Source organism: Corvus moneduloides, chromosome 1 (genome assembly GCF_009650955.1).
Source record: "Corvus moneduloides isolate bCorMon1 chromosome 1, bCorMon1.pri, whole genome shotgun sequence".
Classification (NCBI taxonomy): Eukaryota; Metazoa; Chordata; class Aves; order Passeriformes; family Corvidae; genus Corvus; species Corvus moneduloides.
Window position 1 is genome coordinate 141,477,600 of NC_045476.1, and position 288,358 is coordinate 141,765,957.

General features: G+C 41.5%; 8 protein-coding genes and 1 long non-coding RNA gene across 16 annotated transcripts; 2 read left to right on the plus strand and 7 right to left on the minus strand.

Moving 5' to 3' along the window:
• Positions 1-15,323: 15,323 nt before the first annotated feature.
• CDH17 (cadherin 17) lies at positions 15,324-39,571 on the minus strand. The gene is made up of 17 exons (XM_032129383.1): positions 39,213-39,571; positions 36,440-36,538; positions 35,644-35,781; positions 33,869-34,007; positions 32,514-32,672; positions 31,649-31,848; positions 29,161-29,292; positions 28,157-28,307; positions 27,240-27,455; positions 25,875-25,951; positions 24,415-24,606; positions 22,957-23,201; positions 21,099-21,229; positions 19,945-20,181; positions 17,996-18,112; positions 17,773-17,889; positions 15,324-16,892 (listed from the first exon to the last, which is right to left on the minus strand). Exons 1-17 carry the CDS (start codon positions 39,255-39,257, stop codon positions 16,786-16,788), a joined length of 2,502 nt encoding a protein of 833 aa, XP_031985274.1. The 5' UTR covers positions 39,258-39,571; the 3' UTR covers positions 15,324-16,785.
• A 21,714-nt stretch (positions 39,572-61,285) lies between these two features.
• Positions 61,286-70,169, minus strand: GEM (GTP binding protein overexpressed in skeletal muscle). The gene is made up of 5 exons (XM_032129394.1): positions 70,036-70,169; positions 67,969-68,311; positions 64,847-64,923; positions 64,163-64,367; positions 61,286-62,523 (listed from the first exon to the last, which is right to left on the minus strand). Exons 2-5 carry the CDS (start codon positions 68,300-68,302, stop codon positions 62,246-62,248), a joined length of 894 nt encoding a protein of 297 aa, XP_031985285.1. The 5' UTR covers positions 68,303-68,311; positions 70,036-70,169; the 3' UTR covers positions 61,286-62,245.
• A 32,156-nt stretch (positions 70,170-102,325) lies between these two features.
• Positions 102,326-170,220, minus strand: RAD54B (RAD54 homolog B). 3 transcript variants are annotated; one of them, XM_032129425.1, is made up of 15 exons: positions 170,114-170,220; positions 167,019-167,172; positions 166,194-166,365; positions 127,200-127,400; positions 123,872-124,159; positions 121,298-121,460; positions 120,368-120,593; positions 113,630-113,837; positions 112,972-113,111; positions 112,093-112,383; positions 110,415-110,590; positions 108,057-108,318; positions 106,682-106,748; positions 106,158-106,358; positions 102,326-103,199 (listed from the first exon to the last, which is right to left on the minus strand). In XM_032129425.1, exons 2-15 carry the CDS (start codon positions 167,154-167,156, stop codon positions 102,973-102,975), a joined length of 2,760 nt encoding a protein of 919 aa, XP_031985316.1. In that variant the 5' UTR covers positions 167,157-167,172; positions 170,114-170,220; the 3' UTR covers positions 102,326-102,972. The 3 variants fall into 3 exon arrangements, with proteins under 3 accessions (XP_031985316.1, XP_031985307.1, XP_031985326.1); XM_032129416.1 differs by lacking the exon at positions 170,114-170,220 and adding an exon at positions 168,004-168,074; XM_032129435.1 differs by lacking the exons at positions 166,194-166,365; positions 167,019-167,172; positions 170,114-170,220 and adding an exon at positions 137,239-137,343.
• On the minus strand, positions 142,486-149,248 carry FSBP (fibrinogen silencer binding protein). The gene is made up of 2 exons (XM_032129445.1): positions 148,202-149,248; positions 142,486-143,964 (listed from the first exon to the last, which is right to left on the minus strand). The coding sequence occupies exons 1-2, from the start codon at positions 148,570-148,572 to the stop codon at positions 143,439-143,441; spliced, it is 897 nt and encodes a 298-aa protein (XP_031985336.1). The 5' UTR covers positions 148,573-149,248; the 3' UTR covers positions 142,486-143,438.
• Positions 170,221-170,334: 114 nt separating the features above from the next.
• LOC116453729 (RING finger protein 151-like) lies at positions 170,335-190,231 on the plus strand. Its single transcript, XM_032129458.1, has 7 exons — positions 170,335-170,452; positions 176,109-176,222; positions 177,134-177,357; positions 178,595-178,734; positions 180,505-180,667; positions 182,041-182,161; positions 183,081-190,231. Exons 3-7 carry the CDS (start codon positions 177,152-177,154, stop codon positions 183,312-183,314), a joined length of 864 nt encoding a protein of 287 aa, XP_031985349.1. The 5' UTR covers positions 170,335-170,452; positions 176,109-176,222; positions 177,134-177,151; the 3' UTR covers positions 183,315-190,231.
• A 1,142-nt stretch (positions 190,232-191,373) lies between these two features.
• Positions 191,374-218,370, minus strand: VIRMA (vir like m6A methyltransferase associated). Its single transcript, XM_032129404.1, has 24 exons — positions 218,265-218,370; positions 215,532-215,647; positions 215,197-215,283; positions 214,741-214,789; positions 214,120-214,288; positions 213,088-213,210; positions 211,965-212,261; positions 210,108-211,260; positions 208,578-209,069; positions 207,673-207,827; positions 205,618-205,700; positions 205,066-205,159; positions 204,386-204,930; positions 203,594-203,829; positions 202,603-202,855; positions 200,840-201,057; positions 199,527-199,659; positions 198,766-198,918; positions 196,978-197,138; positions 196,621-196,717; positions 195,510-195,676; positions 195,024-195,355; positions 194,063-194,206; positions 191,374-193,607 (listed from the first exon to the last, which is right to left on the minus strand). Exons 1-24 carry the CDS (start codon positions 218,325-218,327, stop codon positions 193,450-193,452), a joined length of 5,478 nt encoding a protein of 1,825 aa, XP_031985295.1. The 5' UTR covers positions 218,328-218,370; the 3' UTR covers positions 191,374-193,449.
• Positions 218,371-225,146: 6,776 nt separating this feature from the next.
• On the plus strand, positions 225,147-262,450 carry ESRP1 (epithelial splicing regulatory protein 1). 6 transcript variants are annotated; one of them, XM_032129499.1, is made up of 15 exons: positions 225,267-225,575; positions 225,782-225,910; positions 226,761-226,874; positions 229,289-229,403; positions 236,729-236,827; positions 236,927-236,981; positions 238,843-238,953; positions 239,040-239,172; positions 239,258-239,300; positions 240,592-240,893; positions 242,430-242,648; positions 244,603-244,801; positions 246,642-246,810; positions 260,879-260,968; positions 261,588-262,450. In XM_032129499.1, the coding sequence occupies exons 1-14, from the start codon at positions 225,444-225,446 to the stop codon at positions 260,961-260,963; spliced, it is 1,905 nt and encodes a 634-aa protein (XP_031985390.1). In that variant the 5' UTR covers positions 225,267-225,443; the 3' UTR covers positions 260,964-260,968; positions 261,588-262,450. The 6 variants fall into 6 exon arrangements, with proteins under 6 accessions (XP_031985398.1, XP_031985390.1, XP_031985385.1 ...); XM_032129494.1 differs by lacking the exon at positions 261,588-262,450 and adding an exon at positions 255,768-255,873 and having other exon boundaries at positions 260,879-260,965; XM_032129472.1 differs by lacking the exons at positions 260,879-260,968; positions 261,588-262,450 and adding exons at positions 255,768-255,873; positions 257,034-260,413.
• Positions 262,451-276,244: 13,794 nt separating this feature from the next.
• LOC116453761 (GSK-3-binding protein-like) lies at positions 276,245-277,789 on the minus strand. Its single transcript, XM_032129521.1, is given in 2 exon segments — positions 276,245-277,194; positions 277,196-277,789. Coding segments are annotated over 2 exon segments (612 nt in total). The 5' UTR covers positions 277,708-277,789; the 3' UTR covers positions 276,245-277,094.
• A 3,384-nt stretch (positions 277,790-281,173) lies between these two features.
• LOC116453766 lies at positions 281,174-282,574 on the minus strand. The gene is made up of 3 exons (XR_004243924.1): positions 282,427-282,574; positions 282,031-282,101; positions 281,174-281,281 (listed from the first exon to the last, which is right to left on the minus strand). It is a non-coding gene; the product is annotated as an uncharacterized LOC116453766 (long non-coding RNA).
• Between the last annotated feature and the right edge of the window lie 5,784 nt (positions 282,575-288,358).

The following is a 288,358-nucleotide window of genomic DNA, read 5'->3' on the forward strand; positions in this document are numbered from 1 at the left end:
TTGGCTGTTCCTCCTCAGAAATCCTCCTCAGCACAGAAGCAATTTAAAAAATTGCTCAACCCACCTCAGGCCTGAGTTGCCAGTGTTGTTTGCACACAGAATTCCTTTGTCAGTTATCAGCACTTACTCAGTATTACTCAACTCTGAGGCAGCTAAGGGAGGGAACAGGACAGTCAACATGAAGCACAACGAAACATATGTGTTTATTGAGGACCAGAGCCTGCCTGCTCCCACTGGGCTACTCCCACTGCCCACAGCAAGGGTGTGAGGATGGGGTCTCTGGTTTGATCCTGCCCCATCATACTAGTCCTGCAGAGAGGGAGGTGGCAGATGCCCTGAAAACCTGCTTTCTTTGGGGTCTTGGTGGAGAAAGAGTTAATGTGAAAAAGCAGAGAGTATGCACAGCAATGTGCAGAGCAGCAGAAGACGTTTTGTCTGCTCCTTTTTCTAGTGGACAGAGCTTTTTTGGCAGGGGGTTAACCGATCAAGACTGGAAAAAGATATTGGGAATAAAGAAAGGGGTGTGAATGGCCACACAAGAACTAGTCAATTTTTTTCCAGTGGAAGACTGTTTTTTCAGTTAAACAATGCCATTCATGTTAACATAGAAAGTTTCCATGGAAACATGAGTATGGCAGAAGCATTTTATTTTAGAAAAGGAAAACCTCCAGAAGCTTCTAAGGAAGATGAAATATTTCAATCTGGTTTATTACTTCTCTTTTTTTAAAAATTTCCACTGTCAGTTTTAAAAATGTGGTGTTTTTCTTTTACATCGGGATAATCTTTTTCAAAATATTTGAGCTTTTCTCTTAGTGGAAATGCAAAAGTCAATGTGAAATATCCTTATGGAGAAAAATGGTGGGTTTTCAGCATTTTCATTTACTTTGTGAAAATTTCATGGTGCTCTTTTTCAATTAGATAAAGAAATTGCCCAAAACAGATATTCTGAATCTGTTCTTAATCTAAGTCCTGCTTCAGAATGGGATCAAAAAAGAAATTAGATTTGTGTTTAATTTTAACCTGTTATCCAGCACTGTGTCCAGGTGGCCAAGAAGGACAATGGCATCCTGGCCAGTGGCATCCTGTCAATAGTGTGACCAGCAGGACCGGGGCAGTGATTGTCCCCCCTGTACTGGGCACTGGTGAGGCCACACCTCAAGTGCTGTGTCCGGTTCTGGGCCCCTCAGTTCAGGAAGGACATTGGGATGCTGGAGCGTGTCCAGAGGAGGGCAGTGGAGCTGGTAAAGGGTCTGGAGCACAAGTCCTGTGAGGAGCGGCTGAGGGAGCTGGGGGTGTTTAGCCTGGAGAAAAGGAGGCTCAGGGGGGACCTTATTGCTCTGTACAGCTACCTGAGAGGAGGCCGTAGCCAGGTGGGGTTGGGGTCTTCTCCCAGATAACAAGTGACAGAACAAGAAGAAATGGCCTCAAGATGTGTCAGGGGAGGTTTAGATTGGATATAATGAAACATTTTTCCCAGAAAGGGTTATCAAGCACCAGAACAGGCTACCCAGGGAAGTGGTGGAGTCACCATCCTTGGAGATATTTGAAAGACATGTGGATGTGGCATTTAGGAACATGGTTTAGTGGTGGACTTGGCAGTGCCAGGTTAATGGTTGGACTCGGTGATCTTAAGGGTATTTTCCAACCTATATTATGCCATTATTCTATGATTCCATGTTCCTGAATGCACCTAGGTGTGCTTTAAGTTTAGCACCTGCTTTGCATGGTCAGCAAACTGCTTCTGAAATCGGTAATTTTGTGCTTTCTGTTTCTCCTCTCATCCAGCTCCTGGATGAGTGCTGGCTGGGTGAGTACTTCACGTCTTTCTCACTCAGCTGTCTCATTTCTTTTCTGTTCTTTTCTTTTTCTCTACTTCTCCTTTAGTTGCTATCCAAGATTTCTAGTTGTGATTCCCCTGCTTCCTCTCCTGTCTTATATTCTCTGCCACAAGTATTGGTTTTCTCTTCCTGTTTTCCTAAATCCTAGGTCCAGTGAGTCTCAAGTTATTCACACACTTGAAGTTAATGTGAAACATGAATATCTGACTCTCAAGGTCCTGTGCTCTGGAGTGGGCACTCAAGCAAACCCAAGGCTTTTGGACACATCCATCACTGTGCAAGATGAGGAACACACAGCTGCCCAGTTCCCATCAGCCCTGAAGTGTATTTATTTGCTTTAAAAGGCACAAAATCTTAGGGAGCTGAAATGGAAGAACAGCAGTGACATATAAAGAAAGAAAAATATTTGCTTCCTGTGCAGATTAGCTTCATCCAAGCTTAGACTTCAAAAAGATTTTGTAACTTTTAAACAAAGCAGTTCTCCTAATCACATGTCTCTGACAAAATGATGGCACCTAATCCACTGTAGAAACCAACTTTAGACTGGTTTTGGTATAATTCACTCACTGTTCTGCTGAAGACATCTACTGTTGCAAGGAAAATACATTGTAAAATTATGCACAGCTTATAGCTTTATTATGTAATGCATGGCCTGGGGAACTATGATTTTTCTGTAAGTTACAAATAACCTTCCAGTGTGAGAAGGTTGTACCGTGTCGTCTATAAGGGAATACACATTCCTGGCAGTCAAGAGACCTGGCAGTCCCAAAAAAGGGAACAGAGTATGTGTTCCTCCACTGTGGAATGGTGCCAATGGTTCATGTCCAGCAGTGATATGGTATAATCACACAAAACATATAATAACAATGCATAAAGCGCAACAGCCAGATTGACATGGAGAGCTTCTCAGTCAAATGGGAGGAATGAATTGTACTGCTAAAGCAGAACAGGAGTGAGAGGCACTGCTGGCTGCAGAAGGTGAGCACTTAGGGATTTTCACATATAGAGCATTTAATTCAAGGTCTAAAGAGAGCTGCAGAGCTCTAGTTAAACCAGCTGACTCCTCAGAGGTAGGAACACTTGTGGTGTTCATGCCACCAGCAGCAGGGGCCTGCCTCCTCCTCCAGGAGCACACAGGACCACAAAGCACAGTGTCCTGCTTCTCAGGCAATCCTGTTGGGTGCAGTCCTTCTTTGCAGGGATCCTGCTCCATGTATACCAGGCATATTTCTTGTTCCAGTGCTGCTGCTGCGATGACGTGCCAGTCTTGATCTTCTGAGTCATAAAAGCCAAATTCTATCATCTACATTAATGTTGTTTGTAACTAGTTTAAGTTTCCATCTTATGCCACTTTCCCTTATATAGATATTTTTCTTCCCGTGGTGTTTACTCTTTCTTGATGTATTTTTAGAAACCTTTTGTATTCTTTTTCTCTTCCCTGCTAAGCAGGCGCCGGTCCCTCCTGTAGGATAGTCTCCATTAGTCTGATCATTGTCTCATTTGCTCCTGTTTCAATTAATCCTTCTTGACAGGGGATGTCCAGGAATGTACACAGTGTTTCAGATGGGATCTCACAGTGTGAGACACCAATATTCAGAATTTGCTGGCTTCACATATTTGTTTTTCTCAGGATTGTGTCACAGCAGTTGTTCACACTCATCTAACTCATACCACTGTAGTAGGCGTCCCCCCAAGCCATTCTCATCTGTTGTTTCAGAATCAACAAAAAAAATTTTTGATCCCCAAGTGATAGTGCCCTTCACAGTATTAATGTTCAACACATTCCTACTACCTATTTCTCAAGGTCACCTTTTATTCCTTTGTGATACTCTAGTTTTGCATTGTGCTGACAATTACAGTCTACTTATGTCTCTAGAAAAGGCCACAGGAAAAGATGCAGTATTTGCTGAAGTCTCAGAGGAAAATATTTAATTAGATGAAACCCAGTCTGATCTTTGATAGGCTCTAACAATGTACTTCAGCCCAGTAGTTTCCTTTTCAATATGATCTGCTTTACCTTCTCAATGTGAAAGCCTGGTGTAATTTTTGATCCCATTTCTATCGTCTACCTTCCTGAGTTATATTAAGCATTTTCCATTTGACAGGGTATCAAAATACCAGCTGACACTCAGTAGAATTAGATCAGTTGGGTTCTGGTTTTTTGATTGGTTTTGGTTGTTGTTGGTTTTTTTCCCCAGGGGAAATTCATTCTTCTATCAGCCTGAGATAATTAAACTTTGTAAACCCATGTGTCTTTCTTCCTGTTCAGCAATTATTTTTATATCTTCAATTATTCTTTCCTTTCAGTTACGCCTGTTCTTTAAACCCATGCCTACTCTTGAAGTCAGGAGTACTGGTCCTGCCCCAGTACACTATTTTTTCCTTCCTGAAACATCATATTTGCTCTTCTCTACTCATAATTGCAACATTTTTAACTTGATACCAAAACTGTGGCTACCAAAACCGTGGTTCGCTTTAACTAATTCTTCTAGAATTTAGGAGACAGAAGCCCATTATTAGAGTACCTGAAGTTTTGTTTTCACCTCAAATGATATAATTTCCTTTAATTGCCTTGCTTGTTTCCATACTTTATTTCGTTTTTCTTATTGCAAACTAAGTCAGTGTATGAATTGAATTTTAAAGCTATTTAGTCCCTGCTCCATTGTGGCTCCACTTCATCTTTCTGTGTTATTCTTCCTTATTATACTACTGAAAAAATGCTTTATTTTTAATTTTCATTGCAACATCTAAAATTATTATAGTTTTTGGCTTATTCTTATTTTACATCTCCACATCCTGATGTACAAAATATGATTTTATTTGCTCATAAGAATTTGTTTGTATTCTGTAAGGACAATGCCTAATGTCTTCTTTGAGAGGATACTCAGCCAATTAAGTCTGGAGTGCTTCTCTATCTCTGTAAGTTTGTGTCTCGCTACAAGTAGTTTTTGTATTTTTGACTTAAAGAAGTACCAACATTAGTCCTTTTTCAGTTCTCTGAGTTTTTCAGTTCAGTCAACTTCATCATTTTTTCTTTTTCTTAACCAAAGCACATGATTTAGGACTTGCAATTTTTGTTTATTGACCTATATTTGGCAGTCTTTCCAGAAAATATGAATGTTTAATATTATATCTGAAGTTATATTTTATAATCAGGCCTTTTATAATTTCCTCCTACTTACTGAAGTCAAGACTAAAATAGTATTGCTTTTGTTGGTTCATCAGCTTTTTGAAAGTATCTCCTGGCTAGTATATCTAGGAGCAGCTAACATCCAGTTCTTCAAGCTGAACTTGGGAACTTCATGATTGCATCAGTTTGAGTCACTACATCCTAAATACTGATTCAGTTTGATGATTAAGACATACACTGATGGTCTGCTCCCTGTTCTCAGCTCAGTTTCTGGAGATTGTATCTTTTCTGTCTTACTCTATTTTTGGTTGATGTAATTGCTCTTCTGTTTTTCAGTGCAGCCGTATCCTCTTCATTGCTTCATTTCTGCTTTGTACTCCTGTATAAACTTTTTCTTTTACTCTTCCTTCCTCACTGTTTTCTTCTCTTGATACCACACTTCTCCTGCTCCCTTTCACAGACCACCATGCATGTTCTGTCCATATTCAGTGTTGCTGCTTGCCTATGGGTGCTCTGTTCCATCAGCCACATCAGGTGGGGCTTCATGCATAGATAGTTGCTGTGAGGTAACTCCTCTTGCAACTTATGCCATCTTTGTCATCACATCCATTCCTGGAGACATCTCTACATCTGCCTTAAAAAGTTAATTAAAATTGTGATCATTGAATTTGTTGATCCGTTACATTTTTTTCACAGTCATTGCAGGGAATTCTAAATACCCATTTTATAACCTTTATTCATTGTTTTCCTCTTGTTTGGCCCAGTCTAGTCAGCCAAAGAAAATCCTTTCCACTCCCTGTGTACTGCAGTTAAGTGGCATAATCCTAGAGCTGCCCTCAGTGTCCTCACATGTCCTGCAGGCAGCGACAGATCCTGAAATGGGAGGAGTTTCCTCCTTGCAACCTGTCCTTGTTCCAATGCAGCTGTTGTTTAATGCCATACCATTACCACAGCCAAGACACTTGACACCATGCCCAGGCTAGAATGCTCCTGGCCCTGTGTTTAGAAAGCTAGAAACACTAAACAAAACGTTATTTGGGTGGGATGGGGAGTCATTACAGTTATTCTGCCCAATCTTGGGGTAGCTGATGCTTTGCCATACATAACATCATATGGTTCTATTGAGTTAACAACATTAAAGGCATACTTTTCCCACTTACTCTATGAACAAGAAAATACCATTCCTTGCTGGTGCACCCAGAGATGTTTTGGAGCTTGCTAGTGAAAGGTGAAGTTCCTACTAAGGTCAAGTCCAGGCTTTTGTCATTGACGTAGACAATGGGATTCTGCACTCTTAAGAAATTAGGTATTTCAAAGATGGCAGGAAGTACTATAATTTAAGTCATCTTTCAGGGAACACACCTGCATTTATCAGACCAATGAATGGAAGAGCATATTCTACATCTCATACACATGCTTTGGTATCTTTAAATACCCAAATGTCTTGAAATGCTTCAGTAATGCTTAAAAATTTTTCCATAGCGTTTTAGCATTAGATTGCTCTATAGTGACATAATACAATAATCACTTATTTTTCTTGAAAAACTAGAGTAATCTTTGTATTCCCTTTGCCCTGGGACATCTTTGTCAATCTGCCTATCTAATCCGAAATAAGTGACAGTATGGTGGTATAAGTGGTATGAGTGGTACTTCTGCATAGTGCCTTCCAAGACACCGTCGACATTCTTCTTCTGGATCATTGTTTTGATACTGGGAGCTTGGATGCTGCTCCAATCAATTAAAAATACAGTCTGCCTTCTTGATGTGTGTTACCAGTTCATCAAACACTTTTGTGAGTAGCCCCTCTAGCTGTAGTCTCCAGAATGGAGATTAAATGTTTTGGGGAAGTCCATTTTGCCATGGAGCAGCCAAAGCAGATATCACCTCACACCTACATGTTACACATTGAAACCCATCAGAACTCTTTCTGTAGGAATAGATTCCTCTAACTGCAGTTAAATATGGGCTATCAAAGCAGCAGGCAGGATGGTCATTGTTCTCCTCAGTGTTTAAATTTCTTTAATTTATCAGGGAAGTACATCAAAAAACATCAAAGCAGATGCTGAGTAAAGGGAAAATGCCAGTTCCAACGGTGAAAAAATGTGCAATTTACAGAGGTCATTCTGCTGGAATTATCCTAGCAAGAGAGTTCCAGTAAAACTCCTAGTACAGATCTGTCCTATCTTGGCAGACTAAAACAGCTACCTGGGATTTAAATTAAGACTTGAAGCCTGCTCTGTTATAATAAGGTGAGCTTTAATCCTGGAGGTGCAAATTGCATTAGAAATCCTGGAACATGGACAATTTCTGGTGGCCAGACATATGAACCAGAGGTCTGAATATCTATTGACTCATGTAATACCTGAGATCAGACCAATCCACAAAGGCCTGCAGCACCCTGTTCCCTTCCAGACATCAGTGGCCCTGTATTCAGAAATTGTCTTTGAGCTGCCTTCCTCACAAGACTTTTACCTGATGACCACCATCCTTGGAAATGGATGGCTGCATGCAAGGGTTCCCCACTCCCCCTTAGAGCATCTGGTTCCATGCAGTGTTGGTCAGAATAATTTCAGGCTGATTTCTTCTACCTGGTGGTAAATCCTTAGTCTTCTAAATGTGGTTTTCAAATCTCTCTACATTGCTCTGTCAGCTAGTCCCGTGTGTTGGAAATCAGTGTTAGGTGACACCACTGTCTTCTGAAACGTCATCAGTGTGATATGCTGTACATCCTAACCCTTGGCCAGGCTTGCTCAGGACAATGCCTCCGTGTCTTCATTTTCCGGGGTGCTTCTTCATCAGCTTGGGATTTTCCCTTCTTCCACTCTGAACTTACTGGATCCCCCTGAATCCCCAACAAAGCACTATTGATCAGCCACCATGCCAAGGAAATTCGTCAAGAACATTTGCGTTGTTTCTCTTCTAAAGCCCTTAATTTTTCAGCTGACATCTGAGTGTTGGAAGTCCTCAAAACACAGAACTACTTGTCACTGTAACCTGAACCTGTTTTCAGCTGAGGCGCTGAGGCATGCTGTGTTTTCTTGCCTAGCACTACAAGGCTCCAGGAAAGACTGTCCCGTTACACTGCTGACCCCTTTTCTGTTTGCTCACGTCTCCTCGTTTTCCTCTCCCATTAGTCATCGTCATGTCTCTCTTTATATGACATCTCCCGTGGTCATGATGGCTTTATAGTTACACACTCCTTGAAGCCCAGAGGCTAGTGCCACAAGCTCCCACATTCACAAGCTAGGAAGGGTCTGCCCAGGCTTTGCAGCATGACCCAGGGTCTGTTGGAGACCTGCACTGGCCTGGCCCAGCACCCGAGTGCTCCTCAGAGCAGGCTCACACTAGGCTTAGGTCTTATAGGCATCTGACCAGCCTGTTTACCCTGCTCCAAATGCTCTCTTCCCTACCCTCCTGCTTTTAAGGATTCATGACATTTTTGTCACTCCAGACTGCTCTCCTGCTTTCCCATTGGATGCACCGTGCTCAAGGCTCATTAAAGTTTTGAATCATGACCTGACCCTCAAATGTGGACCTGCCTTGTCCACAATTCCACCTTGGCTTTGGTCCCAGCTTGTTCTGTTGCAGGCTCTGTCTACTTCCATTACTTCTGCTTTCCTCCAATTTCAGCTGGTCCACTGTACAGCCTTGGTAGCAGATATAAGTTGCAACACGTTTGCCTGTCTTTTCAGGTCACCAGCCTCTGAAGGCATAGCCCTGGGAAACAGTAATGCAGTTATAGGCAGGCTGGTTATAGTCATCCTGCTGACAAAAAATGGCACAAGTGGCATAAGAAACAGCATGATGATAGAGAACTGCTTTGTCTCCCGTACATGTTAGTTTTTACTGGGATGTTTCTTGTGCAAGTGTTTTATGGAAACACTTCTTTGTTAAGACTACTTCCAACTAATATTTCCACATGCAAATCTGCACACTTTACAAGCCCCTTCAGACTGTATTTGAGTTGTACCTTTTTCTATTCCTCCTGCCGTGTGCAAAGGGTGGCACCCTTTGATACCTCTGAGGGAGAGGGAAGCCCTGTTTTATACTGCAGTGTTAGAAAATGGGGCTTCACAGTGGGTGTTGGCAAAAATTCAATTTTCAGATGAATATTTTGTGTAGTTGCAGTGACGATAGTGGGTAATTTCTGAAGAGAAAGGTCTTATTGTGGGAATTTTTAACTCTCTGCACCATGGTAAAACACTGGTATGCAGTGCAGCAGAAAGCTAGCAGAGTTTGTTTAAGGGTCTCAGTAATATGAAAACTACTGACACTGGTTTAATAGCCACAGGCCTGTCTGAGGGGCTGAGAGATTTCTTAGCAGCAAATGAAACACTGCAAAAGGAAATGAATGTGCTTTGTGCGTATCCAGGAATGCACATCAAAGGCAGACCAAGGCTGGGTGATAGGCCCTTGCAAATCAAACAGACTCTGGAGATTGCTAGTATCAATAACATTTAATATGCAAGGTATCTTTCACTCCCAGTATTCTGGGAAAGTGGCTATTATCACAGCTCTGCTGTGATAACGCCTCCCTGAGCTTCTGGGAAAACAGCTCTTTCCTCTTCCCTGGAATCTGACCATCCTTTACATGGCACCCACTGAGTCACTTGGCATCTCAGTGTCTCTGGCCAAGCTCAGTGTCTCCCTCCCTCACTCCCCAGCACTAATGTTTTCCCGGGCAGGGCTCTTGTCTCTCCGAGGTGCTCTGCTGGGGCACCTTGGGCCACCACTGCACTGCCACCATTGCTCGTTGCTGCTTATGCCAGGCATTTGTTTAGTCTGTACCTCTGGCATTTGTTTAGCTGTCTTTGTCATCAGAGCTGGGGACATCATTCACACAAACAGCGTGGAAGGAGCTGGGTGGTGGCTGCAGCCTTGTGGGCGAGCTGCTGGCAGGTTCTGCCCAGTGAGGGCTCTCTGGGGGATGGCCGCAGCCCCGTGCAGGTGATGGAATTCCATGAGCTGACTTGAAAGGCACTTCTTATCGGGTCTGGCTTTTGCCAGGCATGCATCTGGCAGAGAAGGCACCTGCTTACAGCTTTCAGGAGCTAGGGCTTAAAAAATGACACTCACACATGTGCTGATGACTGCAAAGAAAAGAAATGATCAATACAAGGAGGGGACATAGTAACATGCCCTAGCTTGGGAATTCAGAGTCCTGTTGGCCCCAGGGCCATCTTCTCCTGCACCATCACAGAGCTCTGGAAAGGCAAGAGACGTTAGCAAGTGACAAACCTACAAGCCCAGCATCCAGGTTGTTCCTAAAATACAAGGTATTTGTGACTAAATGACTTGTTAGTACAAAATGGTTTACTGATGCTCAAACCCACACAGCAGAATGAGCAGAAATAGTCACTGCGTAGAGCTTCACATGTGTCCAATTCTTTTCCTTCTTATTTTAACTAATTAGTTAAAATAATTCATTTAGCTTTCTTTTGGCCTCAGATCCCCTGATGTAAGCACATAGGAATATGCCCTGCTTCTCATACATTCCCCCAGTCCGCTAGCCCACAATGACAGCTTGACTTACACGGAAATAATAAACCCCTCTTAGCTATGCCTCAGTTAAAAGAAGTGCGCTGTGCATCATGGAAAAAAAAAAAGGAGCCCAGCAAAACACTTAACAACTGGGACCTAAGACAATAAACGTAAGGCTCTAAAAATTAGACTTGGCAAAAGTCTAATGCAGATAAAATCAATAAGGAAAGGATAAGAATATATTAACACAAAATATTTCCTGGGGAAATGGAAAAAGTTTCATAAGAGTAGATCGCAACGTCAACAGAGTTATCCAAAGGGCAAGAAAAAAATCTGTAGTCTTTCAGATGTTGGCCAAAAATGAAAGAAAAACAGGCGCCTTCTGAGTCAGGTCTGGCAGCAGCAGCCACCAGCAAAAGGAGCTCAAGAGGGGTGGCAGCTGGAAATCACTCGGCTTCTGAAGCCCCTGTCACTTTGCTGTCTCTAATCCTTCTGTGGCCACCAGATCCAGAAGGATGTAGTTGCAACCTGAAGTTCACTGACATCCTTCCAGGCAGGAGAGACAGTGATGGTTCCGAGGAGCTGCACAGCCTTCAGGCCTGCCCACTCATTCAGGTCTTCAACTGGGGCTCAGAGTATGCTTCTGCTCTCAGTTTTTAGTAGGTCTTGCTTGGTGCTGCCTTCCTGTTCCTTCTACCTGCTGATGCTCTCCCACCATTACCTCTGCTGGTAGCCCTTCGCTGTCACACTGAATGTGTGAAAGCAGCACAGCACCAGCTATGCCAGTCCCCACCTCTTGTTAGTCTGCTCAGCTGGATGGGACAAGTTATTTCAGAAGTTTTCTTGAGTTATAACTAAGGTAAATCCAGTCAGTAAATCTTTACTGGCATCACCCTGGTACTACTAGTCCTCCTCTGCCTTTCCACAATGGCTTTTCTGTACTGAGTGAGCATAGACATGTCACTTTGCCGGGAAGGGACAAGCAGCACAGGTGAGCTGAACTGCACTGCACAGAGGGATGGGATAAACTCTCTGTGAACCTCATGTGAGGAAATGTCTTGTGGATTCAGCTGTTGCATCACTTCTGCTTTGCCAAACAAAAGAAATAATTCAAAAGTAGGCAAGCAGTTCTGCAATGAAGGCCTCAGGGTGTGAAATCTTCAAAGAAGCTGTTTCTGGCAGGTGGAGAAACAACAGGAGGTGCGTGCCTATGCTGACTGCCAGCAGCTGGACCGCAGCTCTTTTCACTTGGTGATGGGATTAATGCACCAGAGGGATCTGCCCTGGTCTCCATCTTCCCCAGCTTCTGTTCTTTCTGCTCACTTCTGAGAGCTAGGAATCATGTGATAGATCTACACCTCCCTAGAGGATTTTCATGTTAATGTTAGTCCTGAGGAATAGCGAACTGGAAAAGCAGGTTGTGCAAACACATTTCTTGACCATATTCAGCATTATGGAATGGTTCAGGAATGGTGAGATGGTGCTTGCTTAACCCCCACTTTTGATACTGATGTCATAACCAGATGTAAGTGGGCAATAAAAGTTGTCATCTTTTTAGCTGCAAACACATGGCACTTCTTCCCCTTGAGCTCATCTATGGCAGAATATCTTTTTACAGCTGTACCCATCACCCATCTCTGGCCCCCAAGCTGTAAACAGAACAGGCTCAAGCAGTTTGTCTCCCTGTGCTGTACAGCCTTTCACTATCAGTGGAGGAACATGCTGTCCAGCAACGAGTTCAAAGAGCTGCTCCTGGTTTGCCTCTAATCTTCTGTTTTTCTTTTGGAATATGCAATCAAAACTTGAAGCATTTTTCCTGGCTTATGGTCATTAACATGTTCATGCTGTCCATCTTGCTGAATGTTTCCATGGTATTTTACTGAACTAATGGATGCTCACGTACATCTTCGTAAGCCTTTGGTCACAGGCTGTGGTGCTTCCTTTTTCTGAGCTCTGTCCATAGAGGATCGCACAATCACAGAACAATCTGAGCTGAAAGGATGGTCCCTTGCTGTGGCACAGACTTGTAGCTCTGGGACTTTGTCTGGAAATTCAAGCTGCAAATTTCTGAGTCCTCTGTTCAAGACCTAAAGAGGGAAGGAGAGCTTCTCTGAGTGGATTAATGGCACTGGAATCATATTTAGAGACTGAGCACAAGATCTCTGGTGTCTAGAAGCAGTGGATTACATCTGTGGATTACATCTGTTCCTTGCTCTAGTTGGTATAAGCAATTAGCTAATTTCAGCTCCCAGTTTTGGCAAATCTGTGGGAAATAACACTAGGAATAAATGTGTTTATATATTTTAAAGTAAAGTCTTTTCAAACTTCTAGAGACGTGCATTTAGGATTAGCTGCTACACAGAGGGATTGCGAGAGCACCCATCTGCTTTCAGCCAAAACCAGTCGTTCTTTATCAGCCAGCTTCCTAATCCCATCTAAATTCCCTCTCTGTTCCACATGGTGCTTGCCTACCCCAACAGAGCCATTTTTTGGGTGAAAACACATTTCCCTCTGCACTTCCCAGATCTGGGGGGAGTCTGTCCCCCCACACATGCTGGTGGCTCCAGCCAGCCACATGGCACAGCCATCCCAGCCATGCTGCTGGCACACAGCCCTGCCCACCCATCCCCATCCCACCAGTGGCTGCCTTACCTTTATCCCCATTAACAGGCACAGCAGTAGCTACGTGTGGTAGATACAGCCTTGTATGTTTGATCGTGTGAGCAGGGCTGATGAATTCTCCTTCAAAACGTGGATTAAGGACACATTTTCCCCCCCAAAAGCTGCTGTTCTGCGGCATTTGTTCTATAAACCCAGATAAAAATCTTGCTCTTACTTTTCAAGTTTATATTTACAAAAGGGTGGAAAAAGAGGCATAATGACAGTTTAATTAATGTATGCCATTAATCCTGGAGATAATCAAAAGCCTGATAAATCTCTAATCTTGTAAAAAAGAATTAGAAATCACTGAAACATCTTTTGCTCACTGTAAACCTTGTAATGAGATGCTGGATGCTTGGAGGAGGAGCCATGGAAAGGAGTAGTGCCAGAGGACATATTCACAGCAGATTTCATCACTGAATTTCTTGTGTGATATTGTCCTTGGCAAAAACTGGAGTCCAAAACCATCAATGTTGTTTTCAAAATTTGTCCTTCTCCTATCAATGTATAAAGTTATTCTAAGAATTTGTGGGTATAAAGCTTTTGCTTCTCTACCATTTTCTTGTAAGTATCAAGTATTTAAAGCACTACTTCAGTTTCAATGCTTGCAGATTTTATTAATTTCTTCCTAGTTAATCCTGCAGGTGTGAAAATCATGCCAATATACAATATCTGTTATTCAAGCATTAAAAAAAAATGAATACAAGGCAATATTTCCAAGGTGTTTAAAAAAGTAATTATGTGGCCAACTTCAGAGAACTATTTTTTTGGAAGTCTGTACAAAATTCTTGTTCCAATTCTGTCTATAGCTTTGCACTTTTATGTGTAAAGTGCAGTTTATGTGTTGTCAGTTATTACCAATAAGTGTCAATGAAACAACTTTGGAGGATGCAGTGACTTACAGACATTGTCCAGATTTTGAGGAGCTCAAAAAGAAGTGCTCATTCTTGAACTCAGAGCAAACGTGTAACATACAAGGGCAAAATGTCCTAATGTCTGCACTTCTGCAGGGACCTGGGAACTAGCTGGAGCTTGTGGGAAGCATGGTGGGAAGGAATAATAATAAGTATTGCTTCTCTTCCTCTCCAGAGACCCAAAGAAAACTGAATTTGTCCTCTGGAAAGGAGGCCAGAGGCAGCAGTCTGCTGCAAGAGGGGGGGTGGGGGGGGGGGGGGGGGGGGGTTAAGGCTGGGTGAGAACTTTTGTCTGGCTCCCAAAAAAGACAGAACCAATGAAGGAGCCAAAGCAAGACTGGGTTAAATAAACCCTGGAGGGCTGGGGGAGAAGTCCTGGCAGGCAGGCAGGAGAAGGGTGAAGAAAATGAGAATATTTGTGTCAGGGTTGGAAATTGAGGTTTCTTTCTTTTTTCTTTCTTTTTTTCTTTTTTCTTTCGTCTTTTCTTTTTTCTTTTTTTTTTTTTTTAATTTTGTTTAAGGTTGAACTGTACAAGTAGCACTAAGAAGCAGTGGTTGACCAGGCACAGGTTAGCCAGCAGCTGCATTGCTTGGGTATGCCCTTGCAAGTATGACCAGCCCAAGCCCCTTGTGCACAGGGGACTTTTGGCAAGTGGGCTGGGGAAGGGGGCAGAGGTGGGGTGAGGCAGTCGGGGTGCTGCAGGCCCTGGCTGTGCTCTGATGCAGGCAGAGGCATGGGCTGCCAAGGGGCCATCGCAGCTGCAAGGGTGAATGTGCTCAGCCCCTGGGGATGTCACCCCAGGGCAGATGCCAGAGAAAGAGCACCCCAAGGTGTTTTCCTTCAGACTCTCCAACCCCACGTGAACAACATTTAGTAATTACCTGCAGGAGGGCTGACTTCCAATGCACTGAGACTGAAAGGCTTCAAGACTGAAAGAGTGTTTAAGACCCTGAGGATGGGGAACTTTTTTGCTTGTCTGAGGAGCTCTGCTTTCCACCAGTCTATGAGCAGCTGGGAGAGGGCAATGTTAGTCTGGGGACAGGGACAAAGTCCTGCTGTCAAACCAGCCCTGAATGTAGGTAACTGAGGAAAGAAATTTTTTGACTCTTCTCCTGAAAAGAAATTGTTCAAAATAGGAGATGCACTTGAGTAAACTTAGCAAACAGAAAGATAGGTCAGGGAGACAGAGCAAAGTGGAACTTCTGCACATTTTCCCTGTCTTCAGATAAATCTGTGTTGGTATACACAAGTACAATGACTCCTGAACTTTGGCTCCTTTGTTTATAAAACAATATACTAATCTTAATCCCTGGACACACTGACGTAACTGAATGTCATACTTTCCAAATATAATGGATTGCATTCCCATCATAAAATAAATACATTCCAGCAGTGAGTCCCCCAGCAAATAACAGAGCTCCAACAGCTGGGGAAGCTGGGGCAAGAGGTACAACAATTGGGTTGTGTTGCTGAAGCCCAAAAGCCAAGTTTTTGCTGGCAGCATTCTAGGAAAACCTATTATAAATGAAATGCTACCAAAAAAGTGCTCTTTTCTTTCTAGTTCTGTGCTGCATGCAAAAACCATTAAAAAAATCCTGGGTAAACAAATATATTCTTTTCCATATGACCTTTTCTTGAATGTTTTCAAAAGTATATTGTCTTTTTGGTTTAACACAATATTTGTCAGCTTTTATTTATAGCTTAAAAGAAAAGCCTTCCTCAAGCTGTCACCAAAAAATGCCCTTCTATAGGCATGCTGTCAAGAGAAAGGCTTTCTTTCTCTGAGTGTCACCCTGGGTTCAAATACATTTTACTGTAACTAGGATAGAAGTGGCTCCAGCAATCATTGCATCTTGTATCAGCTGGACACGTATCTCTCTGGCCTAAGAGCCATTTTTAATCTGTATTATGTGAAAGTAAGGGTTAAATACAGTAGATAACCAAGCAGCAATGGTTTGCTCTCATGCACTCTCTCCTTTTTTATTTATTTTATAAAATAAGCAGGCACTAAAACCTTTAAAGAACATTTTTATTCTTATCTAATGTGTAGGGGGCAAGAGCAATATTTGCAGCAGTATGATAAAACAGAATATTACCCAACTCCATATGACTCGGCATGGGGTTTTTAACTTGGAAATTGTAATGAAAGGCCATGGTGCTTCACAAACTGGTTCTACTCTGTGGATATCAAAAACAAAAAAATTGGAAAGTCACACTGCTAGTAGAAATTCAGCATAATGAAAGCAGGCATGACCCAGGGCAGATTACAAATTGCAGTAAGTTTGGGACCTCCTTTGCTGAGAGTCAGAGATTCCTACAATTTAATGGGATATCTTCAAATGTAGCACAGGACTTTATTCCCCAATCTGATATTCAGTGACTTACTGAGTTGGAAAGATACAAATACGTGCAGGTTGACAAAATGTAGTCCTCTGTAAAGTCCATATTTACTTCAGCTGTCAAATGAAGAAGACTGGTCCCATGTATAGATCCCTGAAAGAGCTCAGCATTTGGTGTTGTCATGAGTTAACACTTCGGTCAAAGCTGACACGCTTATTAATGGCTGCTGCTGAAGGTTACATATGTTTCATGCTTTGTGACTAAACAGTATTAGGTACAAAAGTGAGGTCAAACCCCTGGGAGTCAACTTTTGCATGTCTTTATCCTCAGTTTGTGATAGTATACGTTTGGGCTTCGGAAGCTTCGAAGTTCACTCATTCACAACCCAATCGGCAGTTTTGTCTCTTGATGAAACAGTCATTAAGCCAGTCTGTCAAGTTCAGCTTTATCTTTCGCATCTTTGTGATCACCCTTTTCATTTTTCTCTTTGTATTTCATGTGGCAAAAGACAGCCCCTAAAATGACACCTGAAAAACAGAGAGTGTTTGTCTGTAAAGAGAAGAGAAAACTTTCTGAAAAGATGTACCAGCAAGGGCCGTGACACTGCGCTGTAATATCCACAGTGCTTTACCTCTTGAACAGAAGCAAACAGCTTTGAGGAAGAACCATGCAGCCTCGGACCAAGAGCATGGATCCGAAGTGCTGCAGGGCAGGATCAGATGCCTTGGGGCTCAGTGGCCTTCCCCCAAGAAGAACTTTTCCTCTAGGATCTGACCAGATGGCAAAGTGTCTATTTTAGCCCCCCTCCCTTTAAGCAGTGATTTGTCATGTTTGTCTTGAGATGTAGTCCCCCTTTTATATATATATATACATATATATATATACACATACATATATATAATGTATAGCTTGATCTTTTAAAATCATAATGAGCTCGTTACACTGAACATAAATTTATTTCCTCTTTATCAGTGTTAGAATGAATATGAACCATGTAAACCTACAAAGCTGAAATAGGTGAATAAAATGATAACTATAAGCTACAGGTACAGATATTTTAAGTAGGAAGCTCCACTATTTTCACTATAATCTGGATGCCCACTATAATCAGCTCAAATCCCCTGACTGGCAGAGGGCAGTAAGTATCAATGAAGTGACAATATGCTACAAGTACAGCAGTTTCTTCTGTCCTAACTGGTTGTTGTGCCATTGGATGTTTTTCTTATGGCCAAAAACTTAGAAGTTTGCAACCACCATGATACACAATCATGGGATCTTCCCTCTTTCACTCATTCTGCAACACGCATGACAAATCTTCACCCAACAAGTGAACTAGTGTCAGAAATGCAGCAGCACCATCATATCTCAGCAATCTGGCTTCAAATCAACCAAGAAGTAGTGACTTACCAATGATGAGCAGGACCCCAACTAGAATCCCAATTGCCTGCCCAGGGGTTGGCCAGGAGTGCTCACGGTCTACTTCGATAAAACATGAATTTTCACTGGAACACTTGCAGATGCTTACTGCAAAAGGAAATGCCATGAGGTTAGTGAGAAATTTAGTAGTCACATTTGGTTATTTATAAATGTAACTGCTGTCTTGAAATTAATAGTTCTGTGCATAGAATACCTTTAAGATTCACTTTGTTTTCCAAAGGAGGTTTTCCATTGTCGTTAAGTATTATTGGAACATTATACTCCTTCTCTTCAAAGTTAGCATGTTTTGGGGACAGGTAAGCGTGAGTAGCTGTAAGTAGGAAATGGGACATTCATGTCAGCACAAGAAAGAAATTGAGTTCAACATTCAGACCAGCTGCAAATATTCTTTTTTTAAAGGCTGCTTTGCACATGATAGTAATTCATGTTTTCCTCTATGTCTTCCAAGATCTCATTGGTTTGCAGATATTAAGTAAAAAGGGAACATCTAGAAGCCTAGTCTGGCTTTCAGCATAATATGACTATAGAACTTCCTTCCTAATTTCTAGACCAGGCCAAATCTGATCTTGGAAATGTAGTAGGACACACCATCCTTCTAGTGACCTTACACTGTCACATCTGAGACTCTTTAAAAACTGGAAAAGGTAATAATAGCCCTTGGAACCAGATCAAAGGTCTGTTGATGTAAGTATCTTGTCTCCAGAATAAATGGAGATTACGATGAAAAAGCAAGCATGTATTTTATTTTCTCCTAATGCACTCTCACCCTTCAAACATTTTCAGCTCAGGGACTTCTTGAGTAAGATGTAATTTCTTTCTTTGCACTTGTAGAAAATTTCTGCATAGACAACACCCTATTACAGCAAGTTCCCAAGTCAAATATCTCCTCATCCTATCTGCACTGGAAATAACTCCACAAAATTCACTTGAGGGTCCCAGGTTTGTTTATTGGAAGAGAGAGCAAAGGATGAACCTTTGGCCACCCTGACCATAGCATTCATAATTTTATATCTTTCTATTGTATTTTTTCCCTATTGTCTTCCAAGATAAAAGGTAGTAACTTACTTTGCTGCTACATTTTCTTACATCAAGCCACTCTATGACTCTGATTATCCTTGTCACGCTATATAAACTTGTTTCCTGTTATACTGAATTTTTATGGAGATAGAGAGACTGGAGTTCAAAATGTGAACAACTTATGGATTTATACAGGAGCAAAATGATGTCCTCAGATTTCTTCTCTGGTTGTTTCCTGGTAATTATCAATATTTGATCTGCTTTTCTGAACAGTGCTGATAAATTGATCTCACATTTCCCTGGAGCTGCTTACAGGTCTCCTTCATGACTCATAATGGCCAGCTCAGCACCCATGATTTCAAAAGTGAATTTCGGAGTCCAGGATTCACTAGCACCTGCCAATTTTATTGTTCAACCAACTCAGTCTTGGAAGAATGTTCTGAAATTCTTCACACTTGGTTCCTACTCAAATAACTTTGTATAATGAGTAAACTGTGTCTCCTCATTGCGTAGACATCTGTCTTGAGTTATGCAGATCCCAGCAAAAATCTTTTGAAAAAACACAGGTGAACTCCCTTCACTGCAAGAGCTGACCATTTACTCCAAGTCCTGACTTTTAAATTACTATTTATTCTTTCATAACTTTAAATTTGTGGTAGCCCAGCTTTCTCTAGTGGCACAGTTCATCGAACATATTTTATTAATTCAGACAGGCTCTACCAGCCAAGCACATATTCATGTGCTTACTGTCCCCTTCAAAGAGCTCCATTCAGTTTGTGAGGCAGGACTTCCTTTTGCACATGAAATGTCAGAAATGTACATTTTGCAAACTGCTCTATTTCTTTTTCAGCAGTGATTCGTGTTCATTAAGCACACATACATTTCATTCTTGCATGTTGCTTCTCTCAAAAATACTCATGAAATTATAGCCTGCAACATACTATGTTTTATCTCTTGCAAAAAATAATTAATTACTTTGGTGTTCTCAACAACCTATTTTTTTTCTACATGGAACACTGGATTTGCAATAGTAAGAGTGAAAAGTTCTGAATTCTGTAGTTCTTCTTATTTACCAGAGTAGCAAGTGAGTCCCATATCATTGTAAGAATGGCTGTATTAGCTTACCATTAAACGTTGAGATTTCCCAATTATTTCTTGTATTCATCTCATTCGCAAGGGAGAAAGTAAATTTTGAATAAAATAAGTGTTCATCAGCATCAGTAGCTTGAATAAGAGTTCTCTCTCCTCCACTGACCGGGTAGCAGAAGAAAGCAGGATAATCCATAGCTAATTGTGGACGGTTGTCATTCACATCACGTAAGTGTAGAATCAAGAACACTTTGGATTTCTGAGCTACATTATCTGTCAAGTTTAAGAGAATGCAAAGTTACATGCACATCTTGGATTTACGCTCTGGGCTCTTTCATTTGCAGGTGTCATAGAGGTACACCATCAGGTAGGCAGTGAGAGGTGGTGTTCTGTCTCAGGATGTCCTGAGGGATTTGTGGTAGCTGCCACTACTTTTTAACAAGCATGGCTTATTTATCACCAGTTCTTGCTAACTACAGAACACTAGCAAGGGAAAGGAGGCAGGTTGTATGTAGTAATCTGTCACATCCATCATGTCTGGCAACCAGTCACATCCAGTGACCAGCGCTCTTTGGAGCACTCTTAAGCATGAAATGCTTTGAGTTTTCCACCCCTCTTCTACATACAAGAAATGCAGGTCAAAATTGAAAGATCCTAATGGCTGGAACTAGAAGTCCTAATATATTTCAGACTTAATAAAGTATTAGTTTTAATTATAATAAAATGAAATTCTGTAGAAGGTATACAGGAATACAGTATCATACAGTCACCCCAGGACAGAAAGTTACAAACTACTCTCCAGGTATGTTTTCAGGAAGCCTAACCATGCCTAGGAGAAAGACTAAACTCTTCATAGCTGTAGAGAAAAAAGTGGCAGAAAATATTAATACTGAAAACAGTGAAGAAATTCTAATCTTCTCTTTCTGTCATGTGGCTCAAGAAAATATAAGACCACAGCCGACTTCATGAAAGCTATTTTAATCCTTGTTATCTACAGCATCAAGATTTCTTCAAGAAATTTAAAATCTTAAGAAATATATACTTCTAAGGATACATCACAGGATGTATATCCAAGATTACATGTTCCAGTACTTTTAATGAGTTTAGTCATGGTAGGTATAATAATTCCTCATAAAAGAGTAAGGACAGGGGATTCCTCTGTGTGTATATTTAGTTGTTTCATCACTTACTTTGCTCTGATGCAACAACCTCTATTGAGTACACTTCTTCTTGTTCTCGATCCAAAAGGGAAGCAGTGTATACCTGCCCAGTGGCTGAATCAATTCTCAGCCATTTTCTCTTGTCACCTTCCAAGGAGTATCTTTGGAAAGATATAGGGGAAAAAAATCACATATACTATTCCAAATCAGGAAAAGATTCTGACAAAGCAAATACTTCTTTGTTGATTTTATGCAAGCAGCTTGATTACAGTTGTACTCCAAGAGAGGGTTCTTGAAAGACTCGCAGTACTACAGTTCTAGAGACAACCAGAAGAGATTGACAGAGGAAGAGAGGCCAAAATCATCCAGAATAAGCGTGAGAGCAGAACTATGGAAATGCCACCACTACTCCAGCCTGTGTACTTGCAACTCCACTTTCCTTTTAAGTGGGGAACCTGGGATGGCACTGAGCTTTTAGTCTAGAACTGTGATTTGTCCAAACCCCATGTCCATCTCACCCCATCACATTTCCCACATCTTGGTTTTGATTGGGGAACAAGCCAAGGGCTGGGGGACAGAGGGACCAGCCAGGCACCCTATTGTGGATCAAGAAGGCGCCAGGACCCCAAGGTGAGCTATGGTGATTATCTTCTGCCAGTGTGGAGCAGCCTGTAACTACCACTGGGGCAGCCTCGGAACAGAGAGTGCTTTAAGCATCACCACATAACTGCATTTATATCATTGTTTAAAAAAATCACCAAGGTCTCTGGGTATTTACTTATACAAATTTAACCATGAACATATGACCCAGTTAAAGCACAGGCACTTGCTTGAGTAGAAGTGACCCGACCTTCTCATTCAATGTTTTTGTTCTTTCAGTACCCTTTACAGTAGAAAAAGCATGCTTGTACATCTTCTATTTTTTACACTTTTTACTTTATGCCCTTTAACCTATTTTTAGCAGAAATGTGGTTTATGTATATCTGAATTCCTGACATCTGTCTCTGTCATCATCCCCCAGAGCTTCTGGACTATGTGGCTGACTTTCAAACTGGTTTGACAGAAGGCCAAACATGATAAGTTCCCAAAAGTTAGGGACAAGTAGAAAGCCAGATGAGAAATCTCTGGGAATAAGAATCCACAGGAGGCCTAAGAGTCATATTGTGCAATTCCATTAACCACTTCATGTTTTGCTGAATTTTAGTTAAATTTCAAAAACTGTTTGTTTTGAGTTGGTCTGTTCAGCATTCTAGCTGGGAATTGTACAGCAAAAGTCACAAATAGTTCTTCTATCTGACTCTGCTGTGTAAGGTACATTTACACCATGCAACACAGCACAGAGCTTTGCATCCACAATAGAAAGAGGTGTGTCATTTCTGACAGCTAGGAAAGAAAATGAATTAATTTTCAATTGTAGACTTGAGGTTGTGTATTTTGGTGGAGAAAAAGTTGAGGTTGTGTATTTTGGTGGTTTCCTGCATGACATGAAAAGCAGCAACTCTCCTGCTGGTTCAGGGGTACCCAGTATATGCTTCATTTTATTGTTAAAGGCGTTATTGATAGGGAAACCTTGTTATTCTCAGACCAGCTCTACCTTTTTCCTTGTGATATAAATTAGCCTGCTTCCCTTGTGGTTTTCTGTTTCAAGGCTGATGTTTATCACAGCACAGAGAGAAGTCTGGTCAGAAAAGCACTGCCCAGAAGTCTGCTGCAGGTGGGTTGCTGGCCACCACCCCACCACACATCCACCTTCTACTAGGAGATAAGACTTCTGTAGAAAAAGTATTTTCCCACGTGCCAAGTATTGGGCATATTTTCCTTGCACCTCCTTTAGAACAATTTTTGAAACCTTAAATTCAATTAGTTAATGACAGTCACTTTTTTTTACCGTACAGAATCCCCTTCAGGATCATAGGCCTCCACCATCATGACCAGGGTATTGACAGGAATGTCTTCAGACACTTCTGTTCTGTAAATTGGCTTCCGGAAAACAGGTGGCTCATCCACATTTGTTACAAAAACTTTAAATGTGGTAAGAGAGCTTGAGTTGTACTCCACACTTGGCACCAGCGGTTCAGGGTTTGTGGCGTTGATCACCAGGTTGTACACAGGCATTGTTTCAAAATCAAGAGCCTGGATGAATTAGAAAAAAAAGGGGTCTTGAAGCAATGGCCCTGCTGCTGTGGGGAGCTCCAATGAGAAATTAGAAAGTCCCCCTCTTCTCAAGGAGGAGATTGCACCCCAGATACAGGCAAAATAAGTGGGAGTTGTCAGGAGAAAATGACACTCGGAATGGTAAATTTAAGTGAAACCATATGCCTGTTTAGAGGTCTCCTCACTGAATTTTCTAATAATGTTGCCACCTGCCCAACTAAGTTTAATAACAATATCCTGTTTACAGAAATAGTATTTATAGCTCTGTATGAGAAGGCCTCAAATGACCTCCGGGTGCCAAAAGTCATGCAAGGGTTGTTACACCACAGAGTTTCTCACAATTGCCTCCTTGGGAAAAAATGAGGCTGAGGCTGATCCTGAAGATGGTCGACCACACACTGCCTCTGCCTGTGCTTGAGCACACGAGCTGGATGCACATTATATGGCACCCCTTGAAAATGAGTGATGGGTTTTCTGGACCCATAGTCCAAGCATCTTCGAGAAGGCTAATTTCAAAGGGAGAGCAATATTGCTATTGAAATTCATGGATGCAGCAGAAAGTGTTCCTTATATGCCTGTCTCCAGCATTCAGCATATGGGCTGTACCACCTGCTGCAGCACACGCTGTCCTTGGCTTTGTCACAGTAATGTTTCCCTCAGCAGGAACAAACTGCATCTCCATGCTGACATTGAGTCATGCCGGCTGCACTTGTACTTCATTTTGCACAGGCCACTAATGGCCAGAGCGACTGCAGGGAGGAGAATCTGCCCTGTCACAGCCCACCACTACCACCACAGCCCCTGGAAGCGTTAGCTGGCTTTCTCTTGTCCAGAAATGGTGCTGCAAAAGCACTCAGTATCATTCTTTTTGTCTCTATGGTGCATAAAGACCTACTTCATTGGCCAGAACCTGCTCTGCTGGAGAAGCAGCCAGCAGCAGAGCCAGTGGAGGGAGCTGGTGGTGGTGGCGGATGGTGAAGGCACAGCAAAGGCAGGAGGATTGGTGTGTGTGAGCACTGCACAGGCACAGAGCCTGAGTCCAGCAGTGGAGCCTCCTGCAGTCTGCACCATGCTTAGGGTGTTCCCACCCCACCACCAGCCAATATTCCTCCCCACAAATCATTACCAGGGCAGATACTGTGTATGACAAATAAGTGACACTAAAGGAGAAGAATATAATCCATCTATTCACCTTGTTAATCTTGACGAAGCCTCGGTTTGTTTCAGAATCTGTCTCTATGATGAACGTGTTGTTTGGATCTCCTTCCTTCACTTGGTAAATGATGAGGGAGCTCCCTGTGGCAGGCTCATCTCCATCAGTAGCTTGAATTTCTAATATCACAGTTCCTATTGGGATATTTTCTGCCACAGTCACATTGTTATACTGAAGAGAGAGAGAGGTCATTGAAACATGACATACCCAGCACCATTTGTGGATAAAAACTTCAGCACAACCACAAGCTTGCGACCCACATACATGGATATATTTTAATCCCCAGCAGCTACATGAGGGAGGGAAGCTTTTTAGCCACACATTTATCATAGGTGATGGGATCAGTGCCACTAGTACAGCACCAGTCCCAAATCTTTACATCCTCTGTCAAAACCAGCCCATGATCATGCAGCAGGGATAGCACAGCTCCTCTGCACCCCATGAGCACCCTGGCCACTCACTGTTAAATATTTGATTACTTCATGCACCACGGGCTGTTGCCACATTGGCATCCCAGCTCTGCTAACTCTTTGATGTGTGCCCTCGCCCAGAAGCGTCACCTTGAGACCAAGTCCTGGACCAAGACCTTGAGGTGAGATGGTGCAAAACCTGCTATGCAGGCACCTTGTCTGCATGTGACTGTGCTGCCATTGCCACCAACAGAGAGCTGGGCAATGCAGTCTGCAAAGCCCAAAAACCAGCACAGCTTCCCCAAAAGGACACCTATTCCTGGTGGGCCAGGCAGTTCTCCTGAGCCCACCACCTACACGGCCTGCAGGAATGGTGGGAGCTGGGAGACTTCTGTGTAGGTACTTCAGCCACTCCAGTGTCTGTCAGGAGGCTTGGGCCATCTGGCAGAAGTCACGAAATGTCTGCAAGTCTCTGCCAGATGCCAGCACCTCCATCAGAGGAAAAGGCAAGTGCCTGACACCAATTCTGAAACCAGGTATGTTTTTGGGCATGGATCACAGGGCCACTGTTTCTGGTCAAACCATGTAGGGATTTTGATTCCCATTCACCTTCTGGCTGTTTTGGATACACTAGTGCTGTGTTTGTAAAGGTGCTCGGGAGATGCCAGCTTTTTTCCATTTAGCTGTTTGATTAATTTTAAAGCCTTTTCTTCCCCCTTTCCCTTTAGAACTTGCATTTCTGGAATAAACTGCTTTAATAGAATAAGTTCTTTCTGTACACATAGTTTTCCATTGAGAAAATTACCTTAGATTTCATAATTAGTCTTAGTCTGTCTCCTTGCTCACTGCCTAGATAGAGCTTATATGCAGACTTGCAGCAATATTCTGCCTTTATTTTCACTGGTAGTTACTCTGTTATATGTTCTGTAAACAACTAGTTTCCCATTGACATTCTATAGACATTGAAGGCATGCTCAAACACTTGTCAAAAGTTATTGGAACACCCAAAACGGTGTCAAAAATACTCACATCTGAGTTTTCAAAGATGGGAATTTGATCATTGATGTCGATGACATGTACTTCCACGTCACAGATTGTTTGGAATCCTGCATGGAAAGAGACAAACAATGTCACACCAGCCATTCTACTGAAAATAACTTTCCTCCAGATGGGTTCACTGTGAGCAAAAAGCAGCACTGCCAGATTGTCCAATCTAAGAACTGAGAGAAGAACTTACCTCAGATATCTCTTAGTCAGTGACAACCTCACTCTCTATCTCACCATCGATCTTCCCAATTTCTTCAGCACTGCCCCATCCTGTTTCATTTCCCTCACTTTTTAAAACCATATCCATTTACCAGGATGATGATATCTGGGAATTGTGTTAGCCATCTCAGTATCACTTTTCCATGTCAAAAAGTAAGCCCTGGGTTGTGATGCTACCTTGTCTTCTTGGCAGGTCATCAAGCAGCACCATCAGTTTTGCTAAAGGCAGACTTAAACTTCAGATCCATGTAAATCTAATCACTACCTGAGCAGGGGCACCCTTAGCAATGGCAGGTTGTGATTTTAAAAGCATAATATATATAATATATCTGGTCATGTGCAATCCATATATAGATGGGTTTTAGTGCTTTATGAACATACTTCATGAGCTGAAATTTATGGAAAATTCTAAACAACATTGTTTGGGTGGAATTCAAATAAGCATCCAAAACAAACCACCAGCTTCTCCTTCTGCAAGGTTTTCCATCATCTGCCTAAATGATGCCATTTCTTTTACAGACATGTCACACTACTTTTTTACATGCCTGTTCCTTCATGCACAAGTTTTGCCTGACTCTTGGGTCTCCAGCACAAAGCTTTGAGCTTTGGTATGGAGTTCGATTTCCTTTCCATTCAGTGAATCACAAAGAACTCCTGGGAATTTACATAAGGGACAAGATTATTTTTGAAGTTTAATTTCAGCCTAATTTTCTCTTAATGTTTTAAAATATTATCTGGACTGTCTGAGCAGCTGTGTTTAATTTCTTGATTTTTGTTTTTTTTCAGTGAAGTCCCTTTGAAAGACCTGGGGGAAAACCACAGTCATGATCTCTTCATTTTTTCCTCCCTGTGGAAGGAAATCTCTTACTGAAGTACTTGTTAACAAGCTTCCCAGTCTAGCCACACTCTGTCCTAGAGCTGGTTGTCTTCCATGCTTGCATTATGAATCATGATTAATCTCCCTGTATCTCAAGAGCAGGGCAAGTACCATGCCAGAGCAAGACAGCTCTCAGTGCTACTGTCTGTTCAGCAAATCCTCCTTGTCTCCCCACATCCCTTGGACACTGAACACAAGTGATGCCAGTGTGAACAGAGTTATTCCAATGTATAACAGCAGGCTTTACATACCTGGATCTGACACCAGGACCTTCAAGGAATACTTGGCTGAATCACGCTTGCTTAAGGAACGGCCAGTTAAGTGCAAATTCCCAGTGTCTTGCTGAATATAGAAGAGATTCTTTTCAGGAAATTCAGGTTCCTGACTTTGGATTTTGAACTGCAGACGAGAGTTAAGGGTGTCCTCCTCATCCATGTCCGTAGCAAACACGGTGCCAATATGACTTCCTGTAGCAGAGTAGAGATCAGAGTCAGAGAGAATGCAGTGGTCCTGTTTCTCCACAGAAGTACACAGTGACAACTGTGACACCAGTGCAAAGAGTAGAGCATCAATAAAAATGAAGCTGCATGGAAAACACTGAAAAGGACACAATCATTTCACTTCTGGGAGTTTTTCCTTTAGCATCCCAACGTGCTGGTTTTGGGATCAGGGCAGTTCAAAAGACTGTAACAGCAAACTCGTCAGTCCTGAAACCAAATGACTGATGTCAAGGCTTAGGACAGATTGTGGTAATGGTCCATTGAAATCAAAGGCATTATGCTGGAGGAGCAGCTGGCTGAGGAAAAATGGACTCATACCACTTTAAGAACAGTATTTTTTTTCTATTAGTAATAAAAGGGATGTTTTTCTTTACACAGTCTAAGCAGTTATCCAAAACTGTGGTTGTGGGAAAATGCAGTTTTATGTTTTAAATGAAACAGCATTTTTAAAGTAGGTGTTTAGAGTCTGTCCTTCTCAGGTTATTGAAATCCTTTCCACATGAATTACTGAAGGAAAAACAGGGGGGTTATTTGCACAGAAGAACATTTCTCTAGGGCAGCCACATTTTACTCTTTGGGATCAGAATGTCTAGCTTTATTCACACACAGCTGGAAACAACAACAGGACTGTAATGAGGTGTTTAAATTAACAGAAGCTCTTTTCTTACCTCCAATTTCATTTTCTTGAACTTCAATTACGGTGAGGGCCTGCTGGCACACAGGGGGATTGTCATTGATGTCTTCCACAATAACTTGAATTTGCAAAGGCTTATCCACCAGTTCTCCCTTGCTATCTTTTGAGACCACGAAGAACGTATACTGCAACAAGAATATAACTATTAGATGGTTTGAACGTCCACTGTGACAGTATTTTGCATTTAAGTATGTAACTATGGGAATATGAAATATCCTCTCATGAGTTTGTTCAGTATTTTCACTCTGTTTAAATCAGAACTCTTCCATCACCCCTTACTTTCTGAGGCCTGAATTCTCAAAAGATTTTAAAATTCCTTAATACTTCACTCCACGGTGTCCTTACTCTTGCAAAAATTTAGGACAACCAGGAATATCTCATATTTGCAATTTTGCAAATTCATCTGTCACATACGGAGAGAGAATTTATCCAGCATATCTGGTCTCTGACCTATGCTCTGCTCAAATTTCCTCCAAAAACAGAAGGGAACAGAAGATTTTCTGTCTAAAAGACTCCTAGATGGGTAACTTCAAGGTGACTTTACAGCTGCAAATCCAAGTTAAATTCTGCTTCTGGTGTGTAAAGATACCTGAGGTCCCCGAGGTCTGAAGTAAATCTGAAACATCCAGATCTCCTGCACTCCACAAATCCCACCACCTACCTCTTACTCGTGCACCTACAACCCTGCCATAGCTGGTCCATGTTGTACACTGTACGTATGCTGTGGGCAGTGTTTGCTACTGCCAGACCCACTGTAGGGTCAGAACCTGAAGGCAGTTTACAGTGTAGTAGTTGGATGAACTTTCACATCTATCACATCATTTCCAACCAAAAGTGACAAGAAACAAAGCTTTTATGTATTCTCCCCTTCCCCATCCCCCTTCTTTTCTATTGAGCTTTCTCATATTTACTCCCACACCAATAATTAGCTTTCTGCTACGATGTCTGCCAACAGTGAAGTTTTATGTGTTTACTTACAGTATCCTTTTCTTCCCTGTCCAGTGGTTCAGTCACATAAATATCCCCATTCTTACTGATGGAAAATGGGAGCCTCGGCAGCTTTTCTTTTTCAAAAATGCCATAGATTACGTCTGGTTCATTTGACTGCACCTAAAAAAAACCCAAAAAATCAGTCAGCAAAGGAAGTCAGAAGTGTAGACTGAGATTTAACAGGGATCATTTCTGGACCACAAACAGAAACAATCGCATTCCTGTTAGCTTCATAAACCAGAAAATTAACAGTTTGGCAGGCTCTTGGGATGAACTGCAGAAAATCAGACTGATAATCTGCCCCTGCTCTCTGAATTGTGTGGTGAAGCCACTTTACCACAGTTTCTCCATCTGTCCAGATGGGCTACAACACATATCTTTTTATAAAAGGGTTTTGGGATACGGAGATAAATAGTGATTATAGGAAAAAAAGCATTATTTGCATTTGAATATCTTGATACTAATTATTTCCATCTCCTTACACTGTCTGTTCCTGCCTCTTGTTTTGTTTTATGTAATTCAGAGAAGTGGAAAACCAAAACAACACTAAATTGGGAGGAGCTGTCAACTCCCTCCAGGACAGAGAGGCCCTGCAGAAAGACCTTGATAAACTATAGAGATGGGCAATCACCAGCTGTATGAAGTTTAACAAAGGCAGGTGCCGGATTCTGCACCTGGGATGGGGCAACCCTGGATGTACAGACAGACTGGGGAACAAGAGGCTGGAGAGCAGTGCCACAGAAAGGGACCTTGGGGTCCTGGTTGGTGGCAAGTTGAATGTGAGTCAGGAGTGCCCTGGCAGCCAGGAGGCTGTCAGACCTGTCCTGGGGTGCATCAGGCACAGCATCGCCAGCTGGGCAAGGGAGGGGATTGTCCCGCTCTGCTCTGCACTGGGGCGGCCTCACCTTGAGTCTCGTGTGAAGTTTTGGGCACAACAATATAAAAAAGACATTAAGGTATTAGAGAGTGTCCAAAGGAGGGCCACAAGGATGGTGAAGGGTTTGGAGAGGAAGCCTTAGCAAGGAGCAGCTGAGGAACTTGATTTGTTCAGCCTGGAGGAGACTGAGGGGAGACCTCAACATCCTCACCAGGGGAGGCAGAGGGGAGGGCACTGATCTCTCCACTTTAATGACCAGTGACAGGGCTTGAGGAAGCTCAGTTGGGGGAGGTCTATGTTAGATACCAAGAAAAGGTTTTTCACCCAGAGGGTCACTGGGCACTGGAACAGACTCCCCAGGGAAGTGGTCACAGTACCAAGCCTTCACAAGTTCGAGAAGCATTTGGACAATGCTCTCAGGCACATGGTGTGACTCTTGGGGTGTCCTGGACAGGGCCAGGAGTTGGATTCAGTGATCCTGATGGGTCCCTTCCAATACAGCATATTCTATGGTTCTGTGATTCTGTGAAAACAAATACCTGCCACCTATCTGTACATAGGTATATGCACACTCTTTACATTCACCAAAGCTTGTGATGCAGGATCTCTTCTGGGGTGCTGCACATTTAAAATGAAATGAAGTACACAGACTGTCAGATTAATGAAGGAGTCAGTATTAATGTTTATATTCTATATAGCAGCAACTGCATTTCATTTTCCCCTAGGCAGAATCAACATGCCATTGACTACCACACTAAATTTATATACAAGTCACTCCAAAATGGGTGCACCCTTCCACATTAGTCTTCCTTCCACCTGTTTTTGCTCTGGACTTCCTTGGGCTGTCACTGAGGCCAGTGGGAATAGCACCAAGCCAGTTACTCTTGTGAACAGGATCCATGGAATCCTGCCATGTTCAAGGGTGACAGCATTGGGGGTGCCATTGCCAAGGCGTTTTTCAAAGCCAAGTATTTCTGAAAGGCTGTTGGACTGTTAGTTAATATGTACTCATGTATTGACTGCTATTGGTCTACAGTTATCAGCAAAATATTTTGTGCTTGAACTGTAAAAAGAGGAATACTGTGGGAATGCAGGATGTGAAGGAGGGTGTTTCAGTCTTTTCTAGGTACTTTTGATGTAGAAATTGTGCTGCATGATACAAAACTGGTCACAGCAGGTGTCCCTGAGTGTGGGGGACTGCCTACAGCAGGGCTGTTGTGGAGCTGGTCCCCTGCCCCACTCTTCTGCAGGTGGAAGAAGTAACCTCAAAATAAGTTCCAACAAACTCGTGGTTTGCTCAAAGCCTGGAGGACCTGGGACTGGATTATGCTCCCAAACAAGATCAGTCACTCTAGTGTTCATATTGACTGTATCTCAGTCACCTTCAAACTATTAACTTTCATACTAACAAAAAGTCAACGAGACCTCCACTAACAATCATTTCCACAGGATGCCATGTTAAAAAAAATAACTGTGAGGTGTCAAAGTCCTTCTGAAGAACCTGGTGTTGAATGCAGTGAGGACACCTTCACAGTTAGTGGGGAGGAAACAATTGTGTGTCACAAGAAGTTGTTCAGGGAGTGTGGTCAAGGAACCTACCTTGCTGATGTTGACAGGGTGGGCCTGGGTTGAGTTTTCTTTGATGTGGATGGTGGGGGGAGCTTTCCACAGGCTCTCCCTCACAGTGATGATCACATCAACACTGCTGGTGAAAGCATTTGTTGTCGTCCCTGCCATGTCCTTCACAGAGACAACAAGCGTGAAGGTGTCCTGCTTTTGAGGATCCAAGTAATAAGAGCCTAGAGACAGAGCAAAGAGTCAAGAGAAATGACACAGAGGCTGTGGGGGTTGTTCATCTGCCCGTTGCCTCCAACATGCACTGTGGTTCTTTAACTGCTTCAGACTGACTCCTTAGATGGTCCTTTGTAACAAATCTCAGCAAACCACTTCCTCTGGCTCCTCTGAACAATGCTGCATAGCATCATGTGGATGTAATCATATGGGGCCTCTGTGCTGTGGTCTCATTTTGTGCAGACGCATCACTGAACAGCCCTCACCCCACTTAGGCACTTGTTCAGCCCAACAGAGTAGATGGGTGTTTCTAAATCACTGCAATTTAGTTGGGATCACATGGCCAGCTGAGTTTTCTCTGCATTTTTCATGTTACTGCTTTTGGGTTTCTAGATTTCAAGGCAGAGAATTAATTCCAAGATATCTCACAGTGAAGGCCAGAGGATCTGTCTCTCTTCTCAGTGTACTTTTAAATCTCAATCTCCATTTCTGCTAGCTTCCCTTGAGTTTCGTGAGACAAAAAACAAGTTCGCCAAAACCAGGGCTTTAGTGGAGAGTGTCCCACTGACCACATTTATTCAGAATGTAGCATCAGACCTGTGTTGTTTTTTTGTTGCTATGCACACCCCAGAACTCATGCTTGCTCTTTGCAAGCAAGAATCTTTTTACATACCTGTCCTGCTTGGTGAGATTGCTCCAGTTACATTATCAATCTGGAATAGCATTTCTTCATAAGGGTTGGGAAAATGATGGAGAATGCTGTATGACAGATGTGCATGGGGAGTTGTAGGATCATCGCGGTCAGTGGCATGGACATACATGAAGGGCTTGCCTGTTTGGGTTGGAGAAGTAACAGTGGTAAAAGAGGAGACTGAACCCCAACAGATAATCCATTCAAGCAGACCTCTCAAGCCAGGAAGGCAACTTACGGGGAGCTACCATTGTTCCGTAATGCATCTCTCACGGGAAGCCATATGTAGAGGTTACACTGCTGTATGCCATCCCACAATCAACCCTCCACCAGCTCTGATTAGTAGGATCACAATAGGTGTGAAGACCAGTTGATGAAGAAGGTGACAGAGTTAAATCAGCATAGAGCTATCTATCACACAAGAGTGCCTGAACCCAGAATTAAGATCACTGGTGTCTCTCTTTAAGGCCACTTTGTAGTTCTTACACAAATCACTTTAATCCAAAGCACCTTGATAAAAGTGGCATACAGCCTGAAACACAGATACAATTAAAGAACAATCATACAGTGAAAAAAAAAGTGGAAATACGCAGTAATGTAACTCAACTTTTACCTTTTGAGCACCAGTGCAACATTCAAAATCTTTTTGACTTGGATGCAGTTAAGAATACAGTAAGGTGTTTCAGAATGATTTTCTGACCCCATGGAGGTTTATGTGCACATTCTTTAGCAAAAGTTTCTTCTTGAGTCCATAGTTACAGCGATAACAGCTGTATGAGTCCTTAGTTTAATTTCCAAGACATCTCAAACTGCTCTTTGATACTTGCATAATTCCTGGACTGGATCACTGCAATCCATAATCTAAGACTTCTAACTGCTAAGGTTCAGCTCATGTTCTAAGAAGCATCAGTCATGGTGAGCACATACCCCATATCTACCCTGGCACTTTATTTCACAGATATGTAAAGATTCACATAGTCTTAGCATTCCCTTTCTGTATAGTGTTTGGTAGCCTTTAAATTTTAAACCCCTTCTAGCATAAGGGAGTTGTTTTCAGTGCAATGGAGAGAGCAGCAATATTTACCTGTTAAGTGATACTTGCAAAAAGTACTAAAATATATTTCTGATTGCACTCATCCATTTACACCACATAGTGGTCACCTCTTTGCCCTTTCATTATATTATAGAGGCTTTCATCCTGATTTTGTACAGTCCTATGGGAAGGAAAATGGATCATTTTCCATCTTATATAGCACCCACTTTACCTTCCTGCTTAATTTACCTACCTTCCTATTACCTATAATATTATTTTAATATTTATTTATGCTGATAATTACCTGGACGGGAGTTCTGCCTCACTACTCCAAAGTACTTTGTCTGGTTAAATTCTGGTGGGTTGTCATTGATATCGTCCACATATATCGTAACAGCATTTGGACCTTTAACTACGGTTCCACTTTCATCCAGACTTTCCACCTGATTTGAAAAAAAAGGAACAGCAAAGAAATATTTTCATGCAGATAAGTTAAAAGGCATAAATTAATATCAGGATGTCAAATGCCAGGTCATTCTCACTGTGATTGAAATCTGGTGAGAGCCATCACTGGGTAGTTCCACATACAAGGACAAATTTGCCACTGTAGCTCCCTGACAAAATTTTGCCACAGTATATAATGCCAACAAAAAAAAAAAAAATAACCCACTCCTGCTTCTGATGACCCCTTTCAGAGGACAATTTCCCACTTCCAGTTTCAGCAGACTACTTGTATTTTTGCACAGCTTAGAATTCATGTTTTTCTTTAAACAGAAATATATACTTTCTAACAAACAAGGAGAAAACCCAACATGATATAGCATTTATAACTAATTGCTATTATATATCAGGTAAATAGCTTGCTATAAGGGTTAGTAAAGAAAAATCAATTCTTATTTCTAATTACTTTTTTCCAAACAATTCAACTCATTTTGCAGCCTTCTTTAAAGCACCATCTGTCACACTTCATTTTGTTTGCACATAATAGATAAAATAATGATTATTTATGCATAACCAAGTATAATTTTTTTGTTTTGTCATCACTTCTTGTTTATAAATGATCCACATGCTTAGAGTTATTAACTTCTGGGTCTAGAAAATTGTCCTCTCTAATTCCAATCCAAGGGTGCTTTAGAGCTGAGACCATGAAACCATGAAACCTGACGTGTTAGACTTTTAGAAAGACAGCTAAGTCTAGCTACAAGAATCATCATGTACTTTGTCTGTTCAGATATTGATCCTCTCATGATCATCTACTTCTCAGCTGCTAGTGCCTCAGAAAAAGACAATATCATTTTGGACATAGTTTAAGAGCACAAGGCTATACTGAGACCCAAAGACTGTCTATCCACTGCCCCATTCTCAGTAGTGTTTACACCAGTGAGATCCTCATGAAAAGGGTGTAATAGCGCACAAAGTTCTTTTGTCCCTTAGAGTCTAACATCTGCCAAACATCTTTCTGCTGTTATCTGACAGAGGTTAGATCTGTGCCTCTCTGCCTAAATGTCTTTTACTCACACTGTTTCACAGAGTTACAGAATATTCTGAGTTGGAAGTGACCCACAAGGATCATCAAGTCCAACCCTGAAATGAATGGCCCATACAGGGATCAAACCATTATTAGCACAATGCTCTAACCAACTGAACTAATCTCAGTTTGTCACCAGATATATTACAAGCTTTCTATATGATTACATCAGTTTATTTTTCCACTCCAGACATGGAATTCACCTTATCAGTCTTCAGGAATAACAAGAGAAACTCATTCATAAGGCTAGATTTTACTTCAGTCAAGTATTTCCATCATATTAGGAGAGGTAAAGGGTTGGTGCAGGCATCACATTTTTTGTTTTCTCAACATCGCCTTCCTCTGCAAAGGAGCGTTTTCCTGTTCAGTCTTTCAGAACTACAAAACCGTGTGTCTTCCAGCAAATCTTGATATTAAAAATGAAAAAGCTGCCTGTAAACTTAGGCAAAACAAAGAATTCGGAATTTCAACAGGTTTCTATTAATATCAGGTTTACCAAAAGAGTGTGAATGTGAATACTTCTCCCTTCCTATTTTTCATTGAGTTTTTACCTGCAGCTTGTGCACTTGTTTGGTCTCCCAGTCCAGAGACCCATTGATATACAGGATGCCTGACTTCGGCTCGATGTCAATAATTCCAGCTTTTTCACCAGATATTCTGAAACTCACAGCAGGTGGCTCAAGTGTGAACTACAATGGCAAAAAAAACCAGAGGGAAAAATCATCTCTTTTTTTCTGCATTTTCACCATAATAAAAATAATTTCATGCCTTTGTGACTTTTAAAATCTATTGCAAACAGTGTGTTTGGCTGGGAGAATGATATTCCAGAGTCTGCTCAAACAAATCTGCTCTTGTCTGATCCTCAACAGAGGAGTTTTCACATTATTTCCTGAATGCTGCAAGAAATCCCAACTGCAGCTTGTTTCCAAAGAAAACGTCTGCTTAGGACAGGGCTTTGTCTGAGCACAGGAATGGAAAAAAATGACACACATCCTCCATTTGCCTGGGAGCTGGATCTGTCCTTCTGTGGTTATGGCTTTGGGAGGAAAACCTCAGAGTCAAAGGAAAATGATGACACAAGTTACATGGAAAGAAATTCTCTAGGAATGCCGATTTTATTAATCCCTGTCTTAGAATATTCTCTTAAAAATGTGTTTGGGGGGGGTTGTCTCCTGCTCTTTGCATGTAGACTCTTGAATTCCCAGAGAGAGGAATTAAAAGTTAATTTCAGATCCTCTCAGGGGACTGTTCTTCCCACCAGCACAGAGGACTACGCTCTGTATGTGGTCTCTGTGTGCAGGCTATGGGGTTTTTGACCGGGGTGGATAACACGAGACACTTGATCACCTGGTGAAGGATGCGTGGACCCCCTCCTTCTTGAACAGAGAAGTCCGTGTCCTTCAGAGGCCCACTTACAAGCAGGCCCTCCAGATTAAGCCACATAGCCTGTGTGAGAGAGAGAGAGGGATGAAGGAAAGCAGATGAGGGATGTCTGCTATCACCACACACAAACAGCAGCTCTCCATCACTGAGCCTCCTGCAAGTTATTTTGCTATAGAAGAATGGTAGAGACTCCTACAGGTTTGCACTGAACATCTCCAGCTTCTTTAGTGTACGTAATTTTTAAAAGAAGTTTGATTTATTAATTAATTTGAGAACAAAGACTTGTGCCCTGACCTTTTCTGACCACTATATAATTAAATGAGATTGGATCTGCCTTCAAGAGCAAACAGAAGAATAAAATATATGAATGTAGACTAAGAGCAAAAAGGGAATTTATAAAATTATTGCTGGATCACCTCTGTGTCCCCAGCAGGACCATCCACATCCCATCCAGAAGCCACAAAGTCCTGTGACAACAAGTGTATCTGGAAACCGAACATCACATCTGGGGATGGGGAGGAGCTGTGGCTCACCTTTTGTAATTTCCCCAGTAAATTCAAATCTTTTTTTTGTATGGGAATGAGGTGGCCCTCCCTGGTTCCCCTATGCCACCCCCCTATGCCACAGCCATCTGGGCAAGCCACTTGAGCCCTGTGCCTTCACATCAATTGCAAGTGAATGCAAACCACAAAGAGAACAAACATGTCCTTCTGATCTTTGGCTTTTACCTGATGGCAAAAATGTCATACAAATCTGTCTCAGCCTCTGTTCTCTTCCTAATGGCTAGCACTGTCTTAACATAATGGTTTTTTCTGCCAAATTTTTATGAGTTTTATTATCACACACTCCCCAATGCCCATAGACCTCCACACTCCTGCCCTAATATTTCAGGGCTGTTCTTGCTTCCAAACAAAAAAGCAAAGCAAAAATCAGCCTCTCAGGGGAGCATTTGCACACAAGAAAATTCACACTGTGGTTCAGATAATTGACCTGTTTCTTCAAAGGCCAGACCAAGCTCCCCCAAATTCCCTCTCTCAACCTCCTATCTTGACAACACTGAGGAGCTGCCTGTCAGAACTAGGGCTCCATTATTTGTCTGCACAGGTAAAATTTCTTTTCTCCCACAGTAAAAATTAATTTATTTTGCTTTACAAATTTAGAGTATCATTGCCACCCTGTCCATCACCCCACAGAGTTGAGTGTGTGCTCTCTGCTGCGTGACTTTTCCTCTGGATCTGATCCTGTTGCTGCTGGGACAGCCATTCAATCTCTCGCAGAAAAGCACAGTCTGCATATTACCAAGGGAAAGCTTAATTCTGGCTATGACAAAAACACAGCTAAGTTCAGCACAATTTACCCTAAAGCACTGCTCTGTGTGTGTGTGTCACAAGTGGTGTTTCAATAATTCCATATTCCTCCTAATAATAGCCAGAGATACTGCCTCCCTCGCCTACAAGGCTTTGTGACTCCTTTTGAAAATGGGAAAAGCAGAGAGCTGGGGAAGGAGAGGGAGGGGTGCTAGTGAACACTAGTGTCAGCAGAAGAATATCAAGAAATGCCATCTGATAGTTATGCATCCAGGAAAATTCACTTTGCAGCTACCTTTTAATATTTTGCCAAATGCTGACTGCTGGCCTCTGCCAGGACCCTGAATCTGACCTGCTATGGCTGTTCCCATGTCACACAGGTTGGCACAGCCTGGCTCCTGGAGGCTTCTCCCAGGGCCATTTTGTGGACAGATTTTTCTTTATCATGTTCCCTGCCATGGAGGAGCAAAGGCTGATGCTATAAAACCCAGCAAGTTCAAAGTACAGCCTATGAAACAAGTCAACGATATCACTTCTGTTGATTAAAATTACTTTATGTGGACCATAATTATCTCCAAATATATTTCTACAGCATGAATCACTACTCAGGAATTGAAGGGGGAAGAGGTTCTACCTCTTGGCCCATATCCATTGGCATCCCTTCTGAAGACGGCTATAATTCTTGCAGAGTGGCTTCATGGGGGGCCAGCACTGCCACAAGCAGCCGCTTGTGATATGGGAAGTGAAAAGGAGGTGCTCACTCACCCCTCAAGGTCTCCATATTCTGAGACATTTTTTACTGAACTTGAATTTGACTCATTTTTTCAATCTTTTCTGTTAATTTCAATTGTGAAGTAGAAGTCACCACTGCTATAGCCTTTACAAACATCAGTAAATCTATTGAATTTAATACATATGGTCCATAAAGAGTATAATTAATATATTTCAGTTCCAGAAAATCCTTTGAAAAGGGATTCACATAGACCAAATAATGAGGATACATATTTAACGGGAAGTTTATAAACTATGAGCTGTTACGTGTCTTAGAATACATTTAATATGTCAGCACATGTATGGATTATAATGCAGAACACATGATACTCATGTCTTCACAATTTGGTGATTTGTGGCAGTATTTTTAAATCTTTAATATTGGAAACAGGGATATCTAAAGAGGAAGCAGAAGCAGACACAATAAGGAAAATGGTGACTTCTAAGACTTTTGAAGTTTTTTTCCCTAATGACTGAGATGTCTTCTTAGCTTCCTGTGGGTCACACACATGTTGCAGGGACACACTCCCACACTCAGAGTTACAGCTGCTCTGCTGGCACCACTGCCAGCCTGACCTGCAGGCTGGCACACCCCACAGAGCTCAGAGGCTCGCAGGCAACCTTTGCCGTTTGCTCACAGATAAACAAAGGAAACTCACCGAGTGAATGAGAAGCAGAAATTGAAGTCCACACAGCTTAAGCATACTGGAATATGCTTTGCTTCAGCTCCTGCAAAGAGATGACAGTCACTTTAACCCCATAGAGTTGGCCCAGTCGATTTGCAAACTAAGGCAACAGCTGAGTTTTCCTGAAGCTGCAGGGAGAGAGCTGAGGAGTGAGCCCCGAAGGAGCAGGTGCAGCTCTGCCCGTCAGAGGCGAGACCACTGGTGCCCCTGGAAGGCTGTGACCATCAGGTCTGCGCCTAACAGTGCAAGAGATGCAACATGAGAGCCCCAAAGAGTTGTCAAAGATTGAACAAAAACTCAAGCCGTGCAACCACACTGTTACAATGATTCTGTCACGCAAACGCATTTTCATTTCTGCTGTACTGAAAGCAATGAGGCGTTCACAGGAAATGCTATAACCACTGGACAAAAGTCTTGCAGAGACTATCCTGAGGTCTCTGTCTTCTGGTTCCAAAAATCTGTTTCCTGCAGATTGCAGAGGCAAAGGAAGTCTAAGGTGTCTGCACCCCCTAAAACAACATGGCTACTGGAAACAAAATTTCCAAGTCCAAGGAGCACTCTCTCCCTCAAATTTCAAAGAAATGTTGAGCACACACTTCTGCAATTTGTGTTAACATCCTCCTGAAAACTAGATGGCTTTCTCAAAATTAAATCCTATTTCCTCACTGCTTCTAGATTTTAACAAAGAGCATGAGGCCAGTTCTGGAAAGAGGTGAAGCTGGCGTATTGTGCTACTATCTTCAGTGGTGCTTCATGTTATATGGCTCAAACCTACAGGTATCCTTCCACAGCTCTGTCCCATGGAGGCCCCCAAGGGGAAGAACACAGTGTGGAGGCACAGCTCTCTCTAGATGCCTTCCTGCTTGTGCTTCCCATCACACCATTTTCCACCCTCCTTTTCTTTCCTCGATAGCTAAACGAAAAGGGAACCTGTAAATACAGAAATTGCTACCCACACTGCTGTTCTCTCCAGCACACATTCATTCTAGGACATGCCACAGGACTTTATCATCCAAATCCCGTTCTGAGCTGGGTCATATTGTGTGTGCAATTACACCCTTTGAAAGTACTGGGCTCTTTCCTTGGGCTGGAGCTGTCTGTGTGAGTACTGGAAGAAAATAATACGATACACTTTTGAAACCAGAAGTGATCAGGAAAATCATTAAATTTTTCAGGGGCCAAAGGCTGAAATTGAGCGCCCTGTAGCTGCTTGGCTGTGATGCCTCCTTAACAGGTCCTTCATAGCCTCCCTGAAGCCAGAGGAAGTGGCACAGGCAGGGCAGAGAGAAGGAGAAGACACTTTGAACTCTTGCTGATATTCTGGCAACACAGTCAATGAAAATTCTTTTAGTTCGTCTACCTATACAACAGCCTCTCCCCTCCCCTCCTGCTGCACTCTTCTGAGTATATTGGCCAGTTTCAGCTGCACTTAATAGCCAGGTGGGAAGTTCAAAAAACTCATTCCTTATTAATTTGGGGTGGCAGGTGGGACAGAGTACCCAAGGTGTGCCCTCTCCATCCTGTAAGGCTGCAGTCTGTGCCCAGGGCCTCCCTGCAGGGTTTTTTCTGCCCCTCTGGAGGAGGTACAGCTGGAGGTGCCCCTTTGCCAGCCAGTGGTGCAGGAACACCAGGAAGCTGAAAATACTGGGGGAGGCCATCAAAAGGGAGGAAAAATCGTACGGGGTGGTCTGGGGTACCAAACCCTACATTCAGGGAAAAGAGAAGGAGCAAGATCTACTATGGAGAGGAGGAAGTTTCAGGAAGGGACACATCCAGCCCTACTTTAGGGGACAGAAAATGCTGGAAAATTAATTCCTAAATGTGGCTTTTTCATGGCCAGGTTATCCTGTCCAGATCTGACTACCAAATGCAGCAGTGGAAATGTAACCATTTCACAATTTGCATGACAAGTGCCTTTGATGTTCCCTTCTCTTTAAACATAAGCATAATTTCCTTATGTCATGCCATTTGCGGTGCCTGTTGCAAGTCTTGATCAGTCCTTGAACATTAATTTTTGGCTGGAAACTCTTACGAAGTCTCATGAAACATCTCACTGCCAAGGACCAAAGCCCCAAAATCCGTACTCCTCTGTCACTCAGAATAGAGTTCCAATATACATAGATTCATACAAAAGTTTTCAGCAATAAGCAGTTTCAGGATTAAAATAGCATCAGCTTAACTAAAAGCAGCTTGAGATCTGGCTGAGGACTGGAGCCATATTTTCTCCTTCATTTCTTAGTTTCATCTCAGTGCTATATCCCTAATAATCCCTCACAGTTCCCATGACTGAAGAGAAATCTCTAGGATAACCATCATACAAATATTCCAGCGACTTTCAATAATAAACATTCAGAGAACAAAGAATATTCCCGGAGGTTAAAGATCAGTAACAATCATGAGTATTTGGTTCCATGGAAAAAAATATTATTTTCTTTAGTTGATTGATTTCAGATGTTCAAATTCAGCAAAGAGAAAACAGAGGAAATTGATCCAAATCAAATATAAACCAGATTAAGCCTTAGCACAGCAGTCATCCATTTTACAGGGACAGCTGACACTGCCTGAAAATCCTTTAGCAAAACCCTTGCTTTTAAAATCTTTCTGTGAAATGTCTGTTAGATCATCCCTTACCTGTAACATGAAAAGCTTATTTTGCTCTAAAAATGCTTCTTTCTTTCAGCTGTGGGAATCACCTTTGCACAGGTTGGTGATGTCTGTCTGTGCTTATCCAGTTTACAGTCCCTCAGATTTGCCCTCAGAGTTTCAGCAGCTCAAAGATTAACTGCATGGACAATTATTGATTCTAATGACTAGGTGTGGTACGAAATGGCAGCCCTGTAAGGAAGCAACGTAGCTCCAAGGTAATTTACAGTCTTCAATATTTTTATGTCCTTTGTGATTTTCTTTCTGATTTAATTTTTTTCAGTCGGGCTGTGAGAAGAGAACAAGCAGGGCACAGGTTGGAGCCACAGGTGAAATACAGTCTTTCTGTAGGAGAGCAGGTGGAGAGGAGAGGGCATGGGCCTTGGGTGGAGAGCATGTTTGCTACTTGCTTAGTTGCAGGAATAATTCAAATTCAGAAAACAAGAATCTGGACATAAAGGTGGCTGGTTTTCACAGCAGATCCTTTCATGGGAAGGACCCAGCCTAGTTATGACAATACGTCTTCAGTCCTCAACTTGGAAAGTTCAAATTCTCTCTGAGCTCTGCTAAAAATTTACTTTGGGTAACTTTGGGCAAATCACTCTGTCGGCTCTTTTCCAAGTACTTATAAGGGATGCAATCATTCCTTTCCCTTGTGTGACATCTTTCATGTCAGCTTATGTTTGCAGCCTTTCAAGGGAACTAGTCCCCACTAGTCTCTGCATTATGACACCTGCAGTAAAGGGAACTGAAATCAATTGGGCTGTAAAGGATGATGGTAAAACAAATAATAAATAAAATATATTTGGAAAAAAGATAAGTTTTTTAAAAAATTACAGTCTTTTAAATGCTATGCTTTCTGTATCTCACTTTTAAATAAAATCATGCTTATTTCAGAAGTTTTGAACAGGTTTATTTTATTGTCTTGAGAAATGTTAGCTTTCATCCAGGTTCTAATTCCTGTTTTCAGTTTCCTCAGTCTGTCAGATTGCTCTTGAACACTGTTGAATTATTTGTGCAGCACACTATTTTCTGAATTATGCATCTAAAGAAAGAAGTGTTTAGAATTGATCGCAGGTTGAAGGTGTACAGTTCTGGGAAAAGTTAGACCTTCTGTTTGTGTTTCAGATCACACTTCTCCCTCAAAATCAGTGTTTGTTTCTCCAGGAAAAAACCTCTAGGCTATGCTTTCAGCATGCTTTAAAACACAAGTGTTCTCCGTTCAGTCATGCACTCAGAATGATTTAGATTTTCTCAAAGCTGTCTGCTAGCAGTGAGCTATCTTTACAGCACAGCTCAAAACCAGTTTTGAATAAAGCACTAAAACTCCTTGTTCATGATTTCAGAATAAATATAATAAGGAGAGGGAAATTGACTTTCTTGGAAATATGTTGATTTTAAGTGACCTACATGCAGTTTAACTGTGTGCTAGTTGGATATGAATGAGCAGTACTTTCAACATGAAGTGGTAATTTTAAAACAGCAAGACTTCATGTGGCAGAACCGAATTCACATACACAAAATCCTAATGACATTTTTAGCCCTCCTTCACATGACAAGTGCAGAGTAACCAAGTCATGATGTCAGAAGTTCAATCCATATAAACAAGTCAAGCATTTGTCTTTCAAGTGCTAGTGTCTCTGCTCGTAAGTTCAATTACTGGGAAGTGCAGTGTATTACTTGAAGTACAAATACACAAATGTGCTAACTAATATGCTTAATTGAATGTCCCTATTATTTAAAGTCAGAGGTGAGTGTGTCATACCCAGTAAATTTCTCTGGCTGAAAGAGTTTCCCAGGAGCAGAGCAACTGCTTACATGTTGTACCCACACAGGAGAAAAAAAAATCTCCCATTTCAAATGCATTACAAAGTCCAGAAGCACTTAAGGCTTTACAACAGTCATAACATTGTGCCACAGATAAAATCACAAAAAGAAACTCAGCAGTGAAACTGGGTCCTTCAGCCAGCTGTTTCTCTGAGTAAATCCGATGAAAAAAAGCCAAATGTCCAGGTGTTTATTGTGTGAATCATTGTTCAATGAGTCAGTTTTTCCAGAAAAAACTCTGCTCATATCATTAGTCACATCCTTTTCGCCCTTCCCATTTATCAGCTTTGTCATTTCTGCCTCGCTCCTTTTTAATTTTTTCTTTTTGTCTATTTACTTTTACTCCTGGTTTCAACTCAGCTGATATCTCTCCATATACCCCTTTCACGTCCCAAACTAGCTGGAGCTGCTTGATGTCAGTTTCTTTCCCTTTCTTTTTGTTTAGAAAATATTTCTTTTATGGAACTACTAGGGTATGATAATTTCACAACATAATTAATGTGCATCAAAATGAGCTAGTACCACTGGAGGCAAAAGAAGCGTAGAAAAGTAACGTTTAAAAGAAACTCAAGTTTCTATTGACCTAACTCCTTTACTTCTCGTGAGGCAGAGCCACCTATACCTGCAACCTCCCTGATGGTAAAAAATGCAAATAATAACCAGTCTTAGTTTCCATAGCTAATCCACTGTGGTACTTTCAGCAGCTGCTCATTCACATGGATGCCCTCTGTACACTGCTCAGCCACTCTACCTTTGCTCATGACCTGTGCTCCCATATTCTCCCAGGTGAGACTTTACAACACCGCTGAGGAAAGGTTCCTACGAAAAGTATCTCCTGAACAATGTACCTCTTACCAATGCACTTATAATGTATTTTCATGTTATCTTCATTGCACTGATAGTTGCACTGACATAATTATGATTTTGTCTGTATATGCCTACTCTATATAGTCAGTTTAGTGGTGTAACCTACTTATGATTGTCTGAGCTTCTTCATGAGACTGAGAACACTGAGCTCTGATTTAGCAAAGATTAGCTCTGATTTAGTTTATTCTTACTAACCTTCCTAACACCATTTTTGCATTGGGATGTTTGTCATTCAGTCCATTTATAGAGAGCTGGTCATTCCTGTTAATGCTTTTCTTTGGTTTGTTTCTTATGAAATTCTTCCTATCAATAATCTTATTTTATGGAAGTCTGCTTTTTCCAAGTCCACTATAATTTTTTTTACTTTTTCCTCTTTTCCTTTGTGAGGACTGTGGATTCTCATCATGGTATAACGACCAGATATTTAGATCATTGCTATCTCTTGTACCCAGCACTTTAAAATATGTACATGCATGCCCATCAACATTTCACTTTTTTTCCTGACAGTTCTATTTTCCTGACAATTCTTTCTGAAACACTTTACCCTTCTATACAAACAATTCAGTCTCAAATTATTAAGTCAAATCTCTGTAGTTCTCATAGCCTTGAGAACATATTAAGTGTTAAAGGACCCCATATTCCTTCCATTTAAGGTGTTCTTCAAACCTTCCTTTGACATCTCTTCCTCTCTTTTGGTAACTTTGCCCTTTCTACTCTTGATACCCCAGTTCACACTGAGATAATTCGTCTTTATACAATGGTGTGAGAATTGTGCTGGGGAGAGGGTACCTAGACAAAGAAGCACAAACCAAGAAAAGCAGATGAGCACATTTTTGTGAGCCAAAACAAAACATTTTTGTCTCCAAAACAAGAGACGTCATGGTAGAGGGCATAAGGGGGAGAGGTAAACCATGTAGGTATCTGTTGGGATAGGACTAAAGCATGGCACTGATTGTTTAGCTAGCTCCAAATAAAAAAGGGAAGGCAGAGGTATCCAGTAGTTCACAGTACTAATGCTTGATGGCCAGAGTGGGAGAATCTACATCATTTGTGCGGCCCTGTTCTCCTGTCCAGGAGATACAGCTTTCTAACTGGCCTGTGTGTGCTGCGCCTGGGATGATGAAACCTTACCTGAATCATCCCTGTTCCCAGAACATGCTCTTTGGTTTTGACCTGCTTATCTTAATTCTCAGTTGGATCAGTTCTCCTGTCTGAAGTAGCAGAAAACAAATGACCAGAAGCTCAGGAGAGGTACCTAAAAAGGTTCCCCCACAATGTCTTAGAGGCAGAAACACTTCCTGCTTGCTTCCTTCCTTGGAGCAGTCGTTATGAATTGCCCATCTGCTGGAAGATATGGACGACATGGACTCTGTTCTTTCTTCGGGAAGTTCACAAACCATTTTCACCCCACTGAGGGGCACGGTCCTTCCCTGTTGGTGCTCTCCTATATCTCCAGCTTCTGTGTTTGACTATCCTCAGAGTACTCCATTGATGTAATTCTCCTAGCCAGTGTTGTGTCTCAGCCTAGCCACCACCTCCAGCAGCCCTTTACCCACGTGGTACCTCATTCTTGGCTTGTAGTGACAGTGATGCCGCCTTGCAGCTCACCAGAGCTTGGACAGATGTCTCCTAAACTGGTTTCATTTGTTGCTGGGTGTGGCAACCCTCAAAGCAGGAGGAAGCTGAATCAGCAGCACATCTGACTAATGAACAGCATGTGCCCACCTCCATTCCTGTAGGATCTCCTCGAAGGTCTTGGTCAGCCCCATCCCTGCAGAAGTTGCCTCGCACATGCGGCACTCTCAGCCTCTGTCCCCAGGCGTGGCAGGGTGACCTCTCCCACTGCACACAGGCAGACCACACTGGCTTGCCTTCTGCACCACTGACAGAAGAGGCCTGCTGAGAAGTTCCACGATTTGCTGCTGCCGGGTCCTGGCCCCTGTTAGGTGCTGAGCTAACACTGTTGAACTCTACAGCTACTAAACTTGCACAGGTCAAGATGATAGATTTTAGTTTTCCTTTTTCTTCTTGCAAGCAATGACATAATGGAACCAAGTGGCTCTTCTGGAATAAACAATGCATATTCTAGAGATTACTTGTGTTTACTCTACATGCAAGACCTCCAAAGAAGATTAAAACTTGAGCTCCATACTGTAGCATGGAGATATTCCCTTCCTTTCAGGATGATGGTGTCCTGTAACTAATTCTCGTTACGTCTGAGGGTGGCATATGCATTAAAAGTTATAAACTGCATATTTCAAAATTACATCTTTTTCCTCTTAAATGCAGAAGAAACAATTTTTTACCTCTTGCATTCATAACTCAATACCTATATAGACATGACCAAAATTGCACAGCTCAAAATATATAACACTGTGTAAAATCTAAAATTGAAATGCAAGTCTTCTCTCATCTATAGTCTTTTTACAAAGCATGATAGTATTATGACATGAAATAACCATCAAGCTGGCAGACTGATGCTTCTTTTTTTTTATTCAGACATGTATGTAAATGCAGATGGTCTTAGAGGAGTCTATCATCTGGATGTATGTGCCCACCTGTAGGAAACTGAAATTGGCACCAACTAGTCTCTAGGGTCTTGTTTATCACTGTGATCACAGATTCTGCTGCCTGAACTATTACATATAGCAGTCACTGCATGAAAATCAGAAATAAGCTCAGGAGCAGAGCCCAGATGCCAAGATTCCTCCTTCAAACTGAAGCAGGACTTAGGTGCTCTTCATTCTCTTTCTCTTATCAGAAATCACAGTCAGGAAATCCCCTCACATCTTGGGCAGGATCCATGGCTCTGGCTCCCAGGTGTACGGACAAACACTTTCCTGCAGACATCCAAGCCCCAGAGCTGGGGCAGGTGCTCAAAGTCAGCCCTGTGCCTAGCCTTCTCTTGAAGGGAAGTCCCTAGTACTGCAGCTCTCTGCTTCACCTCCTCACCTTCTGGATTTGCCCTTCTGAGTGTTTTTGCTGGTCCTGATAGCTGGGTCAGGAATAAAGGCTTAGAGCTTTGGGAATGAATTTTGCTCTGTGCTTGAGAAAAAAAGCCCAGCACTGTTTCAACTTTTTGTTATATCTTGTTCTCAATTTCTTAATTAAAAACTAGTATCATAATACACATTTTGTGAATATGATCTATGAAATATTTTAATGGTGCCTAACTTACAAAGTAAAGGCAAACTGAAATTCAGTGGACCATATAGACAAATCTCAAGTGCCTGGGAAGTCCCATGTCCCTCAGCTCGGAACCTGAAAAACTGTCCTTTGAATGAAAACAATTTTCAAAAACCAGCACAGATGACTGGAAACTGATGCTCTTTGTGTCCCTCCCAACCTCCCAGCTGTAACTACAGAATGATTTTCTGCTGCTATCTGATTCTCCCTTTGCCATGGCTGTGTAAAACCAGCAACATGATGGAATATCAGTGCAACACCCTCATCTCAAGTCTGATGACTCCTCTAAAGGGCAGTATTTATTGTTGCCATGCTGGTACAAACCTCAGCAATGCCGAGCTTGACCAGTGAAGACAAAACTAGTCAAGGTTTATAGTTTATAACCAACCAGCTTGTTGTCCTGGGATAGGTTAAAAAAAGATGTTCTTTCCCTGAGCATGGATAAGTCAATTGTGGCTCATTTTCCCCTTGGTTTTAGCTCTTCTCTTCCCCATGCAGACAGTATTCATACTGACACTGCTTTACATCACAGGGTGGAACTTTCAGAGCCTGATAAGATACCAAGTGTTCCCTTGAGCACAGCACTTCTCGTAAATATTTGTAACAGCAAATGTAATAGCAAGAGGAGCAGCGAACATCAGCTCATCAGGAATTTTTACTGATAGCTGAGTTCCCAGAGTACATTTCCCTAAATGATGTCTGCATTTGCAACATTTAATTAGCTTCCTTGAAGCCTTTGACAAGGGTAGGAATAGATAGCAAGGGACTGTATATTTGCATTGATTTTAACATGCAATGAAGGTACTTTATGTCTAAATATCAAACTTGGGGTTCATTTTAGCACACATTCTTTTCAGAGGAGCTTCCAGGTGGCCCTAAGTGTGATCCCTGCCGGAAAAATTGCCACAAATCAGTTGTGTTACCTCTCATCTCAGCAGGACCATGAGGTCTGGTTGCAGCTGTGCCTTCCACTGAAAGTATTACAAACTTCCAAAGAAGTGACGAAATTGGAGTTGAACTTTCTAGGGTTCTGGCAATTTCACTTCAGAGTCAAATTTCACTTCAAATTACATGGCTCACCTGATAAAACTGAATTGATGTTGAGACTGACCTTTAGCTATTGGAAGGAATTCTAAATGCATTAGAAGCCAAGCCAAGCATAAAGAATCTCACTTATTTCAGTTACCTACTTTGGTAATCAAGACCTGGTCACATGGACGAGCCATTAGAGGATGAGGCCTATGGTCTGCAAGAGAGGAGGGTGCACATTTTATGTTGCAACCATCTACAGTGAACACTATTTAAAGTACTAATTCCTGTGCTTAGAATAGAAAATGTCAAAAATACCACATAATTTTAACTTCTGCCAGCGATGGATGATCAGCTTTTGTTGGCACGCCATACACAAGCTAGGACCTCAAGGGACTATTCCTGTGACTAAATAACTGTGGTATTGGGCTATCAGTGTATGTACTTTGTGTTCACTTCTGTACTTCCAAAGATTGCAGTGCAACCATTTTAGTTCTTTCTCTGTCTCCCTTGTGACTTATATGGAAATTCCTCCCTGAACATACACCTCTGCTTGACATTTATGGAAACTCCATGACTTAATGCCCTCTCTCATATCCTACCTTAAAGCCTCAAGTGTGCATCTGTCTCATTACCTTTCAAGTTATAAGGACAGTCATCAGGGTAAATTCATCAGTTCAGAGATATCTCTGCCTTTTTGCATCTCAAGGTCAGTGCAGCCAGAGAATGAGCCAGTGCCTTTAACAGTGCCCTTGAGAGGAGGTGCTGTAGTGCTGGCCTTGGCTGCTGGTACCAATATCCATCCTAGACCCCAAAGATCCAAGCCCAGCTAAGCTGAAACTAAATGCTGTGCATTCAAGGGTTAGTCTAATGCTCAAAGACAACAGGACAGACTTCCTCTCGAGGAGCCCAACCACGAGCTCAAAGGTTTCACTCAGAGAGAGAGGCACAAAGTCACGTCCTTTTACCATCGACTCCAGCAAGGTCTTGTGTTTGGCTGGGCTCGGGTGAGAGCAGCGCCTCGTGTCTGCTCTCAGGTTTGCATTTCCTTCCTGTAGGTACTGCCCAGACCATATCACCAGCACAAGTACAGCAGGGCAGGGCTGAGCAAACAAGAGTCCCAGCGCCCAGCAACCTCAGTGCTGCGGGTCGGATTCTCCTCCCAGTCCAAAGGGAGACCAGCACACTTTGCAGCACATCTATAAAATAAAAACCAGCCTGATGAAGAACACTTTGTCTGAGCTTCTTGGTCTTAATGTGTCTTCTCTAAGTGCTGAATGGACACAGCAGTTCGCAGGATATTGAATAAGTTGCATCAATTACTGGTTAGTAATACATTTACATTTAGATACTGCATTATAGGAGTTCCAAGTGTATTGTAGTCTTGGATTAATCCATTTCTGCAAGATCTCTAAGAAAAACCATCTCCTTTCCATAAACGTGTTGCTGCCATCAATTCCAGGAATTCAAAAATAATAATTCAGGCCCCAAAATACCATGGTGGTCTTAAAAATGTCTCAATAACAACAACAATGTGAATGAATGAATGAATTAATTAATTAATGTCTTTTTATTCACCTTTGGCTGTGTGACTCATAATGTTTCACTATAATTATGGAGATTAGAGGGAGTTTTTGAACAGAAACCTTCTCACATAGTCATAAATTTGTAGAAGCTATCAAACAAAAATAAGATTGTTTCAACACAGTGTGCTTAGAAAATAAAAATATAACTTTGTCTGAACTTCCTATGTACTTTTCAAATTAATTACTGAGCTATTTGGAACTACAGAGATATTTATCTCCGATCCTTAACTAATCTAAAGCATAAAGAGCTTATTATCAGTCTCAGGACTTTGAGTTATGTTCATGAAACAGTAGTTCTGGTAGTAAGTTTTTGTGAATGACTTGCTGGAGAGTTAAATAGGACAATGAACAGCTAATGCAGAAAGAGAAGCAATACATTTCAATATCTTTGATGTTCATGCAACCTACTGTGACTAGGTCACAGAGGGGAGAGATGGGATGAGTACAGGATTTTGCTCTTTGTGGTACCTGTCTACATTCTTTTTAGAAAACCGGAGAGGTTTTTGTTCTTTGTTGCCCAAAATGTGTTTAGCTACATTCCTATTTATTTTTAAAAGATTTTACTTTTAGTTCAGTCCTTATATTTCTGTGTTTTATAGTTCTTTGTTGATTTTCTCTTAGAATCACAGAATCACAGAATTGGTAAGGCTGGAAGGGACCAGACCTCAGTGGGTTATCTGGTCCAACCTCCCTGCTCACCTACAGTGAGGGAGACTCCACAAGGTCTCTGGGCAATCTGTTCCACTGCATGGTCGCTCACACAGCGAAGAAGTTCTTCCTCATGTTCAGATGGAGCTTCCTGTGCACCAGTTTCTGCCCATTGCCTCTTGTCCTATTGTTGGCACCACTGAGAAGAGCCTCCTCCATCCTCTTGACACCCTCCCTTCAAATGCTGATAGACATTGATGAGGTCCCCTCTCAGTTGTCTCTTCTTGGGGCTGAAAAGGCCCAAACCTCTCTGTCAAGAGTTTTAAGAAAGATGTTCCAGTCTCTTAACCATCTTTGCAGCCGTTGGCTGGACCTGGAGTCTTGATCTATTTGCATCTTTTGATTACGGTGCTTCACTACTTATAACAAAGTGTCTAATATTTTTAAAATGATATCCTGTATTTAAGAGGTGTGTCCATCTCTTTTGCCCTTGTGGTGGTGGTGTAGGGGGGCAGGAATTCCCCAGTCTCATTCACTGCTCAGGCACTCCCAGGTGGATGCTGGTGTGCACCTTGCTCACCCCAGCTAGCTTTGCTGGAGGGAGGGTGTTCCCATTAAGACTCAGCTGCAATGGAATCAACTGCAAGATCACCTTGGCCAGACATTGATTCTTTTGTTCACTCTCTCTTTAACTGTAGTTCTGTTTTTAAAGTATCTTTTTATTAAGAATTGAATTTTCTTTCCATAAAAAAATGCAAATTGTTTTAGCTCAGAAAGAAAGAGAGAAGTACAAGTCTAATAATGCATTTGGTATTCTGGTTATTTTTAAAAGCCACCTTGAGAGAAGTAGCAGGTTTTGACAACAATGTAACATTTCAGGTAAAAATAAATGCTGAACTTGTGTGTGTGTAGCTCTACTACTAAAAATGGGATTTTAAGAGTTAATTCCTACAAAGTACCAATTACTCTTAGAATTGGTAACTTCATGTCTCTGCAAGCTTTTACTGAATTCAGCTTGGCGAGAATGACAGAAACAAATTTATTTTCTTCATTTTGCTTTTGTTATTTATTTTTGGCTGTTTATGGAGTCCTGTTTTAAATATGCCACATTTGCAGACTTCTTGCTACTCTTTAAGAGCGAATGTCAGTTGTAATGGGCTTAGGTTTGTTTTCCTTTGCTTTTTGCTACTGTGGAAGATATGTGTCCATATTTTCATGTAGATATGTTCTAGGTTGTCTACAGAAAGAAAGTCAATTTGTTGAGTAAGCACAAGTATTTGACATAGTAGAAATGCTGCAAAGGACACATGTAAGGGAATGTTGTATAAATGTTAAATAAATCCTGTTTAAATAGCATATCTTTATTGTCTATTATAAATAATAAAGATTTTATTCATATAATATATATATTCATACGTTCTTAATTTATTTTTACGTTTGCTCTTTATCTCATATGTGTAATACAAACACTTCATATCTTTAGCACAATTCCATGTGCCTGTAGCACTGTTCTAAGTTTTTCTTACTAATTTTTACCCAGTCTGAAAGAAAATTGAACATTTTATCAGAGGTCTTCCAGAAACACATTTTTGTGCCATTGGGGATCTCTGTAGGTGACTTTTGCTTGAGGGGTAGCTTCCAGCTGAGTCTGTTGTGGAACACATTCAATGCAGGCAGTTAGGGCAGGGGACCTGTGGTCAGCCGGGTGACCAGACACTCAGAGAGACTCAGAGACAGTAGGAGTCAAGGGGTCAGCAAGGAAGAACCCAGAGTAGCACCCACATAGACTGACAAGGTATAAAAGCCCAGAGTTTTCTTTGTTCAGGGTCCCTCTGACCCTGAACAGCTCTGTTACTCTGTTGTACCACTATTAAATTACTGAAAAAAATCAGAGCTCTGAGACGCTGCTATGGGAGATCCGGAATCAAGCTGCTAAGGAAATCTGGTCTGACTGCATGAGAGTGGGATGTGCAGGGAGTCAGAGGTGTACCCTTTGGGTCACTGGAGCCACCTGCTGCGAAGGGGCTTCGGTCCCAGCACTGAAAATCTCTGGTGGTGGGTGTGCAACTGCCAGAGTGGCATCTCAGTGGTCTGGCAGGAAAGTTTCCTTAACAAGCTCCTGGAGCCAGGGGGCTGTTATCAGACCAGCTGATGGCAGCTGGGCAGCTGGGCAGCACCACTGACTTCATGGGTTTGCTGATAACTTTTGATACAAAGGCCTGTTGCAAAATAACAAAGATGGCAATGGAGAGAGCAGCATTAGAGCTACTGACACAGCCTGGGAGGGCAGGACCTCGGCAGGCAGAGCAGGGGCACAGTGCTGCATGGTCTTCCAGGGGATGTTCAGAGGTGCTGTGCTGGGGGGCTTCTGCTATGCCAAAATCCATGCACGTCTGGGGATCTACACAGTAGAAACACTGCAGTATTTTCTTATTTAAAAATATAATTTTTAAATTTAAAAAGTTTAATTTTCTTTAGCTAGACTGTTATTTACCATAGATTTTAGCATGCGTGTAAACATTTGACTATGGTATTTTATTTCTGTAAATGTGGTTAATATTTCTGAAACTGCTTTAAATACATATTGCATATGGTGTTTCATTTCTGTAAATGTGGTTAATATTTCTGAAACTGCTTCAAATACATATTGCATGCAGACAACAATGTGACTTTTGAAGACAAGTGCAATTTTTAATCTCATGTTTCAAGGTCAAAATCTCAACACTATATAACTCTATGTCTTATGTGCATTCACTTGCCATCATGCTAAATTGGTTTTTTAATTAGAGAGGGAAGAGTTTTTTGATTTACTTGTATTGCAGTAAACACTGGCAAAGACTTTGCCAAGGATAGACAGAATCACTGCAGTAATTGCACAGTGGCAGAGCCTGCACATTGTCTGAGACTACAGTTCTGCAGAAGGGTTTCCTTCCTCTACCATGTAGCATACATCACTCTAAAGTCTTGTAGCCAAGATCTGACTCCCACAGGTGGACTGGGAACAAGGATTTTCCCTCTGGAAACTGGAATTGTCACTAATAGCTTGTACTTCAGAAGCATTGCAGCAGGTGCCATCCGCCAGGGACACAGATGTTCTGCACAGAACCTGTGGCACTCAGAGAAAATCCTGCTTTCCAGGGCATAGTATTTAAATCTTTATGTGGATCTGAAGCACTCTGGTCATTTGTCTCTCCTGTTTAAATAGAAATTCTCAATCACTACACTGGTGAAATACTGCAGGTAGAAACTGTAAAAGTAGTGGCCTTCAGATGTGGAGCTGAACCATAAATAAGGTTTGTCTGGACCTCTGCCAGCAGCAGGTCTGTAAGTCTTCAGCCAGAGCCCATGTTTCTTACCATCCTCATGTCCCTGCAGAGCAAATGCACTGTGCTCCACATGTGGCTGGCAGGGCTGGAGGTCACCTACTTCTTCCTGAGGAACATGCTTCCCAAAACACAGCAGGCAGTGTTGAGTCCTTCACTGGCATTCAAAATGACATCTTTCCACCACATATGGTAGGAAGGCAGTACTGCTCTCAGCATGAAGAGAGCATGAAGAGATGCATGGTTGTTAAGCAGACTGTCTGTAATTGGATCTGAAGTTAAGGAAGGGACTACAACTAAAATTAAGACATCATCCCTAACACTGAAGTTGCCGTAAGCTCAGAGGGATCTCTTTCCAACCAAATTCTATTCATGAAATTACTTTTTCAGAGAAAATGTGAGTCAGCTAGTGGATCTACATGCTATTATATGGTTTGTAGCTCTTTTTAATTGCTTTCGGTAATCTGGACCACAAATTATTGAAGAAGTTGCCTTCACAAACTAAATGGAAAATTACAGTTGCACAGAAAGTTTATTTTTCTTCATCCAACATACCTCCACTTCTGAGCAGTTTAGAGAAAAGTCTATGCTTATTCTCAATAAGATATCTTGTTTCTATGTGTGCCAAAGTGCAGAGCATTTCCAGGCCCTCACCCATGGGAGATAAGAGCACACCTTAAAGGAAGTGGCAGATGGACCAAGTGAAACCATGATGTATTTCCTTCTCATGGGGGAGAATGACATAACTTCTTACTCACAAGCAAAACAACAAATCCTTTTTTGGCACCCAGTGCTTTCTTGATTCAATAAAAAGGATGCTGTCTGGTCCTCAGAACACCATTAGTGTGAGTAACATCAGCCAGACTACTTGCTTGAGCGAAAATCTGCAAGTATATTTGCTGCAGGCATCTGTCTTCCTCCTCTTTGTATGATGCAACCCCAAACACTGGCAGGGGTAACAGAGCTGCCCTTTCCCAACTTGTCACCTCTTTTCAGGTTTCCATATAAGATACTTATCTACAAGAAGGTCTTGATCTGATAATACTTATGAAGAAAAGTCTTGCTGCACTCAGCATATAGAAGCTGTATCCTGTAACCAAACATATGTATTTAAATCCCTACTTAGGACAAAAGCTGTGCATTATAAATTGGTAATTTTCAAAATATTGCATGAAAGAGATGCTCAATTCATTTAAATGGAGTGTAGTTAACATAAAAACTATTTATGATGATGAAGGATCTCATAAAACCGAGTGAGTAGAAAGATGGCAGGTGAGGAGTCACAGCTCACTGTGGTCTGAATATGGTGTGTAATGGCAGCCAAGCATGTCAACAAACATGGGACTTAGTCTAAAAGTGGACTGAAAGCAGGAAAGAAAATTATGTTTTTTCACTTTCTAACAGAGGAAAAAGAATTATGTTTTATCACTCTCTAAAACTTAGCATCTAGAGCAAAATGAACTGCAGCCTCTCTCTCTCTTGCAGAGCATTAAAGAAGGAACACTGAAAGGAAACAAACACAGTTAACTGGTTGGAGCAGCTGCCTTAAGGGAAATACTAACAGGTCTTGGACTTTTCAGTGTGAAGAGGAGAAGGCTGAGGAGGAAATGGCAGATAATTTCAGTTTCACAAAGCTAGTGGGGAAAGTGAGTGAAAAAACTGCTGCTCACAAGGTCCCGTAGGTGATACTCTAAACAGCATCTCCTGTTGCTGCTTTGCCCTCTTTTCTCAGAGACAGCACAGAGCTGGAAGAACCACAAGCCCAAAGCAGCAGGGCATTTCTTCTCTCTGGGTCTGTAGACTGTTTTTTGATAATTATCCACAGGCAGTCTGAAGTCCATAAACCAAAGAATATCAATTTGCTTTGCCAAGCTGCACTGGCAACCTCTGTTCCCAGGGCTTCATCAGCTGGGCACACCATCCGAGCCACAGCAGAGATGCCAGTGGAGATGCTTCTGTCAAAGTCTATATGCCACACATCCTGGTGGGGCTGGGCAACTTCCAAGTACTACTGCTGGCAAAAATCCTACCATGGGTGCAAAGGGAGCATCCCAGCTCCAGTGGCTTACTTCTGAATGGAGCAAGGCAAGGAGGAGCAAATGCAGCCATTTGTGACACAAGATTACATCAAGAGTAGGAGGAAAACCTTAAAGCACAGAAGTTTGAAAATAAAGTTAAAAAGCAAATAAACTGGCATTGTGGCAGCAAAGCTTGGGGGCATCCCACTGGGCACCACTCAGGGATTCAAGCTGTGTAGAGGGGAATACATCCTGAGCAATGTGAGAGCAAAGCTGTGAATTGTAGAAGTACACACGTTACTGAAAGCCACAGATGGACACACAAATAGTAGCTTGGCCATGCCAAAGTTATTGCAGTCCATTCTGAGCTCAGTGGAAGTTAGGCCACTAAGCAATTCAGTGAAACACACACAGCATCAGAGCGCGGGTGCAAAGCTCAGCGGAACTGGAGGTCCTTCCTCCAGAGGAGCAGCCACCAAGCTCCCCCTCACCCCTGCATGGGAGGGCTGCCTGTCCAGTGCCTTCCCATTGCTCCCCCTGCTCTCCCACTCTCACCACGCCTCAGGTGGGCAGTGCCAAGTCTGGTTCAGGACATGGCAAGCCTGGGACACCACACTAAGTGCAGAGGGGGAAGGAAGGCTAGTCCCTGCATGCAGTGACTGCAGATGCAGGAGATGAAGTCAGGCATCCTTCAGTGTAGCCATGTGACAGTCTGCATTTTCTCACTAAAAATTCCCACCTGCCATTCTCCTGTTGGCCCAAAGAGCAGTCAAAGCTCTGCTCTGGGCAATCTGTGTCTAACAGGAGGCTTTTGAGTGCATACATGCAGAGTATCAGAAACAACTCCTATTTAGAAAGTAATTGCATTTTAAAATGAATCATGCATAAATTTCAATACTTGGAGGAAGTGTGTTACACTAATCATTTTGTTAGCAAATTATTAACCATGTTGCAGGTGGCACTGTAAAACAAGCCACACAGAACCTGTGTGCTCTCTTGTGGGTGTGTTGTCCCCACTGTCTGACAGCAGGGAACCTGTTGCAGCAAAATTGCTAAAATCACAAGTAATTTGCACACTGAATTTCAGTGGCTCTAGGCAAAAAACCCCGTGACCTTGATGATCTCACATTTATGATTACGGAGGACAAATGCGGAAGTATTTGCAAACCCCTGTGTGACGTGATCACTGAGGGAGGAGTGGGGCTTGCTGCAACATCTATGGGAGACTTCTGGAGTGACAATACCAGGAGGGGTGGGTGGGGAGGTTGTCAGGTTGCACACTAGCAGCATGGGTTCTCTGGTTGTGACATATGGTGGGATTCACCCTTTTTCCTGCAGCCATCCCTACCCTGCATTGCATCCCTATATCTGGCCCGTGGTCCCTCCTGGAAGCGATGTCAGAAACAAGGCTTCTTCACACCTCTCTGGAGCATAATGAAGAGAATAACACAGTGTTCCCTTTTTTTTAACTGCAGGGGGTTACATTTAGAGACTTAGAAGTTACTCTATAAACTTCCCACAGAGCCTGCCACCTTTAAAAGTGCTGGTGGTGTATGACCAACAATGTGACATTTTAGCAAGATTTTAACACAAGATGCCATGTGTGTCTTGGGTACTACTGCAAACCTACTGTTGCATGGGTCCTACAAGTGAAAAAACACAAAAGAGTGTTTTGTCCAGCCCTCTCTGTCCTGTGCTACCACACTGAACCAGAACTGGTGGGGACTGCAGGCAAGACAGACAGGTCTCATTAAATATTATTTAACACACCTGGAAGACGTACCTGATAAAAGCTACACCTCAGCCCACAGCATTTGCCCTCCTAACTGAGCAATGAGATAGTCCAGGAAAGAGAGCCAGAGGAGGACCAGCCCCACATCTCGCACCAGCATTTATCTCCTGTGCTTGTGAGGCAGACACAGGAATGATTTACATGTTGCATTCAGCTCTACAGTCTTCAGAGGTGTTGCAAGAAATGAATTGAAGGGTTCACTTTTTGAGATTCAACAGTTTATTAGTCCAGGGATTTCATCAGTACATAGTCTCTTCTCTGGGTGCCACAGTTTCTCTAAAAAGCCTTACCAGGGAGAAAGAAGAGCTGTAGCAGATTGTAGACACAGAGCTCACCTGCTTCCTTCCTCTGCAGCAGCCTTCTGTAGATCCCGTTATCATCACCAGCACTGCTGCTGTCAGGAGCCCTTTCTCCCATTTGTATCTGAACCCCAAACAGCCCAAGACAGAGAACTCAGGTCTTTAAAGCTTTCCAAGGGGTTGATATTGAAAGGCTTGAAAGGATGTGAGGGTCAAATCCACAGTACATCCATTGATTTTATTGAAAATATCTTTGTTTTACTTGACTAAATTTTATCAATAATTCTCCCAAATCCAAAATCCTGTAGCACCATGCAAATCCACATAGTGCCATAATAACCAATGAGTGTGTTTTCTTCCAAAGCATAAGCAAACTTTTCTTCATGCAGTTCATCTGTCACTGTTAAAGATTACAGAGCTGGACATGCTCTGCAATTCCTCTTACAAATCTGATCTATCGTCTTGAAGAGAGCTTTTTATAACAGCTATTACACTATAACTGGCATTTTGTGTGTTCTTAGACTTCTTTTTTCTGTATTTATTTTATTTTATTTGGACACTGTGAGTTTTGCTCTTTTGGCCTTGGTGCACTCAGTGCTGTGACTCACGTATTCCACAGCCACTGCCAGATCTCCGGGTCCAGCATTATAATTATCACATTAGGATCTGTCATTGTAGCCCTGACTTAATAAATTGCAGAGCAGTGATTAGAATCGCTGATTGATCCATTCCACAGTTTTGGACACTCACATCTGAGATGAACAGAGGGAGTGTTAAAGATATTAAAGACTTGAAATGTCAGTATTCCAGATTAAATTAGTATTAATCAGTCATTCCAGGTACAGTAGCTTCTATATATAGTAAGAATTGCTGTATTTGGTAATCTGGTGATGATCAACTAAAACCATGACTCAAATTAATCTCATGTGCTGCAAGGGAAAGCCCCAGCCTTTCCTCCATGCCCAGCTTGCTGGAGCCATTAAAATCAGAGCAGATTATTTGGGTTCCTTCAGGTGAAATTCACAGTGCTGTTCAGGAGAGCATGTCAGGCACTGCAGTCCCAGGTGAACATTCAATCCACAGGACCAGACTAGACCAAGTTCAACACAAGAAAAGCCCTGAAACGTGCAAAGTATAAATGCTCAGCACCAGCTCTCTCACTCCACATCCACAGGTCAGAAGTAACACACCCTGATGGTGTCTGAGCTACAGCTCCATGGAGGGGATGCTGCTGTTTGTGGATTTTCACCCTTCAGCTTCCCCATGCTCTGCCTGAAAACTTAGGGCAAGCATGGAGCCTGCAGGTGAACCAAAAGGGCCAGTGAGAGATTGACTGGGACTGTAAGGTGGAGGCATATATTTAAATTGGTTTTGTCCAAAGGCAGTACTATGCTGTTCAGAGACCAGCAGCAGCCCCAGAAGATAGAATTGCAGTGATGTCTGCTTGCTGTGAACAGGAAAAGTCAAGTGGCACGCCATGCCCACTGCACAGCTCCTTGTGGCAGCTTGTGACATCTCGGGGGAATGGGCCCACCTCATTGGTTTTTTTTCTTTGAAAAACCATAAGTTTTAGAAAGAAATTTTGTTATCCTGGAAGGAGTGGAAGGAGATAAGCAAGGATATGAAAATTTACTAGGCAAATCCAAATTTTTTATCATACGTTCTATGTATCCAGTGATGCTATGAACATGGATGGCTTTTATTCCTAAGGGCTGTATGATCAACATGGACATTTTATATTTCTTCAAAACCTGCTTGGTTGAGATTTGTAGCTTGACAGATATAGAGTAGACTAAGGAAACGTGCTGGTTGCATAGAGCTATACTTTCAGTTCATAAATATAATCTTAAAAATTACTTTAATTTGTGCAATTTTGTTTTCATTTTTGAATGGGGCAAATGTTCCGACAGTTTGAAAGTTCTGAAAACTAAATTCTCTAGACTGCTCTGGGTTGACATTAGGTTGTGTGCTGATAGCTCAAAAGCATTCATCCACAATCCAGCAACATCGATCTTGTCTGTGCTTGTCTTTTTTCTGTTCTCGTCAATACTTTATTCTAGATAAATACTTTATTCTAGATCATTAAGATCTCCTTCCAGGGAGATCTTAATGCCAAACAAGCATTGAGTCATTCTGCAATGTGATGCTTTACCCCTAGAGAACTGCTAGAAGTCAGCCCCTCAGCAGAGGAGATTGTGGGCAGACACTGACCCTGTTCCCTCCTTTCCAGTGCATGGAAACTGTGGTGCATGAAAACTGTGCAGCCCAAAATGGGGACTCCAACTTTCACCTTATTAGTGTTGCATCTTTTTGCCTTCATCATCTGGGAAGACGAGCTGCCAGGCTGGAGATTTGGCTTTTCTGAGTCATATGTGGGCAAAAATGTAATGACTGTACCTCTGACCAGCACAGTCAAGAGGAAAATAGTACAATTATGCCCAACAGTAAGTGTGGATTAGGGCACACCATGTCAGCTCCCTGCTTTCTGTCCCTGAATGTATGATTTCACTTCTCTTCATCTCCAAAATTGGGGTAACAGTGCTCATCTACATTTCTAAAGTGTTTCTAGGCTAAAGGCCAAACACCTTTACTAGGAGTGATTTATTTTTAACTCTCTCACCACCCCGTTTGTATATGTGAAGGATGCTGTGCTCTCATATCTTTGAGGCTCCTGGTGCTTCCTGCCTTGAGATCCTAGGTTTCTATGCAGCCTGTGTTCAGAGATGTAAGGAATCCTCACTGTACTTGCCAAGCAGCAAACTTGCCCAGCATGCACAATCTTTTCTCTCCTTGAAAACATTCTTAGGAATTTCCTACTGAGACTCAAAGGCAGTCATATATTTTATTTATTTTATTACAAGGCATGTAAGTAAAAACTTGCTTATCTGAAAAAAAGATATTAGATAGAAAATGGTAATAACATTAACATTATTATCTTAAGAAAATTGGTAATAAATACATTTCCCCTCGACATTAAAATGCTTGTTATTTTGCACAAAAATAAATACAGCATAGCTCTGGCATAGAGAAAGGCCAAGGATGGATACAAGAAGTCCATGTGGTGTCATAAAAAAGCTCAGGTGATTTTTAAAGGTTTGGCAGCCTGCACTTGATGCACTTTGATACAACTTGCACTTTAATTTTAATTTCACTATGATTTTTAAACAGTCCCATAATATGAAAAGATGAGAGGAAAATTTGTTTGACTATAAGATTTTTCCTTTAAATATTTTCAAAGTAAGAGATGTGTAAACTCACTGAAACTAATCCGCAAAATAAAGAAAAAAATACCAAACAGGTGTCTTTGTGGTTATTTTACAAAAATGCATTTTTTTTCAGCTGTGGGTGCTCAAGCCTGACCAGCCAACTGACACAGGACCAATCTCCAGTCATTTCCTCAATTCTTTACAGTTTTAAAAAAGAAATATTAATAACAAGGAGAAATGCGGAGACAGTAGTATTCACTTCCCAAGTCACGGCATTTGAGGTTCTTACACTGTTATCCAAAGGTGAGAAGAGAAAGAACAGGTGTATTCCAGAACAGTTCCCAGCATAATTTTGGGTCATTCTGGTCTATACTTTTCTTTTAAAACTACTGACAAAAAAAAAAAAAAGAGGAAGAGAGACATTTCCATGCACTGTGCTGTTCTTATGCCAGCACATATCACAAGCACAACTGTGAACCTAAGTCACTGATAGCCCAATCTAATATAGATTGATTGATTGTCCCATGACAAAGTTAGATAATGTCCACAAAATGCCACAAGCTCTGGCAGAGTCCAGTGTTCCTAAAGTACTGATAGGTCATGGCAAGACTTGGACTTGAGTTTGAAGGCCATGTTCTTGTTGTTCTTGGCAACTATTTTGCCCCAGAACCGCCTGGCTTTCTTGGGGATGCTCTCTCTCCGTTTCTGTAGTGCCAGTCGCTTCTCGTTCTTTTCCTTGCTGTCCCTCCGGAGCCGGACTTGCCGCACGATGCCTTCGAACAACTCTTTCACGTTGTGCTGCACAGCTGCTGAGGTCTCAATGAACTTGCAGTCAAACACGACGGCACAGGCTCGCCCCTCTGCAAAATTGCAAGGTGGACACGTTACATGGGGTCACAAGCCCCAGGGAGGAGGGAAGAAGAGACAAGCTGCCATGTGCAGGGGAGTCAGAGCCACCGGGGAATTCCTCAAGCCTAATGTAGGCACAGATAAGTCTTTAATTACCTGATGCTGCCTGCTAGCCCATGATCCATCTGCTCTGTGTCACAGCCCCTTTCCAGAGGAGGAGGGGGAGGGGGGCGTTAATTCTCTCCCAGTAAAGCCCAGCCCACGCTGCTGGCTGCAAAGGTAGCATGGAATGACAGACTTGAGCTGAGACACTGAAGGCTGGGAGGCCAGCAATGCCTCAGTACCACCTGGCCATCTTCGATGCAGACTCCCTCAAGGTGCACTGAAAGGTGATAATGGCCCTCTCCAGGCATACAGCACAGCACTGGAAGCAGGGCACATTCCTCCTTCATGGGCCATGGGTGTAAACCAGAGCCTTGGAACGGTAGTAATTTCAGTGAGAACAGACACATGTACAAAACCCTTAATAAAGGCAGAACTGTGTCTATGGCTTTAGGGGTACATCTGAAAACAGTTCTTACCCCAAATTACATGAGCCTAAGCTAAACCTGACAGGTGTCTTTCACACACAAGCCAATTTATTGTCTTCTGGCTTGCTGTGAATTCATTGCCAGGGCCACTACAGTGACATGAATTCACCTGCCATCTTCCTAAAGAACTTTCAAGCTGGGCAAAGAGGAATGAGAAGGCAACCCTGGGCTCCCTGTGAGCCCCTCAGTTCAAGCCCTTCACTTGGGGCAACTGCAACAGGAGCCAGAGGAACTGTGCACATCCACAGAGAAAGGAAGAAAAAGTCTAGCTCAGCTGGGAAACAGAAGAGCAGAACAGCTGCAGAGAGAAGGAAATGCTGAGCAGAAGAACCCATGTTTCTAATGGGCCAAGATAAGAACATCAAATGCACTGCTATGTGTTATGGTGTGTCACCTCAGCCTTAGGGAAGGCTCTCCAAGAAGAGATTTTACTGATTGAGGATGTTGAGAGCCAGCAACAATGTTCCCAACAGTCTCCCCATTCCTATTTATGGGCTTAGTGGTTATTGATTTGTGTGTAGCCAAGGGAAGGCTGATTTAGCATCCCAAAGCAAGGCAGTAAGGAGACCTCTTCTGAAAGGCTGCACAGTTCCTGCCCAGACTAGCAAAATAAAGACTGAGAGGGAATTTTAATTCATCAGGGAGGACAGAAAACTGGTTATAAAGAAGAGAATTTTTGGCAGCAGAATAAAGGGGGATAAACTCATTATGTGTAAATATGCATTGGGAATCCAAAGTGTTTTCAGCTACCAGAGAAATAACATCTTGCAGTGGTCTTACACTAGGAGCTAGAAGGGAAGAAATCCCATTTATGATGGTACTTAATAAATACAGAAATGGGATTATCTGACATATAACAGTATTACCAAGGAAGGCTTAAGGACCTGGCAGACCCTTCCCAGTACTCTGCCCTCTGTTCCAGTCCTCTGTTGTTTTATTGCTCTTTTATTGCCCAGTCCTAATCACAACGTACTCCCTCAGCCAGAGCACTGCAGTTTGTCCAAAAGCTACTAGATGACTTTTAATGCTTATGTTGGGTTTATGCTCATCATTTCCTTACCTGCCACTGACACTTCACGGCACCTGACAAGGTCACTTTTGTTGCCAACCAAAATAATGGGGATATCTTCTTTCTGGCGTGCCCTGCGGAGCTGTATTCTGAGTTCAGAGGCCTTCTCAAAGCTTGCTCGGTCTGTGATGGAGTAGACAATCAAGTAGGCGTCTCCCACTTGCATGCAGTGGTCTCGAATCCATTCTCCCTCACGCTGTTCAAATTAAATGGTCAGACATCATTATGCCCGGAGCAGGTTTTACTTAGAAAGTAAAACATTAGAGAATCCAAATGCATTCCTGCTGTAAACTGTAATGGGTATGGTTTGAATCACAGTTATACTACAAGTAATTCCAATGTGGTGATGGTATGAATACTTCACCACAAAGGAGGGCAAAAACTCACCCAGATAATTTATTGTGCTGGCTTTAGGCTGGAATGAACATGGTCTGGGGAGAAAGCTTGAATGTTTTGTTTTATCATTAAAAAATGAGGACTTGCACTTCTCAGGCTCACAGTGCAGAGCCATTAGGCATGCTTGCCTTGATGTGGGGTAGGGTTAATTCTATATCTTCCCTGATTCTGCTGTATGGAAAACATCTATTTTCTTTCCTAAAGGAAACTTACTTTTTATATTAGCAGTTATTCATATACACTTTCCTGTCAGCATTTGATGAAAACAAATTTAAGTACCTTATTATCCCACATGTCGAGCAGTATAACAGTTGCACTTTCCCCATCCACCATCAGGGTTCTTTCATACGTGTCTTCTGGAAAGAAAAGCAGAAATGTTGGTAATATATTATTTTGTGTCATCATGTACGCTACAAAAATCCAAGTTGTTGAATGTGGGTGATTTGTTCACAGAGTTATTGAGTCAAATTTTAGGGCAGCTCACATCTAGTTCTTTCCTCATTTCCATCAGCACTGAACCTGCACTCTGTTCATTATTGGTTGCCTTACTTTCCATGATAGATGAAGGATGCTGAAAGATCAGGAAACAAAGTGTTCATTATTTTGGCCGACACTCTCTTTATCTTATGTGGGAGAGAGAAAATAGAACCAGTGGAAGAAATAACCAAAGGCTGAACATTTGCCCCATGGGAGCAGCAGAATCCAGCAAGGCTGAGTAATGGAAAATATTTGCTTTCACTTTAGGATGGACAATTTACGGGTGAACAGTCACTGCTGCTGAGAGCAATACAGAGAACAGCCTACCAAGTGAGGAAGACAGGGTGTTGTGGGACAACAGCTGTTGAGTTTGAGAGAGACCGAAACTTCTGTTGCGCACTAGTTTCTCTCCCATTACACAGTTTTCCACATCACTTTTGATGTTAAATAGCAGAAAAATGAAAAAAAACACAGAAGGTCTGTTATTTTGTACTGCAGCCATAAAAATTCATACCTAGATTATAAATGCCATGCAGCAAAATTCTGCCTAGATCTAAGGGGGCTGTTGCCACTCTGAATTTTGATCAACCCTTGCTGTGAAATCTCAGTCTAGCTTCTGCTTCAAATACCAATCTTTCTTCTTTTCCCCAAAGCTGGGGACATTTGGGTGAGCAATAAGGGGTTTGGACCCATTTCTAATCTTGCACTAGTGGTCAGTGAAAAAAAAGCTGTTCTTTGGATAGTGCAGCATTTAAAGGATCTGTCCCAACCATGCTTGAAGATAGGGCTGTGTCTAACCTGTGCCTCATAAGACTTCTGCTCAGCACTGATGAAGTGAACTTTCCCCTAAATAGTAATCAGAGCCTTTCCTCAAAGCTAGGAGTCTACATCCCAGCAAAAATATGAGCCAAAAATATTACACATGTAAAATAAAGTCAAATGGAGCCCATGCTTAAAATGTCAAGACTAAAAAGACAGAGCTAACTCTAGGAGTAGTTTCCCTTGAGGTCCCAAGAGTATGAGACTTGTGTTCATAAGTTAGCTTCAACTTACAGTCAGTAGCAAAGCTTCTCCATAAAAGCAGCTGTACTCCTCTGCAAGTTGGCTACCCTGAAACTATCCTCTCATGTAATAAAATTTCCAGTGTGTAGGATGAAGCTCCAGTTTGTAAAGCTAAAGAAAATAGTTTCTTCGAGTGACTGAGCATCTGTGTGAGAACAAGCTCCATGCACACCAGAGGACAACATCCAGAAGACTCCTTCTGCACTGCACTACATATAGAGAAGCTACAAATGCATAATCACACTCCTTGAAAATACTATGCCTAAATAGTCATATTCAGCACTGATTTGCACCTTGGTCAGTCCTAAGGAACTTCCGTAGAATATAAAACACAAGCGCTTAGTTCATTTCATGCTTTTTTCAAAGCTGACACTAAAAAAGGAGAAAAATAACAACAGCAAGACTTCCAATTACCTCTGCAGAGCTGGCCTTGAAAATCTGTCACTGCTATACTCCAAGCAATGCTGCTGGAAGTGTGATGGAAAGAGGAAACCACATGGCTTCACATGAAGGAAAAGAAAACTGCCTGACAGAGATGTGCAAAGCAAATCAGCTGCACTTTCTGATGGCTTGTCCAAGGATCCTACTCTACTTCACTCGTTTAGCACTAGGAAAACTTTTATCAGAGATACTCCAGGCTGAGGAGCTGTTAGAACTATGGAAAAAGTTGATGACAGAAGGTGAAGGCAGAGCACATCTAAATCAGTGAAATCCCCTAAAGGCACAAATCTCTGTGTCCCCCTGAGACAGCAAGCAAGGAAAATGTGGGTCCAACCTTCCTGGTACTGGGCTTTTTAAAATCCTGGGCAAAACTTCCCCTAACTGCAGAGTTAGAGGCCTATGCCTCAGAGAAGGTTGGAAGAGAAGCCCAGAAATTCTCTGTTGTAGCACTGCCACCATCACACCAAGGAAATACAGGCAGGAGACAGAAGGGATATGGGAGAGACAAAGAAAGTCCTGCATACTGACAAATGCAGGCAGCAAACTGCATGTCCCCTGAAAGCAACAGCATCCTTAGAGACACAGCAGATTTCTGTGGCAGCACAACCCTTCCACATCAACATCTTGCACACAACATAGCTCAGGAATTGGTGCCACACCTTCTGCGTGATCTGATCTTTGGGATTAAAGAACACTTTGCAATCCTAGACAAAGCAGGGGAGGATATCAAGGGGGAAGCTACAGCTTGTGCCTTTCCCCCGATGGGCAACAGGAATTTTCCTACTCTGTTGAAGGACCTTTATCTTTTTTCCTCCTGAAGGAGCCCATACTGTGCAAGTAACATGAAACAAGGTTTTTACTCAAAATTATATATGCTTCACTCAAACTCCATCCAGCCTGCACTAAGGCAGTGTGTTCATACAGAAAGGCTGAGATGACTTCTAATGGCAAATATTTTGGAGGCAACTTTTTCCTTACATATCATTTTAAAGTATTTAATTCTTGTAAATCATGAGGACCTTCAGTTGTTTTCTCTCCCACAAGTAAAGCTGGAGTCAGCCCTGTGGTGCCAGTGGTGACACAAATGTTGGACCAGCATGAAAGCTGAAGCAGACTCTTGTATTGCATCATCACAGGCAGGAATGAGGCAGTTTCCAACAGGTATTTTGGAACGAAATAGCATGGGAATCTGAATTGCTCTCTTTCAGTGGCTTTCAATCATTGTTGGAGAGTATCTTACTCATCTTATTTTGCTTTTGTGCTCTCTTAAAAGCAGTGCTTGAGTTCAATCAATCAGTTTTGATGACCAGACCCAAACGCTTGCTACTCTGGTTTACATTAAATGGCCTCTTTCTGTGGCAATTACTACAGGCAGAGCTGACTGCAAGTGAACACCAACACCCCAGGACATAATTACCTACCTCCCAGCACCTCACAGTCACTGTCAATGCTGTCGTGCACCCCTGCAAAGATGTTGGCTAGCGAGGACTTCCCTACTCCTTGCTCCCCGATCAGCACCACCCGGTAGCAGCTGCTGCCAGACTCGGAGGAGATGACAGAGTCGGATGACTCTGAGGACCAGCTCCTTCTGTAATATTCATCAGGACTGATGGTGTATCGTTTCTGTGGGTTGTACTCATTGGAGTCTTTCTGGACCAGCAGATTCTTTCCATCAGCAGGGATGCTCCATCGCTGCTGCTGCTGGTGCAGACTGCTGTTGTGGGTGCGACGCATGGTAACGTTGTTGAGAGTCATTTTTAACCCCTAGTGAGAAATAGGGAAATCACAAATGTTATCCACAAAATATTTAGAAATGCTTTCTTACTAGCTGCAAGGCAGCACATCATGCTCCTCTGTAGGGACCTAATATGTGAGAAAAAAAAAAAATTAACGTTTCTGCTCTCTTTTGTACTTGGTGGTACACAAAGAAATATTTCTCACTAGTAAGACTTATCCCATTTCCTAGGGATAATACCACCCTCACATGCTAAATCCTATCTTGTTTAGCCTTTACAAGCTCAGGGCTGTGCTAGGTGCAGCCCAGTCCTGGAAAGAGGGAGACATTGCTGTGTCCCAGGAAAAGGAAGCGACAGTACTCACCACACCTGTCCCGTCCTGCACAGCAGCCTCAGCCCTGCCGAGAGACTGCCTGTGCTACAGGCAATGTTCACCATCTTTTGGCTTGACTGGGGACAAACAGAGGCACTGTTCTCAGTTGCCTCCAACTGCCAGTGCAGCTGGATGTGCAGCATCTTTCTCATTGTCTCAGTTAAGAGTTGAAACTCTTGGGAAAGCAATAAGGCATCACTCACTGCAGTCTTAGACAACCCTGGTACAAAATGTTATGCAAGAAAGTCTTGCTGTGATGGGGTGGATTTGGGTCTGGTCTTGTCTGTGGTCAGGTAAACAAAGAATGGTTCTGCCTCAGACAGCGACTTTTTGGCTGGAAAGAGGGAGGACATTGTGAAGTCCAACAGCTTTCCTAAGGAGGTACAGGTTATAGCTTCTACAGGAGATATCACTGGGAGAAAAGGCTCATTAATTTATAGATATTAAATCAATAACTTCATTACTGCACAATTAATTAGATAGATTCACTCTTCTTACATAAGCCTGGCTCTTAATTACATTTTACTCAGCAAACTCTATTTTGCCTTGCTTGGAGGCAGAGAACAGTGATGTCATTCTCACAGGCCAACAGCTACCATTTTTAGGAAAGTTACTTTGATGCATTCCAGCTCCTAAAGTGACCGTTATTTAGACATTTTTCTTTTTTGCCCTATATCTGATGTTTCTTGGCTCTTGCCTCCGTATCAGTAAATAGGGTATTTGCCCATAAAATTCAGCCAACCACTTTCAAAGCTCAGTAATAGGTGGTGAACAATAAAGAGTACAGTAGAAAAACACATATGAATTGTTATTCTTCCTTATAAAAAACTGTCTGAAAACCTCTGTGAGTAAATGCCCAGCAGGACATTGGACAAATATATAGAAAAAGCACTGTGTGAACTTACTGCAGCATACATAATATTTTCTCTGCGATGTGCAGTACTTTGGGGCAAAATGAGATCATTTGCATGGTCCTAGTCACAGTAACTTTGTCATCTACAAATACATCTAAAGAAGAAATCATGCACTAAGCAAAGGCTGCTTCACAAGCAAAATTAAATATTTACTGTGGTTGAATTTTAAAATGCACTTTTTCCTTGCAGTACCCATTGAAAAGACCAGATGAAAAAAGCCAGCTCTGATTCAGTCAGAGAGTAACTCACAACCTGCAACAAGCAGTCACTCACAAAGCCATAATAAACACAAACATTTTACAATTTAGCCCCTAACAAATTGTCATCCTTCATTAAACAAAGCCAAACAAGTCCCTGTCACACACGGCACTCCAGGTTCAAGCTGCTTTTGATACCCCATACTGCATTTAGCTACCCAGTTCTCTAGCACCTCCAGTAAAAGACTGGGTCCAAATCCACTCTTACTTGTGCCAGGCTCCTGCAGCCAGTCCAGTCCTTTGCTCCCACTGCCCTTCTCTCTTGGTGGGCTGTGACACACTGAGAAGCTCTGCTGAAGTAAATCCTCTCCTGCTTTGGGGCTGCCTCTTTAATTCTTTCTCAGCAAACCTGGTTTATATTAAGCCCATCTGATCAGAGACAGGGCTTTTCCGTGACGTGGCTGGCCTTTCCATGCAACAGCCAGCCCCCAGCTGGGAGGAAGCAGACGTGCAGAAGAGAAAAAACTTGCAAACAATCTCAAAAGACTTACTCAAAATCATATGATTGTTTTAATGTTGCCAGTAAAATAAACACTTTTGGTTCTTGCGTGATGAAAACAGGAAAGTGGAACAAAAATAAATAATACATGACATTTAGCCTCAGACAGCTTTTAATTCAAATGTTATCAAAATTAATGATGATTTTAAAATTACTTAAGTTTATTTAATGCATGAAATTCTGTAAATGTATTATGTATCTGTTCTCTGTCTGCAAAACACACTTAACCCCCTGCTGGACAAAACATTTCTCTGGAATAAAATATGTGAATGTTATTTTGAAATTTTCTTAGAAGTAGGAATATTATTCTAGGGGCTTTGTTGGGGTTTTGTTTGTTTCTTTGTTTCTAAAGCTCTAATATTTACAAACCTGTTATTTTCTGTCAGCCTCCAAGTGACTCTACCCAGTCTCCTGAACTGCATAACCAGATCTCCCTCACTTCTGGTTCAATATTTTGCTACCAAGGGCTTGAAAAGACATCCAACTATGAATTCAGCATTACTACAGCTGGATGTTGGCAAAGATGCATCAGAACATACAAAGTCTGCACGAAGTCACCCAGTGTTAATGCTGTGCACGGAAGCAATCACTATATAGTGTACATGCCACACGCCCAGAGTCTGGTCCTTAAATTTTTATAGCCTCATAGCTGATTGGCAGAAGAAATTTTGCCAGAAAGAAAAAAAATACAAACCTGTGGAAATTGTAACAACATATTTCTTCATTTAAAAAGGAAGAATAGGAAACTATGACAGAACTACCTGCCAGGGATACCACAACTTTTATGTAAGCATACATAAACTCTGTACAGTCAGCTCCCAATTATCCAGACTCTGGATTAAATATAATGAGGTCCTACATCTTTCTTTTATATTTACATATTTACATTTTATATTTACATTTATATTTACAACCTCCTAGTCTCTGAATCTAATAGGACTAGTTCTTACCATAGAAATTCTGAACAACTTTGGTTTTAAACAGGGGAAAGAATTTTTTCCATGCTACAGGCAAGCAAATCTTTAACTGACAATGTACCTTTATTGAAGGGAACACTGATATGCAGAAAACATCTCTCACTAATGTTACAATTGAAATTTCCTTGCTTTTTTTCCTCTTTGACTTTATTGCATTCCTGTGTCTTTTGTGAGGATTTTCAGGGACCTCCTGAGCCGTTCTCAAGTTTTAAAAGTCAGGAGCTTTTCACAAAGTAATAGGCACTTATCAATGTACATGGGAATTATGCAGCTCTACCAAGGGTAGAATTGAGCAAAAATATGCCCTGATTTTTCTTCACCTGTGTTTCAGTGCTTGGCAGCAGCTAAACTGGTCCCAGGTCCTGCATTTTTACCTCACCTGTCTCTTACACATCAGTCTCTGGGCCTCTGCTGCTGAGTGATAATCCCAAAGAGCACAAAGTGCCACGTCCCTCTGTGTAGGATGTACAGAGGGGCTTGTAGTACTTACTGCACAAAATGTAACTACATCTCTCTCTGGGAAGGTTTGTGGCATGGACAGAACGTTGCAAAACTACTTTTCCTGTTGGCATTCTCAACTGAAGTTGCTCATTTTTTTGAAACATGCTGGAAACCATGAAGGTGAGTGGTTGGTTGGAGTACTATGCTCTGCACCTCAGGTTTGCTTAGCTCTCTATAAGTTGTCTGTAATTTGTCACCGCTGAGAAAAAAAGCAAAACCTGTCCACTGCAGGACTGGAGAGATTTATGGCCAGAGCGATTTCAGCAGAACTGCAGGCTCTAATGTCTCACCCAAATGTTTAACATATATCATGGCAGAAAGTGCAGACAGAAGAAATAAACCAAAGTCAGAAAAGCCTTTGTGTTTAGTTATAGTTACTGTTAGATTAGGAATTGCTAGACATCATCTTTCATATCCTCTTTGTAAAATTCAAGGCAGACAAAGAAAACACATCTCTCCAGAACTGCACAATATATCTCTTCCATAAAGCTATCCAGAAGGGTTGTTCCAAACATGGCATGAAGCACTTGTACTTGGGGAACTTGCACATGTGTTTTGCTTTGTACTTTGCTTTGTCTCTTCTGAGCCTACTCTGGTTTTCCAACTGGACAATTAACTCTCCAGGTCCCATTCTGCACTACACATCCACAGGATGGAGCACTGCTGTTCCTCAGGGAATGCCATCAGCACTGATGAACTTCACTCACTCTATCTGTGGGAGAAACACTTTCTTACTTGTTTTAAAGCTGGGGAGAGATGCAGCCTTTTTAGCCTCCAGGTACTTACTTACAAGGGATAACAGCAGGTTGATTATTGAAATATATTAACTGAGTCCTTCTCAGGGACAAAAACAATCCCATAGGTTGATGGAGACTGGTGCAATCCTAGTTTGTTCAGGCCTTTTGCACTTTTTGCTGGTCAACGCTTCTGCAAGTCTTGTGCCTGCCCAAGACACAGGCACGAGAAGAGACAAACCATAAAGCCAGTGCTGTCGCAAAGCACACGAGTGCTTGAACATAACTGCCTGGTGCAATATTAAAATTCAGAGGCATTGTTTTTCATCCTTCTCATCCACTCTCTGTTTCATTAATCACATCTTAAAGGAATTCTCCCTGCAGCCAGGATGAAGTAAACATCGCAGAGTAACAGCTCTGCAATCCTTCCTTAGCCAATTACAATTAGACCAGGTGATGCTCAGAGCAATTAGGCAGAAATTTTCCATTGGATATAAAAGCAGGGCTTTTTAGCTGACACCTAATTAGCCAGTTTGTATTTATGTATATGATGGCAAAAGTAGTTCCTTAAACCACCTGCCAAAGGGTTGTCCATAGAGAGGACATAAATTGTCTTGGAGTGGGAGGGAAATTCAAGGGAGGAAAAAATAAAAAAGCAGGAAAACAGAATTCAAATTTCTTTCAATGAAAACTGAATGCAGCATGTCTGAAAGTGCAATTTCTCCCTATACATTCAGCAGAGGAGTTCACCTTCATTTCTCCACTCAGAAGACCTGACTTAGTAGACTTTGTTCCCAACACTGAGTTGCCTGCATAGGCAATGAATGAGGTCTGCCTGCCTTACTCTCCTCCAGACCGTTGTGGCATTTCACATTTTGCTCTGCTTCTCACATCTGGCAGTGCTAGCAGGCCCCTGGCTATTCTTAGCCCTACCAACAACAGCAGCTATGGACAGAAATTAATTTGGGTGCTGGGCTGGATAGTGCCGGACACACTGGGGGTGCCCACAGTAACTGCATGCCATAGGGAAGCTGCTCCATTGTCACCATTCATTCCTAATACACAAAGAGCCACAGGCAGCTTGGTGAGCAAATGTAGAACAAAAGGCAAAAATAGATGTGGGATAAAGCAGCTTTGGGCCCACAGCAATGGGGCCATTATATTGTTTACACCAACTCTGCCCACAGCTTTGCCTATCCCAATTCATATCCAATGACTGGGTACGAAGTTTCATGCTGACTGAGAAAGGTGCAAGGGGTCACACTCTGAGACTGGGATGTACGAGGTAGGGAAATGAAGGATTATGTGCCTAAGGTAAATTACTAAGGGTCTTAAGAGGGGGACAGGGCAGAGAAAGACACTGAGAAATTAAGGAATAATAAAGCATTGATTCACTTTAAGGGAAACAATCAGGAGCACCTGAAAGTGCCACCATCCAATCTACAAAATAGCCATTGCTCTTTTCAGTGGAGTAGATTTGGTAGACACTGTTCCCAGCAGTTGCTTGCAGGGAGTACTGAATTTGTTCCACCATCTTCTTTCCCTCCACATGACAGTAGCATTTTTACAATGCTTTAACTGAGCACTAAAAGCAGAACATGATCATTTGGTGATGAGCACAAGGATAGGGAAGGAGCACTGATCTGCACTCCTTGTGCACAAGTTAGCTGTAAAAGCCAGAATTAGAGCTCTCAGGGAAGAGGATTGCCTTTAATCAGCTGACTCATTGGAGAACCCCTTCTTAGTCTATTACTTGCAGATAATCTGGATTCTGATGCACCAAAAGGAAGGCGTGTTCTATATCTGTGTACTGCTTTGATGTCTATAACGGGTGTCCAAAGGTATTTTCCTCATTAACGCCTTAAGCCAGCACAGTTGAAGACTCAGCAATAAATGAGAAAGGAGCAGCCAGGGGAAGAAATGCAGTTCATTCCATAATAAAATACAAGTTACTTTTTAGTCTAGTTAACTAAAAAGAAATTAAAACAGCTGTCATCTTTGAGGGCAGAAAAAAGAGCAATGATAAAGAGCAAATGGCAAAACTGGATTGTTTCAGTAAGAGTTACTTAGCAAAAGGATTGCCTATTTCCCACTCTTGCACTCAATGACTGTAATGAATTCTGCCAATAATTGTCCAGGGATCAGGATTAAGTCATATATGACAGAAATAAATGTGCTTTTCAATGCAAATTTAAAAAAATCATAATATACTAATAATAGCAGGATGTGATAATAGCCATAAATGTTCTTCAAATACAGAGCTAAAAAAACCTTCAGATGAATGGCACCAGCACAGAAAATTTTTTGCAGTATGCCACAATCCTTGGTGCAATCAGGTTCAGGAGCCACTGTCTCCTTTGCAGCTACAGAATTCACAGAATTTTATAGCTTGATTTTATACCTCTAAGTGAAGATGGTAATTTAACAACAGGCAACTGCTGCATTAGCAAGCCATAGGTTAGAAACTTCAGCAGAACAATGATCTGGTTCTCATCTTCAGAACTGTTGAAGGGAGATCCAGAAAAAGGTCTTTTGCTCCAAATGCAATTTCTTCTTCACTGTGGTGTCCAAGACTCTTACACTGAGTAGAGCCAACAATGATTATTGTTGCATACTCACACAGAAATACAAAGGAAGCCCTCAAAACCCTGTAAATAGAAGCAAATCTACTTTAAAAATATTCCATGTGGTGGCCAGATCTTGACTTTCAGGTCTTGATTGCATTTATCTACACAACAAGCCGTCCTGGGATGGCAAGAGAGCATCACTGAGCTCTCTGACCCCCCTTGGCTTGCAAAACACCTTCTGTTTTGCATCATCAAAAAGTGTTTTGGACTCGTTGGCTGAGTGGAGGAGTTCTGTTGTTGGGTCAGGGCCGACATGGGGTCCTGAGCAAGGTGGAGGAGCACTGGGAGGGTGGGCAGGGCTGTGGGTGTCTTCAGGACCCCAACCCCCACTTGGCGCACTCCTTGAGGAAAGGTGCTGGCACATGATTGAGGCAGAGCTGAGTCTGCTTGGGCTGGTTTCAGTCCAGGTCACACCAGGGCTGTTACTCTCATTTGCACCAGGAGAAAAGTGACGTGCTAAAATGCATGTCACACAAAACACATGGCAGTGGCTAAAGCAGCTCTTCTTCCCAAACACTGGGTCACAGCTGGGTGTCATATTCTTCCCCAGCTCTCTTTGCTGTGCAGCCAACCAGCAGTAACAAAACCACAGCTAAATATGGTCTTCTTGGGAGCTCTCATCTCTCCCCGTTTACAGTATCGTCCACCCAATGTCCCTGGTTCAGCATTCGGCTGCCTACTCGCCACACTAGCACCTAGTAAAGTGATGCTTCATGTGATTGCTCAGTGATTCACTGCCTTGTTTGGATTTTCTGGCTCCTGGGCTCATGTTTGTCAGCAAAACACACACTCTCCAGCGTCGGGCTTTAAGCAGATTGGAGCCATACAAAATGCCTTTGACCAAGATGCTCTACACAGTCAGGCATAAATAATGTCTATTTAATTGAACAACTGCACCTCTTTTATTTACATGGCTTTACCCTTATGTCATTCATCATGTACTTCCCACTTTCCAAACTGTAAGATGTGATAATGAACATATAACTGAAGATAAGTTGTTTATTTTCTTTTTGAAGATCTAATTCTTCATCCCTGTGTACTGTGTTCATGGCAGGACAAATGATCACTGGGGCCTGCAGGTAGGCTTCACTTCACCTCATCTAAACTGCTCGCCTTGTTTCCCAGAGCGAAGCAGACAGGGTTAACCAAGTAGCTCCAGGGTGATTCATCTAACACAGGCTACATGAATCATGGAGATGCCTCTCTCCCCACTGACAACAGAGGGGAGATGAGCCTCTCTGCACTAATGCTGGTTTTAAACTGCACTGTCTGAAAGCCATACTGGCAGTCAAGTGAAAGGAAGAAATCCCTAGTGGCCTAAAGGCTAATTTTTATGATGATTTTTACTGATGTCCTTTTCAGGTGGGCAGTAAGTAAGACAAGGTTTAAGATTTAGTCATTAAGCATGGTTAGAACTTTTCTGCTCTAGTACAGGAGGTGCATAAATACACAAGCAACTTGGCTATAAAACGGGAGAAACCCATACATGTGCTATGCCATGGGTGGTAACAGGGGTCTTTTCCCAGTAGCTGCTGAGACACTTCTGGGGAGGAATTACTTCTGCTGCTGTCCACACTGACCAAGCACCAACTGCTGTTTCTTCACAGCCTCAGACATATGGCAACATGGCTTGTGGAATTTTCTGCCCTGCTTCTGCAAGCCAGTGCAGGCTGTCAGTGCATCGCTACACACATGTCCTGCTCCAGCCAGCCAGCCTCCTGAAAAAGGGAGATCACAGCCAGCATGTTTTTCAGGGAACATACTCAATAAAACAGCAGCAGTTACAACACTGTCACCTTCAATCTTACTCCACAAAGCCAGTTCTTTTGCACTGAAGGCTCTTGCATTCTGTAGGAGCCAGAAAGGGATGGCACAGCTGCAGCAGGATCTTCCTGAGCCCTCTACCTAGGACACACACATGCAAACACATATGATGATGCTCAAGCTGCTGGGTGATCTCCTACAACAAACACTAGTTTGCCTTTTTCTTTCTCTCTATTGTTTCAATCAAATTTATTCATTTTGAAAGCAAGCAGAAAACAGAGGAGCTGGGCATAGAATAAAAAGCCATCATTAATAACTCTAATCAACCATTTTTGATGTCTAGCAGAACTTCCAATAATTTCACTGCATTGTGCTCCAGTGCAAATCACGTTTCTGCAAAATGTACATCTCTGTGATAATGCATGCAACAACACCATCCTACTCAGCAGTGGACTCTGCAAGGTCTCTGACATGTTTTTCCTCCTTCATGGTGGAGGAAAATAATAATAATAATTAATAATTAACACGTTATTTAATACTTTCTGAGCATTTGTTACACTAAAATTTCCCATGAATAAGGGAGGACTTGTTCTCATCATCTCACTGAGTGTGCCACTGATTAAAAGATGTAAGTGACTCGAAAAGAAAATGTGTCAGTGGTGTGTCAAGCCCATTTCTCAGGTAAGCTGCTCTGAACTGGGTACCTGATATGCCTTGTTCCCGTGAAGTACAAAATTAGAGAAAACGGTAGGAAAAAGTTTTGATTCCTTGAGCCTGTGGACATAGCTAAAGCCCTGCTTTTCACAAATCCTCTGCGTTGTTGGAAGTTTAATCAACAGTCGGGCTGGCAGTTTTAGAAGCTAAAAGCAAAATAGCTAATTCAAAGTCAGAAGCTCAAGGAATGTATTTCTAGCATGACTTATAAACTACATCTGATTGTTGCTGCTCTACAAATCTCAGTCCTACAAGCTTGCATTTGGAGCTGAGTGAGTAAGGCGGCTGCACGGCCCCACTGTCCCTCCTACCACACTGTGCCCTCTCTGCAGCCGTGGGTCTGATGGATTTTAAACAATTCTGTCACATTGCAAAGTAAGACCCACAAACATGAACTGAGATGATAAAACACATCAGAGTGAACAAAGAGAGAAGCAAGGGGGAACAATACAGACACGTCCCATTGCAAAAGGCAGAAAAAATATTTTGATCTCCTAGTTACAAGCCCACTCCTGGTTGACTTCTGACCCAAGACTGCTACTGGTAATTACATCACCACTGCTGGCCAGTATAATGCTGCCTCCAGTAGCTCTTTGCCTCGTTAGCAGGGTATGCAGAAGAGCAACTTCAGCTCAGTGAGTCAGTGGAGGGAAATGGGCTCCTTCAGCAAGGAGAGCAGAGCAGCTAAGGTAGGATTTGGCATTGGATTGCCTCCCACGCTCTCCCTCACTCACAGCTTAAGGAAAAGATGAAGATGAAATGAGAAGCACCCTTAGGGGACAAAATGTTCTTTCGTTAGAGGATCACATGGAAAAACTGTCTGACAGCGTACCTGAACATCTTCAAATATCTGCTCCTATGAAATACCTCTTTCTTCTCTCACACTGGTATACATCAGAAGCCACCCCGAAAATTAGTCAGAGTCAGGCATAACTGAGATTTTAAAATACGTCCAAATTATGGAAAGGCAAAACAGCAGTAAAAGTCCATATGTTCCAGAGGGGATGAAGACCCTGTGCCCCATATACCTGCACATTTCTGGTTCAACAGTATTGTGCAACGCCTGTGCCTGGATGCTTCTCACGTTTCTCACAAAGAACAGAATGTATCTACTGCCTTCACTACCCTGGACTCTCTCTGCTGTCTTCACATGCCTCATAGGAGGCTCAACATCACCACTGGGTTATTTTCTGATTAACCACATGGTTAGTATTGTCCTTATACATTGCATGTAGCTTGTTAACTTGTTAACCTTCTAGCTCAATAAAAAATAAAGGAAAAACTGATGAGAGAAAGAGAACAAGAGACATGTCCTACCCTCAGAATAGACTTCTTGAGACCATGTAGGTTCAAGAAGTGTCCCTTATTTGCAGATATTATATCATTTGCAAAGTGTCATTCACAGTTTTTACATTGCCAGGATCTCAGGAAAATGTTCTGTTTGGAAGCCCTTGGATTCCCAGTTCCCAGTGTCTCAGTCTTTTACTGCTTACAGTCTTTTATTGACTATACTAAGGAACCAAGCCTTCTCTGAGCAAAAGGACTAGGAGAGACCTAAGTGCTGCACCACTTCAGCTTTCCAATGTGCTCCTCAACCATCAGCAATATAATAGTCCCTTTTCACCTAGCATACAGGCAGGGGAGGTATTTCTTCATCTTCCTGATAAACCAGAATTTTCCTCATGGGTGCCCTTGCACTGGCTGACTCCAAAATCCTTGCAGCTCTACCTGAAGTGAGCATCAGCTACTCTCTTCACATCAGGGGCTGTGGAACAAATGTAAAAAGTCATGTGTGGGCTTGTTCAAATTCAACAGAAAAGGGACCCTACGCATTTGATCAACTTCAGGCTGAAAGTCTGTGGAATTGAGATAAAGTGGGGATGAGGATGTGGAGATGAGGACAGCCTGCATCAACAGCATTTTATCAGTGATGAGAGTTGAGACAAGATGAGGTTACTTCTCCCTCACCCAGGAAGCTGTCAAGATTTGGAGGTATCAAACACAAAGTGCAACTTTCTGTGAAGGACATGCCTGGCTTGCATGCGACTGGGTTTTGGATTTTTTTTTTCCCATGTCTGAAGAACACTGAAAAACATTTTGTACAGTGAGGAGAAAAGTTCCTGAATTTTAGAAAAGTGCAGTAAAAAAGTCATGGAAGTGAAAGGGCAGATGCTTAACAGACAACATGTGAGAAGTGAACTATTTCATGGGTTGCTCCATGTCTTGAATGTGCTTGGCAATGCTCTGCTATTGGCCTTACCAGTGTAATTTCACCTCCAGACCATACCAGTGTTTTCTCAGTGGCAGCTGCATGTATCACTGGTCCCTGCTGAAGATGCTTCTCCACCTTCACCAGTTCAGCACCCAATACTAGGAGCTGCCTTGTCCTGGTCCTGGCTTGGTCTAGAAGTAATGGAAGTAGCAATCACATATCATTTAAAAAAAAAATAACTAAATCCAGTGACAGTCATAGCCATGTGTGAAGACCGACAGCCACACCAACTCTCTGCATTCTGTGGCAGTGCAAAAGACAGAATAAACCCAACCTCAGACACAAGAAAGATATAGTGCCTTGCAATGTCAAATGCAATGCACTGTCTCTAATATTAATTACTAATTACGTTAGACCTGCACAAATCACCTGGTAGTAACCTTTTTATTTATTTAAAGTCTGCGTCATTGCTTTAGTTATTGCCTTTCCATGATGCACTTGTGGAGTGTATACTTCCCTGCAAATGGAGCAGCAAGTTCCCAAAACCCACCTGTTTAAATACACAAACTCTCCTATATGCATTTGAGGTAAAAGTGATTTATCAAACACCAACGCAGAGAAAATTCCTGAGCAGGTTGAACAGACCCTCCTGCTTGCTGTCACCTTGCCAGCTGCAGTGCAGGGAAGGAGCTGCCAAATTCAAAGCTTCATGAAAACACTCACGGCTGCCACAGGAGCTGTCTCCTGCAGGGCTCAGGCAAGCCAGATACTCCAGCTGCCACCCCAGACAAGGAACAAGCAAGAGGTCGCAGCTGAGTCAGGCCAGCCCAGAAAATTTGGGGGTCATCATCACATCATTACATATTCAAGGCAATGTGGCTGTGACAGAAAACCTAAAAAAGCTCAGTCCAAGCTTTTATTTAATGCAGCAAATCTGAAACATCTTAACGATATAAATAACCCCTGCTAATGCTTGGTGTTACCCAACAGCTGAATTAGGTTATACTATTTTTTGGTTTAATTGGGGATAGCCCAATATATAAATAGATTGTTGTTATGTTTAGCTGGGAACAAGGATTAGAGACTGGCTTAATACAGAAGTAGATCCTGATTTCCACTTCGGAAATAGAAAGAGATTAACTTGACAATAACAACAGAGCTCACACACAGTGACGGATCAGCGCATCATGGATTCCCGCACTCAGGGATGTTTGTCAGCCATAGTGGCCTGACACATCTGCTGTTTGTGTCCCTTCCTGTGCTAAAAAAAGGGCATCACTTAAGTGTTATGAGACAGGTAAATACTCCTGAAGATGAAGATTGATTATTGCTGACACTGAGGGCATATGCCAGGTGTCAGAAGGCACCTGCTGTACTCCTTGTGCTGCCTCTCATTTGCAAGGCACTCCCTTCACAACAGCAGCGCTTGGTTTTCAGTGGTTGCACTGTGCAGTTTTATTCACAGACATCTGGAGCAGATCTCTGTATCATTATGTCTTTGGCTTTAAATCAGTAAAATGGCACAGGCATAACACAGTTCTTGTGAGGAGTATTGGAAAAAGCACTTAAATTATTTAAAGAAATCACAACTGATGCAGAAAATATTGTTTAAATAATAATTTGCTTCTAACTGTTTAAAAGAGGACTTCTGAAACAGTTACAAAGCTGGAGACTGAAACAATTGGAAACAACATCATTATTAGTTGACATACACCATCAGAGACCAAGCTGCATTGTGCCAAGCACTATACAAACATATATCAAAAATATAACCATTGTCCCAGACAACTGTCAGCCTCATTATTAAACTAGAGGCATGGGAAACAGAAGGAAACAAAGAGAGAGCACTGGTCAATAGGAAAGGCAATGGCCAGAGCAAATCAACATCACAACAGGCATCAAATATATGCAGAATAATCAATTAATTTTATGCAAACCTTAACTGAGAACGAAATAGCTCCATGATATATAGGGATCTTCTAGGCACAAAGGAGAGCAGACAAAAAGGTATAGAAGAATGAAAACTGTAGATAAATTCTCCTTCATTGCTACAGATAAGAGATTTTTTGGTGGGGGAGCAGAGTTGAGTACATTTCATTACATAATTCTGAATAGCTTTGGGGCTCTTAGGACACTTTTACATTACCTATGGAATTTATCATCCAGTTTCAGGTTGTGTTTGTAATAACAAAACATTTGGCCTCAGACTGAGCCATGCTTGGATTTCTCAGAAACAAAAATCACAGAAAAGAACACCTTGCCACTATTTAGGTTTTGTCCTTTTTTTATTTAAAAAAAAATGTTTAGAACACCTTAATCTAAGCTTTGAGAAGTTAACAATAATTTCTTGATGCCCTTATACTTTCTTCAATTCCTTTCTTAAATCTTGTACCATAGAAAAAGGAGTGTCAGAAAACTAGTTTCTTACCAAGCCTATTGAGCTGGGCACAAAAACCTGTGCCTGGAAACATAAAATCTTTTCTATTAAAAGACCAAAGACTTTCCTATGTAAGAGCACAATGAAACATAAAAACAACCACAATGGAAAAAATGGAATAGATTTACAGTTTTAAAATAGCATGCATGATACAAAAGTTCATGGGTCTATTTAAATTTCAACAAAATGTTGGGGTTTTTTTCATTACTGCAAAATGCATTCATTGTGGGTTTTAAGCGCCTTGATTTAGAAGTTGAAGGCAATTTTTATTAATAGCACATGTAATCCCAATACAAGAGATTCCTGTGGCAGATTTGTTGGCTCCTTAAACAGACACCCTTGGCATCAGTAGAGAAAAGGGCTGCGTAAGAACTGCTTGGCAAGGGGGGATCCCCATGGCAGCAGGGTCCCTGCTGGCAGTGCCACCTCACTGCTCTCCCACAGGCAGGGTAGGCTGGAAACTTCCTGAGGACAAGGCATGAACATGCATCCTCTCCCATCTGGAAGGAGATTCCACACAGAGATACTCATGAGCCACGAGGCTCCCTGGCTCTAAAACACCTGGGGCACGAGGACCTCAGGATGCCATGCTCCTCAAGAGGACAGACTCAGCCATCAGGAGGCAGAGCGAGTGCAACGCTCAGAGGAATGCAAGGAAGGAGAGGCCGCCTTGTTGGCTGTCACTGGCTGTAGCTGACAGCTTTAATTTCTTTTGAGTAAACCCCATTTATTCTAAGAACTCTGACATACAGCACATGTTGGCAGAATAGGACTGACACCATCACTGCAGTCCCTCTGGTTACTATGTATGGATTCAATTTATGGCAGCCTTTTCATGGAAATAGCTCTTGTGAGCCAAGCAAGAAGTGAAAACATACTCTTGCCACCTTCTTGGGAAGGCAAATAGCCACCAGGAAAACCCTCTGTCCAGCAGAGCTTGACATTATGGCAAAGGTATAATCAAAATAAATGTCCCACAATCCACCTTATCAGAAGCCCGGTGAGATGTGTTTCCTGAACTTACAGATCCCCAAACTCCCCCTCTCAGAGAAAGCTACCTTCCACTGCATGGCCACCAAAACAGCAAACCAGCTCAGGAACTGCAGTGGGCAGCCAAGGGTACTCACACCTCCAAGGCAGCTCACCTCTTCAAAAAAAATGACAGGATTTCATTAGAGAGCCCTGAGGTTAAAAGTTAGCCATTAGTCCAAGAGGCATCAGAAAACTCTTGGGTAAAATCTTTAGAAGGGCAAGGAAGAGTGAAAAAGCAAAGGGAAGGTTTTAAGAAGAGCATCACACAATCACAGAGTAGGGGTGAAAGAGAGCCCAGAGCTGCAATGACACATCTGTCCCTCTGACTCTCCTTTGAAAGAATTTAAGGAATGCCAAAAATTGGTTGGATACTGTACTAAAGGCTTATTTTTCTTCTTGTTATAAATTCGATGCTAGTGATTTTTGGCCCTAAGAGATGAATTCCAAGCTGTCCTGAAGGTAAAAAGGCAAGAGCTGTCATTACCAGTGGAGTCTCTAAAATGAGCTACATAAAGACTAAGACTAACAGATGATAAATTCCAGCTGCTGATGCTCCCAGTTCACAGAACAGAGTTGTCATGAGCTACAACAGCTCTCAGGAGAGGGGAGAGAGATGCCAGGATTGCAGAACCCCTTTACATCAATAATTTTATATAGTTTCCAGTGGAAACATTTTGGCACATCTACCCTTGAAAATGTCCATTAAAACCTTGTATGAAATACGTTTACACTTTTCAAACTTTCTTTTCTTTATATATTCTCCTAATATCTTGATAATTGCCAGTGACCTAACTCCAAGGTCATTCCAGTGTTCCATAAACCAGCAAGCGGTGGGAGTGGGGGAGTTTTTCTGGTGCTGTTATCACAAAGAGAATTCAAGGTAACTGCAACTCCTTGGCAGGGATCTGAATTAATGTGGAATGCTTCTACCGACACTCGCTGCCCGGGCGTCCTCTGCTCCTTACCAGCACAGCTACCTTCTCTGCTCATGGCATATACTGACATAGGCAGTTCTTGCTCCTGAAAAGCCAGTTCTTAAAACACGCTTTGGAGCACCTGAAGGCACAGGATGTCCTTATGACAGAGGGGGCTTGGGGAGAAGACATCCTGCAGCCAGGTCTGCAGCAATGTGACGGACGCAGGAAAGCAGTGACAGCACAGGGAGCCCCAGGGGCTTGCTTGGCAAACAGGGGAGATGGAAGAAGGAAAAAAAAGCAAACAGCTAATGAAAAAGGCACCTGCTGCAAACTAAGCATTGCTAAGCATGGCACAGCATGGAGGGCAGTCCCTCCTCAGCCAGTGCAAGAACTGGGGAGGGTCAGGGAGGGCCCTACAGCCAGAGCACACAGCAGGGATCTTACAGACGTGATAAAAGCTCAATACATGACAGATAAGGCCTGCTGGTAGAATAAAAGATCCATAGTGTCATGAGCATGACACTATACTAAATGTGTGCATCATTCTCCAAAGCTTTTCCAAAAATGACAAGTGATCTCAATGCAGATGTTTCTTCATGTATTATTCCCTTTTCATAAGTCTACTTTTCCTCTTACAGGAATTTTCTGGCACTTAGGTAAATGATTAAGTAGATTGCAGAACTGTCAAAGGCCCAGGCAGTTGTCATGATAATAGGGATAACAGATACTACATATTCTTTCGTCACACAGACGGTCCTAATGGACCTCGCTGGCGAGGTGAGTGTAAAATAATTACTGCACAATAAAGCTAACTGTAAAAAAAGAAAAAAAGGAGGATGACAGAAGATCAGAATAAATTATGTGGGATATCAATAATATGTCACAACAGAAACGTGTTTCTGTGTTTGTCTTTTTATCAACAAACATTTTTACAGGCAGTGGAATGTTGCATCCGCTGACTGCTTCTGAACCAGTGCTTGAGCACATGGGCATTGCATGAATTTACATGTGCAGCGGTGAATGTGTGAAACAAGATTTACACACAGAGCTACACTACTGTATGCTTTGTTTTTCCATAGTGCTAAAAGAGGAGCAGAAGAATCTGTTGGCATTTTAAAACAAGTAAAATGAGACATGTAAGTGAGCTCGCAGATCTAAAAGCTACAACTGTGGGCCAGAGGCTGGAACATAGGCAAAAATATTTGTGTATTCATGTAGACACAATCAAGTTTCCATTCTAGCTTTTTCTAAGTCAGAAAATAAAGGATTCCAACCAATTATAGAGACATTTAAATAGTTGTGCACTTTATAGCTTTCCGTTTTGTGTGGTCTTGCTTTATTTCATGTGTGCCATTTACCACCTCCTGTTGCCAATGGTTTGGAACCCAGTTCTAGGAGCTTTCTATTAGTTCACTGCTGCAGTAGACACCAAGCAACAATGTTGGCTGTAACAGCACGTACACTCTAGTCATGATTCATTATTTTTGGTTCCTAAGAGTATACATGATCCTAATCAAATTCATCTGTAAGTGAGTCAAGTGTGCTTGATTAATGCTAACGAGGAAAATCTGAGGGCAGATAGGCATGTAATTTCTGCTTCATTTAAAAAACACATTGGAAACTGAAAACCTATATTGGTGCAAAGCCTATTTCTAAAACATTAACTATATTTTGTATTTGTGCATCTGTCATCTGTAAGTACTGACGGGTTAGGAGCACGGTTTCTCCATTGCTGCTGCAGTGTGATTTTTCTTGTGGGGATGTACGTGTGCCTAGTTTTGCAGCCACATCACAGTTTGTCCCCGAGGCCATGAAACATTTATAGGGATCCTTCTACGTATTTGAATTGCAGCAAGCAGAACAGTCCCACATTCTGAAAAATTCAATTTAGACATTATGCCCCCGCAGATTTCAGTAGAGGGAACCTAAATAACTTGCAGAATCGGGGCTACCATCTCACACGCAAGAGGTGCAAAGTAAAAAACAGTTTGTAACCATCTGCATTAAAAGTCACCATTAACGGTGACTAATAGACCTCAGCAGCAGCACTGCTCAGAGTTCCACAAGCCCCAGATGTGCCATGACCCTGCCATGCCAGCTGATGTCTGCTAACACAGGTGGGCATGCAGAAATAAGCCCAGTAGGTAACCACGGGTATTAAATAGAAGCTTATACAGTAACAGCTCCCTTATGCAAACCTTTGCTAGAAGCTGCAGTGCCCAGAGAGACGTGCCAGCACCAGTGGGGAAATGTGTTATTCTGGCATCAGCATAACCATCTTTTCCTGGAAGTGCACGTGTGACTCCACAGCCTGATTTACTGTCACTCCAGTGCCTGCTCTGCAGGTCTGTGACTGCTCTGTCGAAGTATTCCAGTAACCCTGTTCTTTATAAATAGCAGACAGTGTCGCTGCAGCTGCAAAACAGCTCATCACAGGAACAACACTCTGCTACTCCAGTGCTGCAGAGCAGTGAGAGCAGCAGCTGGGACATGATCCTGCAGTGCCTGGGCTCAAACCCCTTGGAGGGAACAAAACAAAACCCGCTTGGCCTTGCCCCATCTCAGCTTTAGGCAGGGAGTGTTCTGCACTGAGGCTGGTCAGGAAGCATGCAGCATATAGGAAGGGAAGTTGCTAGGGTCACATCTAGAACCTGTAACCTATACATTACTGTGAGTACAGAAAAGGCAATGACTGTATCTGTCCTCATGTCTAGCACAGGTGCAAGGGAGAAAAATGTGTGCATGAATTCTTTAAGTGCAATACAAGTGGGAATTTGGGTGACCAAGAATAGCAAAAGAAGTTACCAAACCCCACTAGAATGACAGGACACCTGAGGGGTTACAGGCATATAGGATTTTGCCTTAGGAATGTTTTCAGGTTCTTAAAATTCTGCACTATGCCCTCGGGTGCCACTGCTGTGGCCAAGATTATCATAACTCTTCTGCTGAGCATCACAGACTGGTCACTGTCTTGACAGCCTGTGAGTCCCTTAGGGACTCCTAACACATACCTGAAGTATGCAGCAACACCCATTTAGCAAAAACCAAACGAAAAACCCCACTCCAAACAGTAGTAATTTCTGTCCTGAAATTAATTCCAACAGGGTTTTCATAGCAGCCTTGTGGACACAGCACTCATGCAGGAAAGGGAAAGCAGTACGTATTCCTCTCTTTCCCTGGAAGGGACTCAGAGCCAAATAACACCCTGGGCTGCTGCTGCACTGTACCCCCAAGGAAATGAACAGACCCCAAGAGGAAGCTCAAGCCCGCCCTCCCAAGCTGAACCTTTTGACCACTACACTACATTCCTGCTTTTATATATTAGAATGTTTCCATGAAGGTTATCAGCCCAGTGTGTGAGTTTTGGTAAGCAGCTGCTCTCGGTCACCTGCAATTCTTCTACAAACCGGGGCGTCAGGCATGCTCCTGAGAAGAGGAAGCTGCAGAGCTGAATTCCTTCAGAATATGGAGCTCCCCTATGGAACAATGGTGAAAGGAACTGACTATTAACCAAAAGGTTGCCTTACCTTCCATGCAGGTCCCTCTTTTCATGGCTGAGAGACAAAGATAACAGAAAAGGGTGCACACAGGCATTAGGTGTGATTTTATGGTTGTTCTATTAAGGCTAGGCCCCCGTGCTCCCCCTACACTGCAGCAGAAGAGCTCACATGCTCATATTTGGATCCAGCCTCCTCCCTTTCTTGCACTCCCAACGGGTGCTGGACATGCTGCTGTCATTGCACCCACTGAGCTCTTCAGGCACCAGACAATACTGGTGGGGGACTCTGAGCCCCAGTCTCACACAGCACTCACCAGGCATCAGTTCTGAGAAGCATTAGAGAACTAGAGCACTCATCCCTGCTTAGGGGCATATTGAATACAGGACCCTTGGGGCCAGCTGTCTCGACGTTCCTTATGCAGGGTCCCCCGCAAAGAGCTTTTGGAATCTGAACACTGTGCCTGCCTTCCTTCCACACTCTTCTCAAAGAGCTAAGCAAATATCTGACTTCAGCTGAGGGGAAACGAAATCTTTTTGTTTGGATAGTACCTCCAGGGGAATGGATGCTTGGAGACAACTAGCAGCAAGCTTGCTTGTCCAATGAATTTAATGTCAAAAATTGTAGAGGGATTCCTTGTGGAACAGGGGCATATGATACCCCAGGACAGTCCGGGCAGTCTGGATACCCCAGGGTTGCTAGGGAAGAACCCCTGAAGGGGCCTCAGGCTGCAGACAGGCTTGAAAGACACCTGGCAGCAGGCAGCCTTGAAAATCCTTGGCAAAGTTACACACTGGTCAGCTCCCCTGCTGCTTAGAGGCTGTCTCGTGGGAATAGACATGAATCTTTGCAAAGTAGATATAAGTTGGTGTAAGAAAACAATAAAGCGGAGCACGATGCTCAAATCGTATCAGTGTTCATGTCGTGACTCCAGCCGGCTCCCCTGCGCTCAGAATCCCCCCCCCCCGCACTAAAAAAAATCATTTAAAAGCTGTGTGGATTCAATCCTCTGTGTGTGTCTTCTGTCTACTACAGCTTGAAGCTTTGGGCACTCATCATTGTCTAGTTGAAGAGGCTGCTCCGAGCTCCATTAGGTCTTATCACTCTCTTTATGGATTTTCTGTTTTGTCTGCTGACTTACTGTTATCCCATCTTCTTCCCATCTATTGCATTAAACTGTATGGGTGGAACTACATCAGAAAGTGACCATCTGGGCAGCTCAACCAGCTACAGTAAAGGAGACACAATCTGAGGTAGCATCCCCTGCTCTTGCAAGGGGCAAGCCAAATCTCTTACTTGTGCACTAAGAAAGTTTAGGATGTTGCTTCAAAACTGGACCAAAAATCTATGAGCTAAATATCAGCCTTTTTAACACATTTAGTGGAACAGGGAAATTTTTTGGTACAGCAGTCTCAGCTGTTTCAGTGTTGCTGCTGCCCATAACAATGTGGACAGAGGTGCAGCCTAGAGCAGACAGAGCCTCTTGTGGGCCTCACAGTTTAAGTTTTTCCCTGTGAAGTATTTTGCAATGACTAACTTTTGCCACAACTGCCTTAATGTGTGTTTCTATATGCAAATCTGTCAGCCTGACAAGAGCCCATCACAGCTTTTGGCTTTGAAAACTTCTCTTCTATATCAGCAATGACAGCAAACAGAAGGCGCAACCATCCTGATTAATTAATCCCCACACAGCACCTCCTAGCAACCCAAGGCTGTTATGCTAACACTTCTAGCCGGAGCTTGTAAGTGTATAACTTAACCACATGGGAATGCACTATCTCACTCTCATGAGCTCAGAATGCTTTAAAGAAAACATTACCTACCTCAACGCTTTCTCTGAGATGCCATCAGAGGCTGGACAGACAGCACGACCAACAGACAGTCACAGCAGGCAGGAAGAGAAGGTCTGATACTAAAATACGTAGTTAATTAGCAACTCTTCCGTTCTCCCAAAAGGCTGATGAAGCCACACACTCAGGATTTAGCTCTGTGTCCACTACAGCAAACGACAAGGAATTCCAGTGATGATTGGCCTTTTTGCAAGGCACCTTTGCATTTGTGTCAGTGAGTTTGTGTCAGTGAGTTCGCACAGCATTAAGTGCTGATAAACAACTGGAGACATGCTCATCCAGGATGCAGGGCAATTCACAACTTCCATGGATTTTTGTCACTCTGACATACATTATTTGTGTGAGATGAGTCGTCAGGCTCCATATTCCAACAGCACTGGAGCTTTCACCACTGAAGCTTCTCACATGCATTGGTGAGGGCAATGTCATATCCCACCACTTCCTGCAATATTACATTAAATCCCTCTCCCTGACTTGGCATCAACAGGTTTTTAAGGTGCTGCTTCAGAATGTCTGTAACCTCGTGTTTTTAAAATACATCTTTTACTAGAAAATATTAGTTAAGCAAAGCTAGCAGAGAGGGGCATCTCAGCCATCCTGAAGTAAGAGAAGAAAAGTATCTGTCTCCAGCGTTTACACTTGAGACAAACCAGGAGACTCTGCCACCAGTGCTGTTGATTTACCTCCAGTAACTGCTTTACACTGGAATGCACATCCACCTGCAGTGCTGCCCCAGCTACAGGAGGTCAGTTTACATGTTCCTTGCTGAAATTAATTAACATGAGGAGCAGAAATTTATATAGTAATTAATTAGTTTTCAGCATGCCACATTACCAGAAAGCCCAAGAAATGTTTAAAACCAGTGAATCTCCAGGAAATAAGAGTATACACAGAGACCACTTGAGACTAAGGCTGCTGCCTGGCATCACATACTGGAGCATGAAGTTGCACCTGATAGACTAGGACAACTTTAACAGCTGTAGATTAGCTCTATGAGCCCAGAGTGGATAAAGGGGTGTCCCAGGAGTCCTCACCCATATTACCACTGGTTATAAATGGATGATTCTGTTCAAACACTTGCAAGTAATTTTTAAATTCTAGAAATCTGAGGGTTTTTGTTTTGCATTTAAACATAATAAAATGCATTTTATTGTCACTGAACTCTTCTCTGGTAATGAAAGGCATGTCAAACTGATCTGGGAAATGCCGGCACTCCTCCCTCCAGGCAGCACTGCACTACCTACTTAGGAGACTGGCATGGTTCCTCATCAGGCTTGTCTCCTCTGAGCAGCACATCACATCAGTAGCTAAAACGTCATCTTCTCTTCAGGTCTCCTCTCATACACATTTCTAGCACCAAAAATGTGTGTCTCCCCTCCTAAAAAAGGCAGAGAGACCCTTTATTGAGGATAGCCAGCCAAAAGATTGAGGAAAGTTGTTCTTTCTCAAGTCCAACCACTCACAGCAGCATTAGGTGGAAAACTCAGAATGGGAGTGGGAAGACATTGGGGCGGGTTTTCACAGGGACTCAGTGGGGTGTCAGAAAGCAGCAGCCACTGCACCTGGGCTGGGGTCGCACCAGCAGCATCCCCACACAGCCTCCCAGTCCACAGCCATGGCCACAGTGCACTGGGACAGTCCTCAGGAGCTGGGCTGGGGGACAAGGGACTGCTGCCCTTGCTCCAAGGCAGTGCACGATCAGAACTTCTTATCAGCACAACTCACCAGCACAGCTGTTGTTCATTGCAAATCACATACTGAATTCTTTCAATCAGACTCCCCAAGGACAAAGGTCCATATGTTTCCTGGCCTGACAAATCATGTGGGAAGCTGGAGGAGGGGGGAGAAATTACTTTGAATATTGCCTGATTGAAAGAGAGCCATTACCCTTCCTACCCTGCCTTACCCTGCCATGCCCAGGGCTGACGTGGGTCTGTCTCCATACCCTGACCTGGGTGCGGATCCTTGCTGGCCATGGCCAGAAGCCAGAGAGGGAACTGGAGAGTGTCAAAGGAGCTCAGCACTGAGAGTGCATTATTTCCAGTCTAAGAAGAACACTTTCTCACGGTAACTTCTCATCTTCCTTCCCAGATCCTGATTTTTTGCTTCCTGACCTATTTCCTTGTAAAAAAGGAGAAAGGAGAGAGAAAGGGTTCCTATTGCAGATGTTCTGCATGGCTCAGTAGAAGTCTGTAGTGGGTCCAGACAGCTCCTGCCTCTCTGGCAACCACCCTCAGCCGCACCAAAACAGGACCTGCTGTTGACAGCTGCTGGTAGCAGCCAGGGGCTGGACATTGGGTAATTAATTTTTAACTTTTCATTAAATTAGTCTGTGCATCAGCCCCATTGGCAGAGACTGTCTAAAAGTTGTACTCATTCAAACACAAGCTCTCATCAGTCCCAGCTCCAGGGAGCTCAGCAAGTTCTCCCAGGCTTGGGCAAAGCAGAGCAGCACACAGCTTTGGCTAATAATGAACAACCTCTGCAAGGGATTTCTGGTCACTAGAAGTTATCCACCCAGCATACTGCCAGTGAAATGGAAATAGCACCTACTTTGATAGGCAATTATCACTGATGCAAGAGAATGTTTCCCCACATTTTACCAGATTTTTCTCTGTGGCCTTTCTCAGGTGGTTCTTCCTTGGTTCTTACAAATGCACTTCAGATGTCGTCACACTGGAATCAACCCAGGCAGTTTTGGTCTGGATGCTGTAGAAGGTATATCTTAGTGGAACATGTACTGACCACATGGTGAGCACCTGGAGGTAGAATAAAGTGCTCATATCTGAAGAGACTAAACAAGCAAGACACAGTGGTTTCAGGTACCTTCTGCAGTAGGTCAGCCCCCTGTATCTTGAATTCTGTTCTATTTGCAGCCAAGCACTTCTAAGGTGCAATGGCTCACAGGTAACAGGGAAAAACAGCAGGAGAATGCCAGGCTTGCTTGAACTGACTCTGGGCATATTCATGATTCAACAAAAAAACAAAAGGCCAAACCTGAAGCATTGATCCTCTTCTGCTCAGTTCTTATCCAAGGATTTCAGGAGAAGCGTGGCCTGAAAGAAGTTTTGTGTGTGGTCTCAAGATTTTATTGCCTAACTGTAATGCAGTAAGAATTAATTACGTCCCACAGGACTCTGACTCTCCCAAATGAAACTCCAAGATCCTGGATCCTGATAGAATGATGCAAAGTGGCCAAATTTAGTAATGAATAGAGTTGGGACTTTCCATGGTCTTAACCATCACTGAGGGAAGGTTTGAAGGTTTAATGTCATGATGGAACAACCTCTTCAAACTATTATAAGGCGTAATTTAGAGAAGTGCTCAGGCTGTCTTAAATAACTTACAAGGTCCTACTGACTTCTGCTGGCCCTAGAAATGAAAGAAACAGAGCAGTTCTATGCAGTCATTTCTACTTTTTCCTCTTGGCTTATAACCGAACCTTGGAGAAGGATGCCAGCATCAGTCAGATATGCAGAGACACAGATGCTAAGAAACTCAGTATTATGGCATCAAGCTTTTCAGTGTTCTCCCCATGTTCAGAAACCACAGTCCCAAGCCAGGTGCACAGGCATACTCTGCAGTGCCCGGGGAGAGCTGAGTACCTCAGCTGGGGTCCACAAATGCCTAGAGCATCAGGAGAAAGGAAAGACACGAGGGCCCTTTAATCATGGTGCCAAGTCTTTGACAACTAAACACCGACCTGAGATTATCCTCAGGGAATTTATTCATTCAGGTAGGTGTTTAGTGTGTTTGGCTGTCTCACAGCTCAGCCTGCAGCTGCAGAGCGGTTTCAGGACTGAGTTTTTCAGTGCCTATAGCAGCACTATGGCAATACTTAGGTACCCAAATTCCTTTGCTTCTGTAACCCACAGTGTCTGCACTTGTTTCCTGGAGCTGTCAGGTGCCCATGGGCAGGTGTCAGCTGCAGCTTTGAATTACAACTTCTGGTCGTTCCCATCAGTTATCAACCCGCATGGCTGGACTATTCCTCGCCGGGAGGTATGATCCCATCATAACTCAGGACAGAGCTAGTCACCAAACCAAGGTATCGAGATACCTCACTGATTTCAATGCAGAAACCGAGAGATTGTGCCTTACTGCTGCCTGGAAGGAGAGATCAGATTCACACAAAGTCTGCTTTGTAGCAAAGTCACCTTCCTGGTAACAGGTGCTCCTGGTGCATGATTGATCTTTTGTCACCTTTGCCTCTGTGTGTTCCCCGGGCCAGACCCCGTAACCCGGCATTCCCCGGCCAAGGCTCTGCAGCCTCCTCGCTCGCAGCGCTGGAACCGATGGACCGTGAGCAGCTGCTGCCACCCTCAGGTCACCCTCTCAGGAAACCTCGCTTTCTGCCTTTGCTGAAGGCTCTCTAAAACGAAAGGAAATGAAAAGTGAACACCAGAGCTGCCGGATGATAGGACTGTCACAACTTGGCTTGTTGGCATTGCTTCCTGTGGATGCGCCAACAGGTTTAACCTAATATGTTATATGGAAGAGCAGAAGCAGAGGCATCTCTGACATAAAAGGGCAGAGCAGGAGGACCAGCAGGGCCACAGTCAGAGAATCATAGAATTCTTTGGGTCAGAAAGACCTCCAAGATCATAAATTCCAACTATTAATCTGGCACTGCCAAGTACACCAATAGTCATGTCCCCGAGTGCCACTCCATCACTTTTCCGGGCAGACTGTTCCAGAGCTTGAGTCCCCTCATGGCTGAGTTTCAGGTCCAGGAATGGAGCTGCAGTGCAGACCTGCAGCCAGGGAACAGCACACAGTCCCTCTCTGCTGCATGATGCCTCAGCTCCCCCAAAGCCCTCCCAGCCCAGCACACCTGGGCAGCCAGCCAGGCAACGGCATCCAGCCTGTGGGAACACATAGTTCAAAACAAGCTGTGCCTGCCCCTGGAGCATGATATCTGCAAGGACCGGAACTGCAAGAGGGAAACTGGAAACCAGAACTCAAGAAGGAGGTGGCCTCAAGTCACCTTAATTCCCCACCACCAATGCCCCAGGTAAATCCCCAGCTGAAATTAGACACCCATACCCTTACACTTCTCTTACCCAGCAGCAATTTTGCATTCGCAGCTAGAACCCCTGCAGTGGCCAAAGTTGACAAAAGCACAGCATCAAGCAATCTTAATTGCTTTTTAACAAGTGTTTTGCTTGCATTTATGCTACCAGGTACCACCTACATCACCTTGTACCAGCTGAGGGGCATAGGCCTTGACACAAATGAGATGAGATGAGATGAGATGAGATAGCAACAGGGCAGAAAACTGCCAGCGCTGCAAGGCAGGGTATCACTCCAAAGGCAAGCCATACCTCCTTGCTTCCAGAGCTGCTGCACTGCAGAAGGAGTGATGAGCTTGGTGGAGAGAATTTGGCTTATGTCAGTCCTTTGCAGCCAGGGGCTTGGCTTTTACTGCCTAGCCAGTTAAACAAAAAACAACTTGAAGATGGGCAAAATCTTTGGTCTTACTGCTCTCCTGCTATACCTGTGGTCTTTTCAGCACTGTGAAAAAAACACCTCTGCAATTCTCCTAGGGAGAGGAAAAGAAATTGGCTGAGGATAACTTTCTGCACATCTCAGTGCAGAACTAAATAAGCTGTGTCCTGGGGGAAATTTTATGTCCTCTGGATGATGTATGCTCAAGGTGAATGCTGGTGATTAAGATTTTTCTTGGAAACTTCTTTCCAGAGGTTGCTTGCATGTAGAGGGAAAGCAGAAATTATTTTCCAAACAAGTTTTGTTCATAGGAGTGTCAAGTTCAGCAATATTTTCATCTCCAGCATGTTCTTCCCTTCTAATAATTGTCTGTTGGATTCTGAGACCATCAAGATAATTTCTGGGCTGTGTTTAGGTTTCAAATCAAAGGTGAGATTTCAGAACTTGCAACACTTTAGCAGTTTCTTCAACAGTTTCTCAGACCATTAAAGCTTGCAACATCTTTGGGAGGAGATACACAGATTGCTACTGCTTTTGAGTTACGGTTTTCTTTATTGCACAGCTATGAAAAACAACACAGTTTGTCAGTGGCTAGACAAAGAGTAGAGTCATTGCTAAAACCATCTTGAGGAAAGCTGGTGCTACAATTTCAAGTGGCTCTCAGGTTTAGGCAATCTTCCACTCTTCATCTGCACGGCGCAGGCTCCTTGGTTAACTCTGGCTTCTGGGAGCTGCCAACACACAGTAAGAGACCCCACAACTCTTTCCAGGCTGCTGATTTCATACTGGTCATATTGAGTGTTCCTCCACAAAGCAGGATTCCTGAATTCTTTCATCACATCAGGTTTTAAAATCTCACTGTTCCTGAGCAGATTCTTTTATTCTACATCTATCACAGGTTTCAGATCCCAAGGAGCTCTTGACAACAGTCAGTGACCACTAGCCAGTCACAGGCCTCGCAGATCTGTATGTTCTCCATATTCCTAATACAGTCAAGGAGATTACTGACATTGGAAGGAGCCTTTGGAAGTCCTCTAGTTTAACCTTCTACTGAGAAAAGGACCAACTTCAATATTAGACCAGGTTACTTGGGATTTTGTTTCAGACTGGTTTTGAAAACTGCTAAGGACAGAACTTCCACAGCCTTCTGGGAGGCCTCTTTCAATGTTAATCTCTTCTGCTGTGTGGAGTGGTGGTTATTATTTATTATTCTTATTATATCCAGTCAGATTTTCTCCTTCTACAGTCAATAACTGTCTCCTCTCACTCTTCTGCTGTGCACCTCTTTCAGAGTTCAGATCCACCTTCTCTCGAAACCCAAGGTCGGATTACTGATTTCCCCCATATACAGCCAAGTGTTGCATGGAATTTGGCTGATTTATCTTCACACCACTGCTATCTGATTAAGAGTTCCTAACCACACTTATGAGGTGGAGCACAGATACTAAAGACAGCAATTAAAAGTCACAGAATCACAGAATAAGCTGAGTTGGAAGTGAGCATTGAGATCAGTGAGTCCAACTCCCAGCCCTGCACAGGACCATCTCCAAGAGTCATACCTTGTACCTGAGAGTGTTGTCCACTTTTTGAACTCCAGGCTTGGTGCTGTGACCACTTCCCTGGGGAGCCTGTTCCTGCGCCCAACCACCCTCTGGGTAAAGAACCTCTTCCTAATACCAACCTAAACTTCCCCTGACTCAGCTTCAGGCCATTCCCTCGGGTCCTGTCACTGGTCACCAGACAGATCAGTGTCTGTCTCTCCTCTTCCCCTCACAAAGAAGTTGCAGACTGGTGAGGTCTCCCCATCGTCTCCTCTTCTCCAGGCTGAACAGACCAAGTGACCTCAGCTTCTCCTCATACAGCTTCCCCTCAAGGCCCTTCACCATCTTTGTTGCACTCCTTTGGATGCTCTCTAGTACTTTAGTATCTTTCTTATATTGTGCTGACCAAGACTTTGGCTAATTTGGAATGACCACTATGAAGTTATACCGGATTTCTGTATATGTAGAAAATACCAATTACATCCACATCAGCTGCAACACAACTTATTCCCAGGTTGCTGTCCATCCTCTTAGCTGGATGAAGCAAAGAAATAGAATACGTGTTCACACAAGGCTTCACTCTGATGCATATGTAAAAGGGCATTAAATGTCCACAAGGCAACACTAATCCTGAGCATCCGCGGCTTGCAAAACGGTATCTGCGTCCTTTAAGAGGTCATGCTGCAATGAAGGTTGCAAACTTTTTCAGCTGGATTATACTTTCAAATTGCCAGTGATTCACAAATCAATAGCAGAGAAGTCAATGACTCCAAAAGCTTACAGACATGAGCTGAGAGGAAACAATTGCTTTGACAGGGGCTCCACAGATGTATTGGGTTCGAGTAGGAAGATTTTGGCAGCAGGGGGGGTCCAGGTGTGGCTTCTGTGAGAAGCTGCTTAAAGCTTCCTCCATGTCTGATAGAGCCAATGCCAGCTGGCTCCAAGACAGACCCACAGCTGGCCAGGGCTCAGTCAGTCAGGAATGGTGGTGAGACCTTTGGGACAATGTGTTTAAGGGGGGGGGGGGGGCAGAAAGGAAGGGTCTGGAAATGTGGAACAGCAGCTGGAGGAGAGGAGTGAGAGTATGTGAGAGAAACAGTGGCAGAGAGGATGAGGACGAGGTGTTCCAGGTGCCAGAGCTGAGGTTCCCCTGCAACCCATGGTACAGAGCATGGAGGTCCACAGTGGAGCAGAGATCCACCTGCAGCCTCTGGAGGACCCCACGCCAGAGCAGGTTGATACCTGAAGGAGGCTGTGACCCCATGGAAAGCCCACGTTGGAGCAGGCCCCTGGCAGGACCTGTGGCCCCATGGAGAGAGGAGCCCATGTGGAACAGGTTTGCTGGCAGGACTTGTGACCCTGCAGGGGACCAGCACTGGAGCAGCCTGTTCCTGAAGGACTGTACCCCATGGAAGGGACCCACTCTGAAGAAGTTTGTGAAGAACTGCAGCCTATGGGAAGGACTCACACTGGAGGAGTTTGTGGAGGACTGTCTCTCATGGGAGAGACCCCACGCTGAAACAGGAGCAGAGTGTGAGTGTGTCCCTGAAAAAGGAGTGGCAGAGACAACCTGTGATGAACTGACTGCAATCCTCATTCCCTGTCCTCCTGCTGGGACGGAGAAGGGAGAGAAAACTGGGGGTGAAGTTGAGCCCGGGAGAACTGAGGGTGTGGAAAGTTGTTTTATTTCTCATTATCCTATTTGGAATTTGAATAGCAATAAATTAAATTGATTTCCCCGAGTCAAGTATGTTTTGCCCATGATGGCAATCAGTGAGTGATTTCTCCCTGTCCTTATCTCAACCTGTGAACATTTTGTCATATTTTCACACCCCTGTCCAGGTGAGGAGGGGAGTGACAGAGCAGCTTTGGTGGGCCCCTGGTGTCCAGTCAGGGTTAACCAACCACAGTGAGCATTTGCTGAAAGCAGAATGGTGAGACCAGGAATCATGGAGTCCATTACAGCACCTGCAGGAAAGCACTCCCATTCATTTCACCCAACTCAATCCTTCTTTCTGTTTAGTAGCGGTATCTGGCTCCAACCTTGATTTTTTTTTTTACCTTTCATCCCCACACATCCTGCTCAGTCAGCAGGACACCATTTAAGCCTTTGTTTGCCCAGTCTTGGTCCTCCCTCCTATCATCTCCTTGCTTCTCTTAGTCCCCTCTACTTTCTTTTCTCTCTCCATGACAACCCTGATCTCACAGGTTTCCTTATCCCATACCACCTTGGCTGTAGTGTTACTGCAGTGAGTGACATGGTTCTTTTTTCCTCCTGGAGGTGCATGGGGTGGCTGATTTAGGACATGGACGAGACAGTTCCTTGCTGTCAACTGCGGCACTGTGCCCTGCCCAGCAGAGAACAACTGGAATCAAGAATTGCAGAAAGAGTCTCTTGAAACAACTCTGGTCAGACTGCATTTAGTCACTCTGTGGGACACGGGGCATTCAGGGCCTGATCACTGGTAAAAGCTCTGAGGGAATGCAGATTGCTCAAACTGGTAACACTTTGCAGTTCTGAGTCTCATAAAAGCCTAGGGTAGAAGAAATCGGGACATTTTAGCTGCTCAAAAGAAAGAATATTCCTACTGCCTGTTTTTTTTGCAAATATTTATAAACTGGTGCAGAAACTAAAGGGAACAGTGAAAAACATGCTAGTGCAGAAGCCATGCCTTTTCCTCCTATTTTTTCCCACCTCTATTTTAAGTCCTAATCCAAAATATGAAGGCAAGAAGGCATTTCAGCAGAAGGGCTTCCAGTTCTGGAATAAGGACAAAACAAAGTGTTTTCTCCTACTCAGTTTTAGGAACAGATCAGATATTTTTGCTGTAGGTTTTGATGTAACACAAACATAAATCAGCCTGGCAGAACAAAACTGATGGGGGAAAAATTTAGTCCAAAGAGGAAAAGTAGCAAAGGAAAGAGGAAAGTCGTGCATAGCAGGAAGTGCTGGCCAGCTTTTGCATTAGGAAGTACTGTTAACCCCTTCTACATTTGTAGTACATGTATCAAATGTGACATTAGCATGAATAACACACAAAGGTTCATCTACTTAACTCATTGCTTTGGGAATTGAATTTAGATCTCAAGTCTGCAAAGTTTTGCATAAGCCTTGACGCCTGCGCAGCTCTCTGTTGACTCAATGAGGCTGTGGAGACCTGTCTGCCCAAACCACCTACAGGCTGAAAACCCCATCAAAGGCAACATGTTACAGGTGGAGGGAGGAAATTTCAGACTGCACTTCTATTGTTGGGCAAACGTATCCCTCCAAAGGAACCTTGAAAAGTCAAGGGTCAAGTGGGAACTCACGCTCTAGAAAACTAAAACCTGGGCCAAGGTAGTGATATGTGAAGAGAAGGAAAAGATCTATGACTAACTGACAGAAAACACCCAAAAAGCTAGTTCACAGGGACCCAGGCTTTTGTCAGAGTGCCTGACATTTTGCCTACTTGGAAGGAAATTAATTAGAGGAGAATGAAGAGCATATATTGTCAAGTGGGTGTAAATCAAACTAAGCAAACAAAGGAGTACAGGGAGAACTCAAGCTGACATCAAGGCTGAGACAAGAAAAGGCTGGAAGAAGCAACAGCCACAGAGGCTTTTAGATGGACATATTTCCTTCAAATCTGCTTGTATTTCCACATGTTGATGAAAAGCTGGAGAAAGGTAGCAGCAACCAATGTACCTGAGAAGGGACATTTCTAGCACAATACTCTCAAGTCGGTTGCAGTGTTCAGGATTACTTACCTGGTCCCAACTGGTGCTGCTTGTACAAACACATACGGCCTCTCAAGAGTGGAACACTGCATCACACATTCGAAGTCCTGTGAGTAGCTATGCCTACAAAAGCAGTCTTGCTTTAGTACTAAGGAAAAGCACACAAGGCCTCGTTTAAAACCATTTTCAATTCAGCTTATTCCTCAGTTACTCTATAAAGCCCAAAGTGCTTTTTCTCATTTTCTTTATAGCCTTCCCAGATCTTCTAGCCACAAACACGTCATTTATTTAAGCCACACATAAACAATCATGATTTACGTCAACTTTTCATTCAATGGAAAGCACATGAAAGAACTACTTTCCTTCTGTGTGTTACTTGCCTGCAAGGGCTGGAGCATGCCTTTCCAAATTCCTGGTGGTAACCCCAAGCAGTTGTCAAAGCTTGTTCCATATTTGGCATTTTAAGAACTTCCCATGAGTTTTTTCCATTATGGAATAATTCAGTCACTGTTTGGCACCTCTCTGTACCAGATGACAAGTGAAAGAACTTTATGACCTCAGAAAAAGGCAGACCCTTAACTGGACTTGATGTCAACCTCTTGTCAGAGTGCAAGACACATCTATGGCAGTTGCCATACAAACCTGTACAACACCCAAGTGAATGGAGTTGTAATTCAGTTTGCTATTCTGCAAGTGAATAATCATAAGGGGTCACCATCTCGATGACGAGAAAACCTGTGCCAAGATGGTTAAAAGCTGAATCAACAAAAACAGTCATATGAAACCAGTTAAAAAAAACTTTGCTGCAGTATACAGAAATAAATAAAACACCACTCCTTCTGCTTTTTAAAATCAGGGTTGGTCTCAGGCAGGAACATGCAGTACACTTGTCTCTCTGGCAGCATGCCCTGTAACAGAAGTAATTGAAATTCTCCAAAATCCCCTCCTCCCATCTAAGACCTGGCAAGGAATAAACACAATATTGATTACTGTATCTGAGGACTGGCTTACAGGCCTCCCTGCCCAGTGTGATTCAGAGACCTGCGGTAGCCATTCTAAGATTAGCAGACCATTCTCTAAAGAGCAAGCCTTCCTGATCTCTCTTCTGACAGGGTGAGCACTCCTCCCTGCACCACTGGTGCAAACCAGCTCAAATCAGTGTTATTCCAGGGAGTGCCCTACAACAGTCTCAGCTCAGATGTAGCACACCCTGACCTGATAACCCTCAACACCTTGTCCTTGCTAAGCGAAATCCTCACAGCAAATAGGCACCACAGCAGCTGGATAAGCGTGGCCACCACACCACCACACACCTGGTGAAGAACAGGCTCTTTAGCAGCCAACCTAAAATGTTAAAGATTCAAACTACCTATTAGCATAATTCTAATTATTACCAAGAACACAACATGCATGCCAAAAAGATGTTCAGAATTTATGACTTTCTCAATAATTCTCTCACTTCGGTCTTCATTATTTCCTGGTGTCATCCAGCATTAGAGTCAAAGGCAACTCAAAAAACCCTCTGAAATAAATATGGATGACAAATAGAGGTCAGTGCACATGGCTTTCAAGTACCAAAACTGCATTAAAATGCATGGAAAATGTCTGATGATGGGTTAGGATGGGCTGTGACTTCATTGACAGTCTAGGGAAAGATGGAGTACTAACAATAACACAGACAATAATTTCAAATGTTTTCTGAATTTTGGTTGGGCTTTTAGGCTCTGTTGCCACAGATACCAAATATCATCATGTGACACAATGCAGGATTATGACAATGGAGCCCTCTTCTTGCTCAAGGTCTTTCAAATTCTGTAAGTTTGCAGTATTTCTGAAAATTATCCATTCTTCTGGTCTTGTGGGCCTTTCAAAGTACTTCACCTAAAAACTACAAGCTGATTTCGAATGTTTGTGTCTCCAAAGAAGGGAAATACAGTCATTAAAGAATATAACATAAAAATGCTCAGTACTTCAGTGTTTGGCAAGATGCACCCTTAAAGGAGTTAACAAAATGAAGATAATACCATGCTATGTATGTCTGAGAAATAAAGTTTATTTTCCCAAGTAAAAGCAATAGGAGAATTTCAGAATATTTTGACACAGTATCAAGACGTTGCCTCAGATTTTTGGACATTAGTAACTATTGCTCTGAAATTCATTAAATTGTAAATTCAAGGGAAAAAAACATCTACCTTGTTATAAAGCTGCATTTATACAGATAGATAACTTCTCATTGTTACAGCAAAAATCCAACCAGAGTCTTGTTAACAAGACATGGATATACATGCATATACATGCATATAGCATGACTAATTTATAAAATTCAGCTGAAGAGTTGCCAGCTTTACAAGCCATAAATCATTATGATCAAATGAAAACTACAAACCAAAGCAGACTTACAGTAGGAATGTGCATAAAAACAATCTTATTAGTTATGATATCACAGGAATAGAACACTGGAAAGCAAAGTTAGTTTTAAAAATCTGTATTATAATTACAGGAAGTATGATTAACTTAGTAATAACTGTAACTTTGTGTAAACACCAAGAATCACATTTACCCAGAAATCTCAAGGGAAACACACAAAACATAACTGGGCAAAAAGAACAATAGGTAACTGCACACCAGTTGTTTACAAGGCCTATGACAAGGAGGATGCAAGTGGTAGAGAAAGACACTTAAGTTTTATTAGGTGGGGAAGTAGAATTGGTTACATTCTGGAAAATGAAAGAAACATTCTCTTTTATCCTTTCAAGGAAAGGATCAGCAAGAGTCTGATGTTGCCCAGAGAAATGCTTCCATTGCATCAACTGTGACATGGAAAGTGGTTTCTTTGAACTAGGCTTCCCATGGTTTTGTTCAAGCTGGCAGCTTCTAGATATGGGAGGCTCTTCTGAGGAAGTATCTGAAAAAAATGATGCAGTAGACTAATCAGAGAAAACTAGGACAGAAAATTTCAGTGTGAATCAATAAGACAGTTGGTGATAACAAATGAGCACATATAATCATTCTGTATCAACAAAACCCAAACATATATCCACAGTAAGAGGGGGAAGGCTGTTTCTTGCTCAGTGATTGAGGTTATCAAAATCACCATATGCTAGCATAAAGACAAATCCTTTTATACATGGATGGGAAAGAAAATATCTTATCTGGCAATTTCCTTTCTTCTGTCTACCTAATTCTGTGACATTTGGCCTGCTCCCATTCTTTAAGTAAATCTGAATCTAGATGTATGTTGCAGCAAAATTCACTCTAGTTTCAATTTCTTCCCAGAGGAATCACTCCAGCCAGCTAAGAATAGTTTGAGTAGCAGTTTAATTGACTCAGCACACTAGATCTGTACACTCTGTACATCCAGATTATGCCAAGTTGTTCAGTATACACAATACTGTATATCACAGTAAGGAAAAGACTATTGCTGTGAAGCACAGAGAGATTAATTCATTTTTAACGTAGGATCCTAAAGCTCCAAATAGTATCAGGTCATTGCAGTGCACATCACACATTGATGGTTTTATGATTCATCTGATGCATGGGATACATGAAGAAATAATTTTGTATGGAAAAAAATTGCATCATTACTGTTACTGGTTTAAAACTTGTCACCAAATATTTTCATAGCAGTATTATGTGCTTTTTAGGAAAGACCAGTGATGTGAGCAGCATGACTCAGAGTATTCCTGAGTTTTTTAAAGTTTCTGAGAGCCCATAAGGACTCATATACACAAAACCTTCCTTTTGACTGACATACGACATTTGAAGTACATTTGAAATATATTTTTTTACTGGCCAGAAGAAAATTTAGAATGGATGCATTTACAGACTCTGCATTCCTAACTCCTAAAGTACCCTATGATCAAGTAAAACAATAGGCTTACAGCTTTGTAGCTGATCTGAAGGCCAGCAGAATAGCAAGCAACCCATCAGTATGATCCATGCACAGGAAATTTCCTCCTTTCAAGTTTTCTAAAGAAGACCCTAGTGTGAATGGACCACAGGAGATGATGGTTGTGAGACCTGTATTACATTGTTTGGCTCCTTTTTAGTTTATCTTTTGAATCATACTTGCTAGATATGGAGGAGACAAATCAGTGAAATTCTTGGCTTGTCTGTGCAGCAGAATCTACCCCCAATAACCTGGAATCTGGTTCCTTGATGCACTAATTTGACAGTTTTCTGTTCTAAGGAAAGGCAAAGAGACCTTTGCAGAGGTATCTGCATTCTGGGATGATCAAACATGAGACCATGACTCAGAACAATTTGACTGGGGAGGCAGTGAGACAGCTTGTCCTCTGCTCTTTAGGAAACCAAACCTTCCCCTCACTCAATCATTACCACCACTTAAGTCTAATAATGGCCTTCAGGCTTTTCCTTGATTTACTGCCAAAGGGTTTTGTTCACTGGGACCAGGACCTACCCTTGAAAAAGTCACAGAATCCAAGAGGCCAATGTTGTGGTTGAATTGATAGAACCAATGTGTGTTCAAAGCATAAGGTAAGAAGTCAAGATGTTAAGACAATTGCAAGCTGCTAAATAAAAATATAAGCACCAGTGTTCATCACAGCAGAAACACAAATATTCTCTGGATTTCTGCACTCCAGGAGCCACACCTGCCTCACTGCATACAACTGGGAAAATGTCGCTAACATTTAACACAAAAGGTGCCTTTCCCACACAGATCCTGTAATAGTACCTAAGTGGAGGATGGCAATTTTACAAGATTACTTATGCAGAAACAGAATGTCTAATTTTTCAATCATTAAAGGAAGATACAAAGATGATTTAATCAGCATATGGAGCAAAAATAAAGAAGATAATCAAATTCTTATGGCTACAGAAGCCCTGTGCTATCACTAGCCATGTCCTCCCCATTTTGGGTAGATTAATATGAGAAAGAAGCACAAGTCTAACCTATTACCTGGGAACATGCAAACCATCAAGCAAAATAGTAGTGGGTCTGCATTACTTCTTTTCTTGCTCCTGTCTATTGAGAACACACACTCTTGCACCCACTTCTGGAGTTCTTTTTATTGAGGTTTCTGTGTGCATTTAGACTACATCAGTATTGGTACCACACTATCACACCTGTAAATAATGTACATGGATATTTCATGCCCCAAAAAAGAAATATATCCAGGCAATAGACACTCTTTCCTTCGAGAAATTAGGTGAGCTATAAAAATCAAAATGGATAAGATGCAAACATAACTTATGATCATTTATTTTTTTAAATCCTGTTCCTAACTTAAACCTATATACCTGTACACAGCAAGGTATGAAAACAACTTTGATATGCCAAAAGAACATGAGACAGGTTCCTACAGAAAGGATAGATGTGAATATTTGCTACTTGGCTTTACAACTGCCAGGAAGTCTTCCAGCATGTCTCAACTATTTTAATCATCGTGCATCAGCTTTAGTTAACAGCTCAGAAATGAAGGCTTATATACAGAGAGTTGGCACAGACTTTCACCTGGTATAGCTGTCCTCAGATAAACTGCTTTATAACTTGACTAGGTAACCTTACCAGGTTTTCATTACTGTCCTTGAATATTTTGAAGCAAAATACCATATTGTGCCATTCGGTTGTAACAAATCATTAGTTGACTTGCACATAGCTAATTCAAGGACTTAAGAGGCATGATAAATGAACTAGTTGTTACTGCAAGGAATTAATCTTTCTTCACCTCATTTCGTGAAGGACTCCTATGGATTAGATAAATCAGCCACTACATGGAAGATTCCATAATGAACCCCTCCAATCCTCTTTTACTGAGCATCAAAGTTTTCTCCAGAGATAGACCATATATTAAGAATGGATTCCTCAGCAGTGGCTAGAGATAATGAAAAACAAACTCACTTTGATGGTCAATCTTTCCCATACAGTCACACTCAAGCAAGTCATGAGTAACACAGCTGGAATCTTCATGAAGAGTAAAGAGATTTTTAAGCTCCTCAATAGAAAAATGTGTGTGTTCAGATGTCTTGGAAAGGTCTACAACTGCCCCAGAAAGGTCTTGTTTGCTGATCTGTCTTTGATAAATCTTTTCTTCTATTGAGCCTGTATTGAAAAGAAAAACAGATAAACTGGGATAATTTTTGACCAGTATTTACAAAGAAGCCAAATCCATTTCTTCATAACAATATACATAGGAGATGTTAAATCACTATTTTCAGTTATTTAAGAAAAAGCAAACCAAAGGCAAGTGAATCAATGTGATGTCTCCATCTTAACTGAACTCAGAACAAATATATATTTTTAAAGAACAAATAATACGTATTTTTAAAGAACAAATTCTTTCCAAAAACACTCTCCCCCCTTTCTTTTATGGACAAAATGTCAACATCTGTCTCACTCTGAGTAAGTTGAGCACCATCTCTGACCTGTGGTTAGCAGCCTGTAGATATGAACAGTATGTTTCTGACCATCTCTCCACACTCTAGCCATTGCCTGAGAAAAGCAAGATGAAGAGCATTAACAGCCTGCTATACAAGGATACTTTAACTAAAGCTTGTAGCCTTCACTGATTGAATTACCAGTTCTGCTCACTTGTTCAAAGAGATGTTGTCTGGATAATGCATTCCTCAAAAACTCTCTGTGATTGTGTAAGTTTTCTGGTATTAATTGTAAACAGTTTTGAAAATATAATTTACTTTCTGCCATTTATGCTTCCCTACCTTTCTATATACTAAAGTAGGAAAGCAGGTATTTCAATTATTTCCTGAAAGAAATCCTCTCTTCATATTTGTTTTCCAACCATTAACAACTATTTAATATTTCAGGAATATTGATCATTCTCCCCCATCTTCAAAATTGGTTTTTTTGCTACAATACATCTTTAAAAGTGACTTTCACATTTATTTCGAAATTCTAAAAATGGTTGTTTGCGCCTCCTTTATTTCTTAAACAAACAAAATGTAAAACTGAGTGCTGCTAGATGATCTCTTTTTTCTGAAAATGATTGGGTTACACCCACATCCTCGGTACAAACACACACAACACAGTTTGCAGTCCCTGGCAAGCTGCAGCAATTCTGTCTGATTTAGCAGACTTTTTCAAGCAACAAGACAAGTGACCACATGAGGGTACTGATTCACCCTGGGAAGAGGAGTAAGGCCAAGAATCAGAGCTTATTTCAGGTATTAAGGACACAGCATTACTCTACAATAAAAAGTTTCTTACTGAGTTCAAAAAAAGATTTTTTAATTGTTATTTTTTAAGGACTATTTTAACTGAAGAGTCTTACGCCAACTAAACAATCCCTTGAGGCCAACAGTGCTTTTACAAGAATAGCGCAGCATTGGCTCTCTTTTCTTTCTTTTGGCATCACTGCCATGTGATTTTCTCATTCTTGCCATTCTGATCAGAGTCTCTCCCTTTTTCTCAGGGATTGCAAATCAACAGCAACATTTGCTATGCAATCTAATCCCATTTTCCTTTTCCTTTTAGAAACACAGCAACTCTCCAGATAAAAAAGACATCAAGAGACAAAGAAGATACGTGACTCACTCCTCCAAAGAAACCAGAATTTAATCTTTTTATTTTTTACTGCAAGAGAGCTTCTAATGATCCCAAGATATATAATAAGACAGAGAAATATTTCTTCTTTTCTTAGCAAGTTTTCCCTCATTATTGTACTTGTCCAGATACTGTGTGATAATTGGTAGCAGGAAGACATGTAAAGCCAGGCAATTCAAAATCAGTCAAGAGTTCATTTGGTGCCCATCCCAACCCACACATACACAGTTGTTATCAGACCTGAATATCTGTAGCTGGATTCCAATCGATATCATACAGGATCAAATGAGATGCTCCAACCAGGTTCAGTCCTACTCCACCAGCCTTTGAACTCAGCAAAAAGATAAAAGCTGGGCTGAATTTACTGTTAAAAGTATCGACAATATGTTGTCTCTGGGAGACAGGAGTATGTCCATCAAGTCTAGTATAGGAGTATCCATAACATTTGCATACGTCTTGTAATACGTTTAATGTCTGAGTGTAATTGGATACCAACACGACTCTGTCAAACAGTAGAACAAAGTCATCATCCTAAACCTTGGTAAAATTAAAGTTCAATAACAAATTACTGAAAACATCTAAGAAAATAAAAGTGAAAAATTATACATCAACCCAAGGTTACTTTTTCTATTAAATAAAACATTTCCTATTAATTAGAAGCACATACTAGATCTGGATGCCTTATACCTACTGTCAAGCATTCAAATGTTAAATAATTAATGCCTCCCTTTGCAACAGAATTTGGCATAATGCACAGATTGCAGGCATTCAAAACCAATCACCAAGATTTTTTTTTAAAATCTCTGTTTATACAAAATAACTGTTGTTAAGACAGCATTTGCAGAGGATGTTGTAGGAGCTAATAAATAACATATAAATATCTCTACTTACTGATAAAGCTACTATGAATTTCTACAGAAAAACTTACAAAATTCTAACAAAAATCATAATGAAAGTCAAGTAGGAAAGCAGAGATTCTTTCCTGCATTTTATGGCTGAAAAGAATGGGGATGAAGACTAGTGAAAGATAGACACTGGGGTTTTTTAGAAAGCAAAATCAGTCTGATATCTTACACTAATACCAAGCTATGTTGGTCTATTTTCTCTGAAATTTTGCCTAAATAGGTTTCAAAGGTCTGAAAATCTAGAATTGCTATCCTCCCAGATACTGAGGATGATTCTACTAAGTAGACAAATATCTTTTGAATTTAAGCCATAAGTAAAAGAATAGAGCATTTTCTGCCGGATCTCATTTGGAGGTCTTTTGTAATCTAAACTAAATGTAATACATTTCATTATTTTTTTAAAATAATTTTGATTAAAAACAAGTTCTGAAGAACTAGACTAATAATTTCAGGGGAAAATGAAAATACTAACATTTTAGAAGTGGCTTAGAATATTTTTATTATTACACTTTACAACTGAACTACATCCATGACTTGTTTGTAAAGACTTTGCAAGACTTTTTTTTGTCAATCAACACAACATTCACACCTTTGTTTTCACTCAAAAACAGAATATAAATTTCAGGTTAGGACTGGAACTGAGTCTGTATATTGCAAAAACTATTTAGTACCAATGAAAGCAGAGAAACCAAAGAAAAATAAATATGAACTGCACTGAATTAAAGCAACAAAACTTAAAGGCATGAAGTAATGCCTCAACTCAACAGTTCCTAAAGCACTGCTATAGGGAGACGCGCATTTTTCTGACACCCCTGGTTTCACTGACCTACACGAAACAAGGCCAGTACATTTAGCTATTCAGCTGACATTCGTTTCAATGGATGCTAAGTATATAAACTCCAGCAACAGGCTCAACTTTCTGATTTGCAAAAAGAGAATATCTTCATATTCCATTACATCAGTGTCAAGAGAGCTGCTGTTACTTCCCACTACTGAATTACAGTGTGTGCTATTTAAGCATGAGTTGAAATAAAAGTTAAATACTTCTGGAATAGCTGGGCTTTAAGGCATGAGTCCATAAAAAATTGTCCTGGGGCACCAGGTCATGTGAGATTCCCACAAATCAGCAATCGCACAGAAATTAATCATGTGCATCCTATTACCCCATAATAAACAGAAGATTTCCTACATGTCAGTGGCATTTACCACAGGGGAAATTCGGGCATGTTCATCTGTTGAGAGTGGCTGCCCTGAACTTTAGAAAAGGCAGCAAGCAGTGAGCAGTTAAGCATAACTAAAGAGGAAATAACTTACAATCTAGTAATGAAAATATTTTAGTGCAATTTAATAGATTAACACATCTTCTCAAGAAGATACAAAGCATTGGAAAGCCTCTGCAAGTACAGGAGGCAGCACAAGGGTGGTAGCAAACGATCTTACTTGCTTTACAGTGTAAAAAATACGAGTATCTCTATCTGGAAAAAATATGAAGAGCATCTTTAAAAATTATGTCAAATTCTAGTTCATAATTTAACAAGAAAGCCAGGAGTACAATGCATAAATTAATTTGGCACCCCTGCAAACAGCTGCAATACCTTTATTTTGAATGTTACACTCCCATGTATTTGAAAAGCAAATCAATATCCAGAAGGTCACTCCCATTACCTCCCTTCTACCTTTCTTTCACACTTGCCTTTCAGAAGAGTTGAGCTCATGGATTGCTGCTAACAACTTCACCAGCACCTGCAATTTTCCTGAATCAGTTTCAGAGAAAGTGTCCAAAGTGTAACCTTGTGGGAAGACATCTGTTACACCTTCATAGAGGCTGGACTCATCATAGTCCTCAGACATAGGATCATGGCTTTTTTCCTATTGAAAATAAAAGGATTAAAATTCCATATCCCCTCTAACATAATTCTTTTAAAGATTGCTATATTTTTATCACAAAGACAAAAGGAGGCATGAAAAGCTGCCATAAAGCAATATATTATGTCGGCATGAGCATGACAACCTCCCAACACTGGATTGAAAGCAAAGTTTTAAAACAGTTATAGTGTTTATTTTAGTTTACACCCTTGTCCTGGGGTGACTCAGTCACCCTCTAATCTAAGACACTGTTTGCAGCTAAGTAGAAAGTGAAATACTTAAAACTGAAAAATGTGTACACCTTCTCTACTTAAACAACCTCACAAATGTATTTCCACAGTAAAGACATATCTAAACCTTAGGAATGAGAAGGAAATCAATACACTGTTTATTCTTTCTAAATCCCATAGTATCTTATTATGAAACTTCCCAATCATTCACTCTGTTTAGGAAAATATTGTCATTAAGATTCAGTTATACCACTGGAAATGAAGAAAAGCTAGCAAGCAAAACCAATAAAACAGCAGAAATATAGGTAATATTTTGCTGTACTTAGAAAATCAATGTTCCACAAGGAGGAAAAAGCCAGACTACTCAAATGCCAAAACCACAACGGCAATAAATGACTTGCACATACAGTCCTTTCCATCCCTATATTTAATAAAGGCTCGTGGTTTTGCATATGAAAAGTTTCTAATGCTTATAATACTATGAAGTAAAGGCAATGAACTTTACTTGTCAGTGTTGAAAGTCACAGGGATACTGTACTGTGGATATTCCACCAAAATGATGAAGTACGTCTTTTAAGAAAGATTTACATTTCCACTCACTTTACTTGGACATCAGCTAGAGGCCATGGAAGTTACTATTACCAAGTTCTAATTATCATACTAATTACCTATAGGAATAAGAACATTTCTATATATACAGTCCCAGGAGAAGTGGTAATGGAGATATCTAGTATCACAGACATCTCGAGCCTGCAGCTCCCAGTGTCATTAAGTTTGAAAAAGTGAAATTATCATGTGGACAGGGAGGTTTCAGAGAAACCAGTAGACAAAGTACATACAGTAATCTCTAGTTAACAGTGTTCTTTGTAGAAATCACATTTATAAGTTTGAAAAAGTGAAATTATCATGTGGACAGGGAGGTTTCAGAGAAACCAGTAGACAAAGTACATACAGTAATCTCTAGTTAACAGTGTTCTTTGTAGAAATCACATTTATATGTATTTTTACAAATATTCAGAGTCAAGGTTAAGAGGGAAAATACATTAAGAAAGAGAAAACAGCATAAGGCAATAGGAAACTGGTGAGATACCTTCCCTGACTACATTAAGATTTATTAACATTTGTGCTTTTGAAAGCAGACTTCCTAGAGCAAGTTGTATATGAGAGTATGGAAATGACCTTAAGCAACATGCACATTGACCATAACACAGTTTTAGTGACCTGTGTCTGCTGAAATGGCTAATTGCAGGCACACACCCCCATGCAAATATATACCTTTATAGCTTTAAAGAGAAGACATGGATGATTGCAAAGTTTTTTCAAAGCACCTATACACATTAGGTGAGGACTATTTTCTAGTCTGCCTTGTAGACAGGATGTAATAACATGAGAACTAAGCAGTTTTCGATACAACTCAAGTTGCAGCGCTGTTGGTCGGCAGAAGATTATGCTCTCCTTTTTGGGGGGCAGAAATTTGTTTATAACCTCCTGTGTTCTTCTTAGAATAAAGAGCCTAGTGAGGCGTGTGAGTTCTGCTGCTCTTTTTACTCCTAATTCCTTTTCCTCCTAAAAGAACAAAGCACAAAATTAATTTTAATCTTGTATTTCATCAGAACAATGTTCTGTATAATTTTAATTAGGTATTTAAATAACAATTTAAAAGTATGATACCACTTTTTGACATGGCACTGTAACGACCAATTCTTCTTCAGTCAGTACCACTGCATTAGCTTAGTTCTATGTCTGGTTTCTAAAGTCTTAAACAAAGGAAAATAATGTCCCAGACAACATCCAAAGCTTGAATTATATTCTAGAATTTCTCAAGATGCAGTGAACGCATGCAGACCTCGCAGTACTGCAGAGAAACTAAGAATGAATGAAGGAAGTATTGTCACATGGCAATGCACACGGCATTTCCAGGAATGCAGGTGCTGGAAGCACAATTGTTGACTGATAATTAATAGGCAGCCGAAATTAGGTGATTTTAACATGTGTGTACTCCTGCTCCCTTTGGAAAACAAGTGACTTTATGTCAAATAGGAAGGTGAAAAGCTTCAGCTACTATTAGCAGTCCCGAGCTTCACTTTACTCTAGAGAATGCAAATTTCACTTTACTATGGATTTTCTTCTATAACTGGAGTTTTAAGCAAATACCTCTGTTGCTGAAGGTTCTCTAGATCTGACAATTGGTTCCTCATATATCTTTCTATACGTGGATAGAGAACCGAGTATTCCTGGATTCACAAACTCTATTAATGCATAAAATTCTTGCAAGTCATTTTGGATCGGAGTACCTTGAAAAAGAAAAAAAAATTCTGGAATTGGTAATTTTTTCTTTGATGGAAGTACATTGAATGCAGGGTTTAATGTTGAGAATGCATCTTGAAAACAGATGTTTTGTTTCAATGTGAATTACTCTGAGTCCTGAATTGATCTAAAACTTTACCAGGAACAACAAGATACTGTACTCCTAACCAAACAGACTGCACATCTAATTGTTCCGACAAAAGAATTTTAAAAGTCAAGTTCTAAATCAATTTTATTAAATAACTACAATGAAAACATTGAGTGTATGCAGAGTCCTGACTCCCTTACAGAAGATCCAAGCTCCTTGCTTGCCCCTGAAGAATGACAAATTTTGCTTTTATGTTAAAAAAGATTGGGAATAACCTGTTTTTACAAGACCCGAGATTTCTTCATTTAATACCCATTTCAAAAATTCCCACTGATCTCCTGCTGAATATCTTTTTCTTTTACCCCAACCTAGCACTATCAACATAAAAAAATATTCAAAGTAACTACAGATACTAACCAGTAAGGATAATTCTCCTCTCACAAGACAGACTAGTAAGGGCTGTAGTTGTCTTAATAGTGCTATTTTTCAGACGATGTCCTTCGTCACAGATTAGGAGGTTAAATTCTACAGCCTGAATTTGATGCAAAGATCGCAGCAGCATCTCGTAACTGATTATCATAACTGAATAAAGTGGAGAACCGATGAATTCTTCTACTTTGTGGTCCTGCAGGCATAAAGGAAAATACATCATCCAACTATTTCTTTGGAGATCCCATCCTTAAAAATCATCACATTCCTTAAAAATCCAGTAACTATAGAAATTTCTTCTTGCATGACACAAGGTATTTACTATCTCCTTCATGACTTTGGATTATTGATTCTTTCCTAATTTGCAACGGAAATCTGATACAGCAATTTAGAGTTTTACCACCTCATTAAGAGAAAATTTATTATTCTTTTAAGCCTTCAAATCCTCGGAGACACATTACCATGAAGGTGAAAAGCAGGGAGCTCCTGTGACAGCTTCCCAGTGCTGGCATTTGGGTGAGCTTCAAATGAATAATTAAAGCCAAGATAATGGAGAGACACAGGTAGCTCCTTGTATATTCCCTTTGGATCTCAGCCTGGTAAAGTCCAGTGGGAAGTTACCACATTGTACCAGAATTCCCTTTGTAGTTTTTAATTGAATATTATATCATTGAATATGCTATTATATTGATATTATTTAACCTAATGAATAGGTTCTAGGTATCAGATTGTAGAAGAGCAAAGTTCAGGTTGCTCAGAGCTCAGTTGGGAAGGATTCTGCAGGAAGCTTTCATGGAGGCCAAAGGAACTCACAAGTGCTGGGAGTTTTTCAAGAATGCTCTTCTGGAAGCATGAAAACAGTTCATCCCATTTGAAGGTAAGAGAAACAGGTGAAGCAAGAGACCCCCTTGTCTTAACTGTTAGCTTCTGAGTCAAAATCAAAAGCAAAGTGTAGCAGTGATGGAAATGTGGATAAATACCTCTTGAGACCTACAAGGGCATTGCCAGGGCCTGCAGAGATGCAGGCAGAAAAGCAAAAGCTCAGCTAGAAATTAATTCAGCCAGAGACATCAAAAACTGCAAGAAACGGTTCTTCAGGTATATAAAAAACAAGCAGAAACAGAAGGAAAATATTGGCCCACCGATAAACAGGAGAGGTGAATTAGTCACAGCACATTCTTTATCTCTGTCTTCACCAGCAGTGCTGGGTTCCCTGCCCAGGGAACAGAAATCCAGGCTGATGCAAATACAGACCCACCAGCATCAGTGAAGAGTGGGGGGTGAGCTATTACAGGAGCTTGACCCCTATGGATTAATGGGCCCTGGCATTGTCCAGTGGTGTTAAGAGAGCTGACTGACATCATTGCAAGGCCACTCTGCATAACCTTTGGAGAAGTCAAAGGAGAGCAGGGAATGTCCCAGAGGACTGGAAGGACAATATCACCCCCATCTACAAGTAGGGCTTAAAGGAGGAACTTAAAATTATAGAATGAATCTTTATGGGAGCTCTCACTGATGCCTTTTCCTGGTCTTTAAAACCAAGAGTCAAACGTGGTTAAAAGGGAAAAAGGGATTTTACCTTGGTATTTATTTTAAGGATCCTTAGATGCACTACGTCCAGGTTGAATGCACCGAAATGCACACCGTAATGCACACCCACAACAGATCTGGTATAACATTATAGGTCTTACTAATTAGCATATCTATCAAAGATTCCCCAATGACAGGCTCGAGTGAGCCCCTCCTCCCCAAGGAACCTTCCTCTGGATGGTTCTATTTTGTGTTCTGGAGAGGACCTTGGGGTCTGGGGCATATTGATCCCTAACTACGAAACTTCTAAAATGTTTAGTCTCTTAGCTTAACAAACAAGTCCAAGAATGTAGGCAAAAGCACTAAAGAATACAGAAGTTGTAAAAAGGTATAAAAGGGGTTTAAAAGAAAAGGCAAAAAATCATCATGGCATCATCACAATTCAGATGGAGCACAGGATTGGGAAAAGCCAACACAAACTCAGTAAGGACAATTTGAGCTTGACAACCCTGACCACCCTCTGTGACAAAGTAACCTGCTTGGTCGATGTGGGGTGGGCAGTGGACATTGCCTGCCTGGATTTCTCCAAGGCTTTCAGTATGGTTTCCCACAGCCTCCTCCTGGAGAAACAGATGGGCTGTGGTGTGGATGAGTGCTCTGTGTAGTGGTGGGACCTGGCTGAGAGGCGGCACCCAGAGGGTGCTGGTCAATGGCTCCTTTTCAAATGGTCAGCGTGGCACGGGTGGGGTCCCCCAGGGATCGATGCTGGGCCCAGCGCTGTTTAATATCTTCGTAAGTGATCGGGAAGACGGGATCAAGTGTACCACTTGATGAAGTTTCCCAATGATACCGAACTGAGTAGGAAAGTGGACACTGTGGAAGAGAGAGCCATCCTGCAGGAAGATTTGGGTAGGCTGGAGAGTGGCTAGCAAGAATCTGATGAAGCCCAGCAAGGGCAAGCGTAAGGTCTTGCACCCATAAGGGAAAACATAACCCAGGTGTGCAGCACGGGCTGGGATCTACCCAGCTGGGGAGCATCTCTGTGGAAGGGATCTGGGGATCCAGGTGGACAATCAGATCAATAGGAGCAAACAGTGCTGTGCTGGCACAGAAAGCCAACGGGATGTTGGGCTGCATCCACAGGGGCATCACCAACAGAGATCAAGAAGTCATTATCCCACTCTGCTCAGTGCTCATCAGGCCACGCTGGAATACTGTGTTCAGTTTTGGTCCCTGCAGTGCAGAAAAGATGTGGACAGGCTGGAGAAGGTCCGGAGAAGAGCCACAGACTGGGAAGTCTGTCCCAGGGGCAAAGGCTGAGAGAACTGGGTTTGTTCAGCCTTGAGAAAAGAAGACTTAGGGGAGACCTTATAACCTTTAAAGTGAAGATGGAGACTCCCTTTTTACAAGAAGTCACATGGAAAAGACAAGGGATAATGGGTACAAGTCACTCCTGAGGAAGTTCCAATTGCACATGAGGAAAATTTTTCACAATGAGAACAATCAGCTGTTGGAATAATCTCCCCAGGGGAGTGGTGGAGATTTGGCTGGACAGAATGCTGGGCCATCTTGTCTAGACAGTGTTTTTACCAAGAAATGTTGGATCACATGATCCTTGAGGTCCCTTTCAATGGGGTATTCCACAATTATTCTATAATTAATATTGTTACTAGCCCTTAACATTGATGGGTTGGCCAACAGGTAAGCTCACCCTGGGACTCAGAAAATAAGAGTCCATAAGCAGCCCCAGAAAACATGTCTGTCTACTGGTATATTTCTAATCCTTCTATTACCAGTCAGAAAATGACTGCAACTATCTCCACTCATATACCCCTCAAGCCCTTTTCCTTCAACAGACACCAAGAATTTTCATGTCTGCTGGAGGAAATGCACACACTAAATACTGTAATGGGACGGTGAGCTTCCTCCAAGAAGGTTTCCAGAAATAGCTACATTTCTGTGTAGACTTGTAAATGTACTAGGATTGTTTACCTGTCTTGCAATTATGCATAAAAATGGAAAAACCTACTGTGGGCATGTCCCTTACCTTTCCACGTGGCTCCAGATGCTAATTTTGTGAATGCTTCTTCCTATGTCCTAGCAGTGTTCACTAACTAAGCAAGCTATGGGTGCAGCTGACAAGCTGGAGAACCTCTTTAATTGTGAAAGCAAATCAATCTAGAGCCTTAGAAGGTATTTTTATTTCCAAACAAGATCAGTTACCAAACACAGACAACTAAGTCTGGAGCCAGATGGTGTAATACATTGTAAAAGCAGCACCACTTAATTATCACAGCCTTTAGAGCCTCCTAGCAGATGATTCAGATGAATCTATGGGATGAGTCCAGCACATTAATCTCACAAAGTACCATGCAGTAGATCAGTCCCCCACATGCTGCTCACAAAGAGGCCCAGCGTGTCAGAGGAAGCAAGGATTACTAAGGACCAGGTAACAAGGACAAGCACCCATTTTCCCCAGGTGTTTGGAACTAGACTTGAGCTTTCCTGCTCTTCCCAGGACTGTAGTTAACTGCCTGTTTTCTTGTTGTATTTTTACTGTCATTTTCAAAACAGGAGCAGAAAATTTCCCAACACAGGAACAGAGAGACAGAGGAGCTCTGTAGGGAAGACCCAATGTTGTCCCAGCCCACTATATAGGCTCCACATTGCAACCTTGAAGACAGAGGCAATGCCTCTCTGAATTTCTCTTGGGATGGTCAAGCAGCAGAAGATGCCCAGGGTTCAGAAATCATTTTCTTTTCCTACATTTTCAAGCTGTGAGCTGAGACTATGGGGAAAGTGCTGAGGCACTGGGGAACAGCCTCCAACATCTCTCCCCTGGTAAAAGATCAAGTGTTCAGGACAGTTTGAACTCCTTTAAAAAAAAAGCAGGAGAGTCCTGACTTATTACAAGCCTCCTGCAGCCAAATATAATGTATTTCCTACTGCATGTAACAACAGCAGTGGATGATGGATGAAAAATTAAAATAAATTTACAAGCTAATTTCAAGTAATTAATTCATATTCTTAACTGGCTGCAAGATATGTCTATATTATAGCCTCCATTTTAGCAATTACCCCAAGTGACTTGACAGGTTTAAGCAAGTTGCCTGGAGCCATGTATGGAGCAATTGTCAATCAGTATTAGAAGCCCATAATGTCCCAGACTTACTCTTTGAACAGACCTTTCTTTGCACTAGCTCAAATCCAATGTAGCTGGTAAAGTGTAAATTCAAAAATGCTGAACCATAAAGCAATGTAAACCTATAATTAATTATTTTTCCAGATATTTTGACTTAAAAACTGAATCTAAACCACTCCAGTAAGAAGTGATAACTCTGTAGACAGATAAAGGAATTATTCTCTCAAACACATCTCAAATGCTGAGAATATGAACTAACAAGACCTAAAAGCAACCTTTGTGGGGATGCCTGCATTTTAAAAGCAATGTTCTGTACATGGCATTTGCATTTTAACATAATTAAACTGTAATCACATTTTAAAAGCAGATCATATCCTGGTGTTTTAAAAAGTCTATTACTGAAGGACTAGGATCAGTTTGTGGTGTTTCAGCATGAAAGTGAGGAAAACATTTTAAAAAGTCTGCCAGTTCTTTGAATGCATTTCTTATAGACAAGAACAGAAAAAAATGTTTGAGACAAGTTCTTCCTTTTAAGTTATACTGGAGAAGTAACAGTATGGTAATTGCTGTTTTTCCAGAGAAGAAAGACAGTAAATTATTTTGAAATACCTCATTATACCCCAGGCAAGTCATACTGTGTCTTCCTTTTGCATGACAATATATTCCGTGGCATTTGGGAACACAATCTTTAAAGCTGCTGAGTGTCCCCAATCAAATAGGTCCAATGAGATGAGTTCTAAGTAAGAGTATTAAAGTTATTTAAACTTAAAGAAAATGAAAGCTACTATCATTTTGGGGCATAGTAACTGTCATCAAATTCAGGCTTTCTCCTCCCAACATTACTCATAAAAACTGCAAGAAAACGCTCAATTATCTCTAACTACCCTTTTAGGTTAAAATGTTGCCGTATTATATTTTGCCTTGTATCCATTTCTTTTAGGAAATTTCACATCTCCCATCCTAACCTATATTATATTACAGTTCCTGACAAGTCAGTTTGCTTCATTTCCACAACCTGAAACAAGTTACTAAGAAAAGCAAACAATGCAAAATACACCTATTACACATGCATTGTCTTCAGTGGAAGATCAGCAGTTTCAAGAGTTTGGCAATAATGAGTCAACTTTGAAGAAATAGTTATTGTTACAAAATTTTGTACAGTCTACCAAGAAGTAAACTTCAACTGAAAACTTCTGTTTCATCTGAAATACTCATTCTTCCATACAGACAATAAGCATAATGCAAGAAACTAAAGGCAAATCTGGTTGATGTAAGGATTGGATAACCTTTAGAATGAAGTACTATTTGTTTCATCAGTCTACCTGTATGGAATTTTTAGATTAAAAATAGTTTTGGAATATAAGTATCTTTATCTTTGCTGCAAGCACCAATGCAGGTACTGTAAGCTCTCCACTTCCTTTGAATTCGTGAATGTTAATACCAGCAGGAACAGCTTCACTATAGGAGAGGACAGGGATCAGCATCATCCTGCTTCTTAGTAAGATTTGTACTTGTCTGCAATCTTCTAGAGATGAGAGATACTCTCATTACCTAACACTGAGACTCTAGGCCTGGTAACTCATGAGACTTTAAATCATCCCAACAGAGATCTAATTCTTGACAGTGACAGTAATGGGAATAACCTCCTGAAGTACCCCAAAATAGGCAGCCAAAACAAAACAGAAGTTTTCAATACAGAACAAAAGCAACTACCACAGAAACAGAGTACAAGGTAGATGCTTTGGTATGTAAAGCAGGGAAGGTGTGCACTTTGAGAGACAACAGAAAACTCCTTAAACTGAAGAGGTACAGGGAGGAGCATGTCACCTTTTATAACTTCACAGGTGAAACCAGAGGAAAGGTAAGACAGACATATGCTACCTGTGAGCTTGAGTTATGACTGACCGCAAAATACCCATATGGACAATTATGTGAAGAAGAAATAATGTATTACAAATAAATATTAACAGAGAATTACTAGGCTTGGTCTCTAGTTTAAAAAAAAAAAAAAAAAGAGGAAAAAAATCATAATTCCTTTTGGAAATAAATCTTACCTGATCAACTGTAAAGACTTTGATCCTTTCACTTCCCAACCATTTCTGAAATTCCTTTTTCCAGTTTTTCACCAGACTCCCAGGGGTGACCACCAGTGCTCGCTTTAGCACAGGTTTGCATCCATAGGGCCCTTGACGAAGAAGAGTCCAGACAAGTGCAATGCATTGCAGTGTTTTTCCTAAGCCCATCTCATCAGCAAGAATAGCTCCAAATCTGCCACTAACTCTGCAAGATGTAATGAGGCAGTGGTAACATTTTAAAAGACATATTTATAATTATTCACAATTGGTTTAGGGATTTGCTTCTGCGGTTGTTTTATGAAGTATAAAGAACCTATTTATACTTATTACGGTACTGTAATAAGTATACTGTAGGTTTTTATTCAGTTATACTACAAGATCTTAGAATGAAAATTCTCATTTTCCACAGTAACTCATTAGTCCTCTAAAACTAAAGTTTAAATCTGCTTTTAGAACTAAAATTATTATCCAATACCTTAAGGAATCTATTACACTATAATTTATACTTTTGAAAACAATGCTGTATTTTTTTCAACAGGTTGAAATAACATCCTTTTTATTCTAAAAGCCTGAATTATAAATTACATTAATAACTTTGAATTATATGAAATATAAATCCCAGAAAGCAGTGTTCTTCAGCATGACTTTGATTTTATCTGTGTTTATAAAACTTGGTATGTAGAAATGACTGGCCTTTTGGTGCACTAGCTTCTCATGACATCTGGCAAAATCATGGTAAGTGTGATGGTACATTTAGGTCAGAAAAAACTTGTGCAGCCTCTTTTGGGAGAAAATTACTAACATTAATCAACTGAACAATTGCTCAAAACTTCCCAAGATGTCACATTTCAAACATGGGCATGAAAATACTATAGGTATTAAAAGCCAAAAGGATAATTATTACCTTACCTCATTCCCATTACACATTCATATAGAAATATAATTCCTTCTTTCTGATGTTGGCGGAGATTATTTGCAATGTAAGGATCTACAACTACATCCACCACAGGTAAACCAGCCTTATTGAACATCCACTGATGACTTGAATTTGGTCGTGGCATAACTAGAGAATCTTGAAGTTCAAAGCATAATGAAGTATTACACAAAAGCATTACTTTTAGTCTGTTAGCAAAATCTGTTAGGGTTAAAGTCAATGATCTAATGACTGTTAAAAATACTGTTTAATATATCGACCATTCTCAGACTGAAAATGCATTTATAAGTACCTAGACTGCCTTCTACATAAAAACATTTTTTAAAAGAGGTTTTCCAAATAGTTTGCATTCTTCTCAAAGGTAAAGGTGATAAACTGAGAAGTATGACGGGTTTTTTTCTGATGAGGTGAAACCGCCTACCCAATAAAAGCTGCATGATGACTTTGAATTCAGAGTTAAATTAGAAAAAGTTCCAAAATACTTCTGAATTGAAAGTCTAAGAAAAAACCATAAACAATGACCTACAAAAAATCTAAATACTGCATTTCAAGGGGATATTCTTGTAGCTTCCCAGAAAGACTTCTCTGTCCAAGAAACAGAGAAGACAAGAAACAAGGCACTGATTTGCTAAAGAAAAATAAGGATTGAGCATGACCTGACAAAAACTGACACAGTGCATGAAAAAAAGAAGTTGACAGGTTTGAAGACATACAGAGGCAAAGAGAGAATGAAGTGTTGAGCAACATCTGAGTAATAGTTTTGCTTGCCATAATCTGTTTACAAACATCATAGTTTTGCTAGACAATGTCCATACTGGGTTGCTTCTGCTGCTGCTACATACCTTCACTGAAAAATTGGATTGTCAGAGGACAGAATGAGAAAGCAATTTATAGCTTCTAGTGGTTTTATGTCACTAGAGTAGATCTATACTGATAATTTATTCATGGGAATAGGTTGGTTGAAGGCTTGTATCAGTCAGGAAGATTTTGTTTCCTACTGACAAAGGGTTGAGTTCCGATGGATTAAATCAAACTGCATGTGTATATATTTAAGAGCCAGTGGTGACAAAAAGATAACCTTTCTGACAAAAATTTGGATGAAAATGAGGAAGAAACAAGGCTTGGATAAACACTGGACTAAAAACTTAGAGATTGTATGTGGAAGACATAGTTCTGCATCTTTGTCACTGTGCTCTGTTCTGCTGGCTTTCTGTTTTGTAGAAGGTGCATTTTAATCAACTGTAATCATAGACTTCAACATGAAAACCTCTGACTGTTTCAATATCAAGGTCCTGGGCTTGTAAAGTATCCCAGCAACTTCTGCAAGAGGTTATGCAATCAGGCATTAAATAATGTGGTTCTCCTGTGTAAGCAAACCTGAAGACTGAGAGAATCCAACCTATTGATGTGTTGATGGGTCCCAAAATCTGATAGGAGGTATTCAAATTCACCAGAAGTCAGAGAAGACAACTAGAATAAAATGCAACTTTTTAACAAACTAGTGCAGGAACAGTAAACAAGTTAATTTATGTGCTGAATATATTGGCTTTTTTTTGTAAGAATGTTAATGAAGCATCATCTTGCAACCACAGGAAGGAACATTCTTAGATAAAATGTAATCAAGTTAAATTAAGACCAGAAGCTGGTGTTAATCAGGATGCCCTACAAAAGGGCCAGTGATATCACTAATTACCACTTGATTAAGATTTCATTGTTTATTTACATAGCAGCTAGGTAACAGCTTCAAAAAGTCCCATATCATATCAGGATATGAGGTAAGAACTAGGATGGAGGTATTATAGTAAGAATGTAGAAAAAAAGTATATTTTTAAAAATAAGAATGGCTCTGCTTAGCAATATTTTTTACACTCATTATCTTCCATCTGAAAGATAGATCCACCAGCAGAATATAGTTCCTAAATGGTTTGTAGACAAAAGAATACTTCTGCTTAGATAATCAACACCACTTCCTGCACCTATCAAATGTTTATGGGGTCCCTCTTACACAACTGCTTAACCAGCCTGTTCCTACACAGTATGTGAACTCTCATGGCTCTTCAGCACACCATACTTCTAGCACTATAAAATTAAACATTTATTCCAAAACATATCTGGTTGAGTTTGAGTACTGTAGTTACACTCCCTGGATGAGATGGATCAGGAATTGTCAGACACAATTCTCTGAAAGTGGCATAACTTTTCTATTACTGATCCTCCTCTGCAATTACTGTGCTGCCCCAGTGGGAAGCTGGAACTCATCTAGAACTTCTAGCATGTGTCAGATTGTTTCTCTGATCAATAAACTCATTTCCCTTGGCAAAACTCTCAGAAACTACTCTAATGTGTTTCCACAGCCATCTGTAACAACTAAGAAAAACTTTATGCAGTGCAGAGTATTTTACTTGTTAGAAACACACATGACAAAACCCTAACATGATTGAACACTAGTACTATATGTCAGAAATACTTCAGTAATACATGGAATTACACATTCAATATTTTTTGAGAGTCAGAGGATGTTTAAAGAAACTTTAAAATTTCAATCTTACTTGAAGCATTTGGATCATGGCGAGGTTTGCAGCTTTGAGAATCTTTGAGCATATTCTCTTTAGTACTGGGTTGACAGACATTTTTGAATGGTTTACAGAATGGTTTTGTAATAGTTTCAGATAATGCAGCTGGAACTGTGTCATGAGTCCCTATTCCAGCCTGAAAACACCTGCCACTGCTGAAATCATCTGCTGAAATTACACCCATCACTTCAATTTCTTTTCCGCCAACCATCAGTGTTTGACCTTCATCGAGACTTTCTAGCTCTTTAGCTTTATATCCAGTACCTAAAAGAACATAAAAATTAATTAATTAGGACAACACAGCAAGTACTACTTCCTTAACACTAGTACTCATCTGCAGGAAGGAAAAACTGTGCAAAGGTATCTGAAACACACGATTGTTACACATAAAGCCCTTCCCTCCTTAACAGAGTGACATGTGAGTACTAACAATCAGAATTAGATAGCAGACTATATGAGCAAATACTTGGTCATCCTCATCACCAACTAAGTCTACTGAATGTCAAACAACTGCTCAAGAGACCTTTTAAAAATTAGCCCCACATTGTAAAATCCAGCAGTTTGCCTTACTAACCATCCTAGGTCCTTTTCCCTTTCTTTCATGCCCTCAAAAGAACTCTCCTAACCCCTCTCGCTATTGATCTAAACAGGGTACCCTACTTTAAAAATAATTCTAAATTTGTTTTTTTACACTTAAAGATTCAGATGCATCTGAAATCTTCACTTCTACATATGCTCTGGAACATGCTCTGATTATTGCCAAGATTTATGAGTAAGTTCAATAGCTGTTGGGCTCAGCCAGGTGGGCATTCTCAGAGCAGCTACAAATACTACTGGTCTCATTACAAAATACAGCTACAGCTGCCACTTCCTTTTAACACAACAATGTAGGAAAGAGTGGGGGTTCCTTGTTTTAAAGAGCAGTCTACTGGTTGAAGCTCTCACACAAGAAACAGAGGACATATATAATTTATTTTATTAACTCAGAGATGTCAAAGCCACATCACTTCAGAATTCTTTATCTCAACTGTTGAATTTGTGTAAATTTAGATAAACAGGCTTGAATCCTTAGTCAGGCCAAAACAAACAAACAAAAAAAGGCATGACTGTGTAGACCAGCAGTTAAATCACTCAGCTGTGAAGAAAGAAGCAAGGCCTCCCAAGGCACATTTTATCCAACAAACACCACATTTAAAGACTCCTGGAAGCTGTTTGCAAAGCTCAGGTCTGCCACTTCTAGGAATGTGAAAGGTTGGAAGGTGAAGGTCTGGGTTTGAATTCCTTTAAGAGGAAAAAATTACTGAGGTATTTCACAGCCTAAGCAAGTGCTGAAAAATAGTCTGGCCTAAAGGGAGACACTTTTTTTTCTTTCCTCTGAAAGTATTCAGAAAGCACATAGTGAACCTTGTTTGGTTCTTGAAAGAACACTTGCTTTCAGGAAAGAGCTGAAGATGCCTGAACACAAGAGAATACACGTGTCTTCCTGAACAGGATGCTTGGGGAGGGCATTTATGATCTCCTTTGCTCTGCATTTTTGTTTTCTGTTATTACCTCTACATAGCTTCAGGCTGAACATACTGAATACAGGTGTATCCCTGTGCAGATTCTGGTCAGAAGAGTCTAATTCTAAGACAGGATGGGCTTTAAGGGTAGATGGAAACTGGGAAGGCAAAAAGCAAACCTACAAAGCTCAACTGTTTATGCAGCTGCCAGAAATAACCATTTCTGTAACATACAGCAATTTACAAGACAGCACGTCCTAAATTCTTTGCAATGCATTATTAAGGAATTAGGACATTGCAGGGGAGAACAGAAAGATGTTCTGCTGCCTCAAAAATGAGCTATAATTTGTGCTGGTTTTAGGTTCCCTTGTGCCATCCTTGATCCAGCCCTGGTAAGCCTAAGGAAAAAGAAAATTCTTCCTTTGCCTTTTTCTTCCCATTTAAAAATAATAATCCTGGAGCCTCATACACTATAAACTTCCCAGTATTACATACAATTTTGGAGGTAAGCACCACTACCTTTCCTTCTCACTCAGTGAGCTAAATAATTGCAGAAATTTAAAACTCACACTGCTTAAATTGGTCAATTTATTATTTTCTTAGAATCAATAAGAATTGAAAGCAACTCTGAATGGGCAAGTTAGCACTAATGACATTGGTATTGTTGTGCTCTCTAACACCATCAAACATGGTAAAAAAACTTTTACCAGAGAAAATCACAATGTTCATTTTTCTATTGTGTTTGCTGCTAATTCAAGATGACAGGACTTGAAAAAACACAAGAACAACAGGGTGGTGGCTGATGCATTCCAGGCATTACTCTCTTTCACTCTGCCTTTTTCAAAAACAAGCAAGTCTGTACATATATTGCTTTGCTATAAATAAATTCAAATTAACTTCTAAGTCACAGACTGATTTGCAAATCAAAACTGCCTGGTCCTAACAAGGCTCACAATGTCACAATTGAAACAAAAGAGCAGAGAAGCCATCTCTGACCTAAAATAAATCACATTATGCTTTGCAGAAACATTGTCCAATCCTACTCCCTTACAAAATATCTTTGGCTCCATTAGCAAAGTTAATTCTTGCTTTGCTTTCAGTAAAAAATTACTGCTTCAAGTTGATGGCAGCCTATGGTTTGCAAGTCTTATTTTTAACTCTGATATCAACCCAAACTATGTCTTACAGCAGCAGCTGCTGCTAAAACTACAAGACTAAAAATTGCTACACAGTTGACTTTGGCTGGGCTGGAAATGTTGCTGTTTGCCTGTCTTTCCAACAAAGATAATATTTTTAGCTGTTTGACTGGCTGAAATGTAGAGATCCAACCTCTGAAATTCCTGATTGCCCTACTGGTGACTGGAATATCTACAAGAAACTTACCTGTATCTTTTCCCCAGATTTTAACTCCTTCATTTCTGCATTATGTGAGCAACTTTAATCAACTACTCATCCCTCATTTGGCATTTCTGAATTAGTACAGCCATTGATTTCCAGATCCTCTCTTTGGACTAGCATTTGGTGTTTCTGTGAATAATGTTATTCAGCCTGCTCCAGCCTCCCCCATGCATCTGCCTTATATGTAATAAATATAAAGCTTTCTTGAAGTCTTCCCCCACCCCCCCCCCCCCAAAAAAAAAAAGACAAACCAAAAGCAAACCCAAAATCTCTACTGTTTTTTCATCCTGTGGTCAACATTGGTATGAAGAACTAAAACATCTAAAAAGCTGGGTCTCTGTTATTCAAAGCACAGCAATTTTCTGCCAGGTGTTCCCTTGAGCAAGTATGCAATTCTACAGTACCTCTGCCAATGTCTTTGCCTTCCATATCTTTCAATATTACTGACTTTCCTTTTATCATAAGAATAGCATCGCCTTCCCACTTCTTGTGCTTTTTCTTTGATGCCTTACACCACACGACACTGAAATATTTCACAAGGCAGTCAGGTGCTTCCTGAGCTGCTTCTTCCTTTGCTGTCCCTGATGTTGGCAAATACAGTGCATCTAAAAGGGAAATAAAATAACAAAGAATATCTCAGGTTCTCCTGATAAAGCGTACAGTCTTTTGCATTTCAAAAAAATCAAGGACAATCTATACATTTTGTCTTATATAAACAAAGTGGTATATTTCTTGTCCTTATCGTAAGTTTGGATTGAGACAGAACAGCACATAAGGACTCATCCTGAAAAAAAAAGCAAAAACCAAACCAACATTCATTGTTTCAGAAAGTATGTACTTCCAGGGAAGTCAGATTACTTGTTGCACTAGTAAGTGAGCTCCTAATTTGACATACATACAAGATGATAAGAATGGAAAAAAAATTAAAGGAAAGGCTGAAAAAAAAAGCAAAAAGGAAATGACCACAAGAGAAAATGAAAACAGGGTCCTCGTGAGACAGTGCTGGGCAATGTTCTGGAAGCAAGGACAGGAACAAAGAACTCAGAAAAGGGAACAAAGGAGTCCAGGAAACAGATCTGGAGCTGAAGTCATCTGTACTAAGTGGTAGAATAACCATAACTGTAATAACACAAAATATAATTTCAACTCCTTTCCTTGCACCCTTCAAAAATAAGTAGTTGTGAAAATCTTGAAACACACCATCTCTTGAGTATGCACCAACTCAAACACCGTTACAAGGCTTAGATTGATTCAGATTTGTCAGCAGTTACCTAATTATAAGTGTCATGGGTGTAAATACTAATAGGCAATATTTAGGTTAATAAGGTTAAGAAATGATAATAAACAGACAGCAATTGATTATAACATCTATTAAGAATAAACACAGGCTTTCAAGAGTTAGCAATCTGAGATAAGCAGTGGTAGAGAAGTCACCAGCATTACCTAAAGGAATATCTGTAGCATTCCTTTTCAGCACATGCACAGCTTCAAAGGGAGAATCAGACTAATTTTCATTAAAATACCCTCGCATGCTGGTTAAAAGCTTAAATCGGTTTGCTCCTTTGATTCCATCTGGGATTCAACACTATACAAATCTGTTACGGAAAAATGCTTAGGCCACAGAGTAACCTTTCCAAAATTTCCAAGTGTGCTGGTATTTAAAGGAGAAGCAGCAAAAGGAAATCCTTGCTCAGAGTAATGGTGCAATAAAGAAGCAGCTTCACCCCTTCTACACCAGTCTACATATTCTTAAAACTGCAAAATACTCGTAAGGTACACACCTAAAATGAGTGCAATTTTTCAGACTAGTATTTACTAAAAAGGTATTATCTAAATGAAAAATGCTGTATTTATTGAATTGAATTTTCTTTCCAAAACACTCTAAAAGTTGTATTGTTGTATAGAACTCTATGCTAACTCAGTGCCTAAAGCAAATAGGATTTTCCATACATAGATGTTTCTTCAGTGCATTAGCCAACATCTGTAGTTTCATGCAGCAGATGTGTCCCCATCTCCAAGGAATAACAGAGCAGCTACTGAACACTGGCACTTCACAGAAGGATAAGAATACGGAACAGAGTAACCCTTTTTGAAATGTAGGGAATTCTTTGCAAATCCTAGTAAATGAACTAGACAGTAACAAAAAAATCCTTGCAGCTCTGTAAAAAAGTTAAAAGGCTCTATTGGATCTTCAGTAATCACAAGTGATAAGATTTAGAGAAGTGAAAGAAAGGGGGTAAGAGAGAAAACCTGTACCTTGCAAAAATATAAAAGATTAATTTCATTCTATATTGAGCTTCTATTGCAAATTGATTCAACCGATAAATAAAAGATGGTTTTCTTTTTGTTTTTCAAACTGATTCTCTTAGTTTAATCAACAACTACTTTCCTTATATTAAAATTTCGAACTATTACTGCAAGAACTGGAGATTTCACTGCAGAATTTTCTTCTTCTCTCTTGAAGGATGGCCATCCATAAACAAATGACCATCTCTTTGTCTCCTCCACTGACCTCCTGCATGAGTTTGGTGACCCCTGAGATCTGTTTTATGGTCATTGCTCTTTTACTCAAATCGTCCTGCATGGAATTATCTGAATCACCAGTAGATTAAATTTCAAGTCAATAATAAGGCTTCAATAATAAGTCTTTTCTTATCCCTGCTTCATTTAAAAAAATTAGAAAATCAATAATTTGGAAACAAAAGTGGAAATTGCTAGCCTTTTGTAATACTGACTTTTGCTGGAAAAGATTTCCAAAGCAACCTGTCCCCCATAACAAGCAAACTGAGCACCAATATTCCATGCAATACTACCATGTTCCTATGGGGAAAATGAAAAATTATAGCCTCTGCAATGTTCAGATATCTTCCCTCAATTTGTCTTCTGAATTATCACAACTTCTGTTTATAGAAATATTCAATAACAATGTTTCTCTGCTACATAAATGATCTTCCTTTTACCAACAACTACAGTATAGTTTCAGATAAAAGTGTAAGGTGGGTTTTTTTAAATTAAACATTTTTAAGTAAAAATAATTGCATCCTCTCAAAATTATCTTCCATATAATTTCCTTGCATAGAAAACCTAAACCTGTTCAGCAACATTGCCAATTAGGCACTTGCATTCAACCTTCTTATTATCTTATCAGTTTTGTTTGTATTCAGCTTCACACCTATTTAACTTTAAAGATTACTCCAGTGCAATAGCAGAATATTTAAATTCAATAAATAGAGTGTCATGAGCTTTTCAGGAATTGAAACGAGACTGGTATATTATGCACAGGAACTAAGTTCAGTGTTTGATATAGGGGTACAGAGAGCAGTGGATTCAACAGAAACCCCTTGCTGCTCAGAGATCATAGTATCTGAAACAGTTGGATTTGCTGAGACCCTGGAAGATAAATTGCAACTGTACCCTCTGAGCTCTGCTGTTAATCAGTTTGGAGTGAAAATAATAAGTAACAGCAACTTTGCATACACCACAGTATGAGAAACATCAGGAAATCATGCCCACTCATTTCACTCCCAAGCAGTGAACAGCCCAGCCTGGCAGTAAGGTTTGCTTAACCGTGAAGAAACCGTAGCAAGCAGCATGGCTCTCCTCCCAAATGAAGGGCTTGGGAACTTTAAGGACGTGGCTAACAAGGATTTGAAAAGCTTCCACAAATAAAGCTTTCTCTCTCTTGTTAAGAAAACAAGGGCTTAGGTTTCAAGATATAAACCATAGCCTAGCTGATACAAGGAAAAGTTTCAGCAGCCTCAAGAAGGTGATGATTTACAGAAATCGGGACGGGATCCAGGAGAGGGGACGGGGAGCATTCCAATGGCAAACTAGTTTAACCAGTTTCTGATGAGCTGGATTTAGAGAAAATGCATCGATTAAGAGCGTTGGGTTACTCCCAATGCAGCAAGAAAGTAGCTGCATTATGAAAGACTACCCAAGGTAACTCAAGCGTTCATTTTCAGGGCACTGTGGGCTGTAGCACTGCAAGTACACGCGCGCTGCCGGGAGGAGTGAGCAGCATGCTCCAGTGAGCTGGGCACCGGCACCTTGGCCTGGGTGTGGTTTAATGGATGGCTTAACCCCATCCCACTGCAGGCTGCTGCCAAAGCCCACGAGCTCGCCTTTCCTTCCCTCTCTCGCTCTGCTTCTCATCCACCAGCTGCTAGAAAGCCAGCTCAATGAATCCCATCAGCAGCTACAGTCAATATAGAGAAGGGGTATGTGCAGTTTGGACCAAGGAGACTGGGAGGCTGCCCATTTTTTTGTAGCAGCTCCATACTTGAATTTCCACAGGGTAAGCATGTATGAAACAACAGGTGAGTTTTCCCTCAACTGCTCTGAATCTTCTCAATAAAATGTACTGTCACAATGCAAAATTACAGTTTAGAGAAGACAACTTTGATTCAAGTTGCACTCTACAGCACTAAGAAAAAATTAAGAAATAGAGGGAGGCAAATAAAAAAATCCGAACTGCAGTAAAAGGAGGCTGGGGATTTGAATGAATCACAGCCCCAACTCAATGGCAGTGCTCTGCTGTAGCCTCTGCAGTGACTCTGCTCAGGTGCCATCAGTCTGGTCTATGGAGCCAGCACCATCTCTTTCTTCTTTCGATTAGACGAACTAATCGAAAAGCTCCTTAATGAAATTAATTCATAACTTTTGAGAAGAGAGGTTTACATAGCAGTTAAATGTCTAGGTGCCTATGAAAGATCTATATGTCACACACTCCTAAGATATCCTAGGAATATCTAAAGAAATATGAGTCAGATAGCATTATCTTTCACTTGCAAAGCAATTTAAGTCTAATGATAAACTTAATACTATGCTAACATGTAAATGTATATTAGTGTGCCTCCAAGATGGAAAAATATGTAATAACTCTTCCCACAGCACTTCTGTGAGACTTCAGGAGTAATGCAAACAGAAGGAGTCAAGCTAACTTGCCCTAAATCCACAGGAATCAATGACAGCTGGGATTCCATTTCAGAGTCATTTGATTACAACCCAGTGCTTTGTACCTCTCTTTCCAAGACAAAATATATTTGCAATTAATTTTGCATGTATCAGCATAGATAGTAAACTCACCTAAAGACTGATATTTTAAGCAGGAATATTTTCTTTGGAAAACACATCATTGTTCAAAATCCAAAATTATTTTTAAACAAAAATGCAAATTATAAAAAAATTTTAATATTTTTAAACTTCAGTGTCAAAGTCTCTTAATAATCTGAAATGCCAATCAAACTAGCCTCTGGATTCCTGACCATGCAATACTACAGGGATTTCCTTCAGTAGATTTTATTTTACACAGCTAATAACTTTGCCAGGCCTTCATCAGTCCATAGTACACCTTCCATGCTAACTGTCTCAGTTGAAGCACATATATTCACACACATTCACAATGTCCATAAAAACTGGCAGTGAAAGAAAAATCACTGCTTATAAGAAAGAAAACACAGATTAATCCAGTTTTAGCCACAAGGAACTCTTACTCCTTGTAGAAGCTCTATTAACTCAATACTCTGGAGAAGAATCTAAAAATCTGGGGAGGAGATAACACTTTTTCTTTTTTTGCTAAGGTAAAATTTTTCCATTCCTGAAAGCTAAAAGCTCTTAGAAGTAGATACAGTTTGCACATTCTCTGCAGCTTAATTTCCTGAGGATTACACACTGGACATGCTCTAACTGAGGCCGAGAATAGGCTTCTCTTTATTCACAGTTTTCACTGCTCAGACCAAAGTTGGGCTTTTTCCATAGTTCCAGCAGGGAATTTTTCCATGGCCCTCTCCTTCAGACCATCATCCCCTCTTCCTGGCACCAAACACATAAGGATGGCAGAGAGGACAAGGACCAGATACAAGGAAGAGCAATTTGGGAGATGAAACCTGAAAAGAAAGACTATTGCTGGAAAGGAAGGCTGATGTTAAACCAGTGGAAAATTGACAACGGAGTAAAAGACTGGAAGTCTGAGCTGGAAGCTGAGTATGTAGGGAAAGGCTAGAAACCAGACAGGGAGTAAAAGAGTAGGAAGACAACATGATATGTTAGGAGGAGAGTTGGGGAGAACCACTCAGGCAGACTGGGACTGGGGTCCAATATAAGAGTCAAGGACCAGAGAGAGAGTTGGAATCTTCTGAGTAGGAGCTGGTGCAAAACAAAACTTACTGCCTCTCATCTCTGACCCTCAAAATGCAAGATTCACTAAGAAAATGTACAGCTGGAAAACACTGAGGGAAATCACAGGACCACTTGGGAGGAAGAAATGAGAACAGGAGCTGATTAGGCAATGACAGGGAAAATAGAAGTAGAAAATGACAGCAGTAGAAACCAACTAAAGACAACATGATACTTCAACAAAAAATGGCAAGCAGTTGAGCACAGAAGGGCACTAACCACACAAAGACATGAAGCGCACTCAAATAAACACAACGTCCTTGTAAACAGGGCCCATTTCTCTTCCCAATCATTTAACTTTTCCCCCTAACTCAATTTTTAAGACTACCAAGGTGGTCTTAAAGGTAGTCAGCTTAAAAATACTGTAATTGTTCCACTATTCTATATAATCTTACAGACTCAGGTTTGGTAGGTGCTCTACAGGTGAACAGGGCAATGGAAGATTTAGGTGCAGCGTAAGAGATGGAGGTAATTAAGCTCCTGAACTGGATCCATTTCACAGATTATTCCCTGCAAGACAAACCCAAATCCATTCTGAGTTTAGGGCCAGCATAAGACACAGAATCAGACAAATAACTTCTAGTGGACAAGTTCACAAAGGCAAAGCAGGAGCTAAAGCTTGAATCATTGTATCACTTTCCTTAAAGTCCCCTCAGTACATCCTGCTCTTCAACTGAAAAATTTTCAGTCTTTTAATTTCTTTGCTGTCAGCAGGCATGTGCAAAACTCACTGGGCAAAAAACACTGCATGCTGTGATATTAATGTTCTACACTGAATTCGGTGATGTCTTAATGCAGTAATTTGCTTTATTACTCCAAAAGGGACAGATAAGGTTTTCAACCCTGATTGTCTTACATAGATGAAAACATCAAATAAATGGAATAATCTGTTTAGAAATATTAATTTGCTACAAAACCCAAGACAGCATCTAGAACCTTGTGGTACAAAACTACGCTACCTACCTGCCCACCACCCCTATGAACCATCCTCCATCAAGTGAATAGTTTTAAGGTTGAAAAGTCAAGCAAAGTCTGAAGGTGTCAAAAATAAGGTATTCCAGCGACCTGATCTGCCCCACTGTGCATATACATTCATGATAAAATCTTTAGAGAAAACATGCTGCACTACACTGCCATGGGACCTCTTGCTCATTCAGTGCAGAGAACTGAACTGCTGGAAAGGCAGGAAAAGTGGCAGGAAAAAAGGCTGTTGCTGCCTCTGCCACCCCTGCATTGCTTTATTGTAAACTGCAAAAGGTGCAGGATGGAGGAGGCTGCAAGGACAGATAGTCTCATCTTGTGGTTAGATAAGCTGAATAATGCCCTGGAGAACTGGACTTTACTTGCATGTCTTCTGGAGTAATTTAACCCCAACTTTCAGTAACAAACATTTGTCTGAGTGAGTGCCTGACTTGTGATTCAGTCTCATTTATATTAATAGTGAACACTCATGGGTGTAACTGGAAGCTGTGGTTGGGAAAGATTAAGTGTACAGTATCCTAAAGCACTGAGACAATGCAGTCCTCAATGATTCAGTCTGCACCTTCCATAAAAGTGGGGCTTTTTGGTGTTACTCTCTCTGTGCCTCAACTCGCGCTTTGTCTCCTAGAAAGTGGAGATTACACCAACTTTTTGTCTCACAAGGATGTTGTGAAATATAATTACATCTTGGAGGCACTCAGATATTATCACAATGAGCACCAGAGGAAAAAAATTAGCTAATTAATTCAAAATAGTTTGAAAAATGTGCTGAGAACAAGGCGTAGCTCTATAACTGAACAAAGAGGTGGAAAGAAAATACTGAATAGTGACTCACTGAGTCGACACAGTCCATTCTGTGAACTGGCAAGGGAGCCTACAGAAATACAACCCTTAATTATGTACTTAATGACTGTACCCAACAGAATGTGAAAACTGGGTTCAGGTTGTGCTATTTGTGAGTTTTTGAATACTTGAGTAAGTAACCTTTATTTTCAAATAGGAAGGTTCTGTATACAATAACAGAGCTGGTAGATGTATTTAATTCGAACAAGTAGGAACAATCCTCCCATCACCATTTAATGAAACATTTACCTCTTAAGGGTATCAGCTGTAGAGGAGGGAGGACGGAGAGCACATACTTTCAAAATTACAGCTCCATGGCAGAAAACTATTCTTCCTAAAACTCTCAGCTGTCTAAAAATCCAACTGACTCCAGCTTTCACTGTAAAAATTTAATGAACTAAGCTGAAAGCTTCTATCAGGTCCACAGAAATAGATGTGCAAGTCCTATTATCAAAGGAAAAAGCAGCATCATTGAGAATTCTGAAAAGCTGCAGGCATCATTTGGTGCAGTGAGCCAGATCAGCTCGGTAAAACATTGGAACCACTCAAATGCCATCCAAATCGACTGTTTACTACACTCTTAATGTTGTCATCCACACTAAAAGTTGTTTTGATTAATTTGTCAAGTAAAGGGGGTTTTACTTCAAAAAATAAATGCAGAAGTGATACCCAAAAGCAAAATTTATTCTTGGGTTCTGTAAATATTGAATGTTATTGCCATAAATTATAGTGTATATGTGATATGAAAAGATTCCAAATATTTAAATTACCAAAAAACCCAAATTACTAAAAAATAGTTAATAGACTATTACACAATCACAGGCTAATTGTAGTCTTCTCAAAAAGCAATCATTTTTTGAAGCAGTTTGCAGAGATGTTAAGTGTTCATCCTTTTGTGTTTAAATGTAAATGGAAGGTACTCAGCTAAACCCATATGTGCTACTTTGAAAATACGTGGTTTGGTATTCTCTTAAGCATTTCTTATTACTTCATCATCTATTTTTTAGAAAAATAAACTATTTCTGTACTGTACCAAATCTCTGTTTCTAAAATGCAAAGACCTAGATCTGTAACAAAAAGCAAGCAGGCAGAAAGGAATTTCTTAAGATTACATATCCTTCATATTAACATCTGTTTTAATACATATTGGAAGGAAAACACTTTCAATGTCCTGTTTGTGTTTGTTAATGGCCATCTTTGATTTCCCTGGATTATAGTAAAGAGTCCTTAAAATACAAGTAATCAATAAAACCTATGCCCACTGACATAAGCACGAAATACAACATATTCCTATCCTAAATTATTTAAACAGGACTGTTTAAAATTTATGACATTACCCTGGGAAAAGGCACACAAAGGATGAGTCATATTTTTTAGAATTTTCATGTGTTATGCAGCAATGATTACTTGCAGAGTGGCTGACGAAATATTTGGAAAGGGAAAAAGTAATCTTTCCAAATCAAGTTATATAACTTTGATTTACATAAATGTAATCCATTCAGTAGTCCAACCAGAAAAGTAATATTTATGGCCCAAACACAAAAACCTAGAGCTTTAGTTGTAATTCTTACTAGGAAAGCAAAATAGAACCAGGAAGATGAAGGAGGGAAGAGAAGAAATTCATCATTATGGAGGTACGAGGTGTTAACTGTGCTGCCTTTTCTGGCTCTGGATGTAAGAAAACTCAATACGACTTAAATTGCATAGAAATTCCAATGCAAATTAATAAGATGATTCCATGCAGGAAGCCTTAAATTCATGATCCCTTTAACAGAGCCTACTTTATGTCAACCCTGCCTATTTTTGGTCCTGAGCTGACCACTTATATAAGGAAATGCTAGAAGACATGGAGATGTGGCAGCTTTCCATCAGCAGACCGGCTCTACTTGCTATTCCCAAAGTACTGCTTTGACCCTTGGTGTCACTGGAAAGCCTCTGCAGCACGCGCAGCTCTTCTTACCAACTGCCCCATGTGTATCTCGTTGGGTATACGTGTGCCATGAACATACATGCATGGGCACGTTCATGAGAGAAGGATGAGATTCAGAAAAAGATTAAATTTATCTCTATTTCATCTGAAAACAATCTTTAGAGATGCCCACTGGATCTTCAGAGCTAAAGTATCTGAAACTCTCCAAGTATATTTAACTTCTGCACTGCTGAAAAACATCTTCAGTGCCATCTCAAAGTTCACTTAGGAATTGTGCATTTTCCAAACTCAAGTAAAGCAAATTAGCACACAGCATTACATAACAAAAACTATTATGAAACGAATAGATTTTATCTAGCAGAAATAATTAGAACAGCAAAGGCTAAATTCCCTAAACAAACTTAGTTCAGTCCTTTTCTGCACACACACTATGCAGCACTCTGAATCACAGAGCTATATGCCATATTTTCCAGGCTATTACTGGTCTTTCTGCAAAAGAGATGGGCCATTACCTATCCAGCTGGACAGTCCAACAGCTCTGAAATCCTTATTGCCCCAAAAGAAGGGCACTTGTGCTTGAGATCCTTACTGCCATCTGCCACTCTCTGGATCGAAACAAAGTGGCTTCCTCACTGAGGCTGTCTGTCCCTTTACTGGCAAAACTACAAACACATTTTCTTGCTTCCATTCAGGGTGTGCACAGCTGAGAACTCCCTGATCCACTCTCAAGAGCGCAGTGTGCTCAGGCTGGACAGGCTTTCCTAAGAATCAGTTGTTGTGGACTATACCCGAAGTGCAACAAACTTGTTCTGAAAATGACCACCTTCTGCGTTTGCTAATTAATTACAAATTAAGCCAAACTGAGTGAGGTTTTATAGGAATGGCCAAAGATCAGTTTGATGCCAAGTTTCAAGTACTTTCTCAAAAGCACAGGGAAACTGGAACACTACAAAGGAAAGATGATAAAAATACAGTATATGCTAAACAGAGTATTCTCCCTGCAATTTGTTTCACAGGAAAAAGATGAGTCATAAACAAACACAAACACATACATAGAACACAGACATTACAGCCCAAGAGGAGGTAACACAGCATAAAGTAGCTTGGCCACACTGATAGTTAATGCTACTAAGGTCATCTTGTCACGTGCAACCGACTACCAAAGCCTCCTTACAATGCAAAGCAATGCAAACATCACTTGGGTGAAACCTTCAGAGTTTAAAAGTCAATTTTTTGGCGGGGTGACTTACAGCACAGTCCGAAACAAATGCCATGTTACAATAGAGAACATGGCAACGGCAATAGTAACATACATACTGGTTTTAGTCCTGTATCTCTGTTACGCACCACACATAAATGTTTTGACTTCACAAATGGTATTCTTAATAGTACCAACAAGTGGCCTATGTAAAATTTACCTGCAAACTGCTGCTGAGTTACGATAAATTACTTCTTTCACATGACATTTTCAGTGATTAATAACAAATAGAACTCAGCACTACTGCAGGTTTTTATCTGATGCAATGCAGGACACAAACAATACTGTAGCAACTAACCACAGGCAGTCCAACATCCCTTCTCCCCATCCCCAAACTAGATACACGTTTTGTCCAATTGCTTCTGTTAAATGAAAGTTAAAAAAAAAAAAATTAAAAATCAGTCATTTATAAACTGGTTTACTTATTTCAAGCATGCAGACAGTTCCAAACTTTGAAAATGCATAAATTTTGAGACAGCAGTAGCAATACAGACAAGGCTCTTACAACTACATACAAAGCAAGCAAATGGCAAACAGAATACTGTAAACTAAATGACTGAGCCTTAACCAAACTGGGTCCTGAAGTCAACCAAATCTGGATGGGCAATGTAATCCAATGTAAGCCACTGGAATTACCTTTTCATGATATTTATGTCAAATTATGCTAATTATTGTGCCTACCTATAAATGAAAATCAAGAGCCAAAAGGAAATTGCCAGGAAACAATGACTTCTTTTCAAAAAAAATATATAATTGCACATGTAAAATACAAAAGATCAGTAGCATTTTTCAAGTCTACAGTTTTGTTAAAGAGCAAATAGAAATCATAAATTATGTGGAGTAACTGCTGATTAAGCATTCAATTAAAATTATATGATATTTTTCTTGCGTGAGTAATTCAGAATCAAACAGAGTCAAGGTGTTATACTAAAGAGATATTTGAACATACCAACAAATCATTCTGTGTAATCACTAGGATAAAATAGTGTGAAAATCCCATAGCATGGAAGAAAGGCAGGGGCAGTGGGGAATGCCAATGCCTACAGATGGCTGAGATTTCCTTGGGTTCTCTGACCCTCACCCACCTTCCCATGTACATGAATCAAAAGCAAGGTTTTCAATAATTTTACCACTGAACTGCAGGTTTTACAAGGAAGATTTCACATTTTGTTAGTTAGCATTCAGTGGAACTTCAGGAAACTGTATCTTTATTATGGAGAAAACTTTACCCAGACAAACTGGGTGCCAATTAGGAGCAACCATCACTACACACAGGTTGACACCAAGGCAAACACTTTTGGTTTTAGCAGAGATAAAACACAGAAACACAGGTCACAGAATGATTGACATTTAGTCCTGTGTTATACAGTCTGCTAACTGACATTAACTACTGTAAAGAGCACTTTTTTTTTTTCTTTTTTCAAATCTAAGCTACAGACAGTAAGATTTCTTAAATGATTTAAGACCTAGATATTTAAAACAGAATAACAGCCTTACTTGTTAGGAATACACACTGAGAAGCTATATTTAATGCATTTTAATGCTAAAAGTGTTCTTTTTAGAGGCTTCTTTATATTTTCATATGCAAAATGGAAAAGTAATCAACATCTTAGGAAAACAACATTTTATCATCTTCTTGAGTAACCTTTTTAATATTTAACTGAAGTTAAAATTGACATGGAAGCATCCTAAGCCCTTAAGACATAGGAAATGTCTTAGCCCGGGAATCACAATTCCTTGTTTCTTACTCCCACTCAGAAACAACTCTCGTTTAATTATAAGGAACTTAATGGCTTTGACTATTGGAAACCAGTGAGCACAAGTCTGCCCAAAGAAGACAGTATGCAAGCTCAAGTTTATGCATTTTCATTGTAAGGAGGGGGAGGAGCGGAAATCCCAAGTCAGAAAATGTGTAGAAACATAAATGAAAAGAATGAATTTAAGCTAGTGAGGTGGAAGATGTTAGAAAACAGGGGTATGACAAGTACAATTAGCTACAAGCAATCTCTCCTGGTCTTGGAGTATTCCCTCTTACCACTTTTACCTGATAAGAATTCTGATCTGAGGCAAGCATTCCACAGGAGTCAAAAGCTAACAGGGTGAAGCAGGAACAAAAAAAGCAAGATAATTAGGTAGCAGAGATGAAATTATAGACTGATTGTTAGACAATTACTTGGATTGATGAAATTACTCAAGATGCCATCACAATTACCACAAAGTTATCATAGTTACAGTTTTTCATTCTAATACTAAACATAAATCCATTAGATGTTTGGAATTAAATTACTCCTACAGCCTGTTTATTGCCGTTATCTTAGTAGAAGGACATGAACATATGGTAGAAATTTGTCCTTGCCTAAAATTACTCTGCTTGTACTCTGTACATTATAAACATGCAGACAGGGAATGGCACTGCCAGATGTAGTGAAGGGAGTAAGAGGATAAGAATGAGGGTGAAGGAGGGAAGGGCTTCCTACCATCCCTTTCACACATGCTAGTACAGTATCATTTGCTGGAACAGTAAAAATTCATAGCACTTCATGGTCCAGAAGGACCAGCCACAGCTGTGGTGCATATACCCAACATTAGGAATACATGGAAAAAAACCAGGAACAAGCACAGAGAAGTGAGAAGTCTGACTCAGAAAGACAACCTGATACTGTAAAGCAGATGTGGAGTGAGAAAGAAATGCAAATCCACCAACACAGAGAGGTATAATATATAGGCAGCATCACAGTGCACTGAGAGAGCAATATAATGGTACTGAAGGAGGAAACACTTCTCTAGTGAAAGGAAATAAACACCATCGCACTAGTAAAGAAAGGAGCAAGCTTCATGGACACTCAACAGATGCCTCCCCTTTTCCCAAGCTCCCCAAAAGTCAAAAGAAACAAAACTGAGAATACAGCAAATGAGAAGCATGTGACCTCTGAACTAGAGGTGCTGCTTGCAGGCAAGAATAAAAGTCTTCCACTAACAAGTGACACAAAGTCAGAACAATGAAACATGGAACACCCACTATAAGGGGACAGTGTATTTTATTTCTTTCCCTTTCCAACATCAAGAACACAAGGGAGACTTTGTTCGACGCAGAGTCCTATTTTTGTAACTAACTTGCCTGCCAGTTCAGAAATTATTATAAGCTTTCCAAGACTGGAAATTCATCTAGTCCTAATCCTCAAAATAAAAACACCATGCCAGTAGAAACTCTGGAAGTCACCTCTTCATCTAGCATCAAAAGAAAACATTCTAAAGTCTCTAGAGTATTTTGGTGGCCAGTGTTAAGAGTACCTATAATTCAAAACCACTGCAAGACAATGAGCCGTATGGGAATTATTTTCTGAACTACTAAAAACTTGTTCATTTGCATGACACATAAGAACAGAAATAAGACATAGAAATTAATTCCTTACCACTGGAAACCAGAATTCTGATTTTTAACTGAAAAGATAAGATCATTCATTTCCAAATTACAAGACAAAGGCAGATAATTTTGTGCTGTTTCCTATTTCTGAGAAGCAGAACAAATAAAATCTTTATTTATTAAAGCCAGCATTTTGATTCCTGTAAACTCAAAGAAGTATCTCCTTGAAGCATTTCCAGCTACACAAAAACAGATCAACGTCCTTGAACTAAGAAACACAGCAGAAAGCCAAGGACCGTACAGGAACAAAGGCCACTTATCCAGGCACCATCATTTTCAGTACACACAAAGATTCCCAAAACACTTACAGTACTCTCAAGAAACAAACTGAAAAAGTATTGGGGAACTCCATATTGCCAACACTTGTTTTCACTGTTCTATACTTTCCCTCAGTTTGTAAACAAAAGACTTGCTTCCTTTACTTTTCCTACCTGCAACCTGTTAAAGTTACCTTGGGCCCTGACAGTCAAGATTATTATATCACAAAATTTAACTACCGTTCTTTAAGCTCCACTAGCTCCTCAGCTACACTCACATGCTTCCAGTCTTCAGTTTTCAGTAAGTACCTACCCCCGTGGTAGCTGATTTACTCAGAAGACCAACAACGAGGTGTGAGGCTTACCTCATTGAGAGTCTGCTGATGCAGACCAGTGCCCCATGCTTGCATGCAGAGGTTTGTGGGAGTGGAAAAAGAAGCAAATTCAGGAAAACAGTGGTGACAGGAGAGGAAGAAATAGTCTCCTTCCTATTGCTTTTGTTCATTCTGTTGTTGGGGCCCTCTGAGACGGGAGGCACTGGAGGAATTACATTTCCTTTGTTCTCTCTTTTTCCTTGATGCTGTCCTTCATTTCCTTTTCTTGCTGTAAAGGTTAGAGGAAGGGGAAAGCATTGTTACAGGGAATAAGGAGACGGAGGTCTAAGGCAGTTGTGGATCCATTCACAACAGGCAGGAGACTAAGAATTATGAAGAAATTAATCATCTGGGACTGATATTTTCCACATATTTTTCTTCCAGTTATGAACGTTGATCATTACTACAGAGGAAACAGCTGCTACCAGGACAGACAGAAGAATCAATTTTGTTTTCATTTGGGGCTTTTTATTTGAAATGAATCGAAATATCAGAACAGCATCTATAAAAGGGACCCAGAATAACACAATCTCCTGTTGACTTCAAGTCACAAGTTACTTACATACAGAAACTGTTTTATTTCAGTAGCTTATAGTCATAGTAATATTGATCAAAGGCACCTGCAACTGTCTTGGTTGCACATGCACCGTAGTAATTATGCATGCAAATGAGCAAAGTAGATATTCATGTAGTTGATCACCAGTATAATTACTATAACTGAATACACAATCATGGTAACTGTACACACAAATTACACATGCATGCAGTTTTAAAAACCAAGTGTTGCATTCATTGTCTCTATTTTGATAACATCCTATGGAAACACTTCTCCACTGGAAACAATTAAAAAGTATTAACTTTTAAAAAGATGTACATTTAATCAACTGTCTACTGAACATTAAAAAAATATAACAATCCAGTAATTTTGTTTTCCAAGCTGACATATCAGCAAAATGTCACTACTGTCATAAGATTTAACAACTTGAGTAAAACATTTAAACATAGCCTCTTATTTCTCCTTCTTATATGCATTCTTTAACCTGCAACTGCATTAAGATATTAAAGGTGATTATTTGAAAAAATAATGCATATGATCAAAATTTTTAACAAGAGCTGAGCTAAATTTCCATTAGCTCATTACAACTCTAGAGATAAGTGGAAATATTTTTAAAGTTTGGATTTTTATCAATCTAAACACTTAAACGTACAGGATTTCATTATACTTTAGACCAGAAGAGTTGGTGCATTCAAACCCATACAAGGTATTTTTCTAAGGTACTTAAACAACATATGCTTTCATGTCTCAAGCCCAGATTTTGATCCATCCATATTAACATAAGAAACGATTCTGCATTTATTATTAAGCACTTCAAAGAATATGACGGAAGTAATAAAATATTTAGATATTGCTGTATTCTGGCAGATCACGGCGTAGTCGTATAGCCTTCAGCTTCTCTACTTTGATTTTTGTTCGCAATAGTTCTTCTTCCAGTTGCTGCTTTCTTTTCAAACCATCCCTTTTTTCTTGGACATAAAGACCAATTTTTCTTTGGTTTTCTAATATTATTTGATGCTCTTCTTTCAGCATTTGTAACATCTGTGGATCATAACCACACATTGGTCTAAAGCGTTCTCCAACCTCAAGCCTAAAAAACTCATCTCTTCTTGGTACAGGGGAAGGAGACATCATCACTCTCATATCAACTGAAGACACTGATGTTGAAGGAGACCTTTCCATAATATGCACCAGCTGGTGTTCTTCCTCTTGTTCTAAGTTCTCATTTTGCTGTGAGTCTATAATCAAAGAAGGAGGAGGTTTGACATCCTCTTCCGACTGCAAGTCCATCATGACTGTCGCAGGATGGTGATCCAACATTGCCTGTGGTGAACTGGTACCAGCAATTGTTTCTTTATCGATACTAGCACTAGAACACACAAAATCATATTTAAATAATCCATTAAAAACTATTTTAAAAGGCATAGCTGTAAGTAACCAAAGCTTCATTTGAATACTACTCTGCTATCTACGCCTGGGACTCTATTTCATTATCTAAACACCACTTGTGCCTCTCTTTCTTTCCACCACACACACAGCCCTGTCTTACTCCGATTTTATTGCTCTAAAGGCAGTACACCCAACAGGGAACTCATCTGGTAGGCCCCTCTGACACTGAAGAAGCAAGAAGAGCTATCAGAGACAAATGAAAGTATAAAAAAAGCAGCAGCACCAAGTCATGCAAGTAACAGAGGACAGAGTTTATATAATATAAAAGGTGATTTTAAAGGGACATTAATTTAGATGGAGTAGACTATGGCAGAAACACTTCCATATCCCAAACTTATCAATCTCCCCCTGTTTTAATGTGCTCCCTGTTTCTGATTCACGCACCCAAGTATTTGGGGTTTTTTTCAACGTAAAATAATCACTAAATAAAATTACACAAAGAGCCTTGGGAAAAGAAACCAGAGCCCAAAAGACAACCCTTGCCAGTAGATTTGGGAACCAAGCTAATCCTTGCTCCTTCTCTTTGAATCGTTGATCTTAGCATTTCTTCTGAAGCTTCAAGACACAGAAATGCTTCCATTAAGAACAGCCTGTAGTTCTGCACATTTCTTTTTGAAAGAACAACACCCACTTGACTCATTTGTCTTTCTGTAAATCCCTGAGTCAGCAGCATCTCAAATGATGATTTGACATTGCATTGGCTTTAATGATGATAATGGCTCAAGCTGTTCCTGACACTTGTCTACCATCAGTTGTGTTTGAAACCCTACGCTTCTGTACATCACTCCTGTATTCAGGTAATGCTTTTTTAAGCCAGATCAGCTTCTTGATCTATTACTGTACAGATCTACAAAGAATACTTGCAGCATGACTGGGAAGGCAGTATAGAGTTACATGGGAACAGGAATATATTAACTTAGGATTGACAGCCAAGTCAGTGCACCCTCATGGCTGGGACTGTCTAAAACAGAGGCTATAACTGGTAGTTGCAGACTCAAGACATTTCTGAACCCTTCAAAGACTACTGCTAGCAGTCAAAGGCAGCAAGTGGATCCATGATTAACCTAACATTCACAGACGCTCCCCAACTCTGAAGGACTTGAGTCGCTGTCTTAAATTTGCAGGTGAGCAATGCAGTTTTTCTACACCTTAAAATGCCTTCAGAGCCCTACATGCCACACACTGAGAAACTACCTGATTATTAAAACACCGGACTGGTTAGTAAGAGATGTGGGTTCAAATTCCCAGAAGCAAAGAGAAATTTAATTTGTACATCCTGTTCTCATGTAAATGCACTAACTCCTTAATGAAAAGGTGGCATGATCATAATTTCTGGATGTCCCATGGCCTTCTAAACTCTTGGTTTAAAAGAAATAAGCAATCACAGTTGCAATTTCTGAAGGACCCTGACCTAGCCTGCCATCCATTAACATGAAAATGCATTTTCTATAATAAAAGCATGAAAGCTTCTCAATACTCAGTTGTAAAAATGCTCATCAGGGTCAGAGCAATATATTTTCCAAAAATAAAGCCTGTCAACCACAAAAACTATTTAAACTAAAGATTCTTTTCAAAAAACCACCATCCATCTGAAGCAAGTATTGAAAACTGACCTTTCATTAATCCCCTGAAGAAAACACCAAGATAATCTTAGTTCTATTGACTGTTACCTGAGCTGCCTATGAAGTATCAATTATATCACCTTACTCACTTCTACCTCATGTGACAAAGCTTCACTTTTTCCTATATGCCTCTTTCTCACATTGTTTTAGTCCTCTCAGCATCAGAAGCATTATCCTGCACACAAATTTTCACTTGTTTTCCCCAGTGCTGAGTGCAATTCTGGGTTTCCCCCCTCTTCACAACCACAGCTTCTAATAAAGCTTCTCTCCTTCTCATTTGCTGGCTCCTGGCCAGCTTCTAGCCTGAGAAAAGTGGAAACAACCAGCAGGAGAAGCAGGTCATTCTGACAAAAGGAAATGGAGAGAGAGCAGAAAGAGAAAGTGAACGAGGTTAAATAGAAGAAAGATTTTGTCTAGCATAGACTAGAGCCTCCAAACAGTGAAAAAAAAAATCCATCTCAGTGTAATCCACACAGAACTAGAAAAATTAGCAGATCTCCAGGTAACTCTGATGAGGCTTGTTTTTTTTTTTTTCCTTAGTCAGCCTCTTAAGAGGAAAACAATTAGACAGCAAAGAGAGAAAGAAGGAATTGAGAAACAAAAGAGCTGCCTGTATGGTGGTTACGAATGTTGTTTCTGACAACTTGACTGAAAGAAAGACAAACAACAGTTACCACAATTGGGGCATGGTGTTTATAACCCTGCAGGCACCCATGATTCACCAGGTTTTGTTTAATCACAGCGAGCTAGAAATTGCTTAAAGGTGCGATTAACAATTTGGGCTCGTTATAAGCCGTATTTCCCTCCTCCAAAACCTAAGTCACATCCTAGTGAGTTAAAACCCAACACTGGGTTTATAAAGTTAGGGTAAAATGCAACTCAGAGAACTATCAAGTAATGATGTATTTGGGCAGGGGAAAAAAAAATCTTTTAAATTATATTCTTTTCCTTCAGCCCACAGTGTAGTGGCTGTTCCTAGGAACAACCATTTTGGGTAAGCAGTAAGCAAGTCAGTGATCCTAGACCCATAAAAACCTGCAAAAAATGTTTAAATTACAGGAGACAAACTATGGAGATCATTAGCTCTTAATCATTCACTAAAAGCGTCAGTGCTTTTTATAAGCCAATCTACAAACTAAAGTTCTCACACTATTTTTTTCCCCTCCTTACAAAAGTTGGTAGTCAAGACACTGCAACCTTTATTAGCGCAATTAAAAGCCTCATTTTGTTCCAGAGAATTCTTTGGAATGGTTCCTCCAGGGGCATTCACCAGGAGCAGCAGCACAGCCCAGTTGCTTTAGACTTCTTTACGCAAAGGACCCACAACAGAATATTTTTAGAGCATCTGGCATGTTGGGATTTAGACAATTGTTACCATTCAGTTCAACCAGTGGCACCATGAATCCAATTCAGCAAGTGTGCGCATGCCAGCTTTTCTTAGAGTGTTACGCTGCTGCACTCACTATCAGTATATCTGATTAAAATACGGAAAGTTCGCTTCCCATTAATCTGCTTGGGAAAATAAGGAAAATCAAAGCTTTCTCAAGGTTGCTGGGGAGTTATTTGACTTCCCTCCCCCACTCCCTAGCTTAGTTTTTGTATCTGGAGGAACCAAAACCTGACCCAGGCATTTTTTGATCCCTCGAGGACCAATACAGAACCAGCAGAGTGTTACAAGTCAGATATGAGGGGCATTAGCCAGCTGTGGGAGAAAGCCTGCACAGTGCCTGCCTGTATTATGTCTGGCTCAAATCTAGACAGTGTGTCTCACTTTACTGAGCAGTAAAAAAAAAAAGAAACCTTGCAAAAAAAAAGGAAAACTTCTAGTGCTGTACCTCTCAGTTTCTCTCTGTATTTAAACTACCTCACGTACAACACAGAACTGCTTGGAGTTTAGACTGCAATTAGCTTTGCTCCAGCTTCAGGGAACCACCGTCAATGCAAGAAAAGTATAATTTAAAAAAACATTTGCACTCACAAAGCCACTGCAGTGTGGAGAATCAATTTTTTTCTTTAAAGGGTTGGGATTAGCTAAAACATAACATGCAAACACCAAAGTAAATGAGAGAAAAAAAGTGAATAACGTTTCTTAGCTCTGTGAACTAACTTTATTAAAAATCCTACATAAACTGGTAACAGTTCCATATGTTGCAAAATGACTGCAGTATTACCTTAAATGGAGGAGAATAGCCATCACTTTGCCAGTGTTTGAATAATCTGCCTATTAAAAGGTAGGGGAGGGGTAGAGGTTGGAGCTACTATTTCTCTTTGATTCTCTCTTAACCCTCACTTTCCAGAGTATGACAAAGACTCTGAAACAAGCTTTGAAAGAGCTGAAAAAAATTAATGCAATGCTAAGTCACCATAAAGCTTCTCATAAAACAAAAGCAGTATTATTTTTGTCATTGTTTCCCATTTGGGAATTTCTCTGATAAACACTTCCTTTAGGTGCCTGAGCACAAGCAAAAGCGTTACAAAGTAGCTAGGAGGCGCCATAATTTTCATTCAGTAACAAAATAAAAAGAATTGTCTCACCTTTGAACACCGCTCCTGTCTCTTAAACACACATTGGAAATCTGTGGAATCATCTCCACAACTTTCTTGGTTGGCTCGGAAATGCTGCTTTTACAATCTGAGTGAGTCTCCTTTTGCTGCAATAGCTCCTGTTTGGCATATTCTTTGAGCCTCTTGTACAGCGTGCGCAGGCCCTGTGCAGTACGAGGAGGGCGATCTACTCCGATGGCATTGTAGTTATCAGCTATGATATCCCAGCATTTGTTTTTTTCCACTATTACAGAATGCTTATTGGTATGTTCCTCGAGAATTTTAACATACGGCTTCACGAGTTTTAGCAAATCGAGCTTTTCAGATAAGGTAAAATTAGAAGATCTGGCCTTCCCAACCATTGTTATCTTTGAATTAAGGAAGCCGTTCCTGGAGCCACCATGCAGTCCCTAGCTCTGCTCAGCTCTTTTTCACAAACAGAAAAAGATCAGGCTTAACTAGGCTAGTCTCATTTAGGCCCACGCCTACAAGGGAGGGTTTATTAAAATTCCTTCAGCTTAAGCTGACGCAGGTTCAGGAAATCTGCTTAAGCCAAGCCTGACCTACATAAGGCTTCAGACTGAAGAAGGCGAGAAGAAACAAGCAAAATACACTTTTGTATGAAGAGACCAGACATACGCAGGATTTAAAAACATAAAGGTTTAAAGATTAGCACGTTACCCAGCTAAAAATTACCTAATTTAGCTGGAGTAACAAGCTCTGACACATCTCCCCAGCTCCCTCACACAATCTCAAACTGAAACCGTGCTGGAGATGATTTTACGTGTAACGACGTCTCCCCGAAAAAAGCAACAACTGCTTTGTGCGAGGCAGGGCGCGTTACGGGGAGCGGGAGGCGAGAGGCGGCGGCGCGTGTGGAGAGAGCCCCGGCAGAGCCCCCGGCGCCATTTGCATAGAGCTGGTCCTCCTGTCAGTCACTGCGGGGCGGCATCTCCCCCAGCCGGCTGGTTACGCTCGGACTTCGCCGCAAAGCTCGGCTTCTCCCGCACTTGGCAGCCGGCGACAGCCACCGGCACGGGGGCTTCTTAAAGAACCCGCTGCGCTCCCCAGCCGAGCTCCGGCACCGGCAGGAGCGGCGTGAACGCCTCGGTGCGAGCGGGCCCTGAGCGCCGCCACGCCGGCCCTGAGGCGGCTCTCGGGCGAACCCCGGCATCGCCCCTCGGCCGGGGGCTGCGAGGCGGCACCGCGAGGGCTGGGGCTGCCCGCAGTCGTGACAGATTTACCGAGTGCGTTACAGCGTGTGGATACTGGGGTTTTCATAATATCCACCAGCAAACAACCGACTTTTATTATATTTATCCAGGCGTTTTTTCAGGATTAAAAAAATCTGATTTTTATTAACAAGATGTGCCTCCATTTCTAATGTTTGCTCAACAACCTATCACCTTAAAGCAAACCTTCACATAAAAACGCGTGCAAGGCTTTAAATTTCTGTGGTCTAAACTAGAGCAACAAAACGGAGAAAGAGAAAAACCAGCAGATAGAAGGAAAGGTGTTCTCAAGTACAAAAAGCAAAAACTAAGTTTCAAAAATGACCTACTCCACTGAAAGGGTCCGGAGGGTGGGAAACAAACACCACTTCAGATAGTGGCAACAGCTTCCTAAGCTTAACATGTCCAGCCTTGAAAACAAGGGAGCCTAGAGCAGGGGGAAGGAAAGAGAAATAATTATAGCTTGAAATATCCTAAGGCTATGAAGATCTAGGTATAAACTTGTTTGCTGTAAGGGGAAAAAACGCAAAGCAGACACAAGCCGCATTCAAAACAAGAAATTCACACTAAACAAAGGGAGACTTTTAACTGCTAAGAATCAATTAGCATTTAGAACAACAAGCACTTTTGGAACCATTTCTAAGACTTGGCTCGTCAGTACCACCTAACAAAATTGTGACCAGTCCACTTCACTGACATTGCTTTCAAGCCAAGATTAAATAAAGCATTTTATAGTCTGAAGCCTATTACACTTGAATTTGAGAAACAAAATACTCTTGTGGTTAGAAGCACTGTACGAAAACCATTACTTATAAACACCTAATCCTTCCCCATTTCCCTTCACTTTGCACTTTACTAATATTAAGAATATAAAGCTGGTGGTTAGAGTTTTGGGTTTTTTATTTTATGTTCTTAGTTGTTCTTCAGTAACTGAAAAAAAAAACTGGATGTGCTTCACATAGTTTAGGCTCTGGCAGTATCAGCATTGAGGGGTCACAGGCAAGCCTACACTGTACTCTCCACTGCTGAAGCAGTTGTGCAGTGCCCACCCAGGCGCCTGACTTTTTAGTGACAAAAATAAGTCAGTGATTAAAGGCTCCTCCCCACAGACACAAAGAGCACAGATGAAGTGTCGGGCAGAGGTAACCCCAAGAACCCAAATGAAAGAAACCAAGCCCTCCAGTCCAGCTGCTCCCAGGCCCCGAGGGTGAGAGAGATACAGAGTCCACAGGAGAGACTCTCTCTAGACCACCTTGCAGACTGAAGGAGGGGGTTACTGCCCACTAGGTATGGGACTCATTGTGAGATGCCAGAGAGAGTATTTTGGGATTGCAGAAGGCAGTACAAGATATTTAGAGGAAGAACTGATGGCAGGACAAGGAACAGTAAACCATGAAAGTGGTTTGGGAAAGAACAAGCATAGGAGGATACTGGGCAGGGGGAAAAGGGCTAAGAGGGGCCAGGTGCATGTAAACAGGTGGCTGCCCAGTATGGTTGTTCAGCCATGCCCTGGGCCTGATCATTGCAGATTGTCCTATCTGCTTGTTAAACTACATTTGTAACTGCTTTCCTGGGTGAGGGGAAATCTCCATTGGGTGTGACCACGTACAAAAACACAGATGTCAGCAACTGGAGTTGTACCACAGGTCACGGGCCTGGGCTGCTTGAGGCACCAGAAAGCAGAAGCCAGAGCCCAGGCACACTGCCTGGATACCTGTGTCAGTGTGTGACCTCTGGCAAACTCCAAGGCAGACTAGCCAGGCAGAAGGCTTGGGAGCTGAGCAACAGTGAGTCTGGACCAGACACTGCAGAGACCAGAAGGTCTGAGATTTGGCTATTGGAGGGACACCAGGACACCTGGGGACAGGCCACTGGTCAGACCAGCTGCCAGAGAGACCCAGTGTGCGTTTGTGAGTCAGCTGGAAGACCAGGGGATCCAGGGACCAGTAACTGATCAGAGTAAGAATTTAAGACCACTTGCTGGAGGATCCATGTTGTATACATAAGCATTTGCCATAAACAAGCTTTTTTCACAGTCAGCTAGTGAATGGAAAGGCTGAGGCCATTGAAGCTGCTTGTGCTTGCGTGAGTGCTGAACTTTCTGATGTCTGGCTGTATATATAGTGTGCGCATGTGCCTCTTGAGAATACATCCTTGTGGTCCTGGCCACGAGGAGCTGCAGCAGTTTCCTCTATAATGGGCTACCAGATGCAGCAACTCCTAATATTAGACTTACCTAGACTTGTATTACTCTATTACCTTCTTAGTGCTTAATGTTGCTAGAGAGACTAAGTTTCCACACTAATGTAATTATAGCAAAATAGTGTTATAAAGTTTTCTTTTGAGCAAGTGCCTGATGGAATGCCTGAATTACATATTGTTCTGCATGAGTGTAAAATAACCCTTGTAAAAAACGAAGCTGGCTACCTACTAAGATTTTTTTTCTTCCCTTTTTTTTTTTTCCCTTTTTAAAACAGCTCTGCTCATCAGCCTAAGGTCATATCAGTACTTGGATGAGAAATCAGAGAATGTGAAAAGCTTGGATATTAATGATACATACAGACATCTTTGAGCTAAAACAATAGGTGTAGCTCCAAGACAATTACAAAAACCAAAAATGTTGCCACAATCCACCCTTCATTCTACACCTTCCACCAACACTTACAGTTACGCAACACAGTGCACAGCCAGTTCAGCAAGATGATCTAGGTACAGAATACTCTATTTATTTTGCAAGCATAATAATTTAATATTAATTTAATAATTGGTTTAAGTCAACATAAATGTGGCACATTGTCAAAACAGTAATTTCTACCTCCCCCCAACTGTGTCATGTTCCTGCCCCTTCACTGTGTTGATATGAACACTCACAAATCTGGATGACTCATACTAATCATTTTTTTTCTGAGCTGGGTTAGTTTTAATGACCAGCAGTTCCCTAATCCAGTATGCCACAGGACAAATAACTCACAAAAAAAAAAATATATTGAGAAAGCTTCTTCAGACTCTATCTGGATCATTGTATTCCTAGAGACTTGTATTACCACAACTGAGGGGACAGCAAACCACAGGTAGCAGGTGTAGTGGTTTTGATTCAAAATATCCATTATTTACTTATTTTTCTTCTGTGAGATAAGAATTAGGAGAAAAGCAAAGCAGGCACAAACCTTAAACAGTTGCAGTACAATGAAAGAGCTTTATTACTAACAGAATTAAAAGTAAAGAGAAAACAACAAAACAAAATTAAAGTAAATTCCCCTCCCCCCCCCTTTCCAGCACTTCTCTCCTTTTATCCAGCTCACACAAGGGATAACAGAACATGGGATGTTAGTCAGTGTTGCAGTTCTTGAAAAGTCTTTCTCTTATGCTTAAGGAAGAAAAGGTTTTCCTTCAGTTGCACGTGGTTCCCAAACTGCCACCAATAGCAGACCCGCCCGGAAACAAACAGTCTGCTGTGTGTAGAACATCTCTCCCATGAAGAATTTCACAGTTCTTTCATACTACAAAACATGGGCCATCACATGGGGTTATTCATCTTTTTAAGGATAAGTTCTTTTGGCCTGCACACAGAGGCTTTTCTTCGCCACAAGTCTCTAACAGCCTCTTACTACTTCTATATAGCCTGGCATAGGCACTCTTCACAAACTTCGTAGGCACACGAGGATACTCCATCCCCCCATGTTCTTCAAATGGATTAAAGAGACAAACAGTTTGTGGTATTACAGTTTCTTACCACGGCATGCAAGAAGGTTTCTTTTAAGCTGCGCGCCAGAATCGCGGCACCGCCCTCTTTTCTCCCGTCGCCATGCTCAGCTCCGTCCCACGTGACTCACTTCTCTTTCTCTCTGACTCTGGAGCCGCCATGTTGAAGGGTGTTCTTGTTCGGGCTTTACGGTGGGGAAAGCTTCGCTCCCTTTGTGCTGCTGGCTGCATGGTGTCCTCTTCAGTTCAGCACGAAGTGTGCTGGCTGCAGACAGGAGGCTCTGCCGGCTCCCGCTGGCTCCGCCGGCTCCGCATGGAGAGGAGAGGGACCCGCCTGTCCCCAGAAGCCGCGCTGGATGGGTTTAGCTGTGGCAGTCCATGGCTGGTTTTAGCTGCCTGCGGCTCTGGGACAGTCCCCCCCAGCGACCCAGGGTCCGTGCCGTGGTGCTGAGAAAGGGGGAAAGGGGCAGTGGCCCCGGCCCGGCCCAGCGGGGCCGGGAGGCTCGGAGCCCCCCCCACCTTCCAGCAGCCGAGCTCCGACCAAAAAGGGGAAGTCTCGCCTTTCTGTGTGGTTTAAATATGTAAATTGTGAGAAGCGTAATTGGTCTTAAAGACTGTCCATCAACTCAGGGTCAACCCAACACAGCAGGAAAGAAATTCTGGTCACCACTGAAGAAAATAAACATGCATCACTTCACTGCCTTCTATACCTCCTGTTTTTGCTGTGAAAAAGTCTAGAATTAATACCAGAAAATTATACAAACAGTGCATCCCAGAGAACTATTGAGATGAATGAATCACAGCTATAATACAGTCAGGAATTAAAGTAGCCAAATCACTATGAATTGCTGAAAAAGCTCAATGGCCACAAGCTTTACAAGTGATAGGTTTGTATCACAGCCACTGACTGCATCAAGTGGCCCATGTAAATTTAGGCACATTATAAGACAGAATACCCTGAAGTGGAGAATGACTTAAATCACGGGAGCTTTTTGGAGGGAGAGGGAGGATACTTTGTCACACAGGACTGAGGAAGAATCTCTCCATGACAGACTTAAAAATAAGGTACATGAGACAAAGGAAAAAAGACATCTGAGAGAACTGAGGATGCCCTAAGAAAGAATGTGTCTGGAAAGATGCAGTCTGGAACAGAGAGCAAACATGAATGTTGAAAGGAATGACACCAGCATAAGTGATTCAGGCTGGGACCTTCTAGTGCAAAAAATATCAAGTCAACAGATTGCTAAACCCTGTGAAGGTGCTCTGCCCACAGAGTGGTAGCCCCAGGATAAGTCTGAAGGACTTCTGTTCTTATTTAGTAATACGCAAGCAAATCAGCTCTGCAGAGACCTGGGGTTAGCATTTACAATCACCTAGGAGCCTGAAAATCCTCAAGAACAAGAGGATGATTGCAAGATTTGAATCAAACCTAAAATGGAACCCTGGTACCCGTGTGCTTAGAAAAAAATGTAGAAAGATTCAGCAGCTAGGATGGGGTATGTTACACACCACTGAATATAGTGGGCTATTATGGCAGTAGAAACATTTGGCAAGTATCAAGGCAGTTGCTCACTCTTGCAAATGACTTTGGCAGCTGCATAAGATGAGAGTGTCTATAGGTAGTAAGGGCTGCAAAACTTCCATTAGCTCATCATATAGTCCTCTACTGACATGACAGCAAGACAGTGCCAAGTCACTCGATCTGCCTGTCTTTAAGAGCCTGCTTGAGCAAAGGGTGGGTGAGAAAACTTTCAACTCCAAAGGTTTCTCATAGGGACAGTTGTTTCATGGGAGATCTCTAAAGCTAAGGGGTGCAGGCATTATTCACTAAGGAGGGGGTTGAAGAAGTTTTGTGAACCAAAAGTCATAATACAACTCCACCTGGAAGTTACAGTGCTTAAATACATTCACACCAGACCCTTTAGAAATAATACTTTTAGGCCATTCATGTTTCAAATGGCTTTCTCATGTCACTTGATTTTTTTTTCTCATCTTCATCAGCACTTTCACCATCAGTTTTATACTTTATTGTTCTTATCTTTGCTGTACCTGGATCTCTCAGGCCACTCCTTTCCTTTCTCCTGCACAATTATTCCTAAACCTCTGTCCTGCATTGGAGGTGAGACAAATAAGGGAAAATTTTACCTCTTCTTTTTCCTGCATCTGTTTTTGTGATCAGCTTCTAGCATGTATTAACTTCCAACCCCTAATAGTTCTTGCAACTGCTGCAAGCACACGAACGCACAGAAGTTAACAATGCAATAATTACCTTTACACAACTCTCTTTAAACTAGCCTGAATTACATCCAGCCTGCTCCAGAGCTCTTATCAGATAAAATTCCAAGCATAAAAGATAAATACAATTCTGTCCCCTCTGCTGATACAAGGCATTCTCCCAACATCTAGCCCACTGAAATGGGGAATATATGAGTTAGCCAATTAAAATGCCCCCGATGCCAAATTTTAAAGAATTTATCTTTATCTCAGTGTGACATTCCAAGACCCACACATTCAGATCAGTAACCATCCTTCAAACTAAGTTTGGCTTAAAGCTACAGGACTCTAAATTATAATACTATGTGACTGTACAGCTCCATGAATTAGCTCTTCACTTTATAAGTCGTGTCCTTAAAAACAGAAAAGTAAGAGCCCCATTCTTTACAAATTAAGAACTGTGTCCATTCCTAATGCATGCTTATACCTCTCTGATCCTCTCTTCCAACGAGATTTTTGATGACTAATCAGAAGCAGCTGAGAAATATAGAAAGGTTTGAAAGTCTGATTTTCTCAGGATATTTTCCCTAAATTCTCACATCTTCACTAGCAAGATAACCCCTAGGAAAAGAATTAGTGTAACAGAAGCCAAGTTTCTGCAGTTCTCCTGTTTTGTTCATAGAGAGATTAAAATTTTGGAGATTATGCTTTTACATACTATCCTGAAAATACTACCCTGTGCATTATTCCCTGCATTTGACAGAGGAACAGCTTTCTCCATTCTTCTAATCTTGCTCAGCAGATATTTTGAAGCCAGTGAGATAACCATCTTATCACTATCTTGTTGGCTCAAAGAAAGTCATATTGTGACAAAGCTTCTGTTCCAGGGAAAACTTAAGGCCCAAAGCCAAAAGCTGGGACTGCACTCTAGTTAGGCTGGCATGGCAACAAAGGGGATCTAAACAATGAGCACAGCCACAGAAAGATTTGACAAGTAGCTTTGAAGGCATCCAGGCCTAGTTTGTCATAATACTCATGCTAGCTCAAAATAACCTCCCAGTTCCCTTCACTAAGGCATTTCTTATCCCTCCACCTGATAGCTGTGTTCCCTCTTCTTCCCTTAAGCCCACCTTCATAGCTATTGGAGACAAGAGAGCTGGGAATATACACATACACCAACCCTAAACAATCCAAACTAGGACTTTCCAAAGGATGGGAGAAAGGAAAATAAAAACACACATGAGAAAACGTGAATAGCCGTGTATTTCTCTTTAGCCCATCTTACATTCATATAGCCTGATAACAGATTTTGAAAATTAAAAAAAAAAAAAAAAGGAAGAAGAAACCGCTCCCCCCAGAATGAATGAGGGAACAGAAAGAATTATTACTGATAAACCTGAATCCTTTAAGATAGTCTCTATGCAGAGTATTTTCCAAGTTCCTTATTTTTAAAGTTACAGTATTAGCTAATTTCTTTTTCTGTATATTGCAGACTATATTCTGTGTGTTTCATGCAACTCTAGGAGCTAAATTGTAATAAATATATTGGGATAGTAAGTTCATTTCCCAACACATCCCCTGCCAGCCCTTGGAAAGGGGTGTTTGCTTTATATCTGCAGTTTCAAAAGTAGACCTCTCTTTCTGCACGAGTGTTTAAGCCTTTCTGCTTGCTTACAAATTTTAATTTTCAATAACTTAATACCTTCAAAAGAAAATGCATGAAAGATTATCATCTGTACATGGAGCACAGCTTTCTTCAATAACGGATATATCACTACTCAAAAGTAAAGAACTTGACAATTTATATTTTTCATTGTAAAGAAGCAGCCACAGTTACATTTAATAGACAAGCTACTACTGCGAAACTTTCATTTTAATCCCTCCAACTTCTTTGGGAAACGTTGAATATCTTATATTGAATATAATTCTTTTTCTTTATTTTCTGATCATGTAATACCCTTCTGATTTCTGGTTTCCTTCCCCTCTCCTTCATTATCTTCATTAGCTCAAATACAAAGCACACTTAACTGGGGCAAATGAAAAGTACATTTCTCTGCCAATTCACTGCTCTTTTCTCCCATGTGTGAATATCTTGGTTATACCATCTATACTTACATAAAGCCTAGTTATTCACACGGCAGCAAGATATGATCATACCAAATTATAAATTAGGTTGTACTAACTGTGGAAATATCCCACTAGAATTAAGCAAGTTTGCATTTGCATCAGTGTTGCAGATGGCTGCCCCATCCAGGAAAGCAGTTTTGCAGTTGCTGAACGTTATACGAGATGTTGCCTTTGGTGGTGAAGCTGCTGTAAAGTTCCTTCTTTCCATCTCACTCTTGGCTGCTAATTCTACTAGCACCGTGTATCTCAGCACTCAGCTGGGGGGCATCCCAAATTCAAGATGAATAAACACCATTAGGAATGTGACAACAGCCCAGGAGAACACCAAGTGTGCACAATCAGCTGGGGAAACGCTAGGGAAGGCCTTAAGACAGCAGCAGAGTAGAAGACATCATTTACACTGCAAGGAAGAGCACCAAGTAAAAGGTGTTGTCTTGAGGAGATGTCAAAGAATCCCAAAGCTACAGACCAGAAAATACAAGACCCACTGTGACTGATGGATAGATGAACACTTCTGGAACCAGCATCCAATCAGATACGGACAATTTATCTTATGATGTGTTTAGATCAATCCAGTTTTATTAACGAGTCCCCATCTCTTGAGATCAAACAGCCACAGCTGACACCTAAACAGTAAAGAAACTATCCTGAATTGAAAATAAACTTGCCTATAAATTTGTCTATTCATTATTATAAACTATTCTGTGTAGAACATTGGAGGGAAAATTAGGACATTTTAAATCATAAAGATCTAGCTACATAATTTGATACTATTTTGAATAAGAAATTATAACAAAATTTATAGACTTGTAAAATCTTACTTGCAAACAATGCAGTAATAAATTACTTACACTCAGGCATCCAGTCACCTCTTAGCTGTTCTAAGGGGTGCTTGGTAATTATTAAGAACTACACATGATTATGGAGTATCTTTTACCCAAAGATTTAACTGCTTTACCAGCTGTTTATAAAAACATTTGAAGGGCACACAGAACTGCAGCTACACATGCAGCTCCACCACTGAAATAGACTAACTGAAATATCTCTTCTAGTTCATCTGTGAAGTACAACAACAGAAATTAAATTAATACTTGTACTTTTGCAGATATCCAAGTAATTCTAGGAATAATCTGGTTCATTATGAGATGCCAGGTATGAATGTTTTTAGTTGTGTTACTAGAAACCATAAGTAGGCAATTAGACTGAAACTGGACAATATGAAAATCCTGAAAATAAATTTTTTTAATCCCCTGATTAAAAGTGATAGGTAATTGATTGCTACTATCATAAATGAACAGTGGATTTTCTCTTAATATTCACATTAATTGGTTAAAAGGATTTTATTCATATCAAGTGATAAGAGGTATCAGATAGACCTGTAACAATGGTCTAGAAAGATGAAGGAACAACATTATGAAAAATTAAGCTTAAGTGTACAAAGCATCCAAACCTTACAGACGAATGTAGTCAATAAACATTAACATTCCAGAGAAGATAGAGAAAATATATTCAAAACTATATGCAAATAATAAGTACAGTTAATATCATCAGCATGAAAAACATTCAGAAACATCTGCTTAGAGATATAGGGTGAGCACATTAACCCTGTAATGAAATACAATTACAATTTGTCCTCAGTGTTAGCTCAAAGATAGTATCTGAGTATGACTTCTGGCAAAGTTCCTCTTGGAAGATGCATTAGCAGATGCCACTGTGATGGATGAAAGACAAGGTACTCTTGAACCAAAAACCAACCAAACAGGAGGTGAACTGTAACAGAACAGAACTCTGTATCCAGTTTTTCTGTTCACCTACATCCGGTTCAAACAGTGAAATCTCAGTCTAACTGGAATGTTGCATCTAAGTGTTCAGGTGAAAGAGCTATCCATTTCCACACACTATATAGTAACCCGAAAGGCAAAACACAGTAACATTCTTCTAGATTAAAAGTACCAACAGAAAGCAAGCTATAAACTCAGATAATAAACATAAATCAAATTATGTATGCTTTTATACAAATGAAATAAATATATATTAAAATCATTGAATTGAAGGCAATGTGGGTAAAAACCTCAGTTCTTGCGAATCCCACTCACTAGTAACACTGAGGAGATACTAAGTATAGTTTAGGGATCTGCCTATTCATTGTTTCTTCAAATTAGCTGTAGTTTGAATTGTTATTGCTAGTAGAACCTCAGAATGTCATGATGACAAGTAGAAACCAAGCACTTGAGAGGTGCAATAATATCCTTCAAAACACATTTATGGTTTTGTTTTCAGTTACTGGTAAGTAGCTTAGGAATACTTAAATAATTTTCATTTTTAAAGAGCATGCGTACTTAGCTGATAGCATTCTTTGGAGGCATGTGAGAAAAAGTATTAATGACAATGTCAAATAAATCACCTCTCTCCCAAAGATCCATTGTGTCAACAAGTACTATATTCTGAATACAAAACAAAGGTATCAAAGAGCTTGCCATGTTCTTTGCCTCTTAAAAACAAGCAAAATAATAAAGCAGTAGTAAAGTTCATTTTCCTAAAAAGATATGTAACATTATTTTCCAGTATTCAGAACTTACAATCACAAGTCATAAACTGTCGAATGAACATGTTCAATACCTTACAGTTCAAACACTCTTAAAATTACAACACTATATGTAGGTTTCATTCAACTGTAGCTACAAACTTATTAAATGTCTCTGGAAATACCTCATCTCACAGAATTTCAGAGTCTCTTGCACTTCACTTTTATTAATGACATTTTAGGGAAGAAGTTTTTTGAAAAGAAGCTTAGAAAAACAAGTATTTTTTTTAAGCCAGATATGCTATAATTTTTAGATTTATTCATCTAATCAAATCCTTACTCGTCTGCTCCAAGAAATGGACACCATGTGTCAGATAACTGAGTTTTTTTGAAAGAATGCACAGCATTTTCAGGGCTGGGTTTCAAAAAGATTAGGCCTATGAACAGTGCAGTTGTCCAGTGGTTCACAGGTGTTTCAAAAGAATTTCAAAGGAACCTGAGGTATTTATTTTCACATTCCACTGCTGCACTGGAAACCCAAACACAGCAGCTTTGAGTGTGATATAAAACTATCAAACTGTTTATCATCTGCATTAAATGATAAGGAGACAATAAACTGAAATAATGCATACACATCAATCTTAAAATTATTTTAATGCCCCTTTAACAGAGAAGTATGACACTCCAGAGACTGATAGTCAAATATAATTCCATTATAATATTAATAATAAAAAAAACCCCAAACTGACTCTGGCTTTTGCAACTGGTTTCCATTACTTCTGAATTTCATACCAAAGCCAGCTTTGACAAAACAATTTAACTTCACACTACAAAGAAGGTTATGATTTACATAATCAATGTAATTGCAACATTAGCTGTAACGAATAGCAGACAAGTGACGTAAAGGGCAGAAACTGTCTTGGAAAATCTAAGTTATTAAGAAATTACTTAAGATTTAAGGAAGCCTCAATACAGGATTGTTTTCTCACTACAATGCTTGCATCACCAATGAACCTGAAGACCATAACTAACATTTACATTAGACTTACTTCCTTTATACCACATTTCAGGACAGCTCTTCAAAGCCTTGCAGGGTTAGCCCCATTCTGCAGGCATGGAAAGAGCTTTGGCACAAAATGCCTTGTTCAGAAAGGCAGCAGCACATCAACAGAAGTAGCTCACCCAGTTTCACTCCACAAAGTTTTGGTTATTTTTCTAAAGTCATCACAGAGGACCCACACCAGCTGCACCCAGAATTCACGATACTGAAAAGACATTTAGTATCTTTTCCACTTCACAACATTTTTTTGCTAGAATGACTGCTGACTTCCCAGATTTTTTGGAAATAAATCCACTACTTATCTTTCAAGTGCATGGCTAAGCAGAACTAGCAGATACAAATTTTAGCAGATCTACCTTATAAGGAAGCATGACCTATAGGCAAGAATGACCACAGACACTGAAAATTTTCTTCAAGTGTAAGCTTCATCCTAACAACTGGAAGTTTCAGCATGCAGCAGATAAACACAAAAGCTGTAAGACTTAAAGACATACAAGGAAGCTGAATTTCCCCACATTAGCTCTGCCAAACAGAGTTCATACACTCTGGGTCACATACCATGCCAGTGGCAGCATCCTATCACGGCTATCACACCCCCATTTTCTGGGGCTGAAACCCAGGAAGAAGAGTGGGAAAGGCTCTCTGAAGCACCTTACAGAATGGAGGGGGTTTCTGCCTACCAGGGCCTGGAATTTGTGCAATCTCCAGATGCTAGAAGGGGCTTTGATGGAGAAAAAAAGAAACAAAAACCACAAAGACACACAAAAGTGACAGACGAAGATGGTTCAGGGAAGAACAAGCACACAACAATAAAAGGAAAAAGGCAGCCACTTTTAAACAGATGAAAGTCAGTAAGCTTCCTCAGCAAGGCACTGCATCCTGTTGCCAGAGCAAGTCCCATCTTCTTACTAAACTACATTTCTAAATATTTTCCCAGGTGAAAGCTGGAGCTGGACCACACATAGGTCATAGGGCTCAGGTACCTGATATGTCAGCAAGCAGAGAGGCCAGAGACCAAGGACACTGACTGGATATACTGTGTGAGATTGCTAACAAATACCAACATGGACTAGCTGGCAAGTAGCATAAGAGGCTTGGGAGCTAAATATTGGAGCAGCCATGAGTCTGGGCCAGATACTGGGGAGACCAGAGGGTCTGAGAGTTGGCTACTGAAGGGACCAAGAAATCCATGCAAGTCACTCGAGAGACCAGGACACCCTGTGTTGGGGTCCCTCCCCTGCCATGGAGCCCTGGGAGAGGGGCCCTGAGGGCACAGACACGGGGTTTCCCTGCCCCTGCTCAGCCTCGTTCCCATTGGTTGGTTTGTGTTCCCTGCGCGGGCAGAAGGACCCTTGGTCCCGTGACTGGAACAGTTCCTGGGCAGAGCTCCGGCCATGCGGCTGGAGAAATAAACATCTCTCTGAAACAGCTAGCAAGAATCCGTCCATACATATTTCCTTTCCACGGGACTCCTGGTTTGATATATGTATGTTGCAGGATCCCCACTGCAACATAATGGTGGAGAATTGTGAGCAGAACGATCCCCGATCCCTAAGCGACTGATTTGTGTGAGTAAACCCTGGAAACTTTGGATTCCTCTTCTTGGTTTTGCTTTGCTATTCCATATCTAAACTATGGAGGAACTGTGGGAAGACTCTTGGCTCTCAGAGCCGCATATGGACATTTATCTTAAAATGATTCTTGAACAACGATTTGTAAATTTTAGCTTGATTCAAGCTCAAAAAGAACTGAAACACTTCCTGGCATGGTTGTTTAAGAACTTTTTCTATGTTTCTTGGGATTTAATTCTTACGAAGGGCTTTTGGAAAACCGTTTGGACACAGTTAACATTGGAGTCAAAATATATGCCGATGGAAGAATATTTTCGTGAATATTATTTAATTACCGAGACTGTTGAGCAATGTCAGCTGTGTCCTGGCGAAGGGAAGCCTGGCGCAGGGACCGTGCGGCCCAGGCCACGTGCACCGAGCGCTCTGGGAGCAGCAGCGAGGCAGTTCCCGTGCGCAGGCGGAGCCACGCGAGCCGCAGTGTCAGTGGTGGAGCAGGGAGCGGCGGGAGCGGCGGGACCCGGCGGTGCCCGCCCGGCCCTGCGCAGCGCGTGGTGGAGCGAGCCCCGCGAACGCCCGGCCGAGAGGGGCAATGCGCGGGCGGCGGCTGGCGGCAGTGGAGCGGAGCCGCGCCCAGCCGAAACGCGCTGGAGCAGGGCACAGGGGGGTCATCGCTCGGGGGCCCGGCCGAGACGTGGGTGCAGTGCCTGGCAGCGGCAGCGAAGCTGCGACCAGAGGAGGCGACGCGCGGAGAACTGAGCGGCGCGGCCCGGCCCGGCCCGCGCAGCCCCGAACGCGACCCCGGGAAGAGCGCGCAGGCACCAGCAGCCCCGACAATTCCAACACGGGAGCGACCGAAGGAGAGAGCAAAGACGCAGCGAGACAGAAAACAGCAGCCACTCGGAAAAAGGAAAAGATCATAGTAGCTAAGATCTTAGGGATAGTAAAATGGTATAATGTTAAGCAAAATTATGGTTTTATAACGGGGTGTGACAACCAGCAAGACATATTCGTGCATAGAACTGCTATTAAAAAGAATAACCCTGAAAAATGCATCCCAAGCTTGGGAGATGGAGAGGTGGTGGAATTCAAAATTATACAAGGTAGAAAAGGGTTACAAGCATCGCAGGTCACTGGGCCTGATGGTGTTTCTGTGAAAGGCAGTATATATGCAAAAAAAATCGTAGTCACGTTAGACAATATCTCCACTGTAAACCCTCCCTACAGTCTCCCTTTCCTAATCCCACCTTTCCCTTTTACCCTATGTCCTATTACCCCCAGTGTATTCCCAATCTGTTTTTTCATCCATGGTTTCCCTCATAAAACCATGCTTTTGCCAGTTGTTTCCCCAAAAATCCTTTCCAATGCCGAGTGGGGGATGAAAAGGGGGAGGGAAGAAGTTAAACCCTCTCCTGCCTCAGTTTCCCCACAAAGCATGCTCAGAGAGTTCTGTCTCCCTTCTGTCAGCCCTAAGATGTTCCACAGAATCTGTTTGGACATTTAAAGACTCAGGAGGGTGGCTTGTTTTGTTTTGAAACTGTTCTTGTTATGTTTATCCAGTTGTTTTCATTCTCCTTTTATTAAAATAAAACGGGTGAGGTGTTGGGGTCCCTCCCCTGCCATGGAGCCCTGGGAGAGGGGCCCTGAGGGCACAGACACGGGGTTTCCCTGTCCCTGCTCAGCCTCGTTCCCATTGGTTGGTTTGTGTTCCCCTGCGCGGGCAGAAGGACCCTTGGTCCCGTGACTGGAACAGTTCCTGGGCAGAGCTCTGGCCATGCGGCTGGAGAAATAAACATCTCTCTGAAACATCTAGCAAGAATCCGTCCATATATATTTCCTTTCCACGGGACTCCTGGTTTGGTATATGTATGTTGCAGGATCTCCACTGCAACAACCTTGGGGGTTGGCTCCTGGTAAGTTCAGTTACCAGGCAGACGTGTTTGTACATGTGCATCTCTTGGGCACAAGGCAACTGGGAGATCACTGAAGCCAGGAGCCCACCACTAAGCAGACCAAGTGGCTAAGACAAGTTCCTGGCAGGGCCTGTAGCATTCTTGTACCTGTGGGAGTGCAAATCTGCAAACCAGCAACTGGAGTGGGAGCTGTGGGCCTCTGTGACTCACGTGCCCACAGCCAGGATGTCCAGCAAATCAAGGAGCCAGCTACTGAACAGACTGAGTGCACAAGGTCAGTTACTGGAGGGATCTGAAGTCTCTGTGTGCATGTGTATTTACATCTAGATACAAGTGTATCTAGATGTAAATTTACATCTAGATACAAGTGTAATCATTTGTTTTTCCGCAAACAGGCTTTCACCCCAAGCAGCCAGAGAAGGGAACAGGATGTGTCCACAGGCACTGCTTTTGCTTGCCGGAGTGCTGTGTTCCCTGTCTGTGGTGGCCTATGTTACCAGTCATGTGTATGTGTGTATAGGACATACGTATGTCCTATATTGGGAATAATTCCCTTTTGGAAATTAGCCTCACTATTGGCTGGACCTGGGGACACGGAGCTGTATCAGTTTTGCTTCGATCAGGCTTCAAGATTTAAGATGTCTTATAATAAAATAAAATATGACTTTGTTAAAGCCTTCCAACAATTCAAGGTGGTAAGTGGCCCTGAAATGCTCTTTTAAAACTTCACTCACTACACAAAGTATTATTAATAACATGAACCTTAAACCATCGTTATCAGTGTAATTAATTATGAGGAAACAACAGTGAAATAACTGTAAGACAGGTATTTAGAATGCCTGAGCTGGCTCCAAAAGGAGCAATTTTCATCCATCAATGTTAGTAACCCAGTTCAAGTGCAAGGCTTCCAAGATGTACTTGGCTCCTGAGGTCATACATTTGGATTCATACAACACAGAACTGTGCTGTATCTGTAGTCAGGGCACACCAGGACTGGGAAATGAAGACACTCAACCCCACAATGTTGTTCAGATCCATCCAAGTGCACTTGCTACAGTTCAGACACTTCAGTGTCTTTGCAATGCTTACTACCCTGGTTTTTTGGAGGCATTTATTACCAGGGCACAGCTGATGAAGTGCACACCCACAAATGAGCAAAGCCAGTTCTGCACTGTGGCTAAAGTTGGCTGGAGCCTTAAGTGCCCACTGGAGACACTGAAGAAAAGAAACCCTCATGAATTCTGAAAAAAACCTGAATTCATTCAAAATGGTTAGCCTTCTCTGTATGAAGTCATCAAGGTTTCCAAATTACAACACTTTCCCACTATTTAAGGTATCATAATTCTTGTATTGCCTTCAACTGTAGATTAGAGTGAGTTGGCTATAAGGCTCTTCTGGAAGACACAAACCTGAATAGCAACACTATCAACTGGCTTCCAAAACACCTTGGTTCTTTCCTTTTGTATTAAAAAAGTCATTTAACACTTGTTTCTTTTACTCTATCCAGTAGAACACCAAATAATGCCACCATTACACAGCCCTTGTAATAGTACTTCACAAAAGTTTAGTATATGCAGCCTATCATTCATAAGCTTTAAAATTCTCTTATCATACATGGTAGTAAAAAAGAAAGAGCATCTTACCAGCTTTGGGCACATTTAGCATTTTCATTTCTGCCTTGCTACACTTGTCAACACTGAAACATGCTTTTGTCTTTACTTTTCCAGTTGATTCCAAAGACTGTGTAAAATTTTCATTTTGATTCTGGACGTTTATTTTAGAAAGCAATGAAGCATCTCCCTCTTTCTCATCTATCTGCAAAAGAGAAATAAGTTCACAATAGCATTTTCTTCATGCAGGTGAAGAGAAATAGAGAAAAGAGCAACAAGAAGGGATCTCAAGACATACTAATTGTCATTATCAAACTTGCTACATAAATATATACATCTCTACAAAACTGTGTGCATCACAACAAAAAGTATGTGCACACAATACCAAACACCTACGTAAACAGTTTATGAATTTAATTTAATACAAGTCTTCTGTAGATAAATAAAAATTGTGATGCTTTTTTGTGTCAAAGGTTTCAGAGAAAGTTCCTTTGCAGCAGAACTGCAACCCAACAGACTGAGACTTTAGTACAAGTATCCTGAGTTCTTAACTGCTTTTACAAAAAATAAAATCCAATAAAGCCCATGCCAAGATGCAATCCCCACCTCCTTTACACTTGAGAATAGCATTTGGGCTCAATACTGATTAATTTTATTTATTTGAAAAACATTTTTCTGCAACCACTCCACAGTTAGAGAAACCTAACCTGAGAAGCAAGATCAAAGGTACTGAGAGCAAAGCTATCAAAATTTTTTCTGAATATATTATTAAACCAGAGATTGTTTGTGGTGAGCTCAGATGTTATCTTTTAATCACAATACTGTACAAAATACTTTTTAGTGCACTGTTTGGTTTACCTCCTTTAACTTCATTTCTTGGTCCATCTCCTTAGTTTCATTCTTGAGACAAACAGGAATACACTTCCCTGGTGGTATAAACCTTGGCTTTTTGCCTGCATTTCCTAGGACTTGACTTGGAGCTGCAGATCGCCTCATATTTAACTGTACTGCTCTGGAGGGTGGACAGGAAGGAAAGAAGCAGATAAAGACAACTATAGTCAGGATAGGCTTTAAATATAAAAATATATCCATAGATGACAACATAAGCACTATTTCAAAATATAAGAGAGCATAAAAGATCTTCAAATAACAATATTCATTCACAAGCATAATAAAATTTAAGAAAAAGTAGTATTGTTGCAATGCTTTGTTTAAGTACTAAAAAGGATCAACTACAGCAAATACTGCAGCTGAACATCTCATTTTTCATTTTAAAAGCCACTAATGCAGTTCCAATAGCAATAAATGCTCTGGAGATGCACAGTATAGGGCTACTTAACAAACTTACACCAGTTTATAAAAAGAAAAATAATTTTAAGCAAAACTTACTATTCTAAACACTTGAAACATAATTTTGAAAAGCCCATTATTAGTGTACAATGAACAACGAATGCTGAAGGTATGTCTCATACCTGGGAACAGCCTTTTACATTAAACAGTCAATTACATTGGTCATTCAGGTTCACCATAATAAGATTAACATTCAACAGAAAATTATCTCAGAATTACAGTGGATATTATTGCTCCATGTTATGTCCCCTTGAACAGTGGAAGGAATGTATTAGATGTTTTCCCTCAAAATGTAAGACCATTATTCCCCTGAACAACCTTAAGACAAAACCAAACATATGCCGATGTTAATATAACAAAGCTTACTCTGCAACCACTAAAATAACAAGGTATAATCTTAATGCTTCAAAGTAATAGACAGGAATCAAACAAAAGAAGAAAACTCCAATAGAATAACACAGCAGCTGAAATGAAGAAGGCAAGCACAACTTACAGTACAATTACAGGTTTAATTCTCCATTTACGCATGTTTATTTTAAATGATCCCCCCAACTACTAGGTTAAAAACAAACCATAATACAGATTGCAGAATCAAACTTCTGTACTATCTCAAAAGCACATTTGCATCCTGCTGCAAAAGCCAGTGTATTTCTGCACCTTTTTTGGTGCTACTCTGCACTCCAGTGGCTTCCTGCGGCACAACCACCGTTCTTGCCAAGGTCTGCACTGAAGCAGTTTGCAAACACGCAGGCACTGGTAGCAGGAGTACTGCTCTCTCCCCAGTATGAGTACAATTAGTATATATGTGATGCTGTTATTAGACATAAATCTTAGGGGCAAAACGGCCTCAACTGTTGTCACTTCCACTGTGGCTGTTATTAAAAATACAAGGAAAGAAGCCTCTGACTGTGTCTACAGCAGTGCACTTAAGTTAGGCCTACCTGACAACAGTGATACCATATGAATTTTAGTTAACCCTATGCAGTAAGGGAGTAGCTTGGTTTTTATAACAGGAGTATCTGTAGCATGAAAAGTCACTGTGAACACTGCAAAGGTGTCAAACCTTCTGGGGGAGCAGACTGCAAGTGCCAGTGCTGAGCACAGCCAGCTTCAGGTGCCATGTGAACCTGGAACAAGTTCTCTACCCAACCTACACTACACAAGAGACACTTGGGAAGACAACACAGGACACCCCATGGCTCTGCATGAGGACTGTGCATAGCATGGCTGCACTGCTACACTAACCCTGCCCACTGCACTTCTGGTTCTGTGGAACGGGAAAGCTGCGCAATTCATAAATTGCACATATCCGTGCTTAAAGTGCTCTGGTTTCCAAATCCATTTAGACATTGCACTGTCATTTGGTCTTAAACCACAAAAACAGACTCATTAGGAGATTTGAAAATTACTAAGACATTTGAAGACACTACCCTTGATAACTCAGTAACTTCACTGTTACCAGTATTACCTACTTGCAACTACAAAGACCCTTACATGTTTGTGGGTTTTAAAATGAAATATTGCATCCAGAAATACATCTTTGTCTTTAAAATAACAGGTTTCATAAAATGTAACAAAAACATGTTTAAAAAAATAATAGCCAAAAGGTTTACATTTTGTCCCTTTACTCCTACACAATAGAAATAGAACATCGTGGATGTACAACAAACCACTGATGCCAGATCTTTTAGATGAGATCAGAGCAGGTGTAGCAAGGGCAAGGAATAGCTCCACATTACAACTAAATGAATAAACATGCAAATACGCCCTTTCCTCAGAGCCAGCACCGATACACCTGAGAACCTTGTACTTTCCTTACCGTTAGGTCTGGCTGCAGGGAAACAGCTGCAAGCAATGCAAAAAGCACTGCTCCTAGCTTTTATTAGCAACCAGGCCTGGCCAAACCCAGTGCACCATGAAACCATAGCCCAAACCGTCTCATGGGTGCAGCTGGTTTGTCAGGCATTGAATTCGGTTGTACTTTTGTCCTTAAGGATACATTAATAGCTGCACTAAAAATGAAATACACATACAAAAAATGCTTCAAAGTTTTACACATCCAGCTCAACACGGTGCGCACGGAGCTCTGCTAAAGGCAGCTACAATACCCATATCTCGGCCCAAACTTAACACGCTGCTCCTTCAGTGTTTGAAGAGGCACTGCCGGCACAGATGGAGAGGCAGAACAGCGGCTGTGGGCAACTTCAGAGACATGACACAGCATCAGCTTTTACTCAGTTAAATTGCAGGCAGAGAGTGCACCGCCTTGAACATCAATATTACTGAAAAATCGGAAGCTCTAAGGAATTTTTACAAGAGCATGTAGTTATAGGACAAGGAGGAATGGCTTCAAACTGAAACAGAGAGGGTTTATATTAAATATAAGGAAGAAATTCTTCACTCTGAGGATGTTAAGGCACTGGAACAGGTTGCCCAGAGAACTTGTGGATGCCCCATCGCTCAAGGCCAGGTTGGATGAAGCTCTGAGCAACCTGATCTAGTGAAAGATGTCCCTGCCCACGGCAGGGGGGTTGGAACTAGGTAATTTTTAAGATCTTTCCCAGGGTCATTTCCACCGGGACCCCCGTCCGTAGCTCCCGTACCTGCGGTCCCGTCGCCGGTCCGTCCCGCCTCTGCACTCAATTGTCCCGCCGCGCTCTCCCGGCAGCCCCACCGGCCGCACCGCGCATGCGCCCTGCGCAGCCTTCCCTTCCCGCCGAGCGCGCGTGCGCCGGGGTTGTGCGCGCGGGCCGTCCCGCTGAAGGGAGCGGGGGACCGCCCCTCCCGCCCTCGGGAAGCGCTGCTCTGCGCGTGCGCAGTGCCGCCCCGCCGCTCCTGTGCCACACACAACATGGCGGAGCGGCTGCCGGCCGCGCCGCCGTCAAGCGAGAGGGGCCGTAAAGCGAGCCTCGGCTGCGCGACAGCGAGCGGCGGCGGGCGGGGTGAGTGAGCGGGGCCGCGGCCCCGCGCGGGCCGGGGGCGAGCGGCGGGCGGGGGCAGCGGGGCCGGAGCGCGGCCGGGCCCGGGGCGCTGCGCGGGGTTTGTTCGTAGCGTCTGTCAGGGCCCCGTGCCGGGCTGGCGGCGGTATCGCTGGCGTGTGGGAAAGGGAGCGGTAAGGGTGTGTGCAGCTCTAATGTTTGTCGCTGCTTGAGGCCGCGCAGGTGCTGCTCCTTGGTGTCGGGTCGCTTCTCCAGATGTTTCCAGGCCAGTTCTGTGCCCTGTGCCCAGGATCGTTGTCTCTCCCTGAAGCGCCTTCCCAGGCCGGATCCGGAGGCCTTTCCCGTTCTACCTGTACAAAATTCCCCTCCCACAGCTGCGAGGGGAAGTTTCCTCTGCCCTGGTCGTGGCTCGGGGTAGCAGATCCCGGCCCTGCGCAGCCTCGGAGCTGGTCACAGAATTAATTAGGTTGGAAAAGACTTCTGAGATCATCAAGCCCATTCCAATGTCTGACCACCCTTTCCGTGAAGTAATTCTTCCCGATGTCCAACCTGAAAGCCAACCCCCCGGCACAGCTTGAGGCGATGTCCTCTCATCCTGTCGCTGGTGGCCTGGGAGAAGAGACCCTCACCTGGCTACAGCATCCTTTCAGGCAGACTGATAAGGTTCCGCTCTGAGCCTCTTCTTCTCCAGGCTAAACAACCCCAGCTCCCTCAGCTGCTCCTCATAGGACTTGTGCTCTAGACTCTTCACCAGCTTCATTGTCCTTCTCTGGACTCTGGTCTGTGAAAGGCAGGTCATGGATGGCACTGTTCTGAGTAGGTTTTGCAGGACAGCAAGTGTTGTGTAAAAATGTTCTTCGTCAAAATAGTTAGTTATGTAGTTCCCGGTAGAGGCCTTAAATTGTCTCATATTTATTATATAAGTTTTTTTGAAAAAAAACCAGCTGTCTGCATCAGTGTAAGGTGGTATTGCTGTCCATTTATTCTTACCCTCCTCTGTTCCTTTTCTTTTACACGAATGTTCATCAGGCTCCCCAGTCTGGGGAGCTGAGCTGAAGGAGTAGCTCTATGGCATCCTTGACCCAGGACTGCTGTTGTCTTTCTTCCCTTTCTGCCCTGGCTGCAGTTTCTTATCCCTGGTCATGCCCTGCTTTTGCAGTCCCTAGAGCTTTTGCTGAGCCATCTATAAGAAATTCTAGCCTAGCAAACCGAATCAGGGAGTAGTTGTCTGTATGGTAAGTCGCATGAGCCAGTTCAGGAAAGGGGCAAATTAAATGTTCTGACTGATTCAAAGGAGGAGGTAAAGGGAGGTTGGGACCACATTAATTAGTGGATAGATAGGCTTGGGCTACTGTAAGAAAACTTCCAAAGGTAAATTTTTTTCCCCCAATTCAGTCTTAAAACAGGTCAGTTACCCAGAGTGATCGATCACATCAAGTGCTTGAGAAACCACTTGTACCATCACAGTTGAAGGGGTGAATCTGCCCCTTTGGGCATTAATGTTGGCTTGAAGTGGCTTACAGTGCCAGTGTGGCATAAAACATGCTAAAATACTGCTTCTGTATAGCAGGATTTAAAGTACAGTGTGTCTCTGTGAAAATAAAGGCTGAAGGAATGTCATCTCTCAATGTCACCTCATTCCTGTGCTCTGCATAGACTGTTCCTCCAGTGTTTCAGAAGATGCTGTCTTAACCATGCACATTTGCAGTTCTGTCATGATTCACTCCAGCCCTTCAAACAGTTATGCTTTGTTTTGTCACATGAAAAAGAAGCATTTTTTAAAAATCAGAAGCTACTGTAGATGAAAAAATGAAGGTCACTAATTCCATTTCAGTGTCCTGACTTTCACAGTGGAATAGCTTTCATTAGTGCCAGGCATTTAGCAAGCTATGTGATGATGTTTTTAGGAACTATATCCAACCTGTATTCTCCCTGTTATCATATCCACACCAAATCTCTGTTTGAGGGCAGTGAAGTCCACAGCTCAAGGCTAGTTTTGGGTGTGCATCTGCCTGGCAAACAACATGGGATGACAACTATTGAAAAATTGCTTGATATCTGTGAAGTCTGGAGGAGATTTTTTGCTTGTCCAGAATTGCAGGGAAAAATAAAACATGAAACAATAAAAAGCAAATAGCATGTCATAGTTTGTGTGCTTTCTCTCCCAAACAAAGAAATCCCTGCACAATGGTACCCTTACATTGCACACCCTCCCCTGTACACTCTTCACACGGCCCTTTTAGTCCAGTGGTGGTTTTTGGTGTGGGGTCTTCTAAGAGCATATTGGATCCTCTCTCCATTTCCATGCAGGCAGGCCATTAACTCTTGTTATCTTGAGTTGCAGCTTCTGCTGATGACCATGAGCTCTTTATCTTCTCATTTGTGCTGCTTGTGCACCTGCTCCCCGGTAGAGCATGGGAAAGTACAACAAAGTCCTAGACTTAGGATAAACATTACTTAGCAACAACTAAAACATTGGTGTGTTGGCAACATTCTTCTCATTCTAAAGGCAAAACACAGCTCTGTACCAGCTACTGGGAGAATTGCTAAGGAAATTAACTCAGTTCCAGCCAAAAGCATGTCTAGGCAAAAGACCACAGCTTCCAGCCTTAGGCTTCCAGCAACCCAAGCTACGTATGCTAAGCAAGTAGATAGAAGCAAACAGCATTTTAAATCACACAGCATTATAATTCTAAGTGACTCGTTCTATTTAGACGTTACTTGCTTAAGCTAAGCAACTGGTATCTCTCAACAAAATAATGTAATTTCTATGTGTAATCAAAAAGGGAGTATGACAATTGATGAATTGTAGTAGAATTGGGAAAATTGGTTTTGAGACCAAATGGAGGAGATTGTTCAGGGGATAAGCAGAATCTGAAACTTCATTTTGTGAAGATACTGAGTAAAGTGATGCTACGGTCCCGTGCCGGCTAACACGATGTCCCGGGCACCGAGCAATCTTCTGCCTGCCTCGAGCGGGGATGGACGGAGACCGACCGTGGCGCGGGAGCGCCAGCAAAGCACCTGCTCGGGTTCGCCTTGCCAACCAGTGTCGAAAGCCCGCAACGAGGGAGGAAAAAAGCGGAGGGAATCCTTCGTGGAGGAAGGCGTTTATTGCAGGGAAAAACCTCCAGAGAGAAGCCAAAGCTGTGTGGCTTGCAGCGAGTCCTGTACTTCCAAGGTCTGGGTATGGAAAACACACAGTAACCAATGGAACATAAGCCAGGGGGTGTTACCGAGGCGGGGGAAGGAATTACAGCAAATGGGAGAAGGGGTAGGCGGGGAGGAATAACAAGGACCAATTAACAACCGAAGAGCATAGAACTCTCTGGAAATACAACCAAATATGAGAAATAAGGGGAGGGGAGGGCTGCGGCCAATGGTGAAGCACGGATTTATGTGTTTTTCACAGCCATTTGAATGCTTAGGGCTTTTGGGCAGTAGTAGCATCAAACCAATGGACCTTTGGGTCTACTTGACCCGGCTGACCCTGGCTTTGGCCATGGTTCACCACAACAAAGTGATCTGTGCTGCTAGAGTGCATGACATTCTTCAGATGATCTCCCTTGGCTTATCTCTTGACTAAGGTGCATCTTTTGAAGTTGACAAGAAGATAAAACATCTCTGGTTCTTCAAGTCAGGAAACTTCTACTGAAAAAGTCTGGGACTTCAGTAACAGCTATTGTCATAGGTCCCAGACCCATGGCCACAAGGGTTCTGGCACTGTGTTGTGCTGCTCCAGCACAAGTCTTGAAAACATGCAGAAGAATCCCCCTTGATTGTGTTTTTTAAATACTTTATTTTCACTCTTCATTTGAACTCCAGTTTGGCTGGGGCTTTATACATCCACATATATATATTTTTATATACAGAGGCATACGTATATGATATATATTATTTTTGTTGTTGTTGCACTTCATTTCTCTCTTAAACAGAAATAAAGTTTTTGTTTCCCATTTGATAAAAATACTCTTCCCTGCATTCTGTTAGTCTTGCTAAACTTGCTAAAATATGCCAAAGAGTGTCTTGAAGACTTGGTCCTCAGGGACTAGCAGTGTTTGTGCAAAATGTAGCTCACAGTACCACAATTCCAATAGAACAGAAACTCTAGGACAGTAAAAATACTTGGTTTTGTTCTCTTACCTGTCCTGTAAAGTTTTCTAAAAGCAGAATCCTCTAGAATCCACCAAACCAAATCAAAGTGTTAGGCTTACAGTTCATATTATCAAATCTATATATGCTGTTTAAGTCCTCCAGCATAAATATACTGTATGTTTCAATGTTTTCATCAATACTGAGAAATAATACTTCACATTCTCCATACTGATGGTTAGCATTGTTCTCTGCTTTTTAAACTTTCCCTTGTAGCGCCTGCTGTCCTTACAGTCACAGCTTTGTGCCAAGATAATTTTGTTCACGCTGAACTAGCAAAGTCCTGAGTTTCCTGTCTTTGCAGTAGACCTGTAAAAACATACACAAAACAACGGTGTAAAAAGAATTGTTTGACATCTCTGTGATATGGTATTTTCTTAAGCAGATTCTTTTAAGACACGGTATGTCCATGTGGCTGAAGGAACAGTGTATCCCTGATACCTGTAAATTTAGCTTCCCTGTGTTGTTGGTGACAATGTAGCCACAGAAGCACAGAGCGAAATGCAGTCTGTAAAATCTGCTAGGGATGTGGTCAGGAATCTATGTGGAGTGCACTCCCTGCTTCTCTAGCAAACCTGTCAGTAGGTCACATGGCTAGTAGGTGTCCCAGCTAATCTGAAGCTAGCTCAAGCATCTCTGCAAGGCATGGTATTGGCTGTGTCGTAAACATGCCAGTAAAAACAAAACTTGGTATGGAAACCTTGCAGCAGATTATGTGTTTTGTGTTTGGGTTACGTGCATGCTTGCTTGTGTTATGTATGCTTTTATTACAGCTTCTATTAACTTCACTCTTAGCAAATACCCTTTTAACACAAGCACGTTTCATAATCAGTGAAGATACTCTGATACTTAGATATATAAGAACTTCTAAATTCCAGATTTATGTTGTATTCGTGAAGAGGAATTGCAAAGTTCTTTTTTCCCTTCAGCGTAAAACTTGACCTTATTTCTTAGAGATCCTCGCAGTTGCCAGTTATCAACTTAAGGGATTTAAGCAATGACTTTTTTATAATATTTTAAGTGAGCAACCTTAGTTATGCTACATATCACAGCAATTATATTTGCCAATACAACAAACTTGATTGTAATAGTTTTGTTTTAAAAATTAACTGCCTGTCATGACCAGATAAGAACAGGTTAGATAAGGAAATTCCACCTTTTTGAGGAATATAATTTTTACCAGGTTTCAGTTGCTACTTTTCAATAATACTGGATTCTATTGTCTTCAGTCTTACAAACAAAACTGGCTTCAAAATTGATCATCAGCAGGGTGTTCAGTTTTGTGATAAATATCTGCATCAGTAGTAATTGAAACAGAGACTGGTGTTTATTTTCACCCTAATCTAGCCAACTTTCCTGTTTTGAATTGTAGGTTTTCAGTGGCTTGTTTTGGAAAACTAGGTTTAATGGTTAGGACAGCATCTCTTCAGTAGCTGGCTTGTTAGACATAGGACTCAGTAACTTAGGAAACACTACTGAGCCTTACTCTTGCTAATGTTTTTCATAGGCATAATAAAGCAGTGAAGAGAAACTGAAGGAAGTATTACATGCCTTACTGATCAGAAAACTGTTTCTGAAGTATTTGGGCAAACTACCTATATATGTAGTAAAATCTACAAAGGTAAGATCTCTTCCTTTTCTCTTTTATTTAGAAAACCTCACAACTAATGAAAACCTCTTTCACGAGTCTCAATGGCTTTACAAAAGTAACTTTGTATGTTGAGGAGCAAGGTGGAGCCTAAAACTTATTCTTTTAAGTGAGTTCTGTGGAGTCTTACCAAATTCCACAAGGCTTTTTACAGTAGGATTTGGATGAAGGCAGATTGCCCATTAGTTCTTCTTCACAAGGCTTTCAAATCCATTTAAAAGCTTCTCACTTTTATGAAATAGATCATGTAGGAGAAGACAGTAGCTCTTCATGATTTCAGGGTTAGCTGAAGTTTTGGCTTCCTTAACTTCCTGAGTATTAAGTATGTCTTTAGGCATGTGGAGATTTCATGCTGTTGCCTCTGAAATTGACGTCTAAGTGAGAAGAGAATCTTTTTTTCAGTGTGAGAGCAACATCTTATGTGATGTGCAGTTCATAAATCCAGGATCTGCTAGCTGAAAGCGCCACAGCTATTGTTGGTAAGAACACTGTTTTGTAAGTTTGTTAGGCATTACACGAAAGTATTAAAATGGAAAGCAAACATTTGCATTTGAACTTCTGTGATGTTTCTGCTTCAGGTAGAATTCATGTAAATAGAAACTGTATGTTTCACAGTGGCTGCTACAATTATGTTTAATAACAGACTTCAGACTGTCTTGATAGAAAATTGTGATTCTGACATCCAACAGTGCAATTCTCAAATTCCAACTTAAATCAGGAAGTCTCCTAAGTATGTAAGTGTTTGTTTGCATTCACACATGTACTTCTTTATTCACATTAAGGTCTCCATGTTTTTAGAATTGCTTTCAGGCTTCTTTGTGGATCTCCCCATGCAGATTCAGCACAAAGACTGCTTTATTTCTGTGTTTGGGGTTTTTGAATAGGTTGAAGGTGTGGAGAGCATGGGTTATGATATTGAGCGCTTTGTGGGCTATGTTAATGAAGGGCTGTTGTGCTCCATCTGCCGAGACGTGTTAGAAGATCCACTGCAGGCTCCTTGTGAACACGCTTTCTGCACTGCCTGTATCCATGGTTGGCTTGTTCATCACAGTAACTGCCCTGAAGACAGACAAGTGATTGATGTGTCTTTGCTACGACCTCTCTACAGGTATCCAATAATCTTGCTGCATGTTGGAATTGCATTAATTTAGGATTTCTCAGTTTTGCTTGCACAGCTTCATCTCCTGTCGATACTGTCACTCAAGACTGTCTTTATCCAGTATGCCCATGGCAGACACCAACTACTTGCATGAAAGCTTTAGCATTTTCTATTTATTATAACTTAACTTTTAGGGTGTTAGGATTTCAAAACTGAAAGAACACTTAATTTGTTCTCCACCTTTTTATATCTTGAATGCTGATTCTAGATACCTGTCTGGATATTATTCTGAATGTTCTGTACAGCATCAAAACTTTTCCATACATGATTTTAGAGAAAGTCAGCAGAGCAACTCTTGATGACAGTCGCTACACACTCTATATCTCTTTTCTTTTCAGTCTTAGCTAGATGCTGTAGTGGGGTTTGTAATTAACAATTCCTAGAGATATGAACCAAATTTCTGACCTTCAAATTCTTTTTTAAATAGATCTTTAGACATAGGGAATGTCTGTTGTGAGCCACCTTGTCATGTAAAGCAGGCTGTTTTCCCAAGTGCCTTCTGTAACTGGTCAGGCAGTTGAACCAGATGATTGTTGTTGGTCCTTTCCAAACAAACTGTTCTATTTTAAACTGTCAATTCCTGCTAGTGTCAGCACAAAACAGTTTCAACAGTAGACACTGCTTGCTGTTTAACACATGCATTTTCTAATCTTGCTCAGATAAATAGTTACATTGTATTTAAGGCCTCCAGCTACAGTAAATTTAACTTCATTAGTACTTACAACGTAATTTTTCATTAATGAGATTTTACTATCTGGAAGTTAGCTATGGCGTAGACAGAGCGCTAGAGTTTAATTTTTAGATTGTTTTGTCTGTACTCACTGTAGTCCTTTAGTCTGGCATGTTTAGAAACACAGAACTTAAATGACAGTGAGTAGCCCTGGTGTTTGGTATTGATAGTATCTGCTGAGCCAGTAAAAGGTCACGATTAGAAATTATTCAAAAATAAAGATTTCATTTGCACATTTAAATTTGGAGACTGGCTTTTCCATTAACATTGTTTCTTTCAGGCTGTTTTTTTCTGGTATGGTCACTTGAATTCTTAAAAAAAGAAATAAATTAAGATAGTCATAATTTTTCCTAATGGAGATTAGAATCTTGCTTTTTTTTTTTCCCAAAAGTTGAAAATAAAAATTTTTCAATAATGTTCCCAGATTTAAGAACAAATTCTTTTCTTTGCCTGTAGATATATGAAAAATGATTTAAACCGTCTTCAGCTACATTGCAGAAACAGGGAGTATGGCTGTGAAATGGTTTGTTCTCTGGAGTCTATAGACAGGCATGAAAGGGAGTGTGAGTACAGTCAGATACCTTGCTCCAATGCTGGTGAGTAACATTCAAAGAAGTTGAGTCCTTTATATTTAAAAAACATGTTTGTCATCTTCCTGTCGACAGAACTACAATAGCCATTATTTTCTAACAGAAATTCAAAGCTTTGGCATGATCTGCTCTTTACAGCAGTGTTATTGAGCAAAATATAGTACCAGTTTATGGTAGTTGTGATGATTAGCAACTGTTTCTTATCCAAAAACTAACCAAAATGAATATGATGAACTTCAAATGTATGAAAATGTAGTAGTGCATTAGTTTTGCTTTCTGTCAAGTTATGAGTTTGTTTCCCAGTTCTGACTGCATGTTCTGATGTTTGAATGAATGCAGTGGCCCCTGCAGAAGACTTAGGGGTCATAATTTATTTATAAAACACCTGGTTGCCTGGTGCATGTGCAGCTGCCAACTCTGTGCCATGATTTTAACAAGAACGTATCTTGGAAGTAAGAATTATTCTAAGCTAAATTCCGATTAGAATTGTTCATGTTGAAGTTTTTATTTAAAACAAGGTTGCACCTCCTGAGAAAGAAACATGCCTCTAAAGAGGAACATACTGTTACAATTTCCCAGTTGATTTCATTTGAAATGTTGTATGATCCTAGATAAAGTTAATTTCTAATTAATGATGCTAAGGGCATAGTTGAGTCTGCCGTTGTAATTAATTATGAGATGATTAAGGTGTTAGAATTGCTCTACTGGAAGTTATAATTTCTCTCAGAAGTAAGTGACTTCTGCAGATGCTTGATTCATGTGTTCTACTTCCTACAGAAACTGTAGTGTTTTATAGAGTTACCACGCTGGGTGTCTGGTGTTTGGGGTGTGAAGGCTCTCACATCTCTTGAACTCTTTCCCAAGAATACCTGGAATATATTTTGAGTACCACAATAACAAATCATTATATTTATTAGTAAAGCTTTTCTAGAGAACTCTTTTGTCATTTTCTGGCATGGTTTGTTGGGAAGTTTCAATACTCCATTGTTTCAGTTTCCTTAAGTTGATATTCCCTTCAAATTAAATGCAAGGGTGTAGTGCAACAAAGAGTGCCTCAAAGATTAAACTACAAACTTCATAAATTTGACTTCGTAAGTTAAGACTACAAACTTCAAGTTTAGAGTTAAATGTAGCAATAGTTTATATAGTGTTTATTTTTTATTCTTTACATTTTACTTTTAATCACCACGGGACTGCAAAGTTGGTATCCTAGAATTTCTGTGGAAATGTTTCTATCTTTGTATGAGTTATTAAACGTTCATAAATAAATGTTCCAACTTATTTATGTGGTCTAGTACATTATGGACAAGACCATCAAATCGTCTGGAAAACAAGTTTACATTCCATCCCACCCACATCTGTCTTTACTACATCTTTGGACTTTTCCCTAAGTTTGATAGTGTAATATTTTTTTACACATGTGCATTCTTTATCAATTCCAGTCATTGCAATCTACGTCGGAAGCACAGGCAAGCTGCTAGTGTCTTAGCTTGGCATCAGGATTGTCATTACTGAAGTTAATTTAATGCCAGACCAGCAATAGAAGACTTTATAGAAAATAGCTCCTTCCAACCTTTCAGTATTTTCAGTTAATGGATAAGTATCTTAATGAGACTTTTAACAGCGTTGTATTAGTAGCTACGTGTGTGTAACTGTCGTATTTCATATTCTAAAGAAATCACTTTTCCCAGCTTCCTTTCTGGAGTGGTTTTGTTTGGAATGACTCAAAATGCTTTTGTTGTAAATGACTGTCTTGCCTTGATCTTCCTTGCTCAGGTTGTACGGTGCAGATTGAGCGGCGTAACATGGACGGGCACCTGGCGGTGTGCGAGTACCGGAGCCGGGAGTGCCCCAATGGCTGTGGTTACACCATTCTCAGCGCAGAGGACACGCAGCACAACTGTGTGGCAGAGCTAAGAACTGAGCTGGAGCTACTTCGGTACAAACCTTCTGTTCCTCTCGTGTTTGTGTTGGGCTGGGCTTAAAATCGCAGCATGAAGCACTTTGAAATACTAGCACTAGATTCTGGTATGTGTTAAATGGTCCATTAATTACTTGATGCTAATGGGCCAGAATTTTATTATGTGTCAGCATAGACTTTAAATTCTTGCTGTTTTGAGTCTTCTGTTGTTGGGGTTTTTTTTTGTCCAAGTTACTATAAATCTTAAAATACCCTTGCTTGCAGTTGAACAGAACTGTGAGCTTACTATGTAAAATGACAAAAAACCTAAGAAAACTGAAGTTGGCAATTTAATGTTTCCATTGGCCTGTTGTAGACACAAAGTCACACTATTTAATAATTGTATTTAGTTTATGTTTTTACAGATAGAGAAGATAAAAATCTGTAATTATTTTGGCAGATACAGGTAGATTCAACTGCTGAAGATCTAATTTTGATTTTTTTTAAAGTCCTGGTAGATTAATAACAGTCAGTGAATATGACTCTTCTTACCAGCATCCTTGTTTTCCTCTTATGTATGTTTCTGTAGCTTTCCCTTTTCATTATACTCCAGTTGGACTTTTTTTTTCCCCTCATGCTCCTTCCTATTTGTATCTTTCAGCTCCTAAGTGTTGTGCTTTTGAACACTGCTGTGAAGTCAGGCTCAAATGTGGTTTAAATGCGTTGAGACACAAGGGATTCTGCTACCTGGTTTCTGAACTCAAAAGGTTAATATAGTGCCAGCTGGTTTTGGCTGTGGAGCTGTGTGAGTGACTAGGCTGTAACAGTTTACTGCATACTGTCATTTTACTGCATGGTGTCCACCATAAAAGTGAGCACAGATTGCACAGAATCATGGAATCATTTAGGTTGGAAAAGAGCTCTAAGATCATTGAGTCCAGCAATTAATCCAGCACTGCCAGGCCCACCACTAAACTGTGCCTATAAGTGCCTACCATGTCCACACACTCAGGCTGTCTCACTTCTTTACCTGTTTAGTAGTACTATAGGATTCAGACTTTTTATCTTGGCTGCCTCTATTTCATAACACTTAGCAAGCACATACTGTAGGCAAGCAGCAGAAAATCACCTAAAGTCATAAATACACATTCTTGAGCTCATGGAATTACTTGAGGAATATGATATGATTGTCCCTCTATAGGCTCTTCATGGGCACTTCAGTGCCCCTGGGCACAAGGCACTTCTTTATGCCAGTTTTTTTTTTAATTAAGAAGTCATGCTTCTACAGGGGCATCCTGTAGAGCTTGATGGGAATCAGATCAGGCTGTTTGGCTGCAAGAAGGCTTTCTGGAATTTGAAAATCGTTCTTTTCTCTGCTTACAAGACTTCACAAGGAGAAATAAACTTTTTAGGTCAGAAATGATCTGCAGAGTGGAGGAGGCAAAACATGAGATGGAGTCAAGGTTAGATTCACAGAGAAGGCATATGGTCCAAAAAGAAAGTATTCTGCAAAATGAAATTGAAGAACTAAAGGTAAATACAAACCTTTTTTTTTTTCTCTCTCTTAACAGTCTAGCTGTTTGCTTTTCCCAGTAGCAGTTTCTTATTTTGTAAGTAAAGTCTCATACAGAGGAAAATGGTATTAAGTATGGGAAGCAAAACCAACAAAGCTTTGCCAGGTTAGTCAGCTCTATGGAGAAGCAGGCTGGATGCTGTATTGCTGGGGTTTATCTGCTTCAGGTTCACTGGAGCTCACCTGGGTACTCCATCAGTGTCTGTGCATGCGTAACATTGTCAGCAGATCAGTCTGAAACTGATTTCAGTGTCTAAATGTAGAGTATACATCACAAACTGGATGTAATTAAACATCCAGCTCCATTTTTAATTGCTGTCCAAAGTGGCTTAGTCCAGAGCTGACACAGAGCCCTACTGCCAACAGTGGTGTTTGCACTGTGGTCAGAAGGTTGGAAGGGTGCACAGTAAACTTCATCAGGTAACAAGCAAGGCTGTCTTATCCTCTTAGTCATCCTGTTTTTATTATATCACAGAACAATGATTTTTAAAGCAGTGGATGTGCTTTATAGTTTACATTTTTATTTTTACTGGATTTGACATTAAATCCTTGCAGAATGTATCTGAACATAACCAGAACCACATTTTGTTTGGATTCTTGAAACAGAAAATAAAAGCAGCAAGAGGGTAAATCGGCTGTTTCTTATCATACGTTGTAAGAAACTTTTTGAAAAACACGTTGGAATCTTTAGAACAAGACCATTCCAGAAGGCGAATGCTGGATTGTGTCTCAAATTGTTTATATTTGCTATCAAAAAATTATTTCCGTGTTCTTTATTCTTAAGACTCCATCGCCCTACGTGCATGGCCAGTTCAACTTCATTGCGCCATCATTAGAAGACGGTTTGTTTCTTGCAGTGAATTTGTATTTGCATTTCAGAGTCAGATGTCACGAATGATGTCAGATGTGCGGTCTCTGATGGCTGCGGAGAGACAGCACCGTCAAGAGCTGGAGCAGGCAGAGCTGGAAAAACGGGAGTTAATGGAGCTGCTGAAGGGGCTGCAGAAGGACTGTCGATTAACTACTACAGAGGGAAGCAGGAAGTCAAATTTCCGTCCTTTGACACGACTAGAGAGTGTGAAAAGAAAACCTAGGGAAGTTACAGTTATCTAAATAGTACTAAGCTCAAAAAGCATTTTCTTCAAATACTGTCTTCTGGCAAACTACTTTCTTTGAATGATTGGTAAATTTTATATCATTTCTGATTTACTTGTTTTCTTTTAAAGTCTAAATTACAACTGTATTTTCTTTGGGGCCATAAAAACAAACAGAAGAATTTTTTTCTGAGGGAATACTGATCATTAAAACCAGTAATTGGAAGACATATTTTTAGCTAATGGGGAGGAGACTTGATTCATTCTCTCTTTACTGTATCACTTACAGGAATCTTTCAAGCCTGAAAGCTACAGCCTTTTAAAGATACGGACTATTATAGACCAGGAAGAAAACAACATTTAAATACCTATGTTTCAAACAAAAAAGCAAATGTGACCACTTGGGATGTACTTAATTTGAGGAAAAGTGAATAGTAGAATTAGTAAGTCAGTAATAGAAGTTAATAAGATTTTGTTTGTTTGTAGTTTGTAGAAGGTCTTATTTCAAAGGTTGAAAGCAAGCACTTTAAATTGTAATTCTTCTGCTATGTAAAGCTTCGGGTGAGATTGACTGTTGCTTTAGAGCTTCTTCTCATTTCCCAGGCTGATACACACTTAAGAGACTAATGCTAAAGCCCAAGGTAGTAGAATGATCTAAAACCTTTTAAACAGATGTGTGAATAACTTTGAGTTTGTGGGAATGGATCTGCTTCTTATTTAAAAATTTGAAGCTTTTATATGTGAAAGTATCAGGAATTTCTACAGGATCTTTTAAGCATAAGACCAGTCCATTTGGTACTCAATGTCTTTAAAGCATATATAAATACTTAGAGTATATTTTATTTTCTTGTGGCAGGTTTAAGGCTACTTGATATGCACAAGAGATAAATATTTGCACAGTCACTTGGGCTTCAGACATCTGTGTTAGTGCTCAAGCACTAACACAGGGCTGCAGGGAGTGCCAGAGCCTGGCACTGGCATCTGAGGGTAACAGAACACCTGTGTGAGTGCGAGCAGGTCAATGATCTGCTCTGCTTAGTGCTACAACTCAAAGAGGACATAGAAGGGCTAAGGGATGTTAGAGCATCTGAGGAAGAGATTGACTGGTAGAGCCATACTCTGCCTCTCCTGAGGCAAGTGTACCAGTCACATGCACCTCAGAAAGTGGAGGATTGCTAGAGGTGAACCTAGGGTGGCAGGCCTGTGATGGGGGCAAAAGCACTGGCCCGGCTAAAGTGCATCTACACCAATGCACCATGTGGGCAGCAAGCAGGAGGAGCTGGAAGCCATTGTGCAGCAGGAAGGTTTTGATGTTGTCACCATCACAGAAACATGGTGGGATCACTCACATGACTGGAGCGCTGCAATGGCTGGATATAAGCGCTTTAGAAGAGACAGGTGAAGCAGGAGAGGTGGTTGGATAGCACTGTACAATGGGGAGTGTTTTGATTGGATTGAAATTGATGATGAAGATGACAAGGTTGAGTGCCTCTGGTAAAGATCAGGGTGAAGGTCAGCAGGGCAGATGTCATGGTGGGAGTCTGTTAGAGACCACCCAGCCAGTCCAGGCTGATGACGTGTTCTACAAACAGCTGGCAGAAGCCTCACAGTCACCAGCCTTTGTACTCAGGGGTGACTTCAGCTTGCCAGATGTCTGCTGGAAATACAGCAGAGAGGAAGCAGCCTAGGAGGTTCCTGGAATGTGTGGAAGACATCTTTCTAACTAACACAACTGGTAGATGAGCCTAGCAGAGGAGGGGCCCTATTGTTTGTGGGCAAAGAAGGACTGGTGGGTGATGAGATGGTCAGTGGCCATCTTGGGCAGGGTGACCATGAACTGTTAGGGCTTTCTGTACTGGGTAAAGTGAGGAGGGGCACCAGCAGAATTTCCACCTTGGGCTTTGGCGAGCAGACTTTGGCCTGTCTAGGGCATTCATTGACCAAGTCCCTTGGAAGTCAGTCCTGAAGGGCGAAGGAGTACAGGAAGGTGGATCTGCTTTAAAAAGGAATTATTAAATATTCAGGAACAGACTGTCACCATGTGTAGAAAAACAAGTTGTCAGGAAAAAAGACCAGTGTGGTTAAACAGAGAGCTTAAGCTGGAATTTAGGGAAAATAAAAGAGAATATATCACCTCTGGAAGGAGGGTCAGGTAACTTGGGAGGACTGTAAGAATGTCACAAGGTCATGTAGGAAGAAGATTAAAAGGGACAAAGCCCAACTAGAACTTGATTTGGCCACTACAGTTAAAGACAACAAAAAAGTTTCTATTAATATTTTGACAGCAAAAGGAGGGTCAAGGAGTGGCTCTGCCATTAGTTGAATCCAGAGGGTGGTGTAGTGACAGGGGTTGAGGAAAAGGCAGAGGTACTTAATGCCTTCTTTGCCTCGGTCTTCAATATCAGGATCAGTTATTCTCAGGATGCCCAGCTCCCTGAGATGGAAGTTGTTGATGGGCAGATGAGTGAAATCCCCATAATCCAGGAGGAGATGGTTAGTGACCTGCTCTGCCAGTTAGACACTCACAGGTCTATGGGCCCTGATGGGATCCACCCCAGAGTAATGAGGGAACTGGCAAAAGTATTTGCCAAAACACTTTCAATCATCTACCAGCAGTCCTGCTCAACTGGAGAAGTTCCATCTGACTGGAGATTAGCAAATGTATCACCCATCTACAAGAACGGTTGGAAGGATGACCTGGGGAACTACGGGCCTGTCAGCCTGACTTCAGCTCGGGGCAAGGTTCTGGGAGAGATCATCCTGAGTGCCATTACATGGCACATGCAGGACAACCAAGGGATCAAGCCAGGCTTTAAGAAAGGCAGGTCCTCCTTGACTGATCTGATCTCCTGCGACCAAGTGACCTGCTGAGAAGGTGAGGGAGAGGCTGTGGATGTTGTCTATCTAGACTTCAGGGAAGCATTTCACACCATCTTCCATAGCATCCTCCCAGAAAAACTGGCTACCTGGGGTTTGGATGGGTGGACTCTCCAATGGATAAAAAATTGGCTGGTTGTTAGGCCCAGAGAGTGGTGGGGAACGGAGCTAAATCCAGTTGGCAGCTGGTCACTGGTGGTGTTCACCAGGGCTCAGTATTTGGGCCAGTTCTGTTTAACACCATTATTAATGATCTGGTCTTGGGGATTGAGTGCGCCCTGAATAAATTTGCAGACACCACCAAGTTGGATGGGATGTTGATCTGTTTAAGGGTAGGAAGGCTCTGCAGACAGACCTGGACAGGGTCGATGAATGTGCGAAGGACAGCTGCACGAGGTTCAGTAAGGCAAAGTGCTGGGTCCTGCCCTTGGGTTGCAGCAACCCCATGCAGTGCTACAGGCTGGGGGCAGAGTGGCTCGAGAGCTGTTCAGCAGAAAGGGACTTGGGGGTGCTGGTTGACAGCGGGCCTAATATGAGCCAACGTGTGGCCAGGTGGCCAAGAACGCCAGTGGCATCCTGGCCTGTATCAGAAATAGTGTGGCACTGATTGTCCCTCTATATTTGGCACTGGTGAGGCCACACCTTGAGTGCTGTGTCCAGTTTTGGCCCCTCACTTTAAAAAGGGCATTGAAATGCTTAAGCATGTCCAGCAAAGGGCAACAAAGCTCATGAAAGGTCTAAAAAGCTTGTCTAATGAGGAACAGCTGAGAGGGCTGGGTTGGTTTAGCCTAGAGAAGAGGAGGCTCAAAGGGGGACCTCTTCACTCTCTACAACTCCATGAAAGGAGGTGTAACCAGGTGGGGACTGGTCTCTACTACTGTGCCTACAATGAGAGGACAAGAGGAAATGGCCTTAAGCTGAGACAGGGGAGATGCAGATTAGATGTTAGAAAAAAAATTTTCACTGTTAGGGTGGTCAAACATTGCGATAGGGTGCCCAGGGAGCTGGTGGAGTCACCATCCCTGGAGGTGTTCAAGAGTTGTCAGGATCTGGGGCTGGGCAATGGTTTAGTGGTTTTGGGGTTACAGGAGTAGTTCTGGGTTGACAGTTGAACTTGGTCTCTTCCACCCTTGATGATTCTATGACTCAAAGTTTGCAATAGAATTTTTTAACAGACTCACAAATCAAGGAGGCATTTATCTGTAAGCACTGCATGAGAAATCTGTATAGTTCAAAGACTTTCTCCAAACTTCTTACGCAGCCTGTTCATGTTCTTTTCAGTGCTATAACTAAGCCATATTCTCAGCTCATCAGTGGACTAACTATAGAGGTATCTAGCCTTCTGTTTACTGAATGTGTTAAATCAGTTTTGAAGGCTCAGGAAAATATGTGCAGGTTCAACAACCCGAATATGTTAGTTTTATAGTTTAGAAAGCAACTGCATTACTGTGCATGCCTTGCTGTCACTCAGAGCAATGCTTTTATAGCTAATAGCATAACCAAAGAGAGAGGCAGCAATCTTCTTTAGCACATAGTCTACATTATGAAGACTTGTGGTCAGAGCTGTCTGAATTTCGGGCATTAATAAATCCTTCTAACTTGCTGTTTCTTTAGTACCACTGAGGCAGATGTGCACATATTCAGGTCTTAGTATTTAAAAACTGGTCTTGTGTATTTAAAAACTGATATAAATAGCTCTTCTGTAAAAGTGGGTTTTTTTCAGGGAAAAAAACACATTCAAAGTAATTTAGAGTATTTGGGACACTATAGCAGTCTCACCAATTCATGGCATAGCACATCTCTTAAGCAGCCATGTTTAATAATCTCAAACAGTAAACCAGTAGCTATAATTTGGGAAGACCTTCATTCACACTAAATGTTCAGTGGTCAGTTCACTTAATCAGTGTGTGTATTAAAGCAATAGGTAGAAAGTAAGAATGCTGTTACTCTCGTGTTCTAAACAAGCAAGCTGTGAGTGTCTGTGCTCTGCGTGACATTATTGCAGCATTCGTGCTAATTTTCAAGCTTTTTGGCAACATCAGATTTCATGCTATTAGATTTAGTTAGTGCTTTTCTGTGTATCGTAACTGTGTGGTGGTGATGTGACTTTATCAACTTTGCCTAATGTAAAGAAGAAAATCACTTCAAAATCCTTTAGAACTCAATGAACTGGATCATCTTTCCTGAGTCAGAGGGCAGTAACCCAATCTTTTCTGTTCCGACCACAGAAGAAAGCAAGTTATTAGCTCTGTGCTTTCCCCATAAGGGGATCTCTGCATTTGTTTGCTTTAGAAACTTCACCCACTTATTTATGACTAAATTCCTCCTAGCATGGGAAATAGGGTTTATTTAATGTTTACTTAGTGTTTGGTCTGCTGTCTTTTCCCTAAGTGCTGGACATGAAACTGTGTGAGAAAACGCGTCCTGGGTGGTAAGGAAGGACTTTCTGCTGTGCAATCAAGCTCTGACAGTCTGAACTTCCAGCGTGAAAATGTGGCCCACTGGCTGCTGGAATGGGCTGTCACTATGGGTTTCCTTTAGCAGCAAAGAAGCCCTTTCAGAGATGTTTTAAATAGGTACACAGTAGCTAATGGCATCAGGTCTCTCTGGTGGCTCTAAGCTTTATGCCATTCCTCTGGGTTGGTAACGGTTCTGCACTTCAGATTTTCCTCTGCTAATGAACTTCTCACAGGGTGGCATTGCTGAAGTATCGTCATCATTTGACCTGTCTTACAACTGACTAGACTGACATGAAATAGCCCATTACATTAATATTTCATCTACTTGCTTTTCCAGTGTCATGTATTATGCAGCTCTTAATAGCAGTTGGCAGAAGCAAGGGATTTTTTTTCTTTCTTTCAAATAGTCTGTTAATCCTTTCCACAAAAACTAAGACTCCAAATATTGTACTAGACCTGACAGAAGTTAAAGACACTCACTTGGAAATGCTACTTCCTTAGTCATGATCATATTTTAGAATTATATGAGAGACACTGCTAAAAGTGCATTACAGGAGGGTTCCAGCACGGAATTACTGGTATTATTATTCTCATACTAAATCACACTTTAATCAGTTCCATTTCCTCACAAGTGGAACTGCTACTCAAGTAGACCAGTAACTGTGCAAACTGTTGTATTTTGAGTTGCTGCTTCTAGCTCTTTGCAGCTGGAAGAGGGAGAGCAAAGAGAGGAACACATAAATGTGGTGTGACTGTTCCCTCAGCCCAAAAGCAGTGATGCGGCTGCACCAGCCTGTGGCACCAGGCTTACCAGTGTGAGCTGCCAGCGTGTGGCAGGGAGTTAACATGGCATTAGAATTAAAAGGAGATTAAGTCTTTATCCTTTATCTTTAGGTGGGTACACAATGTCAGAGTACCAAGCCTGGGAGATTCACAAACAAAACTCTGAGAGAGCAAGTGGTTAAGTAAAGTACGTGGAACTTTCATCTACAAGAGTTTCTTGTCAGCATAGAAGGGAAGGGAATTGCACACTCAAGCAAAATACCTGCTATAGTGATGTATTTTGACTGGCCAAAAGTGGTTTTATCTGAAATGTTCTTAGGTGTTTGTATGAAGTAATGTATTAATAGACCCCAGTTGCAAACAGTTCCTAATTTACAGAAATGGGTAGCCTTGCAAATGAAATTTTCCATGTGCTGTCTTCTTGGATGTTTCTGGCATGGTGCTTCTCTACAGCCACTTTCCTTAGAAGTGCTGGGTAGTATTGACAGGGAGCAATACTAGCCTTGCCTTTCCCCCGTACTGTTGTCAGATGGAGTACGGTAGGTCAGGGAGATTTTACCACGTAGAAGATGCCTTTATAAACACCTACAATTCTATGCAACTTTCTATTAACAGAGTAAACACTGAACTGTCTTCCAGCATTATGGGTCGCTGCCAGTCTATTTACGTTTTCTACCTTTATATGCACAAGGATAAACCAGCGCTAAACAGATCTTAATCTCTAGGCTGTATAAGAAACAGTAACACTTTGTATCACTTTGAAGTACACTTTGTATAAAAGTTGAACTAATAAAGGGTCTACATCATCATTAACACACTTCGGTTCACTTCATTCTGTACAGAAGTTTGAGTACCCTCTTCATCAGATGGAATGGCAACATTTAGGTACACTGGCCTGCAGAGCACGGGAGTCATGAATGCACTACAGTTACAGGTTTGGTGCCCTGGAGCAGATAAGGCTGCATTTTCCCTTGTAGAGGGAGCAGTAAACAAAGCAGGTGTTCAGTCAAACTATCCCTTCTCCAGGATTTCCCTCCTGCCTCATAGATGGGAGTTTCTGAATGGGATGAGCAGCTGCTTGGAAGGCAAAACACTGGCAAAAGTTGAGAATTCCTGGAGTATGGCACTCCAGTCCTGCAGAGACAACAGGAAAATGATGGGGCAAGAAGGGAAAAACTCATTCTCTGTCCATCAAATGCAGGGATCTCATCCATAATGCAAGTTTTTATGGCCACTACAAAAACCCAGGTGGGATATGAACATGTAAGAAGAGCAAAACAACGAGCTGTTGTATTTGCTTAAACATGAGCAATCTGGACACGGGGCACTCAAGCAGGAATTTGCTGCATGCAGGCCTCAGCCTTCACCATCTAGACACATTCTGTTACCCGATGGAGGAGCTACTCAGCAGGAAAAAAAAGGCTGAAAGCTAACATGGCACAACTAGAGACCAGCCCGGGAGCTGGCAGATAACCTGTTTATCTCCTACACCGCTCCATCTGCACCTGGCCCTCAGCCACATTACAGACTGCATTGCAGCTAAAGATTATGGAGGCAAAAAAACCCACACACAACTTGTCTCACCCTTATGCCAAACACAAACTGTGCTTTTGTCTGTCCGTGCTGCATTGGAGATCTCTTCTGCCTCACTCCCCCCCTGCCACTGTTCTGCTCATCAAGTAAGCACAGGAATCTCTAAAGTTAGCCACTTCCTGGTGCTCCAGTCAGGAAACAAAACCTGAAAATTTCTTTTTTTAGCCAGAGTATCAAAAGCAAAATTAAGCACTTTAAAGTGTTACTTACTCACAGTAGCAATCCTATTTTAAAGGGCAAACCAAGTAACACCTGAGTTTTAAACAGCATTATTTCATGCTAAATTTATCCATGAAAGGAACCACTTTGCATTGAACAGTCACAGAACTAAATTCATTAATTAAAAAAAAACCAAAACAAACATGATATACACACACTTCTTTTTTCAAGTTTAACTAAATTTACAGAGCTTTCATACACCAATGTAACCAACCCTTTATTTCCTCCTAGTTTGAAAATTACTAATGTGACATGCTGTGTATTTTAAACTCTGAAGAACCAGTACTCAATATTTATGTATTTATTCCATGCTTGACACTTTTCTTTACTTTTCATTTCAAATTCCCTGACAGAAACCAAATGATTTATATCCCTGCTAGTTTCAAAAACAGTAAAATTTCTAAAAAAATAAAACCACCTTAAACACATGGTATAAAGGAGTGAGTCAGCTTTAAAAATATTTATGCAGTGCTCCTTAAAAAAATAGCATTAATAACAGTAATGCCTGTGAAAGCTCCACCCATTTTATTAATTACAATTATTAGTAAAATTACATCTCCCTGTTATTTTACCATTCAGAAAATTGTTTGGCTTCCAATCTAAATCTGTCCATGTTATTTTAAATAAGTTTAAACCCTTTATGAACCGATATTGTTCCCTGTAGGTGCACCCAGTCAATTCATGGAAGTTTCCCACTTTCATAGGTTTTTCAAATCACCTCCCAAGCAATGGGACACTGTCTCAGAGTCTCCATACAGAAAAAATACAGCTAATAGAGGCCTTCTATGTATCAAACGAAAAACCTATTCAATTTAGTCAGGCAGTATAAAGCTAAAAAAATTTCAATTTAACATAATACCATAATTCAGAAACACTTAAAATAGGGTGTTAAAGTTCATGAGTCTAGGCAGACAAAATAAGTCAAAATCACGTAAAACAAGAACTGCACCATATTTAAGTAGAGTAAGACCCCTCCAAAGCACTTCTGTAATGTCAACAGACCAAAGCATAAGGGAAAAGCAAGCTAAGTCTGACAGTGGAGCTCATCTGCAAAGATTGCATATGGCCTTTAGGCAAGGCTACCACACCCCACCCAAAAATGCAATGACTACTGAGTATCTGTTCATTCTATGAAACCCATGGAGCCCAAAGGAATGCAAACACATAAAACCTTACTTCACTGAATTCAGTATTAAAATAAATTTAGAATTGAATCTAGTAGTGACATTTCTTTATGAATTCCAACTCCTCAAAGTTTTTCTTTTTGCACTGTATCTCAGTCTAATTGTAGGAACAAAACTCCAACCCAACTCTTCATAGAGAAGGTTTCACATCACTACCTCACTACATGATTGCTCAGGTTATACATCTGTGTCTCTGCCCTCTCCTCAGCTGTGCTGGGCAGAGGAGAGGCAGGCAACAAATTATCTCCAGATTCTCCAATGATATGAGTATCTTGCTTTTTAACTGAAAGTATACAGTGCTTTCCAATGAATAACTCTTGTGCTCCTTATGCATGGGCTGGAGTTGTAAAGTAAGTGACGGAATGTTGACTTATTCTCCCTTAAGTTAGTGAGAGATTTTATTCAAATTTTACCTGGTGTGGGACTTAGAAGTTTCTAATCTCATTACCCAAGAAGTACAACAAAACCTACATAAATTACATTTCCATTTGTATTCTTTAACAGATTAATTAATTTCAGTCAATTTTCTATCATCAGCTACTTCACCTGATGGCAGATACACTTCATTCATTAATAACCCAGACCGGCTAACAAAATAACAAAGGAAAAAAAGGGCTAATGGCTCTAAACCTGAGAGAAAAGAACAAAATTGCCTTACGTACATATTTTTAAATTTTCTTGCAGTAATAAGTCACACACAAAACACTTGCACCTTTCTTTTGGCACAATTAATATTTAAGAAGTCCTTCAAGTCTTAACTCAAAGAGCTGCTTTACTGAGTATTGTCTACTGAAATCCACAAAAAAATTGAAACATTCTTTCAAAAGCAACAAAAAATTTACAATTGTACACAAAAAGTCTTGAATTTTATTGAAATTTCAAGTCTTGTATCAAACAAAAGCTTTTTCTTCAGACAAAAATATTCTCTTGGTGTCCTCCAGATACCAGAAACTCTGAATTGGTCCATTAGTGATGCTGCTTTCTTTGTCATCTTCACAGAAGTCCACAAGGTTGAGCTGTTCCACCATTAGGTCTTATTTTATCGTGTGAAGGAACGTACATGACGACCTCTTCCACTGCCTCCACTAACAAACTTTCCTCTTGAGCCACCACTGCTACTACTATTAGCACTTGTCCAAGACGGTCCAATTCCTCCGCGGCCTCTGGAAGCACGATCGCGAGGACTCGGTCGGTAGCCTTAAAGCAAAGAAAAGTATACTCAGTTGGAAAAAAAAAAAAAAAAAAGCCCTAGGCGGAGAAGCTGCTGCGAAAGCGTAAGAAACAAAAAGAGGATGAGATACAAACAGCGTCTGTTTCCTCCTTTTAATTTTCACTTTTCTTTTAGGCAAGCACTGCTGCTTTAATTGCGCTATGATTACCATGGAGGTACGAAGACAACCGAATGACAAAAGTCTGAGTGCAAAATTAAGATTCTGCGATCAAGTGTTCAATTCAGCAAGTTCTATGGGTTACAGGGCAGGTCGTATGAAAGCACGTATTTGACACAGTCTCAGTGACAACTGTTCATATATGCTTAAAACATTTGCTGAATTTCAAGGTGTCTGCAGCATCCTTGCATGGTTTCATTTGTAAAGCAAAAATGAAATTCAAGGAATTCTCTATAGTTCGATGCCCATATGAATACCATGTACCTGCTGAACTTAATGGTCTCAGTGGTGGCAGTGGACCCCTGTTAAAATTGCTTTGACCACCTCTACTGTCATTGTAGGTTCCCCTGGGCGTACTCTGTGCACTCCAGCTTGAGCCTCGAGCGCCCTCACGACGACTGTAATTTCCTAGATAGGGAGAGAAAAACCAACACACTGTTGAGCAAACATCACTGGGTTTGGGTTTTTTTCCATTTCAATCTTCACAGTACTCAGGGCGGTAACATAATATTTGCACAATTTAAATAGATAAAGATACTCTGTATCAACATACCCACAGTATTCCAACTTGAAGTCTACAAATTACTCTATTCTGCACAGAATCGGGGGAACAGATCTATTTATCAGGCAAGGACTCAAGTTTAAAAGAATTCACATTATCTAGTGTATTAACACAGATTATACTTTCAGATTTTGAGGTGAAGTAAATCCTAGTATTTGTAAGTTTATAAATGGAAGCCTTTTCTGTTTCTACTTTGCAAGGACTTGCCCTAATTATGGGATGGAAGGAAAAGGAATGCAATCTTGTCTATGTATGAAAGAAACTTAACACTCTGTAGGCTACAATCTCCAGGTTCACTGAAAATTTCATCTTTTTATTCCAAAGCCTCATTTTAACCCAGATATGTACTGTGTTGCTTGATTTCAGGAACTACCATGTCACAAAAGGCAGGGAAGCACTCCAACAGTTTCTAAAACAGATGACTCCTTTTGTAAAAAAGGGGCAGAGAGGCAGCATGGGAATTCACAGCCTTGTTTCAATTGCACAGCTTTGGAGGTTCTCACCTTCAAGAGAGCCTTTCCTAGTGCTAAACAACTCATTCCAACAACACTGCTTCAGGAAGATCTCACACTGGGGATGATGAACTGCTAGGAAATTGGGTTAGTATTACTGAAGCAATTTTAGCATGCATTTACTCCAGTTCTAGTACAGGAACCAACATACCTTTTGAAGCAGGTGGTGTAAAGAACCTGTTCTGACTGTGAAAAGCTCCTCGTCCTCCACGATTCCCTGAGAACCCACCACGCGAAGAAATCTTCTGTGACACTTTTGGTGGCCTTTTGGCTGGTGGTATCCCATCTGGAGCAACCACTTCTTTGCTCTCTGCAGCAACAAAATCATCCACATGCATGGAGGGCGGCCTGCTTGTGTTCTGTTTCCTCTGACGGAAGATATCGTGTGGTCGAATTCCTTGTCCAAATCCTCCCCTTCCTCTTCCTCTGGGTGGTGGCACAACATGAGCTCTCTTTGCAGGCTCTATGTACTCAGATTTCCCACTGTCATGACAAGCCATGAGTTAGTTAATGTAACACTGTACTACTGATGGTCAGGCATTCTCCATATTGGAGATGCAATTTGAAAGGTATTGGACATTTTGACAACATACAAATCAGTGCTGAAGACACTGTTAACTCATTGAACTCATTTTACCTTGAAGTTATGAAGGTCTCATGCTTGTGCTTGCCGAGCTTGAAGCCTTTTGTGGTTTTTGTGCGTCCAGGAGATGATGGTTCTGACAAAAATGACCTCTCCAATTCAGCTTGCAAGTCAAAGTCACTGCAGCCCTTCTCTGACAGTTCAATTAAATCAACTTTTACCTTCAATGAGAGAATTTAGTTTTATCAAAACAGTCATTACTAGCACCTCCAAAAAACAAAAAGAGCAGCAGTAACAAAACAAAACAAGCAGCAGAGCTGCAGCAAAATTATCTTGACTGATCTGAACACAAAAGCAGTGAAGGACATAGCTCTCAAATATGAACATCTGTCTTGTCATTTAATGACCTGCAGTGGGATAATTCTCTTGCTTAAGTTACAGCCCTATAAATTTATAAATGTCACTTGTATACAAGAATCAACCATTCTGGTTTTGCTTAAGAAATTAAAACACAACTATATTGCACATTAATTAAAAGAGTAAAACTAAAAAAAGAATAAAGGCAATGAAGTCAACAGAAACTGATTATTTCTCACACAAGAAATTAAGACACTGCCAATTCCTTCGTTTTAAAAAACCAAGAATGCAAATGTATTTTTCACTATTAGCTTTAAAGTTTAGATAATAAAAGTTTCAAAAACTGTGAAAAGCTTTTGTTCATGTAGTTTCATTTACTACTGCCATGTTTCCCACTTTTGTCACATCACAGCAAAGATTTAAATTTTAAAAAGTGTAGCTATCAGGCTTTTGTGGATATTACTGCAATGACAGAAGACAAGCAATGAGAAGAAATTAAATCACATTCTTTTCTACATTTAATACAAATTGATGAAAAGCCTCAACAGCAGTGCAAAAGCAGTTTGGGACTGACACAGAAACTGTTCCCCTAGGGTAGTGCAAAAGGTCCTGATTTTGTAGCTGCTTCCAAGTCAACCTGAAGGCATTTGATAGCCCCTTTACCAAATGCCAACCTCTCTATCTGGGTCAATTTAGAAAGGTGAGCTCAGGGAAACAAACCATTTGGCCATATGAATTTCTGATGCTACTAGTTCAGATTAACCCTCATTCTTAAATTCACTTCAGATATGTTAATGAAGCCTTTTACCATATCCAAGTCAGTGTCTATTTCTTCAGCCTGAAAGGGTGAGAACCACATGGACTTCAGCTGGTCATCCATCACATCTGCCAACACGTATGTAGTCCTACAACAAAACAATGCCCAAGGCCTGTTTGGTTATGAACCACAACCAACTGCAAGCGTACACAGCACCACAGAACCTGGGGTGAACATTGCTGCCTTACCCTTGATGCTTATATGACATTCAATACATTGGGCCTAGTGGGTAGTAGTGACAACAGTGCTGTTTAGATCCTGTTTTTAATATAGTTAATTTATGTATGCATAAATTACTCCATTTTCTTAAGTAAATCACAGGTAAGCTGACACACTTAACCATTTTACCTGTTGTTAAACAAATTCTGAAGAGAGTCTGGTGCAGAAAGAGTAGGCTCAACATCTTGGTCACTCAGTGGACAAGAATCACCTGCTGATTCCAACATCTGCCTCACTCCAACAATGTTGTCCAGTAAGGATTCAAGGCCATCATCTTCCTTAGAACGATCCTATGTCAACACAGAACAAGTCAGAACTTCTCTTCCTCCTCAGAGAAGGAAGCACACTCTGCTTATTTATACAAAAAGGGGGAAGGTACTATACAACAGTCTATCCAGCCACAAATAGTGAAACCAAGACACCCAAGTACACAAACAACAGCAGAGAGCTCCTGGATGTGATATTATACCACGTCACCACACACACATTCTAGGTTTCATTCCCAGTTGATGCAATATCTGTTATAACAGTCCCAAGGAAGACATTGCCCCAGGTTTTATTTAAGAAGCTTTCTGTTAAAGCATTCCAATGTCTGCTGTTTCTCATTCAAAACAATTGTGGCTTTTAATCTCTTACCATAGATGTAGGCAGCCAGGGAAGGGACAGAAGGGAATATAGCACTGGAAAGGCATTTGTGATCAATAGGCTGTGAAGCAGCTGTTTCATGGACTCTCTTAAAGTAGCCATCTATTGCATGGCTGCCATCAGTTACACAGAATCAGATTTGAATATTAGTTTGCAGTTTTAATCACAAAAAGTTGGATGCATTGAATTTTGCATGTCCTCTAGTCCAATCCCCACCCTCACTGCTTGAAGCAGGACTATCATCAAAGCCAGATCAGGTCAGCCATAACTTTATCCAGCCATGTCTAAAAAAAGTGCCAGTGACGGAGAGCACACAGCCACACTGACCTGTTCAGTGCTTCACTTCTCTCTCAGTCATTAACTTTTTTTTCCCCAATGTCAACCTGAACCCCTCAGAAGCCACAATCTGGGGGCATTGCCCCTCGATTTATCATTTGGAATTACCAAAAGAAGTTTGATTCCACTATCTTTGTTACTATCTCCCCAAATAGCTGTGGGAAACTCTGAAATAGCTCCTGCACCCTCTTAACCAGGCTAAACAAGCCCAGCTTCTTCCTTCTCTCTCTCTGTAGCACATGTGCTGTAGGTCCCTGACCACCTTGGTAGAACCCTCTCCAGTCTCCCCAGGTCTCTCTAGAACTTGTGAGAGGGCAAAGCTGGCTAAAGGTGAACACAACACTCTACATGAGAGGTCAGCAGCATCCTGTGGAGGGAGACAGTAAGGTCCCTGGAAGTGCTGACCATGCTCCTTCCAGGATGGCTCAGAACACACTCACTTGTTTCTTGGCAGCCCACATCCAACCTATCAACCAACATAACCACCCAGCCCTTTTCAGCCCAGACTGCTATCCTCCTTTCACTGCAGACCTTTGCATTTTTCCTAGTAAGTCACACAAACTTTCTGCTAAATCAATCCTAAAGTGTTTATTGAGGTCTCCCTGGATTGAGGCTTTGCTGTACGTCAGATTAGTCACCCCCCATCCTACAAATTCACTGAAGATGTATCCATTTTTCAGGCTTCTATGAAAACATCCAACAATATCCAGCCCCCAGTATTAATTCCACTTGTTACCACCAGTAACATCAAGTAACATCAAGCCATTGCTAAGCCAGGGCTCCTGTTGTTTATTACATTAATAATCTGCTTCACCACTACCCTACACCCTCTGCTGTTGGCATTTGCTGCCTTCCATGACACCATTAACTGCCTCAGATCTTAGGACATGCATACAGAAAACTGCAACATCAACCTGGTTATTTGAATTCTTTTACCATAACATGTTTCTCCAGATCAAGAAGCAGGTTTTCTGGGGTTTCTTCTTTGTTCTGCAGTAGATGTTTTAACTCTGCAGTGGTAAGACCCAGCGTTCTGCCTGGATGGGATCCATCTGTTTCCATAAGGCTTCCATCATCTCCACAACATCCCTGAAATATTTGACAGTTGGGGAATAAGTACACAAATGTTGTATTTGTGGACTGCAAACCCCTTTGAATTCAAACACACATTAGAGCAAATCTAGTAAAATGAGTTACCTCTTGATTTAAAAACATATGATGTAAATTATTTTAACGAAGTACATTTCAACAGGCAAGTTTATATACTGCATCAAGATGAAAGCAACCCTTTCCCGTAAAAGATGAGGTCTGTATCACAGAATTAACAAGTATTTTATAGTCCTTTCTATACTACATATCAGTATAGCAACTCTCTAACAGGATGCTGTGAATCTAAAACTGGGACACCACAGCATACTATTCACTTAGGAAAGTGAATAGTAGGAAATCAGTATGAACCGATAGGCTCTTCTTCCCGCTGAAAAACCCTCTTACTAACTAAACATACATTCTGCCCAGCTCTCACAGATTTCATTAAAAACTAAATAAAGATGGCACTGACACTACTGATGGAAAAGCCTTACCCAGCAATCTGCAGAATCAACTGCTTTCTGAAATAATTGTTCCTGAACATGTCTCACACCGCAGGTTTCAGAGAAGTGCAGCTGAGTTTAAGTATTCAATACATATTCACTTACCAGCGTATCAGAGTTTAGAATCTGCCGCATAAAATCCAAAAATGAAGAGGCGAGTTCACCCGTGTCTTTGCTGAAACTAGTTATTACTCGCTTTAATACAGTGTACAGAGCATTGCTGTGTTTTCTTAGAGAGCTGTTTGAAAAACAAAGAGAGAAAATACTTTATTAGTACATACATTGTTACCATTCCACCATAACTAGTTATAAGGAAAATAAACTTGGCAAATTTTACAAGTATCAAGTTGATCTTTGATTACAAAGCTGGAGCTTCACTATTTTCTCTGTACTAGACTCCCATTTTCACCAGTACCCTCTGCATTTATTTCAGACTGCACATACACAGCTATATATACTACCTCCAAAACATTCAAAAAATTATAATTTCATCTTCGGCAGAAAAGGGACTGAAGTACTGAAGTACAGAAATATGTGTTTGCACAAAGACCTTATGTATGAAGCAGGATCATGCTTGCAGCTACAATTTCACTGCATACCATGATGCCTAACTGCAGAAAACAAACTGTAAAGGCAACACAGAAATAGCAAGGCTGTGCACTGAAGCTGACATCTGGACACATGGGATCATAGAAAGAACAGCATCTGTAACTTGCTAATTTTTCATTGGTGGTTGTATGGCTTCTTACATCCAACAGCACTACTTAAAGTGCTTTGAACAACACTGTACTGACAAGGCTCCTTTTTCTCTCTGCAAACCTCACCTTTTTTGCCTCTGCACCTCAACTTCAGCAAACAGAAACAGGTCCAAACATAGAATAAATAATCCAGTGTCAAAATAACACAATATGGTCCAATGCACGTATATGTTCTGTTCCAAGTGAGTGGAGTTAACAAAAATAGTTTGGAAAAAAACAAACTCATTTCTAAGGCCTTAATTGTCTGGAGGTCAGAACACTCGGGGAAGTACAAACTGAATCTCCTAAAAATAGAGGAATTACAGACAGTTCTCCAGTGTTCCAGATGAGAGCTCTGTGAGTGTCTCAAAAAGGAAAGAACAAGAGCACTATATCTCATTCGAATCCTCCAGGCTTGGAGTGGGGAAACAGACTGTACAAACCTTTTTTCAGTGCTTTGTTTGCTTCTCGAAATAAAGTGCTTCTGTGTGCATACTGCAGAAATTACTCAGAGTGTGAAGGAAGACCAAAATACTGAGCAAAAAACTGAGGTCCCAAAGAGAAACAAAAGCTTAGGTGCCTTATCCTCAACATTTTCTACTAAGCATGTAAGAAATTATTTTGCACTACAGAAGTTTTTAAACAATTTTAAGCTGTCAGTGATATCATAAAATACCATACCTCTTCAAGTGGTAGAAGCCATAGTCATGCTCTGTAAGGAACATCATTGTTCGGATGCATGTCAGCAGACAACTGTAACTGCTCTCAGAATTCATTAATGTTTCCATCAGACAGTCACAAATTAAGGGCATCAGCTCTTTGCTTGGTAAGGAGTTGGAAAGCTGCTCTAATTCAGACACAGAGCCTTCTGATGAACTTGGTAAAATAAGTGCAATATCCTAAAAGAATGATTATTACACACATAGTAAAAATGCATTCTGTATGCCTGTAGTAAGTATAAACCATACATGAAGTCAAAAGCACTGAGTTCTTTCACTATCCCTTTATCATCTTATTCCAGTATTTCAGTTATTACTGACCAGCAAAATACTAATCTAGAGAATTCTTTTTATGCAGTTCTGTTAAGGGTTACAAACCATTATTTATTTCTAAAACATAAAAGATTCAAATTCTGAAATATTGTAGCAGAGCCACAAACAAAAGCCAAACAGTCATTGGGTACCATACACAGTTTCCTGCCTAGGTAGTCAATGCGTCCCTCAATCTCAAAACACTGGTCAAAACACAGGAAGAGGCTGAAGTCCCTTGGCTGGTTCAGCCTACAGAAGAGAAGGCTGAAGGGTGACCTGACAGTAATCTACAAGTGCCTCAAGGGGAGCAGCAGCAGGGCAGGTGCTCTCCTCCCTCTGGTGACCAGCAGGACACAAGGAAATGGAATGAAGCTGCATCAAGGGACGTTCAGGTTGGACATTAGGAAAAGGTTCTTCACTGAGAAGTTGGTCAGTCACTGGAACAGGGTCCTCAGTGATGTGGTTAGGCACCAAGCCTGTCAGAGTTCAGAGAGCACCTGGATGACACTCTTAGTCATGGTTTAGTTTTAGATATTACTGCAAAGGACAGGGAGTTGGATTTGATGATCCTTATGGGTCCCTTCCAATTTGAAATATTATTTAATTCTGTGGTTCTGTGAAAATTAAGAGGCTGCAGACACCACCTAGGAAGTCTAGCACCTACTGTCACTTCCATATTTTACATAAAATAAAACAAGACTGATTTTCACAATGAATTTGTATGGGCAGAGAGATCTTGTTTATATGCAAATGGCTGATTATCTCTACTGACCAACAACATCCAAACGTCTTTTGTGTAACTGGGTAAGCACTAGATCAAATAAATACATGCACTAGTGACACAAATAATGACATGCAAATCTGTGCACACGTTAATGAGAAACTACCAAGGCTAGTCTATAAATCAGTTTTCAACTAACATTTCTTATCTTGCTCTAGAGAAACTTCTGCCTTTTTTTAATGGAGGAGTTTTATGGTACCAGCATAGCATACACATCTTTATATTTGGAATACATTTTCAAGAGGTTTCAGTTAGACCCCTAAGAGATACATATATTTTTAACTAGGTAAGAAGTGAACAGTGACAACTCAAGTTTTGTCAGTGGCCCACACGGAGAAATTACATCCATCTCAGCCGATAGGAGAGGCAATCTTTGTGCCATTCAGTTTCTGGTCTCTGATGAGCTACCAGAACAGTGGAAGACAAGTCATGAAATGGAAAGCATTTACATTCAAGACCAAGAAGGCAGTAAATCTGCCAAAGCAGCCAACCATGCACACTTTTTCTTCTCGTGTTTTAACAATGCTGATTATTTTTAATTTTGGAAAAAAAAAAGGTACTTAAGAAACAATCTCATTTAATTTGTCTGCTACAATAATCAACACACATTATGCATTAAATATAGAAAATACCTGATCACAGAGGGACTGCAAAAGGGAAGTTACATATTCAGCACACTGTTGATGAGTGACATTGTCCCCAGCTGATCGCATCAAAGCCAAGAGCTCCTGGAAAACCTCTGCATATTTTTCATCTCCTTTATTAGTTCCATTGATAAGATGCAAAATAGCCAATTTACAAGCTTTATGTGAAGCCAGGGCGTCCAATAAAGCGAGCAATCGAGTGGTCTGTCCAGTGTACTGTTTCTCTTTATCTTCTGTGTTGCTGAAAGGGTATCAGTGCACTGTGAAAAAGCTGTTTTAAAGTGATCTAAGAAACTATAGAAACAACCACCACAGGAGTCATATAATTCTGCATTTTAGAAAAAAATCCACCTAGTCTGCATACTTAAACTTACAGTTCCATTTACTTTTTGCAAACTGCTCAACTTTCACTAAAGAATTTCTGGTCACATCATAAATTAATTAATCTACTATGCATTTAACACACTGTAGGGCATCTAATTGAGTAAGATAAATATGCTTTTATATAAACGGTATCTCTGTGGATAACGGTGCTTTTAAAGGAAGAGCACTCATTGTTTCAAAACCCTCTGAATCTCTATCATTCAACTTCCTCCAGTTTACAAACATCTACACATATGTAATCCCAGTATAGCAAACCTTACTGGCCTACTTTTCTTATTCGTGTCTTGCAGGTCCTTAAAAGCACTTCATAGGTGAGATGAGGCTTTGCAAGGCCAGCCTGAAGAAAACCTTCCTAAAATACTTACCACAAACACACAACATGAAACTGTCTACATCACAACTTAAAGGATGAGCTGGTTCTCTGGCAACCTTAAGCATTATCACAACTCAGCACATAGCACCGGACTGAGAATTCATTCAGCCCATAACGAACAGTATTTCCAAAAGTATTTTCCTCCTGCAAAATCTACTCTGCAGAAGCAAGGTGAATTTAACAGTTCATTAACGACATCTTTGCAAGAGAAAACAAAAATACCTTTGCAGGTCTTCTACAATTAGATCCAATACCGTCCTCATGATGAGGAGAGCAGTAGGTGAAGCCAAGTCACACAGCTGAACACAAATACGCCTCAACATATGCTGAATGGGCTGGCAAGACGAACCAGAGAAGGATCGAACGATCTCCTGTATCAGCTTGGCCTGCACGTGGAGGTGCATACTCCACAGCTTCCGGGTGTTGAGTGCCACTGCAATATCATGGGCTTCTATTACCTGCAGGAATAGAAGGGCAGCAGGGTTTTTCCTGTCAATTTTTATGGTAAAACCTGAATTCTATCACAACGTATAAACAAAAACTAAGTATGAGTACTGTCCTCATTAAAAACATGGAATGCCATTTTCACTGTCACCAAACGACAGGACATGATGCCAGTAAATTAGGTATTCCTTCAGGAGCATGGGTTGTCACACACCTTTTATGCTTACTTATGAAGGATCACAAATCCAAGATCCATGGCAAAAGAAAGAAGAGCCTTAATATACCAAGTTCAGCATTCAGAGTTAAATTAAAAGCTTTCAGAGACAGTCTAGATAATCTCACAAGGGACAAAAGAACAACATACGACTGCTAACTTAAGAAAATGCCAAATAATACCAATTTTGTTTCTGCTGAAAAAGACTTATCTACAAAGAATCTGTATGAGCACAAATGCTTTGCAAGAACTTTAATTCATCCTTTCACAAATCTGTTTTTTCCACCACTGCAAAAATGGTCAAAGGATTATAAACAATAAAAATTCTTTAAAAACTAAATACATCTAAATTATACCTGAGTAGTTTGCATCGGCAGTGGAAGAGGCAACAATTCTGAAAGCAGTATAAGTCCAGAGAAAAAGCCTTCAGGAATTCTCAAAATTGAAGAGAGAACTTCCTTCAGCATTAAAGACCAAGTATTGTTCGCCAAAGTTTCCTCAGAAATGGTAAGTTTTTCATTAACACCCTGTGTAAAAGTCAGTAAGATATCAACAATGTCATTCTGGATTTTTTGTTCATCGCTATCTAAGCGGCCTGAGAGAGGAATAGAGCAGAGGAGCATGTGTAAAGAAACAAGTGCTGCAGGAACACGCATGTCCTTGAATTCAAAGGATCCACCCCTCAGCAGTTCTGTTAGCATTGTCTTAAGGAGAGTAAGTGTGCAGCGGGCCATAGAAATAGTAGTAACTCTGTGCAGCGTGGTGCCCATGTTGACATGGAGTCGCCAAGGCTGAATAAGGATGCTGTTCAGCTTCTGTAACACCCGGATGAAGGTGTCCATTCCCTCGGAAGAGAAGAGCTGAATAACAGCAAGGTTCCATTTAAGGTCTTTCTGTTGACCTGTACAGAAAAGAAATAACATTTCTGCATGTCTAATTTCTCCTGTTTCTCACAGTTACACTTTAGCCAGGTTTAAGTAGAAGGCTCAAAGAACTAAGGTTTGTACTTTAACCTGTACAAATACATCAGCCGTACCTTCTACCAGCGGCGGTGGACATGCAATATGACAAAGAACACGAAGTGCAGTGGGAAGACCAACTCCATCTGGGGTCATCAAACTGTCAATATTCTTTTAGGGGAACAGAAAAAGAAAAAAGGGAAGAGCCTGTATTACAAGGAAGGACTTTATGAGTATATTGCTACCTTAGTATTCAAATTCTGTATTTAGTTACTGTAAGTATATCACAAAATTTAAGTTTAATTATTTTGCCTTTTGGAAAGCAGTCATATATAAGGCAGAAACAAAAAAAAGAGCATCAACATTTGCATTGTGATTTACAGGAAGCTAAAAGATTTAAATGATTAGACCTTTGCATTGTACATTTACCTTAGATTTTGTTTCAATAAATGTAACAATGCAAGACCCAGCTTAGATCATAAGCTTTAACAAAAACATCTATTTTGGATAACAGTATGTATTTTTAAATATCATATGTTAATACAAATCTAAGACAAAATACCAGACTACAAAAGGTCTAAGCTTATAGAACATAAGTAAAAGATAGCATCTACTTGTATTTTACTGACCTGTTTGATATATTCAATAAGATTTGGAATACAATTTATTTCAAATCTAAGGTTTTTCAAAGGCTCAAGCCACTTGCTGAGCTCTAGGGAAAAAAAAAAGACTTAAGTCAGCGAATTCATGATCATAAAACCTTTTTCAATCAAAATGTACCTAATTTACACAATAGGTACTAAAGCCAAGTGTGAAATGTGTGAGGCACACTACCTCTGTAGCCAGCTGAAAAGCATCAACAAAAATAAAAGTTTAGAACAGGCAATATATGCACACAGATAAAATTTGGCTCAAGTCAATCTGAAGGCTCAATTAATTTTCATCTCACTATCTACATTATCTGTAATTAAACATTTTTTATGAAAGACACTAAGGGGCACTGTCAGCTAAAGAAAAGAACCCAAACACATTCCCCTTAATGTACAGAATAGGTTTTTTACAAACTGAGTACAAAACTTCTATTAAATGCCCACACGGAGCCAATCTCTGCTCTGTACTCCACTCATGCTAGAAGTCCTTATAGATTATCGGTCTCTCTCTTAGCCCAGAATAACCTGAAAGTCCCAGGTTTTTGGAACAAGAGATTTGAAGATTTAAAACCCATCGTTCCTGAAAGTATTTAAAAGAACATGAAGATCAAGTGGATATGAACTGATGACTCAGACTGTTTTCACAATTTGGTTTAATAAACTAGCCCTGCTTCTCATAAAGCAGTCTGATGATCAGGAGAGGAGTAAAATAAGAGCATGGCAGAGGAGAGATTCAAACTAAAACTTTGAAGAATTCTGATTTCTTCCAGTACATTTAAGTTTTGGAAGAAATTATTGGTATGTCTAAACAAGTAACCAGTGCAGAGCACAACTTTGGACATCAGACAACATTCAGATGTCAGAATAGGCCCCAGCAGGATTTTTCTGAGTGACCCAGGTCTGATCTGAAAGTCAACACAAGCTGACACCAAGACAGAGCTTGGATGTCAAAAGATGTAGTAACAGGGTAACATGGACCACCATGCCTGTTGACCTAGGTGCCTTAAAACAGTCCCAGGATTATTTATTAGTAAAGACCCTGTCAGACTACATCGCTGTCCTGGTTCCAGCTGGGATAGAGCTTGTTTTCCTCCTAGTAGCTGGTACAGTGCTGTGGTTTGGATTCAGCATGAGAACAACATTGATAGCACACTGATGTTTTGGTTGTTGCTAAGTTGTGCGTACCTTAAGTCAAGCACTTTCCAGTGTCTCATGCTCTGTGAATGAGGAGCTGCACAAGAAGCTGGGAGGGAGCACAGCCAGGAGAGCAGACCCAAACTGGCCAAAGGGATATTCCATACCACAGGATGTCACGTTCAGTATGAAAACTGGGAGAGTTGCCTGGAAGGGGCTCATCACTGCTCAGTAAGGGGCTGGGCATTGATCAGCAAGTGGTGGGAAATTACTTTATGTATCACTTGTTTTCTTGGATTTTATCTCTTCTCTCCTGTTTACTACAATTATTATTGTTGTTAGCATTAGTATTATTAGTATATAATATATATCATTATATTATTAGTATTATTATATGTTACTCCTTTTCAATTATTTAACTTCTTATCTCAATCCTTGAGTTTTACTTGTTTTTCCCTGATTCTCCTCCTCATCCAGCTGGGGGTGGGTGGGGGAGTGAGCAACAGTGGTGTGGTACGTAGTTTCCAGTGGGGATTAAACCACAACAATAACAAGAGTGAACAAAAATAAGATTAGGCTCACTGACTAGCTAGTCCACTTTTACAGAAATTTGCTCTCCTATTACCAACACAGTTTGAATAACTTCAAACTTCCTCTAATTATCCAAAATTCATGGTAGCTATTTTACTTGCAAAATAATTTAAGTATAAATAATTTCCTATTTAACTCTCACTAAGAGAAAAAAAATTACATATTATCTCAGTGACTCAACTGATCAGATGCAACTGGAAAAGTAATTTCATTATCCAAACCAGACAACTGTGAAGCACCAATTATCCACATAAAAAAGATTTCTTCTATACATTCAAACAATTCAGTTGATAATTACACATACTGTACCTTGCAACTTGGTGTTATTTTCGTCTGCTTTACAAAGCTTCAGCAAAGGTGCTGAGTGCTGTTCCAGCATTTGGACATCACTGGAAGACTGTACCACCAGCAAAACAAGGATGCAGGCATAATTATAAGCAACTGACTTCTTAGACTTTGAGTCTCTGAAACAACAATAAGGAATTTCTTTAGATCTCAGCTAATACAACTGGATATCTGTTAGATTTTCATTATCTGACCCCTAAAAATCTATGTACAGAACTTCTACCTTCAACAAGGATTGCCCCACATAATTATCAATGAAAGAAACCCAGACAGTTTCCTCCTATGCTTTTTGGTGAGTGAACACTTTCTGCTACATTATACACATTCATATTTACTTCAGCATCAACAAACCATGAGATCCAGCCAAGTGGCATGCAAATATTTTTCTGTAACTTCATCTGTTTCACAAATCATTTTAAAATCACTGCTACCTAAAGTAGTACAACTGCCCGTCCAGAGAAAACAATGACTGTATTTAACATTTACAAGAACTTGAAGAATTGAGAGATCCCCACCCCAGAGTAGTGTATACTCTGTGTACCCAGTCAAACCTTTTGTTCCACAGGCAACATTTTATGCTTGAATGAAAACTGCCTACTTACTGATTTTTTCATATAACCAAAAGTCTGCCCTACATATATTACAAGAACTTTGTTGATGACCTACACAGATTTGGGGTATTAAATACTTGATTACAAATGACAGGCCTGATTTTGTATTACATTCTTCTACTTAAAAGTTGTTCTGGTTTTAAATAAAAACATCATGATCTAAAAGAAAAATATTTTAGATGTACTGAATTATTTATAAAAGATAGATACTTTTAAAATGAAAAAAAACTACAGGAAATAAATAAATGCATACATTACCCTAAAGCTTCTTTGGAATAGTACTCCATTAAAGTAATAAGACTTTGGAGATTTTTTTCTAGACTGAATACATGAGCTACAGCAGATCTTCCTACAGGGTTAAAGGTGATCAAGTAAAGGTTGTGAAGTGTTCCCAACAGATCTGAGTGGTCAGTCTCCTCGCTGGCTGTGCATCGCTGGAAGTGGCAGAACAATTCTGAAATGCACTGTAATGTCTGTGTTGAATGCAGGAGCCACAGGGCAAAAGTATCCTCGTTGGCACCATCTGACTGCAGACCTTCCTCTTGATCTGGATCAGAAAACTGACAAAGTGCTCTAACCAACAAGTTTGTTGCTTCATGCTCAGAAATAAAGAAAAGAAGACCCTTCTGTGACTGTGCCAGGAAACGCAATATATCTCGGACAGCTTGAAGCACACCTGGATGTGCACCTGTCACTGGAAGAGACAGCAGCAAAGTAATGCATTCCAAGAAGTGGTGACTATGAAGGTATCTGAAAAAAAAAATCAAACCAAAACCAGGAAAAGAATCAGCAATGCTACAAATATTTGTGCACACTGCACAATAACATTATATAAAACTACATACCTCCTAGCTTCAGTACTTATTGCTGTGTGGACTACAAGAAATAATAACTAATTATGAAGTAGTACAAAATTTAAACCTTACAAAACATAATTGCTATATTATTTACAAGAAATAAATCCTAGAATTCTGATCTTCATTAAAAAACCCCAAACAAAAAAAACCTCAACCCTATATACACACAAAACAGGACATTATATTTCATTAAATCTGCTGCATCTGAATTGTCATCAATGCCAGATCCAATGTTTTAAATGTGCTAGGAAATCAATCATTATAGCATATCTAGCAGTGATTTTTGAACACTCTTTGTGTGTAGATACTTGTATTCAGCCATGACCAACACAACTATTACCAAAGACATCTGTCAGCATTTAGAGAAATACTTTCCAGACAGAAACTTGCAAACAGAGAAAGAACCCATGGGATGTTTTAACTGGCTGAAGGCAGGCAGGCCTCAGCTCCTCTGCCTGTGCTGTGTAACAGTGAGCTACGCTGACACAGCCGCATGACTTCTGAGTCTGGCTTGCATCTTGTCACCTCAACATGCAGACTGAGGGATTCCAGACCTATTTTATCCATACATATAGACATGCTCCAAAATGACAAATGAAATACCCTATGTTTACAACCATTTTCAAATTGGACAGCACCTAGCACAACTGGTCAGCATCTATGAATGCAACTGAAGAGCAAGCATGTTACCAGTAATAAGGAGATGTTGACTTCCGGCTAGGTGCATTCTAGGTTGATAGAAAGCCAACAAAATAACAGGTACATTAACTTATCAAACTCTCTCAGACTTCAAATGCACAATCTAGAATCTTCCAATAAAGAATTAAGTGAAATATCTAGCAAAGTGTTATTCAACAAAGTCACCCCTGAAATACATCTCTACCAAGCTGGATGAAATACACCCTAGAAATTGAATTTGCAACTGCCATACCTAAACAGGACAGGGTAAGGATCATCCCTTTCTGGAGGGCCTGTAATGCGTGCCATGGTTGGGAAAGATTTCACAGGTGGCTGAATCATCGTATGAGGAGCAGTTTCCATCAAATGAAAGATCTCTTCAAGAAGACTAACAAGTTTTTCCATCTCTCCTTCACTTATATTAGAAGATTCCAAAAGATGATCCATGTCCATAGGAGCCTCCACATCATTTTCATATTCTTGGTTGGTTCTTTCAAGTCCTGCCAAGTCCTGGTCCTGCTCTGGCTCTGTGTGGTTAGGAAGAGGAGGAGTGTTCTCTGCTAACTGATCAACCACCTTTTTAATGTCTGACAGAATCTCGTAGAAGTGACATTTCTGGAGAATTGCAGAACCAGCTGTAACAACTCGCACAGTCTGATCTAACAGTATGAGTTCCAGGAGTTTCTGATAACCACTTTTTTCATGTACATCCGCGCCGCCTCTTAGAAACATTTCCATTCCCTCAGTCATACTAATGACACTATCCAAAGCTTTAAAAGCATTAAGTTTAAGGGAGGATGATACATGATCTGCAAACAACAGTTCAAACAACACATTAATAACTCCTGCCTGCAAGAGTGCCGTTATTCCTTGAGTCCCACATTCTCCTAATGAAGATACCAATTTTGTCCCAGCTTTGAGTTGTCGAACGTTCAAAGCAATGGGCTGTTTGAGAGCCACCTGAAGGTTTAAAGCTTGAAGGGTCCAGTCTACTAGCTGGGTAATATAGTCTTGCTTTGTGTCTTTCACCAGCAGGTAGCTCAATTCTTTTACTATTAAACTTGGAATTTCTTCTAATGCAGTGACCCACTTTGCACCCCTTTCCTCTTGATATAATTCCAACAGTTCAGTTAATTTAACTGAGCCTTCCACTGCCCCTGAATTTTCTTTTTCTGGGTCTTGGTCCTTTATTTTAGCAACTTCATTTTCAAACACAGTCTTGTAAGGGCAGCTGAAGTATAAAAGTGGTCCAAGCTCCTTTTCAAAAGGTTCATATGTCACAGGAGGCACAGATGCCAGATCCTCAGGAGTATATTCAATATCAAAGCTTGGATATTTAAATGTTTCACGTTCCAGATCAGCAATTACATCTTCATCGCTTGAAATCTGCTCATAGCCATCATCTCCTAAAAAGAGAAAGATTAAGTTACCAAATCAGCTATGAATAAACCAGATCATAACTTCAGAGAATATCTTCCAAATACAAAGTAATGATTTATTTTATACAAATATTACTAGCTAGAGAACAATCACACTCCAACATACAAAAAGCCTTCTCTTTCAAGATATGAGTGAAAGCCCCATCTGACAGGTTTTTTTATGTAATAATGGAGTCATTTAAAAGAATGTATAAAGCAAAAAGTTTAACTAGAGTACACATTACTACAAGTATATTGTCCAATTTTCCTCCTGTGATTGCATCTATCATAAAACTTCCAGCCTGAAATTTTTGCATAGACATGGGTGAGATCTTTAAGTAATACAAGAAGATGGCGACTAACTTTATTACACAAACAATTTCATTTGGTTTTTACTTAAATAATCTTGCACCCCTTTCCTACATTTTTAAACAAAATGTAACAAGACTGAATGTTCATTCTCACCTATACAACTGTATTTATTTTCCTCTATTTATAGAAAGTTTTACTATAAAACAATAAATATTCCACAGCAAAATATTGTTCTTGAGAGAGGTCAGGACCACAGATAAGACAATGTTGCAATAACCAAGGGAAAAATATTCAGTTCCCTTTGCACATATTCTTCATGAAGGTGCTGCCATCAAAATTTCATAAACCTCTATTTTTTTTCTAAACTCTTTACAACTTACCATCACCTTCTTCCTCCTCTTCACCCTCTTCTTCATCATCTTCCTCCTCCTCCTCTTCTTCCTCATCAGCAATACTCTCTACTGTATGACCATCATCATCATCATCATCGTCATCATCCTCATCCTCCTCCTCCTCAACATCCACATCATCATCATCTTCCCCTTCTTCTGGTTGATCTTCCTCTACTTCTCCATCATCAGAATACTGGCTTTCTTGATGAATGGATGTTCGATCAGGAGAAATCGGCTCAAAGTAATCCTCCCTATGGTCCACATCATCTTCTTTTTCCCCAACCACTAAAAATAGATACAAAGTTTCAGAAATAAGAGGATTTGTCTGAAATCCAAAGACATCAAACAGGACTGGCCCTATGAGTGGATCCCATCTGGTCCCGTACACTTGGGCTGACCATTCCCTCCTTGATTATTGAGGGTTCATTCTCCTTCCCGTGTCTGTCTTCCAGCCCAGGGTACCTGGAGAGTGATTGATCTTCCAACTAAATAAAGACTGAGGCAAAGAAGTCATTAACTACCTCAGCCTTTTCCACATCCTTTGTCACCATGTATCCCCCTGCATCCAATAAAGGAGATTCCCCTCAGCCCTCCTTTTTTTTTGCTAACGTATTTATAGAAATATTTTTATTGTCTTTAATAGCAATATATATGTTTTAGCTTTCTGCATCACATATACCAGAGATGCAAAAAAGGCATCTTGAAAATCTTCAGGTGATTTGACTGAACACAATCACTTAGTACAGCAAGACTATGCATATGTAGAGTTCTTAGCACTTTTAACCAATACAGAGACTGGGTAACTTGGCAGATGCTGCAGAATAATGGAGAAGGACAACGGACAGCAGAGTCAACAGAACACTGATATAAAACATGAGCAGCATGTTCAACAGTGCATTGATCAACAGCCAATATTCTCAATCTACTATCTTTTAAAATGATGCAATTTAACGGCCAAAACTTTTTTTTTTCCAAATCCCTTTCCTAAAACTGAATCTGTCCAGCAGAAGTAACAGCAGACAGGAAACTTCACACTGGGAAGGAACACAGAATTCTGCCTCCTCTAAGCAATGATGTGCAGCAAATAAAACACAGTCTGTTCTCATTCTACCTGACACTGGCATAGGTTCATCCTCATCATCATCAGGAGGAGGAGGGCCTGGAGGTGTCCTTGGTCCCCTAGGTTGTGGTCTTGGAGGACTGCCATTGAATTGGTCTTCTTTCTCTCCATCAACTATATTTATTGGGAAAATAAAAACTTGCTTTTAATGAAACCACAGGAATAAAAGCAGAAAATTTTGGGGTTTCAGTGCTACTTTTGACTAGGGAACACCATTGTCCAGCTTTTATTTTATCTTTATTCTGCATTATGTGAGGCAACTTTCCAAAGCCACTTTTGATTAAGTAATTTTTGATGTAAACAAGAACTACATCAATAAACAAGCTTATTAACACTACTGATTTTTTAATATAATACTTGTTTAAAACTTACATGAGTAATTGCCAATTTTGGTTTTGATGCTACTCATATTGCAACTCTATCAATAATATCTGAATTGCTTCTAAAAAAAGTTTACATTTTACTCAACTGGTTTTTACAACTGTTTTTTACTACACATAGTATTCAAATTTTGAAGTCTTCCAGCCATACTTTGAACAATAGTTCTAATTTTAAATCTAAAACCAAAATTGAAGCAGAAACTAGACCATGGATTCTATTCATGGTCGTTCCAAAACCAGTGCTGAGCACTCTTTTGTAATGTACTTTATACCAGTCAGATAAGCAAAGTTAACTACCACTGTGAAAATTTCTTGTTATGATTTTAATACTATTCTAATCACTTTTTTTTTTGATATTCCAATCATCATTTTGATGAGTTCACACAAGTTAAACTGCATTTTGACTATCCAAAGTAACAAGCAACAGATCAAACGAATCACTCTCATAAAAACACTGGATGAGACCCTACTTAAAATCATTCAATATAAATCTAGAAGACCATATGAAACTAAAGACATAATAAAGAAAAATGAAAGCCACTGTAATCTAAAATGTGGAAGAATTGGGGATTTGATTTTCAGATGGGATACTGTAACACTGATTTTTAAAAGAAAAAAGTCTCTGTCTTCCCCCAAGGCTCACCATGTTTTGGATTTCTTTTCAATCCAGGCTGTTGCTGGGGAGGTGGAGGTGGAGGGGGTGGTGGAGGAGGTGACTCTCTCTCATGAGTTATTACCCTGTCAACTGAGCCATATATTGCCAAAGTCAGACAGTTGTACCACCCTCTAAGAACCAATCCATCCGTGTTGACCTGTTTGTTTTTAGAAAAAAAAAAAAAAACACTTAAAGACAACTTCAAAAGAGTTACTCTAGTATCACTGCATCAATATCTGCATAAAAGCCAAAAGAAAAATCCAACATTAAAATACCTCTTTACCCCACATTTTGAAAAGTGAGAAAACTTTAAACACATCAATCATTGCAACAAATAATCTTTCTCTAAAAGCATTAAATTCCTTGCACTATAACTACTGCCTAGGTAGATCCCTAATCTACTACAGCCTATTAATGAAAAAAAAAAAAAAACCAAAACAAAAAATCACAAGACTCTAAAATAAAGAGTATCTAAACTACAGGCAGGTTTTAGGAGAAGGTTTGAAACAACAAACACTTTACACAGTGCTAACACACCACATGCAACCATATTTATACCTAAAAGACAGATATGCAGGGAAAGAAGAGGTTTAAATCACACTGTATTACCTTTGCATTGGGCCTGAAAATAATTGAAGTGTTTTCATCATATTCAAGGCTGTTAAATAAAAGATACAAAGTCATGCTTCATTAATATTAAGCATGTTTCCAGAAATAAAACACAGCACTACTAATCACACAAGCCAACAATAAAACACTGGACAAATACATACTATTAAAAGCAAGAGTGCAAAATCACTTATTTCTACAGAATTCTTTGCATTAATATATATGGGCTCTGTAAATTTAAAAATAACATAAGCTTTTCTTAAATTTTAAGCATAAACCTCTCTCCTTCGAAACAGATCAGAGGAAAAGAATAAGAGCACAAACTAGCAAAGTTCAAACCAAATACAAAAGTCATGGGAGATACAGGATTGTCTATTGTGCATTTCCTGCACTATAAAAATTTTCAGGAAGAAAAGGTAGATAATGAAGTCACACACTAATCTTGAAAGAACTTACCTTCCCAGCCGATCAAAAACAGGGGCACTTGGTTTGCTGACATTGTTGAAAAACAAGTCCAGTTGAAACGAATGGGGGGATGTCTCTCTAGAAACAGATTAGAAGTAAAATTTAATTAGATGGGTTCCTTATCAGAGTAAGCAGGACTACAAAGGAAAAAAAAAAACACAACAAAATTATACTGTTTAACTAACTCCCCAAAATAATTACAAGTTCAGCAAACACATAAATGCATTTTACATTTTTATGTAGGAAGGTCTATTGAGATAGAAAAGTTCAAGAAAAAAATAAGAGGAAGATTTTCCTGAATCTGATACCTGGTATCTTTCACTTACCCATAAGCCCTGTTGTCAGGCAAACTTGTGTGAGCTCTCACTCCTGGAGGAATGACACGGACTTCATTTATGTAAACCACGCATGGAAAACGAACCACATCAATATTGGTACTTTGCTACAAAACAAAGAATAAGCAAAGTCTAGGAAATGTAAAACATGAACAACACCATGTACTTGTGTTCTCTACTAACGGAACTAAGGTTGCAATCTTAATAATAAAATTCAATTCTATAAAATGCTAAACACTGATAAACACAGAAAAATTAGACAGAATGTTAGAGAGAAAAAATGTAATTTAATATAATGTGGGCATTTTTCATATATTTAACACTATTTTTTCATAGAAAATGTTACTGATTTATTTACTTAATTTACTACTTTTATTTGAAAGAATCTTTTAAACAGTAACAGGTTGTTTTCACCAGACAGAAGGTATGTGTGGTGTAATTCTAAACATTAACAAATATCATATTTCAAATATAATATTAGAAATTATAATGGTACTGTAAGCCAATTTTGCTAGACCTGTACAAAAATTCCATATGCTGTGTATTTTTCCAATTTTGCAACACCTGAAAACCTTTAGCAAATATCATTTCTGCTTACCACACAAAAACAGCAAGTATAAAGAATTCTTATACACTCCAAAAAGATGTTTGAGCAAACTAGGAAGTTATTAAAGTTACAGTGGCTTTCCATGTAGCAGCTACCAAAAAATTAATGCTGGAAGTCTCTCACTAAATTCACCACATTAGGTCTTACTGCATTTATCCATCATGTTTACCATATATATGCCCATAAAACAGTACACATATATAACTTTATGTTCAGCTGTAAACATATAAAGACTTTCTTAGCAGAATCATGTTTCCAATTAGCAAACTGAATTAGCAGACTTATAGGAAAAAAAAAACCCAAACCACTGATCTAAGTGTCTACTAACACAACTAAAAATGAAAATTACAAAACAGATTGATCTGCAGTCGAAATGTATCTCTTTCACCACAATCAGAAAGCAAATGAAACCAGCAGAAAGCATGGAAGTACTAAAATTTTTAGAAAGCTAGTAAGCAATGAAACAGGTAAAGTGGAGTTTTAAAAGCAGTTTTTAAGATATGGTTTTGGGCATGTATTACTGCCTACTAACAAGAAACATCTATACAAACATTTTTTAGCACACAATGCAAGACCTTGGCCTATGGGCTGATGTGTTAGAAGCTGGATGGTGGAACCAAAGGAATCCAACTAGGACAGGAGCACAGACACAGGAACAGGGCGAGTGCAGGCTGCACAGAGTGAGGGCTGTGGGAGATCATCTGTGCCTCTAAAAAAGATCTGAGTCATGCGGGAGACTCGGATTTCTGGAGGAAGGGCTGCTGCTGGGAACCCTCATCCCCAGGAGCACCGCACAAATAAAAACAAGTTCCTCTTTAAATGATACAGGATTATACCCTGACAGCCATGCATCAACATCACCAAAACAGCAAGTGAGTTCAATTCATTTTTCCTACTAAACCTTAAGAAAGACCCTCAACAGTAGTTAAACTGCATAGCTAAGCCAAATAAATAATTTTATTCAGAAACACAGCAGTAGTTTTCAGGAACTGTAAGTTCCAGTGCAACACTCACAATCCACATAGCGGAAAAATTAGCGTAACATAAAGGCTTTCAAGAAACACGTAAAATACAGAAGGTCCAGGTTTGGATAATGTCACTGGCAAGAACGAAAGTGACAGAAAATGATTAAAAAATAACAGGATTAAAAATGTTCAAGAGAATATAATGTCCTGGAGAGGTACAAGAGTGGCTACTTCTTCTACCCAGGGGAACAGCAGTGGCTAGCATTCCCTGCCTAACATTGTCTCAAATAGCAGAATTAAAAATACCCATAGGCCTAGCTGATCCAGACAGCTAGAAGACTCCTGAATAACTTTTCAATCGCATTTAATTGCAGCGTGAGCTCAAAATACTCCCTTTTCTTTCCCTAATGCCTATCCATGAACACAGTCGAGTTATTCTATGGCTCTGTAACATCCTTCTCATGTTCCAGTACACAATGACTTTTCCCCTAACAGTCCTATTCTTCCTCCCTGAACAGCACATCGAGTGGAGCCCCGGGCAAACCTGCTGCAAAAACAGCAGTTTCAAAGATGCTCAGGATCCCAACAGCCTCAAAGGGGAATATTTGCACTATCTACCACTGCCAAAAAAGCCTGAAATACTCATTTTGTGCGCGAGGCACGTAAAGGAAATAAATCTAAGGGAATATCTCACAAACACACAAATATCTCTCCTCATCATCAGCTACACAAGAGCATCAGGAATCTCACAAGCGGCCCGGCACGGTCCTCTAGTCGACTTCTTTCATTACCGCCTCCTCGAAGCACGTTTATCTTCTTTGTTTCCCTCTCGCCTCTGCTCCCCATCACCTCTAAATCCTCGCTCCTTTCCCACCACCCTCCGCCCCCTGCCAGCAGGGCCAAGGGCTACCACGACAGCGGCTCGAGCAAGGCTTCGTGTCAGGCGAGGCGGGGGGGAGGCGGCAGCCGCCCCTTGACGGCACCTGCCCCAGGGCTGCTCCTGCCCGACCGCCACCGGGGCCCGCCCCAGAGGGGATTCCGCGCCCCGGGGGAAGGCCCTGACGCGAGCAAGGGGGCGTCGGCAGCAGCCCAGGAGAAGGGAGAGGAGGGAAAGGGAGGTGAGAGGAGCGGCGGACCCGAGCCCCGTTTTACCTCCGCACTCTGATGCTTGAACGTGTCCAGGAACAGAAGCTCGGTGGCAGCATCCGCCGCCATCTTGGCCGGGCCGCGGGAGACGCGCTTCCGGCGCGCGCGCGAGCGCTTCCGGGCCGCGAGGGGCGGGGCCGAGGCTGGGGGCGGGGCCGAGGCTGGGGGCGGGGCCGAGGCTGGGGGCGGGGCCGAGGCTGAGGGCGGGGCCGAGGCTGAGGGCGGGGCCGAGGCTGGGGGCGGGGGCGAGGCCAGAGCGCGGGAGGCGGGGCGGGGGCGGTGCCGCCGCCCGCAGCGGTGTGAGGGGCGGAGAGCCCGGGTGCCTCGGCGCTCGCGGAGTTACAGAATGAGCTAGGTTGGAAAAAACCTCTGAGATCGTCGAGTCCAACCTTGTACCTACTAAAACTCGGGCCGCAGTCGGGGTTGTGAGCAGCGGCGCGGTACCCCCGCTCCCCACAGACCCCAGTCCCCGCTGGGCGTCACCGCAGTCTGCACCGAGCCTTTGCCTCCGCTCGGTTTCACAAGCTCGGTGCTGGCCGATTTCAGCCCCGCCTGAGAAATTTCCTTCGCAGCCTTTCCCGTGCTTAAAACAAACTCTTTTCAGGTGTAAGAAGTTGCCCCTTCTCTCAAGTTCGTGTAGCGCAGCTCCTTTCAACCTTTTCTCGGCGCCAGATGTACCCGTTTAGCATCCGTTGCCTTTCTGCAACAGCGATCAAGTTGTACAAGCACCGGGGACCCCAGGAAACCAAAGCCAGCCTGTGGCCAGGAGAATGATGTGGAATTAGTCTTACGCAAGCGGTGCTGGTTACACAAGTTTTCTGTACGAGGTCTATGACAGCAAAGCTGCACCATGTGCCTTTGGAGGAAGCTGTAAAAAGATGTGTTACATCTCTGGATTGAAGCTTCAGCCGAATACCTGCACTTTCCTTAACGGTGATAGTTATGCCTTGCTGTCTTCATCTTGTGTCTGAAGCAGCTGCTTAATGAAATACACTGGTTTATGTGTGTATTGGGACTTCACAAGCCCCTTTTCTGTTTCAGTAGCTGAGCTTGCTGCTCTCTCAGCACTCCAAACTTTCACTACACGAGGAGCAGCAGTCCTCTAGGTTGTACTCCACATGAAAATGTTGCATCACTTTAAACAAGGCTGTGGTTCAATATATCCATTTGCAGCGGTGAAACTAGTTCAGGAAGTTCCTGTCCCCACAGCACGTGTTGGAGAGCTGGGCCACAACATGCAATTCCCCAACCAGTTCTACTGGCACACCTGAAGAGGTGTTTTGTGGCAGTGCAGGGAGACTCATCAACTAGAATTTCTTCTAGGTTCACTGAAAACATGGTTCTTCCCCATACTATTTGAACATTTGAACAGATGTAGTTAAAGCACAAATCCTTTTAAAGAAATATTTCAGAATTTGAAAACCAAGGAGCATCCTTGGCCATGCTGGCAGATTTGCCTGCTGTCATTCTTGCCCCAACCTGGATCTCTCTCTCATCCTGATGAATTACCAGATCTAAACTCCTGAAGTAAAATACAGTATCTTTATGTAGAAAAAAACCCTACTCTTTATATGTATTTTACTGAAGTAGCACAATGCCTTTTTGACACTTAGCATAGCTGGTTTTGATTATGTTTGTGGGCTTTTTGGCGACTTCAGTAGGGCAGCAGCTTTGCAGATCTACTCCAAACATGGGCATCATCGTGTGTGCCATTGTGCCAGAGGAGCCCAGTCCCAGTCAGATGACTTCTCTCCTGGGGTAGCCTGGAACAGTATTGCAACCAGGTCAGCCAGTCAGAGTCATTTAAGTAACTGGCAGGGGAATTCCAGCCCTGCCTTTTCATCTGCAGTGACTCCCTCGCTGCTGGTAACAGCTGCAGCTCTGCATGTGAACAGAATCAGCTTTGCAGGATTAAATTCAGATGGCTCTGAATGCAGTGTCATTGACTTCAGCACATGGCTGGGCTTACAGGTCAGGCATTTCCTTGCTGCAAGGTAGAACAGCAGTGCTTGAATGTCACACACAGTTGCACAACATCAAGAAGCAATTTGGGTATTTTGGGGGGTATTTTCTCCACTGATGAAAGTAAAGAAAACAGAATTTGTTTAGGAACAGCAGTAATCTTAGAGACATTTAAAAAATGATAGCAAACATGAACACATTCAAAAAAGAATGATACAGCTGATTCTCCAATTTCAGTTGTAAGAAGTTGATATTCTGGAAGGAAACTGGGGAAAAGTTATACAGGTGGGATACTTGTCACAGGCCAAAGGTCTGTGCAGGAAAGGATAACAGAGTTGCAGGTGGTATTGGGGTGAAGACCCTCCTGTAGAGGAATAGAGCAGGGCAGGAGATGCACAACTGGCAGAAAAAATCTGGACATATTGAGAAGTGCAAAGTCACCGGTTTGTTCAAACAAACTGTGAGGAAGGGGATCAATGGGTGAGAGAAGGAAGCTTCAGAAAAATGGGGGAAATAAATAAGAGGGCATGTGAGTTTCTTGCAGTGTTTGAGGGTGGGATGTTCGGACCAGCTCCTTGGCAAGAAGAATGGTGTGAGTAGTTTCAGAACTGTCCTGTTACAGAAAGTGGAACAAAAGGACATGTGGTGGGAAATCACCAGAACTAATACAAAAAAATGACAGAAAAACAGTTACATTGAGATTAGCAAAAGGGCTGGGCAGACAGACAGCAAGCAGAAAAGAAAAGGAATGCCAGAGAGGAGATGAGTACAGCAACAGTGTCCTGGGAGGAGCCTTGAGAGGTCTCCTTGCTTCAAAGCACCCTAGTGCCTTCCTGTAGATAACAATACTGATGTCATCTGGAAGGTGACACTTCATGCGAAGACTATGCTTAACCAGACCCAGGACTAAGAATGACCAGGGCCAAGCAACTGGAATTGGGAGTACACAAATGCCAAGAGTCTGGGCAACACAACACAGGAACCTGACCAACTGGTGCATGTTGTCAGACCAGATGCTGCAAGCATGCAAGAAAGAGGATGGAATGGGAACTGTGACTGGAAAACAGGTGTTTTAGGGAATGTGTTAGCCAAGAAAGAGAAAAACAAAAGGTAATGGCACTACAGTAGCAATTAGTGACAAGCAGCTTCATAAGCAAATTAATAAATAAAACAAGGATTAGCCAGTAACCCAAAAGACATAATGGGAATTAAAAATACTTTCAGGGTACAGTTTCACCTTTGAAAGGGGTTACTATACATAATGCAGCCTGTTCTAGCATTAATTTGGGGAGTCTCATGCTCCTAGATGGAAAGAGACAAGATAGGATGACACAATAAGGCAGAAAAGAGAAGAATAAAAGAAATGCCTAAGCCAGAACACAACAAATCACAAGTAAAGGAACAGGTGCCCATCCAAAAACTGTTCTCACAAAGACAAGGGCTGCATCTCAAAAGCCAAGCTGGCACTGAGGAAGAAACTGCCTAGGACAGATGATTAAGTTTCACTGAAAGACGAGCAGCCAACCAAGCCAGAACTCTCTGTCTGGCATGCTCCACTGTGAAGTAATTTCAGAAACGTACTTCTGGATTTTTGTACTAAAGTATAAATGTTTTTCTAAGAAGTTGCAGTAAACTAAGACCTGAAAGGGAAACTGCACAAAGAAATCCTATGCTGTTGAATTCTTCTGCTCCAGGCTAAGAAGACGTCACAAAGCAAAGTCCCTGTGTGGGGACCAACCCCACTCCTCAGATGCTGAGTACAGATCACCTGCAGCCACTGCTGAGGACATACACCCCAGACCTCCACAAATGTTTTACTCAATGCATCAAAAGTCGGAAGACAAATGCACAAAGAAAACCAGGTGCTCTAACTCTCCAAGGAATAGGGCACAATTAGCTTAGGTGTTTCCTGATACCAGATTCGCATGGCAAATTTCAGCTGCTGCCTTAAAAAACTAGAGGGATTAATTTGACATTTTAACCCCTCAAATTGCAGTCTCTGCTACCAGTGAATGACAGTTTTGAAATCTTGGATCAGAGAGAGTGAAAATTACTCCAGCCATTGTGTGTCATGCTTGAATTTGGTGTCAGTCCCCACAAGGAGAACCAGGCTGCACTAAACCACAGTAGGGCAGGAAGAGGATGCCAGGCACTATGTGAACATGTCACTGGCCGACAGGATCCCCAGCAGTGGTGAAACACATCTGCTCCGTTCCTGACAAACAAGTGTGCAGGTGTTAATAAAAGGTGGTGCAAGCTGTGAACCTGCACCAGCATAAGGAATGGTGATGAAGAAACACACAAGGGGCACTATCATCAAAATGTCCAGCACACAACTGATAACCAGGTTACGCGATGGGTGACCAGCTGGCTCACAGGTCAGGTACAAAGAGTTATAGTGAATGGGGTAAAATCAGGCTGGCAATCTGTCGCTAGTGGGGTTCCACAAGGCTCCATCCTTGGCCCAGTTCTTTTCAATGTCTTCATTAAAGACTTGGATGTGGGACTCAAAGGCATACTAAGTAAATTTGCTGACAACACCAAATTGGGAGGAGCTGTTGACTCCATGGAGGGCAAAGAGGCCCTGCAGAGGGACGTTGGCAAATTAAGAGAGATGGGCAATCACCAACTGTATGAAGTTGTCTTGGGGTGACTTTGTGATGCGTATCCCCTATCACTGCCCCATGCCCAGAAATTAATTTTTTTTTTTTTTTGCCTTTCTATGCCTTTACACTGAGCCTGAGAGGGGGAAGGAAAAACTGAGCAAAACTTTTTCAAAGCAGTTTGTTTTCATGTTCCAAGGTCACACAGAGATAGAGACCTTTTTTTCAGTGCGGCAGGAGAGGGAGAGGGAAGGGAAGCACCCAGCTTGCTCTTCTTTCCAGCCAGCTTTCGGCAGTTTTTTTTCCTCAGCTCCTTTTCCTCTGGAGAGTTGAACTTTTGTTTTTCCTGGGACTTCATTTTTTCTCCTGTTCTCTCTGCTGGACTGTTTCAACATCAGAATACATTTGGAGGACTTTCCACCGAGGCCTTGGCCCTGGAGGTGGGCCCACCACCCCAACCCATCTCCAAGGAGGGAGAGAGAGATCTACGGAAGGACTCTGAAATTTTCCCAGGTTTCTCTCAGCAGAGCGGGAGGTTTTATTATTTAGCATTATTATGTTAATGTGTTTGTTAAATAAATAGTTTCTATCTCTTTCACTTTCCTTCAAGGAAAATTTATTTTTCCCGAACCTGGTGGGGAGGGGTGGTTGTGACCTGCCTTCTCTCAGAGCATATATTTCTAGATTTGGCCAAACCAGCACAGAATTTTAACAAAGGCAGGTGCCGGATACTGCATCTGGGATGGGGCAACCCTGGATGCACAAACAGACTGGGAATCAAGAGCACAGAAAGGGACCTGGGGGTCCTGGTCGATGGCAAGCTGAATGTGAGTCAGCAGTGCCCTGGCAGCCAGGAGGCTGTCAGCCCTGTCCTGGGGTGCATCAGGCACAGCATCACCAGCTGGGCAAGGGAGGGGATTGTCCCGCTCTGCTCTGCACTGGGGCGGCCTCACCTTGGGTACTGCGTGAAGTTTTGGTCACCGCAATAAAAGAAAGATACAAACCTCTTTAGAGAGTGTCCAAAGGAGGGCCATGAGGATGGCGAAAGGCCTTGAGGAGAAACCTTATTAGGAGTACAGGAGGAGACTGAGGCAAGACCTCATTACTGTCCTCAACATCCTCACAAGGGGCAAGTACAGATCTCTTCAGTCTTGTGACCAGTGACAGAACTTGAGGAAACAGCATGAAGCTGAGTCAGGAGAGGTTTATGTTAGATATCAAGAAAAGATTTTTCACCCAGAGGGTCACTGGGCACTGGAACAGGCTCCTCAGGGAAGTGGTCACAGTACCAAGCCTTCATGAGTTCAAGAAGCACTTGGACAATGCTCTTAGGCACATGGTGTGACTCTTGGGTTGTCCTGCACAGGGCCAGGAGTTGGATTCAGTGATCCTGATGGGTCCCCTCTAACTCATTATATTCCATGATTCTGTGATCTCAGTAAAAATTTCAAGAAGCAGCATCTCAATGAAGTTGTAAATTAACAACTGAGGTCTTAAAGAATCAAGTGTATTACAGGATTTCCCTGCAGAAAGTTAGTGTTGTTCACCCTGCTTTCTGTGATTTGTCACCAAAAAAAAAAAAAAAAAAAAAAAGTGTTTGAGCATTATGCATTTAAAATAGAGATTTTAAAATAGAGATTTCACCGTGAAACGAGAGGTTGTCACAAGGGCCAAAATCACCAGCTCATCGAGGGAAGGCTGCGACGGCCAAACCAGCCAGCTGTTAACACACACGACTTGATCCGCCGTGCCAGAGCTGTACAGAAGCTGCGATGCCGCTGCCTTCAGGACGACAGAGGAAAAGGCTTCACCGCCCTGAACCTCTGGTCTGCCTCGGCAGCAGCAGCTCCCGGGGGCAGCCGGCCCGCACGCCGCCACAGCGCTCCCAGGCACCACACTCGGCCCCGGCGGCTCCCGACCAAAGCGGGAGACCCGCCGGGGCTGTCACGAGCGGCGTGGCCATCTCCCCTCGCCTTCCGTCTGGGGGACAGGGCTGCCCGCGGGCGCAGAGCCGAGCTGCCCTCTGCGACAGGTCCCGGCAGGACCGGGCGCCCCCGCCCCGTCGCTGAGGAGTTGCACCTTCCCGGTGCAGCGCGCCTCGACGGCGGAAGCCGCAGCCCGGCAAGCTCCGGGCCGCCGTCAGGGCACGCTGAGGCTCCTCAAGGGCCCGGGGCTGCTCCTCCACCGCCGCGCCCCCGCGACCCGTCCGCAATCCCGGCCCCCCGCTCCGGCTGCCGCCCCCGCCGCGCTGCCACGTCCCCGCCCGGCGGGGCCAATGGGCGGCGGCGCCAGGTGTGTGTTACCTGCACCACGTGGGCCGGGGGTGGGCAGGTGGTGCCGCGGCCCCGCGCAGAAAAGCTCGCAGCCATTGCGCCCTTCCCAGGGCTGCAGCTGGTGTGGGAACGGCTGCCACCCACCTCGGGGGAAAAGGGGGGAGCCGTGCGCCTCCCCCACGCCGGGGAGTGAGGTTGCAGGTGGGGGGTCTGCCGCTTGGGTCTCGCTTGGAAGCGTCTGGGGCAAGAAAAGTTTCCGGCTTCTTCTCTTTCCCCCCCACCCCCCTCCTTTCATTCCTCCTTTTTCTTTCTCTCCTTTTGATCCTTTCTGCTGGCTCGGTGGCACCATGACGGCGTCTCCCGACTACCTGGTGATTCTCTTCGTGACCACGGCGGGCACCAACGGGGCAAGGTTGGGCTCAGACGAGCGAGAGCTGCTCCAACTCCTGTGGAAAGTGGTCGACCTGAGGAGTAAGGAGGTACTTTCACCCGACGGGGGAGCACCCCGACCTGCTGCTCCCCTTGGCGCCTGCCATGCTGGATGCGGGCAGGGCGGTCTCGGTGCTGGGCTGGTAACGGGTGCCCCAGGCTGGAGCAAGCTCTGGTGGAGAGTAGGGGCTGGTGCTGCAGGTGGGGATCTCTAGCCGGGAGAGCTGACTCACCCCCTCCTCTGCTTTCTCTGGAGCTGGGGCGCCTGCATGACGTGCTGGTCCGGCCTGACCACACAGAGCTGACGGCTGAGTGCCAGGACATCACCCAAGTGGATGTGGAGAGCCTGGCACTGGCTCCACCGCTGGAGCAGGCACTGAGACAGGTGACACCCCATAACTGGCTGCTAAGTGCTGGTTTCCTTTAGGAGTTCCCCCATGGGGTAGAGGTGGTATCATCATCTGCTTATCCCCACCATCAGAGCAGAGGAGCCTGGCACAGGAGCACCACATGTGTGGGTCAGGAAGCCTATATGTGTAGGGCTTTGTGGGCATTTCTCCCTTGCCTTTTGCTTATTTGCCTTGGGAGGAACTGAAACCCAAGAGAGGAAGTTTAGGGTCAGCGATTTCCCTGCTCTGCTCTCCTGCCAGGCTGGACCCTGAATGAGTCCCAGCTGGAGGTGGGAAGTGTTGGAAGAAGCCAGCCTTAGGTGTCCCCTGAAAAGGCTAGGCGGTGGCAGGCCCTGTTAAGACTTGTGCTCATCAGTCCTGGGAAGGTGATGATGCTGAATCCTCTAGAGTAATGAGCAGGTGTGTGTGATTCCCACTAAGGGTAGGGCTGAAAGCATGTCTTCTTTTTGACATGCTTAAGTGCCCAGTCTGAAAAGCTCTTCTGCCCCACTACTGCCTCAGCTCTCTGCAATCAGCTCTGTCTCATTGCAGTGCTCTTGCAAATATTGAAAAGGATTTTTTTCTGTGATGTGGGCTGTCTGTGTAGCCATATCTCATTAGAAGGGGGAAAAGGGGTGGTTTCCTTCCGAAGATATTTATCATGGAAGTTAATATGTTCTTAGTTAGTAAGAAACAAATCTACAGAAGTGGAGGAGTAGGCTTGTATGGAAAGGAATTCCAGCTCCATATTCCGGCTGCCCAGGAGTAACATGTTATCAACTGATGACACTGCCTAGTGGAGCCACTCTGATCTTTGTAACATGTATGTCTTGTTCCTGCCAACAGTTTAATCAGTCCGTGAGCAATGAGCTGAACATTGGTGTGGGTACTTCTTTCTGTTTCTGTACTGATGGACAGCTGCACATTAGGCAGGTTCTTCACCCTGAAGCTTCCAAAAAGGTATGTAGTTGTAGCTTGTTTGACTCTTAATGTGTTTTTTACAATTTTTTGCAAAACAAATCAACTTCTCTTTAGTATGAGCGTACCTCCACACAACCATAGCACAAATATCACTCGTATGTTAATGTGCTTACCAGGCTAAAGAGCCTGTCTGTGTGGAAGGCATATGCAGTGCCCTGTCCTTATGTAGCCTTGAGATGCCTTTTTAAGTTAAATCAGAAGGAAGATGCTCTTAAATGTTTGAGAAAGGAGCAATGTATTGACAGTACTTGTAGCTCCTACAGGGTTAACAGATGGGATTTGGGATTGTTGCTAAATAATTAACCACCTTAATCATAAACTGTCTTTTGAAATTTTACATTCATGCTTAGCTACAGCAACTTTCAATCTTTATGTATTCAGTTGATGCTCCAAGGGCGGTGTTTGTATTTGTAAGGAGCTGAACAGTAGTTTCAGGCAGGCTATGAGTGATGATTAGTCCCATAGTCTAGAGTTTTCTATAGCTTCAGAGTTGCCAAATCACTAACAGTGTTGTGAAGTCCTGCCTGCTTTTTGTTAGTGATAGGGTTGCAGCAACATGTGAGTCTCTCTAGTTCTGAAATAACTGGCTCAATATTAATAACACCTCATTTTGTGGTTTGGTATGAACATGCATTGCTCTGTAACTGAGTTGTTCTGCTCCTCTCATTGTATCTGACTTCTGTGCAATTTGCTGCTTCATCTTTGAAGGGACACTGCTGCAAGTTGGTGCTGTTCCAGAAGTGATACTGAATGAGCTTGGTTGTAATACTTGTTTGTGCTTTAAGTATTTATGGCTTTGAAGGCTTAGAAGAGAACCAGTGAGCATGATTCACAGTGAAGGGACAGTTCTTACATATGTAACTTGTCTTCTATGATATATATTATGAGAAAACATAGAAACAGATTAAGACTTTCTTCTTGGCTAATAAAGTAAAACTTGTCATCCATTTAAACTATGTGGATAAAAGAAGGAGCACATCTTACAATTATTTAAGCTGGTTTGATGTTAGGGACCCTTTATCTGTATCATCACAAGATCACAGACAGGAACCAAGTGTTCATCAAAATCTTCTGTTGCTGTTTTGTTAAGAATTGTCCATTTGACATTCGTTCTGTGCTGCCTGTAGATTAAGTAAACCAGATGCTTATGAGACTTGTAATAGTTTTTTAATGAATACCCTAATGCAGGGATCAGAGTGTGGGATCACTAAAATCCAGATAGAAATATATATCTTTTCAAAAGCCTAGTGATTTCTGCCTAAGATATCCATTCTGAACCCATCTAGCAACTCCTGGTATTCAGAGAATGAATTAACATCAGCCATTCCAAAAGAACATAAATGAAGTATGGAACTTCATTTCACATCAAGGAAGAAAATCATGCTAAAACTAGAGCAGGAAATGTTGGCAAGCCCATCTGCATTTTCATAAGTCTTTAAAGAATATCGTTTGCTTAATACACCTGTCCATATGCTAAGATAAGCTGTAATGTTTTCAAAGCAGAACTTGTTTTAGAGCCCACACTTCCTTCTTTGGGCTCCCTAAATGGGCTTTCACACAGCCTGCTATCTGTTATAATGCCAATGCTAAGTAGTTGTTATATCCCAGAAGGGCCTTATATGTCTTGCAGGCAGCAAACAGCCAAAAGGAATATGAAGTATTCTGTCTGGGGTGAATAGCTTGCACTGGTTTCAACAGCTACCCCCAAGACTTTTCCATGTCTTCTCCTTTCCACTCCCCCAAAAATTAAAAGCATGTGGTAGATGTAGTGGTGAGGCAAGAAGGGTTTCATTGACTCCTGGTGGGCTACATAACTTGCTTCTGGCTTTATATGCTGCAGTTAAAGCAGTTACCATGCATAGGCTGACAAGCTCTGCACCATGCCAAGCCCTCATCTGCACAGTCAGATTTTTTGGTTGTTTTTTGTTTGTTGGGAATAAATATTTGAAGTGTGACTATTCTCTGAAAACAGCCTTTTCTATAAATTAAAATATCTGCTAGTCTTGCAAAGTTTGGTTGGTTTTACAGACTGAACTGACTGCCCTCTGGCTTTATACAGTTAAAATTGCAATCAAGAGTTGATGATAAATGTTGCAATAGGAGGTATTTGCTCTCCTACATATGTATTGGATGTGAAGCGCTACTAATAATGGCAAATGTTTCTCTGGCAGTGCAAAAGCACATTTCTCTTATTAAACAATATAAAGAGAAAGCTGTTTAGGCAAAAAAGTTTATGAACATACTTATCTGGCTAAGAAGAGCTATGTGAGTTTCTCTCAGCAAAGGCGTTTTGTGCTTCCTAGCTATTCTACAGAAATTGTTAGAAAGCTCGGTATCTAGACACAAAGTAGATTAAACTCACACTGACAGTGGTTACTTTGTTCCTTTTACAGAATATTTTACTGCCTGAATGCTTCTACTCGTTTTTTGACTTGCGGAAAGAGTTCAAGAAGTGTTGCCCTGGCTCACCTGAAGTTAGCAAACTCGATGTTGCAGCCATGACAGAATGTATCCTTTTAACAGTGACTGTATCTCTGCTGCTGTTATAGCCTTGGCTGAATTTTAGGACAGAGGTGCATGAGTAATGCTTGCAACACATGTTTAGGGGTGGTATAACTTTAATGAGTAACTCGGAGCTGTACTGAGTTTTCTCACAAAGATAAAGATAAAAATGTATGAGGGTGAATGCTGCCATGGAGAAAATCCTGTATTTCTTCTTGACTTCTGTATGTTTTCTTTACTACCTTTATAGTTGTCTCTCTTTAAACTTCACAGTTTAGTGTAACCAGCACATTTTTTCAAATTGCTGTTGTGAATTGTAATATAAAAGTTTGAGGTTTGAGTTTCATTGCATCAGTTAGATTTTTATTTTATTTTTAGGCAGGAGCAAATGTTGGGAGACCACCTTAATTTTCATGAGAGGAAATGGTTATTCTTGAAGTGACCTTGTAGTGAATCTGTAACACAGGAATGAACCTAAGGCAGGGATGCTGTTGGCACATGTGGTATTCAGTCTCCTAGAAGGTGCACATGCTGCACCTCACAGGGTGAGGCTTGGCTGGCACCAAGATGCAGCCAGTAGTATGTTTCCATTTTCAGTGATAGGGATGTCTAAAATTACCTTCTGAATAGTCTGAAATGGTCTGTAACCCCATCCTGTCTGGCTCTTTCCTAGTCTGAGCTTGAAAGCTGAAGCTGTGATTTGGCCGTGCCTTCTTCCTTCCTTCCCTGGCTGTGATTTGGCCGTGCCTTCTTCCTTCCTTCCCTGGCAGTCTCCCCTCTTGCTGCATGCTTCGGTCCTCATCCCAAACATGTTCTTGGACACAGAATTACTGAGCTATTGAAGTAGTGGTCAGGAAATTCAGGTATCAAGGAGGAATAAAGGAATTTGAGAGGTTTGTTATTGGTGGTTGATGTTGCTGCTATTGTCTTTATTAACTTTTCCTCTGACTTGCTTATTGTGTCCATAGAGTAGTTGCCATTAAGAGCTGATGTCTGCAGCTTCAGAATTATTTTGGCCTTTCACTGCAGGACTAGTATTCCCTGGGCTTTGTACCTGTCAGGGGCATAAAATACACATGTGGGGTGGTTTTTTGTGTTTAACCATTCTGCTCTGCTTTGTTATCTGCAAATTAAGATTAATCTCTGCTAGTGAAGGGGCAAAAATTACTTCTCTCCCTACTCTGATGGAAAGCAGTACACTTAGAGTAGGAATCTGAATCTTTACATAGAAATGAAATGTTGTGGTGCATAGAAACTGGATGATGGAGACTTCTTAAAGTTATGGTTAAAAACTTAATACCTTGTTTAGGGAATGCTTTGACATGATCTGGTGAAATTAAAGACAATGAATGACTTCAGCTGTTTCAGAGAGTTGCCCTTGGTTTCTCCTTATGTGACTATTTGGGTTATGTCCTTCTGCTGTGGAAGGAGTTGTATGGCTGTAGCTACCTGGAGCGTCACTGGTCAGCTAAGGCATGGTGATGGACCGTGTGCTCCCCGCCTGCTGGGAGAGGGGGGCAGACCACCCTGTGTTACCTGACTGTCAGGAAGTCCCTGGAGCCATGCTGCCTGAGAGTAGTTTTGGCAGTTGCCAATAATATTTTCTCCAAGTTCCTGGAGGTTCCTAGTCAGTCTATCCAAATGCACTCAGCATTTGGATAGAGGTCTGGATAAGACATGCTTTTTAAGGTATATAAACCTAACTGCATTCTGGTCTTATATTAATTTTTGTGGGTTATCTTGTTTTGTAACTGCTGAGGCTCTTATTTGTAGACTTGCTATGTTTATGCAACATGGCTGAAATCAACTGTCTCTATATTATTGTGTGGGAGCTGAGAATGTGAAGACCAAAAAGGGCAAAACAATTTTTGTTCTTCTTTCATTGACAAATATGATAATTTTCTTTCTCCTCACTTGCTGAAATGTATCAACTTCATCTCCTCTGTGTCAGAAGCTGTACAGGTTATTTGCACCTGGAGACCATGGGCATGTATGTGATGTTTGGGATAAAAAGACTGCTTAAACAGGTGCTAGTCTAAAGACTATTTTCAAAAGTTGTGTGCAGAGTTGTTCAGTTTTTTCCTTCATGTGTGGGTATGCTAGGGTGAGGGACACAAAACCAAATCAGAAACAAGTGCAGTAGGTTGAAATGAAGCTGCATATTAGGTCATAGAATCTCACCAAGCTCTTTTTATTCTTGTAGAAAGTGCAGTTTCTTGGCCTTACAGCTAAAGAGGGTGTATGAGGGGAGTCTTCCATGATTTCGGCCACAGAAACTATACTGTGCCAGATACACTAGCATTTGATGAGGACAGAATGTTTAAGTATGGCGCTAAGGTGCTGATTACATGTTCAAGAGACCTGCCTTTACAGACTGGTAGAAGCAGGAGTAGAATGACTTTTGGGCACATCCCTTCATGTACTTACCTCTCCATTTTTCTGTGCGTAAGCTGGTTGTGATGAGTAAGAGGAAACTTTTATGATATGAAATAGTTAGGAGAAAGCTGGCTATTAATCTACAGTCATTTAAGTTATTAAAGTCTTCAAAAGCTTTTGTTTTGATGGGTCACTTTTGATTAAACAACAAATTACAGACAATTGGGGAATGTATATTACTGTTCCCAGCTGTCAGGGGAGATGACTTCCTACTGCACAGTCAATTCCAGACATATATTTCAGTATACAGCACACTGGATTGTTGGTGCTTGGCTATGTATTTCCTGCAGACAAGGCAAGCACAATCTTGAAAAAGAGCATAGAGATAATAGACTGAATAACTCTCTGGGTTATTCTTCCTTTAGAATGTACTGTGGACTTACTCTCTCAGGTGGCTGCTTGAAATTTGTGTGCAGCAATGAAACCATGCCAAACCCAAGAGCTCAGGTGAAAGCTTTACAAATCTTTACTCCCAACCCCCGCAAGAACTTATACATTTCATGTACAAACAGCCGCTGATTTCTTTTAGTTCAAGGTAAAGCAATGTTTAAGATACTGTGAAATTCAAGGGACCAAGGCAGAACTGAGACTAGTTGTAATTATCTCTGAGCGCTACTGCTGCCTAACTCATGGTGTCAAAACAGTTCTTGTGTATGAGACAGTTTTCTGGCAGACTTTGTCAGGATTGTGTAAGTGTAATGACAGCAGGACAATTATGAGAAATTTTGAGTAACAAAACTTGAGAGAAGGGATCATGTTCCAGCAGAGAAAAGAACTTGGGTCTGTTGATTTTTTTTTTTTTTTTTTTTTTTTTTTTTTTTTTTTTTTTTTTTTTTTTGTGTAAGCATACAAAAGGAGCAGGGTTGTTCTTGCACCCTCTACCTCCCATACTTGCTGCACTTCTTGATTTGCAAAGCTTGCTGAGCCAGTTTTCACCTTGTGAGTGCCTTCAGGGTGGAGTGAATAAAGCTTGCATGACTATTCGTATTAGATTTGCAGAAGACTCATCCTTTGCCTCGAGATTGGGTGTGCAGAAGCCATTAAATGGCAAGTAGCTCTTGCTTCCTCCAGTATCTGGTTTGCTCCACTCACTTCTGAACTGGATTTGTGAGAATAACTTCTTACTAGGAGTATCTGTCAGTGTTGTCAGTAGAAACTCAGAGACACTTCAGAACAGCTTGTTTGATGTGCTGGATATTGTAGTACTGAAATTTGGTTTGTTGGGGCTTAATTGTTTGATTTGTTTTTGGTTTTTTTACCTGGGTGTCTTGGAAACAATAACATGGAGCACAATTATTACCAATAGTGCTTAACTCTGGCAATAAAAAGCCCGTATTTGGGTATTAGCTGAGAATCTTGGATTTGCTATTTGTATCTCCTGTGACAGTACTCAGGAACTGGGTAATATTATATTATCTTTATGCAAAGCATTATGTAGAAAGATGTAATCTTCTGTCTGAAGGAACTTAAATAAGAAACAGAGCAAAGGGGAAAGGATCAGTGTAGGGCAAAATGGCAATGCTGTTTCATGTCATCTCAGGTTAAGTTAGTCATTCAATAAGAAAGGAGTTAAGAGACAGTGGGAAGGAATGAGTCTTGGAGGGCACTGGCAGTGAGTGAAGCTGTGGTCATGAATCTGAGGAAATGATTTAGAAATTTCTTCCATATTAGAGAGGCAACCCTAATATAGAATGTCTTCCTTCCTGCTCCCTTTAATTTGCTGAGTGTTGCAGGAGGTGGTACAATAACTGCACACCAAGGTTAGGTAGTTCCTTGTTTCCCATCCTGCCTTATTTGGGACTATCTGTTGTTTAATTAAGAACATACATGTAGATGCTACTGCATGTAGTAGCTTTAGACAGCCAGGTCTGGTTTCTAACACTTCTTTAAATGGGAAATTGGATTATCCACTGCAATTGTCTTTCTCCAGTTGCCAGGAGAGGCATCTTTTTAATATAAATGTACAGAGACACATGTGTGGTCTCCTATCCCCTTATAGAACAAGTGGTGAGTGTTATAGACTATTTCATTAATATTTTTTCCCAAGTACCAGAATTTCTAGTGCCCCTGTCCATAGGAGTCTACCTCTATGTAGTCAATCTATTTCATTAGAGTACAGATTTTCACTTAGTAGTATTAACATGCTCTTTACATGTGCAGAAAACTATCAGTTTTTTTCTCCAATCTTGCCTAAAAGCTTTTAACTAATCACAGGTGAAGGTGTGAGGTTATGCCTGCAAAAATATTGATTACTTTCTTCTTCCCCTCCTCTGTGTTTGTATTACTCTAGAGTTTGGCACAACTGACTCCCTGTGTCTGACAACTGGTACTAGCTTCTCTTACCACTAGAGCATTTTTAGGAACTACTTCTCCCATGGATCAGTGTCTTCAGAAAACATTTTCACCAAAGAAAATTATTGTGGGGTGGGGTAGTTGTTTGTTTTCCTTGTGTGATGGCCTCTCTTCAGATTCCTAGCCCTTTCACACTGCTGCATTCCCCTCTCTGAATGCTGATCACTTGTAGGGATCTTTGGCTCAGCACAAAGGAAATATTGAAATGTCTTTTCAGTTCTGACAGCACAGTCTAACAGCCAAGCACATGTGTATGCATGTCCCCTGCTGGAATAGCTATTGAAACTCCTGCCCAATTTCTCTTGATTTTTGACAGAGGAAACACATTTTTAAAATCTTCATAAAAATTGGTCAGGAAAGACCAGGGTTCCAACACCAGCACCATAAACAGCTTCTGGTTCCCTGTATGAACAGCAGAGGCTCTGCACAAGCCCAGTGCAGAGCTGCTAGATGCTACAGGGGGAATGGTGTCGGGAAAGGGAGGAGAAGCACTACTCTACTCTGATACACAAGGTGCCCAGAAACATCTGTGTGGTGCTGCTTAGGCACCCTCTCTGTGAGGGAGGCTGTTTGTGGGTTATTTTTCTTTCCAACCCCCCTTTCCCAGGGGCAGAGGAGGAGGAGGTGAGCTTGAGTTTAAAGCTTAGGAGAGACTGCGATGAAGAAATTTTTTGTTGTCACAAACAGTTGTAATCTCTTAAACCATGCTTTGGGGTTGCTCAGGATTTTTGGCTTGGTTTTTAAGAAAACTATTTAATGTTCCTAGTACTTTATCCCAAAGAAGGTACCAGGAGGGGGAGGGTAAAGGCAGTGACTAGCAAGCTATTTATAGTCAAGCAGTTGGAGGGGAGGAATCACTGGTTTAAGTATTCTGTTTTTTAAACTATCATAATACACTTAAGCTTCAAATGTTCTTCTAAGACTAAGCATCATCCTCTCACATTCCATACTTCCATGCACACTTAAAACTAACAAAACCTCAAAATCAAATTAGCTTCAAGTGTATTGTGTTGGCACAGCAGCTTTCCTTTCCTTGCTGTGGAAGAGGAATGCATTAATTCAGTTGGAGTTATTTTTCATCTTTCAACAAGACAACTGTTAAACAATTTAAAAAAAAATTTTTTTGTAGAACTGACTTGCAATCATCCTACAAATAATAGGGAAGACTTTAGCTCACAGAGAAATTCGTGCTGGCTCACCTGATGATGATACAACAAAGCTGCTGTGAGGTGTTTGTTTCTAACAGAAACTCTTCTGTTCCCTGCACTTCATTTAGGCATCTGACAACTCAAATGTTGCTCAGCTCTAGGTGGAGAAACCAGGTTTCGTCTTAAGAGGAAAGTTATCTTGGACTATGAAGCAACTTTTGAGCATCATATAGTGCAGACTGGAGCATTTGAAATGTGTTAATGTGGTCTGGGGGGAATGTGGGCAAATAATTGGTGCACTTGACTGTTTTCAATGTGTTGCATTACTGCACCTTCCTGTATGGATGGGTCTTGTTTAAGAATCTCTCATTTTTGCTCTGAAGTCTTGATGCAAACTGATAAGGCAAGTAAAAATGCAATGTTTATTCCCAGATTTCCTTATTTCTTGTTCTGTTCTTGATTATGTTTTTTTACCCTTCAGTCCTCAAAGAAAATGAGTGAAAAAGACCTTTTTAAAAATTTGCTTCATAAATAATGGAGTAGGGTTGCAAGTAATCTTACAGTCCTGTAGCCTGGTGTTGGAGAGGGGCAAATATGATGGAAAGCAGGAAATACCATAGTCAACTCTGTTTAAAGTTGTCTGAAAAATGATGGTGTATGCAACTTAAATCAGCCTCCCTTTATGAATGTGGGGGGATTTTTGGTCTTTCTATGGCCTGTCTTTCTAGGATAGGAGGCTTCCTGCTCTATATTGCAGTCATTTCCAAAATCCTTCAGACTGAATCTGTGGGTTGTGGGGCTCTGTCTTACCTCTTGACAAAATACATGAGTGGTGTACTTTAACCAGGTTCTCAAAATGCTTCTGTGCAATGGCACAAAACTTGGGTTATAACTTCTAATAGGCAACATTTAGATGAGGTGTCATTAATTAATTTTGTTGAAGTGGTAAGATACTGATTCTACTTTGGCACTTACTTGGTTGAAAAGCATGTGGTATATCCCTCTATTTCTGGAGCTTTTAGTTGATTGATTGCTTCTCCTTCCCCAAATTTGTCCCTAAAAATTAAAGAGAATGTTAATTAAACAGGACAGGGCTTCGGTCTCTTCCACATGCAGAAGTGTATCTGTCAAACATATATTTAATATGTCCATGAATTATATATGTCCTTATTGTGGGGTGCCATGCTCACAGACACTTTCTGGAGTGACCTCACACTCCCACAGGTGGCAGTAGCTAGAGGCCAAGGCAGAGCAGCTAATGTATCCCAGCAGGAAAGGATTAAATCTTCCCCTGAGAAGCAACATACTATCAAGGATAACATGAGAGTGTGTTGCCCTAGCAGGAAACCAATTAGAAATCTGTTTGGTGATGATTGACTTAACTCCAGCATAAAGATTTAAATCTTGACAAGAACAGTCCAGCGTTTCCCTACGGAGCCTCTCAAGTTGAAGATATGGGGAATATTATTTTAACATTATTATCTGAACCACACAGTAAGTGATTGTGATGAATGTGTTTTCTCTGTTCCTTTGGTTTTGTTGCCTGTCCTGTATGTTGACAAAATAGGAAATAACTTGTGCTGTATTTCATAGATCACCGATTTACAGATCCAGAAAGAGTGAACTACAAATTTGAAAGTGGGCCTTGGTAAGTACTTCCTCCCTCTTCTTGTTGCACATGTTTTAACCCCCACTACCTTTTGTTTAAAGTTACTGTTTAGATAAGCTGTACTTCTCTCTATTCCTAACCTGAAAATAGCTGTTACCATTATTTTTATTTACCTTCCCACTGCCATGGGAATTGATTAGATCCTTGAAGTGGGAAAGGAATCTATGATCAGATACAAGCATGTTTTCTTGTTAGGCTTCAGTGTTGCCTGTTAGCTGCTGATACTTCTGTGTTCTGCTAATAAGTGCTTATAATGGGTGCTGAGTGTGTTGTGCTATTAACAAAGAATGTAAGCAATGTTTCAGAAATAACCCTATTAGTTACTAATTCTTGCACTCTTCCTGCAATTTACTACACAGGTACTGCATATACACTTTTTTTATTATTTTTTTTTAGTAGTGAAGAAACACTTTCATAAGGATATTGTGCCAGAAATACAGTGCTACCACTCAGTTGTTTAAACTGTGGTGATTCTTATTCCCAAATATGTTTTAAACATAAAGCTTTATCTGCTTTTGTTGCCTGCTTAGTTTTTGGGGTTTTTTTAAATTTAACTGTTCTTTTTCTAGGTATAAACTTTCTCAGATTTTTCTCAGTGGTTTTCTTGATGATCCCTGTGCAATATCACAAGATAATGGTGTTAAACTGACCTTATTTATATTCCCATCTTGCACAAACACTTACTTCCCTCTTTCCAATTAAGGATCTGTCATAATGGTAGATGATGCTTATACTTTTGAAGCAAAAGAAGTAAGAAAAAATGCAACATTGGCAGAACTTTCCAGAGAGATTAGCTCTGGGGCTATGTTCAGCATTGTTCTAAGCTTTTTCCTTTTCACTAACAAAATTCTGGGATGAGGTGGAAGATTCACATTTTATTTTAGAAAATGAGAAGTACAGAACTAGGAGGCAAGGGGGAACAGTTTGAGACAGACAACTACAGAAAGGCCACCTGAGAAATTAAAATGTGAGTGAGAAACATGACCGTTCAGGCATACCATAGCCCTTTTGTGTGAGGAGTCCTCTACTGCTGAACAACACTTCATCTACTTAATCAATCATATAAGCTCTTCCATGCAAAAAAAAAGCTGCTCTTGAAATAGCCAGAAAGGCAGGCTTAGGTAGCTGTGAATGTTTTGTTGTACTTGTCACTTTCAAGAAATAAGAGAACAAAAGACTGTGGTAATGACCAGTTAAACCTGGCTTTCTGTGGCTAAGCTATTCCCATGCTAAGCAGCCAATGTAGCCTTTAGCTATATTAGTAGCACAGTGATGGCCTGAACCTGCAACGTTAAGGCTCTTCGGGCCAGAGTCCTGTGTGTGCTGAGTACAGCCCTGCACAGATTTGGTCTTGGCTTGTGACTGGTTCTTACACACTGTCATAGTAGAAATAAGCACTAATCTCTTACATCTAATTGCTCTGCTTCAATTTCTACCTAGCTAGATTAGAACAGCAAGTACTTGATTTTTATACCTGTAACCCTCTTCAGATAATGGATAAGCCCAAATGATGTCAAGAGAGGAAAGTAAACTGGGAATATGATTAAAGAAATGACAGCTCAAAGAGCAAATGTGGTAAAGTAGGAAAGGGGAACTTGGAAAGGGGCAGCTTAACAAAGCAAACTTTCCCTTGGAGAGACTTGTAGAGTAGCTTTCAGTTGCTGTGTGTCTTTGGATAGTGGTGGCACTTGGGCCTCACTGCCTTGGCAGGGTCATCCAGCAGACATGGAGCAGGGACAGAAGCCTGTGCCTGAAGTACAAATGACAAGCAGACAGGGTAGTGTGTGGCAGATACTAGAGGCAGATGTCTCTGCATTACTTCTTCTTTCTGTGCCTGCAGCAGCAAGATGGAACTTGTGGATGACAATGCTGTTATCCGAGCAAGAGGATTGCCATGGCAGTCATCTGACCAGGACATAGCGAGGTTCTTCAAAGGTCTAAATATTGCCAAGTTAGTAGCTAAGAACTTACTTGTACATTTGTAGCTCTTCAGCTGTGTAGGTCATGGAGTTTCATCTCTTGATTTAAATCTTGCAGAGGAGGTGCTGCACTCTGTCTCAATGCCCAAGGTAGGAGGAATGGGGAGGCTCTTGTGAGGTTCGTAAGCGAAGAGCATAGAGATCTAGCGCTACAAAGGCACAAGCATCACATGGGGAATCGATACATAGAGGTGCGTGACATGATGGGCTTTGAAATCCTCTTCTCAAAAGGAATGCAAATTGTATACCAATCATGTTCCTTTTTTTTTCCTTTAGGTATACAAGGCAACAGGTGAAGACTTCCTTAAAATTGCAGGAGGTAATTTTTAGGGGATCAAAAGGGATGGTTTGTTCCATCAGCATCTCTAACTTTTGGCTGCAAACTGCTCCTGTTGAATGTGGCCCTTTTTTCTGTCTTTGAACAAGCAGTTGGGTGGCGTACTGATTACTATGTATTCTGCTAGCAGCAGTCCAAGATGTTCCATGATTTATCTGTCCACCTCTCTTCCACATTCTTGCTTTTTTCAAGCGGCCTGTCAATCAGGATTTGATTGGGCAAAGTGACCTTGTATATGAATGTAATTTGTTAGGTGATCTTCATAATAGTGGGAATCTAAATGTTATTGATTGCTGAAAAAATGAAACCAAAGTACTTTTTGAAACAATGTCACTGCTCTTGCTGTGGAGGCTTGCACATCAAAACAAACATATCACAGTGTAAATACAAGGGATTTATAGAACAGATTTTCTTCGAATCAAATCTTTGCCTCAGACTTAATGGGGAGGCTTTAGGGGAAATGCTTATTTAAGAGGAATCTTGAAATATTTGCTGATAATTGAAAGGCTGCAAAATTTAAACTGGCTATCTGAGGCTGAGGCTTCAGAGTGGGAGAGGCTGTTAAGCTGTCACCTACATAGCTAACTGATAGGCTTGGTAGTAGTTACACCATTCAAAGTAAAGACATTGCATAGTGACATTTGTGAAGGATGGTGTGTGCCTGGTACAACCAAACCTTGCAGAATAAGAGAGCTGTAAGTGAAAGGACTGTATTAAGATATGAATTGTTGGCAGCTGCCTTTGAATAAGGCAATGTTATGAGCATTACTGGTCTTCTAAAGGTACAGAAAATAGAATTGGCAGACTTTGACAGTTCTGTCGGGGTAGGATGAAAACCCTGAGCTGTCTTCAACATGCCCTTCCAACTTTCCTTCGCAGCGCAATTATCTGGGTACTTAGTTGCCATATGTTGTGGTTTCAGAGCATGCCAAGAGTATTCTGAAGTTAGAAAGACAAGGGGCACAGTAGCACAGGTACTGCTCACACAAGAGATTGACAGACTGCTTTTCTTGAGCTTTGAATGTTGCAAGTACTTCCTATTTTTCATTTGAATAAAGACTAATCTCATCTAAATGATGGAGTAACAATATTATACTTTAATGGGATACGTCCTATACAATATATCTAGTTTATCAGAGGGTCATCTTTCCTGGCTTTAGAGGCAAAAATTGTTCTACCTGCCTAAAAACTGCCTGTGGAGAGGATGTAGCTATGCTCATGATTTTACATGGTTGCCTGGACTGAAGTGCTTCTGTACCTTTTCTTGTTAAAGGTACTTCCAATGAGGTTGCACAGTTCTTGTCTAAAGAAAACCAAGTGATTGTCAGGATGCGAGGTCTTCCTTTCAATGTAACAACAGAAGAAGTGCTGACTTTCTTTGGCCAGCACTGCCCTGTAACAGGAGGAAAGGAGGGAGTCCTGTTTGTCACTTACCCTGACAGCAGGCCAACAGGGGATGCCTTTGTCTTGTTTGCTTGTGAGGAATATGCACAAAATGCACTGAAAAAGCACAAGGATTTGCTGGGGAAAAGGTACATTGAACTCTTCCGGAGCACTGCAGCAGAAGTTCAGCAGGTAGGTGTAAACCTTTCAAATGTTGTCCTCTTGTAGTCCAAACTTCTATGTTGTCAGTAGAGGAAGCAAATAATGCTTGGCCATGAGTTGAAAACTTTTTCTTTTCTCAGTCTTGACTCTTGCTGGAATGAGTACTGTCTGAATTTCCATGAGACTTTGCTCCCTAGAAATGTAAGATCTTGTGGTATAGGGACGTTCTCAATCATATACAAATCTTTAGGGTTTTGGCTTCTGGTAGCTTTGTAAAATGTTGATGTGGGTCTAGTGCTTTACACTACATATTCTAGATATGACTAAGTCCAATGATGATCTATTCAGAAGGACTGTTTAGCAACAAAACTTAATCTAAAAGATTGGTCTTTAGTCATTGACACAAAAAAGCAAAGCCTTTTGATGTAGCTGTCCTCTCCAGTGTACTGTATCTGAAGAATTCTACAAATTGTCTTTAAGGGCAGATCTCTGCCATCTCCTGCAAGCACAGGCTACCTAGCAGAACTTTGAAACTAAGCCTGAAGAGTCTGACTTAACAGGGCTTGGTGAACCATTAATTGCAGCTAAGCTGTCAGGGAAAGGAAGTAGAGCTGAGAGGACTGTTTAAGTCTGCAAAAAAGATTTGCAGAGATTCAGTTGAAGTAAGTAACTTCTAGACATGATTCTAAAAGGTATCATGTATGATGCAAATCATAGCCATGTCATTGTAACCAAGAAACGTTGCAGCTCTGTTCTCCCCAATATGTAGAGATTTTAATGCCTTGTTTAAAAGGCGACATAACTGATGAGAAGGCAGAGCTGCAGTGCTCACTCTTGTCATTGCATTTTTCTCAAGTACTCTCATATGTTTGTTTAGTAAAACCTTCTGATAGCTGTATAAATGCAAATAAATATTAATCTTTCTCAGAGAAAGTTCAGGAGTAGTGACTGAATATTCAAGGAACTTTTCACTGGACAGGGTTTTTGCAGTTCTTGTTATTAACAAGAAATCTCAAAGTGTAGCTGTCACAGGTACTTCTTCTTCTAATGTTTCTTGAATGGACTATGGCAGGCATGGTTAGGGATGTGTGGTAGTGAAATGTGCTTCTAGTTCCCAAACTCTACTAAAGTTTTGCAGAGGAGATATTTTTGGGTAGAAGTGTCATCGTGACTCTGTAGATGGTAGAATGTTTTAGGATAGTTTCACAATAAAAATACTGTAGATATACAGGTTTCATGTTCTAAGATCTCTACAGAGTGTTGCATTATCTGTTCAAGTAAGTTTCCCAAAACAAAACTGTTTTTCAAGAAAAAAATCCGAAGGGTTTTTAAAGCAATAGAATGACTATTTATCATAGAATGACTATAAAAGTGTGCTAGATTCTGAGCTTAAACCACAACACAGTGCTTAGAATTCAGATATTTTACAGTTAATATTTGGATCTAGCTCATTTGTTTCTTAAAATATGCCCAGAGTGAAAACAGGTGGCACTGGGGTTACATTTACTCCTTCTAAGTTGAAGAATGAGTAAGGAGGCTTCTGTAATCTGTTTTTGTTTTGCACAGGTGCTGAACAGGTACTCTTCCACACCTCTCATTCCTCTCCCAACACCTCCAATTCTTCCAGTATTACCGCAACAATTTGTGCCTCCCACTAACATCAGAGACTGCATACGTTTGCGTGGTCTTCCCTATGCTGCTACTATAGAGGACATTCTGGAGTTCCTGGGAGAGTTTTCTACAGATATTCGCACCCATGGAGTTCACATGGTACTAAACCACCAGGTTGGTAGGCCACACGTTTCTAGCTGCTCTGCCAAATGCTTATATATATATATGAGTACAGTCCCGATTATGATATCTGTAGGGAAGCACCTTTGGGATTAGCACTAATGGTGTTAATGGGCTTCCAGCTCTCTTCTAAAAGTGTACTGGCAATAGATGACTTGAACCCTGCTGCGTCAGCTGCTGCATTTGCTGTAGAGTGGTTTCTTTCACTGAGACCCATGTGCTGAAAGCTAAGCCATAGTCTTGGAGGGGTTGGTGCCCCCAGAACAGCAGCCAGTGGTCCTAACCCCAGGCTTGAACTGAAGAGTCTTGCTCAACAGCATGCATGATTCCTCTTGTACCAGATGAGGAGTGCCTTCAAAACACAAGTGTGGGCAATGTTAGCTCTCAAAGAAGTGGTATGTCCCTGCTTTGCTGAACAATGTGCTGCAAGTATATCTGAGGACAAATGTGCCTGCAGCCTTCTAGAGACAGGAATTCCCATGTCAAAAGTCAGAAACTGAAGCTTGGGTTTCCTGTGTTGTTGCTTTCTCTAAACAGTCACAGCTAAGCACCAAGATTAACAGCTCATTGATGTGTATGAAGGGTCACATCTTTGCCATTGTTTTCTGGAAGCAGTTTCTACCAAAACCTTTAGAGAAAGGACTGTGCATTCTTGTGATCTTTATCTTTGTATTCTTGTGACTTCAGGGGGAGGAGTCCTTTAACTCTATGGAGATGCTCTGAGTGGTTCAACTGAACAAACTGATTATTTCTGTATAAAAATGATGGTTCTAAAATTGTTTCAGCTTAGGCTTAATGTCAACCAAAACTAAAAAATACTTCCTGATCCCGAAGTAGGACTTCTGTGTTTCAGGAATATGGGGATGGAAAAGAGACTGTAGTTATTTTAGTACCTGTCAATCTAAAGACATTCCTGTGTCTGTGAGGACTTGACCTAGCCAAGGCTAAAAAACTGTAATGAATGTGCAGTGCTGGGAGAGACTAAGAAAAGGTGCGGATATTAAAGCACAAATAATGATTTACAGTAGAATCAACCCTTGACAGCACTAATGAAAGAACCTGGATGAAGAAATTCATGTGTGCATACAACCCTAAGGGCTGTCTGCCACCCTTGCCCTGCCCAAAGCTATCAGACTTTTTTTCCCTCCCTAAATACTGCTTTTGCCTGGCTACTAGATTTTTATCATTCTCCGTGTTCCCAGGTTTCAACCCTCTTATCATAAATGACTGTGTGTAGAGGATGCTGATAAAGTTGTTGTTGTTGTTCCCTCCAAAATGAGAAGAACTGGCCCAGAACTTGAATTAGACCTGGCTTCAGATCTCTCTCTAGTTTTGGCTCCTTCAAATCAGCATCTGCATGTGGCTAAAATAACTCCTCCCAGTGGTGAATCCCACTCTTTTACAGATATAAAGATGTCTTTTTTTTTTTTTTCTCTGCAAGCTTACACCAAGTGTCAGGCTAGCTAGTACCCTACAAAAACATCCCAACCCCTGTTGGTCTTCAGAAAATAAAATTTAATACAAATTGTTTAGCAATGAGCACTTGGCTGTATTTATCCTTGAATTTCAAAAATTGCAGGTAATAAATGGGGACTAGATCTTCCAATACTGCATTTGTAGTAAATTTGTAAGAGCAGGTCTTAAAGCACCACAGTATTCCCAAATTAGTCTCTCCCATAGGTGTCTTTTTTTTTTTAGTTATAGAAGTAACAAGTTACAATGTAGCTTAATCAAAACAGGTGAATAAATACAATCCAGTTATCACAAGTGGGAAAAACTTTGGAGAGGAGAGCTTAAACATGCTGATGAGTGCTCAGGATGACTGACTGTATTTGACTTTGGAGATGAATGTATTTATAACTGAAGAGACTGCTTATAACAGCACAGATTATTGCTATGCTGCTCCTTCATGGAACCTACAGAAACATTTCTTTTGCCTTATTTGTAGGGACGTCCATCAGGAGATGCTTTCATTCAGATGAAATCTGCAGATCGAGCTTTCCTGGCTGCACAAAAGTGTCATAAGAAGACTATGAAGGACAGATATGTTGAAGTCTTTCAATGTTCTGCTGAAGAGATGAACTTTGTATTAATGGGGGGCACTTTAAATCGAAATGGCTTGTCCCCACCACCATGTAAGTTACCATGTAAGTTTTGCTTGGGTCTTGCCACTACACTCTACTCTACACTGTGTGCGGGTAGGTATTGGAGCTGCTTTGTTGACTGATCCTGGTTCTTGGAAAGCATTGTCAGATGGGGGTGTTAAAATAGGTCTTTTTGTCTTAAATCATCACCAGCTTGCAACTTGCAATCATTATTTTTCCCTTTGGTTCTGAATTATTGTGACTGAAGAACTACTTTTGCTTTTCCAGTGGCAAATTTTCCCTCCCCTCCCTGGAACTTTAATTGGTTGATGTGAGTGATAATTCTGAAAAGTAATTTCTAAGCCCTGTCTAGACCTTAAAGAACTGTTTTGCATTTAAACTGATCTGTACTTATATTTTTTCATCATGGTGAACATGTCAAGTAAAAGACCTTCATTTTTCACATCCAAAACTTAGTTTGAGGTACCATAGGTAATGCTTCCCTTTGAGACTTAATCACAGGTTCTGCCTTTTGAACTGCAACTGACTGAACTCTTCCTTTGCTTTATGTTCATATGGAATTGGGGTTGCCTTTGTGGGAATGAAATACATGTGGCTTCTGCCTCAGAATTGCAGAATCTGTATTTCCTTTTAAATTTGGATTCTCAGAGCTTCTAGGATGAACACTGACTTCTACACAAACTTTTGGGAGAAATGCTTTAAGAGCTTAAGGGCTAACTTACTAAGCATATGTGCCACATGAATCTGAGCCTATGGGAAAAGTAATACTTTGCTTCTAAAATCATAAATGGCAAGGTAGTCAAGTAGTAGCTTTCTCTCTGTCTCTCTATGCAAGTGTATTTTTTTTTTGGTGGTGGGCTTTTTAAGAAATGTCCTCTACATGCTAGGCAGAGTTGCCAATACAGCAGCAAAATTCCTGGGAGTAGTTTCTTTGAGTGCAAGTAGACCTTCAGCTAAGCCTTGGGAGAGTTTTTTTTCTTTCAATGAAAGTATCTTGAGCAGGGGTCAGCAGTAGATAGTCCTGTGTGTGATGGCTGTTCCAGAGGGGTTGGAATCTTCTGAGAGCTCCTAGGACAGGTTTTTGGGCAGAGTCACAAACTTTGGAAACACACAGGTGTCAATGTTCCCATTTCCAACTACAAATGCCTGTGATGTATTCCTCAGATAAGGCCTTTTGGCCCTATCATTGTCCCATTTTACAGTACTGTGAGATGCTGACTGTAACTGAATAGCAAAATTAAAGGCTTACTTTATCTGAAGCTTTATGTTCACTTCTATGGCACTGGGGAGGAGGAAAGCAAAGAAAGAGAATGGCAACAGAGGAGGATGAACTCTCATTAATGAGAATTTGCTTAGGACCTAACATCTTGTCGAAACAGCACAAAATGCACTTTTGGGTTTTGGTCGTTTTTAAATTTAATGTTAACACTTCAAGCTGCAAAGCTATGACTTTTCTCACTCTGCTGTTGATCAATTAAGGGATAAGGAATACCAGGATGAAAGTATCCTCTCTTTTGTTGAACATTAGACAGATCTTTATTATGGAAGTTTTCTTCTTACTGAGAAGTCTCATAGCTCTTGAATGCAGACTTCATTAAAGTCTGAGCCTAGACAAGTGAACTGACCTATGTATCAGGAAGAGACCCTATTCCCAGAGCAAGAGGTGGCTTTTTGTGTATTTTTGACTTCACTTTTGGCTGGAGGCTGGGCACAACACTTTGTAGTCAATCTCTCCCATTGGTGGCTCAGATTTATTTTCTGCAGTGAACAAGGATAAGAAGCTTGTGAAGGTTCTTGATGTACTGTGGAGTTCTGTATGTATGGTCTTCATTAGCTCTGGAATTTCAGAGGTCCTAATCTATTTTCCATTTGCTCCCTGTAGGCCTTTCACCCCCTGCCTACTCCTTTCCAGCTCCTGCTGCAGTTGTGCCAACAGAAGCTGCTCTGTATCAGCCATCCATGCTTCTGAACCCACGAACACTCCAGCCCTCCACAGCCTACTATCCTGCTGGGCCTCAGCTCTTCATGAACTACACAGCATATTACCCCAGGTAAAGCAGAGGAGAACCCAAGCAGCAACAAAGAAGTCTCTTTTTTTCCTTTTTTTTTTTTTTTTTTTTTTTTTTTAAATTGTTTCCAGCAAATGCACCAAGCTCACAAAAGAACATTGTCTGCTCTGCTAAGGACTTGTGATACCACGAACAGCTTGTTTGGTATCTTGTTCAGGGAAACAATTTCAGGATAACTAGGGATTTTCCAAGTTTTAAAGTATTGCAGGTAGCAATGTTTGGGGGGCAGGGGGTTTGGTTAATGTATTTGGGGTTTTTTGGGGGGGGGGGTTGTTTTTGGTTGGGTTTTTTTTTTTTTAACCTAGGACACACGTTTAAGTGGGATAATTTTTATTATTTTTGTTCCACTTAACATTCCTCTTAAACTTATTAGTTTGCTTTGTTATGCTCTCAGTGGGAATTGATATGTGCAGTATTCCTTCTCGTCTCCATAAAGAAGCCCTTGGCCCCTCTTTAGAATGGGTGGACTGGGGTCTGCCTTAACAGCTTCTGAAATACTGCCTCTTTGCTTTTCTAACAAAGTAACTTTTGACCTTTATGGCAAAAACTGTTTACTTTTATAAATAAGTATTGTATTGAATGCATATGTAAAGCATATAGAGGCATATATTCTTCCTGTCCTCATAAACACCTCTCACGAAGGGCTTTTGGTTCTTCTAAATATATTAGTTGTCTTCTACAGAACAAAATCTCTGGATACCTCTTGCCCTCTGCAGTCATAAGGCCTTGGAAAGAGCTATGTTCCCTTTAAGTCACAAACCATTTCTCATCTGTTAGGAAATCTGCTAAACAACTCAAGATTTTGTCTCTGCAGCAGGGACTAAATAGCTACTTAGGAAGTTAAGAAATATGAATTCTTCAATACCTGTAAAGATAACAAAGGTTTTCTTATTACTTTACCTATATGTCTGTGAACTGCCTGTTGTGGTTTTTTATTAAAAGGTTTCCTTCACTTGTGAGTTATTTTCTATAATGCCTTCAATATCTGTTTTATGGTTATGATAATATTACCAAACTCAGCCTTGTTAATGTAAGATTAAGAAAAATAAAATTCCAAACTTGCACTGGCAATATAAAACAAGTTTCTCAATAACAGTTCTGTATTTCATGAAAACATAGTAGCGGTAATAGTCTGTAGTGACTGACATGTTTTACTTCTTAAAATAAGAATAGGCTGGCCACTGCAGGCTGAGTGTCAGGCCCTAGAGATTTCTCACTGAATGAGATCCCACATGAGTCCCATCACTGGCTGCTTGGGCTATGGGCGTGTATATTGGTCACAGATTGATAAATCCCAAGTCCCAAAATAAAATTTTTATATTCTTGTCTAACTGGTAGTTGTCCACTGTTCTTAGGAAACCATTATTACATAGCTTCTCTGCCAATTACAAATACTGCCCTTTTAAAGAAAATAAGGAATAATTTCTGGAGTCAAGTTGGCTTCTTTCTTTGTTGTGAGATTTGGTGTTTAGGTATTGCTTTTCCATCCAGAGGAAATGTTTGATCTACAGACAATTTGTATAAATGCCAATAGATGTAGTGATTCTTTGTAGCTGACATTTTGGGTTGTATTTTTTTCTTCTGAAAAATTATTACTGCTTTTCAGGCAAGTTCCTAGGCTTCGTCCAGGATGCAAAAAAACAATTGGGTCCATTTGAAGTAGCAATCAAAACTCTCTTAAATGTAGTCTTCTGGTTCTGAAGTTTAATTCAAAAATTAAGTATGTGCAGCAGGAAAGAATGGGGTATCCTCTGTACTAAATTTTGCATTTAAAAGCACGTCCATGGAAAAGCAATATAGAGCTGGTAGGTAATGATCAGACAATGGTTCATAAGTCTAACTAGTGAATATTTATAAGGAAATAAGGAAAGTTTCTTTGAGCTGCTGCCAAAAGCTTCTACCACTTGTGTTTTGCAAGGTCAAGTTGCATTATAGTTGTCCAACTCTATTTTCCACACCATAATCAACTTAGATGGTGGAAGGGAGGGAGACTTTTTTTGGTCTTCAGTATTTATCACAAGTCCTGAAACTCTGAGACTTGTCTTAATGCTCTTACAGCTTTGGTGATGAAACCAATGGTGTAAAGAAATGGATGCCTTCTAAACTATTAAAATAGCTTCAGTGAACTCCTAATGAAAAGGAGGGAGAGCAAGTTATTCGGGATCTGTCAGTCTTTGATATCTCTGTTCAGCTTGTAATTGTATCTGGCAACATGTTCTAACAGCAGATCAGTGGTCTTGCTCTCTGTCTAGTCCCAGGCTTTTAAGAAAGAACAGTAAGATTCATGGGAGGGAGGAGTTTTCCTTTATCTAATCCTAGGTGTACTAGGTGCGGTATGTACACTGGAAATAGTAACTGCACTTCTTGGCAGTTGCTAACACATCCTATAGAAACTTACCATATAAAAACTTGAAAGCTAGTTGCTACAGTGCAAAGTTTTAAAACAAAGTTGAATCTTATTGTATTTATTGAGTTCTAATGCAATTTTTATCGCTTTTAAGCAGTGCCTTTAAAGCCTCAAAAGTATCTGTCAAAATCCATACATGTTGTAATACATTTTATGCTTTTTACTTTTTTAAAAAAGTATTTTAAATAGCATAGTGGAAAGAGGAGCTCCTTAATTGTAGGACTTATAGCCAAAACATGATATGGAAACTGAAAACTGATGTGGGTTCAAACAAACTGGATAAATTCCATGGCAGGAAATTCATCGTGAGTTAGTGAATACACAGAAACCACACCTGGCTCAGGAAGTCCTTGAACTCTAAATAACTGGCAGAGTGTTCTTGTGTTCTGTGTCCTATGGTAAATTCTTGTTCTGTTGAACCAAGGTGGGTAGGTAAAGTTGTTTGTTCACACCTTTGCTGGACTTCTCTTGAGAGATACAGGTACTGCTTGAGAGCGTGGGTCTTATCCGGTATGCTTGTCTGATAGTGGCTAGGTTGGGGTTATCTCCCTGTTGTGCCAGTGTGTACAGTTCTCTCCATTAGAGTGGTTTGAGCTAAAAGGTCTTTATGTGATAAAGGTGTGATTCTGACATGTGCTGCACAAGGAACTACAGGATAATGTCTTAGTGTTCTCACCTGTCTGCTTATGTCTCTTCCTGCTATGGGTTAGGTATGGGTTTTCTCATTATAAACTAATCAACTTGTAGAAGTATATATATGTGCAACATACATATAGCATTAATATTTATGTATGCACACATGCTGAAGTATGTATGTATAAAAGTAAAATGACCAATCTGAGCAATAATCAGGCTTAGAAAAAAGTCTTACTTCTTCTCTGTGAAGGATCAGATTCTCCAAAATGACCATCATGTAAAACAAGTGATTCTTTTTTCTAACCTTGATTGTTGCTCAGATCCTTATTGGAAGCATGATTAAGTTACAGGGAGTTTAAAACTGGTAAACTTAGGAACAAGTGGGCTGGTTTAGAAGTGATACCATTCAGAGCTGCTGCCAGCAGCTTTGTTTATGTATCTCTGTGTCTGGCTAACCAGCATCACTTGACAGAACTGGGTTAGGAAACAACCATATGTGTATTTAGCCTGGGAGCTCTGTCACAGATGGAGAACAGGAGCAGCCAGAAACAAAACCTCTTTTAGTTGTACTCACAGCATCATATCAACACTCTGGACCACAGCTCTTAAGCTCTCGCAATTTTGTTTTTATTATTATTTTTATACTAAGTGTGTCAGCTTGGATTGCATGAAATCACATCTGCAGTGATAGGCTCACCGGATATCAAAGCCTACTGGTGGCTTTTAATTGCTGTCCAGCAAATGGAGTTCAAATGTTTTAAATCAAGTGTCAGAATCTGGGACTCTTCATTCCCTGTCCTTACTCCATTGAGCTGCTCTCCATCATGAATTTGTCAAAATAACCTCAACTCTTTAGTTAATGTCACAAACTTCTCACCAGAATGATTGATTGTTTGGGGGGCACTTAATGATTCACTTTTCTAAGTAAATGTAGCTTGCCAAGGATTAGAACATCAGGGATGCCTTTAACTACTACTATATTTCATTGGAGCAGGAGTGCATTAGCAGGGAAGACTAATTGTTGCATGCCTCCATAGGCTGTCATTATCCCTTCATTTGTAGGTTTTAATTAGCAAAACTGCCATAGTGTCTGAAAAGCAGCAGAATGATAATGCTCTGATCAACAGCTATCTGGATACCAGAATAGTAAAATTATTTAAATTAAAAAACCAAACAAAACAAACCTCACCTTTCTTCAAAGCTGATAAGCCTGTTAAAATGTTGTTGCTGGTAGCAATGTCCAAGTTCTACTCAGCCCACCATACAAAATGCTGCCAGGGAGGCTTCTTCCTTTTGTTTCCTTAACAAACTCAATGACTTGATTTTCAGGTAGAAGCTCTTACTGTTATCTTCTGACTGTTCCTCTGCTGACTAGTAAAACATTTGGATTTGTAGGAGGGATTGTTACTACAACATTGTGCAAGCTTGCTGCAGAGATCAGTTTGAGTAGTTTTTCCTTTTGCCTATTTACAACATAGTTCAGTGGTGGGAGAGAAGATCCACCTGTTGTGCCTGAAGGTGTGTGTGTCATCCATGCAGGTGGCTTTTTAAAACAATTTTCAGTGATCTCACGTTATTCAGGGCACCAAGAGACATTGCTGGATGCTTCACTTTACTCAGAAGCAGCCTTCTACAGGGGTGTGTTGAAAGTCCCAGCACTACCCAGGGCAGACTATTGCAGTCTTCTGTGGCAGAAAGTGTTTCTGGATCCATTCCCCTTGCTTACTGTTGTTGTCCTACCATGATCTTATACAGCTGGGGAATTGATTTCAGTAGGCAGACAGAGTAGGCAGCAGGTTATCTGGTTAAATGTGGGGAAGGCATTTGTACTGAAGGAGCTTTTGGTGTTTCCAGGGATAGAGCTGGGTTGATCTTGGAATAGTGCTTCTTAAAGCTGAGAACTTTTTTTTTTTAATTTAAAAAAAGTCACATTAATTTTTTAATTAAAAAAAAGAGGCCTTTCTTATTGGGGACACCATCTGTGATATTCCTCCATGATTTACTAATCATTGGGATCTAAATGTTCCAGTTGGATTAACAGGTGACCTGATGGTTTAGTGCTCCTACTTCTGCTACTTGTCAAGTTATGCAGCCTTTCTTTCTTTAAATGTAGATAAACATTCCAATCTTGGAACATGAAAATTATTCTGGCTATGTAAATACTTTTGGTAATAACGTGTCAGTTTTTTTGAGCAAAGTACCACGTCGAAACTTTCAACTTTGGTGGTTATACCACAAAATTTACTACTAATTTTTGTACGAACCACTTCTAAAAAAGCTTTATATTGAAGCTGCATTTCCCCATGGGCTGCTTTCCAGCAGTGAACATTATAGGCATTATGTGGCAAGCTTGTGTATATGTGCACATTATAGTCATGTCTTGTACCAGCCCAAGGAGTACTTGAAAATCCCTATGAGTTTCTGAAAAGATCTGCTTTTCACTGAAGTCTGGGCTCATCTGTCAATTTTTTGAGTTTTTGTGAGGGTTACTTGGTAGTTTGCACCCTTTACTTTTTCATTCCTCCTGCTGGCTTCAATCTGAGGATCTGACTTTGGGGTGCTGCAGAAATGCTCTGGGTCTGCTGAACTTCCTAGACCTAGCACAAAGGGACAATAACTTAATCTTGAAACACTAGTGGATGAGTCTGACACATTCTCTTTCACTGCTAGTGCTCCTCTGATTATTGGAGTAAGGAATATGAAGTAAGACTGACCTGCAATCAGGACCTGTCTTACAGTCCTGAAACAAATAGAAGCTGTTTATCAGTAGCTTGATCAAAGGATATTGTCAGTATCTGTTGTCACAAATCAGAAAATACTTAATACTTCACAAACAAAATCTTCCAGGACTACAGATTAAAAATGTCATAGGAAAAATAGGGATAGAAAATCTGCAGGGAGAGAACTGAAACCTCTAGATGGTGTGTGTGCACATACTTGTTCCTACGTGCAAATAGTGCTGGTATGTTTGTGGTTCTCTTGATTGACCTGCAGGATACTTGGCAGAGATCAGAAAACCTGCTTGGTTATGTATGCTGACTGCTCCCAACTCACACCCACTTGTAATATAAACCACAGTTTCCTTCTGGATATTGGTTTCTGTTAAGCAAATGTATAATGGAAAAATTTGTTAGGAAATCAGGAGAGACAGTGATCCTCAATGTTTCCACATACTATTTTAGTGATGAATGTTTGGGATCCCTTGAGGTGTATAAATGCTGCTTGAGTGCCAACATCAACCTTCAGAACGTGTGGAAACTTGTTCTTGCATCCAAAACTGATTTCTGAAACTTAATTGTGTTTTATTTTGAGATTCTTTGGAGAATACAACAATCTCAGAAATATTGATTGGAAAAAATCCAATCCACCTGTTGATTAGATCTGAGAAGAAGGATCAATTCATAAAGAAAAAAGGTTTGCAATGCTTCATATCATATTTGATTTCAAGAACTAGATGGATATAAAAAGAGTTTAAGCTCTTGCACTGCATCCATTATAGTGATATACACCTACTAAGAACAATTGTAGAAATTCTGTCTGGCTTGATGTAAAACATGCAAGTATTTGTTCCTGAGGTTTGTTTGATTTGAGAATATAGGCTGGAATACTTGTCTTGTATGCCTGCCTGGACACTTTTCACTGCATCTTCATGTGTCTTCTATTGACTGTTTTTTCCATCTGGAGACACAACCACTCTGAGTCACTTGCTACTGTTCCTCTAGCAGGTTGTCACCCTTCAGGCAGGGCGAACGTAGAATTGGCTGGGAACAGTCCATATGTTATCTTCTCTTAGGAAGTCGGAGCAGGTAGCACCCTTAGCCTTTGAGTAAGGCTATGAAAGACCTGGAAAAGAATATCAAAGCTTCTAGCATCTACAGATTAAACATTTCAGGCATAAGAAAATATTTTATTTATTACTCCTGAAGAAATTATATTATTGTAGCATTAATATTGCTTTAGATCAAGACAAGCTTGTCCCTTTGTGGCACTAACCTTTAACATCTGGCAGTTGCCATTGACCACAAAAGATGCTGTGTCTAAACAGTTCATGAAACACAAGTAAATGGAAGCAAATACTGCCTTGCTGGCAGCTGTGGAGAGTTCCATCCCCAGATGTATTTGGCTGGTACTGACCTGGAGCTTGCATCCAAGCTGTGGATGGGCATATCTGCCATGGATTCATATCCTTATTCTATAGCTACATTCAAAATAAGTTTGAAGACAGCATGTGCTGGCTAAAAATTCTAAAGCTGAATGGTGCATTGGTGGGAGAAGACTTATTTTCAGCTTCATTAGTGTCATAAGCTGACCTCTGGATCTTATGTTTGAGAATCTGAGTAGTACAAAAGAAATATTGACTGTGGTAGTAGTTATTTAGGGATTAGTATGACTATTAATATAAAAGAAAAGACATGCAGGAAATTATTAGTGGGAAGTGTTGTGGTAAGTTTGTATGAAGATGCTACTCTACAGCATAAAGTCCTACCTTCCTACAGCTGTTTTTCTGATAATAGGCTCAAAATTGACGAAAATGATTACAGGCGTTGTCCTTGGCACCAGACTATCTGTGCTATCTAGTGGAGCCACCAGTGAAGATGTTGTCACAAAGGTACCCAGGAATGCAGTTGCGGGGATAAACAAACATTTTAAGCAGTTCCTATGGAAAAAGGAAAAGCAGCTCTCTTTCTAGACGTGGACGGCTGGTCACTGTAGAAGCAGCAGTGTTAAACCTCAGTCAATTTCATTTACCTCCTGAAACACCTTTGAGGAGGGTTCTCTGAAGGGAGGCTATAAACATCTATATATTGTGTCCGGGAATGGCTTGCCTGCTGGATTTGCTTGTTATCTGCTGTGATGAAACAATCCCCTTCCATACTGTGCTGCATAAAGATGACTCAGGGCTTTGCAAATAGTGGGAACTCAGTACAGGCAAGACTGAAAACTGGTGAGAACATATGCTTGGGGGCAAATGTGCCTACTAGACTTGGAAGCTACAGAGGCACTCAAGAAGATGAGCTTTAATTTAGAGAGATGGAATATAGGCTAACACTGTAGGACTCATGTGGAGGGAGGACTCTTCCACAAGGCATCTTGGGACAGTAGCCTTTGGGCTAAGCCTGGTCTTCACAAATACCAGTTTAGCTAAGGAGTGAAACACTGATGTAAGAACGCAAAGGGAAGACTAATAGAGTTCAGTAGAAATTTTCTCATGATATTTTCATAGCCTTGAGCTGGGAGAAGTGGAAGTGGTCTGGGAGCTACCTCTCTAGTGTGGAGATGTTATCCCAGTTCTAAGGGATAGCATTGGAATGGTGATGGAAATGGGTAGGTGCTTGATGCCATGCTCAGGAGATAAAGCAAAATTATTGAGGTAGCTTTGAGCAAGAAGTATGAGCCCTTGGAGGAGCAAGTTCTTAATTTTTTTTTTTCTTTCATAAAATTATGTAATAAGTAGGAGAAGCCAGTGCTGTCCTTCAGTGTTAGGACAACTTTAGGGGTAAGTGGTCTATGCAAATCTATCTAGCGAATTGTTAACTTTTCCTTTAGAGACTTTGGGAGTGTGTGGCTGTGCAGGAGGTGTATTTGTCTCCAGGGACACTGTCTTGAGATCAGTCAGTTGGGGCTGCCAGAGTCTGGAGACAGTGGTCTTCAACAAGATCCTATGTGTACCCATGTGCTGTGCTGTTAGGGAAAGCTGATTACCCCAGTGTAGTTTCTGTTGTTGAATTGCTCTTAATGCCACAGCAATGGGAGCATTATGAATGTCTAATTAGGCAGCCTGGACTTTGATATCTGCCCAGCATTTTAAGACAGGTTACGGTTGCATAGCCAGCTGCTGGCTCTCTTCTGCACTAGTTTGGCTTCTGATTGCTTCTATCTTAACTTGTGTTTGTAGTATGCAGCAGAGGATGGACTTGTACACACAAATGATGCGGCCAGGACAGTGTCCAAAGAATGGATTTGCATTTAAAGGCCCCAGCAGTTAGACTTCCTTAGAGAAGGTAAGGATAACAAACCCTAGGAGATGGGGTTTGGAGGTATCATAGTGTTTGATTCAGATAACCACCATATTCAACATGATTTGTCATTTGCTGCCCTGGGAATCTAGCTCTTTGCTATGTCCAGAATGTCACACTGCAATGTATAAAACCCTATCAAAGCCATAATTTAAAGGATTTTGACTACTCCAGTCATCTTAAGGGCTGGTGCTTTGCATGTTTCCCAGGGCTTCAAATGCATGCTTCTTCGAGCTTTAATACCAGTACTGAGAACCTGCAGGAAGCTTCTCAGAGTCAGTTCTCTCTGTGGAGCAAATTGTGGAGATGATGTTAGTCTCCTAGCAATGCACTAGGATGAGGCATTGGTTAGACAGAATGAGCCACTTTCTTAGGTAACTACAGAATCCAATGTCGAAGCTTCAAGCTGATGTAAAATTGCAGCACTGAAATAGTTTGTATAATGGCAGCTACTCTCTTGTGCTTTTTTTTGTGAGCTTTCTGATCAGGTCACTTCAGGCTTTCAGGTTTGGTTTACTTGATCTTCTGTATAGGAACAGTCAAAGGGTGAAGTCACCCTGAAAGCATTTGTGCAGAAAAATGAAGTTGAACTGCAAAGCACTGTATTGATGGCTGGACTGTGTGACTTATGTCGTAGTCTCAGAGGAAGATATAGAAATATATTTGCAAACAACGCTTCTGTAATCTCTAGTTTTTGAAAAATACATTGTCAAAGAAGTGATAAGATTTCTTGCATGCCCTTTTCTTTCTTATATTCCTTTTTTCAGCTTCCCTTCTGAAAAATAGCAGCAAAACTGTCCACTTTTTCTACTTTCCTCTGCTTTTAGCAGAGACAATTTAGCCCAGGGTCTAATGTACTTCTGGGCAAAATCTTTACCTGCAGCATCACCTCACTGTCATCTGCTCCAAGTATGCTACTTTTGCACGTGTGAAAGTGGCCATCTCAGCTCACTGGCTAACGAGCTGGCCTTTGGCTGGATTGATAAAGCTAAATCCCATCCCTGCACTGACAGTCTGAGCCATGCTTAGTAGGCCCCTGGCCTAAACTACGCTACATCGTTTCCCATCCATCTACAGTGTTGCCATACAGTGACTAGGTCAGGAAGCTGATCCAGCTGGGAAAACTCACAGAGTTTGTCTTTCAGTCTGTTTTCAGCCAGTTTACAGCTTAGCAGTGTGAGTACCTGTGTTGGTCCAGAAACAGGAAGGCAGAAGTGGCCAAAGCAGACACTGAGAGATATTAATGGCATTGTGATGTTGGACTTGATTGCAAAACTTGACCTCCAAAGGTAAAAAATCATGTAATAGTGAATAAATTCTGGTATACTCTCAGTGAAGCACTCTTAATTTTAATAGAAAATGTCATTGAAATTTTGTGTGTGTAAGGTGAAAACTAAAGCTTTTGGTTCTTCTGTAAAGATTTTATATTTAGGAAATCAAGAAATTAATATTTGCTTTTATCATGGTGTTCAGTGACTTGCACAACTTTCATGCAGATTCTTCCACCCTTTCTGATGTTTTGAACAAACACAGTGAGCCTAGATGGAGATTTTGATTATGTTTCCAGCTTTGCCACTTCTCAAGGCAATTGTGCTCAAGAGAAAAACCACCAGAACTCTAGAAATGACCAGATGGATCTCTTACTGTTTTAAAGTTCATGCACAATTTTCAGAAATGTGCACACAGGCCACTAAGCCCTTCACAGAGCGCACAGGTGCTGAGATCATGCGAGTCCTTGAGGGTTTCTGCTTGATAAAAAAAAGTGTTAAGCTGCTCTTAACACAAAAATAGCTAAGCCTGAACCTACAAAGTCTGATCTTTCATTCTTTGAAATAGCAAAAAAAAGTCTTTTTTACATAATTTTGCACACAGTTTAAAATTTTTCTTTTTAATTAAAGTGTTTTACAACCTCTACTTTTGCATTTGACATTTTAATAAAAAAAAACCTTTTGTCTTGTATATATTTGTCTAATCTCTGCAGAAGAAGCCACTGTAAACTTTATATGCAGGCATATTTTACACAGTGCAGAAATAATTAGGAATGTAAAAAGGATTATCTGAGGAAAAAAAATGCTGTGACTTTGTAAAAATGTGTGGGATGTTAAATGCTTTGTCTCTGATTCTTATCTTGTATGCTTTTCCTATGTACTCAGGTATTTAAATTTTAAAAGGCCTACAAGAGTAGGCATTTTCAAACTTGATTAGACTGCTTACTCAGAAAATGAGAAATGCAGTTAACCTCTTTCCTGTGGTACTATTTTTATATTTCCACTTTGTGCTCTCCCCACCCTTCTTGCTGTTTGTCTTCCATGCAAGAAAAGTAATTGTGACCTGTAGTTAAGACCCTGTGCCTTGTCTGCTTTACCAGTCAGGGCTGGTAGTTTGGTCTCTCTGGACTAGAGCAAGTAACCCAGCAGCACAGTGGTCACTCTTACCAGAGAAATCAGATTATGTACGTGTTCTTAAATGACTGATGGCTTCTAGCAGCAGTGGGTCTCCCTGCCTGCCCTGGGACTGGGCTTCAGGCACAGGGGGTAGATCACTACATCCTTTCCATGGCAATTATAGTCCTCATTTGTACTGAAGGAAGGGGGAAGGAAACCCTGAATTAAAGGGATGTGAGGCTAAAAGTTGCAAACTGGACAGGTTCTTTGGCGCATTCAAAATAAATACTGCAGAACTGAGGAATATAAGCACTTTAGGTAGGTGGTGCTGTAGGAGTATTCAGTTACCATGAGCCCAAATCCACAACAGTGCCTTGGTATCCCTGAAAGTAAGTACAAGGGAAGAAAGAGCAAAAGGGGGTGGTGGGGTGACAAAGTAGAAAAAGTCCTTCAGACAAGGCAAGTGATAATCTCATTTCTAGTATCTAATTAAAAAACCTCAACCTTCCCCCCCCTTTATTCCTCCTTGTTTTTTGCTTTTTGTGGGTGCAATCCTCCCCCACTCATTACAGCCATAGTAATCTAGATTTACATTTTATCCTGGAAAACTTCATACTGTTACAGTCTTAAGTATTTGACAGGGCCTTTCTTTAAAAATCACTGTTCTGTAAACATGAGTACATTGAACACAATTAATTGATGCAAAGTATTTTTAAATGGTATTTCCAACTTTTCCTTCTGAGAAGATGGTTCTGCCTTTAATTATGTAGCACAATTATAAATTAGTATTTACGCATAAGGAAAATTAGCCCATATAAGCCACTAGGGAAGTGATGGGGGAATAGAATCTTCGCCTATTAACTGCAGGAGTATCCCAAGTGTACAAATAGAGATAGACAATGAGTGGATGGGAAGCAGTAGGCCAGAAAAAGTTTGGAAATATAAATCACAAACTGAATGCAAAAATAATTAAATGCTTTTGCAAAAACAAACTTCATGTTGGGTTGCATAAATGGGCATCTTGTTTGGGATGCCTTTGTATTTTTCTAAGTATTCTCTACAGTGTAACTGTAAAACTTCAGCAAAACCTTATGGCCAACAATTTGCTCAAAAACTGTGGAGTGAACAGAGAGACTGTGCAAACAGCTCCCAGAGGCCTGCTGAAGGCATGGGCATTGCTTAGTTTGGTGAAAGGAGGCTGGGGAAAGGTATGAGAACAGTACATTAAAAAACATGGCTATGAAGAGAAAAGGAATAAATTCTTCCCACTGTGCATGGGACCAGGAGAGAGGGATGGAGTTACAAGCATGGGTTCAGAACAAACCTTCTCCTATGAGCAGTAGTTAAATACTGATCTGCATTCCCTGGGGAGGCTGCACAGTCTCCACCCTGGTAGTCTTTTGGGACTGGTTGACCAAGCACTCATCAGAGATGGCACTGGTATAACTGGTCCCACTGTCAGGCACAGATGTGGACAAGATGTCCTCTTCAGATGTTCATCTTTGTGATGATACTGTTTTTTTCTTAGGACCCTGGCCTCAGATGTTATAAAGTTAGCTGTACATCTTGGCCCCCAACTCAGATCATACAGATTTTTCACAAGCTCTCTTGTGTCTAGGAATCTTTGGATTGTATATTTTCAGAACTAATCCTTTATACTCTTTTTCAATATGTCTCTGTTTAAATTTATTACAATGTTAAATATCATTTAACCTAAAGCTGAATAGAATATTATTCCCCTATTATAATATATGTTTTAGAAAACAAATAAACTAGAAATGATATGTTTCCTACAAAAGGGGGAAATCTGTATGTTCTGTTTTCTTTCTGCACAATTAGTTGGTGACTCTCACAGTTTTGCTATCACTTAATATCTCCATTATCTCAGTTAGGCAGGTTCTCAGCTAGAGGCAGTTTTATTTATTTAAGCAGGAAAGCCTGAGACTCCATCAGTAAAGATGAAAGTCCAATTCCACAATGTAACTTTCTTGAGGTTAAGAGTATTGATTGAACTTGAGATGTGAATCTATTGCTCGTGTTTGAATGTGTAAAGAATTTGTAATATGAAGGTAACTGGAATTAATCTGAAAAAATATGTGAAAATATATATTATACTTTCATAAAGACTATATTTAAATTTACTGTGTTACATGGAGAAAGTTTTTCTTTCTTCTCTTTTTCTATGCTCCCCCCTCTGTCCTGTTCTGCTTTCCCCAGAGTCACCTCCTTGGGCTCTCTGGAGCTGGGAATAGAGTAGATTTGGGCTGTGCCCCTCACTGAGGGAGAGAAAGGGATGAAAGGAGACCTAGAGCACCAAGCATCCTGGGCAAATGTCAAAGTGCTGAGGACAACAAAGGGCAGGCGTCATCCTCTCCCCAGCATTTCCCACCCAGACATTTCCATGTCCCTTTCTGGTGCTGTGCTCAGGGCAGCAGCCTGTGTTTGCTGGGCTTGCCATCCCCTCAAAACAACTGGTTATTTCAGCTGTGCTCAGACAGGCATGGTCAGCTTATGGAGCCACATTAACTCCTGGTTTTGTTGTTGTTTAATCGTTAATCACTTGAATGGAGATGTAAACAACTGTGCTTTCTTGTATCCTCACCCAGAAAGGAGCCAAGTGATCCTTTTACACACCACAGGTCACAGATGGGCTACCTGGCAAACAAGTCTGGGCTGTCAGAGCAAGTGTAAGCAAGATGAGTTTGCTTTCACCTACCTTCGCTGCCTCTGCCCTGCTTGGTTTGCGAAGCTGATGGAAGGTCATGCTGTACTAAAGAAAACAAAGGAAAAAAATTTGTTTTCATGGTGTGAATGGAGCGTGGTCATAAAAACTGTTCTCCTGTGGCTGTTGCATGTCACGTGGCAGTTCCTTGGTGCATCTCCCCAGGGAATGTAGTTCTGGTCTGCTCTGGGAGCTCCTGCACTGAGACACTGCAGTAACAGAGTCGCAGCAAACCCTGCTGAAAGGACATACAGCCAAAGCACTGCCTACAGAACCAAGCTGGGAAACAGCTGAAAAAGCACTGTGGCTGCACTGAGAAAAGTTATTAAATACCAATCCCACTTCTTAATTTACTCATGTGAGAAATGTGGCTGCACACATCAGCCTGGCTGTGCTCAAGGGAGGTGACTGGTTGAGTGGCCATAGCTGAGCAAAGAGCCCACATGAGCTCCAGTAAATCCTACCCTCACTGGCTCTCAGTGCCGATGATAAACTGCCTGAAACACAGAAATATACTACCTCATACCCAATCTTTGGGGCGTTTTTTCAACTTTATCTCTTCAGTTAATGAAAGATATCACTTCTGCCTACAGGCTATGCCTCTATTCATATCCTGGGGCCATGACTTCATAGTACAAGAGCAATCCCATTTGAAGATCCCTTCCCTCCTCACCAGCCACGCTTGCACCCAGCCGTGTGTCACCACATGCCACCTTGGGTCCTGGGCATGGCACTGAGGGTCCCAGGGCATCCTTGGGTGTAGAGAAACAGCGGAGATCTTTAATTACTCTATAGCTGGCTATTAACACAGTTTGGAGTTGGATCAACAGTGGTGACCACGCACACAAGGGAGCCCCAGTGCCAAGCCAGGAATGAGCGGTGCAGAACTAAGGAGAACCATCAACAACACAGGTCTGTCACTAGAGCATCACAGGATCCCAGGCAATGAAGCAGCCTGAATGGACTCAGGGGAAATTTATGGCAGGCCAGCTGGAGGCTCTCACCCTGATGATAGCACTAGCACATCAAATCATCCCACACTCAATGAAGACTTCCCGTGATGGGTGAATGGGGGGAAGAAGCTTACCCCACCCAGTCTTGTTGCACCACGTAAGAGAAATCAAATGCAGGAGTGGTTTGGACCTCAAAAACTACAAGCCTTGTCTGCCCAAGCAATTAGTTACTAATCTCATGCTGATTTGTGAGCCTGACTGGTGATAAAAGAATGGACCTGGGCTCACCACACTCAGGGAGCCTGGAGGGGAAGTGCTGAGGCCCAGCTGTGAATTGCTGCTGGTGTTTGGGGTGTTTGGGCAGGAGCTGAAGCTGTGTGAACTCTGCTGCAGCCAGATCCAGGATGGGGAAGGACAGAGCGAGAATGTGAGGGAGGAGAGTCCTCTCTCACATGGCTGCAGTCACATTTAAGTGCACTTAGCAGTGAGAGCCCACCATAATAGCACAGTAATGAAATGGGAATGTACAGAAATGAGTGCAGAGAAAATTAAAGATGGCCTACATTAATCAGCAAGGCTGGTTTGCTTCTTAGAGAGCTGCTACACATTGGTGCCTGCAGAGAGAATCTATCCATCATTGTATAAAGAAGCATCGGCAGCAGAATGGGATTTTGTGAGTGCTTGCTCTGAGATCTCTAACACCAAATCCCATGTCTTGTGTCCATCCATCCACATGGGCAGTTGCATGGGCTGCTGCAATCTAGAGGCTGCTGACTCTGTCCATGCTGTCCGTGTGTCCCTCACCTGCTCCTCTGGCTTCTGGGAAACAAAGGATCACCCATGGCTTTGCTTAGCGTCCAGACTCAGCCCCTACATCAAAGCTAGTATGAGGTTACAGAGGTGTCTATGCTGCCAGCTCCCCAGCAGTACCAGCTTTCCACAGGCAGCAGCAGCATCTGGCACGCGCTCACCACATGAAAAGGCACAGCAGCGCTTCACCTGCATTTTTGGAAGACTGATGTGTAACTTGGAGGGCAAGATTCAGGCCAAATACAGAACAAAGCAACCTGTTTATTAAAAAGTTTCAGCCCATGCAAGTCTGCCTTTGGGTGAAGTGGGAAGGGATGTTACATGGAAAAAATGTCACTTACTTATAAGCTATCACAAAGTAAGCACAAAGTGATAGAGTGACATTACTAGAGCGCTCCACTGCTTGTGAGCCATCCCTGAAATACAGTTACAACCAGATGGGAAAAACTAGTAAGGCAGAGTTGAGACATGAGCTTTAACCCTTGATCCTTTTTCAGACAGCAACTGCAAACATAGTATGGAATGGCACAAGATGTTCATTACTTCTTTCTGACTTCAGGTTAAAAAGCAGCCCATGTTCAAGGAGACTGCACCCAAAGTTTCAAACCCGACCTGATCTCCAAGTCTCAGGCAGGCTGCATCCCCTTTCCATGCATGGTCACCAACTGCAGCTGCTCTGCAGGTTCAGAAACACCCTCACTGGTGCCTGGTGAAGGGTTCTGACTGTGCAGGTACCTCGGGTGGTGGCTGTGTGGGTACCCAGGGTTACAACCACCCGGGGAGCTCACGGGCTGTGGGAGCCCTTGGTCTGCAATGCCACTGGAGCATCACACAACATCACTGGGGATGTCCTTCCCCACACTGTTCTCCAAGCACGATCAAAAAGGTGTAACAAGGTAAAAATAAATAAACAGTGACAATGTAAAAGTGGGTGCTGTGCTTAGTTGTATACCTCAGGGCAGTAACAGCATATTTGATTACTCAGACCTCCATCCTTTGTCAGGAAAAAAGAGGAAAACAGTATTTGGGAAAAGCTGGGAGCCTCTGGCACAGCTGCCCCATCTTTATGGGCAGCATGCTGCTGGGCAGAATTAAACCACCCACCCAGCACTGTGTGGCAAGTGGGAAAAACTGTTTGAAACCAAGCTCTTGGCCACAAAGGGTTTGAGAATAAACTCCACTTCTGGCCTATTGTGCAGGTGATTTTCCCCCCCTCCCAACTCATTATAAAACCTATGAGCTGTGACCAGCTTTTTCGATGCTACAAGCAAGTAATTCTGCTGTTGACATGCCTGTCTGAGACCTGGCATCGCCTCCACCAGCTGAGGCTGTGGCCACAGAGAGCGTTTCCCAGCCCAAGAAGATGGAGCCTGGTAGGTGGAAATACAAAGAGGCAGTGTCTTCCAAATCTGTTTCTGTGTGTGCTCTGGGATAAATGTATAGCAGCTGAACCAACTGGAAGGAAGGACATTTCTGGTTTACTTAAATGAGCAAACTGAGCAACCAGATGCAAGAATAAAGAATAAAGAATAAAGAATAAAGAATAAAGAATAAAGAATAGTTGCGGCTTGTCCAGGAGACAATTTCAGAGCTGGGGGCTGGTTTGTGGATGGGCCACTTTCTCCTGCTCCTGTCCATGAGAAAACCACTGTACTGTCTCTTGGCACATAGGTGACTCGAACTGATATCAGTGGTGATCATACCCTTGCACCGGAGGGGAAACTGAGCTTTCCTTGATGGCAGACGCTGGCTCTCCCCGCAGTGCACACCAGGATCACCTGACAAATCCCACCCGGGTGATGCACAACACACTTTGGGTACTGACAGATTTACAGAAAGCTGCTTAGGGTAGAAGGCAGCTACACAGCAGCTGTAAAAGGTGCCTGCACATACTTATTTTGTTGTGTTCAGCTCAACTGAACTAATAAGACGAAAGGCAATTTCAAAGCACCTTGTAGATTGCCTTGTCCAAGAGCTTCTTAAAAGCTCACACAATTAAAGTGCATTTGATCTAAAAATATGGCAGCAGTTGTATAATAGCTATAATGTTTTAACCCAGGAGAATCAGCTCTGTTAAGTATATCACTTTACAACTGCTGGCACCTGGGAATAGCATCTGTGTTTCTGGGTCAGACTTTCAGATCTCAGTTTGTCAGACTAAAAGGGACTGAACCTCTTCTACCTAAAACGTAACAGCTCTCTCTGTACTGTGCACTCCAGTAAATCTAATGGCCAGCAGCAGTGCAACAAAAGTCACGGGTGAAGCTGGTGAGAGAACTGGTGTCTGTGATTTAGTCCATCCTGAAATCAGTCTCTGGCACCCCATTTCACTACAATTTGTGTGCTATGGAAGTGTTTCTGCTGCTGATTGATTTCCGTTGTTTCAAAGCTGACAGCGCTCACTCTGTTCCCCCCACCCCAGGCTGCAGAGCTTACCCTGGTCCCACTCTCTGGAGACTCCATGACAGCAGAGTCTGAGCAACCCCTGGTCTCAGGGAATCTGAGTTTCACCTTACTCTTTGCTAGCCTAGTGGTCTTTCTCTTGGGTTTAGCACAAGATGGCTAATGAGCATTATCTGTAAGTGAGGGAAAGTGCAAACAGCTTTTATCTCCGCAAAGCCAGGCAGTGTGTCCCCCCACTGCCTTGGGGTCAACAGCATCTGTCTGAGAGGTTAAAAACTACCAGCTTCTTATCTACAAAACCTATTGCAACACGGAGACCTGAGATATCTTGTTTTCTGGCTTTCAAGACAAAGGCCGAGGCTCAGGTCGACACTTTAAAGTTTCATTTTGCCAATCGGGAGTTTGCAGGGCTTTGTGTGTACCATCCCTGGCCAAACAGCCACATCGAGGGGCTGCTGTTATCACAAAAGTGAAACCTGTTTAAACAGTCATCCTGCTATCAAGTATTCCAGCCCTGCTATATCCAAGGAGAAGCAGGTAGTCAGTTCAAGGGCTGGAGCTGTTTGCTTGATAAATATTGATGGTGTGGAGCAAGGAGTATCACAACACTGCAAAAGGTCCTTAAAAATGTTCAGAGGATGAAAATTGCCAGCACTGTTGTGATTTTGAAGCTCAAATAATAAATGATTCAACAACTGTACAGTTACCATGGGGATGAATTCTCATTGAGCCTAAAATTACCAAGCTGCTGACAAGGACCTATTTTTAGTATCAGCAGATGTGTATCTTTAAGAACATCAGCACAGACCTACTACTGTGTGTCTGTGTATGCACGCCTGCTCGCCTGTAATTGAGTTTTCTCATGCTAATAATAAAAGCAAAAATAAGTAAATGTCTGACCACTGCAACAGACAATGCAGTGATTTAGGCTGGGGGTGATAAGTGGAAGTTGCAATTAATACCTGATAAATAAAGCATGCAAAGAGGCCAGATTGCCAGTATGTAACCGAACTAGTAAGCAGAGCCCTATCATTACTGTCAGCTAGCATGCTGCAGTAATGGAGCGTCTATTTTTGGCGTCTGTGAGTATCTAATGGGAAGCACTCATCCGCCCTGTCAGAGCCCCACGACACAGGAAAGCGGAGGCTCAAAGCCGACACGAGCTGCTGGCACAGATCCTGAATCCCCACACTCAAAGACGGAGTTTGTAAGCGCTCTCCCTCTACTTCGCACTTGAGGGAGGTGCGAGGATAACCGCGCAAGGAAGTCCCCAGCCCGGGCGAGGTGTGAATCCCCGCCGAGCGGCGGCACAGCGCAGCCGGTGCGCTGCCAAGCCGCGGAGCGCTCGCAGCCGGCGGCGCGGCTCTCCCGGCGCTGACTCACCGCAGCAGCCCCGCTCGGTGCCGCCAGCTCGGGAGCGGAAAGCCTCCTGCACCGCTGACTTTCACTGACTTTTCCTCATTAACTCTAATAGGACGGGCTAGAGACCTGCCTTTTTTAATAGCCTCATTTTGCTGAGGGAGAGGCCAGAGGGTGGCTATAATGACATCTCATTTGGTGATAAAAGGATTGGTTTGTTTTTGCCAAACACGTAGCAGAATAGACATATCTCTGCTCGCCTCTTGGCACGCCAGTGCAGTACGTATACATGCAAAAGGGGTTTGTTAGCAAACCAGCCAAGCAAAAATCAAAAGCAGTACACTGCAGCCGGATAGGATAATAGGGTATTACAGGAGACAGTTCAGCAGTTTTGTTTAAAAAACCAAACAAGCTCTTCTAGTTTCTGAAAGGCAGGCATGAAGACAAGGGAGAGGACTGTAGTGGTTCAGAGCAGGCAGCAGTACTCCTGCCTGCACTGCCATGTGAGACTCTGGTCACGCCTCCCACAGACAGCAACAGAGAATAATGGCATTTCAGATAAGACAGAGAAGAATTAAGGATCAAGAAAAGCCCTTGTGCTGAGACACATTTGGAAAAAAACGTGAACCATCTACTCCAGAGTAAATTATGCAAAGGAGTCTGATTAAATCATCCATCATTCCCCATTTTTGATATTTAACTGGGAAAGAATGGTTAGTTCCTCAGAGCTGGCTCTTGGAGATGTGTTGGCCATATACACTCTGCTCTGGGAGTGTACGTGCGTCTGTTACAAATGTTTGACTCTGCTAAAAAATATCACCGTGTTCTGCCCCTATAGAAAACTACACACACACCCCCCTCCCTTTTTTTTTCCTTAATATTTGACCTTAGCTGACTTAAACCTTGGGGGAGTATGGTGTTACTCCTAAGAAGCCATCCCTGTTGAACCTAGCCAACCAATATTCCAGGTGAGGTTCAGAGATGCTCCCATTCAGAAAACCTGAACAACTTGGCCATGCTGCTGGAGACAAAAGTGAGAGCTTCAGGAGATCTGGACAGCTGAACTGCCTGGGCTGGCCATGCCCTGTTAAGATCATACATGTGGGCTTTCTTCTGAACTTCCTAATGCCCTTGCCAAAAGAAGAATAGGAGGTATATACTGGGGAGCAGAGATGTACAGGACACAGAGGTATGTCTGAGAGGTGGTCTCAGGCTCATGGCTTATCTGAAGTAAAGGATGTGAATTTAACTATGTACCAAACAGAAACTTGACCTCACATTCAATTTTTATCTTGAACAACCAAAACTGGAGAGGTTTTGTTGTGCAGGCACAGTGATCAGAAACACCCACACAGGCACCCATACAATTTCTGAGAAATCACTGGTTCACAGGAAACTGCTTCCTGATAGAGAAGGTGTTGTCAGCTCTTGTCAAGTCCCAAGGCACTGGGTTTTATTGAGACAAGAGCTGCATCTATGAACACAATCCTAAGAGCACAGGGGATTGGGGTCCTTCAAATCCAGGAAAGGTCTTTTTTCTTGGCCTCTTAGGAATAACCCTTGCCCTTGGGCACACATGAACATTGCACTGTTTCGTTTCCTCTTGAGTCCCAAGGTATGATCCAAATGATCCAGATGTGAGCCATGGAGGAAAGTAAGATAAGAATGCCCAAACCACAAAGATGACCTCTACCATCCTTCCTGTCCTTCTCATCTGTCTTTTCTACTGCTGGAGAAGAAAGTGTGTGTCTCTGCCTGAGCAGTATCATCTGAACAGTGGATGTCCTCCTTGTCACAGATGAGCAATCGGTGCCTGGGGGAAGGATGTTATTGCTTTTGAAGCCTCACAGATTTTAGTGAGAAATACCAGAATCTAGACATAGAAGAAACTGAGGAGAATGGTCTTTTCAACAAGAGGACCCTAAATGAGAGTAGTACTCAAGGTGAATCAGGGTGAATGAATGGCAGGGAAAAGCCTTGAAATGACATGCTTGCTAAGGACTACATTCACATAGCCTGGATTCCTTATTCCTAGTTGAGATTTAGGGAAACACTGGGTGAATTCCATGCACTGCATTAGAAGGGAATATTTTGCTGCTTTGCTGCAAGCAAATGTGCCAACTTTGTGGGATCACAGGATAATGCAGGTCAGAAGGCTCTCTCAAGAAATCTCCAGCCCAAAAACTTGTCTGAAGCAGGGACAGCTCTGAAATCAGACCATGTTACTCAGTGTTTTACCCAGTCTGATCAAACCCACCAAGGATAGAGACCACAACCTCTCAGCAACCTGTTCCAATATCTGGCTGTCTTCATGGGGAAGAGGTTTATCCTTATATCCAGGACATAAGGATGTGGTAAATTAAATAATCAGCTTTGCTGTGCCTCAGAGACATTACCAAATACAGTGTGAGTGTTAACAACTGAGTAACTGCAGTTATTCAAGGGAAGAGGTTGATTCCAGGAACACCCAGGGCCATGAATTTCAGCTGTGAGCTATAAATGACAACATAAGTGCTGAAGTCTTTGGTACTGACAGTTTTGTCACCGTTGTTGAATGTACAGTCAAAAGAGCAGCAAGCCAATAGATGCTACTTATACTTAATTTCGTTCACTGTGATACGGGTTGGGGTGCAGTAGTAACTAACCAACTTAAAGAAAAAAAGAAAAAGGCAACTTGAAGAGGAAGGTGTAACTGCTACACCTCCAGTGCTTTCAAAAACACTTTGCAACAACCAAGGAGTCAATAACCACGCGGGTTCTGTTTTATAGCCACAACTATGGAAATCAGATTTGGGCAGTGCTGTACTTCTCCCACTTCCCCATAGAGGCCGAGGCTTCTAAGTGGAGCAATAGACAAAAGGTTCAGATCTCAAGTGCTGGGGTGTTGAGTACTGATGCAGAGCAAGCCCCCAAACTATGTCTGTCCTGCCATCTATCCTGCAAACCCGCAATCCCAGAGTCAATCAGTGACAGCAAAAGGGTAAAACCCTAGCAAGACCCAGGCCAACAGCACGCCAGAACAGAAGGAACAGTCAGTGCTGCCCACAGTCAGTGTCCACATTTCCACACCCTACTCAAGCCTTAGTTTTCTCTGCCATGCTACTGTTTGCCAGGCTACTTCCATCAGGAAGTTTGTTCTCCAGCTGGGTCTCCAAGAATCTTTCCTGTCATGATGGGGCTCCATAATATGCTCTCAAAGTTCTAGTAACCACTTTCTCTAGGAGTTAGTAAGGGGAATTGAGGCTTATGTACCCTTTTGGGTTTCAGTGTAGATCCCTTGATCTAGAGTGTCTAAAACCATTTTTCCCCAGAGTTGTTCCCATTCTTGTGTTGGTTCCTCACCTCCCCAGTTTAAAACTTTCTAAAGTTTATGAACTTAAAAGTAGTGCCTCCTGGATAACACAATTTCAACTTCTATGTGTCTGCAACCGCGTTTAAAACTACTGAAGCCAAAATAATTGATACTTTTAATAACAGATAAGCTAAAGCCATTGCAATAATAAGGCAGATCTGTATTATGCTGGCTGCAAACTTCAAGTCACTCCTGCACGAAGACATCCTTCAGAGTTATTCAGCATTGATATATACCTTACAATAAGGATTTTTGTTTTGTTCAGGAAGAAGAAGGTAAACCAAAACCCATTTGAAATTCTATTTCTTACAATAATTTGGTAGTTCTGGCAGGGTCTGATCTGCTTTTTCTAAGATAAGACCTGTTCAGGAGCAGCTATCAAGGCAATGCACACACAAGACATAGGCAGTATTGCACTAAAGACACATTTGCCTTAACTTTTACAAGACAAAAAGCAAAACTATATTCTTACATGGTACTTACTATATTTTTTTCTGAAAATTTAATTTTAAATCTAATTAATAGCACATGTCATTTTATAAGTCTATATTTATTCTTCGTGTCAATAAAACATCTGCACATCTGACCCTGAACACAAGTACTGTTTCAGCAAGTCACATCCGATCCATGCTTGTGTGTGCACATGCACAGCACCCAGGCTGAGCATGTTTGCTCTTTAGCCCCAAAGCATCTGTTTCACTGCAGATTGGAGAACAGGATCACCATGAACCAAATGTGCCATAAAGGCTTTCCAGGAAAACAAGCGGAAAAGTGAACATCAAGGCTGTGAGTCACTTCTAAACCCCTACTGAGGTAAGCTGTTTGATTTCCAGAGGTTCTTGACGTCTGTGGCCTCTCTTAAAAGGAAAAAATTAAAAAGGTGGGAGAAGAACAGAAGAAGAGATCTATACAGATGCAGATGTGGAAATTTATGTCTCTTATTTCCATCCTGCTACCAGTCTGGCACACTCCAGGCTGACTTACCCCTTTTTTATGGGAATAAGTTTTCTGTGTCCTGTGATTCAGAATCCAGCCACAGTTTAGGTCAGAGCTGACAGCAGCTGAGGGAGTTTGCATTGGAGGCATTGGAGGAAAGCAGCTGTCAAAGCAGCCTGGTGAAAGCTAACGACAGAGCAGAACAGCAAGATGGAAAACATAAATGTCTGGTTTTTTACCTTCCAAAACAACGTAGAGCTGAGATATCACACCAGTGGGGCATACCCGTGCACTGATAGATAGGTATTGCCAGAACAGCAACTGCCAGTGCTGCCTGCTACCAACAGGAGAGGATTACGTATCCCACTCATCTTCCATTTCTCAGGAGAAGCTGGGGATGTACATACATGCATTCAGTCATCTGCTTCAGCCCTGTGTGGTTTCCTCTGGAACACTAAGTTAGTCTTGTAAACAAGAAAAGGCATTGCAATGTGGATTTAAGAACACTAATAACCTAAATTTGCACTTTAACTGCGAGCCCATGCTTCTGTAGATTTAAGCCTTGAAACTAGGACAATTGTTGTGATGTGGGTAGAATAAGCCCCAGTCTCCTATGGTAAAATGCTTATAGCAGTAAATATTTACTATTAAGCCAGCCAGGATCCATTTCCTCTAATTAAAACATTTTCATCCTGGTGCTGTTTCATCCTTTACCACCAAATGAAAAATGTATTTAAGTCAGCGCTGCTCCTGAAAGTGATCCCATAGAGCTGGAAGACTACAACTTCTCTGGGCTGTAAAATCAATCAGACATCACCTCCTGAGGGGCAGCTGGTGATACAAGCCCCATAGTGTGCCAGGGAGCAGTGAAGTTCCTTGGATGAGGACTGAAGTACCTACATGGGAGGAAAATGAGAGCAGGTCCATTTATTCTCGATTTTACCACTTGGCTTCCAAGCTCAAAGTTCCAGCAAGATTTTTTTCCCCCTAGCTTTGAAATTGTTGCTGCTATAAAATATGTACTTGGGGCTGGAACTGCACATATTAAACTTCTTCATATAGCTCAGGATCTTAGAGCCTATCCTTAGAACCTCTTCATGAATGAAGTCCTGCCAAGATAGTAATTACAAGGAGGACATAGAGACAAGATGTTTTTTACAATTTCTTTTGATTGCTCATGTCCTGCCTAATGCCTGCAGTGATGAAGAGCACCCTTAGCTGGCTGTATTACTCTACCAGACACCATTATATTATATAATGGGAAGCAAAAATAATACAATTCAGATACAGGATATTGCATAAGGAACAGCTAATGCTGCACGCCTCTGAATTTATGGTGCTTGATTTCCTGTAGCTTCCTCTGTTGTGGAGTTTACAGTGTTTACTAATGCAGCTTGGGCACACTGCAGCCTTCCTCTATGGGCACCAGTTCTTTTCCAGCAGCTGCCTTTTGCCAAGGAAATTGCATAATGGCAGTTCTGCAGCTTTGACAAAGGTGACTGAGGTTAGGCACACAGCTAAAACATAATTTTTGGAAGAGAAAAAGTGAACCAAACTCATTGACTCAAGAAATGAGTTTGCTGATGTAATTTTTGTGTTCCCCCAAAGGCATTTATGTAGTCATTGTACCACTTTAAGTGGTATTTCCCAGCTACTTCTAAAAAAACCAAAACAAGAAATATAACCAAACAACAATAATAAAACAAAACAAAACAAACAAACACCCCAAAACAAACAAACAAAAAACCAAAACAAAAAGAAACCAAACCAGGAGAAAATTCCCACAAAAGTTGAAAATAATTTTGCTGTTAACTTCATCTGTTCATTTCATTGCAGCTAGGATTTCCCCTCCAATTTTTGCCCTATGTTGTACAAACTAAGATGAAGGACACTAATAACTTGCCCTCCAACTCACACTGCAATGTTTATAAGGAGTTAACCAGATCGTGGCAACCAAGAATTGACTGAGCTACAATATTTGCAAGTCAAGTGAACAAGCACATCAAAAGTACCCATCAAAAAGCAACTGAAGAGAAAAAAGCTACTTAATACTTGGGAAGAGTAATATGACACGGACAAAAGATGTAAAAGTGAAATACTTCAACCACAAGCTGAAAAAAATGGCCTGGCAAGGGAGGGAATGCACAGTGAAGAGAGGAAAATCATGGGGCCAGGGACTAGGAGGGAATGAGAAATGTTTTTTTAGATGGAGATGTAGGAGAAGTCACCAACACTGGAACTGGCCCCAGGTGACCAGAACTTAAACTGTGCATTAACCAGCACACATCCTTCTTCTCCCTTATGCCTTCCATGAGATGTGCTTGCTATTTGCTTAAAAGGCTTCTTTTAAACCCCATTTTAAGGACTTAGGGTGGAATCCCTACTTTCCCACCATGTTTATCATGCCAAGTACCATGCCAACATAATTTTTATAGCAGATTCTAAGTGCTGGTACAATACACAACAGTGAGCCACAAGGGAGACAGGTCACACAAGGGAAATAGCAGACAAAAATCACTCTACCTGCCAGACTTCTGGCTAAATTGAGTTACTTTCAAGAGCTCAGGGAAGATGGGAGTACAGAGAGCAAGATATAACTAGGATGCAAAGCTGAATTTTGGGCAGAGAGTCAGGAAAACAGTTGTCCAATCACCTAGAGAAAACTCAGGAGGAGTTAAGCAGCAATGTAGACTACAAATGAAAAAACTGTGGCAGCCCAGTGCCATGCTAGTGCAACACCAGAAAGGAACATTGAAAGATGAGGCTGTGAGTCTTCAGTGTATTTGTTTACAATATTACTTAAAATCAAGTTTACTCGCAAAATATAACCCCCTTTAGATATAATGAAATTAAATTTCTTCCCCAATGCACTGGAATATCATTTGTTACAAAAATCTAAATGGTTTACTTTTGGTTCTACAGCTCATGTCATCCACTGTAAAATGTGTGTTTTGAACAATTTTTTTTCTTCACAATATGGAAAAAAAAAGGAGCTAAAACCTAGCTAAAAGCCTATAATGAAAACACAATTTTAGTCCAAATTTAAAACTGTAAGTAAACTATATTTTCACTTATGAATGAAGAAAGTTTAAGCATACTGTGAAGGCCAAATGTGTTTCTGTTTTGCTTCTCTAGAAACCAACAACTGGTACTTGAAGTCTGGCACAGACTTAATATACATACTAAAGAAACCCCACCTCTGAAACACAGACACAGAAAACTTAGGAAAATTGTTATTTCCCAGGTCAACACTTTTTATCTTGTTTGGGAAACAAAGTAAATGATGACTTTATATCACAGTTTGTATGCTTGCATAGCGTAGCACAAGGCAAAGAAAAGGAGAATTTGCAACGAATCAACAGAAACCTTCTGGCAATACTTCAATTGGTCCAACATTTTTTAAAATTTGTCTTCCAAAACCAAATGAGCCATGTTTGATCTGTTCCCTTATGAAGAAGTGACATGTTCTATATTTTGAAGAAGACAAAGACTTATATGGAAGATGTGACAAGAAAGGCTGCTGGCATGAGCTTAGGATGTTCACATTATAATGAGGAAGATGTGTCAGTGAGTTATGCAAGTTATCTGAAACAAGTGCCAAAATTCCTTTTACCAAATCATCACACTCTGCATAACGCTTAGCTCACTATAACCCTTTTCATATATACATCTCTCAGCCTTGCACAAAGGAGAAGGTAAAAGCTATTTTAGAAGTAATTTAGGAAGCTTAAAAACCAGCCACTCACAGTGAAATTTATTAGCATCTTTTCTACGCCTCACTTCAACTGCCACTTTATTGAAAAGTGTTATTCTAGTAAAATCCTTAAAAGGAATGTCTTGAGGCTTTCAGTGACTACAAAGGACACTTGTAAAGTTAGCTGTTCTCATTAGTATACAGGGGCTAGGATTTGGGGAGGAGGAGGGGCGGGGGGAAGGAAAGGAGATGCAAAATCAATGCATAATTATCAATGGCAAAAAGTTCAAGTCAAACTCGACAGCTTTCAGAATTCCAGCTGACCCCCACCCACATACTTTTAACTAGAGTTAACCATTCAGGCTCCATTGGCCATGTCCAGATTTTAGCTTGTTTCCTCCAGTTTTTTAAGTAATTAAACTACCCATCCCAGGGTTCAAATTCAGTGTCTGCACAGCACATACCTACCTCCCTGGGCATCTAAAGGACAAATACAAGAATAACGAGGTTTTCAGTTGTGGCTAGTGGTTATATTCTTTGTATCTACTATTGAACTTTTTTTCCTGGAGAAAGAAAGAAACAAGAAAATTGCAAATAAAAATTCATTTGAAGGATGACCTACACACTACGTCATTGTACTAGAGGTTAAGAACTAATGGCAGATTCGAATCTTTTCCAAGTTGTACAAAATGCCACAAAAGCAGCCCAAGTTATGAGAAAAAGGACTTCAGATGTTAGTAATTAAGGAGGTTCTAAAATGCGGTGAACTTCATTTTTTGTGTTTTACATGCTTTGATATGGAAAAACTGCATTCTACTTATAAATTAGTCAAGATAAAGCTAGTAACATCAGATACCGGTCCTAGTGCATGAGGAATTCAGTGAGACATCATAAAAACCTTCAGCATCAGTTTCTAGTAGTAGCTGTGGCAGAGAAAGAAATCTAAAATATTTTGTGGATTTAATGTATTCATGAAAGAACTAATCACACAAGTAAACGTAGCTACTCAAATTGCTCTCTTGCACAAAGGCAAACATCTTCCATTTTCTTTCATGTGGGATTGCTACCTTCTTCAAAGGAGAAGCTTTTACCTCAAATTGAGTGGGGGTTGGGAGATTGTTAAGCTCCAGTCTGTGTGATGTGTTCAGTTCTGATCTTGAAGCTCAATGACTCCTAAAAACCCAACACAGGATTTTACAACGGAAACTATTCAAAATAGGTATTGGAACTTAACGACCATTGAAATATCTAGTTTTGGTTTACAGAATTAATTTTTTTTTTTTGATTGCTGCCTAGATGTCTTGTCTCCTTTCTAGAGTCTTTCTTTCCCCTCTATACTCAGAGAGAGAAAAAAAAAAAACCGAAAACAACCCAAACAAGTGACCAACACAAGCCCTGTTCCTTCCCCAGTACAAAATACCTAATTTTCGTTTCAGTACGATTTGACTTATAAATTCCAACAGCCACATTCTCGGCTGCTCGAAGGGGCGTCTCACGGCTTACAAATGAACGCTGCTGGCAAACAAAGGGGCTCAGTTGCATCTCCGTGCATTAATAACCGGTGTCCCACTGCATCAGACTATGCGGATTGTTGTGGGGATTTTTTTTTTTGCTTGTAAAATGGAGATCTTAAAACTGAAAGAAGATCAAGGGGGTACGTGCCTCCCGGGGCATCATCCACACAGTTTTGTTCTCATGAATCAGAATTCATTTCCCCTTAACAATGAGACACAGACCCAAAAATAAAAACAAGACCACGTTTATTCAATACAGACAGGTTAATTAAGACAGTAAGTCCTGTAAATCAGGAACACATTTCAAACGCTCCGGTACGAAGTGCATATATTTAAAATCAACAGCTGCATCTTGTACTTGAGCCATTGAGTTTGTCGGGGAAGGGTGGATTCAGGGTTTTTCTTTTTGGTAGAAAAAAACTTGTTTCGGCTACCTTGCGTGAACAATGCATCTCAGGCTCCATTCACTCATTTCTTAAGTCCAGCTGCCTTCCAGCTTTGATATTCACATTTTTAAAAACTGCTTCATACAGTCACAACGAGAAATAATAACAATAAACGTTAAAATAACAACAAATAAACCCCCAACAAAAAACCAAACCAGCCCGGGAGGGGAAAGGAAACACCTCCCGCCGGGGTCAGCGAGGATTATTGCAAATGGCTCCTGGGAGACGGAGGAGCTCCGCGGCAGCGGGGGACCGGCGGCGGGGGGGTCCGCGGCCCCGGCCGGGCTGCCCCGGCGGGGGGAGGAGAAGGAGGAGCTCCCGGGGAAGGCAGAGGGGGGGGGGGGGGGGGGGGGGGACACAACAACAACTCGGGGCGGGCGGCGTGCGCGGCCTCACCGGCTGGGGCTCGGCGGGGTCCGCGCCGCGGGTGACCTTGGGGCGGGGGGGTTCAGGCACCCTCCCCGCCCCAACCGGCCCCGGCCAGGGGGGCCCCGCCGCCGGGACACACTTACATCCTGGCGGAGCCCGCCCCGCGCTGCCGCAGCCCGCCCGGCGGGGGCTCCGCTCCGCCGCCGCCGCCGCCAGCGGCCGCGCTCCTTCGCTCCGGTCACCGCCGCCGCTCGTCCCCGCCGGCTACTGCAGGGGCTGCACCGCCGCCGCCGCCGCCTCGCCGTCCGCGCCGCCGCTCCCCGCCGAGGCGCTGCCGCTGGAGGCCGCGGATGCCGCCGCTGCTTGCCGCCGCCGCCGCCAGCTGCAGCCGCCGGACGGCTTCTTTGATGAGGTTGCCGGAAAGGATGAGCTGCTGCAGGAGCCGGTGTGGGTCCTCCTCCTCCGCCGGCCCGTCGCCCGGCCCCGGCGGAGGCTGCTTCCTCCGACGGGCGGCGCTCCGCAGCCAGCCCCGTCCGCACAGCTGCTTGGTCACCCGCTGCTGGCCGCTCCGGTCCGGCCGCGGGGGCTCGACGTGCTGCGAGTGATCTTGCTGCGGGGCCGGTCCCCGCGGTGCCAGCAGCCCGGCGCCGGCCCCGCCGCCGCTGCAGCACCGCGGCGAGTAGGGGGCGGCGCGGTCGCGGGCGCTGCCCGGCCCCAGGTGCTTGGGGGCGCGGGGCGGCGGCGGCGCCCGCTGGGCGCTCAACTGCAGCACCTCGCCCAGCTTGGCCACCAGCGCGTCCACCTCCTTGGAGCCCGCCTGTCCCACGGCGACCGGGCGCTCCAGCAGCAGGAAGCGCTCGCCCGGGCGGCACGGCATCTCTGCCGGGTCCCTGCCGTGCCGCAGCCGCCGCAGCGGGACCGGGGCCGCCGCCCGCCCGCCGCCCCGCGCGCGCGCGAGCACACGCGGCTCCGGCGCTGCGGTCGCGGCTGGAGCTCGGCCCGCTGGCGTTGGTTTGTAAACAATGGGTGACGCGCGCGCCCGGGCGCCTCCCACTGCGCCGGCCGGGGGGGGAGGGAGGGACGGCCCTCCGGACCAACCGCTCGCCGGCCGCTCCCGGGGCCGGCGCCCCGTGCAGAGAGGGCTCGGCCAATAGCGCGGGGGCGGCTCCCGCCGCCGGGCGTCGCCGGCCGGGCGAGGCCGCCCCGCGACCACCGAGCGCGACGCTCCCTCTTCAGTCTTCTTCCCCCCCGTCTGCGCGCCGCGTGGACCGGCCCGCTTTCAAACCCCGCACCTCGGGTCTCGGGGGCGGGGCCGCAGTGATTGGCAGGAGGGGGCGGGGCGGGCGGCGCGGCGCGGCGGAGGGTCCCGCACCGCCCCGTCGCCTCGGGACGATCACTTGGAGGGGTCACGGGGGACCGCGGGGAGGGCGAGCGGCGCCCGGTGACCGCCCCGTGACCGCCCGGTGACCGCCCGGCCGGTGCCGCCCCCGCCCCGCCGTTAACGGCCCGCGGGGCGCCGGTGCCCCCGTGAGCGCCAGGCGGTTGCGCGCGTGCGGCTCTCCCGCAGCACCGCGCGCCTGGAAGCGAGAGCTGGCGCTTCCCAGCGGAGCGCGACCGGCCCGCACCGGCCTCTTCGGGAGCGGCCGCGGCGTTGCGATCCCCATTAGCCAGCGTAGTCGCCCGCAAGGTTCCGTGTTGGGATCGCGGCGCGCTCGTACCGCAGCGCCCGGTCTGACCGCTTGGTTCGCCCTCGGCGGTCGTCTCTGCCCTGATTGCTATGCCTGCTGTGTGCCCGCACCCGGCAGCGCGTTGGTTTGGGGCTTAATTCCTTGACATACAAATGCCTTTGGAGTCTTTTTTGTCATCACTAGAATTAGCAGACGTGAAGCAACTCTGTGCAGGTGTTCTGCCGGGGTTTCTCTCAGCCTGCAGCTTACTTCATGACCTGCACCAAGGCTCTGCCCTATCTCTTCATGTCCCAGTCCTGTTCCTTCCCTTGTTTCCGTCACTGCATCATTTAAGCAGGTGTTGAAGTTTCTATGGTGAGCCTTAAATAAGGCTTTCTGGGTGTAGGAACTCTGGGGACATAGTCCAGAACACGTTCATTCACGTGACAGGGCATGCGGTCGGCTCTGCTGGAAACAGCCTGTAAAGTGTGAGTTGCTCATACACATAACTGCTATCACCACTGTGCCCTTGATTAATCAGTAAGCGGTTGGCAAAGGAGAGGGCATGTCTTTTGGTCTGTTTGTCCATGTTCTCCTGAGTTACTTCCACTTGCTATATAAAGCAAGAGACCCTGTGCATAAGTGCACGTGTTTGTGAACATGCCTGCTATCTGCACATGTTAATGGTCACTCCAGCCTATGTGTCCAAGCACATTACTACATCCCCTGCCTGGATTTATATGAGCTAGACATAAATCATGCCACCTAATTGCTTTTTATTTATTCATGTGCATACTGAAGGTACTGATACTTTCTTATTTTCAACACCTTCTTGGTAACTGGCAATTAAAACTCAGATCGCATTGTTCTACAGATGACGAAAAAGTGATATTTTGTTGCACACCCCCACCCCCCATATTTTTAAGGCAACACTTCCACCTTTATTCCTTATTTATGCAGTATCTATTCAAAATAAATAGAAGCAGGCCTACATAGATGCAGTGGATGGATCTACTTCAGCTCCAAGGGAGATGTATATTCAGATCACTTCTGAGTAGGTAATCTGGTATTCTATACAAGCAAAACTGCAATAAACCAGTACAGCTTATTCCAGCCTTTTCTTCTCCCACAAAAGCAAAATAAGCTATACCAGCAAAAGCTCAGTGCTGCTTGTGATTATATCTACACCTGGGGCTTTCATGAGCCCAGCAATGATAATCGCAAATCGTGCTTCATTGCATCCCTAACCAACGGCAGCGCTGGGAAAAGCTTGCAGGATAGTGCAGATCAGTGCCACAGATAGGGAGCTCAGAGCGCAGTCATTAGCAGAATCCTGATGTCCTCAGATCTTCTTAAATGCCAAATTTTAGTGATGACTGGTTGACAATGGACTGAGTATCTGCTGCGGATTTTAGGACTAAATACACTGAAAATGTTTACACTGAATGCTACTGATCAGGATTAATAGGTTTACCAGCTGAACAAAGTGAGATTTGTGGGCCTTCAGGAGAAGGGTGTTTCAGATTATGTTCTCCTAGACAAATTAGGAACCTCAGCCATTACTTTGGTACTATCTGCTCTTTTCACTGGATGATGAGAGAAAAACTAAAATGCTGGAGAAGACAGTGTATCCTATATTTGAAGTTCTCTCTCAAAGATTTGTTTATGTGGGAAAACTGTACCAAAGAGGGCTCAATATGAATTTACATCATAGTTATATCTGCGGAGTGGATCTCAGTATGTCAGCACCCAGAGACCTTTCTGGGATTAAACCCCAGTGCATGCCAGGGGCAGGTCTAAGATGTCTGGAGCCATTATCAGATGTTCCTGGCAGAAATACTACAGCAGTTCATGAAGAGGTGTTTGCTAGTGCCTCTCCTTAGAAATGAGAACAACTTCAACAGTGGGTTTTGCAATAAAGGGGCTGTCATAGGTGCCCTGATGCAGAGTTTGTGAGTATAAGTGACTGAGTTGGCTGCCAGGTCAGCCCCAAAGAAGCTGGGGCCTCGTCAGTTGTAACCATCAGGTCATTTGCCCAAGTCCCAAGTAAGCTAAAACTTACTCACTGTATTCTCATTTAAATTGGGAGAATACAGCCTGGTTATCACACTTGGTCTTCTACCACTGGTGGCGAGTTCTGCAGTACTGCTTTTACTTTAGCAGTTTACCACAGTAAGTGCAATTAAAAAAAATCCCCAAAACCCCAAAGCCCAGAACATTAACGATTGGGGGAGGTTCTTTTTAAAATAAAAGTAAAAGGAGTTGCAAAACTGTTGACAAAGTTTTTCTGACCTTTGACCGTATTTTGCTGAGCAGAAATTTGACAATGACTGTTGCTGTTTTGTTTTGTTTTTTTTTTTTTTCTGGATGCATTTCTGTGTATAGTCTGTTTCCCTTCTGAGTGACAAAATTCTCATGGCAACTTGATGTCTAAGTCATTCTATTAGCAAGACATTACAGCTGAGAACAGTGATTGGTCCTTTTTTGTGATTATTGTTCACTTGCATTCTCACTTTATCCATTCAAATGTTTAGAAAACAGTCTTTAATATATTTTTACTAAAACTTGTCTTTCAGGTATTCCTAGCAGAGGACAAAATCTGAGTTTCATAAACAAGTACTAATTATATTAATTATATGTCCATCTATAAAATTTTGACATAATTTTATTGTGCTTCCTGAGGATACATTTTAATTTCAGAATATAAAGGTCAGTTTGTATATCTTACCTTTTGTACTGATCCTGACAATATGGACAACTGGGTGTGAATTCTGAGCTTTAAACCTATTAAAGACAAAGAAAGAAAACCCTTAAATCCTTTGAAGTCTGCAATCCAGTGTTATCTCAGTCCTTTGACTACATGTATGTGTTCAGAATCATGCACATGTTCTAGTGTGTTATGGAGACCCTGTAACCAAGTCAATGTGAAAATTATAAATAATACTTAATTTGTGCAGGTATTTACATTTCAAACCCTTTTGCTGGAGCTGCATGATCTGTGATCTCAGGCTTTGGCATGTGTAGAAATGAATCAGGTTGATAAATTTGTGATAGAGACTATGTAGTATTGCATCACAATGTTAAAGTATTTATAGTGTTGTTTACAAAACAGTAAGATGGCTTTGAACTGGGTGAACCTAGTGACTAGGAGGTCCTTTCCAGTTCTCCTCCAGGCGTTTCTCACGTCCTTTATTTTCTACAGAAACTTCTGTCATATTTGTTAAATATGCAGAGCTTCTCTTCATAACAGTAGTGTCAATGAAGGATGCTTGTGCAAAGTAAATTAATTTCCTGTGCACACTTCAAATGCAGAATGGGGAAAGGCCAGAACACCATCCAAATAAGACAAGTTTAGATTCCCCAATAATTGTTTTGTAATCTGCATTTATAATAAATTTCCAAGAACAAAAGACATTCCTCTAGAAACAGCTGAGGTTGCTAAGTGACACAAATGTATTTACTGTGTCATAACTTGCAAATGCCAAGCACATTTAAACAAGAGATTTAATAAGCAGCAGTGTCATGAATCTTACCTTGACTCCCAGGGTAAATATAAACCTGTTGGCCAACAGCTTTACATGGTTTTGGATGCCCAGTCTGAGACCTTAATGGAAACAGGAAACATTAGTTGTTTTAGAAAATAAAGACTTTCACCCTTAAGGAATTGAAATATACATACTTTGTCCCAATGGATATTTGGGATTTGTTTCTTTCATGTATTGTTTCTGTTTGTCCTCATTCAATTACCTAAGAATTTGCAGGTAGGGATACTGCTTCCTAACAAGTCTGGGAACTACATTGTAAGTCGTGAGACTGAATTACTTCTTTTTGCTGAAGTTGTCACTGTTTCTTATATCTTTTAGACACAAAAAACCCTCTCCAGTCTTTTGGGGAAAGCAAAAGGCTGGCACCTTCTTCTGTCTTCTCACCTTCTTCTAGTGTCTGACATACCAAACTGCTGTATTTCAGCTTGTCCAAGCAATCAGAACACATGGCCCCTTTGGAGGGGCCACAGTAACATTCCTTTGGCCTGATAAGCTGATCCTTCTCTTTCGCTAAGCTGCAAAACCTCTTCTTCCTCCTCTGATACACACAAGGTGCAGTCGAAGCCCTGTGCCTGCCACAAATGTGCAGAAGTGGACAGTGGGCAGGAATTGCTTCCAGGGAGTGCATTGAGCTACCTGGTCATTAGGAGCTGCCAGGTTGCCTTGCACAACAGCCTCTGCTAGTTTAGGAATGAGACAGGAGGCGTGGGAAAGGAGCCTACAGACGTCTCAGGGATGCACTAAACTACGGGGCAACCAAGTCTTTGTTTGTTTATTCAAATAATTGACTCACTTCCAGCTTTCCTAATAACTGGAATGCATTTTAATGGTAACCTGTATTGTAAGTAGTGAGCCAGTGTAATCTGTCGTGTGGGTTCTTATAGGTTTTCCATATATGCAATTCCTGAGAATAGTTTCCATTTGCTCAATCTTTTCAAATATTGAAATATAGGAAGCAGAGATGAAAACAATATATTGAACCACTCCTAAAATGTCATTAAATGGACTTTAGGAACATCTCTTAAAAATATCAGATTCAAGAGAAAAGCCCTTTCACCTTTTGTCAAAATACCCTGCACATTTCTGTATGTCCTGACAAAATCCCTGTGCTTGTTGCTATACCTTCAATTGGTAATTGTTAACCAGACATCTCTTGACAGTTCTGTTAAAACAAGCCTATCTACAGTGAATACTGAAAAGCCATGATCAATAAACTAATATATAATGATTACAAGTAATGTGTCTCACTCAGCATGTAGGGCAAAAACGAAAAAAAGCCTCCTGTCTAATTGTATTTGAAGTAGACTTGTCTAAAATTAAGGGAGCACTTGTCCCACAAGGACTGCAGCCAATTCCACTGAATCAATGGAACCTGGGCAGGACTGCCAGCTTTCCTCATTGAAATTCCTCCCTCAAACTTACTTTTGACATTAAACCATTAGAAAAAGATGACTGTTACTTAAAAAGAAAAATGAAAACCAGGCACCACCTGAGATCTGACAACTCCTTCTTGTTTTAAGTCTGAACTGTGCTGTTTGTGCAATTTAGGCCTTGGATTTGCTCCTCACAGAAGCATGATCAACCTTCAGGTAAGAAACCTCTTGGAGCAGCTGCTGTGGTTATAGATGTGGTCACATTTCCTTCTTTTGCTCCCTGACCACAGCTCACCTTTTTTTTTTTTTTTTGGTGGTGTTACTCATCTCATCATGAATGCCTCAGTTTTTCTTCTTAATCTAATCCTGCAGAGCACTGTGGTGTGCACTTGTGGTACTCAGTATGATATTTAATCTCGGCCATTTTTCTCTGTGAGAGAGATTAGTAAAAGATTTTAAAACCAACAAACTTCATATCCATTTTTCTCAAGTCTTATTAGCCCCTCAGAACAAGACAGGTAGATCTAGCTTCTTGAAACACCTTTCCTTCTTCTCTTTAAAAAAAATTATGTCCATGACATCCTGATTCCACTGCACATGCCCCTTTCCTTTTCATCTAAAATAGTCCTTTTGATGTGGTTGCAGTACTTTTCCTTTTTTTTCTTCAGTAACTTCTAAATCGCCAAACACATTTCATAGAATCATGTAATGGTGTGAGTTGGAATGGACCTTAAAGATCATTGAATTCCAAACCCTCTGCTGTGGGCAGGAACACCTCCCACTAGACCTGGTTGCTCAGAGTTCCATCCATCCTGGCCTTGAACACTTCCAGGGATGGGGCATCCACAACATCTCTGGGCAACCTGTTCCAGTGCCTCACCACCCTCGCAGTAAAGAATTTCTTCCTAGTATCTAATCTAAACCTATGCTCTTTCAGTTTAAAGCCATTCCCCCTTGTTCTGTCACTGCCTTCTTGTAGGCCCCTTTGGGGTACTGGAAGGCAACTCTCTTAGCCTGTCCTCACAAGACAGGTACTCCAGCCCTCCAGTCATCTTTGTGACCCTCCTCTGGACTTGCTTCAACAGGTCTACATCCTTCTTGTGTTGGAGGACCCAGAGCTGGATGCCGTACTCAAGGTGGGGTCTCACAGGAGTGGAGTAGAGGGGCAAAGTCACTTTCGTTGACCTGCTGGTCAGAGTGTGAAGAAGAGGCTTATTTTGAGGGGCTTGTGGTTTTTTGTTACTCTATCTGCCTATTTTATCTTCCAACCATCTATTAGGTTAGACTGATTTTCCCTTTTTAAAATCAAGTCTATATATTTAGACAGTGAATTTCCAATAGCAAACAACACCCATAAATTATTACACAGTAATAATTCCCATCACATTAGCAACTGTGTTTTCCTGTATATTTTGTTTAGGGCTAAATTCACCCTCAGTGGATAGTGAAAAACAGCCCTTTATGTTGCAAACCTTTCAGCACATAATGTTCATCATAATAGATTTCATTATATCCTTGGGTGCCATTATACATGCATAATTTAGAGTAGGTATCACAGGTCATGTCACTTACCTCCTTCTGGTGTAGGTCTCTCAAGACTTTTGTATAAAAAAAGTCTTTGGCTCACAATAAGGTACATGGAGATACAATACATGGAGAATGTTCCTCCCTTATTCAATTTTCATCTCTCCAGGGTCTTGCTGAACCACCACAGTTCACAGCCAAGGGCACACACATAAACTGGCCATGATTTTAAATTATAGAATCATAGAACACACGTTTGAAAGAACTGACCTCAAGGAACATTTCATCCAACCTTTCTTGGTAAAAGCACAGTCTAGACAAGATGGCCCAGCACACTGGCAGCCAAATCGAAGGAGTGTAGAGTATTGGGGAATCCACAACTTCCCTGGGGAGATTGTTCCAATGGCTGATTGTTCTCATTGTGAAAAGGTTTCCTTGTGTGAGCACTTGGAACTTCCCCAGGAGTAACCTGTACCCATTATCCCTTGTCTTTTTCATGTGACTCCTTGTAAAAAGGGAGTCTCCTTCTTCTCTGTAGCCACCCATCAAATAGTGGAGCATGGTGATGAGGTCTCCCCTAAGCCTTCTTCTCAAGGTTGAACAAACCCAGTTCTCTCAGCCTTTGCCCCTGGGGCAGGCTTCACAGTCCTTTGATCATCTTTGTGGCTCTTCTCTGGACCTTCTCCAGCCTGTCCACATCTTTTCTGCACAGCAGGAACCAAAACTGAACACAGTATTCCAGTGTGGCCTGATGAGCACTGAGCAGAGTGGGATAATGAGTTCTGGATCTCTGCTGGTGATGCATTTGTGGATGCATCAGCCTGGATTTTTGTCCCCATGTCTGGGGGCCCAGCAGTGCTGGTGCAGACAGAGGTGAAGGAAGTGTTTACCTCTGCCTTTTCATCATTGTCAGTGACAAATTTACTTCTCTTATCAGTAGGACAGTATTTTCTTTCTCTTTCTGGTAGTTGTTTATGTACCTGAGTAACTGTTTTTTGTAGTTTTGAGCAGACTCAGAAGCATGCAGTTAAGCCAAATTTTAATTTTCCTTTATAGCAAGACTTTGATTTGTGGCAGTTCTGTAGCTGCAGAGGAGCAGACTGAGTTGCCCCTGAAGCAGGAGAACTGGGTAGTGCAGAAGTGGTGGGGAGAAGCTCTTTCACCCATCTCAGTCAGAGCTTTGCCTTCCCTCTTGGGGTTGGAGGGTTGTGCTCAGATTGAGTGGAGACCTGTAGGATGAAGATTTACAGGTAAAGCCTTAGGGGAGACACTTCTTTTTTGCATGATCTGATTTGTTCTTATTGGACTCCCACTGTTGTTTTAAGTGGATGTGCTCTTCTACCTTTGCAAACATTCAACACTTTGGAATAATTCCCTCTCTTTCTTCTGTATAGTATCTCTTAAACTAAGAGCAGCAAACCAAAATTCCTGCCAATTATGAAGAAAGTTTTTCTACACTTTAGAGCCAAATAGCAATAACTTTCCTGTCTCACTCTGTGTTTCCTCTTCCCCACACCACCTGCTACAAGACAACTATCATTGCCACTGGACATTTTGATTCCTGCATTGCATCCTTTTGGCTGAAAGATGTGACTGTACTTCAAAGGAGCGAGTTTGTGGGGATTATTAGGTTTTTTTGTCAGGAAAATTATGACTAGCCCTCCCCAATACTCCCTGGGCACTGACTGCATTTTTTGGGGATTTAGAAGTGTTCTATGTGCTCTTGCAGTAGCTGCCTGAAGCCTCTTGCTAGTTTATGAAGGAGAATTTGAGGCCTCTGCCCCCTGGAGCGTGTCTTTATACCTTCCCTTGTGCCTCCTGCAGTAGTCACAGCTTCACGATGCCACATGTTTAGTAACAATATTGCTTTAAGTTTTCTGACCCTGCATGCCCACTGCCATGCCCATGTGGGAGCCCTCATTGCTGTGCTAGGAGAGGTGTGCTGTGCCACACCAGGAGCCACTGAGCTGTTCTTTGGAAATGTATCTTTTTTAGGACTCTGAAAATATTGGATCAGCAGAAATGAGCAATACAAGGACAGAGGAGGGCAGGACTGAGGAAGGATGTTGAAATGGGAGCACTAAAAGTAGTTTTTACCCATAAAAAACTTCGCACCATAAAACCATGCCCCAGGATTTCTGCCAGCCTTAAAGGTTCTTAGCAGTACCCCAAGCTGGCGGTGCTATTCATTCTGTTGCAGGCATGAGCAGGAGCCCTCTGTCAATAAGGAAGGAGGAATGGGAAGGCATTGGAAGAGTAATATCATTCAAATAGTGCAAAAATGTCCTCATTGTACAAAGTAGCTGACGAGACAGACACTTCAATATTGGCCTTTATCCTCCTGTTAAACTGGCTGCCTCAAATCAAAAACAACCACAGGCTTGGGTTTCATATCTTTCTGTGTAGAAAGGATTCCAGTTATGCCTGGAATAACTTAGAGCTCAGGTAACTTTGCAGTGAAATTGAGCCCAAAGAGCTTATAAACAGAATCCTTGATTGCAAAATTGATTTTAAACTGCATAAAGTAGTTCTCTTTGCACTATTCTATTTTAGCAAGGAAGACAAAATCCCAAAGGTCAACATTTCTAAGGCAATTTGTCCAAGAAAGAAGCCTCTTTTCAGTTAATGAACCACTTTATAAAGAACTTCATATTATTAACTTTCACTATAACTTTCCTATAAAATACATCTCCAGCTAGGAAGTCATCACTTAGATTATGTACCATTGACATTATGAGTTCATGTATTTTAGAAGTTCCCTCCCTTACGTTTCACAAATTTACCTTCATGATCCATTTCCAAATGGTCCCTGCTTTAAGTTTGTGTTTCTTACTGAATGTCAAGCTGCAGTAAGAATACTCTTCACCGCATTTACCAAAATTCGTTGGTGTTGCAGCCTGGTGGGTTTTATTACTTTCCTTTAACGTTCATTTGAATAAGATAGTAAATTGGGCAAAACAGTACTAAAACCAGAAGTTGCAACATGGTTTATGAAGACACAAACTTATAAATGAGCAACAAATCCAGGAACCAGGGAAACTAGATATCATCTGTCTACATGCTTGAGTCTACCTTTCTTCTACTTTAAAATCACACCTGATCTGAAAGACACCTGCACAGCAGAAAAAAAATAATTAAAAAATATCAAAACAGAAAACCATCGTGGCAGTTCCAGCTTAGTGATTGTTTTCTTCCTCATAGCTTTCCTACTCTTCACATTTATGCAGATTCTTATCAGCACTGGGCATTGCAGTCTGCTACAGCAAATTGTGGTACATCAGAGTAGGAGTTGCACCGCAGAAAATAAAATGTTAATGATGATGATTGAAGTTTTCCTGGGATTCCCATATGCACTCATTATCACTGCTGCCATCATTCACTCTTTGTGCTGTATTCATTGAAGGTTCTGCAACTGAAGT

What these genes read in the sequence shown, in the direction of transcription:
- ESRP1 (XM_032129507.1), top strand. Translation starts at nt 225,444, where the DNA reads ATGACGGCGTCTCCCGACTACCTGGTGATTCTCTTCGTGACCACGGCG. An exon ending in TGGGGAATCGATACATAGAG is followed by an intron (nt 239,173 to 239,257) that starts GTGCGTGACATG and finishes TTTTTCCTTTAG; the next exon opens with GTATACAAGGCAACAGGTGA. An exon ending in ACATGGTACTAAACCACCAG is followed by an intron (nt 242,649 to 244,602) that starts GTTGGTAGGCCA and finishes CCTTATTTGTAG; the next exon opens with GGACGTCCATCAGGAGATGC.
- CDH17 (XM_032129383.1), bottom strand. Translation starts at nt 39,257, where the DNA reads ATGCTTAAGCTGTGTGGACTTCAATTTCTGCTTCTCATTCACTCG. An exon ending in TTCTGCTTCTCATTCACTCG is followed by an intron (nt 36,539 to 39,212) that starts GTGAGTTTCCTT and finishes TCTCTCACACAG; the next exon opens with GCTATGTGGCTTAATCTGGA. An exon ending in GGAAATCTCAACGTTTAATG is followed by an intron (nt 18,113 to 19,944) that starts GTAAGCTAATAC and finishes TCCTACTTACAG; the next exon opens with CTACTCACGCTTACCTGTCC.
- FSBP (XM_032129445.1), bottom strand. Translation starts at nt 148,572, where the DNA reads ATGGTTGGGAAGGCCAGATCTTCTAATTTTACCTTATCTGAAAAGCTC. An exon ending in GACAGGAGCGGTGTTCAAAG is followed by an intron (nt 143,965 to 148,201) that starts GTGAGACAATTC and finishes TGTGTGTTCTAG; the next exon opens with TGCTAGTATCGATAAAGAAA.
- RAD54B (XM_032129416.1), bottom strand. Translation starts at nt 168,038, where the DNA reads ATGCGTAAATGGAGAATTAAACCTGTAATTGTACT. An exon ending in ATTAAACCTGTAATTGTACT is followed by an intron (nt 167,173 to 168,003) that starts GTAAGTTGTGCT and finishes TCCACCCTCCAG; the next exon opens with AGCAGTACAGTTAAATATGA. An exon ending in AAGAAATGAAGTTAAAGGAG is followed by an intron (nt 166,366 to 167,018) that starts GTAAACCAAACA and finishes TCTCTTTTGCAG; the next exon opens with ATAGATGAGAAAGAGGGAGA.
- GEM (XM_032129394.1), bottom strand. Translation starts at nt 68,302, where the DNA reads ATGACTCTCAACAACGTTACCATGCGTCGCACCCACAACAGCAGTCTG. An exon ending in TCGACATGTGGGATAATAAG is followed by an intron (nt 64,368 to 64,846) that starts GTACTTAAATTT and finishes TAATTTGAACAG; the next exon opens with CGTGAGGGAGAATGGATTCG. An exon ending in CCGTGAAGTGTCAGTGGCAG is followed by an intron (nt 62,524 to 64,162) that starts GTAAGGAAATGA and finishes GCAATTTTGCAG; the next exon opens with AGGGGCGAGCCTGTGCCGTC.
- LOC116453729 (XM_032129458.1), top strand. Translation starts at nt 177,152, where the DNA reads ATGGGTTATGATATTGAGCGCTTTGTGGGCTATGTTAATGAAGGGCTG. An exon ending in ACTGAGCTGGAGCTACTTCG is followed by an intron (nt 180,668 to 182,040) that starts GTACAAACCTTC and finishes TAAACTTTTTAG; the next exon opens with GTCAGAAATGATCTGCAGAG. An exon ending in ATGAAATTGAAGAACTAAAG is followed by an intron (nt 182,162 to 183,080) that starts GTAAATACAAAC and finishes TTTGCATTTCAG; the next exon opens with AGTCAGATGTCACGAATGAT.
- VIRMA (XM_032129404.1), bottom strand. Translation starts at nt 218,327, where the DNA reads ATGGCGGCGGATGCTGCCACCGAGCTTCTGTTCCTGGACACGTTCAAG. An exon ending in TAGACACTGACTTGGATATG is followed by an intron (nt 195,677 to 196,620) that starts GTAAAAGGCTTC and finishes CTCTCATTGAAG; the next exon opens with GTAAAAGTTGATTTAATTGA. An exon ending in GAGACCATTAAGTTCAGCAG is followed by an intron (nt 193,608 to 194,062) that starts GTACATGGTATT and finishes CTTTGCTTTAAG; the next exon opens with GCTACCGACCGAGTCCTCGC.